This window comes from Cyanistes caeruleus, chromosome 5, assembly GCF_971803275.1.
Source record: "Cyanistes caeruleus chromosome 5, bCyaCae1.hap1.1, whole genome shotgun sequence".
In the NCBI taxonomy this organism is placed as follows: Eukaryota; Metazoa; Chordata; class Aves; order Passeriformes; family Paridae; genus Cyanistes; species Cyanistes caeruleus.
This window is the reverse complement of record NC_141705.1, coordinates 34566460-34854817: the sequence shown is the minus strand read 5'-3', so window position 1 is coordinate 34854817 and position 288358 is coordinate 34566460. Positions and strand designations below refer to the sequence as shown.

General features: G+C 36.0%; 2 protein-coding genes and 4 long non-coding RNA genes across 14 annotated transcripts; 3 read left to right on the top strand and 3 right to left on the bottom strand.

Annotated features, from left to right (window-relative positions):
* Positions 1-6574: 6574 nt before the first annotated feature.
* On the bottom strand, positions 6575-17676 carry LOC111921951 (uncharacterized). 3 transcript variants are annotated; one of them, XR_015287582.1, is made up of 7 exons: positions 16555-17669; positions 15775-15839; positions 13575-13689; positions 12420-12675; positions 7784-7855; positions 7108-7204; positions 6575-6650 (listed from the first exon to the last, which is right to left on the bottom strand). It is a non-coding gene; the product is annotated as an uncharacterized LOC111921951 (long non-coding RNA). The 3 variants fall into 3 exon arrangements; XR_015287580.1 differs by lacking the exons at positions 6575-6650; positions 7108-7204; positions 7784-7855 and having other exon boundaries at positions 11287-12675; positions 16555-17638; XR_015287581.1 differs by lacking the exons at positions 6575-6650; positions 7108-7204; positions 7784-7855; positions 15775-15839 and having other exon boundaries at positions 11287-12675; positions 16555-17676.
* Positions 17612-44467, top strand: NEIL3 (nei like DNA glycosylase 3). Of its 3 annotated transcripts, none has more exons than XM_086891610.1 (12): positions 17612-17732; positions 20826-20941; positions 22189-22323; positions 23630-23843; positions 24931-25005; positions 27482-27648; positions 30706-30875; positions 33205-33604; positions 35457-35631; positions 36460-36616; positions 43819-43938; positions 44254-44467. In XM_086891610.1, exons 1-12 carry the CDS (start codon positions 17637-17639, stop codon positions 44283-44285), a joined length of 1857 nt encoding a protein of 618 aa, XP_086747736.1. In that variant the 5' UTR covers positions 17612-17636; the 3' UTR covers positions 44286-44467. The 3 variants fall into 3 exon arrangements, with proteins under 3 accessions (XP_086747736.1, XP_086747737.1, XP_086747738.1); XM_086891612.1 differs by lacking the exon at positions 17612-17732 and adding an exon at positions 17917-18007; XM_086891611.1 differs by lacking the exons at positions 43819-43938; positions 44254-44467 and having other exon boundaries at positions 36460-36977.
* Positions 44468-51916: 7449 nt separating this feature from the next.
* On the bottom strand, positions 51917-66049 carry AGA (aspartylglucosaminidase). The gene is made up of 9 exons (XM_023925008.2): positions 65843-66049; positions 63798-63951; positions 62557-62669; positions 59829-59941; positions 58940-59054; positions 56930-57005; positions 56099-56206; positions 53908-54041; positions 51917-53079 (listed from the first exon to the last, which is right to left on the bottom strand). Exons 1-9 carry the CDS (start codon positions 65985-65987, stop codon positions 52979-52981), a joined length of 1059 nt encoding a protein of 352 aa, XP_023780776.2. The 5' UTR covers positions 65988-66049; the 3' UTR covers positions 51917-52978.
* LOC111928376 (uncharacterized) lies at positions 66046-185732 on the top strand. 5 transcript variants are annotated; one of them, XR_015287587.1, is made up of 8 exons: positions 66046-66100; positions 101994-102082; positions 111077-111202; positions 167504-167562; positions 169952-170583; positions 172100-172247; positions 174040-174195; positions 181173-181903. It is a non-coding gene; the product is annotated as an uncharacterized LOC111928376 (long non-coding RNA). The 5 variants fall into 5 exon arrangements; XR_015287583.1 differs by lacking the exon at positions 169952-170583 and having other exon boundaries at positions 181173-185732; XR_015287585.1 differs by lacking the exon at positions 111077-111202 and having other exon boundaries at positions 66054-66100; positions 181173-184219.
* On the top strand, positions 111700-121734 carry LOC147653033 (uncharacterized). Its single transcript, XR_015287589.1, has 2 exons — positions 111700-111981; positions 119122-121734. It is a non-coding gene; the product is annotated as an uncharacterized LOC147653033 (long non-coding RNA).
* Positions 185733-235611: 49879 nt separating the features above from the next.
* Positions 235612-236339, bottom strand: LOC111928517 (uncharacterized). Its single transcript, XR_002864145.2, has 3 exons — positions 236237-236339; positions 235965-236054; positions 235612-235879 (listed from the first exon to the last, which is right to left on the bottom strand). It is a non-coding gene; the product is annotated as an uncharacterized LOC111928517 (long non-coding RNA).
* Between the last annotated feature and the right edge of the window lie 52019 nt (positions 236340-288358).

The following is a 288358-nucleotide window of genomic DNA, read 5'->3' as shown; positions in this document are numbered from 1 at the left end:
ACACTTTATAAATAATTCTCCTTTCTCGGAGTAGTTTCAGAAAAGATAATAATTTGTGAATATTCTGTTAGAGCTCAACTGGAGATAGTTGCTGCTTCTCAGCTATTAACTACTACACCTCACTTGAAACATGGTGTATAAATGGAGATGTGGTAACTACCATGGACATACTTCTGGTTTGTTCTAATGTATAGTAAAATGACATTCATTAAAGCCTTTGTTCTTTGTTGTTTTTATAATTTGTCTAACTAGAAAAGCTTTCCTCTTCTAGCACTATCTATCTCAATGCATCTCTGTGTGGACCTGGGAATCCACTAATAAATATATGGCATCATTTAAATTCAGAATTAACAAATAATAATCGTCATAAGAAAGATCTGCTGTGGATTTGATAGATTCTAGAAGACTGCAACCTCATTATTATATCCTTTGTTATCAACCTTTCTTGTAACAACCTCTCAGAAAACTCAGCATCTAACAGAATTTAAAAAATAACTCTTAAAACTAGGGATCTTAGTTCTGTGATGGTTTAACAGGGACTCTAATGTCTTGTGCCAACTGATGTAATTGTACCTGGCAAACAGTGCATGGGAACTGCCAGTTTCAAGCTGGAGACTGACAGATGAGTAGCTTTTCTTTCTGAAGTGAGCCAGGTGCTTGGAGTTAGATGTAAAGGGCTTAGGTATTGCCTTGAAGCTAAGCTGTTTCATCCTCTCTTTGATAGTAATAAATGAGAGAAATTCATGAGTCAGATGACTATAAAAGTAACCTGGATCCAAAGATGACACCTGCCACCATCTGTCTGCCTCTTTTTTTTTCCTTTTTTTGAAGTTTTTGTCATTTTTTATAAAATGGATAATTTCTACATCCTCATCACTCCCTTTCTCTACCAGAGTTTTTTAACTCAGACTTGGAATAAATTCTTCAGATATTTCACAGCAGTTGATATGTCTTTAACAGTACAGTTAGTGTTCCCATGTTAACACAAATCCTTTTCCATTTGTACATCTGGCACTACACAAAAAGTGTGAGTGCTTAGCTAAGTAATCTTCCTACCTGTAAGATATGACTACACAGAGACAACTACTTATATTTGCCAGGTCTATTGCATGCATCAATGATCTTGAAGTTGTAATTTACTTTCATAAGCAACAAAACCTTGTACGTTTCATGTCGAGGTACTTTTCTCTACCTTAGGAAACCTGATTTTAGTACAGTTGTTAACAAAGTAAAACAAGCACTGGCAACAGTTTCTTGTATTAAGAAGCTGGGTATGCTCAATATAGGTTTGTTTTTTGGAGAAGCAAAAATCAGATTAAAATAATTCTAAAGAAACAAACTGTTAGAGATGATACAACATGCAAATAAAGATGATGATACTCCATATAGTATGCATTTGTTTGCTTATTGTTTGCTAATGCATTAAAAAAAACAAAAAAAAAAGAGAAATGGAAGATTGTGACCAGTAGAGATCAGGGATAGAAGAATAGTAACTACCAGAGATCTATGTACAGCCAGGTAAATTGGAGGTCAAATTGTGTTCCTAAAGTATAATAAGCTGTAGGGAAAACAATAATGCACAAACAGGCTTGTATTTTAAATTAATTTTTTTTAAAATCTTTCAGTTCTAGATTAAATTCTTTTCTACTATTCATGACTTCTGAAAAGCAGTGAATCTAAGCTGAATCTGAAGAGGTAAATGGGAACACATTTTTATCTTCTTTTATAATCTAAGTGTAAGGATTCATTCAAGAAAACAGGGTTGAAGTTAAAAGATAATATTTTTATGAAACACATAATTAATGCATCAAACTCCCCACCACAAGATAAAAATTATGTAATAGCAGCAGACAGAAAAATAATGTATTTAATGAATGTTGTTGTACTAGACAGAATATTAAAATATATTTTTATAGATGTAAAGCAATTAGAGAATTGCAAGTCATATCAGATGTTTTGACAAAGCAAAAAAAAGCATGGAAATGAAAGTGAAATAATATCTATACCCCCCTGTTCAAACATCACTGTTATTACTATGCATTACAGATCGTGCACACAACTCTGATTCTGAGGACTTGAACTTTTATTGTGCATTTCTTAGTTAGCATCTCTCCCCCCTTCAACCCTATTCATTTTCTAAGAAAAGTGGGTACATCTTGGGTTTTTTCCAGTCACTCCTACTGTGTATAGTAGTCTGGTGTAGAATGGTAAATAGTGAATGGGTAAGATAAAGTTGTGTCTTTGACAGACAAAATTAATGTTGTGATGCATGGTCTGGAAAACAAAACTGTTCTAAACATCAAAAAAGTATTTTCTTCAAACATTGCTCAAATTGAATTAATTAACAGAGGTAGAACAGCTAAATATTTTTTCCACTAGCTAAATATTTTTTTCCACTATCATATGCACATGAACCTTTTCCTTTATTTTGATGACAATGCATAGTCCCTTTTAAAGAAGGGTGTGTGCTCAGCCCTCATACAATAGCTTGTGCAGCCCAAGCACTGCCGGTTGGAAGGGTATGTTTTACAGCCTGGGCTGTAAAGAATCTCCTTTGTCCATGAGATTTGTGAAGAAAACTGTAGATCATCTTAAAAATGAAAAAAAAAGAAAAGGAAAAGAAATTGTCAATGTGTTAAAGTTCTTAAGTATGAATATTCTAACTGACAAAGAGATATCGGGCAATGTGAAAAGTTAGTTTCAAGCTCAGCTTAACTGAAAAATCTTTTGATTTTTTTAAATGGATGCCATCCCTGTGAAATTTGTTTCAACTTTGCTGGAGTATTTGATGTTTGCCACCATCAGCTCTTCAAAAATAACAGATAGATCGGGTTTGGCATACCAATTCCTGTGACAGACTAGCCTATTTTAATTCTGTAGCTTGCTGTTCTAAGATTAGTGTAGGTGTTATGATAAGCTTCTTAGCAGATGCCCATTAGGAAACTTGTCTTTTCTGTGCACAGAATCAAGAAAATTAAGTACATGTAATGATACATCTACTTTTAGGCTAACACAGTTAAGGACAAAGTTACTTCCTCATTTTAAAAATAACTAGATCTAAACAGAGCTAGATGTGTCACTTGTAGATTACATATAGGTTGCTTCCATATACAGTGAGTTCTATTAGCACGGAAATTGAAATTTTCAGTATAGGACTATGCAGATGCAAAGCACTATATTGTTTTATGCAATGTATTGTTACAACTTTTAACAAGAAGCTGAAATTAAAATGTCTGCTACTAGTTTACACTGAGAACACACCAGTACTACAAAACATATTATGCTATTTTATAGACAGAGCCATAATGAAAACATTGCTAAAGCAATGAGACTTGCCAGCTACTGATGAGACTCAGGAGAAATTTTTTAACAGATGTTTCCCACATCAAACAGATACTTATCCCTCTCTGATTACCATGATCTTGAGAATTCATTACTTGATTCAATGATCAACACCTCTTCATCAGTCCCATTAAAAAAAAAAAAAAAAAGGAGAAACTTTCTTGCAATAGGTTTTTTCTTCCACAGCAACCGATAAAATATATTATGGCCTTAAGTCCCTTATGGTGAAATTGTATTACAGCATTGTTGTGTTCATGACATAATTAGGATCCTGTCAGCACATCAGTCATACACTGATGAATACACATCTCATTCCCTTTGCCATTTTAAAACTTACTATCCTCACAGTGACTAGTGACTACTGTACTACAAGCTGACACATGTGTATTTCTTTAAAATTTCAACTGCTGTCCTTCAGGATTATTTATTATTATTATTTACTGCAAACTGAGTTCAAAAATCTTCCTTTGACAGCTGTTATTTATTATTTTTAAATGTCCCTAACATACAGTGCACTGCATAATATTCCATATGGATAGCCTCTTTCTTCAGCTGGAAGTTTCATTACTAAACATTGTTTAGCCACCTCTCAAGTAGAGATATCAAACCCTTTCTAGAGTAGGTAGTCATCACCTAAAGAAAAAAAAAATTAGCAGCTTATACCCTGACTGCAATTAACAAGAAAATAAGTTTGAGATACTAAACAAGCCTGGAAATATGTAGGGTCAAATTAACCCAAATGAATACCCAGTTCTATTTGTTTCATCTTCTTTAATTTATAGAAATCTCCAAACCTAGGTCAAACTAATAATATTTTTATATCTATAACATATATACTTCATTTCTAAAATAACTTGCTCAGCTCACAAAACATTCATCATACATATAACACCACTGTACAGTAAAGTACACTCATTTTTACATACAAAATACCTTGAAATGAGCTGTAGCATACAGACATTGGAAAGAAATTCTTGTCAAGGAAATGTGAGATGTCACTTGACTTTTCCCATTATTATAAATGTTTAGAATTATGTTGTAACTTTTTGTCAAATTTTATACCTCTTCAGTTTTCACTGATTTTCATAAGGAAAATAACATAGCTCAACTTAAGTGTTCTACTGTTTTTTATTTGCTTTAATATTTATCCTATTAGTATGAATAATAACTCAGGTACCTGAAATGGCATGATTTAGTTTTGCTATACAGCCCATGCTATGGTTTCTTATGAATGGGATGAAAACAACAGGGATCTTGGGCCAAGAAAAATGACTTCTTAAATAGAAAGAAAATCTTTAAAATTCATATTTTAATTCAATTAAAGTTTTTTGTTACTTTTCATAGGTGAGTCAGGAGTAATGATTCCATTGAAATCAAATTTTTCAACATAGATGTGACATAGAAAAACAAAACCCCTTGATTATCAATGAATATTTCTTTATAGTAAGTAATCTTATTTAGTCTGGAACATAAAAGAGAGCACATCACTGAAAAACCAGGTAATTCCAGCAGAAGTGGTTTTTTATAATTGTATACTGGGAAACAATTAAATTGAACATCTGAACTTAGCCTAGCAGCTCAAAACCTACACTTCAAAAAATATCACCTTGCCTACCTCTTGCACATAAATCATAGAGTGCCACCTTGCCTGTGCAGACCTTACTTTCTCAACTGCTAAAAATTGCTGGCATCATTAACTCACTTCATATTATGCTATTTCTCTTTCTGCTGAACCTGTCATCACCTCATTTTCTCCTGCATCCCCCGGTTTGACAGATGCACTTGCAGTAACACTTTTCTAGTTTTTGACTTATTCAGAGTCTGCTATATTGCCAGCTTCCTCCTGAGAGCGCTGCTGGATCAGAAGCTTGCTTCCTATGCTGGCACGTAGAACTAAAGCAGAGCTCCAAGCACCACAAGAACTGCAGTATTGTGTCCTACAGTTAGGCTGCTTATTTCCAACTTAACACATGCTGTGCAGATTTATCCATGATTTACAGAAACAACGAACTTTTCCAAAGGAAATGCATACAGCTCACATTACTGTGGTCTAGACATCTCTGTCTCATTGACAGGGATAGGGAACATGCCTTATCTATATACATTCCACACAGAACATTACATGTGAAGTACATTCATAGCTTCTGAGAAATCAAACAGATTTTTATTCTGTGTTATTTGTATGTGCATGATTTTTAGAGCTGATGATTATAGCTATTTTTTTGTGTACTTTACAAGTATATAATGTGGTATATATATTTTATATTATATAGTATATACCACTATATAATATAAAATTATATAGTGGTGATTGCAGCATGGATAGATTTATATGGAACCCTATCAAAAATAATGAAACTACTGATACAACATTATCTCAGTAAGGAATTTAAGGAGATTAATTAAAAATAAAAAAACACTCCTCTGTTTCTAGAAAATCTTATAATCAAATAAATATATAATTATAATCAAACTGTTAGACCATACGCAATTTTTTCTAAAAGCTACTTATAAAAATATGAAGTAAATTAATCCACCTGAAAAATCTAAAAATGTAGTTAGCAGTACCAAGTTGGGTTACCTGTAGTGGGGTCTGTCAAACTCTAGTCAGCTCCTTTCACTTCAATACTTTAGAAGTGGTCAAAAGTTACTATACTGATAAAAGGAATACTGAAAGACAGGTAAATGTACAGGCTAGACTTTGTCTCTGAAGAGTACTGTAGTTCATTCTTTTGCTCAAGTAAGAACCAAACCATACTGTTTCCACTACCTTACCCTCTTACACCTGCTAAAAATGAACATGTATCTTATGTAGCTGGTACTTTTCTCCAGCTGCTAAGTGCTTAATCGCAACTAAACAGTGTTTCAATGCGTGGCTCATACAATAGTACATGCAATCACAATCTGTAAAATAATCCAAAAGTGGCTATAGACAAAGAGAAACTGTTTTCATAATTTGCTCTTATCTTCTTAATACTTGTCTTGTTTTTAGTCTGCTTTTATTTCTAGTCAAGCTAGGATCCTAGAATTTTTTCTGTGTAATATCTGCCAATTCAATTAACGGCCTGTTTACTCCCTCTTCCAGATCATTAATGAAGATGTTAAATAAAACCAGTTCTAACACTAATCCCAGGGTGCCTTGGCAGACATTTCTGCTCACAACATAATTCATCAGACCCTTTGTTTGGAGATTACTTGGATGATATAGCTGATGTAAAAGAATGCTGCCCACCTGCCTGGCTGTGTTATCCACAGGGAACATATTACACCAATTACAAGAAAACTTCACTGACTTTATTTGCTTCTTGCTGCAAGCCAGAAAATGAAGAGTGTTGACAAGGTTCTAGAGAAGAGCTCTAAAAATTTTTGTTCCTGATATCTGAGAGACAGTTCAGCAACCAGATCACTGGAAATGCTCATCATAGAAGCACATTTCTACTCTTTGAGAAAAAGACTTATTAATTAATGGAGTTAGAGAGATGCAAAGTCCCAGGTTTAAATAAAAATAAATAAATAAATAAATAAATAAATAAATTACTCAAAACCATCAACTTCTAAAAAAAAAAAAAAACAAACTTATTTTGTGGAAGTGCTCCCAAACCAGAGTATATTAAGCTGAAAATCAGCTTCCTTTGAATCTGTGATAGTAAATTCTATGTAGCTGAAGTTGCATTTAAATTACTTTGTACAGAGACTTCTACAGATGAAGAATTCTCTCGGTAATTTTCCACCCCAGATAATGATCCATGTAACATTGTCACTTACATGGTATCACCAACCGTTTTTCAGTGCTTGTATCTCCTGGTGTAGTTTTCCTTGTTGGTAAATCAGAATACAGATGGTTAAAACAAGGTCTTTCCCTCTTTGAAAAAATAAATAAAAAATAAGGCATTTAGTGGTAGTAGGCATTGTGACTTTCAACAGTTTTTATTCTATTTGTATAAATAATCTCTATAGTTAGTGTGATATAATCTCTATAGTGGAAGCCATAGTGGAAGCTTGCCACTATTACAAAAAGAGTCCAGGGGCTCATTTTCAAACAGCAGTCTGCTTAAACCCAGGATAATTGCAGCTGGTATTATTACTGTGTGATTTCATGATTCAGATATTATTTATGTTATTTGTGGATATAAATCCTATAAATGTGTTTCTGAAGTCCAGTGAGAAGCTTTGTTTTATTTTATGAAGTTCTTTCAGTTTCCTTCATCAGATTCTGTTTATTAGTATTAACCAACATTAATCTTTCCCTAATTACTCGTGTCTAAAACCTTTTACAATGATGACACTTTTATTCACTGACATAAACAGCCTCTTTTTTTTTTATTAGATCTGACTTAAAATGGGTAATAGAATAGGTAGAGTCCACAACTACTTATCAATGAACCTCTTTTATCTGTGATGAACCACACTCTAAATAAAATAAATAAAAAAAAAATCTCACCATTATCGCTGTAAATCTGTATGAAGGAAGTAAAGCCAAAGGTTGAAATACAGTAGAGAAAGTTCAAAATACCTGAAGGCAAAAGGAATAAATCATTCATAGTATTGCAATGTTGCCAACCCTTACACTGAAAAAGTGCATCCTAAAGAAAGGTTTTGTCCTTTTTGAACTTTCCGGTACTCCTGTCAAACCTCTTCTTCCTCAAGTTCTGTGGTTATTCTCTACCAAATAACCTTGTTGCCAAAGTAACCTTCTCCCCACTTCACAAAACATCAGAAACTTTTTTTGTACAGAAGTCCACCTCTTACTGCTGTAGCAGTTTAATCAGCAACTGGTTTTGACAGTCCTCTGCCAACAGCTCTTAGATACAGTATTTCATTATCGAGGTGAAAAAACAAAGTCTGAGTTGGCAACATGTGCACAATACGATCTGGAACTTGTTTTAGTAACAAAGAATTTCACACGGAATTCAAAACCACAGCAAGAGCAACCTGGCTGATGAACAATGTAGAACTTAGACTCATAGGAAACAAGCAGATTGGAAGACACCTCTGCTCAGCTAGTCCCACTCAAAGCAAGGCAATTTTCAAAGTGAGATTAGATTCCATAGGGTTTTACCCCAAGAGTACTCTCTTAATACGGAGATTTCACAAGCACCCTGGACAAGATGTGTCACCCAATCACTCCTGTTCTTAACCTCTTTATATTCATTTATTTTTTTTAATGTAGAAAAATATTTCCGTTCCTGAATTAATTCCTGAATGTCTCTTGTCCTTTTGCTGTGAGCCTCTGAGAAGAGCCTCTGCATCCTTAATATTCTTAAGCAGGTGAAGACAGAGATCAGAGAAGCGTAAAAAGCCTTGCTTCTCTCTTCTGCCGAGCAAACACTGCTCTCTCAGGCTCTTGCCACTCAACTCCTAAACATATTGGTGGAGCTCGGCTGGACTCGCTTTAGTTTCCTAAGTCTTCCTGTGCTGGGAAATCCAAAGCTACACACTGGAGTCCAGGTGTGGCTTCCCGTGACATTACTAAGCAGAGCCCATCGCTTTCTGTGGTGTAAGCGAGGCGAGCCGGTGTTTTCCCGTGGCCGGCCAAAGCGAAGGGGCGGCTGGCGGAGCGCTGCGGCCGTGCCGCACGGTGCGGTTCTCCCTCATGGCCAGGCGGGCGCGCTGCCGGGCCGCGCTCCCCGTGCCGCTACCCCGTCCTGCCGCACAGAGCCCCGGGCAGCACCTGCGACGTGCGGTCATTCCGCCCCAGGAGCTGGACTTTGAAAAAGAGCCATCCTCTCGCTACTGTACAAGTCCAGGCTTCTTTGTGTCTGAATTTCCTCACGTCTAGAAAATAGATCTATTCACTCTGAAACCCAGCGAGACATTTAGTAATTCTCCTCCTTCAGGCCCACATTTGTTTCCTTTGTTTTGCCTCCTTCTTACCCCTTGAGAAAAAAAAAAAAATAAATAAAAATAAAAAAAATATCTTGGCTGGCCCTTCTCTGCTTTCCTGGCTCGAAAGGCAGGAATGAAATGAAAACCTCAGCTACAGTAATGATATGCTGCCTCCTTCCAGCCAGGAGGAAAAATCTCTTTCGAATCTCCACACGGACAGGCAGAAATTCATAAAGAGCTAAAGCTTTTTATCCTACATCAAAACTGTCTCTAGCCTTTACTAAACTCAGCAAGATCTGTTCTTTCCTTCCAAATTGTTACCCCTGACTAAGACTCAAGAATAAAGTAAGCTCTTTGGGACAGTCAGGAAGCTGGACATCACTTTTGGGTAAAATGAGTACTTTGGAAGACAAAAATAGAAATAAAGTTCATAAAATGGGACATTTACATTACTTTCATTAGCCAGTTTCGGTTCTGCTTTCCATTCTTTCTTGCTGATAGGGTTTCAAGTAATAAATATATGTATGGAAGGCATCCAGTTTTGTTTAATTCACTGGCATTGTCTGAGGAGCAATGAATCATGTCAGAGATTTAAAGGGATTACTGATAGAGAGGAGTGTAACCTTTCTTCCAATACAACAGCTGTTCTGAAAAATTTCCATAATAACAGTTGCTTTTAATTATATAAAGAATTGCAAAGCCTTTTTAGCTTCATATCAATAATGCAGCTTTGATTCAAAAGTTGCTAAAGAGATAATCCTCAGCCTTTTTTGTCAGAGCCAGTTTGTGAATAGCAATGATTTAAATCCCAATGTCATCTTTTTTATCAAAGGAAGGAAAGAATAGTCTTTATTTCCTTGGAACTTAGACTGAAAAATTACAAACAATGCTTGGAAAACATTCTTCTCATAAGATGCCTTCAAGAAATGCTACTGATGCCTAAACAGACACATGTAAAATAAAAGTATCAGATGTATGGCACAGACATGAGGAGAAAAAAAACCCACTAAAATATCTAGTCAAATATTACCGATAAGAATAAATCATAAATCTCTATATCTAGAATTGGTGTGTTTTACTAAAGAAGGATTATTTTTAGTAATTTTCAGGGCCCTGCCAAGTCAGTAAAAATTGCATTTCTTTATCTTCCACTCTCTCTGCATCTTTCTGTGATTAAGTACTGGCCTCTGACTGCTTAATGCTTATTCATTCCTCATTTTCTGGGCAGATCACTAGTTTGTGAAGATAATTAGAGACCCCTGCTATTCCTCCTAAGCCTTGAATCTTCAGACTAATTAAAATGGAGTGTTGCATATACACATGCAGCTGATAAAGGCTTACAACAAGGTACCAAAATCATACTATTTGTGTCACAAATAAAAGAAAAACTCATTGCAACTGCTAGGATGGAGCAACATTTTTGCTATGGTCTTCTTTCGTGGTTTAAGAATAGTATCCTTCAATTAAGTACTCTCACTTAGACACTCCAAACCACGTGCTACTCCCCTCGCTTCCCTTTTCCCTCTCCTCCCACTCTGCAGAGGGCTGGAGAGGAGAATTGGAGGCACAAAAGGCAAAGACCATGCATGGACTGAGATAAAAAGTCACTGGAAACAGCAATGAGATAAGAAAAAAACCAGCAACAATATTAAAAGCAAAAGCTTACAAAAGAGAAAGTGATCCACATGCAAAAATGTTCACCATGGCACTCAACCCAACCAAGGCCACGTCACCCCGACCATTCCCTCTGGCTTGGGACCAGTGCTGCCCAACTGCTCCCTCCAGAAGGCACTGGCACCCTGCTTATTCCAGCAGCAGGGGCCCTTCTCCCTAGAAGAGTCCTTTTCTCCCACCCCTGCCAATGACCTGAGGTGGTACAGATCAACCTCTGGATCCTAGACAAGCCCCCTCCTAGCTACTGCAAAAATTAACACTGTTCTGGCCAGAATCAGGACACCCTCACTGTATTTTGCCCACCCACTTATCACTTATTTTGTTCTGTTATTACAGCTTCATGAATCTTCTACTACTATCTGCTTTTGAACAATATTAATATAATATTTCCAGTATGGCATTGAAGTATAACATAATGTCGAAGAAAATATGGCAAATTCTTCATCAGGATCATACTCTTCTAACTTCCTTTATTTTTCCTTGAGGTGTCAATATTTAAAGTATAACATGCAGCACAAGTGAAAACACCTGGGAGCAGTGCACATATAAATGCAATATAGGCAAGAAGGCTACAAAGAATTTTTCTGCCTCTCTCCAGGTACAAATTTTCTCCTTTCGTCTGTTTTAGCATGTAGATAGCCTAGAGGCACTGCTGGACACACTGTCTTAAAGATCTTCAAGATTTTATCATTTGAATAAACTACTGCAAGCTTTAAATGCTTTCTTTTATCCTCCAGACAAGAGCAGTAACTTTTATTTAATTTGGGATGAGCCAATATCCATCAACAAAACAAAGAAAACTACTGGCCCTGAACTGTGTCTCAAGACGTAGTAAAGTTATGAGCAGTGTTCATAAATTGCCAAGAAGGTTGTCTGTACTTATCCCATGAATCTCCAGCTTCAGTAAGATCATCTGTCCCCACCCTGAGGCAGTGGCACATTGCTGTCATATTGTTTCTTCAAATGAAGTTGAACTATGACTGAAAATCAGATTATGCCGTTCTGAATGGGTAGAGGCACCTACGCTGACAGATTTTAGTAACTAAAAGCAACAATGTATGTATCTGGGAAGGGAGTAAGAACCTTTAAGGGGTTATAGTTTTCAGTACAAACTTATAAAGTAAATTTTTCTTTTCAATTATTTTCCAAACATTTTATTTCTAATACAAGTAGAGTTTAAGTCAATTCTAATGACTCCAATACTAATCTATAATTTAAGAATTGCAAAAGATCTTTTCTCCTTTGGGTATAATATTTTGAGAAGAAACATTCAGGAAAGAAACTGGAAATGCATCATTTGTGTACCACAATGAGCATCTCTGAACAAATTCCTGTATTCTTGGATCTTTCTTTTTCTCCAGTTTTGCTTTCTAACACAAAAACCCTCACACAGTTAAGCTCCCAGTTTCAAATCATCAGTGAACTTGCTGAAGAGACATTCTAATCCTTCTGCTAAGTCTTTTCTAGGAAGCTAACTTTGTGCTGTAGCCAAATATCTCCACCTAGAATGTGCTCACAAATCAAGAGTTGATACCATTTTGTCTATACTTCATACATAGATGGAATTGTTTAACTACCTCTACATGTTTTTTTTGGAGTGTGCTCCAAAAGATGTAGTTCCTTGTAATGGCCACATGGTCAGCTCGAACGAAAACACGATGAGGAGTGTAGTCTCACGTGGAGCGGTCTCTACAAGTCTTCTGCTGGCTTAAAAAGTCACACAAGAAGGAATACATCTAGGTTCAAAGCACTCTGTATGATTTGAAGCAACATATGGCTTATTGATACGGGGTCACCAAAGGAACTGTCATTTTCACTGGGTTACTAGGTACTCTGATGGAGAAAAGAAGAATCTTTTTAGTAAAACATTTAATTTAAACTAAAAAAAAAGAAAAATAGATGGATACTGAATTCTTAAGAATATAACTTATTAATAACACCATTAAGACATAGATTTGCTTCCAACAAGCCAAAATCAAATTCATAATCTCAAAAGCCCCTGCCCCAATTAATGGCAAGATCACAGCCTTAGATTAGAATATCCTTCCAGAGGTAATTCTATTACAAAACATAAAGTCTGAGGTGGCTATCTTCAGAAGTCATATGTTGAAAATTGTATTTGGTAATTCCAGGCTAATGTAAATGATTAAATTAAATCCAGCAAATTATTATCCACCACTGTCCTGGTGGTAGTTACAACTCTAGCAAAAATCAAAGCATGTTATGCGAAGAAAAAGCATTCTGATAAGAGGAACAGCTCAGAATGGTGTCTTTTCTAGTCTACTGCATACTTTCTCAGGAAAGCTCTTGGATCAATTTTCTCCATTTCCCAAAGGGAGGAGGCACCACTGATTGGACTGCTACGTCAGCTTAAAGAAGCTTCCATTCTCCTTTTTGAAAAAAATAAAAAAATAAAATTGCTATGCTTGAATTTCTAGCTAAAGAAGCTGTTTTACTGCTATGAATCCAGACTCCAGAGGTGCCTAGGAAACTCCACTGGCACTTCCACACAGTATCTGCCTCAGCATACAACTGAGTCAACTCTCCCCTTACACTGCATAAGGGAGCCAGGTGAGTGCTTGAAGGCTTGCAGCAGGGTATCCAATACAAGGAATGATCCGTGTGTGGCTAATGGAGAGAGAGACCTAATGAAGCCCCTGACGTAAATCATTGTCTGGTGAAGTGCCTACCTATTGCCACTGATTGCACAGAGAGTTCACAGCTTCCCTTACCTTAGATATATAGTATAGTTGATGGACCTCGATTATCACCGAATTTTAGGGAGTGTGAATATCTTGCCTGTCTCTTTGTAATCCTAACTTCCTCTTGTGGAATTAATCCTTTGGTCTGAGCAGCAGAAAAATTCAAATTCAAGAGAGATTATTTCTGCTTTTTCCCCCCTCCCCCAGCAAAGCCCAAGAAATTAATACAGTATGAGGGTCTCTTTGGAAAGACATATGATTTTCAGTGTTAGAAAGCAATCCATATATAATTCCTGAGTGAAAATGGCAAAATTACTCTGCTGAAGACTAACATCAAACTGGCCCAGGTTTTCAAAGGTGTTGAATTTTTTATCTCTAGGGAAATCAAGGATTGCTATAGAGATAAAAAGCTATATTTTCTGAAAGAGTGGCATCTTGTTTACAGCTGACTGCCATTGACAGGTGAACCTGTCATACTCTTAATCACTACCCAGGGAAATTCTGATAATATTGTGACAATATTGAAAAAATAGTAATTTTTAAGAATATACTTGCACACATAATTAAACAGTTTAGGTTTTTTTGCAGCCTCTATCTGTCTAATTCTAAAGCATGTTCTCTCTGGAAATTTCAAGTACGATATATACCTCTATAACTATTTTTCTTTCTTCTTATATGAATTGGAACCCTAAGAATATGCTTACCTGTGACCAGTTTTAAGCAGGTAGAAATTAGGACAGAACTACTATGTGTCAACTATCCCTTTTACTTCCAAACCATTAATTAAGTACTCCATTTTGAAAACATATTCCATGTTCAGTGAGAATGGTATATAAGTTGTAGCATTTTACTATGGCTGCAACAATGAAATAAATGCCAGAAACTCTCAAACTAAAGCTATTATTCACAACTTGGTTATAATTTTATATTGATACTTCAGTTCCCAAAGAACCTCCTTGACCTCTATCTGCACAATAACTACAGCTGTAAAAACAAAGCTAAAATAATATGGGCCTTTTTGTAAAGGAAATAAATACCTCTCTATCAATAAAAGAATCCAGACACTCAAGGCATTATTTATTTTCAGATAATTGACAAAAAATAATTTAACTATGTGTCCATATAAACTATGCATGACCCTCAAAAATCACGGGCAGACCAGGAATTTATAACCAGAACACGTTCCCTGGACAGTGCAACTATTTGGATTAATAGCATTAAGAGACTTAATTTTGAAGGATTTGGGAATGTTTTTACAAGGTTTAGGAAGGATTTCATTGGGATTACATGATGAGCAATTTTGAGTGTGCTTAACTGTTCACATTAACTCTCTAGGCAACCATAACACAGATCAGTCATCCACTGGTTATTAATTCTTATCCAAGATTTTGTCACCATAAAGGGAATATCTTTGTAGTTCACTGTAAACTTCAACAAGCCAGTAGAAAAAAAAAACAAACACGCTTTGACAAGGATCTCAGTGCTGATGTTCTGTGTACTGCTGGATTTGAACAGAGTGTGCTTGTACTCTGCATATTTCTGTTCTCTTGTGTTGCCTTGAGAAAAAATGTAATTTTACTATTTGATCTAAAATTATGTTTAAGTTGGCCTATATTTAAATTGATCTATATTTGCCATATGATAATATTCCTTGACAACACCACTTTCAAAGCTCTATTAATTGAAAATCTAACTCAGTTTAAATCAGTATTTAAACTGAGCACCAATGTTCTAAGATTAATTCAAGGGAGAAAATATGCATAAACTAAAAAGTTTTAGCAGTTGGATGTCAGTAGTTCTACTTGCACAAATTAACTACATCAATTTTATGACAAATGTCCTTTTACATAAACTGGGACAAGGCACAGAATTTGGGTTTCTATATAAATTCTAGAAAATTGAATTAAAAAAAGAATTGTATTTTTTTTATAATTCTTGGAACTTGAAATTTTAGAAAGAGATGTACTTTTCTGTGTTTAATTTTTTTCTAATGAGATCACAACTGCAGTAATATACCAAAATGTGAGTGTCCAATGCTGAGCACACTGTTCTGTTGTATGCTACTATCTGAAGGTAAATATGCAAATGCACAAATAAACCAAGAACTGATGCCTGCAAACAACACTGGGAAAAATAACAGAGGCAGCTGTGCACAGAGCTCCAAGAGCACGGGACAAATTTATGAGTATATGTAAATTTACTCAATTATTGTTTTGAAAATATATTTTACCTTTCACTGCAGATAACTTGTCTTACTTGCTCTATCAATTATTCTGCAGTAGAAGTCTGATTTTTCTGATGCAAAGGCAGACAGGAAGTAAAAAAAATATTAAAGAAAGTAAAAAAAATGTTCAACTATACATGAGAGAGATTTATTTGCTTGATTGTTTTTTTGTACTTTGCACATTTAATTACCTGTGGGAGTGATTCTTGTGGACATTGGATTTTTGAAAATCAAAATAAGGTGTGAACAACTATTGATGGAATTACCTGCCTAGAAATGTTAAATTCTAATACAGAACTCTGGAATAAATTTAATGGACTTTTTATTTTTTTACACTTAAAACTTGCCTTGTAGCCTGAAAATTTCAGTATTGAAACTGAATGGCAGCAACTGAGACTTCCTGACTAAAGGAAATACTTTCATAGAAGCAGCTAAGACTATTTTATTCGGAATGCTGTAAAACACAAAGAGCTGTATATTTCTAACTTGGCTACACTATTAGATCACTAAAAAATTGTATCAGCAATAATATTGTCAACAAGTGTTCTTCATTCAGCTATTGTCATTTAGATACTTTTACTTATAAACTATCCTGATTCAGAGTTCAGCACTGGTCATTTGTTTCAGAATATAGAACAGTCAGGCTGGTACATTACAGTGCTATTACCTCTCTTCCCTTTGTTGCAAATATATTATTAAATATTTTTATTATAGCAAAGAAATTCCCAAATGTTTGTCACCACCAAACTCTTAATATGAATCTCACCAACAACAGATTGTGCATACCTGGAATTCAGCTTTTAGTAGAATAAAAGTGCATGCAAAAGTTGAGAATGCAGAATTTCTTTTTAAAATTCATGTACATAAGTGGAAAAATGGCTAGAGGGCCTAATTAATGGTTACTATTGGAACTTCTAATTCATCTGCAGAATTAGATGTGGAATTGAAAAACCAATCTACTGTAACACACTGCACAAACCATCTACCGAAAAATATCCAACTATGAAATTAAATCCCTTATTATGAAAAACATTATATTTGACTGCCAAGTGACACAGCCAAGGAACTATTGTCTATACTTTTAAAGTGCTTTAAATATTAATATAGAAACCAGCATTATCAATTTCAAATTGCTTGAAAGAACAATAAGGCAGAATTCTAGAGCAACAGAAAAATTACTTTCACATGCCATTTTTTAACATTGCCGATTTCTGACTTGTGAGCTTAACTCTCTGACTAGAAATTGCCTTATTGTCTTGATATTAAAAGACCACAGCAAAAACACCAGTAAGAAAAAAGGCATTTGCAACAAGTGTAGCACAGCCCAGCTTCAGCAGAAAATGTGAATTATATTTTATTTTAACAAACATCATTTACCCTGATTTATCCACTTCGTGTAAAAAAAAAAAAAAAAATCTTTTAGGGAAAACATGTTTTAATTGAAGACAGAAAGAAGAGTGGATATGGGCTGGGCATGTAAGAAATAATATTGTGAGTTTTTGACCAGTGTGAGTATTGCCTCACGAGCTGGGCACTGGGAAATGGTGTCCCATGTTCTACCGTGCAACGCAAATTCCTTCAGTTTTCTTAAAGCTCGTAGAGTTTATTATGCTTCTTAGTACTTCAAATGTGGCGGGTAAAGGAACATTTTGTTTCTGTAAACCTGGACTGATTGTAGAAACCTATTAAATAGCGACTGTTTGAAAGCTGAAATTAATTTCTGATTGTGGAGAAAAGGAGCCAGCGAGTGATTTACGAGCAGCAGGAGGCTCCCCTCGGCAGGAAATGCACAGGAAGTACCGGGGCGGTGACTGGCGCGGCCGCACCGCCCTCAGGCGAGCGGGAGATTCGAAGGGCGGGCGGCGGCCATGGTGGAGGGCCCGGGCTGCGCGCTCTGCGCCGAGCGCCTGCGGGCGCGCCTGCGCCGGGGACAGCGCGTGCGGGCCGCGCGGGGCGGCGGCGCGGTGAGGGCTCGGGACAGGGCACGGGACAGGCATGGAGACAGGGACAAGGGCGGGGGGGAGGCGCGGCCCGGCCCGGAGACCGAGACCGAGACCGGGACCGGGACAGGGCAGGACAGCCGCCTCGGGCGGCGGCGGGGAGCCAGCGCTGTCGCTCATGGGTATCCGCGGTGGTTGGTGCCGCCAGGTGTGGGTGAGAACGAGCGTGCCAGGACGCCGGAGCTCCGAGCGGGGGTTCGGTGCCCCCCGTGTCGCGGCTGCAGTCGTCCCTGGGTGTGGTGGGTGTCATCCGCGAATACCGTCTTTATTCTTAAATTGTGAAATATTCTTGTCAGCAACGCAGTAGGTCTCGGCAGGTCATATGTGTAAAGGTGATGCTGAAGCTGTAGAAACGGGAGCTTTGAGGAGTAATGAGGAAAAGCTTTTAGAATCGCTCGTGCTCACTTAGGATAAATTTTAAAATACCGTTTAAAATTTAAAATTTTAAAATGCTTGAGGAAACGTTAAATACCAGGGAAATTATTGCTAATCTTGCTTCTTCATAGTCTCAATCGAGGCATGTCCTAGATGCTCTTTAGGATCCCTTCCAAACCAAACCATCAATGTGAAAATAGAAATATGTGAAACCATAAAGAAATAGAAAAATAGAAAAGTGTGAAACCAATCTATGTGAAACATGAGAAAGGTACACCTTGACCTACAGAAAGGGGGCTTTTACTTTTATAATTATCTTTTTTAAGTAATTTTAGTTAGGCCAAGTATATAAATAAAAGGTGTGACATTTGCTTTCAGTGTACACAGTATGTAATTTCCCTACTAGTTTTTATCCTTTCATTGACAGCATAAAGCTTGTGATTAAGGCACAGTAAGATTGTTTCTTCAATGAAACAGTTTAGGAAAGAATGTGGTTGAAAATACATCATTAAGATATGTCTTAAGATTAGTCTTTATAGGTTAATATCTTTCAGGACAGATTTTTGAAGTAAGGAGTTATACTCCTAAGGTTTCAAAAAGAAATCTCACTCCCTCAAATAGTTTCATTTTCATCACTTTATGCAGTAAAAGTCACCTCAGGGCAGCCTTTATTAATTGGAAAATGGCCAATCGGAAAATGACGTTGGACTTCTTAGATTTCACAGGGACTGCTAATCATGGCTAAAGCCTTGGCCACTGCTGAATATTACACTGTTAGGAGAGTTTGTACTATGATGACTCTAAGGGTTTGCCTGATACCAAAGAGGTATGAACTTAACTTCAAATATTTGAAAAGACAAGCTAGTTTTCCATCTCAGTCATTTCTTATTCTGGTTTATTTTAAACAAACTTGAGTGCCTTAGAGATAAAATAAACTTTGTTGCTCAGCAACAGACTCCAAATACTTTTATTGGAAAGCATGAACTGTTTACATGGAAGAAAAATTTTTCTTTCTTCATATTTTGATAACAGACAAGGTAAATGATGTTATGCAAGAAATATTTTTATTTTCCTACTTGACAAAAATAATAACCATAAAACTCTCTAAATGTGTATAATTTCAAAGTAATAATACAGTGGGAGATTGCATGGAGTAGCTCTGAAATGTCACTAACTAGCAGAAGCCTGGCTGATTTGCCAGAGTTTCTTTCACACGTATTTGCATTGAAATTGAGTGCTGCAGTTGAAGCACTGGTATGTGTATCTGCCATGCAGTCAGCGCTGTGATGACAGTGAATCTGCAGCTCACAGGTTTCAGCAGGGTCTGAAGGGACCTTGGGGTACTTGTCAGGGGGACCCTCACAGGCTGAGTAAAATGGGCTGGTGGAAACTCAAGTTCAGCATTTGCAGGACTAGTAGAGTCCTGTGCTTGGAACAGAAGAGGAACAGCACAGGCCTGGCTGCTACTCAGATGGGAAGTGGCTCTGCACCAAAAAAGGACCTAGGGTCCTGTAAAAGCTGAGTCCATGTGACTAGCATGTCATTCTAAGGGACAGCCCCATGCTGGGGTCTGCAGTTTGAGAAGAATGATTCTTACCTCTGATCAGCACTTGCAAGGTTGCACCTGAGTTTCCAATACCCAATAATAACAAGTTAATAACATACTAGAGTGAGTTAACAATATTCCCCAATAATAACAAGTTAATTACATACTAGAGTGAGTCCTCTGGTGTGGTTAGCAGGGTGAAGCACATGGTGCTCAAGGAGAAGCTGACAGAACTGGAGTTTTCTTGCTCTCCTCAGCTACCTGTAAGGGAGGATATGGGGCAGACAGAGCTAGGCTCCTCTTGGACATGCACAGTGGCTGAGAAGCAGCAGATGCAGGTGACAACAGGAGAAATTCTTATTAGATATTAGGAAAAATGTTCTACCACAACAATAGTCAAGCCATGGAACAAGGGTCCAAAGAGACTGGAGGGAGCATCCATTGCTGGAGCTGCTCTGAATTTGACTGGGCAAGGCCCTGGGCTTCCTGTCCTAAGTGTATTCTGCTTTGACCAGGTAACCGGTAGACATCCCTTAAAATTTTAATGTATTTTCATGTGCTAAGCAAGAAAATACGACTGCTTCAATCTCACATTTATCTTGTTCTCTAGTAGTGTCTCACCTGCTGCTCACCTGCTTCTGAGATTAGACTCTAAACTAGTAGGAAGAGATATCTCTGTGGGCTCAGTGGAAGCTTTTCTGTAATACACAAGGCATTATGCAAAGTACTGAGAGCCTATTAGTAACATTTGAAGAAGGATATGGATCTGCAAATGGCAGAATTGACACTCTGACACATCTTTAATATTCAAACTGTAACTATTTATTTTACAGCAGTCTAAAACTTATATTATAAATTCATGACACAAAGGAAAATGCATACAATTCCCTGATAAAAAAAGATGTATTGTTTCGATTGGGAAAAAGATTGAGCAAGTTATGATAGTGTTAGCAGTAGTGACCGCTTCCTGGGTTAACAGTCCCATTGTTTTTGGTAGAATGCTTAAGAAGAATATAGTTAATGTTGTCCAGGTCAGAAAATAAGTTCATACAGCTGCTTGCTGAATGTGTACTGGTGCTAGAATCAAAGCAGTATAAATTATCTTTAATCTTTGTGTGTGTGTACTCATTTTTCAGACTGCTACAGATAAAGAGAGAAGCTCTGGTCATGATTTCCTTGTTGGACATGTTTACAGGGGTGTGGAGACATTGGGAAAGGAACTTTTTATGTATTTTGATCAGAAAGCTTTGAGGTAAGAAGTGAGAAGGTGGCTTCCTATGCATTTAGACTGAATGTATTTGGGGGGTCATATTGTTCTTACCAATGGCACTTCCAGAGATTTGAAAGTATTACAGAGAAACTTCTCATCAGCCACTCTGCAGTACAGGAGTGCTGGATATAGTCATGTGATCAGATAATTTACTGCTTTACTCCAAGATTCCATGTAAAGGTATCTAGCAATGACAGTTATTTTTTTACATGCTTTTTTTCAAACAGGAAGTTGCATTTTCTAGAGACAAAACAGTTATAGTACATGCAGTGCATTCAGATTCCTGCAATATTGTGTGGCACTAAATAATTGTAAAGTCTCACCTTTTTACTTTAAAACTAGAAATCATCAACTCCTTATTACTAGTTCTCATTGAATAACAGATCCTAGGTTTAATTAGCATGCCTTTTCTATTTGTAATTAAAAAGGATTTCTAATTTGCCCTGTTTCAGGATATCAAAGGTAAAGAAACACTGACACTGATGATAGTCAGACTTATTCTATGCACAATCATAGCTCCTGGTAGAATATTTTATGAAATATATGACCTCTTAAAGCATTACTAATGTGTAAAATAAATGCTTGAAAGAATCTGTTCTTCTACTTTGCCATCTGTGCATTTTTCAGTCTATTTCTTTTATTAATTTTTAATTGACCTGCAGGTTTTGCCTTGGTTGTAGGCAAGGAAAAGCAGAAAACAACATATGGCAAATACTAATTACTTTGTTTATGGTGTTATTTGATGTAGCTGTGATGTGATGACAGTGGTGGCAATATGGGGACTAAATTCTTTCTTTTCATACCAGGTGACTTCTGCCTGTTTTAACTGAAAATTATCTGGTCAAGTGGCCTCATTTCTTTCAGCCTCCCTGAAGGTTTAAGAATCTATATTGGAAGATCAGCATGTTAAGTGGAAAAAAATTTCTAAGTGCACCAGGAAATGGTGCTACTTAATGATCAGGTTTGACTTCTGTATAATGAATTATGAAGACTACTCGAAAACAGCAATGTTTTGGAGGGATTTTTACTTGGGGAGCATTCTTTCTTCTCTGGGAATTGAGCATTCTGTGAGATAACAGTTTGTTATTGTGTTACTGGTAATGAGTAGAATTAATGTACATACATACTGCCTTGGGTATGTAAGGTTCACAACTCTAAAAATAGACTGGTGTAATGTTTGGAAACAATAGTGATGTTAAAATACCTATAAAAGCTCTCTTTCTTTCCAGGATTCACTTTGGTATGAATGGTTCCATGCACATTAATCCTGATGGAAGCAAAGACAGAAATGGAGCACAACCAATTTTGGAGATACAGCTTATGGAGGATACTGTTTGTTTTTGGGATGTGACAGTAGAGTACAGGTAAAGCAGAAACTAAGGAAACAGTTTCTTTTTATAATGTTCTTTTAAGGTAAATAAGAAATCATGTAAAAATTGTTAAGTGCTTGGATTCTATCAAGACAAAAATTTCTAAACAGACCATATTTATTGGTATGGTAATTGAAGTTTGTTAGTTTTGTATCAGAGCTTACATACAGATAAAGTAGTTCTATGCTATAGTGTCAAGACTGGGAGTGAAAACTGGATTTAATTTTGTCCTTAGATCTGTACACTGAAACCCATTGCTCTGTTAATTTCTATCCAAGTCTCATTTCTTAACAAGGGTGACAACCTGTCACGATTACTGGTTTCAAGTTTTCATGCTCCCGAGGTTAGGTTTTTATTTTTTCCTTTTTGGAAGCAAGTTTTTATAATTATTCTAGTTTACATTAAGCAGATGTTTATGCCCATTAGCACTATACTTCACACTGCTAAAAAAAGCCACCAGTGAGCTTGATTTTAAAGTGATTGAGGCTCTTGAGTGGAAATGGGCATGTAAATTCATGTAACATATATAAGCACACTTAAAATTACAAGACACAAAATCTCATGTTAGCCAAGACTTCTTGTACTGTATTATTTTCAAATGATTATGCTTATCCTAATCTAGGATATCTATGTATCTTAAAACACTAATATATATATATATTTTAATTTTGTAACTACTACTAATGATCTACTGCTACATATATCTGTTACATAATTATAATTAGCTCAGTTGGTTAGAGCATGGTGCTAATAATGCCAGGGTTGTAGGTTTGATCCCCATTTGAGCCTTTCACTTACGAGCAGGACTCCATGATTCTTGTGGGATCCTTCCAACTCAGAATTTTCTGTAATTCTTTAAAATCTAATATATAAATTTAGTTTACAGATTATATATATACATACACACACACACATAAATGTCATGTTGTAACTAGTGGACCGCATAACCATACAGTTAGGTATGTTTGAGGGCTCAAACACATGGGCTTTCCATCTTGTAAGCAGTTTTAAAGCAAGGAGCTGGCAAATATTTTTCAAGCTAATAGGAGCAAAATGAGATGATTTCTTGTATGTTGGACTGGATGCATGTTCCATGCATGTATCATTGACCTGTTTTTGGAAGAGATGTTTAATGGAATTTCTGTGCCACTTCCTGTCATTGGTATTTTCATGGTTTCTGTTATCTGCATATAATGTTCTATTGTAATTTTTTGTGTTGTTTTTAAAACTATACTGCTGTATTAGAATATATTTAAAATAAAAATTATTCAGCATATTTTTCTCTTCTGTTCTCTTCCAGAAATGCAGCTGAGTGTGAGCAGAAAGTGAGGATGATGGAAAGTTTGGATGTCTGTTCTCCAAAGTTTAGCTTCTCGAGAGCAGAACATGAGATTAAGCAGCAGAACACCCGTATGTTGTGTGATGTGTTATTGGATCAAGCAGTATTACCTGGAGTGGGAAATATCATAAAAAACGAAGCACTGTTTGATAGTCGTCTTCATCCAGCTGTTAAGGTGGGTGAATGTCTCAAGATGGTTTTTAAAGACACCAAAATGTTAAGAATTTAAATACATATTTATTTAATATTTTGGTACCTTCTTACCTTTTTTTATCATCTGTAATTTCTTAAGTTATTCTTAGACACTAAATTAATATTTTATCATTATAATGGGAGGTTTTTGTCATGGTACTCCTTGGAGCTGATTAACTTTCATATTCTAAGTGTGGCATCCTGTTAGTCTACCATTAAGCTGACAGTCCATAAATAAGGGAAAATGAAAAGTGCTCAGGTTTGGTTTTTTTTTTTTGTTCATTTACTATCCAAAATAGTTTATGTGGTAGAGTTGATAATTTTTGCAGCTGCTTCTTCCACTTCTTATTCTGCTAGCTGGCACCAATTGTTTTTTCTACCATTTTTTATCATACTTTTTCTGTTTTAAGATCCTCAAGCATGTGTCTCCAAACTTTGGCTGAGACTATGATATTTGCAAAACAGACATTACATCAAATGTAAAGGGAAGATTGGTGAAGATTAGTAACTGAAAAGTTTTTTAAACATAGTATTTTGAAAATTGTTCATAGGATCAATCCGGATTTTAATTTTATCTGCGATATGGCAGAAAAAAAGAAAAATGTGATTTAAAATTTTGGGTTCTTAAGAAAAATTTATTTGGTTGATACATCTCTCTAATTGTGCTGCCTTTGACTCACATATTCTTCCTGAATATCTCTCAAAGGAAAGAGCCTCAGATGATGTCATATTATGGTCCATGAGGAGACTGGGAGAGACTTGCTAACTCTTATGTCATTCATGTGATCATGAAGTCTTTGGTCAATATATAGGGAAAGACAACTGAATTTTCTACCACATGTTTTGTGTGGTTGAGGCAAAGCACACTGTTTGATATTCAAGCAGTGAGTTTTTGTGGTACAGAATGTGAGCATGTACTGTTTTACTGAGATGATACATATTGTGTCTGGGAATTATCACAACACGGAGAAAAGCAGCTCCACATCAGTGTTCAAAGTGTACCTACCTCATAGGTGATTTTTGCCATTGTCCCTTAGTGTCCCTAAAAATCATTCTTGTCTTTCTTACAGGTTTGCCAACTGACAGATGAGCATATACGCCACTTGGTGAAAATGACACGTGATTTTACGCTGCTTTTTTATAAGGTATTGGCACGTATTTCTGGCAAACTTCCAAAATGTTACTCTGTCATGTTAGCTGCGTGTGATCATCTGGTGAAAACAGATAAAGTATAACAATATAAAGATGCAACAAAACAAGTTTCCTTGAATAGGAATGTTGGTTTGTGTGCTCATTATTAATTGTGACTTGTCAGATGATGGGAAGGTAAGTGGAGTCAAGATTGTCAAGATATGCACAGCTCAGCCCAAAAAACCTTCAGAGGCCAGTTCAAAAAATTGCCTGAGGGCTAGTTCAGTTTTCCTGTGCATGTGCAATTACGCCACTCTGAACATGTCAGAATTGATGTAGGCTAACCACAAAGTTACATGTAAGATAACGCAGAGATTATTCTTCAAACTGGGAAGTAGAGATTGTCCCAGAGAAGTATGTAGCTAGTTGATATGGCTTCCTTTATAAAGCTTGGAATAGCAATTAAATTTATTTGACTAGATAGCTGGTAATTTCTAATACCCTTTTTTTCCTAACTGAAATAATGGTTTTGGTTGATAAAGTGAAATAAATTATGATTTCTCCCTACTGGTATAACTTCAGTAGGACTTAATTTCTTCCCATATAAACTCCATAATTCCTGGTGCTTCTTAACTTTCCATAATAGATAAAGAGAGAATTTGACCTAATTCTTCTATGTTTTGTTTCTTTAAGCTGCATACAAAGAAATGAACAGCAGTAGTGATATTTTTGTCTGTTTCTCTTGATGTTCATGAAAGGCAAGGAGCTAGCACTGCTGAAAAGAAATTTTTTGGTTGGTGAGGGTGAGGACACCTAACAGTCCTAAAATCATAAAGGCTAAAACTGTAATTTTTTTAATAGTCTGCTTAAATGTCTGCTTTCTTTCAACCCATTTTAAAGAGTACTTTAGTTTGTTGGTGGGGAAATGTTTGCATTTCTTCAAACTTCATAGCAAAGTCTGTCACTAAAGAGATATTGTCTAGTTCTGCAACAACTATAATACTCAGGAATTTAAAGGCGTTTAGACTGATAATAAATAAGCAAGTTAAACTTTCTGCTTAGCTAATTTGAAAACTTTTGTAGTCCACACTTAGCAAGTATTCACCAGTCAAGTATTTTGAAGAGGGCTAGCCTCTCCTTCATCTTAAAGAGACATAATGAAAATATGTTAATGAGGGATAGTGTTTGAAAATTTTTATAGACTGTTAAAGATTGTTTGCAGTCATCATACTGTAATCATTACAGATGCAAAGATGAAGAATATTATTTGTGTAAAAATATGTTGCTTTTGTTTGGTTTTTGCATAACTGAATGGGAAAAAAACTGCTCATAAGAAAATGACTGAAAACCTTGAGGAGGCAGCTGTGTATATTCATGCAAATATATATTAGTAATTCCTTCTCATTGAATTACTAGTTTGCACTGGCGCAAGAATTCTCTATCAGCAAGACTGATGAATAAGAGCACAGCAGAAGCAAATGTACTGTGCTCAAAGACACCTGTGTTTTGGGAGAACTCCAAGGATTTTCATACATTATGGAGCTAGAGCCACTGAACTCTGCCAGAGCTGTGCTGGTATTGCTGGGCCAGCTGTGGTGTCATTTGAACTGTGCTCAAAGGTTTGCAATTGTAGTGCAGAAACTTGTGCGACTCTGCAGAGTTGGCTGCATCTCTACTGGGCTTTTCTAGTTTGGATTTTTTTTTTTCCCCACTTTTAGCTGTAGTGTTTCTATGCTGACTTCATGGATTGTTTGTGAATTGTCTTGTGAAATGTTCTTGCCAGCTGTCTGGAGGCTCTTGAGGTCACTGCCCTTGGGCTTGTACTATACTTAATTTAATATGGCTTTCTGCCAGAATCTAGGGAGATTACCATAGTGCCAACTGGCTTTTCATGAGCCAGGTTGTCTGGCATGGCCAGGGCCAAGATGAATCTGAGCAGCTTGGCAACTGGGCACTACCCAAGATTTACAGAATCTTGGGAATGTTTCTGCATTGCACAGTTCTTTAGGTTTTGGGAAGGCTTATTAACCCAGATTGTAGCATCATGTCTGAGCTGTGCTGTTTTTGGCTCTTTTGGGGGTGAGAGAAGGCTGTTTTTGTTTTGTGCTTTATGTTTGTTTTGTTTTCCTTGCTGCATTGATTGGAGCTGTTTGATTGCAGGTGTCTGGTCAAAGACAGCTGGTGCTGAATCAGAGCTAGCTTGGTCCAGCTAAACTCAGAGAGATCCTAGCATGTATTTGCTTGCACCTTACTAGTATGTTTTTTTTTCCTTCTGTCTTTTATTTCACTATGTGGAGAATTAAAGACGTTGTTACACTAGATTTGTTAATTCTTTACATAAAATAATGTGAAATAGCCTTTAATAGTGTCTGTCTAAAACATCTTCATCTAGTCAATGAGTTGACAGTCTATGTAGGGCTTTTTATTTTTAGACTCACATAAAATTTACCTTGAGTCTCTGACTTGGATTTTAAACACGTTCTGTTTCAGTGCCGCAAAACTGGGTCTCCACTCTACAAACACTACAAAGTGTACAAGCGCCCAGCCTGCAGGGAGTGCAGTGGCAGCATCACCGTGTGTCGTTTGGGAGACCATAACAGGATGACTTACTTCTGCTCTCACTGTCAAAAGGTGGATCCCCAGCTTGTCAATCTTAGGTATGATGATAACATGGTGGCATTTTTAATCACCTCCAAGTGCTGTTACAGTAAGTGAACAGCTCCTTTGAAATAGAATGGATCTGTGTGCATTTTATAACTAAATTTAACTATGCCAGACAAAAACAGAACATCTTGAAAAAAAATAGTTTTGGCTATTGGTATTTTAAAATGGTTAGAAGCTTTGATTCTTTTCTACTGTGCTTTTCAAAGGTATAAACTATTATGAAGTAGCTATTTTTCTAATCAAATGTGGGAATTACAAAACAATTCAGAGTGCTCAGATTTATTCACTGAAACTAAGTCACTGGAAAAGTTGCCCTTTTTTCTTGGTGTTGCCAATATAAAGGGCTTGGATGTTTCCACACAACTGAGTTGAATATCATGAAGTAGGAATTTGTCTTTTTTTTACAGGATAGTCCCATCAGTCCTGGCATATCTAGATAGCTGTGCATCCATGCAATTTTCTTCTGGATATAGAGTTATACTGAGGATATCCAAAACATCAGTAAATTCAGAGTGCAGCAAACATTTTAGTGGCTAGGTACTTTTTCTTCCTCCTTACTGGATTTTAAAAACTTTTACTATAGGAGTGCTACAGAGATGCTTTCACTTTTGCATAAATTGTGTTAGCAGCAGCTTTCCTCCTTTTATTTCAGGAAAGCAGAAGATGCATTTGGTATCACAAAGGGTCAAAAGGTAAAAGTTCCAAAAGCACCTTATTCAAACTTAGGCATCTGTTATTCTTGAAAATTTTCATCTTAGGCTTCAGAATTTTGCCTTTTTACTCTCTGTCAATCTAATATAAGATGCTGTTTCACTTTGTGACTTTGCCTTGTTAGTATGTGTGTGTGTATATATGTGTGTGTGTGTATATATATATATAAATGTTATCTAAAATATGTATATATATATATATATATATATATTTTAGATAACATTTACAGAACGCACAAGTTCCTCTCCTACCTCCAAGCTTCTTTCAAGACTCAGATGGCTGAAGGGATTTTGCTTAAAGCTTAAAAAATTGCCTTTGAGTACAGATCAAATATCGAAAATTCAAGCATGGAAGATGGAAGATAAATATTTCACAAGCTGATAACCCAAATCTGCTGTATTTTCAGAAATTAATAATGAGAAATATTTTGCCAAAATGTAGGAAGACAGCAATGAGTCAGATAACTAGAATACAATGTAAGGAAAAAATCTTTCTGTTTTCTAGAACAAGTGATACAGCGTTTTGTTGTTGTACTTTTAAATAAACAAGTGAAGAGTGCTGTATTAAAGTGAAAAACATGGTAGTGGTAGTTATAAAACAAAAAGGTGGTTTCTTGTCTTGTCCTTATCCTAATGGTCAGTTCTTTGTGTTCTACTGCTCTCTTTTCAACTATACAGTAACTGTTACCATGTAAAATTATTAATACCTCAAGTAATTTATTTGCCATTCCAGGCTTCTCACATTTGAAGACTGGAAGGGGCCCATGTGATTATACTGACTTGCTATAGATCATAAACTGTAGAATTCAACCCAGTGGCTCTTGGCTCAAGTAACTTATTATTTTGCTCAATTGAAAAACAATAAAAAAATACCCATTACAAACTTAGCCCATCAAATTCAAATGTACCTTGAATTTTAAATATAGACCTTTTTCCACATATTTAATAAATAGGGATAGGGTGCGGGGGGGTAATGACAGGATAGATGAACCAGGGGAACAACATGGAATTAAACTTTCAAATACGACACACTGAATATATTTAGTCTAGTAATGCATTTTTGATAACTGAGTAGAAGAACAAGTGATCTAATAATGTGAAAATACCCACTTTAACACTTACAGTTCAGCTGTGTTGTTTGCTAGCCACACTATTTGGTGAATGCTGCCATAATGTCTGTTCTACCTCTTAACAGCACAAACTCTTCGGTATGTCAGCAGTTCTCATTATCCTCCTTAGTTTTCCTGTTGTGGAAGATGTGGTAGGTAGTGGAGATCACTACCATTATCTTAGAACTCTAGCCTGTTACAGAAAGCGATCATTATGGAGAAAGTGATAGGTCAAAACTGTCACAACAGTGCCCAACTACCGCATTTGCATTATTGATTGAAGTGCTTAAATTCTTAGTATTAATAAAAGTCTCCAAAAAGTGCACAATTCCACTAAAACTGAAAAAATCCACATGACAGCTTATCAACCATAAATTGGATGATATCATAGTACTTCAAAATAAACATACATAACTTACTGAAGAGATAAGTTCAAGTTACATACAGCATGCTGTCAATGTTTGGATACTATGACAAGAGTAGTCCCTGGTAACAGGAAGCTGTAAAAGGAGTAACTATGATTCTAAATCAGTCTATCAACACAGAAGGTATGATCATTTACAGGAAAATATATAAAACTAAATCTTTAGTGGTATTTGGAGTAGCTTTGCCTCACAAGTCACAGCTAGGTTCCTTAATTCTGAACAGGTTCCTACATTTTAAAAGGCTTTCCAGCAAATGGTGACACACAGGAGACTTTCTAACTTTTAAGGCTGTCAGTGCTTTTGGCTGTTAAGATAACAAAATGGATTTATGGGTAGCATTTAAATGAGAAAAAAAAATAATTATTTGCTAGACTGTGTGATTTTATGCAGTACATCTTCTAAACATTTCCTCATCCAGTAATGCATTTGTTAGCAAGCATTGTGTACAAGGGATGGGGGGGAAAGCCCTGAAACTTTCTCACTAAGCTGCAGTACTTGGAAATGGTGGGGAATCTGAGAGACTGGGGCTTTGTCCTGGAGAGTACATCAGATAATAATTAACTTTCTGTCAATTTTTTGTTTAAATATTTTTATTTGTATTACTTCTGCAGCATCTGGAAAGATTTGCTTTTGAGGTTAAGAAAAGAAAAGTCAAACTTGAACAGTGACATGCTGTCCAAGCTTTGATAGGAGGCATAACACTGTGTACTGCTTGTTGTGTAGCCCATGCCTCCCTGCAGAGAGTGGTGTAAGGCAATTTGTAGAGGGAACGTCACAAAACACTAACATCATTCTTTGTTTCACAGCAAACTGCCAGCAAGAACTAGCCTAATTGGCTGGGCATGTGGCAGGGGGTCATGTTCTAATGAACATGTAGCTCGGAAATCTGAAGAGGAGTGGACGTGTATGCGCTGCACCCTAATAAACAAGCCTTCTGCTGAAATTTGTGATGCCTGTTTGACTTCAAGACCTGAAGGTACTGAAGAGTTGTCTGGCATCTGTATTGGGAAAGAGCAGAGGGGGGAGGTCTGTGTCTGATTTTGATGTAGTTTTTATGTAGAAGTGTCTCACTGTGAATCATATATATATAATATATATATTTCATATATAATATATATAATTAATATATATACATATACAATATGGAAACTAAGTAAGTTTAGTTACTTAGTTAAGTTAAGTTAGTTAAGTATTGTCTTAAACCCTGAAAGTGTTGTCTTCCAACCTGGTGTGTAGGTGGGATTCTATAGGTGTCTTCAGTGACCCTTTGTTTTTACTGGGGCAAGGAGTGAGAAAAATCTCCATTCTTTCAACTCTCCTTAAAGTCATTCAAAGTTTGTAGTGTAAGTCTGAATTAGCAATCATCAAGGGTCAGAAAATTAACTGTTGTTCTTTCATGTGAACAAAAGCAGTGTATTTTAGTACCCTTTTCTAAAAGGATACCGGATTTCTCTGGGGCTTTTTTTTCCCTCTGAATTCAGAGTAAAAATGATCCTGAACTTCTTACCTCAATTTCTTGTTTGTCTCTTGCTGAAGCTTTTAATGCTGCTATCTACATTAAATATTGCTTCATTGCTTAATCATTTTATGACTGGAGTGATATGTGGAAAACCCTTATCTTGCACTAGCTATAGTTCATTTTCTCAGGCCAAGAATCAATAAAATTATGTCTTCGTGCCTTACACGACAGTTGTAGCCAACACAGGTTAATCTTGCATAATTCTTCTGCCAAATCAGCACCAGAAACCTGAGAATTTTAATCTGTTCGCAGAACAAGATTTACCAACTAACATTTATCCTGGAATTAATGATGTCAGCTGGCCTTTATAATATATTATGCCATGTGCACAAATGCTTTATTTTAAGCTTTGAAACAAAATCTTGTTCCTTCTCCTGTACTTCTGAGTTTTACTTGTTCAGTTATATGCAATTACTGAAATCGGGTCTGGAATTTGAACATGTCTTCAACTTGATGGATTACTGTTAGGAAATATTTTTTTTAAAAAAAATAAGGCTTTGCTTTTGTATAGGAGTTGTATTTGAGATTAATTTTTTTTTTTCCAAATATGGATTTGCTTACCTCTCTTTTTTTTTTAATCCTTAAGAATCTTTCCCTTCTCACTTGGTTCAGTGTTTGTTTTTTATGTTGTTTCTAAAATTAACTACTCTCAGCAGAAATGTTTGAATTTTTGAGGACAGAATACTTGGCCTGTAAAATTTGCTGCTGGCCTTACAGTTGAAATAATTCAGTCTGTAGATAGATAATTATTCACCATTACATTGCAATTTCTGTGCTCCTTTGCTAAGTACAAGGCTGAGCTACTACTATTCTTTCTTTAAGTCTGAATAAAACCAGTGTGTTTCACTGTGCACCAGTTGCAAAATGGAAGTAGCCTAGAAACAAGTAATGTTCCAAGTCAAATGCAGAGATTCTTATTTTGTTTCTGAGTGAGAATGCCTTTGGAGAGAGTGTGCCCTTGTGTATGTCTCATCTACCTATGCTCTGCTTAACTCCCTGTTCTTTGTGTGGAACACACTAGATATAGTAGAAAGGCAGGACTCTGTCCTTGAACACTATGGTTTCACAGCTACCTAAAAAGACTGCACATAGGATGCCATCACCTGTTTCTTAGGAAAGGAATTACCTATGGACTCCTTATGTATTAAATTTGCATTAATAAATTATTTCCATTCTTTTGAAATTATTATTGCCCACTAGGAGAGTCTGTAATTATGTGAAAAAACTTGTTGTTTATACCACAAAGCAAAGTCTGAACTGCTTTCTTCTGAAAATCCTCTTACAGTAAGTTTGGATGAACACAAAGTTTGGAAAGGATGGGAACTCTGAAAACACTAGAAACCCCAAAATCCTTTTTGTGTCAATAGTAAAGTAGTAATTTAAAAATGGATAATGCATCGCTGTTTGGAGGTACTATACTGTGTGATCTCCCATTGCTGGGATTAGATTTTTTATTTTAAAAAAATTAAATACTTTAATCCTTATGTTTGGGCCAAATTATTTTTTTTATGGTTAATTGTCCTATAGCTTTCATTACATAGTACTATTAAATAATCCTATTCAAGCAATGGTAATGTTATCTTGAAACATGTCTTACATGATTCCAAGAGTGCATGAGGTTTTTTATATTGTAAGAAATTTTGTACTCTATCTAATTTTGACAGGTTTTGAGATGGTACTGTAAATTCACTCTTTCATTCTCTGCATGACAATTTAGGAATACAGATCAGAAATATAATGTATCATTCTATGCAGATGGATTATAACTAATAACTTTCTTCCTTAGTTCCAAAGATGGAGAGTTTTGAAGATTCTACAGCCGTTAACACAAGCTTAATGAAGTACCCTTGTAATGATTTCAGAAAACCAAGCACAGAAATAAAGATCAATAGGAAAACTGCATTTGGAACTACAACTCTTGTCTTAACAGATCTTGGTAACAACCCTGTTTTGGGAAATGATACCCAGGTATCTGGTGGCCACTCTCAGTGTGTTCCAAAAAGGAATTGTAAACTGATCCAAAGCAATGCCTGCCAATCAGGGGGAAGCACAGACAAGGACTGCTCAACACATGTAACTGCTCTGGCTTTGTCCTCCTGTCAGCAGCCTGACTCTTTCAAACACATACAGAAGAAACAGAAAACTGATCATGTACCTTTGGTTCACCCATTTAATGTAGCAATCAGGTATGTATGCTAAAATGAACGCAAGTCTTTATAATCCCATAAACCAACTTTATCCTTAAAGATTAATTGAATACCATGCTGTTGGGCTCAGACAGTGTTGTCTTTGGAGTTCTGCCAGAGGTAACTTGTTCTAGGCTAAGTATAATTTAATTCAGATTTCAAAAGCACTGAATTACCTAGGCTGCCATTAGAAAAGTCCTGATTTTGGCATCTAACCAGTACTGCTGTCAGCTAAATAGTTGTTCATAGTTCAGCTATTCCCATTGAATAGGCCAGTCTAGTTTTAACAGGTCAGGCACATTTCTTCCTAAGGAGTTGTCTAATCTTAGCACTGTAGTTGCTATCTGCTTAGAGAGATCTTGAAATCAGTGTGAAAGATTACAAAAGGAAGGTATCTGGATGAATATATTCTAATTAAAGTTATTTGTCAACTACCAGGTTTCAGCATTCTTCCTTGAGAGGAAGCTCCATACAGTTGCCTTGATGACCTTCACATCACTGCTTTCACGCTTAACTTCCCTCCCCATTCTGTATACAATCACTTCAGTGCCCTACCCATACTTTTATTTACAGGGCCCTGTTCAGACACATCCATTGCCTAGTTAAGATGAATGTGAGAATCTATGAGGGTTGTCACTGCAGAGTTGGGCAGATAGTCACAACAGTAATGGGAGTGCAAGGTAGATGTCACATTGGTAAATTATGCAGGCTGAATGTGAAATATTGATGATTTGCTACAAAGTTCTTGGTCATGTGTCCGTTCTGAAATACAGAAATTACTTCTTGCATTGCTGAAACACCAGTTTTGAAATGATCTTGCTGACTAGCTAGGCTAGACTGAATGAATACAATTTCTCCTCATGCTCTCAGTACTGGGGAACTGAGGCTGTAGGCAGGATAATTGAGAATACAGAAGATTGCAAACAAGAAATGAGATAGTATCAATCATGACAACAGGTTGTAGCAAATCATCAACAGAAATGCTTTTTTATTGTATTTTTTTAAACAACCAAAACCAACAAAAATCTGTCGGTTATTTTTATCTTACTATGTTTTAATGAGGTGTTAGAATAAAACTGCTGGTGTCTGCAGGGCAGCAGTCTTCCAGACAGAGGAGACAACATAAAATTCCTAAAATCATAACTTGACCAGAATGAATTAATATTTTCTTTTTTCAGAATTAATTAATATTTTCTTTTTTCACTAAGATTCCATTATTGCTTTTCTGCTCTATAAATATATTGGTAAGATACATTTCAGAGCATTAATCTTTCTCATGTCACTACTTTTAAATGAAACTTTGTGTATTGCTGTTAGTCAGAAATTATCTCATTCAATATATATATATATGAGGAAGAAAGAAACTTTATCCCATTCAGAGAATTCTATCTCATCATCTGGATTACTTCTTGTCCAAATATGATTTGGAGCATTACTGTAATTTTTTACTAAAAAGGGCGGGAGTCTTTTCTGTGAAGCATACAAATGCCTTCAGACTGGAGTAATTAGTGGTACTGGTCTTTTTCCCACTGAGAGCAGAATACTCTTTTAGAACATGTCAGAATTTGAGGTGGGCAGTATAACATAAGTGGTAATATTTATTTTGTTTCATAGATGAATTTGAGTACTTCAAAAGAATTTAAGACATGGTGGGGAAAACTGGTGTAATACCTCAAGAAAAGCTCACAGTCATGTCTATTCAGCTTTAAAAGCGCAACAGGGTGCATTAGAGAAGCAAGTCCTTTGTCACTGTGTGCAAAAGTACACTGGGTGAGCTATTGCAATGGTAGCAAAGAGTTCTTGGGCTGGTAATCCCTTTTACGCAGAAGTTGTTTTTAACCTGTCATTACAGCACACCTGGAACAAATCTGACAGACGATACTCCTGTGTTGAGCATTGGGCATCCTCGCTGCAGTAAACACAGCCGTCTCTGCAGCCTCAGAGCTGTGAGAAAGGATGGAGAAAACAAGGGAAGGCAGTTTTATTGCTGCCCTCTCCCCAGGGAAACTCGGTGTGATTACTTTCAAGTATGTATAAGACTTCAGGATCTGTTTTTATAATCAGGGCTTGTTCCTGCAGCCTCCTTGGCCCAATGACCTGTCAGTCGTGGACAGATATATTCCATTTAAAGTTTGACATAAGTACTCTTGTACACTGAATTGAAACTAAGACCATAATAATAGCTATGGTCTTAACGGTTTTAGTTACTTCTCTTACTGTTGAAAAGGCACCTGCTTTGTGCAAATGCTCTTAATCTGAGTGATGTAAAACAGATGCATAAGAGAAATACTGGTTTGAGGGGATGTATGAACATCCAACTTTGTACAGGTTGTTTGGATCACCTTCTTCCTGAAAGAAGGACTACAGCAAACTAGATCTAATTGTCATCCATGTTCTGGCTAGCCAAAATCCTGATAGCCACTAAGGATGATGATTCTGTAATCTGCCTGGGCAAACCCTCCCCCTGCTGCACTAATACCTAACATAACCTTCCTAGATGCAATTGGTGGCCTCTTCTCCTTGCTACGAATGTACATATCTGAAAAGAGTTTCCCCTGAAAAGTCAATGACTATCAGGTAGTTAATAGATGAACTCAAGACAGTAATGACCATAATGCCTAAATTTGAAAAAAACTTTTTGTTAACATAATTTCAAGTTACACCAGTCGAAGTGTATGCAGTTGCTGTTGATGTTAAAGATAAAATCTATAAAGTATTCACAAAAGAGATAAAACTATCCTAAGTACTAGGAAGAATTTCTTCCATGGCATCACCTGTAGATATTTTTCCACTGTCAATTTTAAAATAAGAAATTCACAGCCATCACATGTGCCTGAAACCTGTTTCTTTGGCAGTGGGCCGACTTGGATTTTCCATTTTGTAACCACGGCAAGCGATGTGTTATGAAGACTGTGTTGAAGATTGGTCCAAATAATGGAAGGAACTTCTTTGTGTGCCGTCTTGGGAAGGAAAAACAGTGTGGCTTCTTCCAATGGGCAGATAATGGGCCAGGTATGCGGATTCTTCCATGATGCCCCTGGTACAGTTACCTGTTCTTCAGGATGTCTTAAGTGCACACATTTGTAGTAATTTCTGTTTTGTTCTTTTTCCCTGTTCACCCATTAACTAGTAAAAGACTTCCAATCTAAAGAACAGATCTAGAAATACTAATTTTACATAGCCCTATAAAAATTAAACACTGCTTGTCTGCTGCCTACAATTTTGAAATAAACATTTAGCTTGTAACATATTGTGAAATGCTATTGTATTTCTAATAAAAAATTGCAGTTTCCTTTTCGATGTATTGTTTTAATTTTTTTAAGTGTAAACATGTATTTAACAAAAGTGAATAAAAAGAACATACTTTACTAAATATTGTTTTGTGCTTTCTCAGAGCTTAAGATGAAACAGCAATAAACTGTACAATTCAAATGTTAGAACAGTTGATTGACCTTGCTTAGATTTGGAAAATGAAGACAACTTCCCTAAAACAAATTACATGACTCTTTGGTTTTCTAAATTATATATTCTAAATCCATATCCTAATCTTTTCTTCTAGTTGCTACTGAACATTTTTCTCCCCAATCCATATGTAATGGATTAATAAAATCATACCTCAAAGGTGGTTAAAACTCAATTTATGGTTGTTGGTTTTACCACTATTTGCTGAAGCAAGGGGTAGAGTAAATAGAATACACTAAGCTATCAAATCAGAATTCTTCAAATCTTTAGAAAGTGTACTATTAGATACCAAAGAAAATGAGAATAATGAAGAAATGGTTCATACATCATTCACTTGCAATCGTTTTTTAACTGAAAATAATGGGAAATAGTGTTGCATGTGTGGGATGAAGCACGTTTAAAAGCACATGGCAAATTGTTCTTTGGTCTGTGCAAAAACTCAGGCTGTTTTATGGGGAAGGACTACTTGATTTTCTTGAGAGCATTGTATAACTTCAGACCAATTTAGATCTATTCCATGATGCAAGAGAAACTCTTCCATTCTTTTTCTAAGCAGCACAAATTCAGAGGCTTTTTTTCTTCCTCTTTTTAGTAGCTTTTGATACCTTTGAAATCTTTCAAGACTTTCCTTACATGAAGGAAATTTTTTTATCAGACTGTAGAAACTATAATCTTTATGCTGCTCAATGGACTCTTCCAAATAATGTATCCCTTTCATGAGGTACAGAACTCCACCTGAGAACAAAACAAGCTGCTTCACATGGTGAAGACTGATTTTTCCAGTGCCATCTCTTTCTATGATGCTTCATGTTACAATGATATGTTGCTGCTAGCTTGTGTTTATACATCTAAATCTTTAAAATTGCTATCTAACTGGTTCTTCATTTTTATTTGTACAATTCATTATGATGATAAAATGCTTGATTATTTTTCAATTGTACATGCTTTTGGATGTCTGGCACAGGGATAAATCTTCGGTATTTCAGTTAAAGTTGAAAAATAAAGAAGAAATACAGCCATTTTTGATTACTTGCCTTCTATGAATGTTAAGATTCTCTGAAGCTGGAAGTTGAATGACTTTTTCATTCTTTAACACATGAAAAATAACGGTTGGGCTCTTACATATTTTTCTTTTTTTTTTAGCTTAATAGCCAGACAAGAAGTAAGTATATGTTTAAATAAAATGTATACAAGTTTTAAATTAAGTGCTCTTATTAGCTACTGCAACCATTTTACTTTTTCTGTTCTTGAATTTCTTGAGTATGTTGTATGTTTTCTTAAAAAATCTGTTTTGAATATTTGTATCAGCCTAATTTTGCTATATACACTAGTTGTGTAATGTCACAAGGTGAGAAATAATGGCAGACAGGGAAATCAAAAGGCAAGGACACCCTGTGTCCTTATCACAGTGAGCTAGGATGTGAAGGAATCTCACATGTTTACAGTTAAAGACAGTAGGAAACTAAACAAGAGACAGTGAATTCTAATTCACTAGACGTCTCTGCAAACCTTACTGCTTTTGCCAACACTTTTTTTTTTCTCCCCCTTGGAAGATGGCACTTTGTAGTCTGTTTAACAAGGTCTGGCTGATAGCTGGTTATAACAAGTTTTGACCAAAAAAAGAACAAAACTTATCTTGGAACAGATCCCCACTCAGCCTTTCAAAAAGAAACTGCATCCAAGGGTGCAAAACCAGATGAAAGTCCTGATTTTCAGTTTTTAGTCTAATAGTTTACAAATGTGTTTTTATTTTTTCACATTGATTCATCTGTCACAGTGCAAGTGATGGAACACACTTCTTTCAGATTTGTATCTGGCTTACACATTTTAATGGCTTGTGTAGCACACAATCAACTGTGAATGCTAAAAAGAATAACAAGACCTAAGTTAAAAGAGGGAACTGTTTTTCACAAAGATTTTCTGTAATTTATATTCCTAATGAAAGCAAATGTAAATCTTTTCTAAAAGAAATGTAAAGCTTTTAGGAAAATACAGCCCTTTTTAAAGGCCTTAGGGTTCTGACACGGTTTTGTTATTTTGGCCTTTACCCAAACACAACTAAGAGAAATGGGATTATTACCAGTGCCTACAGGAGGCTGTTAGGAATGAGAGGCTTACATAAGCTTCTTTGACTGGATGACTTCTAAAAAGAGGTGCTGATGACAGTTCTGTAATAAAAAGTAGACTTCCAGTAAAGCTGACTTCTAAGTACTCTTGTGTACAACATTTAGAGAACTTTTTTAGACATTAACACTACACGGTGATAGCATGACTCATAATAAAAACCTGTCTTTCACCTTAAGCTGAAAACATGTTTTATATACCACAAAAGCAACCTCAAAAGGTCCCTGAGCTCAGCTGAACAGGTTTTAGAGGATCAAATCAAGGTCACACAAGTTGTGGAGTAAAAAGTTTAAACTCAGAAAATATGAATGTCATATGCCATGACCAGTTTCTGCTTTACTGGTAGCACTTTCATTACTATTACAGTTTAAGTGAGCTTAGGCAGAGTATACCCTTCAGAATGAAAGGTATTAATGTTTATTTTCCAATTTCTGCCATTTGGTTTAGAATCAACAGATTTTATGCCTGGTTTCATGCCTTTAAACCCTTATTTAAAACACTGTTTAAACCAGCTATTCGTTAAAGACAGCCATTTGATGTCAATGCAAATTCAGCAAATAAATGAATACAATACTACTTACTAATTCACTGAGGGAAACTAAATTTACACTGAAAATATGCACTCAAGTTTTGGAACATGACTCTATCACAACTGTGACTACAGACCTTTAAAATTTTACAGCTATTCTGTATCCACCTTTCTATGTAAAAAGGTATTAGTTCTCACTTGTTTTTCTGGAATGTAAACTTAAGTAAGAGTCATTTAGCTTGATGGAAAGGGACTTTCAAAGAAGTAGAGGATGATTTGCTTAGTATCTGTATGAATACTGATTATTAATGGCTAAGCATCTTTCACATGAAATCCAAGGGTATTGTAAAGTCTCTAACAGACTTCACAGCAACTGTGAACATCTCTAGAAGATTTAAAATTCTTTTCAATGTCTGTTCTTGTACTGTTTTGCACTTTCTGCAATTCAGCTTGCTGATGACAGGCAAAGTTCAGCCTCCAGTGTAACTTAATATTCTGCAGGTTTGTTTTTTATTTTTCTGATGCCTGAAAGATTGTTTATTATATCAAACTTTTGCTTGAATATTCAAAACATACATTCAAAATTAATTCAGAAGTGTGTGGGAATGGGCTATAATTTATCTTAGTGGAACAACAAAATAAAACCCAATCTAAGGAGAGAACCCAACAAATTATTTTCCATATGAAAGCTTATTAAATATGCATAAAGCACACTTATGGATGAGCAGATTCAGTGTGTACACAGTATTGTCTAAACACAGTGCTTTAGTTATTTAACTTATTGAATTGCCACTGCTGTAGGAAGTACAGGTCCCTGCAGTTTGTATGCTTTATAATTTTTATTGTAAAATCAACTTCAAACAACATGACTGTCTTTCAGCCATTAGCCATGTGATATGATCATACTATGAAAAGATGCTAACACTACTCATCTTTTAATACTAAGGTTTTAGGTGAATCTAATTAAGAGACATGGCAGAGTAAAGAGAGACCTCTAGGCACTGAGCAGCAGAGCTTGACTTAGAGGTGGGATGAAATGTCTAGTTAGGAACACTGAGGGGAAAGTGAAGCAAGAGTTCCTCTGTTTTGGCAGGAGAAGGCCCATTCGATTGGTTCAACTACATATGGAGCTGGAATCTTAGTCAGACACCAAAAGTCTGTGTGGTCTTTCATTCCAACTTGTATTACCTCCACCTTGCATTTTAGATCATCCAACAATTTAGCTGCAATCCAACTGCTCTGAGCTCAGATTTAACAGGCTTTAATCTCAGGTTATGAGTAAATCCAACTACAGATTTCACTGAACTATAAAATGACTTGTGTGTAAGTGCTGCTGACTGGTCTGTGCTTCAGGTGGATCCCAGACAGCTCCAAAGATACAGTACTCAAGTGGGCCTTGCCATAGAAGCTTGTATATATATCACATATTCCTCAGAAGTATTTATTCACTTTATCTTAAATCTAGAACGGATTAAATAATCACCTACACTACACTTTTGTGGAAAACATGTGGATTTAGATTTTTTTTCTGGCTGTTTTCTTTAAACATAACATTTTTATTCTATCACAGTACTCATGACAACAGTGAGAGTAATCATTTGATGTGCAAAAAATCCCTCATAATTTATTAGAGACTAGGACACTGTAGTATGGAAAAGACTACCTGAAATGGAGAAAACTGGGAACACATTTTAAGCTTTATTCAAAAAACAATGCAGCACAACACAGAGATCACCAGCTTTGTTACCCACCCCCAGTGAAGTAGCATTTGCATGGTGCTTTCGTTCCAGCCAGTTGAATTGAAAAGCACAGTATTGGCTTAGCCTAACATTATTTTAAACCTATGGCAATATCCATTAAGAACAAGCAGAGAAAAAAATAATGCATAACCTCTCATAAAAAATAATTCAGACTACATTTCTCTAACTATAATTTTATACCAGCAAAATCCCAAAGGTTTTAATAAAAAAGAAACAAAATCCAAACACTCATTAATTTATTAAATATGTTCTAGAACTTCAGGATGATCTTAAACATAAAAATGAAAATTTTGAAATGTCTTTAGAAAAACACTCAAGTTACAAGATATATATAAAAAAGCTAAAATTGAAATTTAAATTTTATATGTAGATTACGTTTTTAATATTGCTGAGCCTATGAAAGTGAAAAATACATTTAATCGAAGTTCCACTCAAGGCAAAGATGGCAGGCTGTTGGGAAATTTCTTAAGGATGGTATTTTTGCATGAAGTGGTCTTAAATATAACAGTGTAACTTGCTTTGATTACAGATGAGAAATAACACTTAACTCAATACTTGGCCTTGTAGAGGATAAAAGTAAAAAACGCACTTGACACTAGAATGCAAAAGCAAGCTTAAAATCATTTGTATGGAGAAGAAATTAGAAAAACAATGCACTTGCTTTTCTCTTTACCTTACTGTACATGCAGAATATATATCCTTTGCTTCTCTGGCAGCTCATTTTAGTTGCACTGTTTTTGTCACTTCTCAGCTTCTTTCCAAGGTTCAATCATCACCAAGTATTTCAATGCCATACAGTTTCACCTAGAAATTCATGCAATGTCTCATGCTATACTTCACTAGAAAAACAGAATATACTTATTTTTCATCAGTCTAAAGTCATCTAATGGGACAAGGCTTTACAATACAAAATGAAAACCCTTCTATAGATGCACGCTTTCAGCAAATGCATTTCTTAAAAACATGAACTGACTTCAAGTAGACCAAAACAAATATATCTCATATTATCATACCCAGTCTTTTCCCATAAATTACTCAGGATAACTGCAAGTAATGTAAACCAGTGTCAGATGCTACAAGTAGCAATGATATTATACAATACACAATAAGGACTGAAGGTTTCAGAAAGTTACCTTTGAAACTTTTGTATCTTTGTAAGCCATAGAACCACTGAAAAGGAATTAAAAGTCAAAAAAAACACCATCACATAAAAACACCAGAAAATATGTTTTCCTTTTGCAGGGGAAATGCACTAAACATGCAGTCTCGACGTTAGCTACTAAAGGTTCTCGGATTCCCACAGAGCCCAACCCTGACAAAGATCAGGTCACCCAAGCAAGGTGTAACCATACAAAGTATCCCTCTACAGCCTGACTTGGCCTGTTCGGACACAGCAATACAGAATGAGACATAAGAACAGAAAAAAACTTTTGCCATAAAGCTATTCAGATATGCAGATATTACAGTACCTATAGGAGTTTCAACTGTTTATGTTTTGCTAATCATAATTTGTTTTGATAAACTAGAACAGGAACTATTTAGTTATCGATTGAAACAGGAGAAAAGCAGTTATGGGGCAAAATAGAAGGTGGAATTCAGGTGAGGGAAATAAAACCCTGAAACTATAGTTCATATAAGGAGGTTCCCCTCACTCCCCAGTTAAAAAAAAATTGTCATTATTACTAATCTAAAACTTTATTTTGCAGATCTCAGGTGATGATAGTTTGAATGTAATACATTAGGTGTTACTGAACTCAGTCCCTGATAATGATTATCACTTGCAATTCAAAAAACTTTTGTTTCCTCCTCATTGTTCTACACAAGCTACATTTGGGTGCTACCTAGAACACATTACTTTCAAATTCAGTTTAAAGCCTTATTCTTCGCACATGGTGGATTAACTTCATTTAATTTGTTATACCAACACATGAAGCACATGAAAAAATTCAAGCACTTGAACTTTGTTCCTAAAATTTCTAGAAGCCAGATAAGCCTTGTTTTCATACATCCATTTAGCTGTATTTGTTGTGAAGTCTTAAAAAGTGATACGGTATGCAGGACTGACAGTTTTAATGGTAATAAATGTTGGAAAAAAACGTTCCTGAGATAGCACTATTAATCAAGTTACAGTCTTCTATTTTGTCAAAAATACTAGTCATTGTGTTAATTGCAAGGTTTCAGGTGACAATCAGTCAGCAGGCTCTGCTGATTGAGACGAGTCTTTTAATGACAGTATAGGTGATTATATTCACGCTATATTTAGAGCTTGTTTGGGCTGCTTGATTGAAAAAATAACAGAAAAAAAACCCCTTGTAACTGATGTTGTGATTGTTTCCTAGGAACGAGAATGACTCGGGACACACAAAATCTGCAGCTCCTGGATTCCACTCCTTCAGTGGCAGAACTGCAGGCTCAGTCCTGGCCACCAACTGGCAGCAGGCTGCATCTATTCACGATGAGTGAGTCAAGAACCAGCCATACTCAGTGCTAAGAAAGCACATCAACTTTGAAAATGAAGTATACACAACTGAAACTATGTATTTAGTATCAAGGGTATCTGAAATTACCTTGCTTTCTGAAAGCTGCTAAATTAGAGAGTACTGTGCATAACCACTGAAAATATTGTTTCCTAGATATTGCAAATAATAACAGCATTGCAAACAAACAGTAAGGTCAAAAGAAATGACCTTCAATTGTTCTTAATGTCCATTCACATATAATTTTGCCACCATGATACATAAATTATAGTAATTTATTCTATAATTTCTTTGCAGGCCTGCCAGATGACCCTAACTCTCTTCTCTGATACAAAAGCAAGTCCAGAAATTTGTTTGGGTTGGCTAGAACTATAATTTTTCCAGAAGTTTTGGAAGACTTCATAAAGGTATGAGTTTGAGGCAGTCAAGACACAGGAAAATATGTACTCAGATTGCAGAAGAAAATAAAACAACTCCCACTTATTCTCTGCAATAAAAATGAATGAATGAATGAATGAATGAATGAATGAATGAATGAATGTAGTTTCTTCAGATATAAAATATCCTGAAACATAAATTTCATTTGCTTGGCCATATGATCAAGACAGATGGCAGTCACAATTTCTCACCTCAATCAGTGTGCACTTTTCTGTTCAGGCTGTAACACTGCTTTACCAGATAGCTCACCCTGAAGCATCATTTCCAAACACATGTTTCCGTAACCCTGTTAAGTAAGGCTAAAGTAAACATTCTTGGATGTAAGAAAGATTTACTGATCATTAATTAATTACTAAGATTACAATGATATCTGCTGAATTGTTCTCCTGTGGACAGGCTGCTAACATTGCCAGAACATCATTACAAATATTGAAATTTGTTAACTGTAAATTCCACACATGGGATGGCAGACCTGACACTGTGACTGCACAAAGAAAAGGGTTTTGCCTAGGCTGACAGTCTCACATATTTGGTTTGAGAATAAAATTTACTCATTCTATGAGAAAAGAACGCCTATCTTGTAATTCTGAAGCATGACATATGTATGCTGTTAGCCATTCACTATTAAGTCATAACACTATTGGGAACAGACACTTGTTAAAATGAAAATGTCATAAATGGGAGGTTAAAGAACCACACTGACAGCAAATTCTCGCTATCAGAATTCTACCAGAAAGTTGCCTTAATGTCTTATTAGTGAACCACTCAGGAACCACTTGGTCTGTTTTCTGAGCTCTGCTGGTATTCAAGGAATACATACGATCTGTTGGGTGGAAAGAGTTAAAACCAGAAGATATGGTGAGGAGGAGGGAATAGTTGTGCTCACAGTGACCTTGCAGCTGGGATTGCTAAAAATGTTAGTGTGGGGAACAAATATGTCCATTTTTTATGTCTAGTGTGGTTTATCCTCTGCCTGTTTTTTAAGTGGAATTCTTGTAAACATAACACTCTCACAGAGATGCACAAAGCCTTTTGTGGTAGTGAGGCAGGCAGAGACCCTCCTGGTGGCCACTAGGATGAGCTAAACCCAAGGAGCCTGTGTCCCTGTGTGTCTCTGCTGCCATGTGTTGTGAACAAGGTAATTAAATAAATCTACTCTGCATTTTAGCTGTGGCTTGGTGGTTGCTTTGATTACCTGTGTTTCACAGGTAATTACCTAACCAGCACTGACAGGAAGAGACATGGTTCAGGATGTGTATCCTTGTGGAATCTTCCATTTTCCTAAAGAAGCAGGTCTTCACGTGCTACCTTGCTCGTCATCTCATTGTTTCTTACTGAAACTGTTCCACCTAGTATAAATTAATTTCTACTTATTAAAGGCAAATGAGGAGAAAAACATTCTTTGGCCTCAGCATTACAGGATAATTAGGCAGGTTATTATTTGAACATGGATTTTCATGTTTCACACGTAATAGCACAGTCATTAGAAGAAATGCAACAAGCCACAAATGCACAAACTCCCTGCCTGCTGAGCAGCATTCAGTGTGCCAGCAGGTCCATCCAACAAGGCCCTGGGGTTGAGCTTGAGGGCCTGTTACCTTACCAGCAGTGGGAGCTACTGGTTTTATGCAACCCCACTAACAAAATCACATACAGATGTTGGATACTTACAAAGATAGAAAGCAGCAGCTGCTACAACGTACTGAGGTCTTCATAAAGCTGAAAATGTTGGACTCCAGTGTCTAGGTCTATTTTGGAACTTCCCAAGAAGAGGTAACTTTTCCCTTTTTGAAGCACTCTAAACAAACAGTGAAAGTAAAGGCTTCAGCCTTTATAACTGTATTGTTCAGGGATTTTTGTTATTTGCTGTGAGAAATACTTGAGGTACTTACATGAGATAGTCTATTGGACGACCACGTTGCCTCAACTTCCAGTATGCATTTGAAGCTCTTCCCACATGCCAGATCTGGGAAAAACATAGGTACAAAGCAAAGCATAATGGCTAAATTCAACACTGATTGGGATGTTATGAATAGCTGCCTGACCAAAGTGCAAAAATTATAATTACAAATGACAGTTGGAATATTTATCTGACATTACCACTTATATTTCTCATAGTGAGTCACTACATTATTGTTACAAAAGTACAACTTTATGCAAGATCAAGCTTCTATTCCCAAATCTGAAAGAGTCTTGATTTTTCAAATTAAGTTACAGGGTTATGGCTCTATTCTTGAGTGTGGCTGCAGATGTTATCTTAGCTCCACTGAGCATATTGGTGATTGTCTCTTCCCTAAAACTCTTTGTGATTCAGTAACCAGATATCCCTTTGACAGAACTCCCCAAGAATCCAATCTCATAGTCTGTCCAAACACAGCGGTGTTAACACAAAGCACATCTCACAGTGACTTTCAATTAAATAGCCAGTCAAGGAGACTCAATTCATAGTGCTCACATTTTCATAAAGCACTGTAGTAGCAGCAGCTGTTCTGAAGTTGTAAAGCCTCCTCAGTCAGCAGAAATTCGAATTCACATTTTAACAAAGGGAAGGTGATCCAAAAGTTATATGGGGATTCTGTACTTTCCCATCCTGAAAATGGGAAACCTAAATTAAGTATTTACATGACAGAAGAGAGAATAAGGAAAACATTACTATAGCCTGTTGATAAAAAAAATGAAAGAATAACTGGATGCCAATCCCAGTTTTTCATATCTTTTACTGAATTATACTGGGGGAAAAACAGTAGATGGGCCTCTAGCCTGAGGGTTGAATCACGAAACCTGCAGAGAGACAGGCACCTTACCTCAATCTGCAAGAAAATTTAGAAGTCTTCTTTTGCCAAACTAAGAATGTGCTGTCACAGCTGGATAATTTTCCATGCTTCTCAGTTCCCTACTGTGTATCCCTGCATTCTGCCTTTTGTTTGCATTAGCAACTGTGTGGCCTTAAAGTAAAACAGAACAGCTTGCTTACTTTTTAAAAAGAAAAAAATTACTTGTTTTTAGCTAGACAGCAAGCTGATCCATTTTGTGAAGCTCCACAATTACCAGAACCTTAATTGAAGAGAGAACACATACTTCAGGATGTGGGTAGTAACACCCCTTTTGAGCAAAAGATTCTATCTTCAGCTGAAATCATCCTTTAGATAGACAAAATACAACCTTGTCTTCAGCCTTTCATTATTAATTGTTATTTGTTATTTGTTATTAACACTTAATTGTTCCTGGTCCAGTACAGTTGCTTTTGGTGGATATTGTTAGCACTGCTGTAACTATGATTCCTGGAGCTGACATGCTTACAGCAATGATGATGGTATGATATACATACCTGATGCATGCTCCCTCAGCAAGCCCTGCAGCCTTTTCTTGCAGCTCTTAGATGGGAAGTTATGAACCCCCCAGCAGAGCACATGGAATGGGGTGCAGGCAACTGCTCTTCCCAGTTCCAAGTGCAGAGGGAGGTCAGAGAGGCTAAACTGTTGGATCTGGAATGAAGCATGCACCAGTCTGCCAGTCCTGGTACAGGAACAGTAACCTCCAGCAAAGAGACACAGCAGGCAGGGAGAAGTAGCACTGCAGGAATCAGTTAAAGGCTGGTAACACCCTTAAGCTCAAGCAGCAAAGTGATGTTACCCCTAAAGATCCGTTTTTGGGGCTAGCACTTTCACTAAGCACTAACAGAAGCTGTCATAACTTTAGCTGAGAAGTGAGATCACAGGACTTTTCATGTTGGCAGATTTTTAAGAATGGGTACAGATGGAATGTCAATAGCTACAGTTCATTAACACTGAAGATACTCCAATGTAATTTATTTTCTACTCTATAACATACAAATTAGTCTTTAGTAACAGCCAGATTAGCAAAGCACACTTGACTGCATCTGAATTAAACTTGTTTATAATATCTTTTACATCCACCCTTTTAAACCATAATATTTTGCTACATCTATTACTGTGAATACTTCAGAAAAAAAACCCCACATAGCTACAGAAATGATTACACAAGGAAAGTAGGAAACTGTCAGTTCTGCATTGCAACCCAATGCTCAGGAAAAATGCTGCTGATAAAAACATTAATTTATGTGAAGTTTCAGTTTCTTTGTACTTCTGTATGTATTAGCCTGCCAACCCAAACACAAATCTCACAGATGATCCATGATAATTTGTCTTGGATTTTTTTCTTGTAACAATGTCTATCCAGGAGCAGCATTAAGCTAGCAGCATAACCGTTTTTATTTTCAAAAAGCCTGTCTCCCTGTATTTAATAAATAACCACATATGCCATCAAGCATCTACTTATGAACAATACACATTCATGATCTCGCTAAGTACAATCTAAACCTGTACTGCTGCAATATTGTAATCCACTGCTTCAGCAATTATGGCACCTTTAAAAGGTCATATCATATAGAACTGAATCCTCCCTGACAAATACTACATGATAAAATTATACTACAACACAGTCTGTGTCATGCATGAAGTACACGTCAAGAAGAAAATTAAGCAACAGCTGAACCTAGATGGGTGTAGCCAGATTGTGTCAAAAAAGCTGACAGCAAAGAAAGCAAAATTGATAAAAAGAAAACATTTATAAACTGACAGATTACAGATTTGAAGAAAATAAAAAGTACCATTACTGACAGAACATACACAGAAAATACTACTGTGATTCTTCTGATTATAGAAGAAAAAGCCTTTCTCCTGTTTGGGAGGGTTAGGTCTATAACAATATTTCTATACTTGTATTGGAAAAATAACAAATTTGGGTATTCCCATCTGTCCATAAGAATACTCAAAAAACCACAAGGCCACAGGATTTCTCTGAAACCCAGTGAATTGAACTGAATAATTCAATTGAATTTCTAATCTGCCTTGAATTTCTAAATTGAATTTCTTATTTTTTCAGACATTTAAATGACAAATTTTTAGAAACTAGAAATATAAACTGCAACCCAACATTCCAACTACATTCAAGTGGCGAAGTCCGCTGCTTTCTATACAATTACCCAGCACCAGCAATCACAATCATAACCTAGCAACAAACAGAATTAGAATCAAAATGTACTTCAGAGTCTGCCTGGCAAGTATGCAAAGGTCACTGTAAAGGTAGGAGCTAATCACACCAAGACAGCAATGTACCAGCAGCTGTATTTACTTACATTGATTTCAACTGTTAGGGGAAAAAAGAAAATGAAAACACAGCTAAGGTTGTTAAATGCACAAACATAAATGTTTGCTTCTGACTCAATAGCTTAAACAATAACAATATTAGCCACAAAATCCTGAGATTCAGTCATTTCTGCTTCATGAACATTTCAGTTTTTGCTGTAAATTTAATGGCATTTATGCAGAGGAATGAACAGACCCTCCAATGAAAACACACTTCAGTGCTTGATATATAAAATACCTGCTGTATATTAGAGCTGGAGTAAATTTAAATGTATAACTGATGTTTCTTCATGCACACAGACTATAGGTAATAGCACAGAAATCCTGCATATGTTTCAAAACAAGAATGAACAGCACTGTTAATGGGTTACAATAGTCACATGATAAACTAAACTCAAAAAACAAATGCTGATAGATTCATGTTGGTGTATATAGTACTGTACATTCCTTCTAAAAATCAATCTTGAATTCTCTAAATTATTCCTGACTGAGGCAGTTACTACTGAAAGAACATGTTTCAGTGGTAACCTACAAATGGTGAAAACACAGGAAAGCTTTCTTCAGCAAGTGCATAGGAAACATTGCCAGGGTACACACAGATTGCTTTATTAAGGAACAATTTGATGACATGCAAAAATAGAGCACAGTTCACTTTTAGTCAGACTGTTGGGCAAAGATTCTTTTTCTGTCTTTGGAAACAGAAAAAAAATGGCTAAAAAGAAGCTAATGAACTTTAAAAAGCCTCACAGCTTTATAGGCAGATGCATTCAACTGAACCATTAAATCACAAATCCTCATATTCTGTTGTAAAAGTTGGATAGTCAAAGCTGAAATGGAAAACAGTAAAATACTTTTTTGCAATCCCAGAAGAAATTGTCATAGTTTTTGCTAACATTTGACAAGAGTCTGTACTTGATATTTATCTTTCCTAAAAGAATTTGTGTGTCTGCTAAGCGTAACAGAACACCATTAACAACCATTAAAGAAATATTTAAGATATTTACCAAACACATTATTTTTCTAACTCTGAATTTCATCCATAACATCAGAATGGTACAATCTTAATATTATTTAATATATTGTCAAATTAATGATATATCAAAATAATTTACACAAACTAACCCTTTTATTTATAACTAATGCAACATCACAAAGCAACCCACATTATAAAACCACATGTATTAGTGCCTATGTCTCATGGAGACAAGTAATTTTGATAGAATAATAGAATCTGTAAGGTTGGAAAAGATCTCCAGGACCACCATGCCAACAAAACCATATCCAGTCTTTTATGGAACGCTTCCAGAGATAGTGACTCCGCCATCTCCCTGGGCAGCCCATTCCTATGCTTGACTACCCTTCCAGTGAAGAAATTCCTCCTGATATCCAACCTGAACTTCCCTTGGCACAGCTTGAGGCCACTTCCCCTTGTCCTGTCACCGGCAGTCTGGGTAAATAGGCTGCCTCCCACCTGGCTACACCCTCCTCTCAGGCAGCTGTAGAGAGCGATAAGGTCTCTCCCGAGCCTCATTTTCTCCAGGCTAAACAACCCCACTCCCTCAGCAGCTCCTAGGATTTACTCTCTAAACCCTTCAACACCTCCATTGTCCTTTCTCTGGACTCACTCCAGCCCCTCAATGTCCCTTGTGTTGTGAGGGGCCCAGAACTGGACACAGCACTCAGTGTGGCCTCACCAGTGCTGAGTACAGAGGGACAGTCCCTGCCAGCTCCTGCTGGCCACACTATTGCTGACACAGCCCAGGATGCCGCTGGCCTTCTTGGCCACCTGGGCACAGCTGGCTCATGTTCAGCTGCTGTCGACCAGCACAGATAACCTGACTATATAGGAAGTTAGCACTGTAACAGTGACTTCAAAGTACACTGTTACAGGGCACTCATAACCTTTACTGGCGTAGACTAGCTAGTACAGAGTGACATAAACCCTCTAGAAAGCAAGCTTTGGGTGTTCCCAAACCTCTTTCAGAAATGAATCCTGGAGGATTCAGCTGCAGCAATTTGAGACATTACCACTCAGCTCCCAGTACTGAACCTTCTACATTCATAAGACACAATGCAATCTTCAAAGTAGAAATCACTAGGATTTTATTAATCTATTTGCACTTGACTGCCCAAATTATCTGAAGATAGAGCAGCCATGGCAGAAGGATTGTAGGTAGCACAGGTAGGAAACTAATCTTAAGCTATTACAGATATATTCAGTAGGAGTTTCTCTGAAAAAAGCTTTCTGTGGCCTGCAGTGAATACTGCTACAACATGCTCTGAGGATCCAGTGACAGGAGTCAGTAAATCACTTTGTGAATGAAGCTCAATAGCAGACCATTAAAGATAGCCAGTCTAGTTTGAATGCTTTATTTCCGGCTTTTAAAGATACCAATTTGAAACATAAAGCGGCAATCAATTTAAGGCACAGTACACAAGAATCTAAACAACTTTACTAATACATTAAGGTGTGCTTTTATTACCCAATGATTTTATTTAAATAGACAGAGAATAATTAAAGTGATAAGACACATTCTTTTTATTCACTCCCCCCTCCTGCAATTTCCTAGCTAAAGTTTAGCAAAGATTCCATCAAATGATCAGTAAGCCACCAATTTAAGAGAATGATCAAACAGATCTTCAAATACCTGGGGAATAATCCTCATGATGCTAAAGTTCTATTACAAATGAATCCTGGTGTTTCTAGACACAGAAAAGTGACAAAAGCCAGAGCTGTAGGTAACTGTCACACTCTAGGCATTCAACTGCTCCTTTGCAGAGGTTAATGCGCTGTCGGATGGGGTGAGCGCACAGCATATTACTGACAAGGAAATCACTGGGATTATGGTTCATAACTTTACTTCCACTACAATAAACAGGTGACAGGATGATTTCCAATTGTCTCCATATCCAGTCAGTCAACCAAAATTCCTTGGAGGTTTGTACTACCAGGGATGCTAGAATGTACTCTCTATTCAAATGTATTCTCAGCTGTTGTGGAACAAGGTAAAATAGTCCATAAGGACTTCTTACCTCTTCATTAAAGCTTTGAAATAGTCTCCACTACTCCTCAAGCCTCTTTGTATGTCAGCATTTTCATGCAATTTTCTTTTCAAAAGAAAAAACCTGGACTAAATCTTAGAAAGATAATTAAATATTCTCAACATAAATTTTATGTGTAGAGTCATAGTTCCACTTCCAGCCCATTACTCCAGATGTCTGACAAATATATTTTTAATTGTCAAAGCAAAGGGCCTGTTGAATGATTATTCATCACTTCTGGCTACTCAGTTCTTAGGAAAACAAGCAGACCATAACAGCCATTAAATGCTAGAAACAACCATTTTGAGATGTAATAACTGGTGGAACTTGGCAGTATCCTCTTCTAAGCTGAGATGCTAATAGGAGAAAAGAAATTAAATGCAGTCTACTACTTGCTCAGTTGGTTGACTTAGCAAAGGGTTCGAAACCATGAAGTGAAACTGAGTGAATCCTGGAATTTTATTACATGCAGCACCTAGGAAAAAAAAGAAAAGAAGTTTCTAATTTGCTACATTTGGGATTAGTGTCTCTGTCACTGTATTTTATCATCTAAAGATCCAGTTACTAATTCTACTACAGTGGTATGATTATTCTTTTACAATCTGTTTAACCCAAGACATCTTGAAAGTATTTAATTTTTAAGTTAAAATATAGTATTACTGACTGCTGTAGTGCAATTAATGCCCTTATACTACAATTAAAAAGAGTAACACAAGTCAGGAAAATCTCTCTCTCTTTCAATCCCGATTAATTTAATGAGTTCCTTCAACACTAATCTCTTAAACACAGAACTATAGGAAGTAAGAGAACAAAGAATAAGCAAGGCAGTCTAACAAAATAATCCACACTGATTAGCAAATTGTACTTCCTACTGATCTAAGAGTTCATTAATGAGATGCCTGGCACAATGACTACTCTTAGATCACTTTGAAGCTGTGCTTAACATTTATATTCTCCCTCCCTTATGCCATATCTAGGGAAGGCAAAGCAATCTGTTTTAAAAACCTTCAAATTAATCATATACAGTCCAGGAAAACAAATGAAGGTTGTAAATATTTTTGGGTTTTGCTAAGACTTCAAAAAATTTTGTGAAAGCCTACAACATCAAAACGCAAAATTAAATTATCTCCAGTCTGCACTAGGACACAGCTGCCCTGCTAACCAGCATTCCATACTGTGAATGGACAGTACCACTGCAGTCTTCAAAGACTAATTCATGACTTCTTTAAAATCTACATTCAGTTTTGTAAATCTGTGACCTAGTTAGGGTCAAGCAACTTTGTCTGCAAAAGAGAATACATACCGTAACTTCCAGTTGTATTGGCACAAACGATAGCACCAAAGAACTTTGGAGCGTACTTCTGGATTCTGGAAATAACTTTCTGACAGGCTACTGTTGGGTCTGTTCCCATCCTCATGTATTCCACAGCTTGGTAACTAAAAAAAACCCAACCCCATACCCAGAAAATTAGCTATACTCAGGTTATATAATTTAAACAACTACAGAAGAGACCTTGGTTTCTCTGAATAATGGAAACACATGATATATAACTTTTAGACCAACTTAATATTGGCAATTGTAACTCAACTTTTACATAAAAAAGCAATTAAAAGCAAGACTAAAAGGGACTACAAGATGACATCTATACCAGTCTATGGCAGGCCAAGCCAAGAGAGAACTCTGATCTTTTGCAGTAGTAGAGGCAAAGCAAAAGATCAGTTAAAAAACTGCAAGGAGCAGTGGCTTAGAAGACTTAGAGGCTTCTATTTTTTATTACACAATTGAATTTGACACTAGAAGTAATTGCTAGTTTTGATAAAGGTTAATGTCAAGATAACTTTTTGAGGAAAACTCAATATTACATTACTGATAAATTACTGAGTTCAGTAAGCACTAAAAAAATCTTTCAGAAAAAATTTAAGTTTCTGAAAACATCAAAATTGACACATTTTTTTTATTTTAAGAATATGAAGGTATCATGTTTTCATCAAGAGTTTGAGCCACTTTCCAAATTTTTGCAAAGTGATTAAAAAAACCACATATTCTGTGAGTAATCAAAATGAATTTCCTTTATATGGAAAGGAATTGCTTGAGATGAACCAGTTGCATTTCCAAAATATCCTGTGGAAAAAAAATTACTTATGTTTCCATTTTCTTTTAGAACCTGAAGATTAAATGATAACTCATGACAGACAAGCAAACATTTTATCACTTTGATGAAAGATGCATATACCAAGACCAACTCGTTACACTAAGGCATCTACAGACTGCATTAATTACAGATGTTATCAAAGTATCACAGAGAAGAGTGACTCTTGCATTTTGAGACTCCCTATTATATTCGATTTATTCTAACAGTCAAATAGGTTCAAGTTATCTAAAGATAACTATCTGAATATAAAGCTGTATTTCACAGAGGTCTCTTCACTAATCAAAAACTCAACAAGAAGTTGCTATATCAAGGAAGGCATACAGAAAATATTAGCAATTTTGCCCTTTATTTGACACTTCCTTCACTTCTGGGAGGTTAATTCTTGTCTTTGTTTTCATGTGGGAATATCTAATTATTATGGAATTAGTGAAAATCTTTATCTATAAGAGCCAGCAATGAATCACCTAGTCTGGTGGTTAACCCACTGATGCCAACATGAAACATTTTAAGCATTACAGACAAACACTTCAGGCTGCTTAACTGCAATCTAAGCTTTTACTGACTAACCTTATAATGGAGATCAACTTACTACTCATCTTGGTATTTTGTATGGCAAGATAGATCATTTATGAAGTTGTCAACTGCCTTGGATTTGAAAAACTCACTCAGAACAGTTTGAAATTCACTGACAACATCTGTAAATATGCATCAGCTAGCAGACTTTCTTGGCTACCAGTTTCAGAAAAGTTGTCTGAGCAATATAAAAGCCACTTCTATATTATCCTTTAAGCATCACTGCCCATTATGTTCAGCATGGACTTCCGTAATTGATTCCTGCTGAGACTGACTCACAAGGATGCTCATGAAGAGAGCCATATCTTACACAGTTTATGCAAACATGGTGACAACACTAAAACACCTCTTTCAGTTTCCAATTACATGCAATTACAAAGGATTGCTGCAGTGATACCTCCTATGTGAGCTGAGACCCACACCTCATCCTTTCTACAATTTATGATACTTTCCCATACAACAAATTGCTTTGGAGAAGAAAGGTAATCAGTTCTGCTAAAAAGCATACGGGTTGGAAATATTACCCACTGACTGTTTCCTCACAGCTTGGTAGTATTAAGGAATCTGTCATCAAGATATTTAAGTTTATTCTTTTAAGATAGATCATAATGGGAACTTGGCTCTGCTACTGTTCTTTCCCCTTTCACTCCTTCCTTTACTCCCAACTTCAGCAGCCACTAAGTCAGACCATATTTTTAATCAGTATCTTCATTTGCTGAGTCCAAATTTTGCTGCAGAAATCTAGCAAAGTCTACCCTAAGGACAAACCTGGGTAAGAAGCGCATCATGATGTCACCATCCCCGGTGGCTGCAGCTCCTCCAGCTGTACTATCTGCGTAGGATCCCGCTCCAGCTATCGGAGAATCTCCAACACGTCTGCAGTGAACAGTGGAAAACAAAACGCAAACTTTGCTAGCCTTATTGCTTCCAGCTGACTTAGCATTAAACCCACAGGAAAACAGAAGAGGGAAAGAGGTCAATCCACTGCAGTCAAAAGTCTTGTCTTAAACTACCTGTGAAAGTGATCTGTGATAACCTGACAGACCTGAGGCTTAATCCACCTCCAATGCATAACTGTCTGTTATTATACTGACTATAGTTAAGCCAGTGAGCTTTAGCCTGTGGGCAACAGTAAGCAGCTGGGGACATTAATATGTTCAATAACTTGTTGCTAAATCCAGAAGTTGTCTGACTTGGTTGACAGACAATAATCCTAACTGTGTGGAAAAAGTATCTCTAAGACAAAACACAAGCCTGAGGCTCTGATTTTATGTACATTTCTTAGGGGACTGTGCGCCTCTCCAAAATGCTTATTTGTCTCTGGTGCCTTGCCTTACAAGTTGTCTCACAACTGTGCCAGTGGTTTGTGTCTCTATATGGCAAATTAAGCAATCTGAGAAACAAGCATTCTCTCAAATAAACACATGTAGTCTTTCAACTGAATCACTCAATATTAGGATTTATGGCAAGTGCACAAAAAAAAAAAAAAATCAAAGCCGTTTTGTGATCTAAAGGTTAACGTTTTAATCCCAAATGACAGGTTTAACATGGGAAACAAGATGGAGAAAAAAGCTTTTTTGTAAAATCAGACATACTAACCCTGGAAGTTTGTGGATTGCACCATTAGTAGATGTCCCAGAAGCAACGGTTCCATTCACACCAATTACAACCATACCTAAGATTTTCAACAGGGAAAAAACATATTCAGAAACACTACTAACATATTTATTTAGTTAGTACTACACTTATCAAACAGAATCACAATGCCCAGACTATCCAAATTACTGATCTCCTGAAATACAGGAGTTGTACTCTTTAGGAAAACAATTTACTTTTCAAAGAGATTTGAAGATTTTTACAATCTATTACAAGTGCTCAAAAAGGAATGTGAAATAGTGAATGCCACACTGTTCAGAGCTATATATTGCTGCTGCTGCATATGCAGCCACTGCCTCCTGATACACACCTTGTTAACCAGTAGAGAACAAGTACCTGGTGTCACCACATTGAGCACCAATACCATCAGAACAATGAAGTTCAGAAATTACAAATAGTACTTGAAGGAAATCAAACAAGTCAGAAGCATGAGCTTAAACTTGGCAGAAGATGACATACTGCCTACCAAAGTAACTAGAATTACACAATGGACAACCAAATGTATGGATGAGTCTACCCCTTGCTAATTTTGTGCTGGAAGGAAAGCCACTGCCTCATACTTAAGAAGTTTAGATTGTCACTTGGAAAGATTTGGGATCAGTTGTTTCTCCAAAGAGCAAGACTTTACCTCCATAGAGCGGAAGAGGGCATGAATTACTGCTAGCATAAAACTCGAGTACAAAGAGCCAGGAAGCAGAATTTCATGAGCTGAATTCTGTTTCTGTGAAGTCTCTAAACAGCATCTTCTTCTCTTTCCTGACCAGTAGGAGCTAAAAACATAGAGGCACAGACCCAATGGCCTCTGCAAAAAAAACTGGAAGGGCATCAGCTCTTACCAATGTCCAAGATGTATGCTGAATTAAGACTCCTCTCAAAATGTGCTACTCACAGAGATATTTCATATGTAAAACAATGGGGTGGGAAAACTTGAAGTAGTAATACAAAATTCCATCATTTACTACAAAACAGCTTAGGATTACTTAATGATCGATCAATTCCTGAACTGTATTTAGCAGATTCCTCTCTCCTCAAACTCCACAATTTCTAAGTTTTCCACCACTTACCGAATTACCCCAGCAAGTAAGCTAGCTATCAACTTGAGAATTTGATAGGTTGCCTGACTTCCATAGACTATTAATTGATTATTAGTAAGATGAACTAGAAACGAAGAAAGATTCACACTTGAAACAGCTTAATTCTTGGTATTGTAAAGACCATCAGACAAAAAGTTCCAGATTGCTAAACTGAGAAAAATCCAAACTAAACCAAAAAGTGCAGGTTTCAAGACTACAAAGATATGAAAGACATAAATCTGTAACTGCCCTAGTCCTTTGTCTGATCTGCTCATTAATCAACTTATAGGCTTAGCAATTAACAGTCCTCCATCAGAAAACTCTTAGAAGTTTCTGGGACTACTACTAATTTGTTTTAATGTTAGTTTCTGGAGAAATTCACTGATTTAGAAAAAAGAAGAAAAAATGAAAGCAAACTTTATTTTACAAGATTAAGGAGTGTGACACACACTGCTTTTAGTTGGCAACAGGATTACTGGTATACTCATTTCTTCTACCACTGCAAGGCCTTTTAAGTTGGTCTGACAGCACACCATAATCAAGATAAGCATAATTATTTTTAACTTAGTCAGTTTTCTAAGCATCCACAGCTGGCCAAGCAATTATGCCAAAGTATCCATGGGAAAAGCAGCAGGGCAATGATAAAGAGCTAATGGCAAAAAATGAAGCAAATGTCTGTGCAACCAGTGAACTGGAAAAAAAGCCAAAACAAATCCTACTTTTAGGCACTCCATCCTAACACAGTAAGTAACAGAATCTTGAAAACACTATAAACAGGAAACAATTCCTTTATGAAATATTTTCCTTAATACTTTTCTTAAATAAATATGAGGAATGAGAAAAAAAAAAGATCACCATCAGAGTTACCAAAAGTTCTTACCAATAGTATCGTGGTTCTGAATACTTCTTTGTGAGCTGGTCTGTTCTTCTTTATAAGTTATTTTTGCACGCCGTTTATAGGGGCCACAGGATTTTGAAGAGTCTGGCACCACATTCTGTAATTAGTTTGTTATTTGCATGAATAATATGACATATTCAATACAGATATAGTAAAAAATACTCCAATCAATACCTATAATCTACTATAAAGGAAATAGATATCCTTAATAGATGTACTTAATAGATGTACTTAAACCACAGAGTTATACTAAGATCCCAGAGATTGTTTTGTTTAATGAATAAAGACTGGTTTCTGGTATTATAAAGTAAAAAAAAGTTACATTGTTCAAATTAAAGACTCTCCTTTGCTCAACTGACTGGTCAAAAAAACCCCAAACCAGTGTACCAACATAAAAATCTGTAACACCCAAAGTAAAAAAATCCCCATTTAAACAAGCCAAGCTCACCACAACAGGTAAATTTCATGGATATCTGCACTAACCTGATGTATTCATAGGTCTGCATAAAGCTTCTCAACTAACTATTTAAAGATTTTAATTATTACTGTAAGATTTTCTTTCAGAAATTTATACATGCACTGCTTTGTTTATTTTGCTAAGTCCTGTTCCAGTTAAAAACCAAAATATAGCTCTCACACCAAAACACAGCTGCAGCAAGGTCAGAAGCAGCAGGACCTAAGAAATAATAACTAGACACATACACTTCCAAGTCTAACAAGTGCTCAGTAACATCAAGTTTTTTCTGTCTAACAAGCAAAATTTCTTTTTCTTCACATGTAAAGTGTAACTTCAATATAAGCTAAAAGGAAGAGGCAATGCTGCACTACTGACTTCCTAAATCCCCCCTTCACTGCCATCACTGCACTGTACCTTCCAGTAGTTTGGCTGACAGCTTTGATTAAGCCACTCTGAAAACAGTGAAAGGGATTTCTGGGTAGTTAAATCTTCATATGGGAACCCCATTCTTACAGCAAACAGGGAGGCTTGAAAAGCAAGAACAAAATAAAAAAGAAACATTGATTTATTCACAGTTTTATGATAATCCATTCATGTTATGGTTTTTTTTTTAGAAATCAACAAATTCTAAATCCTTTTTGGAGATGAGAATCCATCTTCAGGGAGCAGTATCAGCCATTAAAGTGATGTACAACTGTAGGAGACAACTCTCAATTCACAGGTAGTAACATAAAAGTTTTCCCATTGAAAGAGAAACAAATGCAACTCTGTTAATCAACTGGACACAACTAAGAGTGTGGAGCAAAAATAGACTAGGCTGTGAGGGTCACAGAAATAAGTAAGTCATACAAATATATTTTCCTTAAAAAGCAAGTTTTTATCATAAATAACAGCATAACATTTGCAATTAAAACTCTGATACTTAAAGAAAGCAATCCACCAGCTCACATCATGTTACACTTCCTCCTTGAAGCTTTAAAAGTGATGGCTTCCTTGTTTTAAAAATAAATATAGTATTTATATAGCAAAAGAAATACCAATACAAGCAATGAAATAATGCTACACTTCTAAGAATGACTTATCATTAGGCAAAGGGAAAAGAAAAAAGATCAACTGTTCTTTCATCTTTCAGCTGTAGATACCTTTGATATTTCCCAGTAGCAGATACTGTTGCTAGGTTCAGAGGCTTGAATTTATGTTATCAATCCTTGATAATAATGTCACTGTAATACACAGCACACAGCTGAACAAACTTATCCAGTCCAAAAATTAAGAGAAGCCTTCAATTATTTCTGGACTGCTTTTCTATGTTTTTGTTAAAAACTGAAACAAGTAAGGTATCATAGGAAAAGAAAACTGACAGCTTAAATGAAATATATATTTTCCCACTTACAGAACAAACAGGAAGAATTTGGGTTTTTTTGTTTGTTTTTTTGGTTTTTTTTTGTTTTTTTGTAAGATAAAATTGTGCTTCTGCATGTTTGTCAGCAATTCTTTCACAATTTTTTAAACATTGTTTCTATTCCAGGAAGCATAGTTCCTAATTTTGCATCTTGAATAAAAAATACCTGCAGAAATTACATACGTTTATACAGAAAGATTTTACAGTTCTATTTTTTTCTGTAATGTAAGTATTTCTACTTAGAAAATAAACTGTTTGTTCTCTCACATGCCAGTTTGAATGTTCAAATGGATTTTCTTTTTATTCATCTTCACCCGGTGAAGACAGTTTCTCTTATCCAAGTTCCAATTTCCACAAAAAATACATTTCTTCAAAAGAAATAGTCTTCCTCAATTTCTCCAGTGCTTTCATTAATTCATTAACATTAAACATCACCTCCAATTTTTACTCAGCTAAAAATTTAGCTTTCATATCTTTCTTTTGCCACTACTGGTAGACATTTTCTTCTGAGCAAGCTATCACTGACAGTAAGAACTCAGCATAACAAACTTGTCCATATACCCCCATTATGCAAAGAGCTATCTTCACAGAAGATACCACTTAATGATACTTAAATCAGCACTTTATTCCTTCTGTTTCTTCATCTTCCTTATCCTTTCTGCTCATTCTCCTGATTAGAATTTAAAAATACTATGATAACTAGCAATGAGGGGCAAATGAGTATTAGAAGTATTTCTCCCTCCACTACTAAACTCCTGACCAATTTATTTTTCTGCACTACATGTGAAATCTCTCTTAAAAAAGCCACTCATAACCATGGTCAATTGCCTTACATTAAATAGAACCTACAGGTTTCTCTGTTCAGACCTTCAGTCAAATTGTATCCTCACCTCTCAAAATTGTTCCATTTTACTCCATCAAAAAATTGCTCCTGCACTTACTTCGGTACATGCTAATTCCTTCAAGAATATTTCATCGTCTCATATCAATTTCAAAGCACTTGGATCACCATTAATGCTCAGATGTCATTTTCCACACTTATCTCCGTATTTCTTTCTGAGCAGGTACAGGCTTGGAGCAGGGCTCTTAAAAGCCAAGAAACTTGCTCACCACTCACACACCTCTGGGGAATGAACATCTCTTTTTGAAACTGGTACTATTCTACCAACAGCAGCCTGTATTTAAAAGGCTAAACTAAGCCTCCAATTTGCTATTGCTCTTTTGTTGTGTCTGGGAGTACAGCCTCTAATGAGCTTTTTTACATTTAAGTTCTCACTAATACTTTTAAACTATGAAATACATTAATCACACTCAATATATACCAAAATATTAGAATTTAACTCTAATGCCTATCATGCCATTCCTTGGAAAAAGTTACTTCATCATTTTAAATGCAACATTTATATCTAACAGTTTCTATAGTGTCTTTTAATAAATCATCTTTGGTAACTTAGATATCAGCGATATCAGCAAAGCCTTGGGATTACAAGTCAGCATTTGCAGTTAAGCTGATGGAAAAAAATATAAAATTATTTTTTTTCTTCTAAAAATAAACCTATTTCGTAGACACAGAATGAAACAATGAACACTTTTGAACTATTTTGAGTAGATTGATTTGATTGTCAAGGAATTCTTCCACTAATATTACCAAGATGAAAACTATATTACCAAGATGGCAATTTTATTAGGAGGTGTTTTAAAACGAGGATTTGACTTGGAAACAGTTAAAGGAATAATTACCTGACTCTCCCACTAGTAATGTATGCTTAGTGTATTCAATGACCTTTCGTGCTACACCAATTGCATTTTTCACACGCCTGAGATCCGCAACAGCCCCAACTTCCATAGTGTTGCTGGAAACAAGGAATATTTAAAACTTATTAAAACTAAAACAATAATTGCACATTTTTTACTAGACAAAATCTGTTCTCATCTAAATCAAAAAGCTTGCTCCTTTAACATAATGCTTTAATTGTTCTATGGCACAGATAGACATCAGCACACTAGTAGGGAAAGACTTCCTACATATAGCTTCCTTTCACAGGCATGGATATGTTGCCCATGAAACAATACTTCCATTCACAGTAATATTTTCAGTAGAGTAACTATTTTGTTACATAAGCTCATAACATGAATTTGCAATTACTTTTTAATCAGGACAGGTTTAAATAGCAAATAAATTATTGAAGACAATTTCTCTGAAAGTGAAATTTTTATGGACTGAATGCAAAGGGAAAGCTAACAATGCTACAAACCATCTGTTTCAACTGTTATACCTAGAATTGGATTAATGCATTAAAAGTGAAGAGTCATTTCCTACTCTTCCAACAATCAGGTATGTTATTTTTCCTTGTTCCAAGTTAGCTTGTCCCATAGTCAGCCCCAAAGCAACAAGATCCTTTAACAACCCTCAAGTGTGTCAAAAATGGTGTGAGAAACAAGTTAATGGAAGTTGGCTTTCGCTGGTACTATATGAATTGATATTATATTATTAATTATACTGTTGATTAAATATTATGTCGTCAATATTGAGAGAGTGATACACATTGTGGAGTGGCTGATGCAGTAGCAGTGGCCTAGTTTTGAGGTTAGTTTTCGTGAGGATGGTTTTGTGTGTTGCGGTGTGAACTTGTGAGTTTACACTGAATGGCTGCTGCTGGCCAAACCTTTGAGACAGGACCTTAAAAGGAGCATAACTTCATCCAATGATAGCCCTGAGGACTACAGTGAAACTGCATCAGCGCCGAGGACAGTGACATGGACAGAGACTATGTAAAATCAAAATAAATATGCATCAAACTGATGCAACACCAGGGGTATAAAAGGCAGAGCTGCCATTTTGCGGACAAGCCTCAGGCATTTGGCCACACTCCCAGCACTGTCCCTTTTGCTTTTATAAAACTTTTATAACTCATTCCCACTTGGGGTCTGAGTCATTTATAACAGCAGGGATCATTCTTTTCTCCATACAGTTTCCTTACCCATCCATAATCATTGCATCCAGAGTTGTTTCTCCACTTTCATCTGGGCTTCCTCCATATCCCACGCTCCCATCGCACTGATCGATCTCACACTGACCACAGCCTCTCTCAACTGCGTCAAGCTCTGAGCCTCCCGACTCTAAAACTCTCCAAGCTGTAATCAACACAAATTATTAAATGTCACTAGGGAAAACACTTTTCACTGCTACTTAAAGATGGACATGACTCAGGTGTGGTGCACTACATAAGTGGATAAAAAACAGTGAACTGTAAATTATAAAGTGAAAATATAAATAGAACCAAAAGAACATAAAGCATCACTTTTCTAAATATTCTTTTTCTTGCATATCTGATTAATGTTTCTTAAAGAGAAACAGAGCTTTTCTTCTGACTAAGGTATTATTTATTAACAATTACCACAAGCTCTCCATATCAAATACCTTCTCTGCCCAGAACCAATCATTACTTTATCACTAGTTGTTTAAAGCCCTCTGGGAGAATAAAGGAAAAAAAAAAAATTTTTGACTCAAAAAAAGAAAAAAAGGCCAAAAAAAAGAGCCACCCTCAAAAACTTAATATTCATGAGAATATTAAGAATATAATATATATAATTTATATTTTTCTATATAATCATATCTATAATATTAAGAATATTAAGAATATATTCCAACTGCAGAACAAAAAGGTATAGACCTACATTACTAACTACATAAGTACTAAAGCAAAATGAAAATTACATTTAAGAAATTAAGTCTCCATGTTCTCCTGTTCAACCCTTGGTCTTTTGTTCTTCAGGATCTAGATCATGGTGCAGCTTTTTAAGACATTACAGATGTGTCAAATGACATGACTTGAGTACACTGAGCCTGAAGGCATTGCACATACAAGATTTCACAAGGATGGACCTCAGGCAAGATATTTAAGGTGCTTGAGCTTGCTGTCACTGATAATCACAGTCCTGCTTACTCCTATTTGTGCCAGCTCTGGTGCTCCATCACCTGACAGACCCAGCACAGGGGAAGCAGCACATGCACACAGGCCAGCTCTTTTAGCTGAAGTAAACCACCTCAAGAAGGCTCATGATCACAGATGCTGCACGCCAACTACATGAAGTTGCCTGCACCAGGAAAAAGACTTAATACCATGCATCCACCTCCACATATGCTTGCCTCTACTACAAACTTCAGTGTGAGGAGTATTTTCTGACTCAGAGAAAAGCCTTTACTGCCGTGAGTAGGCTTGGCACAGGCTTTCAGAAGTTGCAAAGCAAAGGCCTTGCAATTTTCATGAGTATTTCACTTCTGACTTTATTTGTAACTTATTTCACAAGCAAGCATTCCGTATGGGGTTATTTTCAACTCTTCTGTAATAAAAGAATCTGCAAGTCTTTTAAAATTACTGTTCACAGCTAATGTATGTTGCTATAGGAAAGCCCGCTTTGACTGTCAATAACACATCACAAAACAACAGAGCTTCAAAGAAATAACGAAACTACCTAATTCTTTAGGGGACAATATGGAATCCCAAAGAACCCCATAAATCACCATTAAAAAACACTGCACAAGAATGAAAACCACATTATTAGCAAAAGTATGTCTTTGATCTAGCTTTTCCGCAGTTCCTAACTCCGCTCCTTAGTTTTGGTGGGTTTTTGTAGCGTTATTTCCCAAAGTGAATAGTGAAACCATTTGCTTGCAGGCTCCCGGCAGCAGAGTGAAGGAAGGGCAAGCTCCGGGGCTTGGTCCTTCCCAGAAGAAGAGTAAATCTTTCCAAGGCACCTCCCGCCACATCCCCGCCGGCAGCGGTGCTGCCTCTGAGCCCGGGCCCTCCGCACCCAGCGCCGCTTGGCAGCCGGGTCACAGCCCGCTCCTTCTGGCCGCACACCAGCCAGTCACGCCCCAGAGACTCATTTTTCCTTAAGCAGCACCAATAGCCAGGTCTGCCTGGCGGCCCCTCAGCAGGAGGGCGCTCCCGAAAGGAACCGAGCAGCACGGCACAGCACCGGCCCACCCGCCCCGCTCCAGCCCGGGCCCCCGCCAGGACACCTGTCTCTGCGGCCGTCCTGAACGCCCAGGTGTTGATGACTACAGGCAGAGCGGCAGCTGAGGCGGCGCCTGCCGGCGTCAGCACAGCGAGCAACAAGAGCGCGACCGCCATCCCCCGCCAGCCCCCGCCGCGTCCCGCCGCCATCGCCGCCCGGTCCCCTCAGCCGCCTCCAGCCAGGCGGCGCAGGCGCACGGCCCGGCCCAGCCCGGCGTGAGCGCGCTGCCCGCGGGCGGAAACGGCGCCGTGGCGAAGAAAAGGTAAAGCTTCAGCTGAGGCCGTGGCCCACGCCCACAAATACAATTTGCATTTCACAAAATCGTAGAATGGTTTGGGTGAGAAGGGACCTTAAGAATCACCTGGTTCCAACCCACGTGCTGTAGGCAAGGACATTTTCCAGTAGAACAAATTGTTCAGACTCGCCCAACCTGATCTTGACCTTCCAGGAATGAGGCATGCACAGCTTTCTGAGCAGCCTATTCCAGCCCCTCACCACCCTCGCAGTAATGAATTCTTTCTAATATGTAATCTAAATCTACTCGGTTTCAGTTTGAACCCATTCCCTTTGTCTTGTCACTACGTGCACTTCTAAATAGTCTAGCCTCATCTTTTCAGTAAATTCCCTTCAGGTACTGGAAAGCTGCAGTTAGGTCACCCTGAAGGCCTGCCTTTTCCACACAGAAATACTCCAATTATCTCAGCTTTTCCTCATAGGAGAGGTTTTCCAGCCTTCTGAGCAACCTGATGTGGCCTTGCTCTAACAGGGCAATCTCCTTCCTATGTTGGGGTCCCAGAGAGCTGGATGCAGCACTTGAGCTGGATCTCACCAGAGCAAATTAGAGGGGCAGAATCAACTCTCTCGATCTGCTGGCCATGCTGCTTTTGATGCAGCTTTTTTATTGAGTTTGGGTATGTGTTACAGCCAGCCTGCTTGTGCAGGGCCCCCACCTGCCAATGAGATTTCCAGTGTTGCTGGAGTGCAGGAGCTGGGCTGCAGGTGGGAGCAATGTCCCCCTAAACTCAGGAGATCCACTTGCAGCATCTTCATGTGCTACCTGCTAACATGGATGTCTTTGACAAAAGTGCCTTTTGGCACAGAGATGTTTCTGTGAACACCATGTTTTGGGACCATTACAGCCAAATAGCTTATGAGAAAATTTGTGAAAAGCCTTGTTTTACAGAAATCATAAAATGTATAATAAGTAACCTCTTAATTCTGCCCTGGCCATTCAAGCTTTTCATGATAAACAGTTAGCAATAGTTTAAAGCCATTTGACCCATTGCCATAGCACTCTGACAGTTTCCAGGTCTGAAGGCTTACCTGCTGTAAGCACAATTCACTTGCTTGTGTTCAGGGTTGATTAGGTTCAAGGAAGCTGCTGATCGTCAACCAGCTATTGTATCTGAGCAACATGAAAAAAGGTGACTTTTGCTTCTATGTGCATATAAAATTTGCTCTTTTTTTCTTTTTTTTTTTTCCCCAAATACTCTTTTGGCTTATCCTCATTACTTCTTTTTAATGTATAATGGGGCAAACTCAATTGTTAGCAGCAATATTGTTGGTCTTGTGTTTGTACTGAGGGACCTCATGTGTGAAAACATGAGGTTTGTAGGCATATATAAATTGTGAGTGCATCCAAGCTGGTTTAAGAAGCCTGAAGCAATATTATTTTTATTGTAACAAAATGTTGCACAGACTTTGGAATTAAATGATTGACACAAAATAAATGTGTTATCCTTTATAACAGAAGTCACAAAATTATAAAGTACAGTATTGAGTTTTACTTCAGTTATAGTATGGCCTTTGTTTCAGCCATTTCCCCAAAGCAAAACTACAAGTAATCTAGAGAAACCTTTACTCAGGTAAATACTGTTAGCTGATTTACTTCTGTTATTGTTGTTCTTATTTCTGTCACGTATTTCTGTGTAAAGCTCTTAGGAAAGGGAGATGGGCCAAAACACAGACCCTAATTAATATTAGCTGAAGGGAAAGAGAGCAAAGTATTTTCAGGAAATAAATTTATTAATAAGTAAAAAGAAAAATATAATCCATCACATTCATAAAGTGGATACATTAATGATATTTTTCTAATGTAGTTTTCTTTTAGTGAGATAAAATGGACTGTTATGAAAGAAAGCCACTTTAATATGGGTGTCATTCAAGTAAAAGTATTGACTCTGATGGTTTCATCTGCAGGCTGAGCCTGCACAGCTGTGGAGAGAATGTTTTGTATGACTTGAAACAGCATAACATTATGCTTTGAGGCTCATGCAGAAATTCGGTTGGTTTGATTTCTGTGGCATGCTTTCTGATTAGCACTCAAATGTGAATGACTTTCTGTTAGAAATAAATACAATCTTGAATCCATGCCTTACTGTATACAATGCTATTTATGTATTTTTATAGAGTGTGTGAACAAACAAAGCAAACACTACTTTCAGATACACTGTATAAAACCAAGAGCAAGGTCAATAAAACTCTCTTTCTACATGCTGAAAGCTAAGGAGAATTTGAGCAATGTCTATCCAAAACAACTCTGCAAGTTCATTCTGCTACATCCATGGGCTCATTTTATGTTCCATCTCTCACAAAAAGTATTTTAAAATCAGTCTTGGGATTTAAAAATTCTTTGTTTTTTCATAAAAATTATCTGTTGTTTTATATCAAGCCTTCCTACATCAGCAGTGGAAATACTCCTTTGTCTGTTTGTCCCCAATACTCACTGTTATCTTAAGAGAACATAGCTAAGATAAATGGTGATGCTAATAAGCCTTTGTCTCTGCTACTTAAAAGCAAATCAATGTTCCTACAAGGAAAATTTTTGTTCAAATATGTAATATTGAAAGAATGTTCTGGACAAAGGCTTGTATAGACAAGGAGGACTGAGAGAATCTACAGCAGACAACGCTGTGACTGGATGCCACTGAGTAATTAATGAAAAACACAGGAGGAAATTCACCTCTTTCACTGAGAGGGTCTGTTCCTACAGTGGCCAAATTCTGACCTCAATTATATCTGTGTGACCTAATCTAGCACCATCTGTTAAAAAATGCAGCTCCTTTTAGCTGTCTCAAATTTTCTGTAAGTGTGCTTTGAAATCTAATTAAGTTTTGTAGTTATGTAGTTATATAATTTATTTACATTATAATCTTCATTTTAGTTACATTTTCTAACATTAACATAAACACATGAAAAGCAAATAAGAGAATAATTTCCTTAATAAAAATAATCAAGTTTGATTAGCACTTGCTAATTAAAATATATTTTTAAATAACTGTGTGTTGTGGTTTTCTCTTTTGAGTAGATCTGTAGAAGCACTGTGCTGCTGGGTTTTAAAATTCTTTTTTTTTTTGTCTTTCAATCTTTGTTTTGGTTTCTTATAATACATATGTTTACTCATTCACTGAAAAACACTGGAAAGAATGAACAAATTTATTTATAGTCAATTTCTCCATCAACTCATCTCAAATCTACTAGGAAAGACCCTTATGCCTTCTCTCCAGATTGAAAAGAGCTATGTGTAAACATACTCAAAGCTACTGTGTTATACTCACCTGAATCCTCATCATCAATGTGATGTCAAAGTGTATAAGATTTGAAAAAAATCACATGATTATCCAGACCTCTGCATCCCATATTGTTTTCATGTCTTCCATGTTTTTACATGTTCTATTTCACTTCTACTGTCAGGTCTTTTGAGTATGAGTTGTCATTCCATTATAAGATTGTACAGCATATAGCACTAATGTGTGCTAGCTTAGCATTCTCTCATCCTTGGCAATATGTTAATGAGCATTAATATTGATAATGAGAAAAAAAATACCGCTGCTAATTATTAAAACCAAACAGCCATCATTAATAACTAAAAAATATTAGCAATGCTTCCATTGCTGAATTTCTTTTTGTTACCACTTCTTTTTTAAAAATCAGATTCTAAGTTATAGTAGTTTCTTTTCTTCCTTTGTAACATCAAAATAATTATTGTCACATCATATCACAGAATAATATGTTCCTATAATATCATTTTGGTCTATTGTTGCTTTCTGTCTCAAAACAAGTTATGAGTAATATGTTTCCTTTTTGTAATTGCTATGCTGGTCCACTGCTGTAATAAAATTGTCATATGGAACATGTAATGGACCACAATACATTTTAGGAATTGTTTGTTTCTTTTTTATTACATTATTTGTAACTTTCTGATATATTCATAAATGTAATAAATGGCAATTATAAATTCCTTGGTCAAATACAACCAATTACTGTTTACTTCACCCAAGTCTGAAAGTTGTCTTGACATTTTTAAATGAGTATATTTAAAGTTTTCAGTTTTGGAAGAAAGCTAACCACATCCCCATAATGTTCAGTATAAACTGAAGCTTCAATTCGACTACTGTAAAACTTTGAAGACAGGTTTTAAGAATGTGTCTGAGAAGTAGTAAAGAGCAAGTTCCTACTCCGTGATGTCTGAACTGGATATACCCACAGCACTTCAGTGTTTCTTAACCACTGAAGAAATATACAAATCAGGTCAAGGTGCTTCTGAGAATCTGTTTCAGCAATGTAGCAGCCATTCAGTTACTCTTTTTTGGAAATTCCACTGATTCTCATACCAGTCACAGGTATGTGACTATTTACCTTCTTCTGACTGAATCATAAGATATAATATCTAGAGACAACAGGGCAAGCCAATGATTAAGCAGCAGTTGTGAGTCTGAATTTACTTACTTTTTGAGGCTTTAGTCTGGTTATATGAGTATAATAATCTCAGTCTTTTCTGGTCACACTAGTACATTACCACAAATGTAAAGGAGACTATGTTGCTTGGAACAAGAGCAGAATTTTGCTTCAGATTTTTTGTTTTCACTCTATATAAATGTTTCTCAAATTCTAGAAGCTTTTACTTGAGAGAAAGGAGTTGTTTCGTGCATTTTCTGTCATCTTTGATTTTTACTTTTGGAATAATGTTATGACATAAACTCAAAATATATCCTACATAAATATCAATAAAATATAACCCTGCCTAGTTTTCTTCTCTGCAGGGTTCTGATTTTACAATTACCTTTTAGACTTGAAAGGAGAGGCTACATTGTTTTTTTAGCATAAGTAAGAATTCAGATTTGAATAAGTAACAGTTAAATTGACCTTTCAGACCCTTACTGCTATTGGTGACCCCATCAGCTTCATTGGAAGAGTATCTGGTAAATGACTGCTCCCTCATCAGCAGCTTGTTAAGCTACAAGCCACGTAGGGCACTTGCCTGGAGCTCTGTGCTGTGCAGGGACATGGCCATACGAGTAAAAAAGGGATGCATATCTAACCTACTGACCTGCAACTCCCTTGGTCTCTAATAACATGTGTAAAGGTGTGTGAGACACCATTTCTGAATTCATGAATTACAATAGTCAGTGGTCATCATTACATCATCTTGACTTTCATGAAAACATTAACATACACCTTTACAGAAAAAAAAATCTTAAAATATTAAACTGAAATAGCTAAATTTAGTCAAGACCAGCATCTTTATTTCTGTTAATTTTCCCAATATTCTGTTTGCTTTATTTAGAAGAAATCTAGATTTGTGCCAAAATTTAACAACCTTGTCAATCACTATAGCAATAACATCACTTAGGCTTTACTTAAAGGGGCTGTAAGACTTGATTGAAAGGCAGATATATCGTACTGAAACTATGGTGTTACCATAGACTTCTGTTCAAACAGGACTTGGTTTTAAGCTGTTCTGGTATCAAATACCTCTTTTTTGACTTGGTGAAAATGATCACACTTTTAAATAGAATTAATGCTGTTTGGATTTGGGGTGTGAAGGGAATTTACCAGAATTTTCACTTAAAATATATATCTGCATAAATAGTATACATTTCTTATTAAGGTGAATTATGTTACCAGCTTTCTCTCTGTTTATCTAAACATATTTGTTGTATTGTATGTTCTACCATGTGCTCTTTTGTTCATGTGTATGAGGGACAGCTGTGTAGCTTGGGGGAATATCTGTTGAGCTGGCTCTAGCTGACTGTATTTCACCTGGAGATTCAAATTCATAATCACAATCAATGCAAATATAGGGATGTCTAATATTCTTCTGGAATTACTCTATGAGCTTGTTTACATGAAATCTATGCTAAGACTAGTAGATGTATTTTTGCATGAATTAACCTTTGTACTGATAATTAATTCACAAAAAAATACTCAGGATTTTCATGCTTATGGTGCTTTCTGTAATAGCACTAATTTATCATGTCTGATTTTCCTGTAAGAAGAATTACCAGAGATGTAGTATGAAAAGACATAGTTTATATTTGCAATTATGTATTTGTACCATATGACATTTCAAATATATAACACTTTGCAGTACAATCATGGACTAAGCCTAGATCCACAAAATTGTTTTAAGCTCCTGACTCATGCTTTGGTTCCTGAACTATGAGCTATGTGCAAAGTTCAGACCCAATAGGAAGAAGAACCCAAATCCCTTCCACACTAGCCAAGTGTGGCCTGGCCTATGGCTGGTCTCTGAATAACTGGCTTAAATCAAGGATGTGCCTTTGAAATGTTATCCCCTGAACAGACAGCAGTGAACTAATTGACATGGTTCTTAGGGACATGGTTTAGTGGAGGACTTGGCAGTGCTGGGTTAATGGCTGGTCTTGGTGATCTTAAGGGTCTTTTCCATCCTAAATAATTCTATTTCTGTTAGTCTAAACAGACACCCTGAACTTTAAATAGAGGACATGCTGACACACTGTCTCTAGAGCCGCATCTTCTACAGCTGAGAAATGTGCAGAACAATCTGAGCCCACGTATCTTTCATGTCAGTAATATCCATGGATAAGTACATTCAGAGGACTCTGTCTCCTGGCATGCGCCAGTGCTTGCACCATTGCCTGCACAGCTACAGAGCATCTCTAGGGAAGACAAATGAAAACCTAAGATTTAGTGTGGCTATGAAATTCACTAAGGAAGAGCAGCACACATTAGAGAAGAGACGATGAAAGACCTATCTAGAATGAGGTATGGAAGACTGAAGTACCTCTCCCTGCTTCTTAAGAACCTAGTATTCTTCATTTCTACCTATCAAAGTCACCTTAAATGAACTTCCTTGAAATATTTTTCTCTTCTATTCTGCCTTTCTTTTCTATGTCTACTTTAAAAATTATGATCCCAGTGCAAAAAACGTGTCCAACAATTTTTGTGTACCATAAAAGAATTACATGCATATAATACTAATACTAGTACTAGTACATATGACAGCTAAAATGTTTTTGAAAATGTACCTATTTAATGTATTTTCATCATCAAACCACAAGTTACTGCATGTATGACAGCAGGGAGGACAAGTGTGGAATCCTTTGGTATTGCCCTTGCCTTGTGTTATAACAAATTGAATAAAATGTGGCTGATTTTTCCATATAATTAATTTTGTTAATTTAAGTTTTGATTTAATCCATAAGTGGTGCTTTATTTAATTAAATTTTGTCCAGAAGGCTTATCCCAGCAAATTACTTCAGATGAAACTACTTACAGATTTTGAGAGAAAATTTATTTAACAATCTCTTCTAACATTTGTTAATTTCAGTAATCCTTGTATTGGAATCATGGTCATGGATAAATGTTGTACTACCTGGTTGCTACTTAAATCAGTAAAACCATTCTGGGGACAAAGATGGTTATTGTCATATGAGTGCCATCACTTTTCTAACTCAGTTTCTGAAATTGTGTATTATGTTTTATTCATTGTTATTACCAGAGTTTGCTCTGATCAAATATGCATTCTAATAGTGTATCATTCCTTATCAGTATGAATTTTGTTTACACACAAAAAAAAGCAGAGGATCAGGGACTGCATTATTTTTTAATACCAGAAATACCGACCAGTGCTTTGTTAAAAATGTGTCCATCAAGGCATGATAGGAATAGGCCATTGTTTCAGATGTTTATTGAAAACAAAGGTTTCACCTCCTTTAAAAAACAACTACTGTAATTTCAGTTTAGGATGCTTATCATCTCAGCAGTTTCAGTTTTCTTTATTGCACATTTTCAAAGTTAAACTGTTACTATTTTTATTGCTGCATTTTTTCTAAAGATGTGTGGACTGCTGTACTGTTGTATATTCTGTGTCTTCTGATATGTTCTGTGACATATCCATTAAGTATGTGTGGTAAGGAAGTATGTAAAATACATAGAAACTAGGTCTGTACAGTTATTTGATAAAAAATATGTAATATTAATCAGGCATGAAATGGGTAAAATAATGTGTAGTAAGTCTATAGTTTTAGAAGTCTGACCTTTTTTTTCCCTGCAATTAATTTGTGTTTGTTAAGAGATCTACCAACAAAAGTGTCATCTTTGACTAGTGTTTTCTCCCAGAACTATACAAGCTTTAGTTATAAGCAATCCTCTGCTTGTGTTTAAAGAACTTAAATTCATTATCTTTGCACATATTTGGCTTTGAAGTAGCAAATATAGACTTCTGCTAGTCTAGAGATAGTATGAAATTATGATTCTGTCTACAGTCTGTAAGAGCTAGCAGATGAAAGGGCATTTTATTTCAGTGTCTCACTCATAAAACCAGGTTTCAGTCAAGGAGAAAAACAGATTACAGATCAATCCATGTAATAAATGTAATACCCAGAAGATGAAAAATGTATCTAAAATTTATAATAAAATAGTCTTGGAAACCAGATGGGACATGGAACTTCCTCTTCATGTAGCATTTTAAGATTTGTATGAACTTTCAAGCAGCATTTTCGTTGTTTAACTTGAGAAACAGAAAGAACCATCTTGTTCCGTACACTGTATGTATTTGACTATGTTCTGATCATTTTGTAAAAAGAAGAATTAATCCAAATTAGAAGGCATGCCTCTGAAAATGACTCTTGATCAGCAAATTACTTAGTAATTAGTTGCATGGCTGGATCAGCTGCCTTTGGCTCTATTGTCCTCTACTTCTTGAGAGGACAATTAAGATTGTAAATATATACATGCATGCAGACAAACAGGCTTTGAGGACAAAACATTATAAATTGTATCTTAACATTTAATTGCTCCCTGATGCCTGTATATATCCACTTAAAATGGAGGACATAATTGCAAGGAACTTCTTCCATTTCCAGCTGCTAGTGAAGCATACTTTGCTTTTTTACTACTCCACTAATGTGAAATCCTAATTTCCTAGTCCTCAGCAGTACTAAGAAAAACATCTGGGCTCACATATATGCCACCAGTAATTTACACTTGTTTCATGTTTATTAGGCACTGTATTTTTGTATGAATGTATCCTTCTGTATAGACACAATTAGAAAATATGCCAACAGCTATTTCTCTGTAACAATGCAGAGTTTCCCAAACAGGCAATCTCTGTCATGTAAGTAATTTTGTCATCTTTTGCTTAGGAACTGAATATTTCCTGCTAGAAAAAATAATGACAAACTGGTCCTTGAACTTCTCAAGTCATGACCTTGCCTGCTTGGTGGAGAGTGCTGGTGAGGAAGATGGTTTCTGAAACAACTCTGTTGGCAGTCAGGGTGATAGAGTACATTCAAAAATTTTCAGTACAACACTGCCTTATGCCTTCATAATTTCTGATTAGCACATTTTCATGTAGTCTTCTCTTGTCTGGCATTGCTGTGTCCCAGTGTAAGTCCTGAAACTGCCTTAATTATGACATGAAAGCTCATATGGTCACTGTCAAGATATCACTTGCAATTTGTCAGTCCAGGAACTTTACCACAGATTTTTTTATCCCTGCAGTCTACCTTAAAAATCATGGAAAATCTTCTGGTAGGCCAGCTTGTTGGCAGCAGAGTCTGAGTAAATGGCACAGTCTGATGAGTACTATGTGTTCAAGCAGAATTTGAACTGCCTCATCACTCTTAACAAATCAGATTTAATGTTACCTAGGCATAGGTGGTTTGATGGCAATCAGGACAGACTGCACCACATAAGGTTTCTCTAATTTCTTGACACTGGTGGCAGTGCACAAATATTTTCCAGGGTAAAACTGATGTCCATCAATTATGCATATGTGCATAGCGATTAGGCAGGGCAATGCACACCTGCACAAACACACACAGGCACAAGGATTAACATGGTCAGTGAACACCTGTTTAAATGTCACATGACTATCACAAGGGAGCTATAGATGGCTATTTTTAAGGCTATCTGTATTATAAAACTGCTGTTGTATACTCTTTTATTTTTTTAAGCTGAATTTCTGAATTTATTCACTAGGTGGCAATGTAGTATGTCATTTGTCCAAAATTTACAGCAGAGTGGAACTGATCAGAAATAACTGCACTACATATATGTTTTACACTGGACTGCAATAAAGAAGTGTACCTTAATTACTAGTTTATTTAAAAAAAATATATATGCTCACAAAAATGTGTACTTTATTTACAACCTAAGTGGAAAATGCATGATGTTGTTGTAGATTGCAAAACCCTAAGAGTCACATGGACCCAGTGGACTCCATAATCTCTAGTATTTAGTTTGGAAGTGCCAGGGCAGGGGTGGAATGCGATGTAAAAAAGAGCAAATGTAGCTCAGTTACTTCAGGGGGAAGAGTTAATTTAAGTAAGTGAGAGAAACCTGATTATGGACAGCAATTAGAATTATTTTATAAGAATGAGTTGCTGAAGTATATCTGCTCTTATCATATTGGAGCTCTAAGCATCGATGTGAAAACAAATTCACAGCAGAAGAAAAATGTGTATAGTTTTGTTTATGAGTTCCTTGGATTTCTGTCTTGTAACACTGATGCTTTAGAAAATGCCCAGCGGAGACTCAAAGATGTGGGATAGATGTTGTAGCTGTACCAACCCAGTGACACTAGTCAGAGCTGTCTCCTGGAGACCTGGGGGGCCAGAAAGAGGACACTACAGAGCTGGAAAATGCCGTTAGGATCAATTGCAATCCCTCTTTTAAGACTCCCTGTGCGTGGGTTGGATAGGCTGCCTGGGGATAGGATACCCTATGGCACTGCCTGTGCAATGGATAGGCTTCACTTGAATATTAAATCTCCTTTTGTAGACATAAATGTAAAGAGTTAAAATAAAAGCATTCTATTTTATAGAACCAAGCTGTTATTTTTCTCATTTGTCTTGTGAATTAATGAATAGTTTATGTCAGTCAGATTCAATCTTTGCTGGTTTTCACAATGTCTTCATGCAGGGCTAACTGTTCACCTTGTTTGCTGTAGGCAGCCTTTTGCTTTCTCCAGTTTCATTATGTGACTTGACCAGTAAAGTTTTTATCTTTTAAGCTGTCTGTACTTTTGACTCTAATAAAATTGGCAAAGTTTATATTTAGAAGGTTTTGCTGTGATGATGCTTTATAACCCTGATAGTTTGGTCTGTCTGACCCAGAAATCTTTTGTCCAGAGCACTTGCTCCTTAGTCAGATTGTCTCAGTTATACACCCATTCATTTGATAGATTGTATTCCTGCTGTAATTCTCAAATAGACAATAATCATTTAGGACATTTAATTATTTTTGGATTAGGCCTGTCATATATCTCAGAATTTCCAGTGCTTTTGATTCATCTATTTTATGGGACTAACTAAGAAATTATTAATTGTTAAAATGCATATTGCAAATTTAGTAGAATTTGGAATATATACTATATTTTAGATTTCTTTTTGCTGTCCATATTAAAATTAAGCAAATTCCCAAAGTGTCAGAAGTCTTTTGCAACCAAAAGTGGCTCACATTTTGGGGATAGTGAGGCTCAAACCCACCAAAACATTATAAACCCTGCTAAAATCTTTCTTTGTCATTCTATCTTAATAGAATGACACTGGTGATGTAATGCAGCAGAAATTTAAGAGTTACATATATTTTGAATTATTAAGGTATAACTGATGATTTGGCTTAAATGATTTTTTTCCCTGTTGTCCCCTGTTTTTGATTATGTTACTGTGCCTGCTGTTTAATTTACTGTCTGTTATCATCTTCCTTTGCATTTCTTCTGTACATGAGCAAAGTGGAGACACCAAACTACACTGTGACGTGATCCATCGTTACTGCATTGTGAAGCTTGCAATAACTGTTGTTTCTCTTGAAGGCTCACTTTGTAAATCAAGCCATCAAGAAAGAATCTTAGATTTCAGGTAAACAAAAATATAAAGCTTTATCTTCCTAGTAGAAGACAAATTGTGATCATATGGCTTGAAAGACTTTTAAAGACAGTAGGCTAAAGAGAAACATAAAATTATTTAAAAAACACTATGGTGTGTAAGAAAAACCTTCTGTTTTGGGCTCAGAGTGATTGCTGTATCTTGGACATTCAGGAAGACAAACAAAATAGATTTTAAGCAAAGGAAAAACATTCAAAAATACTAGCAGGCAAAATTATCCTGTGCATTGTTGATTTCAATGAAGCTGACTTTCCAAGTTGCAGATAAGAAAACGTCTGCTTTTTGGTAATAATAGAATTAGTAGCCTGCTTGAACATAAAGTATACCCTTAGGAAAGGCTACCACTCCTAGGATATAGAAGCCAATGGTGTTTATATTCTGTGTGCTGGGGAATGAAACTGATCAGAGGTTTCTTGCAGGATTCACAGGGCCTTTGAGCATTAATAACAGAAATTCTTGATGAAGTGTGTAAATGGTAATAGCAAACAATAGCAACTGCTTGTTTTTTTTTTATCTATTCAAATCCATATTTATTGAGCTGAGCAGAACTGCTGTTACTTTTAACCAGCTCTATAACTTTACAGAATGGATCAATTAGGACGGAAAAAACCCTCAACCCTGACTTAAGTCAAAGATAATAGAAGATAAAGGAAAGCTACAAAATGAACAGTTTTGACTTTATTTTTATTAGTTCTGTTACAGGAAAATATGTTCTACTAGATCTGACAGTCCGAGGAAGGTGAAGCTCCTCTAGTGTCCCCAGGTCCAACAAGTAACAAGTCTGAAAATGTTTTCCCAATATGCACAAGCACCTGGAGCGCCTGGATACACCACCCACCTCTGTATATACAGGGCCTGCCACTCAGAAGTTTTTGTTTATTTTAGTAGCAAACTTGAAGTGGTATTATGCATATTGTATTTCCTGGTACATACTCCAGTAATGTAGGTACAGAACTCTTGAGCTTTTTGAAATAGCAGAGAGAACTTTCACTCTTCTGAATGCTTATGAAAACAGGGCCCAATATGCTTGCAAGAAATTCTAAGGAGAGTTCCAAAGGGGGAAAATCTTGAGGATCCTAATCTGTTTTCATTTGGGCTTGACTCTGATAAAAGTCTTACTTGCTCCTGTGCGGGTTTTGCCTGAGCAAGCATTGTGCAAGACTTACAATGCCAAGACTTAGCCTGCAAAAATTATTAGCTTAGGTCACAGTCTAGGCTTTTGTATATAATTTATCTGTCACTTACTTATGTTATAAAAGTGCAGAGGTGATAAAGAAGTCATCTCTCAGGTCATATAGCAGTTTAAACTGCTGTGTCTCTGATGAAGCATTGTAGACAAAAGGGGATAATAAGATCCAGGGGAAGATAGCAGAGTAGAAGTAAAAAGCTTGCACAGCTATTGAAAAGAAGACTTACATTATTTTGCTACAGACTCCATAGGAGCATCTGATCCCCATTTCTTATGAAGTGTAGTTCTGACTGCCCCAAAATTGCTTTAAACATGAAAAAGATGAGACCACTGTGCTTAATAATGCTGTTAACACAATGTCTGAAGATTTGTCCCTTCTCTGTACTGCACATAAATACTGCTTGGTCTTCATCTGTGCAAAATGTAGAGGTAAACTTTAATTAAGGGCTTTTCTTTGGGGATCATGTGCATTCAGGGGGAACAAAACTCCTATTATCAACTGAGAAATATAACACATTTGAGAGCGTTGTCGCATAGAGATACTGAAACGTTAATTCATGCTTCTGTGACATCGTCTGGATTACTGTAATTCCCTGCCTGCAGGTCTCACTCAGCCCTCCTTTCACAAAATAAGAACTTGTACAATTATGTGACCACTGAGATTTCAGGCATATACAATACCTGGTTATCATATGTCTCTGTACTGAGAGCTCAGTGCTGCCTGCCGTTAGGTACCGGATCGATTTGAAGATCCTGGTGATGTGTTTTAAAACACCACATGTATCCAAATGAGTTTTTGGTTCCCTATTGTCCAGGTCCAATTTTGCTGAAGTGTAAAAATGTTGTGCTTTCATTTGTTCAGAGAATTACAAACCACTGTGTCCCATACCTTCTTCATGCAGTTGTGGAATGCACTTTGTCAGAACAAATTTAGAGTGTCAGTCTTGTCACTGACTTGAGGTCAAGACTGTGGTGGGCTGCTTAACTGTTCTTTCTTTCACCAGCATTTCTTCACCAGCATCTATTCATAGTTAATAGAACATTCTGGGGTTTCCTTCTCTTAAAACTTTTTTAGAATGGGAACATATTTACTTGAGGACTTTTCAAGTGCCAGTAAGTGTTGGCATTTCTGATCTTTTGAGAGGCACAAGAAAATTTTTAATGCAAAGAAACTTAAAAAAGTAGCTAAAGTGTTTGTAATACAGATGTTCTCTGTCAAAAGGATGCACCTACCTTACTTACTTCTTGTATAAACCAGGTAGGACATGAAAGACTTAAAACCTTTAGAAAGATCTTTAGTTAGGCAGTTGTGCTCTTTCTTCCTTTCTTCCTTCCATCTTTTGGAATAGGATAAGAACCAATTTGCTTATATTGATTGTGTACTTCACACAAATGCTTACAAAACCTGCTGGGCAAACAAGACCTTTTTATCTAAAACAGCTTATAAAATCAGTTTTCCTTTGAAAATTATTACAGAGATTTACTGGCTGCTATAGTTTCATCTTTGTTCTATGCCTGTATTTTACTCTTTTGGCCATTACATGTTGCTCCTAGTAGACACTGACTACAATTTGAAACATAATATTCCTAAGCATGATTGCTAAGCAAAAATAGTGGAAAATATCATCCCAGGGGAAGAGAAGGAAAGAGGAGGGAAGAGATTTCCATTTAAATGAGTTAATATTGGCAGATTGACGCCTAAATAACCTTATGAATTGACCTCTAAGTACTTTACTATTCCGTCATCCTTGCTCACATCAGGATATATTTTTGTGTAAATGACTTTTTTTGTTATTTTATAGCACTTAGCTTTCAATACAGGAGTTCTATTACATGCATATGTAACATTCCTTTCAAAGCCCAGACAGCCTTTTTATTTAGCCCAACCTCTAGTTTCTTCTTGTCAGTTGCACTTTTGATGTTTGGGACAGGATAAAAAGTGTTATCCTCCAACATAGCATATATCATCTACAGTAGATGAAGAAAGGCCAGAGTATTAAACTTCTGCACAAGTTCAATATACTGGTAGCAGACCTGCTAAAGTTTCCAAGTATTGCAGCTTCCAAGTGTAAAGCACTTAGTTTCTTGTTTAAGATGCCAGGGCGTTGTAAAGTGCTAGGCCATGTGTTATGTCCCAAAAGACTAACAAGCTCATATTTCTGTGGAAGATTTTATGACAAAAAAATACCCTTATCATCATAATAGACTTAAAGGTTTTCTGTGTTGTGGATTTTTGTGCTTACATCTCTAGTGGTACTAAGCAGGGTTGGATTTCACAAGGTATTAGGTCCTGATGTCATTTGGTGACATTTTACCTGTTCAATCTTAAGTGGTTTGTGAAATGTTCTATTCCACATAAAGTGTACTGGTATTCTTGTTTGACCCTGAGTGTAAGGGAGCATGTATCATCTCCCTTGCTGTGCTTGTTCATTTCTGCACTTTTACATTTTAAGTATCTCCAGCAGTTAAACCTTTCCGTGTTTGCCCCTGTGTCTGTAATCAAGGCCAAGTTCAGACGTGGTGCGTGTTACTCAGAGCAATTCAAAAGGTCCCTTTAGATTCTGCCAGATCTATTTATACCATCTCTATCAAGGTATAACATAATCTGCAATTTACATACCAAGGAATTGCAAGAGCATTTCAATTTAAATAACAGAGACTCTTCTTTCATTTACACCTACTCATGAGCCCTTATTATGAAAGCTGTAGCGAATGGGATTGACATCTGATGAACAAAGGGCAATTGTTTTCAATGGAAAAGAAAAATAGTGCTCCAGTAGTTTTTTGAAGCATCTTTTTCACTCTTATCATCGTGATTTTCATCTTCCTGGGTTTGGTGAACACTTCCAGTGTTTCATCCAGTGAATTTATATTGATCCCTGCCAGTCAGTATTTTGTAGCTCTGTGGAAGAAAAGAAAATTATCCTTTCTTTTCTTTTTCCTCTTATAGTGTTGCCTGGATATATTTATGTCCAGTTGTTTTATGAATTTTGAATAGGTTTTTGACTATCTCTAGTTTAATTGGTTCCAGTTTTTTCTCCTGCTAGTTTGCGTTGCTTGGTGTAATGCTATGGTGAATGCAGAAATATCCCTGGTTAGGGTAACTCTAGGAGTCTGGGAGTTAAGGTATGTGGACATCCAGCAAGCTTAGTCAGCTTGTTAGAATCATGACCTGGATTTTACTTTGTATTTTAGAGGTAGGATAAAACCTATCAAAGTGTATTTTAAGTCGTTGTGTGCTAAACATCTTTCATACTTCTTTTCAGATAAGATATAGCTGCAATGAGAGAGAGTAGTTAAAAGAGCCTTGTGCTGGGCTGCATTACCTATTTTTTTTTGCCAGTCAGTCTAAGCATATCCCTCCTGAGAGGCGAAGTATGAGGCAGTAGGTTTACAGGTTGAGGAAGATAGAGGGCTTGGAGAAAGGAAGAGGAAACTCAGATGATCTTATTTCCCCTAGTCAACAGCTGGAGATCAGTACTAATAGTACATTCTGTCTGTTCCTCACCTCCCAGACTATATATGTGTGTTTGAACAGTTGTTTAAAGGGCAAGACCATCTGGCATTAGATCCTGTCAATTAGGGAGGAAAGGATTTTCACTCATTTCCCTCAGCTTTGTGGACTTCTGTCCTTCTTGCAGTATGTTATACCACTTCTCATCTGAAGATTAGGTGTGTTAGAAAAATATTAGCGATCACAAATGTTGTCTTACTCAAACTGTATGTTAACTGGAGCTGTTCTTCTGATATTTGACTTAGCAATTTTCAGCTCTGTTCTGCTGACTCTGTTCTCTGACCTGAGAACAGATCTGTATTACAGCTGCTGAGAGTATTAAGGCTTCTCAGTAATGCAGGTAGGCTCTGACTAACCAAAACAATTTTGTTCACATTTGTGGATTTGAGAGTGTCTAAAAGGAAAGAATTATCATTTCTTCTAGAATTCTTTATGCAGTTTCAAATTGTCATTTGTCTCAAAAATGTTTTGGTAATTTGTCATTTTTAAAATAAGTATCTTGCTTTTTTTTTTTCTTTCCCCTGAAAGAACACTGTCTTTGTATCATATTGATGTTTCATGTCAGAAACTTGCATCTTGGATTTGAGTGACATACTTTGGTTTCTCTGCTAGGCCTCTGAATTTTTAGATAGCTGTTAGCATTCTACATGCCATCTATTATGTAAAGCTGAAAATTAAATGTTCCTGTGAAATACTCTATGAAAAGCCCTAATCATAAAAAAGATCCTCTGGTAAAGCTGCATATTCTTTTCAAACTTTACCCTGGATGCTGAGGCAAAGGCAAAATCTCAAACGTCTGTATTTCAGATGTTAAAAACAATTGCAGTTTTTTTTGCAAGTTCAGGCAAGCTTGTGATACTGATGAGTTTTTCTCCCCACATGTCCTTGTCTTACTAGGTTGATTGAGTAGGCTTGCACTGCAGTGGCCATCCTGCTGCCTTAAACTGTGTGTCTTCCTTCTGAGTTTATTAAATATATAGTTTCATATGCCACAAGAAAGGAAGAAAGAAGGTGAATGCCTGATTAGTTCTTTGGTCATGTAGAAATAGATTTCTTGTGCAGAAATAGGGTTTGAATGTGACTCAAAACACATACTGTCTTTTTAAATCACTCTGAGCCCAGATTTGCATCCTGCAGGGTATCTTTTGCAGTATGCCAAACAAACTCACTGCCTGTTAGTTCTGAAGGGAGCTAAAAGCACTTATTACCATGCAGGATCAGGTCCTTTATGTTTAGAAATAATAATAAAAAAATGTGTCTTACCTTCAGGGAATGCCTTAAAAAATGAAAGGGGAAAACTCACCACGAAGCTACTTTTATGCTCCTAATGACTGTGTAAAAAAATTCCACAGGGATAAAAGGAAAATGAAGTAAATACAGCAGTGCCCCACCACATTTCAAAGCCAATATCAAATCATCCATAAAATTCTGTGAAAACAATATCCACCTAATCCACAAATGAAAGAGCTGAGATTGTCTGTTAAAAAAAAATAAAATAAAAAAAAAAATAAAAAAATAGACCTGTGCTTATTTGGATGATAAGCATTAAAGATTTTCTCCAATCATTAAGGGTTGAGGGTTTGCTATACTCTTGGAACTAAACCTTTTAAATAACTTCCCAGTTTCCAGACTACTGAATCTTTGAAAAGTTAATTTTTTGTTATCTCCAAATACAGGAAGCTTAGCACAACAATGGCAGTTCAAAGTCTCCCAGGTAAAGAGCCTTCAAAGAGTAATTCGCAATACAAATTCATAAAAGTCAACAGTTTAGACTACTCAATTGCTTTTAAGATTTTCATCAAATGCAGCTCAGCAGTTGAAACTTGCCACTGATGCCTCCCAGCTGAGTTAAAGTCAGAAAACACTGACAATGTTACCTTTCTTTTTCTGTGGATTTTAGGCAGTGAAAGATAGCAATTGAACTTTGCCTCAATTTACTTCTTATCTGATCTTTACAGGTCTGACAGAAAATAAATGCGCATTACATTTCCTGCTATTATTGAAGTTTTAAAATAATAATTAATAGCACGTGAATTGCTGAAATCAGAGTATACAAATGTCTGCTCTGTGTAATTAAAATTCTTTTAAATATAGATAGATGCTTCCAAGGTTCTTTCTGATTTAATAGAGATACCTATTCTAAGATCAAGTTTATTTTAGAAGACATTTAACACTTTGGGGAACATTCTAGCTTTCAGAAAAAGGTGAGCAATCTCCTCATCAGTGTGACAATAGCATGATTTTTCCATAAAGTATAGAAGACATTGTCCTTTAAACAGTACAGAATTGCAGCCTAGTTTTACTGCTTCAGTGTGCATTATTCTGGCAGAATCAGAAATTAACTGTATTACCAGAGTAGTGAAATTTACTACTCTGTCTGGGCTTCTTTCTCTGTCTGTTGGACAAGACATTCAAAACAGAGGTTAGTGAGACAACTTTAAGAGATTTTTTTTTCTTAATTTGAAAACTTAAAAGCATTATTATTTAATACTGATGCATATTTCTCATCCTCATGGCAGTGATGTGGTTACTGTGTTAAGAATTTTGTGCTGTGTTAAAAACTATACAAATACATTTATATGTATGTCTGTATCTGGTTGAATGCATGTATACGTATGACTGGAGAAACTTGTAGCTTTGTCTGAAATAAAAAGTGCTGCATTAATTTAAGCCCTTCTTTATTATTGTTTCAACATTTTCTGGTACTGTGCTCTCAAACATATCCAAATAGCTCAATAATTTGTACAACAGTGTAATCTGCTGCTGCTGTGAGATGCTTAGACTTACTGAGTAACTTGTACATCTGTGCCGTAGAATATCAATATAATAATATGTATTAATTAAAATAGCTGCAGGGTGGTCATGAAATGAAAATAAGATAGCTTTCTTTTAATTTCTTTTTACTAAAGAGGAAAATATGAGTTTTTATCCAAGCCTTTGAATACCTTGGTTATAGAAGACTACAGTATGAGAAGAAATTTTCTCATGAGCTCTTGTTTTCTCTCTCTCTTTCCATCAGAAAAATAAGCCACCACAAAATTTTAAAATATTACCTTAAAAAAAGAGCAACTTCTTCTGGGTGAGTCAGATGTATAATGTTATCATTAACAGTCATGAGGTTCAACATGGGTTCAGGTCATCTTCTGTTTAGTCTTGTAGAGAGAACAAATTTTCTGTGTGCCTTCATAATCCACAGCAAAAGTGATGCAATGATGCAGAGGGGATCATTTACATAGGGCTTTCTTCCGCTTGTAGAAATGGCAGTGAAGGTTTCTTTTCAGGTGTGATTCTTCCTAACACATTTCTAGAAGATTAATGTTCCAGGGGTACCTTGGAGAATTGACTGGAAAAAGATGATTTCCCCACTGGGTAAAATATAGATTATAATTACTATTTTGTTGTTGTTGTTGGTTTCTTTGGTTGGTTGTGGGGTTTTTTTGCAGGAGGTGAGTAGTGTATTGATGGAAAGAGTTCTCATCGTTATGCTTTGCTGGCCATTCTGGCATCCACTTTCTGGCTGAACTGAACCTTTCTCTTGCTGGCTCATTGCAATTCCTTTGTCAAGTGAAATCTGTAGCTGGTGCTTCATCTCTAACAATAGTCCAGCCAGATCCTGATGACTTTCATTGCTCAACCATTTAATCACAGGATTTTTAGGAAAAAACATAGCTCCTTGCAGTTATATAATTCAACCAGTCTGCCAGTTAAATAAAAATATCTTTAATATTAGAACCTGAATAATTTACCAACTAAAAGTCCAACCCTGCAAACACAATGAAATGAGTCTTTGCTGCTTGTATAGTTGGACCTGTAAAACTCATCAGAGTATTTGCATTAGTGTGGACAAAGCAAGATCCAGAGCTGGTCAAGTAGTCATTAAAAGATAGAAATCATAATGAAATCACTTGAGGTTTGAGTGAAAGAAAGATTCAGAAAATAAATAAGCATAAGATCTCAATTAGGGTTTCAGTAGTCAGGAGTGAAAAGAACAATGTGCTAGGATATACAAGGGATTTGCTCTCGGGGATTCATGCTGAACTTATATAACACTATAGTAATGAAAAGCTGTATGTCAGAACATGAACTGACTTCTTGCCAGTCAAAATATTTCCTTTAGCTATCACTGCAAATAAAAGAGGAATTTGGTCTTCATATATGTTGTATTAAAATTCTTATCAGAAGGTATCTATGCAAAGTCAAAACCAATATTGTTTTAGGATTTTTCTTCTGTTTTTTTTAGTTTTTTTGTTTTTGTTTTTTTTTTTTTTTGGTTGGTTGGTTGGGGTTTTTTATTTTGGCTGGATTTTTACCCTCTCTCAACCCCATCCCTTCAGTCATAGTAAACACCCCACATATCACAGAATCACAGTCACAGGATGGGTCAGGTTGGAAGGGACCAGAGGGGGTCATTGGGTCCAACCTCCCTGCTCAAGCAGGGCCATCCTAGAATACATTGCACAGGGTTGTGTCCAGATGGTTCTTGAATATCACCAGTGAGGGAGACTCCACACCGTCTCTGGACAACCTGTTCCAGTCACAATCTGTTCTGGTGACTTACACAATAGAGAAATTCTTCCTCAAGTTCAGGTGGAACATCCTGTGAATCACTTTCTGCCCATTGCCTCTTGCCTATTGCTCAGCACCACTGAGCAGAGTCTGGCTCCATCTTGGCACCCTCCCTTCAGATACTGACAGACATTGATGAAATTTCCTTTCAGTCATTTCTTCTCAAGGCTGAAGAGACACAGCCTTTTCCTGTAAGAGAGATGCTCCAGACCCCAATCATCTTTGTTGCCCTTGGCAGGATGTGCTCTAGGAGCTCCATGTCTCTCTTCTACTTGAGGAGTCCAGAACTGGATGCAGCATTCCAGATGTGGCCTCAGCAGGGCTGAATAAGGGGTGGGATCACCTCCTCCAGATCATTTTGACTTGACCTGTGTCTTTATCAGTGTGGTAAAGAGCCAGAGTTTTAATGCTCTGAAACAAAAAGGTTATTTACCAGAATTTTTTCAGAATTTCCTTATTATTTTAGTGCTTGATGGGATTTTCTTGAAAAACAGAAGTTCCACTGGGCCCTCCTCTGAACCATTGGGTATGCAGATAATTCATAGATGTGCCACTTTCTGAAGCCAATGTCCAAAACTGATTCAGGAATAAATATACCACTGGAAAGTGTTGGCAAAATAAACCAATTGTACTGTAAGTGTGGAAGGCAGCGAGGCATAATGAGATGCTCTGAATTCAGATAGAAACTGAGAAAAGTTTGGATTAAGCACATGAGAGGAAAAGAAAAATCCAACCCCAAACCCCTTCTTTATGCAATTTCACTGCAGCCCTCCTTGCTTTTGCTATCAATGGTAAAAACCTTCTCTTTCCTAAGGTTATTACTTAGGACAAATCGATCTCTATTATTCCACACAATTACCTCTGAACATACCTGGTCTTTTTGACTCCATTTCTGAGATTCATGTCTCTGAAACAATTGCTCCATTTGTCCTGAGTACTTCCCTCCTCATTTCCTCAAAGACTTGTCCCATGCTAGCTCAGCCTCCACTTCAGCTATCTGCCTCTCTTATTTCTCTGGAGCACTGGCTAGCCAAGAAAGGGAGAAAAGAAGTCAATTATATCCTTTTTAGCCACAACTACAAAATAAGCTCTACCTACATAAAAAGATGCTCTCTGGTGTTTCAAATATGATGGCATGTAAGTTCTCTGTGCTGCTTCAAAACAGAAAATGTCTAACATTCAGGATTCAGAATGCTGTTTTGATGTCCCATGGATTTGAAACAATGTGTGTAGTTGGACATTAATTATAAATTGAGATATCATTACAATAAAAGATGTGTACAGGGCTTAGATTTCCAGACTTGTCTTAGAAAACCCCAGGTAAAACTTGTGTGCTTAACACACACTCTCATACTTTTAAATGCAAGTGTATACCCTATCTATGTAGATGCTGTTTTTCTTGGAAATCTGTTTTCCAGCTACCACAACTCTGTTGCTATTCTAGACAAATAAACAATGCATTTGAAGATACTCAGTGTTCTTGTCCTTGAGAGCCAAACATTTTGCAGGTTCTACTCAAATGCATCTTTCTAAGCCTGACAAGGTCATGCACATTGTACAGAGACCCAAAACAATGAATGCAAGATTAACAGTAGACAGTTTTAAATGATAGGAATTTCTTTACCCTGAATACCATTGTCACTTGCAATTAATTTTAACTCTGAGCTCAGAAGAGTATGTACAGACACTTTGAAAATTAAAAGCTGAATCCAGCAGCAAGTAGGAGCTGCTTTTTCTACTTTTATATTCTATACTAAATGATATTATGTTATATTGGATTCTGAGTTTTCCAAGTACTATATGTCACAGAAGCTAGATAGATTAGAATGCTAGAGGGATCCCTCTAGTAGATTCACTTTAACATTACTGTTCCTTATTACTTTGCTTTCACCATCACAAAAACTTTGTGTTTGTACCTGTTAAAAACTGTAGAAAATTTAGTTTGTGTGATTCTTCAGCATTCATTTTTTTAAATAGCTTCTTTCTCTGAGTCCTTTGGTTGGAAATAATTTTCCTTACTACTAAAGGACTACACTTTTTTCCTAAAGTCTTCCTTTTAAACATCTCTACCTTCCTCAACAATTTTTCTCATTGAAGAGTCCTCTCAATTGTCAATTTCCTGAAGGCTAAAAACTAATAAACCAGCCATTTGTATATTTTCAGAAGAACTGAAATCCTTAGGTGCATCTGGCTCTTCTGTATTCGCTTACATCCCTCAGAATAATCTCCATCTATTGCATTAAGGGCAGATGGACACATTTTTCTCTTTTGCCACCTGGTAAGCAAAGGTTAGAGTTCAACTTGTCCCAAATCAGCTTATCCTTCTACAGGGTAGTCAAAGCCCACTTACAAACACTCTAACGCAGTTTTACATTTTTGCCTCCCACTAGCATTCAAACCTGGGTAAATGTCTTTCTCTGTCAAAGCAGCAGTGGGAGGTGAAAATGAAAGTCCTTTTTTTCTTTCCCTGAGAAATTGGACTGTAAAAAGCTGTCAGTTTAAAAATGACATAGTGGCACAGCATTTCTATAAGGTGGCTTCTTTCATTTTTGACTCCTGCTGTCTCTCTGACAGTTGAAGTTGCAGCAGGAGGTAAAAACTAAAATGAGCACTGCTGGCATTTGCCCTCGAGCACAAAATTAATAATGGAAGAAACAGGGCAACATCCAAAACCACCTCATATCAGATGTCAGCCAATGAGGTTTCAACACTTCCATAATACAGTGACCAGAATGATGCCCATTATTCCAAATATGATCTTATTCTCTATTACTTTCATAGTGCTGGATCTATTTTCTCCATTTTAGATTTAATTCCCTGCTTTGGGGTTTATAGAATAATTTAAATTCTATTAAGCTGTATGCTATGACTTTATAAGTTTTCCCCTCTTCAATGTAACTCTGGTCAAAATTTTATGGGTGTTGTCTTTTCTTGAGCTCTGTATCTCTTCAACCTTTCTACATGAATGTTTCACTTCTAAATCACTCTTTAAATTACCCTATTATGTCCTATCCTTAAATATGAACAAAACTCACAACGTATTAAATGGATAGCTTTTAGTCTAAACAGCCACAGGATAAAAAAGCCGAGATGATTTTTGTTTTTGTAAACTCAAGAGCAGAATGTTTTTCTGCCAAAACAAAGAAAAAAATGAGTCACTATTAAGTGGCTGAGAGATGGAGGGCCCAACATTCTTCAAGCAAGGCAGGGGTCTTTTTTATTTCTTGAAAGACTCAGTGGTATGTCCAAGTCTTACCAATAGTAACACTGGTAGGCACAAAAAGTCTGTAAGAAATGGACTAAATGTGTGGTTCTTTCTTTCTGATATATTTCAACCATTTTCTGATTTTAGCACCATTTTGGTGGTATTTAATATCTTGCTTTTGACTGTTCAGGACAGGTAATATTTCAGTGTTCACGTACTGAAGACATTATGAATTATGACTATTGCAGTCTTACACCACAGCATCTCATTCAATTCCTCTGCCGAGCTTCCCTTTGGGGGTAACCAGTGTATGCAGCATGCCAAACTTTTCTTAACATAAATTTTTACATTCTTCTGTTTTATATGCGTTTGCTGCTACCTTCTCACTTCCACCTTTGCTATTGCTTTTATTGGCATACACTTTTGTTTTGCAGAGATGAATGAGGAAAACTCTCAGCAAACCAGTGATGTGGATAATTCTCAAGTGCTGACAAATACACAAAATAAGCTCATTGTAAAAGAAAACATTTTTTCTTCATGTGCTGTTTCTTTCAGGCTTTACACCAGTCATCTAGCCCGCAGCTTAAGACATCTTTTATCTTTTATAGGAGAATGACTCAAATGCTTCAGTTGAACCCATTGATCTCATTGATTTCAACATGTGTTAGTGACAAAGAGAATTTGGATTGGATAAACACTTGTAGTTTGTTACAATTACACTTAGTTGTGTCTGCCTCAATTTCTAGAAAATCTTTCATCGTATGTTTTAACCCCTTGTACAATTTAACTTTCATTCTTGTCTTCTGATTTTTTCCTTGAGTCTCATTTGCAGACTTTATTCTATAATCCTCCTTCAGCAAACTTAATTCTATAATCCTTCTTTAGGATTTTTTTTGATTCTCAGTACTTTTTTTGCTTGCTTGCTCATCAGTTTAGTTTTCTCTAGAAGTTCATTCATTGTCGGAAGAGCCACACAGTGTTTGAGGATATATTTATTTTGCATTCTCAGTTCTCGCCACTGTAGCTCCTTACTCTATGGCTCTATCTTATCCACATGTCCTCATGTTTTCCAGGTACCTCCAAGATATATTCTGATTAGTTATAGTCTATGTCCACCTATATATGTCCAGAGTCCTACTTTCAATTATAATTTGTTTATGATTACAATTGCTTACCTCCTCCTTCACCTTTGATCTACATCCATAAGCATGTCTCTGCTTTTCAAAATACAAGAACGCATTTCTCCCTTCCGAATTTCTTTCCTTGTTTGTGTGTGTTGTATTACTATTTTTATATTTTATCCCAGTTAGTTTTCCCAGATTTTGCCTTCTGTTTAATGTTGTCCACTCCAGGAATTGGGTAGCTACTTGACATCTTAATTGCCAGTAGGGATTTTCCTTTTTAACAACCCATGTTTTTCAAATGTTGTACATGTTTTAAAAACATGTATTTTATATTGCCCTCTCTTTTTACTTCTCTATTGTCTTCCTTTTTCAAAACTGAATTTCAGGCCATAATTTTGCATACAGATATAATCTTTTTCTCTCTTGCAGCATTGTTCACTTGAATTACTCATTTCAGATCTCAATTTGCATCCATCAGAGGAAAAAAATAGGACTGCCATCTTAGATCAAATTACTGCAGCTTTGTTCATATAGTTTCCTTCATCTTGATGTTGAACTGGGGTAAAAAAAAAATCTGATTTGGTTCTCTATCATTATGTACAATTGCTCCTTGCTTTATTTGCTTTTGTTTAAACTGGTAATTAGCCACACAATTCTGTCTTTTGTCAAATTTTGAATTAATCCACTACCTAAATATTCCCTTTCCATAAGTACACCCATAGTTCAAAATTTTGAGAACTATGCAATTCTTTTGCACACATCTTAAAATGTTTGTCTTCTGGACTTATTCCAATGTAGCATTTTGCTTCTGTAGAAGTAGGAAGTGTTTCCAAAGTTTCTGCTGTCAGCTTTTATAATTTATAGAAATGTGTTATCAGTATGTAAAGAAAATAATTTCCCTGAATTCAGTGTAAAAGAAACAAGCAAATTAAAAATACCTTTTTTTTTCCTTTTTTCCTCACCTCACTTCTTTTTTCTTTATTAATACACCATTTTTTGTGTACAGCGCTCTATTGTCTTCTGAACTATTTTTAATCATTTTAGTATTATTTTATATCACATCATAGGCATGTGGAATGCAGTGAGGGGGATTATTCCATGTAAGCTCTGAGGGATGATAACACATCTGAGTCTTTTTAGACCATGTATTGTCAGGGGTCTGCTGATAACAAATCCACTTTTTTTTCCTTGTTCTGCAGGGTTGGCTTCTAGCACAATTTTATTTTTGTTTTCTTTTTTTACTATATGACATAGGGAAGGAAAATAATGTGATGGAAAGGGATCTGGGAGTTGATCTCTTCTCTGTGGTTCAAAGTCTGTGGTTTTTTGAACAGCATCTGTGCCTTTTCCCAACTGGTATGTTGCTGGTAGACACAACAGTTCCTGTGGATAAGAGACTGGTGGGGATGGTGTTCCTCTCTTCTCACTGTGGTACTTTAAAGGGCAGAGAGTGCTGCTGTCCATCGGGAACCTGCCCATCTCCTCAAACTGCAGAGCTCCTTGACCTGTATAATCCTGTTTGGATGGATGAGCTGCTGGTGCCTTGTTCTCAAGGGGAAGTAGAGAGAACCTCAGTGAAAGATGAGACAAACTCCTCCAACAATAAAGAGAGATGTTTAGTTCATAGGTCTGGTAAGTGCAGAACATCTGTGGAGGAAACTGACTCTCTTCCTCGTGGAAATATCTGTTTCCCTGACAACTCTGCAGAGGTACAGACACAATGAAACCAGCTGGTTGATTATTTCTCTGGAAAAGCAGCTCAAATTCAATGAGTTATGCTTCAGAGTCTGACAACCCAATAGCCAGTTTACAGGATGGGAAACAGAACTGGTGCTCATCAGCAGTGAAATATACTGATTTAATGTAATTGGATTTTAATGCTCGCCCCACATTACTTTTCCCTGTTGTACCTTCTTTGCTTGCCAGTAACTCATGTACACACTTGAAAAATCCCTGATGTACAGTTATGCCAGATCCCTCAACAGGCTTGAAACACAAACAGCAGGGCACCAACTCCATTTATAGCGCATGATCGATTAGCTGAGGTTTTCCCCAAGTGATTAATAACCCTGGAGTCTGAAATGCCTGGCCAATGAGACTTTAAAAAGAATTTCTCCTCTGAATGTCTGGAAAACTGAAGTACCTAGAATAATTTCTGCAGGTATTTCTGAAAAATCCTGCCCGATTCTCATGTTAGGTATACAAAATACACTGTGAATCCCCACTCTGCTTTTAATGAGGAACTGTAACATAGAATAAACATCTGTTAGCTGAGAAGACGACTGAGCAGTAGTTTCTCTGAAACACTTACATTTATTATAAAGGTTAAATGACTTTTAAATTCTAAGTTTTTGTATAAATGTATCTATGAATACATTTTAATTTATTATTGTATTCTGAAAAAAAAAAAAATAACATATAAGACTTCTTTGGGGAGAATAATGGACTATGGTACATCATGGAAACTGATGCCCTCGAAGTTCTCCCTTACATGAGTTGGCTGCCATGTTTCTTGAACTGTCCTGTTGAATAAGGAACCTGAGCATTTTAAAAGTTAAGTGTTACTCATAATACTTAATATACCCAAATGCTGGTAGTAAATATTTCTATTGCCAGACTCTTGCAAAGTTACTATCACAAAACCCCAAATACATCGGTAATGTTCCATTACCAATCCCCTGGTTTCAGATAATTATTATTCCTGGTTGATAACATGTTTTTCGGAGGTATACTAAAATTATCACCAGTTGAGCATGATCACTCTTTGATAAATTTTCATGGGTATGTGTGCTTTAATGGGGTACTGTATAGAACTAATTGTATTTTCAAGTACAGACCTTACATATGTCATAGGAGATTGCAAAAATTTTCTTTAGTGGAAAATTATAGGATGATAACATCTAAAATAAGTGTGGGGTTTTTTACATAGTAGGTTGTTTTTCACTTAGGAAAGGATGAAAGGGTACTTATCAGTTTTAAAAAAGGACAAAGATATTTCTGAATTTTACAAAAGTTGTATTATATTTTCAGTTACTGAATCAGCCTCTTTGCTGATCCAGATTCAGGGCATTAATGTATTCACACTGAAAGATGTGGACCTTAAGAAGTGGCTGTTACACTTCACCTTAAGAGAGATGCACTTTCTTGTTGGCAAATATAATACATGTATTTGGAAGGCAACTCTTGTACTTCCTAGTGCTGCTAAAAGAATATTTCCAAATAAACCTCATATTGAACTGAACAGCTGTAGTAATCCCATTCTTGAGGACTTTGTAAGAACACTTCTTTTTTCCTTTCTTGAATGGTGCTTTTTTTCACCTTTGTTGCAAGTGGAAGACAAAGTCTCATTTCTTTGTAGGCTACATAATTTCATCCCATAGACATTTTCTTCTTTATTTCCACTCTTTTACTTTGAAGTTTGGAAGGGTTTTTTGTTAGTTTTGGTTTTGTTTTGTTTGTTCATTTTTCATTCAGACTCTACATTGCTGAAGTCATTGGCGATAATTTAAGCACTCTGTCACTAGTTCCAATTTTGACACCTTGTCACAAAACCCCACAGATTTCTTAGGCAAGATGGAGCTCATGAGAAGTACTTACCTGGTGAAGCCACAAGTGTTAGGTGTGACAAAGCTCAGTCAGGCCATCTTTTGTCTTGGTGCCTGAAGGCAGCATGCAGCATGGCCTGGTGCTCTGGCTCTCCCTGTGCTTGACAGACTGCTCTCCTCCATCTCTGAGACCGAAATACGTCTCAGGAAAGGGATGGCCACAGACAGGAAGAAAAGTCTGTATTAAAAAGTCTGTATGAAAGGAGCTGTATTTGACAGATTCTCTAATATGTGTTAAAGCAATATAATTTCAGCCACTGGTTATTGTTACTGAGAAGAGAGAAGGACAAAGTAAAAAAGCAAAAGTATGCTACAAGAGGAGCGTGATGAGGTGCTCCACAGTGAGGGCTGTCTGTGTCTCCATCCCCTTTTCTCCTGAAATTGCTGAATCTAGATAAAGGTCCAGGACTTGGGAGGGATTCATATCCTGTGATTTCTCGTCCCCTGCCAGCAGCTGGAGAGAGCTGTAGCTCTCTGAAAGCTTCACGTATCAGGACTCAGCTTCTGAGGTGCATACTTTGAGATCCTGATATCTAGGATTTAAGCTCTGAATAAGCCTTTGAAGACACTCTGCTGTCAAAACCCCACAGTGAAGAACAAAACCTGCAGCAGAGAGGCTGTATTAAACAGCCAAGCCGTGGCAATAGAAGCTATGAGGGAGCAAGCCAGTATGCACATGGCAGCTGTGTTTGAGGTGGTGAGAGCTAGGATGAAATGAGACACAAAAGTGACCAGACTTTATTTCTAGCTGATGCCTGAAGAAATCGGAAACTTCAGATCTGGTACTGAGCAAGCTGGACAATCAATGACTGCCCAGAGCTGTTCTTCATCCATTCTGCTTAGGTTTTGTTACTTCATTTTGTGATTTCAATAGGTCTTTTTCCCTTCTCACGTAAAAGAATTTGGTATAGGCACTTACAATGCTGCCTTGGTGTCTGGATAGACTGAGACTGCTGTGCCAGTCTGTCATGGGCTGCATAATACAAAAATTAAATCACCATTTGCAATTCAGCTGGTGGTAGGTGGATTCTCTGCAGATTCTCTGAGGCAATATTGGAAAAGAGTCTACCTGTTAATATTCCTACTAGTGGAACTGAAAAAAGTTATTTCAAGAACAATGCCATAGTAATTACTTTTTTGTTGATGTTGCTAAATGTAGCAAATACCTTAGATCAATGAGTTCTGTCAAGATGTAGGAGTTGGTGTAATTCTATGGCTTGTACAAATAAAGGAGGCTGAGGTGGATAGATGATGATAATAGTCCATTCTGACCTTATAATTTATGCACTTAGGAAGCCTCTTTTCCAGTTTGAGAGATACAAGTCTGTATTTTTAAAAAGAAGCTGCAAGGCTGTGTATGCTGTTCTGAAAGCATCTTGTAATTTTTAATTTTCTCCCTGTTAGACAGGCTGATTGTAATTCCATTACAATTTCTACTTTGTTACTATTAATGTTAAGAGTCTGATTTGGTATGTTAGATACATCGGTCTATTATGTTTTATATATAGCTGCATGCCTGTCAAAGCCCAAGACTAACAGACGAAGCTACACTCAGAGAAAAGAATAAAAGTAAAGAAAGTGAATAAAAAAATCATGTCCTTTCTTTTGTTATTCCTGGTAACACTGATGAATGTTTTGGAGACTCAGAAACCTAGAATAGACCTTCTTAAAGATTGTGCTGCCCAATTTTTTGCATGATTCTCCAGAACCTTGGTTCAGTAGGCTTTCTTCCACTTCTATGACTGCCAGATAGTTAAATTTGAGGTACACTCTGGACCAAGAGAACAGTGAAGTGAATAGGTCTTACAAATGGGCCCAAACAAAGGAAGAAAAGCAAAAACTTGCTTCAGAGAATAAGAGTAGTAAGACTGCCTCCCTCTTAGGGGCTAGTTTTTAGGGTTATTAAACCCAGCAGTTTATAAATTCACTTGCATCAGCCAAGTACATCACAAAATATACTGCACAGAAGAGCAGCTATTATGTACAGTAGCCACTTCACTGATTGCAATCAATGTCACAAATTAGAGTGATTTCCTGGCTTCAGATATGTCAGAGATAAACTTCGTGTGGTGAGTCATGCTGTCTGGACATTCAGCTTTGAGGCACTGTGTCACCTCAGGAATTTTCAATTTTTGTTTTTTGTGTTATTGCCACTGGATCTGTGCTCACTTTTAGTAAGTAAATATGAACTGCTCATAGATTTATTCAAATGGCATTCAATATTAAAAAAAAAAAAGCTCCCATCATGGCTTCTATACCTTTTATTGAAATATCTCTCTTTTTTTTTCAGCATCAAAATTTATGTTCAGAAATGGCAGATTTTGGTCAGTATTATCTAGGATTTTGATCTGAAAATTTAATACTTCCTTGTGCTTTTCTATTGTTGCCTTATTCCTTTTACAAATGCCTTTTTTAAACAAGCATTCTGCTGCATCCATGTGGTAAATCCAGTTTCAAAAACAACGTTTTGCATACTGTTTCACATAAAGTTTTTCTGTTTTACCAGCTGGGACTCCAGCATATTCAGGGAAAAAGACATTTCTCTCTGCTACAAAGAGGTATGGTGTAATTAGAAACAGTCTATACAGGGAGATTAGTGGGGAGCTGTTTTCTTGTGCCTTGCAGCAATGCACAGTTTTAGTGGATTAAGAGCATCCACAGCCATAGCATTAATTAAGAGTACCTGGTACACAGTGATTTCATGCTTTAGCCAACCTGATATTCAGTATTTTGTGGAGGAGACACATAACGTTGCTTACTGGGGAACAATTAAACAAATGGCAGCTAAACCTTGGCATCCACAGGCAACAAAGGGAAAATAAGCACTGTAACTGCTATTAATGAAAGGGTCAGCACTTCAGTGCTGGATTAACTGTTACTGGAGATTGGAGAGATAGGTAAATTATGTAATTAATTTCCTAATAATTTATTAGTTGTTAGATGTGGGTTTGTCTAAGCTGCAGTTAAGTTGAATGCTTGATGACCTTAGCTATACTCCCAGAGTCACTTCATCCAGTTTTAAGGATGTTTAGAGTAGTGCATAAGGAAGTTGCCCTGGCATCTTTTACCATCCTTTTTTGTTAGATTAGTTCACCAAGAACTGTAGTCAAACATACTGAGAAGATACAATGTGGCTTCTATGAGGTGGAGTTACCCAGTCATCATCAATATTTCTATCTTGAATGCTGTGTTAGGAAATCAGAGACCTCACAGGGAAAAATGATTCACAATTGGAGCAGTAGCCAAGAAGAAGCAAGTATTTAAACTAGGAAAAGGTGTGCCCCAATTCAAAGGGGAATCACAGTTTTATACAAAAAGATGGGAAAATGTGGTGAAAAGGAAAAACATTGTTAATTTACTTTCTGATGACAGATGAAAGCAATGTTATATGATATAAGACCATAAAGATAGCATGACTTGATACCCCCAATGGAGTTCACAGACAGTTCTGTGCTTTAAAATATGCAGCCTGGGTCTGCCCATCTTATTTCTGACTGCAGTGGAGTAGCTTTGATTTCTTTTGTATTACCGTAAGTTTGCTTTCCCTTTTTGTTTCAGTCACTTGTATTAAAATTATTGCTGAAAGATTCTGGCACAAAATCTCCATTTATTTAGTTTGGACAGGCATAATCATTTCTATAAAATGTCTCAGGAATACAAGTCCCACTTTTATTTTGATCTTTGCCTCATTCTTTCTGCTTAATATTTGTACGTACATATATATATATAGATAGATGATTTTTCTCTGATCCATTTAATAAATAAAGTGAGCATTCTCTTGTACCAGAGGAACATTTTTGACTTTTAGAAATGTGAAATTAGAAGAATCTAGGTAAATATAGCATGTAAATATAATGAATAATACTGCAATGAGCTAGTGAATATCTATGTCTTTCACATCTCTATCAAGAAAATTCCACACTGAGGTCATGACTGAGATGTTCACAAACACAGAATCTGTAGTGCTCATAGATTTTTAAATATCTGCTTCAGATCTCTGCCATGTGTTTGGTTTAGACACACAATGGGATTTATTTAAAGGGACAAAATCAACTTGAAAATTACAGTCTAAAAAATTCTTTCTGAATGTAATTATAAGTAACAAGTAAGGCTATCATAAATTCAAAAGGTAATGAAATAAATCTCTACTTTTTTGATTGGTTTACTTTCTGTGCTTGACAATTCTGTGTAATAATTCTAATACCTACCTTTTATGCAGTACTTTTCATCAGTAGGCCACAGCAGTTTTACTAAAATATGGTCCAATTTGCTCTATGTATAGGTAGTTTCACTGCTTCTTCCAACCTCAGTCAATTTTTTCCTGTCTGAAAGCTGTTTATAAACATCAGCTCAGAATCAATAAAAGATCCAAAGTATGTGAAATGACAGATCTACTATTTTAAAAAAGATCACTATCAGCTGGGTTTAATTAGCCACATTATAAAGAAAAGGTTGAAAATATCTTTCAGTTTGTAAAATTGGAACAAGAAGTTGATCATTAATATCTTAATAATTTAAAATCTGTCTCAGATTTTAGATGTTCTGAAGTTATTTTCTGAATTCCATTAAACTCATTTAGCCTTGTATTAGGTATTCAAGAAGAGTACGCCACAAAATATTACCAAAATTATCATATGCTTATTAGAAATGAATAGTCTGGGCATCCTTTATGCTCATAAAGATGAAACCTAGAAGCAAAGTCTTTTCTTTCTTTATTTCATGGAAACCAATGTTTTCTCTCTTCTTTATCATCGTATTTCCTAATTTAGAATCCCGAGTTCTGGATTGTTGGCTGTTATTGAGTTCATAACCTTGTATTTCTAACTGCAGTGAGAAAGTGTCTTGACTCTTGAATGTGAAGTTTGTGAAGAATGTTGCCTTTGTGGAAGAATGTACATTAGGTGCCTCTGAGCTGCTCAAGTGGTGAAATAAATATGTGGAACAATGTTTGGTACCTTTTGCTTTTCAAAAGACCTTAGATCTCATAACTATATTCTCTTAAAAGCTTTTGCCATACACTCAGCAGCATGTTCTGCTTTTTTGTTAGATTCATCTTTTGGCCTACTTTTCAAACTATGTTTTAACTGGAACTCAAACTCTTTTCCCTTTCCTACTATTTGCTGAGGCTAGCAATACCATGCTGAGTAAATAATCTATAGTCCATGGTCTACTATCCTATCAGCCTTGTTATCCTGGCTCCAAACCCCAAAATGTTGGATATCTAGCTGGTAAGTATTCCCAGGAAGGCTTCCTAATGACCTTCCCCACTGGTTACTATCATCATTGCTTATACACGGATAGAACTACCTTGTAATACACTGACTATATTTGGAAAAATTAATTGGGAGTTCTTATGGTGTTTTTGTTAGGAAAAGTGACATTTTTGAAGTTAAGAAAAATATCCCAATTCATGTCTTTCAGTAGGTATAACAAAACATTGCTAGAGAAAATATATTCCTAGATCTAATGGTACTTCATTCTCTTGCAAAAAAGCAGCTTGGGATCCAAATCAATCAGCAGATGAGATTATTGCAGTAATTTGGCTGCCCTGCTATTTAAAAAAATGTTTTTGACTGCATTTATAAAACATTTAATACATACATGAATGTCGTGCAAACGTACAATTACTTATTAAATGATAGAATGTAATAAAAAGCGGTTTATACATACATTAAAAATCAAGATGATGGAAATGACTCTACAATTGATAAAACATTATTTCATCTCAGCTGGGAAACCTACATATAAACTTTACACCTTAGCAATCTGATTGCAAGATTTTGTAAGTGTATCTTTTCTTGAAAGAAACAGTCTTTATCTGCACTACCTAGAAGAGTTTATGACTTGGCCACTAAGGGTTTAACAAAATGTCTTTCTTCAAGTACAAGCATGGACAGTGCAATTCTTTTAGTATGTTGTCCTGTCTCTAAATAAATGCAAAATCAACAAGACCCTTAATGTGAAGGAGAACATGTAGAAAACCAAATTGTTTTGCATTGCTGACTGTCCACACATGCAAGTGCAGACAATGTCTTTCCATCTGTATATCTTTGAAACTGAGCCTTCCAAAATGAGTGCACACTTATGTCTAGGTCAGCCATAAGGCAGGAGCTGAGGTGTGGCTTTAATAATGCACAGGATTCAAATGTGATTTTTGGCTTTTATGAAAAGTTCATATTTTTTCACTCCTCTGAAAATAAGTATTTCAGCAGCTTCTGTTGTCATTTATCAAGTTGCCCTTTCATGGAGCCAGGAGGATAAAAAACACTAGAAAAGGTCTTTTATACTCAAATTGTCTAACTAATTACACTGCCAACTCTGCAAATATGGCAGGTTGATTTTACCTGAGGGTTATGAATTCCATGTTTAAAACTAGAAACAATGATAGATGAAAAACAAAGGAAAGGTAAATGTCTCAGTATAATTTGCTGAAATGAATCTCACAAAGGTCTACCCTGGTGCACTGGTAGGAGTTTCCTGAGTACCAGAACTGAGGTTGAAGTGGCACACTGAGGTGTCATCTAGCATGCTCCTCTTGCAATGTGGATGCGGCGTCCTACAGCAATGAGCTTTTCACCTGTGTGTGATGGATGCATCGGACCACGAAATGCTGCAAATCTAGTAGTGATGAAAATACAATGTGCATGTGTGGTTGTAGAATGACCACATCTCTGCAAAAATCTGGCTCTTCTTCTCTCTTTGCACTGCCTTGTTCCATGATTTGAGAATTCCTCGTCTCATGGGGGAGAATGACAAAAAATCCTGACCACACCAACATCTGTCTTTTGCTCTTTCAGACATGTATTCTTTATGGAAGTACAAGAAAGGAAAAAGAACTGAGTGACTAGTAAAGCTGGAGGGACTTACTTTGTTCAAGACTCTTATGGTAAGAACTCATTAATCCTCATATACAGGAAAGCTGATCAGGATACGACCATAACCTTGACCTTACCTGGGAGAAGTGCAGTGCAGAGGACAATACACGACACTCAGCAATTAGCTCAGTCAGAGCAGACCTATAAAATAAATGTTATAATCAATAGGGAAACATGTCCTCGTGAAATACTTTTTTTGTAATGCTGGACTGAAATGAGCTGCAATTATTTTGGCAGGATGTTCAGAGAAATCCTTTCAAAGAAATCATTTGTTGAATACGATGAGATTTTTTAAGAGAGCTCTTCAGATTTTTTATTTTTTTTTTTTTACTTTCCTGAAAAGACATACTGAAGCAAATGAATAATTGGCAGAACATGGAATATGTAACATGCTGTGTGAAGACTGTATTCTTTCAAATCATCACTTGTCAGAAATTAATTCCTGTGCTAGGGGCCTTATCATTGAGAATGTAATGACTTAAATCTAACTGGGTTAACTTGGGTTCTCTGTGCTGCACAGCTGAGGAGAAATGACACATTTTAAGTTATTCAATTGCTCGGATGAGCTTTCATTTGTTCTGATTTAAGTGTTCTTAAGTAGCTGTCGTGTACTGACATTGTAAATATGATTTGAGGTATTGTGTGTTTTCAGGGCTAGTCTCCAAGGTTATCACCTTTTAGACTCTTGTCTTTAAGAATTCAAGGAACTCAGAATGATAGCTTGAAAATTGCTAATCTCTTCTGGAAAACCAACATATGAGATAAGTAAAAGTAGTTACATACCATTAAAATAATTGCTGAATTGTTATCATGCTTAGTGGAACGTTTTCAGACAGTTTGTTCTTAATAGAAATTATGCTTAAGCACAGCCTTCTAAGAGCTACTGCAAAACCTCTTCTTTTAAACCAACAAAATTTTGGTTTTGATTTTCATACTAAGTTATCTTATAAAAGAGTTGATGTTGCAGATAAGAAGAAAACTCAGAGTATGGTGGCTGTATTGCCTTGCTGCTGCCAAACAAAAAAGGCAGATGAAAAGCCCAGATAAGGACTTTTTTTTTTTGTTTTTTTTTCCCCTTGGGATTGTTTTCATCTGACAGAATATTGATTCAGTTTATGATTTCTGATTCCCAGAAGATGGGGTTACTTCTACCTTTATATGTCTGAAGTGGACAACATCAGCAGATAACAAACTTGGACAAACATATATTTGGAAAAAAGAATTTTGGGCATTTTTTTTTGCCCCAAATACATTGCAAATAGAAGAAAAGCATTTTTTTTTTTTTATGTCTGAGCAATAAGTAAATTGTCTGTTTGATCTCACTGCTTTGTGAATCGCTTTGTGAAATTGCTTTGTGAAAATTTGATATTTTAATAATTTAAAGTTTGGTGTTAAAATGCACTTTTTTGTTCTTCCCTGTACTTACTCTTGCAAATCCTTTTATGATATTTAATCATTATTTCATGTATGAGATGCACTTCTACCACAGATGCTGTCATGACTGCCATTAATACTGACAAGAATTTTCAAAGTAGTTGGAAATAATTGTTCTGTACAAGATTTTCATTGTATTTAGGTAAAAATAAAAATAAATTTATATCTGAAAAAATTGAAACTATATATTTGATGCAATTCTTTTTATAACCACAAAAGCCTAATGTAAGAAAAAAATATTAATGTTTAATATGATTCACTAACAATTCCAAATGTGAGACTGCGATTAAATTATATCTTTCATTCAGTAAGATAATTTTGATCCACAAAAAAGGAAAGAAGAATTTAATCTTTTACCTCAAAGTTGCCATTCTTTCAAATTCATCATTTTGTATTCTTGCGTCTAGCTTCAGGGTCATCCATTTAAAAGGGTTTTCCTAGCATATCTTCTGATAGGCAAACCTCTAAATTTTCAAGAGATGGCTAGGGGAAGTATTATAGCAATGATCACAATACATTTTCCTACTTTATTTTGTTTTCTAGGGTGTAAATTCTTCCAAGATTTCCTTTATCTTGCTGTTCAGAAAATAATGTACCTATATGGAGTATGAGTGTTTCTATGCAAGGAGAAAGTATGACAACAGGACTGCAGGAAGTGGGGATTGCAAATTTTACTGATGTTAGAATTAGAAATTATTTCAATAGGTTATGAACTTTCCTGTGTTTGACCTGAATGTAATGCATTGTGAAAGAAAGTTCTGTGGGAGTTCTGTTGGCATCAGTGTGTACAAGCTGACAATGTTCTCATAGTTAAAAAAAACAAATCAGTATAATAAATCAAAAAGCAGTGGCTGGTGAATGGTGACAGTGAGTAATGTGTGGATATTTTGATTAATAGAATCTCAGTCTATGTACACATGCTCTTACACACATTCATGCACTTTTCAGGCATGAGAAATGTTTTCCCGTCTTTGCTCTCAGCCTGAACCATTGTGCATTTGTTATACAGTCATCTATTTTTATGCTCTCAGCTATGGAGTTCATGAATGTTATGAATATGGGTATAAAGTGAGTACTCCTTGTTTTAAGGTAACACTTGATGAAGGGTTTTAGCTGTTACTGATTGCATCCATCATGCAGATGAAGATGTCCATTATAAATGCAGATAATCAGATCTTAGATATCTAAACTGCTTGAATGTGTAGAAGATACACAACTTTTTTTATAAAACTTTTTTTGTAACAGCTGTGATTTATAATAAATATGATAGCTATTTAATAATGGCCATAATAATATTCAATTTAATAATAATAATTTAATATTTTGTTGTGACAACCTCTGGTATCAAAACAGGCTGGAGGGATTTAGGGCAGCCCTGCTGAGAAGGACTTTTGGGGTGCTGTGGATGAGAGGGTGGACATGAGAGGGTAGTTGTATCCTGCTTGAAATGAACCAATTGCATTAGTAGAATTCAATTCAGAAGACCTGAATTTCTGTGTTGTGATAAGGTTTTTCATCTTATAAACTTTAAAGCACTATCAGTACTATTTGGTAGTAAAAGGATGACTAAACATGACTTAGCTGGCTGACTGTTCCCAATGCAATCTTTGCAAGGCAATCAGCAGCCTAAAGAGACAGATGTGAGTTCAGACAATCACTCAGTCTTTGCAGACAAACCACTTATTGAGGAAATCCACAATGGAATCTGTAATTCTGGGTTTGGGTTTTTTTCTTCTATTTCTTCTATTTATTTCCTTATGCTGCATAAGGTGAAATTCATGTCATGCCATAATTTTGTTGTCACGTGATAACTCCACTATCAATTTAGTTGCTCCTTCTAAATTTCTTGCTTTGTTAGTCTTTGTTAAGGAATTACAATTTTTTCTCCCAGTAAGCAGGGATGAGGCTTACAGAGTCTGTGTCCTCCTCAGGAGGACTAGAGCTTGTCTGGCAAGAAAGGACGTGTTTCACATGGGCACACGGTAGAGCCAAGCAAGTGCAATGTCAGTGAAGTTAAATGCAGATAGTTTGTGTTAGATCATTCACAATGTCAATTTGTCAGAGTAAAATTAATTTGGATTCTGTGCATTTCCTCTCTGTTCAGATAAGGCTCACCCTAATCTATAGTTACACCAGATCCTGCTGTATTCATAGCTCCCATTCATAGGAGCCTGTTAACTTAATTCGCACCAAATTGCACGAGAACAACAGGCTTCATCAATGTCTTCAGAGTCACCAGAGCTGTGCTGAATTTTGAGGGAGAGGTTATTCATAGTCCTTGCTCCTACGTGAGAAGGGAAAACTCCCTGCTCTAGTCAAGGTGCCTTTAAAAATACATTTTGCAAAAATCACATTTGCTTCTGTCGAGACTTGTTGATGCAGGCATTAAAGGAAGAACACAAGTCAAAACCAACAGAAAGAAAGCTTCAGGTCTGTTCAAAACAGTATTCCACTGAAGAATCAGAGGGTCAGGATAAAATTTAAGTCATTCATCAAAAGAGTGTAGTGTGATGTCATTTTCTATAGTGCTCAGTGCTGTAAAAACAAAGAATAAAAAACAGAAAGCAAAAGTTGCAGCATAAGCCCCATGAAGTAACTAATTTACTTTGTATATGAACAACAGTAGTGTGAATTTCCACAAATAAATTCTACTGAGAGAGAGAAATACAGCAGTAGGATCTCCTCATCTTGTTAAGAAAGAGAATGAAAGTTCAGCTAAGAGTAGTGATCTAAGACCATTTTTCTCATGATGAAGAAAAAGAAGCTGATTTATTTTGTGGTAAAACCATTTTTTTTTGCTGTTTCTAGTCTTCCCTAATTGAAGTCATTAGTATTGATTTCAGTCATAAAGGAAAAATATAAAAAAATGTCTCCTTAATTTTAGAAACACAGCAAAATCCAGGATAACTTTATTCCAAAAATAACCTGAAGATGGCACAATAGGCACATGGTGTTTTCTGGTTTGCTTAAGGTCAGACTGTGAAATGAGAGAATTTGTTGCTAAAATATGACTCCTTTGGAGGAGATCTTTAAAAAATAGAAGCAAAAGAGAAATTTAAACCTTTTAAAGCATAACCTATCAATAAAATTATTTTACAAGTGGAAAACAGGCTGTTAATTTCATGCTGCCTAAAAGATTAATATAAACAGGTGGGAAGACAGGGACTCATCATGGCTGGGTGTTATTGGCAAAAATAAGTGTAATTTGTGTTGTTTAGTTTTTATTGATAAATTTCTTTTGTAATTATAAAACAACTGATAACCTCATCTGTTATCTCCAGCATAATGTATAATCTACACCTAAATGCTAACTTTTATGAGGCCCATTTTGACTTTGGGAGAGACAAGATTACTTGCATAATCTCTATTTTATTAAAATATAAGAAATATTACGGGACATTTTTATTAAAAAATAAAATAGTGTCAAGTCGTATTAGTGAATGAGTATATCTGCATTATGCATGAATTAACCATAAATACACTTTCCACAACACACACAGGCACCCTGAAAATCTGGAGTTTATAAAACATAGAAGCAATTTCACAGATGTGCTGTAGCTAAGGGTGATTCAGCTTTCTATATCCGAGTATATATACTATGCCTGGATTTTCAAAATGTGTTTAACAAAGGCCTTGTGCAGAATGCTTGTATGGAATCAAAGCTGTCTCTATGGCAAGAAGGAGCAGTCCCTTTGTGAATTGCCACCTGAAAGACAGAGAAACAAGAAGGTGGGACTAAATGAGCTTCTACAGTGATAGAACATTGTCAGTGGAGACCCACAGAAGCCGTCACCAACACCTTTGCTATTTCACATGTCCAACCACAATGAAGAAAGGAGAAGGGAGTTGATAAAATTTACTGTCAAGACTACAATATGTAAGGCAGTGACAGTGAGCTGCAGAGGACTCCCCGTTTTAAGTGACTGAACAGTACAAGAATAGTTGAAGTTGTATATAGGTAATTATATTCAATGTGATTTACATGGGGAAAGCCAAGTGTTACTGTATGTTCACAGTAATGTGGTTTACAATAGCTGTTACCACTCAGAAAGGAGGTAGAGTCAGTACTCCAGTGGTGTACCAAAAATGCAAAACACTGATTTTTACCAAAATTTTCATTAGAAGCTGATAACAAGCAAGATTTTGGCTGCATATACAAAGGATAAAGACATCTGAAGGAACAGGGACTATCTTGAAAACAAGCTTGGCACATGTGAAATGTTTTCTCAGCTATCTCCTGCAGCCATTACTGAATTCCTAGGAGGTGAAGTCATATAACTTCAGTAATACAAATGTCGAATATCTAGTTTAAATAATTTTATTTTGTCTCCTTTCATAGCCAGTGTAGACACCCATGCTCTTCCAGAGGGGGATTCATTCCATCCTGGTCAGATACCTAAGGCAGATGAATTGAAATGCTCATCTCTCCATAAACTGTGTTGGCATACCGTAACTTACCGCCACAATAGGCATCTAGCAATTATTTATGCAGCTACAAGTGTTGTTGTTGTTGTTGTTGTTGTTGTTGTTGTTGTGCTGTAATAATTTAATTGACTGTTTTATAGCTATGTGGTCTCAAGGTAACATTGCCCCATACCTGAATGTGTTAGAGGAAGAGGGAGGGAAGAGCATAGGAACTTTTCTGGTTGGGTTCCTCTCTGAAGTCAGTGTACTGCAGAGTCTTGACAGCAATGAGCAGCGCCTAAGTGCCTTTCTGCTGCTTGCTCCCAAACTGGGCAATCTCACTGGAGTCACTTTTAATCTTGCCTCTAGGAGCTTTTTCTCTTCATGTAAATATTCATGGAAGCACTGACTGAAATCCAGGTTTCCCAGGAGAACGTAGTACCCACAAGAGTCTCAAATCCTTCTCACTCTGCGGGCTCACATATTCTTTCCTGTATTTTAAATGTAGTGAAATGGCTTCAGAAAGGGAAGTTGAGGGATTTCTTAACAGGATAGCTTGTCTCAGAGAAAAAGAAAATGTGGATCCACATTCTCACCCATGTTAGTTATCTCCATGATGATGATGATGATGATGATGATGATGAAATGAACTTCTAAAATTCCTTTGAACCCAAACCATTCTATGATTCTATTTCAATATATGCTTTTATAGACTATATGAATGCTATAACCTCCAGTCATTGGATGGTATATGCCTGTATTGCACTTGCATCTAAATCTTTGTGAGAACAATTTCTCAGAACATTTGATTCAAGAATGATTCCTGGAAGTGGAAAGGAAATGGGTGAAAAGTTTTTATTCCACTGGATTTTTTTAGAACTTGTCCTCCTTCCCTAGCTGTTGCACATATCATGTGAGCTGGTAGGAGCAGCTCTCTTTCCAGTGTAAAAGTTCTAATAAGCCCTCTCCACAGGGCTAATTCTCTCTTTGCTTTATACTTCTCTGTGCCTGGCTGAGGGCTGTAAACTCTCCCAGACATTTTTTTTGAAAAAAAATTCACAAGATTCTGTGTGGGCAGGGGGCCCAGGCTGTAGATGTGCCCCTCTGTGTTCCCTTACAACCGTTCTGCAGGCCAGATTTATCCTTGACAAAGATTTTTAGGGCTTTAGGATGGTTATTGGGATGTTTTTTTGGGTATAAACATGGACATGAGTTGCCATCCCTGAGTGTGGTTAAGGGACATGTAGTTGTAGCACTGGGGGACATGGTTTAGTGGAGGATTTGGAAGTACTAGATTAGTGTTTAGACTCAGTGGTCTTAGAGATCTTTTCCAGCCTAAATGATTCTATGGTTCTATACCAAGAGCAAGGCTCAGGCTCAGGCAAGGTTTTGGCTAAAGTACAACTCCTGAAGAAAGGAGGGAGAACCAAGCTTTTTTTGTTTCCAACAAAAATTTGACAGTTTTTCCTTTTTCTGTTGTATTATTTTACCATCTCCACATTTATCTATATCACTGCCAGGATTTCTTCTGTTGCTCTGAAGGTGACTGAGGTATGGCTGCCTGATTTTCATGGAAACTGACTACAACTGCCCATATGGAAAATTAGGGTGCTCCAGCTGTGTGTGGGGTGTAATTTCCAGCTGCGAGGTGGCAGTAAACAGCTGGGGGTGATAATTTCTCAAACTGCTCCAGCTACATTCACAACATATGCCTATGCCCGAAGGATTTTCAGTAAACTAACCATATTTTTTAGCAGTATTTAAAACATTTCTTATTTCAAATGTACAAAGTAAAATCTAATACTGCAAATTTTGAGGTAACTTAATCTTACTGTAAGGAAAAATGCCAAGTATTTAAGGACAACAGCTGTGGCTACTCTGCTTGAAAGAATTTCTATTACCATCTGGGAAAAGACAAAACAAAATATTATGAAAATTTATACAGACCTATAGTGTGCTTCCTGAATCCACTTAACCTCTGCCACCCAATTTTCCTAATCAATCAAGTCTGTTAATAATGATGTTAAGATTTACAATATAGACTGTGTGCAGTGCAAGTCTGGCAGAAGTGAAGCTCCTCTGAAAATTTTCCTGAGAATTACTGTGTGCACTTATAAAACTTTCACCATCCAGAATTAATGCATTTACTACACATATTCAGTTTTAAATCTCTATAGTCCAATTCTGTGGCCTGTTCATTTATGGATATATTTCCTCTGGAAAAAAAGGTAATATACAGAATATAATTGTAATATAATGCATACTCTTACAGTAATTGTATGTAGGATGCTATGAAGCTGATATCCTGCCACTAAGATATAAATAGCAAGTCCTAGTCAGCTGTGGAAACTGATTGCAGTGCTGTTCTGCACACCTGTGGCTACATAGGATTCAGGGTGCCAGAGGATGAGAATGGCAGCATGCAAATATGTAAGGCATTTAGTGGTGGCACTTCTGCCATGATGAGATTGCTTATGGCATGTAGGGCAACTAGCAATGCTAAGTATCTGTGAAATAAGGGCCCTGAATTACAGTCCTAAATATAGCTTTTGTGATTTGCTTCAGGCTTTTAAATTTTACTATTTTGACTTAGCTGCTTGCAGAACCATAGTTTATAAATTCTGGTGCAGTGTTCAGCCAGCTTATAAGAGTTCATGCAAAAAAGAGTTGTTTCAGAAATTCTAATAGACCCCAAACTGTCATACACGTGCACTTTATAATAGATAGTAGTATTATTATCAAGAATTCTCAAGAGAAATCATGGTTATGTTGCCTGCTTTCACCGCCTAAAGTTTTTTATATAGTTAAGAAAAAGACTTACTCATGACTTCAGAAAACTCTGGTTCTTTTGAACCAAGCATCAGTTATAATGATTTTACCCATTGTGTAAATGATAACATGCATGCATACTGTATGAGAAAACAGATTTGATTGATAACTTCAACAGGGTGATATTCAAAAGGATATAATAACCAATGCTTTCAAAATAACATCTTTTGCTGGTTCTTTTATTGTTTCAAAATATTTTTGAAATTGAACAGTAATAACAATAATAATAATTTGTGTGTATGTTTCCTTTCAATTCTCAATCTAAGAGTACATGCATTAATAAATTAAGCCTCACAGCAACTCTGTAATTTAAGAATATTTTTATCCATGTTTGACAGATGGAGAAACAGAGGTACTGCGAATTACAAATGCATTTGCAAAAGTGTGATTAGGCTGTACAGACAAGAATATGAATACAGAATCTAGGGTACTCCAGAACAGTGGAGAATTTTCAAGAATAAGAGGTATGTTCTTTTGAAAATATGGTCTTACAGAGGATCTGCAGGCTGATGGCCTGAACTGGCATTATCAGCATGGCACAACACTGCTCTTTGAAATATATTGATTTGACTCTGTGCTAGTTAAAGGATCTCACTGCTGCTGCTCTTTCCCTGTTATAGATCAGCATTCTGAAACCCTTGTCAACAGCAGATCGATATTTCAATGCTTCACTATAAAATAGTCCCCATACTTGAATTCATGTAAGGTGGTGTTTTTCAAGGTTATGAATTGTCCACATGGTGCCAATAACACTGCAAACATGCACTGAGCAAGTGACAACTGCTCATCTGCAGCTAGAGACTTTAATACAGAGGGAACCGTTCCTGACTCAGTTTTTTGGGATACCAGTGCTGGAAATGGAAGCAGCTTCTGTTTTGTGCCAGGCAACATACGCACACCTGCTGACACTTTGGGCAACACTCAGGTGCCACTGAAAAGCATCTTGTGTACAGCTGAAGATGTGGCTGTGGGAGCACCTGCTCTGTTTAAGGTCACTTGAATATTGACAACCATGATGGCCTGTGAGTTTCCTGGGTCTGTGCAGACTTGCTGTCTGTTCCAGTAGACAGAGATTCTATTCAGCTTTGTGTTCCAGATCTGAGCCAACTTACTGACTCTTGGAAATTATTTGGAAGAAATACATCAACACCAGGGCAGAATTAAGTACTATGACAGCTTCCTTCTAAAAATCCTGTTATCAGTCTTCAAGGCAGATCAGAAGACAACCTTTTTGGCACCAGAGGTACTCTCCTTGACTGTTTGCAGTTATAAGGAAAGCATTCCATTCTTTCTGTTCTTCCTTAATACAGAACCAGGAAGTTATATAAAAACTTGAATAGTAGAACATTCATCATCAACAAATTACTAAAATGGATCTTTAGTCTTTGATAAAATATTAATTACCACCCAGATGAGATAGATATATAGATAGATAGAAATGTTCAAATTCAACATCACTTATCACTTAACCCTTTTCTTATTCTCAGAGTTTGAACTTCTCATTTTAATGCATATGTAGAAATAAATAAGCTTTGGTTTATCAGAAATCCAGAATTATTTCCTGCAATTATTCTGCAAATGACTAGATTAAAGGCATCATTAAAAAAAATGACTACAAATGATTTAGGTTTATTTGAATATTCATTTTGTTCTTAAGTTAAGGGATCATTGCAATAAGCAGAAGAAAAAGTGCTGTAAATAAATCCCCTTTCATACTTTACATAAAAATTTCAATCATAACAAGAAGAGTTCTACATTTGTTTTTATATAGGGGTTACATATGTTTTATATAGGGGTATGTATATGATATATGTTAATCAATAATGAATGTCTGTGGTACAAATATATTTATGGATAGAGCTTCTTTATGTTCTTATTAAACACATTTTTGCTCAGGTTTACTATTTTGTTTCTTTTATTTTCTAAGATTGGGAATTAACCATTTCTTGGGAAAAAAGTGATTAAATCTCATTTGTCCGACTGACCTTAATTAACTAATCTGAAACTAAGAGAAACAACTGTTTTGACGTGTCTTAAAGATAAAAATAATAGCTCAGAAATTTGAGCATAGTATGTTTATTATGTTTTAAAAAAATACAATTTAATAATTATTCTTGTATAAAATTATGTGATTTAATTTTTAATCTTACAGTGTGCTTTTTTTTCCCACTCATGTAATAGAAGAAATTTTCATTCCTATATTTAGACTGTCTTTGGAATGTCTGTGAAAGGTATACATCTGAATCATCTCTGATTGATGGGAAAAGATGTAGAAAGAAAAACATTGTTTTCTATTCACTACCTCCTTACTCAGTTGTGAGGTGTCAGGGCTGTGATTTACAGTGATCTCAGTTCAGCTGGCTGGGCTTTGCCAGGTAAGGTACTGCAGCAAGAATAGCACTACAGTCGACCTCCTCCTCCACATTCCTGGAGTTCTTCCCTCTTCATTTTCCACATGCAAGGGTTTAAAGTAGAAAATATAAACTGGTTTTCCTACCTTTATGCTGTTCAAGTACTCCCTGCTCTGAGAAACTTTCAGCTGCTTGTTTAAAGCATTGTTGAGTGCTCATTGTGCTCTGGGAGTTAAAACACATTTAAGTAGTTCTGAGGCTCTTGCCCATTGTTTTAATTTAAAAAATATTTAGGCTATTGATTAGCTGGATTGGCTCTTGTCTAGTTCCTTATTTAGAAGACCTCTTTGAGTTTCCCTGATGTGAGGGATTCTTTTCCCTATATAAGTGCTGTAGATAAAAACAATGGCACATCAATTATGTGGGAAGTAGGATTATGAAGAATGCAAATAATATGAAGTCAAACCATGGGAAACACAGTATTTAAAGTGATATTACAGTTAAAATGCATGATGTTTTCAAGGTAATATACTGGACTAAATTTCTTTGCAGTTAAGTGAGAAATATAGTTTCAGGCTACCTTGCTATGTCCAGTGTGTGGAGTTACAGAAATGTAATTTCTTTTTCCCTTTGCTTTTCTGCACCATCTGGTTGATCAATATATTAAATCAATGAGCTACTAACCACCTTTTTCCATTGCTTTTCCCAATGCACTCCTTTGTCATTAAGATCCCACACTTGAGAGAAAGCTTTTTCCATTGTTTGACTTTTGAGTCAAAGTTTATTTCTTTGAAATAGAATTACAAATTCTATTTCAATTGAGTTTATGGAAACTGCTTTTGTGTCAGAAAACAGATGAATTTTTAATTTCTGCTTTTGACATGGCACATTCTCATACTTCAGTTTCTTGGAAGGTTTGTCCACCATCAGAACTTCATTCTCCCTGAGTGTTCTTAATTTTTTCAGGTTTCCCAGTACCCTTCACCTTACAACTTTAGTAATTTCCAACTAATTTGTCTTTGCTATTCATTCTTCATGTCTGGCTTATCTACGAATTATTTCTATCCAAAGCAGTGCCAAAGATTCAATAATTTTTTTATTTGCTGATTGAACTAAAAAATTTCCAAACTTCTTAAATTGTCTTCCTTGCTGTGAACTCTTTGGAAAATTGCATTTTATATCATCTCATCCTTTAACAAGCCCCTACCTAGTGCTCCATTCAGATCACTGCTGTTGAAACTTAGCCCACTGCTGTCGGTGTCACTTTTTTAATTCCTATGAATTTCTATTTTCCTATTTTTGTTGTTCTAATGCCTTTTTTTTGTGTCTTTTGTTTCAGTTGTTAAGAATTTAAGAAATTTGACCCCTGCTCACTTGGCTTTGCATTTCATTGTCATCTTGTTTCCATTCTGTTCCTTTCTCCCAGTGGTCCTTGCATTTTTTCTATTTAAACTTTTAAATTATTTCCTAGTATCCCTTTGGTTTGGAACATTCTTCTTTATCTCAAGTGTAAGGTGTCTAGCTTTCTACTTCGAGTTTCTTTTACTGATTGTGCTGGTATTTGACTTATATTGCTTTTACTGTGGCTTTTTCACAGATCACAGTCATGAAGTATCTGGTTTAGTACAGGCAGAAATAAATTTCATTCTGTAATGAGCAGACTAATTTCTAGAACACAGACCCTTCTCAAATTCATTTTGTATTCCCTGTATTCTGAATATAGCAGATAGGAATCGTTATACTCATCTCTAATGGGTTTAACACTATGACAGGTTTGGACATGCACATGACAATAACTTTCATTTCACAAACAATGGATATTGAAAGAACAGGATAAGAGAGGAAAATAATGATCACATGTATCCTTGAGTCTAACTATGGCTGATTACTGCATGTATTTGTATATTTGTATACGGATTTTATCCTAGAAGAAAATGTAGCGTGAAAATAAGCTCAGACCCTTAGCACTAGAGGTCACTAAACCCAACAATTTCAAAGGGACTCTAAACAGTGTTTTTTATTTTTGTTTGTTTGTTTGGTTCGGTTTTTTGGTTTTTTTTGGTTTTTATTTTATTTTTTAACTGAACACATAATTTATACTACTACAGTTAAAACCCTCAAGAGACAGCAGTAGGTGAGAAGCCATCTGCTCCTGTGTATAAGTGGGTAAGGTATCTACAGTGAAACTACTCAGCTGAGACCATTCCTCATGATGGAGGAACCTGTGCCTCACCTCACTGATTAGTGATAAACATAACAAAGAAAGGATATATTGTCTTATTTCACTCTTACTCCAACTTGCCTTTATAATCCAGGCATGATAAAAGGAAATAAGTCAGTTTTCAGACAAGTAGGTGGTTATATCATTGTGAGACTGGATGAGCTGGGAAACTTAAATTACCTTAGAAAAATAAGCTTTAATTCAGAGACCAAGCAACAGGTTAAACTGCAGAGGAAAGATCAGATATTAATGTAGAATGATAACTTGAATCTTAACAGATGTATCTTCTGTCTTTGAGGAAAATGTTTCACAAGACTTAGTAGTACAAAAAATTCTCAGCTTAACAAAAGGATGAATGTAATAAAGTTCTCAGTCAAGAGACAAAAAGAAATGAAGAACTTTTGGTTTTCTGGTTTTGGATCCATTGGAAAAACTAAGGTATTGTTAGTTATGATTGATTTAAATAGCTTGCCCTAAACATATTGAGGACTTTTTGGTGTTATCTTTGATATCTATAATACGACATTCCCTCAAGACAAAATGGATTCAGCACAAGAAAAAAGAGAAGAAAAAATGGAGAAGAGATTGAATAGGGAGAGGTTTGGATCACTCTTTTGGGAGAAGAAGGATACAGATAAAATAGTAATCTTCCACAATGAGCATATTGCCCTGTGCAGTCTGTAGTGGAGCTTAAGACTCCCACTTTATGCCATTACCCTGATACTAGAGAGAACCTGTGAATTTCACCCAGTGTCCTGGTCGTTCCTGCTGCTAGCCCAAACAGGAGCTGATGAGTTATTAGTGCTGTCAGCCACTCTTTCAGCTCGAGTAGCATAATTCTATATCATTTATATAATTTATATCATCCTGATATAAATCCTTGTTGCTCTCAGTTTCCTACCACGTGATAGAGCTGGATTTTTTTTAACAGAAATTTTACATAATTTCAATAAAGCTACCTTATATTATATACCTCTGATTTTATTAGATCAAGAAGGAAAACAATTTTATAGTCAGGGAATTTCAGGATTTGCTTTACTTTTCTAATCATACTCTTGCCTTCTGCAAATGCACTATGCTGTGGGCTTTAATTGTATAGTATATGTATGTTTTTAATAAAGGGTCTGTGTCATTGTACAAGAGGAAAGAAATATGCACTAAAGGAGACTATTGTCTACAGTTGCTAAATAAGTAGACCTTCTTGACCTTAATTTCTTTGCTCTTCAGTTCTCTATAATCTTGTAGGAGTGTTGTGAACAGTGGTTAATTAATATTTTTAATTGTTTACGTACTGTGGTGATGAGCACGAGAGAAACTTATGAAGAAATTAACAACTCTGTCTTGAGAGAAGTGTTTGACTAGTGTGCAGTAAATAAGGCCTTGGGTCACACATTGAAAAATGAGGAGATAACAAAATATTGAATAGTTACTCATTATGTGAACATTCTGTGCACTGAGCAAAGCAGAGGCCCTGTGAAAGAGAAAAGTGGTCACATAATTAGATTTTGTCAAAGAGCTTATGTGCAAAGAGGATGCACAAAAAATAAAGGATGGATAGGAAAATTAAAGATAGGCCTTTCTTAATATTCAAAGCTTTCTTCAATAGTTGTATGCTATGCTTTCAACATAATTTGGATTTTTATGTGTGTATTTGCCTTCTGTGTGTAGGCAAAAGAAATTTTTCATGGCTTTGAAATACATAAACTATTAAAAGCTGACATGATAAATCTTGATTGAACATTCAATCTTAATATTTATTTAAGTCTATTTAAATCTTAATTTATTTATTTAATCTTATTTAAATCTGTTGTACTTGGCCTTTCCAAGGAAAATTTAAACAATAAATAATAAGATGAAAAAACACATTGCATCTTTCAAAGTAGTTTACTCCCTTTTCCTTCAGCTTGTTTCCTTCAGCACTTTGTGGCTCTTGGATTAACGTGATTATTCTAAAAATGCGACTTTAAGAAGAGCAGTTTCCCATCAAAAATTGCTCCTCAAGTAAACTGTTAGGTGTGTACACACACACAAAAAAATTCTGAACAAGCAGATAGGCTTCATTTCTATCAGATGGCAAAAGATCTATAATGTGTAATCTCACCTCTATTTGTGATACTAGTTTTAAAAATTTCTCTAGATTGCTTTATTTGGACAAAGGTTTTTAAATTCTTCAAAATACTGGCTTCTCTGTCAATAGGTCTAGAGGAGAGGTTATCAGATAACATCTTTGCAAATGTGGTGGAGGAATGCAAGGTTTTGAGCTTTTATTTGACAATGGGCATTTTAAAGGGACTTGGAAGATGGGGAGTTGTGAAGTATTTGCTTGGATTTTAAATTGAAACTCAAATTGTGGAATATATATATCTTTGTTAAAGAGACATGTGCTCAGTTTTTAGATGAAAAGGAAAAGATGCCACTAAGATTATGTGATGACACTAATACACAGGTAAAGAATTGAAGCTAAAGAACAGATTTTTTGTATATATTTTTGAAATGCTAAGTAAACAATAGAAGATGCTTTATATGTTAGATAAGATGGGATACTTATCATAAGAATTTGTTGGATTTGTGGTAGCTTTAGTGTACATTTTGTCCTTCATTGTCAGTTTCCATTTATAAATTTTAAAAACACAGATCACACACACACACACACACACACACACACGCACTTAGTTGGTTACTGCAAAGAAGAACTTTGAACTTGTTGTTGTTGAAGAGTCATGTCCACAGAAAGCAAAAGCTGTAGTAAAGCAATTATCTTGTAGTAGTTCCAGACATCAAAATCTATTTTGGAAAATAATGCATTTGTATATGATATTTCATTTAGCAATTTAAATATCTTCACAATAGTTTTTACCCATGAATATACTCAGAAAAATTACTTAGCAGTCTTTCAATTTCAATAAAATTGTCTTCCTAATGTTACCCATGATTTGGCAATTGGCTTCACCGTGTAGTGTTTCATGGATATATAGGGGTTCTGCTTTACCCACAATGTTTTCTTTGAAAAACAGAAAATACATTTTTATGCTTTTCGATTTGAAAATATGATCTAAAAAAATGGAGCTATTTTCTTCCCAGGAAATTTAATGGATTATATGGAGCAGAGGACTATATCTTTAGTAATACTTTCCACTGTGTTTCAAGACCAGATCTGAATGTGTGGGGACTTCTGTCACATATTATTACTGGGGAACAATTGGATTTTCTAGATTATTTTGGCAGTAACTCTAACAATGGCTATATTTCTTTTGATGTTTTTCCCAGCTAGTTTATTTTTATCTTGACATTTTGCCCATCCTGTGAATCTCATCATGGGAAAGAAACAGCAGTTTGTCTCAGAGCAGTTCAATTTCAATCTCTAGGTGACAAGTTGATATTTCTTTCCTCTTGAAGAAGCTTTTAATATGATGTGTTAAATGTCAAGGAAACTCTTCAATATATATTGAACTTTACTAACCTTATTTCTCTTAATATTAATGACATATTGACAGCATCTTTTGAAAAATGAACACTTCTCACAGATGTCAGGATTCTGCACTCACATTATTCCTACAGGAATCCCACATTCCAGTTATTATTGCTCAGAATTATAGTAACTTTTACTTTACAAAGACTTTTACAGACTTTAAAAAAATTCATTTCATGAGTTTTGCTTCATTATTGGGTGCTGAAGTGCTGATCTAATTCATTAGAGATAACAGGTTGGTTAGTAATTTTGTGAGTTAGCTTTGAATGATAATTTTAATTTGGGATCTGAAGTTCCTGAAGCTAGTTCTCCTAAGATCATTTATTGATCTTATAAATCTAGGTGGCTAAGTGAAGGTGTCCTATAAGGGCTGTTACCTGTGAGAACAAAATGGAATTTTTGTCCAGGAAAACAGCAAGTATCCATATTGGAGCCAAGATCTCAATTCATGATGAGCACTGCTGAAGGTCCACAGAAGTAAATAGTTCTATGGATACGTTCAAAAAGGAGAATCAGTAATTTCTCGAACAAATCTCACAAAGTGCTCCCTAAAATGGAGGATCATGGAACTGCCTAAACATTGGTACCTGGAGCCATCTGCAGTGCTGCAGGCTGAAACACCTCTATCAGGTGCAAGATCTGATAGAGGGAGACCTTCTGCAGCTCCATCTGACACGTGGAAAAGGTGCTCATGGATATCTGCTAGAGTACCAGCTGCCTGTGTCTGAGCACAGACATTCACTGAGGTGAATGCCTAAGGACAGCTGCGTGTTTCTCTGGGCCCCAGATGCTGTGTCCTCGGCCGACTGCAATGAGATTTCAATCCCTTCGCTCACATGTTGCTGTCTGTACATAGACACTTTGTCTTGTATACTCCTGAAACTTAGTCCTGATGCTTCCTTCTAAAGAAGATCATATACAGCTGCTTCTAGCTTCTTAAACTCTTTCTTTTTGTTGTACACTAATACATATTAATGTATTCTTCTAGACATTAAAAAAAACCCCACCCAATATCACCCTATTTGGACAAAATTCACCCGAGTATGTATTTGGAAGAAATTCTATATTGAGCACATTAAATACAGTTTAAGGATTTTGTTGCAGTGAGAGATTTTGCATTGACTGTCTCTCATTGAAGGAAATGTGTAATTATTGAACTTGAATTCTGCTGAATAGTTTTGTGCACATCTTACTTTCTCTTTAATACCAGATAATATGATGTTAAATGCAGTTGATGTCCAATACAGTGAAACATATCTTATGTATTACTAGGAAATATAATTTAATACAGTTGTGGTGATTTAAATATATTTGTGAGGCTCTTAAATTACACTGAAGTACGAACAACTACAACTTATTTGTTATGTTTTTTTCCTTGTAATTAAGAAAATTCTGAGCTACAGACCCACAGATATATTAATTTAGTTTTGGTCATTACCATGTTTTTAATAATTTGTTTAATATACAAGAAGAAAAATCATTAGAAGGGAAAAGCTTTTTTCATTCCCATGGGAAGTCTGATACATGATATAAACATATTACACCTGTCTATGGAAAAGCAGTGCCTGGTCCCATTTATAGTGTATTGTGCTTGCTTAGAGCATTAAAAGCATTTGTTTAGAAGGAAAGGGATTAGAGTTAGCAGCAAACAATATGCAAAACCCATTTGTTTGTTTACTTATTTATTGTGAACTATTCAGAAAGATCTATCCTGTCTCTGAGTCTTTATTAATATTTAAAGTTTAACATAAGGATAAATATTCTTAGAAGAAAAAGTCATGATTGCCCAAGGCCACAGCATTCTATCAGAATGGATAGTTGCTTAGATTTTAAACCCCATAGCATGAAAAGTAATGTTGAGTAATCAGATGTCTCAGGTTGCCCTCTGAGAAAGCCCCAATAAACTATTTGTCGTTATTATTCACAGTTGCTATTGCAAGAAAGTCAAGGGCAATATAGGTTTATGGAAAGTGTACATTCATGCATAAGGAAGAATGTGTCAGAGATGATGACAAGAGCCTTACACCCCAAGGGCTGCACTTTCAGCCTGAAGAATGTTCAGAAAAAGCTGCGAGGTGCCTGTGCTGTATCTGAACTGGAAGAACTGGAAGCACATCTTGCTCCTTGTGGCTTCTCATCACTGTCCTGCCTCTGCTGATCTTGGGACACGTGGCAGAGCGCGTATGATGAATAAATTGCACATAGCCTCAGAGACCTGCCTGCGCTGTGCATGACAGGAAGGAATCATGGTCATTCACTGCTGGCTCCTGGGAACTGTCAATGTTGCCACCGGTCCTGGAGTTGGAGATGTCACCTCTCATAGACACTGCTGCTACCACTATCACTGCTACTACCACTGCCACACCTCTTTGCACATATAAGTGACAGTTTTAGCTCTCTGAGAATATTTCAGATTTCTGGAGGATGTTGTATACCTCCAAGGTGAAACAAGATAAAGAAAGATGGGAGAGCCCTGATATCCCACCAGCACAGTACAAAGGCAAGGCTGGGGTTCTTCGCCCCATGCTCGAGATCAACAGGAACTGAAGTGTCAGTCTGTTATCAATTCTCAAATTCTCATCTCAGTTACACTAGCTGTAAGGTGGAGAAACTCTAAAATAATTCAGAAAAGATAGTCTGGATTTATGTGGGTGCATCTGGGGACAGTGTTTTGCTCTGTTTTTGCATACAAGCAAATTATTTGCTTCAACTTTCCAGAAAAAAGGCTTCACTTAATGGCAAAGCAACATAATTGTTTGTGGTTTTTGCTGAGGTTTTTGTTTGTTTGCTTTGTTTCCATTGCACAGTGTCTTTTAAGCATTCAGAAAACAATATGTGACTATTTATAATCTTGCAAACTGGATCAACTGTTCTCTTTCTCAGTACTTGATTTAATGTGAGAATGATGGGGAAGACAACGTTGTTAGTTTTAATAAAATTAACTTTGTAGCATTATTTCAATGCTTTACAGTAAGTTTCTATGATGCCCCAGGGGCACCTCTGTTTGTACTCAAATGTCTTGATCACAGTTTTGTTAGAGTAGAATCACTTGGCCTTATTCTCTCTCTCTCTTTTAGCCGCCCCGTGATACAAATAGATGCGCTATTGGGGCACTGATTAAAATTTGTATGTTTTAGAAATATGTTCCTAGAATCATGTTGCCACAGGAGTAGCTCTGAACTATCAGGATCTGTGCTATTTTCACATCAAAGTACAAGCTGGAAATATTCTGAAGCATAAATAACTTATAGTCTTCTTAAAATACTATTTATGCATACTAATTAGTTGTAACCATGGGAAGTGGTATTAGCAGTATACTTTTCATTTTAAACCATGCTCTCTTGTGCTCCACTTGATTAATTGTCACAGACTGTAATTTTATCATAGTTAAAACTGATTCAAGCCCATTTCCCTGTAGTAATATATATATTTTTTTTGGTTTGGAGAAATTAATATTCCTCGAGATCTAATTAATGATCTCCAAAGAATTATTTGCATGGAGGATGTTAGAGTTTTACAGCAATTATGCATTATATGTAACTCATTAAAAGGTCCATTTTCATTACTGGATTTAGTGATGAGGTGACAGGCGTAACCACTCCAACTGGCCAGGCAAAATAGAAAGTGAGACTGGGAAATCCTTCATTCTAAAGCCATCAGTGTAGCCAAGTTATTTCTCCATCATGAAATTTTTAGAAAGAAAGTAGCTCTGAAATTAACGGTAAGGTCTTTTGAAGGTTACCTGTTTGGCAATAATTGTGGCATATTCCTTCCATTCAAAGAAGGATGCATCTGATGGTGTTCTGAGGGGCTGGATCCCGCTACATTTCCTTCTCACTGAGTATCACCATCAGTCATCACTTGATTTGAATCATCCTGAGCCACAAGATACGATGCAGTGTGGGAGAGAGTGGACAGCTTTCACTGGTGGGATGTAGAGCAATGAAATATCAAACACCAGTTCTTTTCCAAACCTGTGTCAGTCATGCCTCTGATAATGGGAGGAATCAGAAGCACCTTTCTTTTATCTTTTTTTCAAGCGATATTTTGCATAAAAGTTTGGCTCAGAAATTGATCTTTAGTTCTGTTACACTGGAAGTGGCTGTGTATAACAAACTTTAATATGTTTAATTTGTCTGAGGCATCATTAAAGCCCACCAGGCTAGCTGTGCGCAAGGTAGCGTAATTCATGGCAGACAGGAGATCCATTCATTATTTCTGCCATAATTACAGCAAGAGCATTATTGATAAATCAAACAGAAGTAATAATTCTTTTTAAAAAATGAAGCTTCTGTGGCTTTATAATGAAACAGGAAGATACTGTATGTAAAATCAATCTTCCCAATTGCACATTTATTGGGACTTCTGAGATGCAGAACAAAAACATTCACACCTTTTCCCTGTGTTTCATGTATATATTTCATCTCAGGCAATATTAATATATAAAAAGTCACACACTACAGCTCAAAATATGCAAACTGTGTGTTTTGTCTCTTTCATTCCCACCTGCACATTCCCCAATAAATCAGTGATAATAATATCTGAGGTCCTAATACAGCAAAACACTTAAGAACATACTTAACCTTAAACACACAAGTAGTCTCATTATAATCAGCAAGATCCCTCATGCTTTAAATTTAAGCTCATATCTAAGTGCTTTGTTAAATCACAGCCAAAATGAAATAATACAAACTGAGGTGTTTTCTGCATTGAAATACAAGTGCAAATACAGGGCATTAATATTGCGGCTTACCCTGATGAAAAAAACCCCACTCCTGGAAGTGTGAATTACAAGAACACTATTAATTCAACCTCATGGGGCTTTAGTATAGCAATGCATGCTCTATAGATGGGATTTTCAAGGCTGAACGTATTAAGAAGTGCTAAGCACAGGCAAATAGAAGCATAGTTATCCTGGCAATCACTCATGATTACTGCGTTCACTATGATTGCTAATGTATCCAATTATACCCGTCTATTTTTAGCATGACCTCAGTATTTTCTGTATTTTAAAACCCAAAGAGTGTGATTCCACCAGGCAAGTAATATCACAGCACTATTTGTACAGTGAGTCTGCAGCAGTGTTTTGGTTTATCGTGACAACAGAAATACTAAATAACAACAATCTTTTATCTCATGCTGGAAGGAGATTGTCTGGGTGACCTAATCAGGTCTTTGATTTTTTTTGTTTAATACACCTTTACCTTCAAATTCAGAGAGGTATGCAAATTTGCTCCAAATGCTAAGAAATAAACACAAACATATTTTTTTAAATCCTCAAATAAAATAAGCAATTTTTGCTTTTTATATTTGAAAAGAAGCATCCAACATACAACCTATTTCTGAATGCAAGTTAGACCAACAGCAATCTCACTGGAGTTTTAATATTTTACAAGTGTGATCTAAGGCTAATTTGTATCTGCATATAAAATGAAGGCAATTAAAAAAGGAAAGAGGAAGGAGAATCTGATATATTCTCTCTCTTATTATTCTTGATTAATTTGGATAACTTTAAAGGACTAATTATTTTCCTACTAGGATATTTGAGGTAGCATTTCATCCTTCTGGGTATACTCAGTTGTACTTTAATTCTACTTTAAACTGAGTAGTAATTTCAGAGTTTGTATACTTCTTACTCATCACCATGCCAAATGTTTTCTCTCAGAATGGCAATGTTTGAGCTATGTTATGGTTATTTTTGAAAAAAATAACCTGGTTATTTGTTTCAAAATTTAAAAAAATTACTTAGCTGGTATTGAAACAGAAGTATCAGTATTAAACTGAATAGTTGTCAGCAGTCAAAAGCCTACAGTATGCACATCCTATTGCTGAAATTTTAATCTTATTCATTGCTATGTAGAAAATTAACTAAGGTGCTACTAATGTCTGAGTTAATGCAAATTTCATGAACGCCCCATGAGACAGCTCTAGTGCTAGTATTTTGGTGTCACAAAGCTGACAAGCTTTGGGGGTTTTTTTGGTTTTCTTTTTTTCTCATAGCAGAAATGACCACAGCTGCTCTGTGCCCAACACATGCCAGTGTAGGACGTGACTTTTGTATCTGAAATTTTTACTTGGAGTTGCCATTTCATTATCTAAGGTGAGAAAATGCCAAAACTTATACGCGTACACACGCCCGTACCCCCATCACTAAGCTTCTGCTTAGTTGGTGTGAAGCCAACACAAGCTCATGTGGACCTAAGGGAACAAAAAAAAAATAATTATCAGGACTGTAAATAATAAGTCTCATAATACAGCTGTGAAGAAAATACAGAAGGTACTGCAGCACTCATGTGTATACACCTTTTTCCTCTTCACTGGGAGACATAATAACTAGCCACCCTCTTTTTCCATGCATTTAATGCTAAACTAAAGTTAGAATGCATGGACAACTTGATGCTGATGATCTAGAAAAGACAACTAGGCAAAAGTCTGGTTGCAGAGTTAGCTTTGCAATAGTTTAAGATGATACTGAAGATTGTTAAGCAAAAACCTTCTTCATCCATGTTCCCAGAACGTGTCTGAAAACAGCTATAAAGGAACCATTATATTCCACTTCATATCTGTGAGCTACAAGGAACAGCTGTTTCAGAGAAAAGTAATATAATCTGCTTGCTGGCAACATTTTTTAAAAGATTCCAATAGGGAGAAATCTTTGTTTGGTTGAAATATAAGGGTTTACTTCTCTCTTGCTTATTTTTAGTAGTTTCTGTCTTATGATTTTTCTTTTCCTGTTCCTATATATTTCTCAATTCATGGTTTCAAGCATATTTTGTAGCTCATAGGATATATTTTCTTTTTCCTCAGAATTTTTTTCTCTTATTGTTTACCACATTTTGTACTTATGAAAAATATCCCCTTCCAGATTTTTTCCAGAGTTTTCTTCGTATTTCCCATATTTTCCTGGTTTTTTTCCTTCTGTGAATTTTGTGAATTAGCAGATCCTGGTTTCCTGTTCCCCCTTTAGATAAGAATTTTACCAAGACTATAATTATTTTTGTTGGGTTCACTAAGGCCTCTGCTGTGCTTCCAGCAGAATTAGTGTATATTACTGGATTTAAGCATCACTTATGTAGTTGCAGAAATTGATTGAGAGCCTGTTTAAAATCACTGAAGACATTCCAGTTGACAGCAGTTTGTATGAGACCCTTATAAGATAATGAATATGTGAACAAGTCAAAGAGCATTTACTCAAAATAATAATAAAAAATTACTTGAGGGAGTTTTTTGTTCAGTGTAGCATTTATTGTCCAGTCATGTATTCTGAAATTTGATTAAGCATTTATTAATTCTTGCCAAGTAGAACATGCTATTAATTTCCATTCTTCAATTGTTTAAAAAATATTTGGTGTTCATTTTATCTATTGCTCAGTCGCACTTCATTGCTGGATGCATATCACACTTTCTTCTCATGGAATGAACACCTAAAAATTAATAATTGGAATATAAAAGATGAACAAAGGACAAGGAATGGAAATCCAGTACAAATAAGATTATCTTGAGACATGCAAATAAGTGTTTGCCTATGAGTGGTAACACCAGCATTTCTGAGTGACCAATATTATAATGTCATGGAGATAAGACAATTGAAGACTGAATCATGAGGGAAAAATATTTTTTAATACTTGACTCTGGGATCTAGATAAATATACATATATATTTCTTTGTATTGTTTCTAGTATATCATAGAATTGTAGAACAGGTTGCATTCAAAGTGATCTTAAAGCTCACCAACCACCCTGCCATGGGCAGGGACACCTTCCAATGGTCCAGATGGCTCAGAGCACTATCCAACCAGGCCTTGAGCACTTCTGCATCCACAGGTTCCCTGGGTAACCTGTTCCAGTGCCTCACCACCCTCACAGTGATGAAACATTGCACATGTATGTATGTCCTCTGTAGGGGAGAGGTTTAAACAGATATGAATTAGGAATTTTAAGAGTATATTGCTTATTGATAACATATCTGACTACGTGTATGTACAGATTTAACTGAAACGAAGGGAACTTCTTACATCCATTCTAGGGCAGTGCTTCAGCTTTTATAATGAAAACCCTCTGTTGTGGTGTTTCCTCTCTTGAATGGTCTTCTTCTTTGTCTAATTTCCTCTAGGACTCTGGATTGTATGGAATAGGCTATCAGGGTGCTTTCAGTGGAAATGATCAACCACTTCAATCCGTTAACTTGCCCAGACAGAAAGACCATATTGAAACTTACAAATATGTTTAGACCTGAATCAAAATGAACACACTGATGTACAAAAGAATCTAAGTTTGAAAAGGTCACAGGCAGTGTCCCAAGTCCAAATAACATTATATTTTCTCAGAAATGTTAAGCTGAGCTCTTATAAAAGGATGAAAGTTAGGTTTTAGATCAAGCAGAAGGAAAACTAGAAAACAAATCTTCTAAGATCCTTGAATGATTACAAATATAGAAATTCAAGGAAATAATTTATGTAACGTTCTGAGTCTAGAATATGAATCTGTCATCTTGTAGACAGGGCTGAAGAACATGGTATTTCAATTGGATGTCAAAATAGCAGCCAAGTTTTTAAACCTGTATCAGCAGGAATGTGAAGGATTGAAGGATTGAAATTAATTATTTGAATAATACTAGTCTCTTTTCCCTAAGGAGTAAAGTTTTCTTGCATATCGCTTATGAAACAGTACAGTACATCTAACTGCATTTAGACATTAATTGCTAATGGTTTCCTTTTACAGATTCAAAGTGGTGGATTTGTTGAATCATCCTAAATTTGGTCCTTTGGGAGACGATGTAAGAATAAGCTTGTCTATCCTAAGGAGTAAATTGCAAATCAGCAATTTTAGTGCTGCCTGAGATTGTCTGTTGTGGTGGTTTTTTTTGGTTTCATCAGGTTTTTAATTATTTTTTTTTTTTTTTAATTACTAACATATATCAGCTTTATGTTAATTATATGAAAACATAACAGAGATACTCAGTAGCATTTAAGGAACTTAAAGTAATTAACCTAGTTCTAAGCTGCAAAATGCTAGAGGACTCAGCACATTAAAGTAGGTGTAAAAATATAATGGAACACTTGGTTTTACTGGTATTCAGCTTTTCTATGAAACTAAGTTAATCTTGTTTTCCCAAATATGTTAATGAACTTTCTTCAAATATCGTCTTCTTTTTTCACTTTCTTATGTCTATAGATTTCTTTCCCATCCTTATGCAATCATCTAAAAAGTCACCTTTACTTAATTGGAAATGTCACTTGAAGTTTATGTTTTGTTAAATATACAATATGAAGCATTTATTTTTTCAAGCTGACTGATGATGACTTTGTAAATTTTTATTCAGAAAAAAAAAACAATGAATAGCAAATATATTTTCTGCAAGAGTCAAAATGATCAGGTGGCCAGTTATCCTGAAACAATCAGTGGAAAATAACTTAGCATACCATTCACCAACACGATCCAAGGAGCATTGACTGAGTATTAGTGATGATCAAGATAATCTCTTATTTTGAAATATCTTTACCGTTATATAATGTTCTACAACATATTAACTTACAGACACCTTTAAATGAATGAAATTAATTTATTATTTAATCAAATGCACCCTAGTTATAGAAGGAGGTGGGTTTCTTTATTTCAGAAGATATCTCAAATTTATAACCAGAAATTTACAGTGTGTATGGACTCAATAGATCTAATGAAAGGCTACACAGTTCCACAATTTGACAATGCTGAGATATTCTCATGTTGAGTTATGGAAGAAAAGGCAAATGAATCCACAAAATTATTCTAGGTGTTGCAGAGGTACATGAATCAAATTGTATTTTTCTTTTTCTGAAAATGTATGTGAGCAGTGATTTTTAATGAAAGCATTCTAAAAAAAGATGTATAACTGCCAGCTTAGAAGTCTAGTTAAAGGAAAAAAAAAAAGCATAGAAAGTTACCATGCAAGCATTTTCTTTTGCTTTTTAAGAAGAGATAGGGAATAAAAAAAGTTTAACACAAACTACCGACCTACCAGTGAATACTTTAAATAAGAAGCGTGTCTAGCTTCTGCATTGCAAAACTGCTTGAATAAGAATGTAAAAGTCATGACATATCACTTTTTCCAGTAAATGTAAAAGCATTATTTTCTCCTTAACTGGTTCCTTTGAAAAATCTGTGGTTTTGCTCAAAAATATGTTTTTGTTTAGCTTTAATGAGTGGGTGTGTCTCTGGATGGTCCTATACTGACAACTCTGAAGACTTTTTATCTACAGAACCATACACCTGGGCAGTGACATTGCTTGTATCACTGAGGTGCCATGCTTATACCTTCATCTCAAATAATGACAAGTTTGTTCTTTCTCCTTGACTCATCACTTCCTTCGCTCCCTGTCATGAGAGAGACGCAGCATATTCCAATTAGTATCAGACGTGGCAGCGATGTTTCCGAGCCAGCGATGTTTGGCCTTTGGGAAGTGAACTGAGTGCTCCATACTCCATGCTGGAGACACAGTGGCACCTATCCGATAGCAACATGAGTTGCTCACTCTTTCCTGTTTGACCTGGGTGAGATTCAAGCCAGAAATGCGGTATTGAAAGTACTTGTGTCCCACTACATGTCTATCAAGTCTATCGATCCTTTAGGAAAGCGATTGCAAGGCAAATTAAGGAAAATGAAAAGGTGGCATATTTTTTGTTATCTTCAAGTAACAACATGAGGTTGAATTTTAACAAAAAATGAAAAAGGTTAAAAAAATTTATTTTTGACAGGAAACATTCCTGTCAACAGAAATACAAAATTTATTACTAAAGTATGCAGCACCTCCTTCCCGGCTTAGGAAACATTTTGAAACAAATTATTTCCATCTGCTTATTGCATAACTAAATCAAGCATGGTTGCTCTAGGAATTCCAGAAACGACACTGTAGTAAGCTCTATTCAGTCATTTGGTCAAAATACAAACTTTGCAGTTTTAGCTCTCAGCAGATTTTAAAATGTAATCTTAAAAATTCAAGGCACAGTGTTTGCATCATCCTGGTTACTGTTAGATAGCATGAAAAATGGTAATTCTGCAAAAATCTTGTGATTTTATTTGCATATAAAGACCTCCAAATACATTTTAACTAACATTATATTCCTACTTACTGACAAAGTGGTTTTAGTCTGTAAGTTTTTTAGGAATTCTGTTGAAATCTAGAGTATACAGTAGAGTTTTGTACCACAGCTCATAAAATTCTTTCTTTTTTCAATAGCAGAAGAGTCAGTGGGGATACCTATGTCATGTCTTAGAACTGATTACAATTAAGGCATGGAGAATAAAGTCTGGGTTCCCTCTGGCTGCCTTGTGAACACAGAGAAGAAAGAATGCAAAAAGGTCACATCTGAAGAGCTTGGGAGGAGTAGCCACTGCTTTTACCCCATCTCTGATAGCTACTAAATGGGTGTAACAGGGCAGATGGAGAGCGTCAGGAATCTTCTTCTTCTGAGGAAGAAACATAACTCTCAGAAGGCACAACTAATTTTCCACAGTTACCAGTGCCTCCAAATCTTGTCTGTCCTTAAACAAAAATGATCATAACCTGCAGCTTTCCTAAATGTTGATAGTACTGAATATTAGCATAGCAAATTTTATGCTATGATCTTGAGGTCCTTGCTCTCTCATTCTCTGAGATTTTTGAGCTGTTAAAAGGGCCTTTCCTGCTTGTCTCAGAAGAGAAAAGAAAAAAATCATCAGAACAGATGAGTGGGAAAAATGTTTTAGGACTAAATGGTTGTTCCAGGTATAATTTTTTAATTATTTTTCCCAGAGTAACAATGCCAGCTTAAATAGAACTTTACCTACTTTACCTCTAGTCTTTTTATCCTTTTCCTACTCTTTTCTCTCAGCTGTGCAAAATTTTTTCATTGGATTGCATTGAGAACAGGATGTAGTAAGTGGTCTAGAGTAAAGATACTCTTGCAGGAGAAACAAAAGCAGGTTTCTAAAATCCGGTTCACAAAAGGGTGTACAGATTGTACAGTTAATGTCCTAGTGGGAATCAGTTTCCAAGAATAAGCTGGGGAATAAAACTCATGTAAGTGGCTCAGCTACAAAGAAAAGGATTCACAGAATCCGTGTGTGTGTACTACTGAAGATGCAAATACTAGCATGTGTTTTCAGTTTTATGAAGCCTAAGCATCTCGTCCATCTCCTAAATTTCAGTTTTAGATTTTCCTTCATGTATTTTCTTTCTTTCCTCCATACTTGACCATGGATTATTCATTCAGGAAGATGAATATGCAAAAAGTAAATGAAAAAAGATTGAAATTTATTCAGTTGTTCAGATCTCTATTACAAGCTTAAATTTCATGCCTGTGGTGCTTAACTGAAGGCTAGATATCTATCTAGAGGACATGGGCATGCAAGAACAGGTTTATAGCTTTGTTTCTAGTTTAGCAAAGTGCCTTTGAAGTAGATTGACTACAGACTATGTAGACAAAAAAAAATTTAGATCTTGTTTAACTTGTGCTGAATGTGGGAAAAATCTCTCTGTAAACAGTAGCTGCTAATAGTAATGGAAAATGCTTCTAATCCCAATACTGACAAGGTAAGAAATAAGAATGAGTTCTTGTTTACATTATTTATAACACTTGTGAGCAAGGTTCTTCTCATTAACTATTGTTGAAATGGCCACCAAAAGGTAACCACTGACCTAAAAGTCAAGCTCTATTGTCAGGGTTTCTATCTACTTTCTGTGAAACACCAAATATGCAACAATGATACATATATAGAAACTCTCAATCATGACCCTGTACTAAATGTATTCTAGAGCAGATGATGTTAAATGATAGGGGGAGTACTACTCTTTTTTTTTTTTTCTCCTTTCTTCTTTGTTTGCTTACAGCTTTTGATAGAGTCTGGATAATAAGAGGGAATAGGTGCAGAGACTGCAGCTCCCATAAGATATATGTACATACTATTTTGTATATTTTGTACATGTACATATTATTTTGCATTTATTTAATAAAAATAAAATATTTCAAGTCACACCACAAAATGTTTAATTTCCAGTTTTCAGAGGGAAAAAATTTATTTTGAATCATTTAAAACATATCTGGAAATTGTCAGTATTCTTAGGAAAGGAGAAAGAAGAGCTGAGGAGGAAAAAGAGCAGAGGTTTCATTACTTCATAAGAAAGGAGTGGGTTGCAAATGCTGTAGTCCTGACTCTATATTCCACGATTCAGTTCTTCTATTCTAAATATCATAAATTTCATAGGTATCCTCAAATGATTAATATTTTCTATTATGCTAAGAGGTGACATAAATTAAGAAGCAGAGAACTCTGATGGGTTAGAGACATCTGTGCAGATTCCAATACCAGGATGTGTGAGGGCAACTTCTGTATCATTGTTGGTTACCTATTGCCATTACTGCACACACCAGCATTTTTCAGCAGCAGAGACCATGGTGATACACTGGCTGCACATTAAGATGTTGAGCCTCATTGTGGGAGTCCAGTAGATAACTATTTCAATAAGAATAATCCCCTTCCAGGAATGTTTCATAGACATGTGCCCTTAATGATGGGGGTTATCTGCCCTACATCTATTCTGAGTGCTAATTCTGGCACAAATTATTTCTGTAGATCACTAAAGTCACTTCTTTTTCCTAAAGAAAAGTTTCTGCATTGTTCATCCTATTCCATGCTGTCTATGCTATCCTGTCATAAATAATCTTAAGCTCCTCATGGTAGGTCTAATATGTTTAAAGGCTTCCAAAACCCACTGTGATTATCTAATCTAACCTCTTTCATAATGAAACTGTAGGACCCGGCAGCATTCATTCCTGTTGAAGCCTAGATGGCTGCATTTGAACTAGAGGACACCTTTTGAAAAAACAGCAACCCATGTTGAATAAAAGCCTTTCCGCAATTCTTAGAAACGTAATCATTAATTACTTTCAGATGTTATCCGCTTTTTAGGTTGAAATTGTCTGGTTTCAGTTTCTAGCCATTGAAGTGTGTTAACCCACATCTGCTCGAGTGAGGTGCTCTGTTCTCTATGTATCCACATACAGGTTGTGATCAACTCGCCTCTTTGCTTCTCTTTGAGATAAATACACTTAGCGCTTGGAGACTTTTGGTCTGTACATATTTTTCATCCTCCAGTGATTCTCTGCTCCTTTGGTAACTCCTTTTCAACATTCTTCTTGATCTGAGGATATAAGACTAGACATGACAGCAATCATACTTGTGTTAGGTAGGTGTGCTCTTATTTGGTATTCACCTACTTTTACATCTAAAGGGTTGTGCTATTCTATTGGACGGAGCATCATATTAAAAGCTCACATGCAGCCTATTAGTCGCTGTAGCTCTTTAATCTTTTAGAGTCACTATCTGACAGAACAGACTATAGTAGCATGGAGGATTTTTGCTGTTACCATGTCTGACTTTACATTTGGCGTTGTTGAAATGAACTAAAAGTTGAAATAAAATTTTCATGCCTCCAGAATATCATCATATCCAGGTCCCTGCCTTCCAGGAGACTGATAATGATGTTAAGTAGCAGAGAACAAAGAATATATACCAAGAAAAGGTCTCTAGAAACACAACTGAAAATAAAGCTGCTTAGCAAAAATTTCCTGCTCTTAGTGGCATTCTCAGACAATGAATTCCATGATTGTTTCATAACATTTTCATTATCTAATTGAGACCTCCAATAGCATCCAGTCCATCACCTTGCTGACCCCTATACTTTGCAATAACATTGCTGTCTTTCACACGGTTGCTACATTGGCATTTTGCAGACTGTGTGCCTAGGTGTTTGATGCTGTATCCAAAAGTATATAATTCACTTTCACTTTAGACTTCATTTCTGCTAGCTCTAAAAAAGGTTTATTTTGCATGGAAAGGGGTACCAAAACAAGTTACAAGAGTGTTAAAACACAAAAATGGAAAATAGCAGAGCTGAGAGGCAGAAGAGGTACCAGTGTGCTGTTCCAGAAGGTTCAGTTGCAGAACTAGACTTACTCCAAGATAAAAAAGAAATTTTCTCTTGAACAGCCCAGTCTTTCTCTGATTTATCTTAATGGTGATCTACAATCACCTGTGTACTTGAAAGCAGAGTACAGATTATGTAGCTAGCATCTGCTAGCTCTGTCTGCTGCATTCATTTTTCAGATCAAGTGTTCAAAGTAATACCTTCATAATAGATTAGATCCAAGAAACAGCAATAATTTCCCCCAGTAAACAGAGACTGATGTCAAAGAAGGATCCTACTTTTGGAGTTTTCAGTGTATTTTGTCCCCATGTTGTGTTCTTAGTTGTTATACACTGAGAGAGGAAAAATGCAGTGTGAACTATTATCAGAAAGATGCTCCAAGGATAATGTTCAGGTTGAGTGGGGATCATCTGACAAAGGAGATGACACTGACCATTTCTTTCCTCCTGTGACAATGCTTTCAGGAGCATGGTGTGATTGTCAGGGATGGTGCTGAGCAGGGCCAGGAGTTGGACTCGATAACACTTGTGGGTCCCTTCTAACTCAAAATATTCTGTGATTCTCTGTTTGATGAGAAAGAAGACTAAGGAGTGATTCAGAGCAGAAAAGGCAAATGGAGGGAACTCAAAAGTAAAGGACAGTTGCCTGCTGCAGCCTTTAGTCTGCACAAAACAATGATAGCTTAGCTGATGTTTCTCTGAATATAGACACTTTTTTATCCAGTCATGCTGGTAATCATGGCTAGATGACTCTTTCTGCTGATGATAACTATTCATGAAGGACTCTATCTGCTGATACAGTCCATTCCTAACATCACCACAGACTTTTATAAAGCTATGTCACACATGGAAAATCAAAATGAAAGCAGAAGGAACGGAGACAAAGAAATACAGACGGCATTGGACATTACTGGAAAATATGTCTTTTCTGATGCTTTCTAAGCACTGGTTTGTAGAAACAGCAGCTGAAATAGCTTTTTATCATTGCACTGTATCCAGAGAGAAATGGGAGGTTTTTTGTGCTTTAGAAAACAGCAGTTCTGTCAGGTAAATGAAAAGCCTGTAACTGAGTATATTATCATGTATACAAAATTGTTTAAGACCTGTGTTTTTCTCCACTCTGTCATTCTTAATACTGTTTTCATGGTGTTTCTGTACCACAGAATCCATCAAGGTGTATGGTACCTTAGTGTTTGCAAGGAGCCTTCATGGGGTGCTCGGTCCCTTTTGTAGTTAGCTTCTAAGTTTTGTTTCTTTGGGTACTGGTATATTGAGAAACCTGAAACAAAACTTTCATGTACTGTGTGCCTCACTACCTACTAAATTCCAAGATATTTCATGGTTTCTGGACAAATGGTGCTTCTGGTCATTCTCACCAATATTGACCAGTTGGTATCTGGATCAGAACAAGTGATATATAGGATGCTCAGAATAACCAGGGGAAATACTGGGGAGGAGAGTAAATTAATAATTTTGAAATAGGATATTAGGAAATTGACTGGATATGGTAGATTGAGAGTGAAAATAAAGACAAGTGTTTTGTGGTGCTACTTACTGTGTGCATGGTATATATAATGTGACATGTGTAGTATGACCAGGATGTCTTCTGTTGGAAACAGATCTGTGATGTGTACTCATATCCTTTAGTTGCACAACACTCAAATGAAGGAGAAGATCTAAGTCCAGCTGTCGACTGATACAGCTGTCAGTATGCTGGCTTTGAATTTTCTGGTGCAAGACACTGGAGTTCTGCAGAGTGGTCATAGCCTGGGGCCTTAGTCTGCAAGGTGTCACTGCCTGTGTGACTACAGGAGTGTAGGTACAGTAATGCTGTTAGACCATGACTCCACAGAATCTGTGAGAATGAGATTTCTTTTCTCCAATTACGGCATTAAAGCACAGAGGATTTTCTGTCCTTGAACAAGTCATTATGAGCTGTCCTTATCTCCATGGCTAGTTCTAAGTGTACAAAGGAAATGAGAGGTGTTTTGTGTGGATGTTTTCTTGCTTTCCAGAAATGCCTGAGAGAATTCAGTGTTCTGACCTGTTTTGTTGCATACATCCATTAGTTTACTATTGTTTCTTTAAAGACTAATTGTGATTATTGGTCTTTAGTTTTCTTTACCAGCTGTATATTTTTTTTCCAGGAGGCCAAAAGGCCTCTTTCTGGCAAAAGACAAAACAGAGTATTTGTTGCCCCTTTTAAAAAATCATAGTATGGTTTGCTGGACAGAACAAATGTTTCCTCTAATTATGTTATCATTATTTAATTTTTAAGCATTGACTTTTTCTGAATTGCTGCTAGTTAGACTGCTGGCCGGCATGTACTTCAGAATGAATTTCAGATTTCATGAGGTAGAAATCAGTAGTGCAACATCACTGGAGGAATGGAGAGAATATGCTAAAACCAGACAAGTGTTATTACCATTAGTTTAGAGGGTAACATCAGGATCAAATCCTCTGGAGCTAACCTGCAGTAGAAAAAGGGTGAGATTTTGTAACCTTGTGAGGAATGTTGCCTATCCATGGACAGAGCCTCAGTCTGATGTCTGAGCACAGCTTGCTGATGAATGGAGAGAAGTAAAGCTGTAGATTGGGCTGAATAGAGCTTGTTCTTACTGATTGCCTTGAGTTTCTCATTTCTCCAGCATATAATGTTTCTCCCCACGGTTTACCTTATGGAAATGATTTAGTGGGATTGGCTGCTTACCAAGCTGCATTTTCACTTTTTGTTACAGTTTTGTTACTGTTTTCTCTGTGAGCCTGTTGTTTCCTCTTTGGACTGTCAGAATATGGTTTTAAGGGTACTTTCCCAGGTGCCAGATTTTTTCATGACAGTAGACTCTTTCCAGGGTTATGTGTCTTTCCTCTACACAATGCCTTTTTTATTATTATTTTTATTTTTTAAGGAAATTTAAAAATGCTGTCTGTATCTTCTGCCTGTTGTGGGAAACATCAAGCTAACCCTTTGGGAGGGTCTCCCATGCACAGCGATTAGCTGTGAGTTGGAGTCTGGGGCTCGCACGTCTGAACTCCTTACCAAAGAGGGACAAAGATGAAACATGTCAGGGATTACCATTTCACAGGTACTCTGAAGGTTTTAAACCACCATGAGGATGTACATTTGGACTTTGCCAGGCTTTCCAATATACTTTTATGCTGCTGCTGCTGAGGAGTGTGTGTTTCCCACAGCTGCATTTGCTGAACTCACATGACAACGGGGCTGTGTTCCTTCGCAAGGTAACGGCACACTGAGGCAGATCTTTATGCATTGTGAGGCAAGGACCATCCAAATTGTGCTGGCTGAATGGAATGATTATCCAGCTGTCTATGAACCCACAGATGGCCTCCAGTGCGTTGGAGCTCAGAGAATAAGCACTACAAACAGAAAATAGAAACTTGAGCAATTGTAAAATGACACTGGGGAGGAAAATAAATTTAATGTTGTGGTCTCAGCTATACTTCCACTGTAAAAGAAATAGATTAAAAACTGCCTTGAAGAAAAACTTTGCATGGTCCATGCAATCTCTTGAGACATCCTGAGCTCAAAAGCTGTGTAACATGTTTGTAAAAGTTTTGTATGAGCGTGGTAGAGGGATTTTAGGATAGAAGCTGGGTAAGAGGCTACCTATTAGTGTTACCTGTAAGGATATAGACAGCAAGTATGCAATGCATCCTGCATCTGAAAAGTCAAAGTTCTTTTGTCAGATTAATTCATGTTTTTAGGAAAGATATTTTCACATTAAAGTTGAACCCTTCTTTTTAAAATGCTCTTTGAAAAGAACCAAAAAAAATAGCATAATGATATAAATTATATCCTTCTAAAGTTCAAATTCAGTAGGAGTATGTTTGGTCCTTTGTTTCAGAGAAAGAGATCAGGGAGACCCTGTGGATCAATATAATCAATGTGAATAATTAATCCATTTAGCATACCAACCATAGGGTCTCTGAACACAAGCTGCTTGTAATTCAGCAGCTACGATGACTTGGCTTGTCTTGGAATGTGTTTAGACACAGCAGTGTAGACTCTGTAGATTCATTTTGCACAGGAGGGTCTGGAACTGTACATATGTATGAAACAGGGAAACAAGGCTGAACCCTTTTATTCCCTAAAAAGAATTTGAAACTTAATGTATTTATTCTTCAAACAAGTATTTCTCTGATCCAATAGACCATCCTCCCATTTTATTCAGTGTTTTCCTGGAAATAAATGCTTGATAGCACAAACTGCACAAGATATGTGGGGGTGGGGGTCCTGGAGGGGGATCATACGGTACTGATTTAGAATTCAGTAATGCTGGTGTGGCCATGGCATCCCCCTGCTCCCCTTTCCCTGCTTAATCATTAACCACCAGTGATGGTCGTGGTGGGTGCATCTGGCTTACAGATAACAACACCATAGTTAAGGGCCTTGAATCTTGCTCAGCAGCTAAGGGCCATCAGTCTTCTTCAACACCTAAGGGCTGGCTGAGCATTCACCATTCCAAAACACAGCTGGTATGCAAATATATCTTTCTTAGTTAATTATCTCACTCCATATATATAGCATAAAGCCAAGGGCCCACTGAGCACTCCAGCATGGAAGCAGGTGCACACCAGGATCTCCCCATGAGCAGGGACGACTCTCAAGGTTGCTTCTAAAGTCTGAGAGGTTCTTTGCTACAATAGATTCTCAGTAAGTGATAGCGTGCTTAACTTTAAAATCTTATCTAAGTGAGATAAAGGATTGATTGTACACACACAATCCATATTACACATAAACCATTGACCAAGCCTGGGGCTAAGTCTGAATCCAGCAGCGCAAGACTCTCTTCTGATAATTTTTAGACCACAAAGAGGTTCTTTCTGAACCTCATGATTCAGCAGGAGGGTCTCCCTGGCAGTTTTGCCTGAACCTGTTCCCTGTGCAGTATTCAAGTGTACCTTATCATTGAATTTTGTTAAGCCACTGTTACATTTACTATCAAACTTTGTTAAATCACTGGTTTATATCAATAAACATAGTGCTACTACTCTAGTACAAGTGAAGTGCATCACCCCATCCATGACAACTTTTGTGGGCAACTAGTGCACAATGATATATAATTTTAGTGTGATTTACTGTACTTTTCATGGAATGATGTGAATAGAAGCATAGAAGTATTTTAAAGTAAAGAATTACTAAGTAGTTTTGGAGAAGAACATGCTACAGTCCTTTAAATAGTAGTAAAACATGTCTGAACAAGATTTAATAATACATGCTACTGCATTTGTGTCTGAATAGTCTCTGACACTGAGGACTCATGTCCTTCCTAGTACAGGACTAATGCTTTATAGCTAAACCACTTGAAGCCAAGTGTAATAATACTATGTATAAATCACCTGGTATTTGGATTAAAGCAAGTCTTGCCCTAACTCTATGTCTCACATTTCTACTTGTGGACTGATTTATGTCCTCTTGAATGCCCTCTTTAATGAGTTATTTGTTTTCCTTTCCTCATCTTTTCTTTCCTCTCCAAAATGTCCCTCCCTGCTTTGAAGTATTATGTCATTCTTGTAAGAGCTCTGAGATGACAGAACACATAATCCAACAAAAATAGGGATTTCTATTGATACAGGTGACTGATTAATAAATCTTTTTGTAATTTTCTTACTTGCTTTACCATGTACCTGTCTAAATGATCTGCTGTTCTGAGGACGTATTTGTATAGTTCAAATTAATACTCATAAATAAAATCTGTTGTTTATGTTCAAAACTATTGCTCCTTGGAATGTCAAATGGTTGTATACACTTTAAGTTTCACTTTTAGAACTCTCGTTATTGCACAAAAAAGTTGAGAACTTCAACCTTTTACAGCCATGTTTATGTCTTTTATGCTGCAAAGTAAAGCCTAAGGATGGCTCAGGGGCATCTCAAAAATATTTCACCATTCTTACAACTTTTTAAAAATTAAAACAATATTCTCTTGATGGTTTTGTGATGTAGGAAGGGAAGAAAGAATTCTTAAGCCATGGGTCTGAACCTTTGGGGCCAGGCAAAGAGGCTTTTTCAGGAACTCTTCTTCCTCTGTTCTGTGTATCTGTAATAAGCTATTTAACATTCCTCTATGTGTTTAAAGGAGAAAGCTTTGTTCTCTCCCCTATCTATTTTAAAGTAAGTCACATAGAGCTTTCAGGAATAGCATCTTTCTGCCTTGTGTCAAAGTCTCTGTGGGATGAAAGTGAAGGCTTTCTAAAGAACGGTTATTACTGAAGCATCTTATAAGGATGTCAGAACAAAAGGCATATTCTTAATTTCCTATTATTAGTTAGGCCTACATTAAAATCTTTTCTGCTTTCTTAGTGTCAGGAGTTTAGACTCACAATCATGCTCATATGTGTCTACAGTGAATGTCTCTCTGTCCCACCACACTCAAAAAACATACCATTATCTTTTCCTCCTCAATTAAGAAATGTAACCAAAGAAACCTAAAATTTGAAGTATAAAATGAACATGGGACCTCTTTTCTCTATATCTGGCTCATAAGTGTAAAAAATAAATAATCAAAAGATTTCTGCCCTATGACAAAATTTCTTTAAAGTAGGGCAGGCAGATCTGATGTTTCTGTTGTTTTCATTTGCTTCTGTCACCTGTCTTCCTGGGGCTCCATCAGTCTCTTAAAAAGCAAACTGTTCTACCTGTCAGCTTTCATCAGAAAACACAAACACATCAGAAAATAAGCTTTAAAAAAAATGCTTGCCTGTAATTTGTTCATTTTCACACTAGACTTGAGCTACACCTTATTACTTTCTATACATGCTGTTTTCCCATTCAGCTTGGGATTAAAAAAATACATATTTGTTTTGGGTTTGAGTGTCACTATATACCCCATGGTGCTGTAAATATGAAACTTAAGTAAGAGAAACTCAGGTTTCTGCACAAAAATAATGATAGCTGAGCCTCCAAAGTCCCAATTTTTGTGTTTAATAAGAACCTCTGCCTCCCTGGTCTCCTGGAGGGAGGGAAGTAGTTTTAAAAGCATCAGTTTACATACTTCTAAGTATAGAATTGTTTGCTTACTTTGCTAAAATTATATCAGCACTTCCACTGCCAACTTTTTATTTTCATAGGTATAACATTTGACTCTAAAAGTTATTCTGACTGAACCTTTTAATTTAATGCTGATCCATACACTGCTGTGCCACACTTTGAAGTTATTATACAGGAGCCAAGAAAGAAGGAAAGGAAGCAGTACTTAATACCGTATGCTACCAATTGCTGTTCCTATGATTAAAAGAAAGAGAACCCCAAAATCCATTTGCAGAAAGGCAGCTCCTTCTCTGTGGCTGTAGGAGTGCCAGGGGGTGGCACACAGGCCTAACGTTTGGAAAGCAGACCCTAAGCGTGTCCCAATGCAGGTAATTCTGTCTCCACAATTACAGCATATAATCTGTGCATCACAGATCATTTTAATCATTCTTCATGCAAGGAAGGTGTTTATCATTCACCTGCATTTACTGCAGCCTTTCCTGAAATTTTTAACCCCAGTAAATTGTATGTCATTTCCTCTGGACCCTCTCTCTGCACTCTCTGACCTTCACTGCTCTGGGCAGCCTTTTGCCATCCTGCCTTTCCCCAGATGAAATCAGATGGGGGGAAAGTTCAGAAAGTAGTGACAAAATTTTCTCTGTGTGAGGAGCCTGAATCTGGATCTGCACTTGTCCCTGAGACCTGAGAAGGAACACGTTAGTCCAGGATACTGAGTATCTCTTTAGCAGTTCATGGATGTGGGAGCAGAAGCCCTACTGAGATGGAAACACCATGTGTGTCTGGTGCAGTGTAATAACCTGTGGTAGTTATAGTCCATTTCCATGCAGGGGAAAAAGGAAAGGAAGGGAAGGGAAGGGAAGGGAAGGGAAAGGAAAGGAAAGGAAAGGAAAGGAAAGGAAAGGAAAGGAAAGGAAAGGAAAGGAAAGGAAAGGAAAGGAAAGGAAAGGAAAGGAAAGGAAAGGAAAGGAAAGGAAAGGAAAGGAAAGGAAAGGAAAGGAAAGGAAAGGAAAGGAAAGGAAAGGAAAGGAAAGGAAAGGAAAGGAAAGGAAAGGAAAGGAAAGGAAAGGAAAGGAAAGGAAAGGAAAGGAAAGGAAAGGAAAGGAAAGGAAAGGAAAGGAAAGGAAAGGAAAGGAGAAAGGAGAAAGGAGAAAGGAAAAAGGGAAGAAAAGAAAAGGGAAGAAAAGGGAAGAAAGAGAAGAGAAGAGAAGAGAAGAGAAGAGAAGAGAAGAGAAGAGAAGAGAAGAGAAGAGAAGAGAAGAGAAGAGAAGAGAAGAGAAGAGAAGAGAAGAGAAGAGAAGAGAAGAGAAGAGAAGAGAAGAGAAGAGAAGAGAAGAGAAGAAAGAGAAAAGGTTAAAAAAAGCAAATAGCTCAGACCTTTAACTGTGTTATCATTGGGGTATGAACTTTCTACAGTTTTCACTCTGAATTCTAGACAAGCCTGAACTGCCAAAGAAATACAGTATTAAATAGCAAATACAAATGGACCAATTAGTTCATGGAAGTGTGATCAAGAGAGGTAATGAATGGGTGTCAGAGTTTATGTGTCTCCTGTGTGGCTAAATGGACAGGGTTCCAGCTACAGAGAATGTAACCTTAGGGTAGGGAGGTAAGTGATCACAGCTCACAGCTTCTGTCCATGCCAAACAATATCTTGGGTGTTTCATGGCAAAGGTACATTGTGGGAAAGGTGAACAGAATGGTTTGCTGGGATGTGTTTTTCCAAGCTTACAGGTGAGAAGGGGAAAAACCAAGGATGTTTTGTGGAAGGTAAAAAACAATAAATAAATAAATAAAAAGGCAACACTAATAGAGAGAAATTATATTGATCCTTTAGATAATTAACAAAACAGCTATTTGAATTGAAAGAAAAAGCAGAGAAAAAACAAGTGCTTTAGATTCAAATTGATCCTTCTGTTGATCAGACTGATAGCCCAGTAAGCCAAGGAGTCAGGAAAACAGACTTTAAAACCTGGGGATTTGTCTTTAGATAAAAGATAAAGAAGACAAAGAGAATTTCTTGAAATGCTGAAAATTTCAGTAAAAATAAAATATTTGCTTGTTCATCCAGACAAAGTGCCAGGTGTATTTCTAAATTTAAATGTTAGAAAAAAACCAACAAAAACCCTTTTATCTGGCTTAGTAATAACTCTTGCCAACTTTTTTACTAAAAATGCCCTTTTTATAGGACTGTAATTATACTGACTTCTGACACTTTGGTTACCAGCTGTGCCAAAGGAGGTTTTTTTTGTTATTCATCTTTCTTTAAAAAGGATATATAAGTAATTATTTCCCTTCCCCTGAAAATAAGGCAGGTAACTTTCTTACATAACATAAATCTCTAATATAGCATATATTTCTAATATAATACAAAATAAGGCCATTCATTAAAACTTAATCTAGGTTTTTACTGTATATCACTATGAATTTGATGAAATTCATACTATACAGGAATTTACAAAGGAATTATTAATGCATTTATAAAGAATCATCATAATTTAATGATATGAGCCTGGAAATAGGAATCAGTTCATAGTATCAACAATGTCACTCATGTTATAGTTTAAATAAAAAAAAAATCTGTACTCTTGGCATTTGTTTATAATTCTGAATGGATCCAATGTTTGTGTTCTTGTAGTTGGCAAAAAAAAATCAGAAATAAAATCGAGCTGATATAGACTTTCATACATAAATTAGAGTTTTTAACTGTCTTGCTCTTATAACCTCAATATTAAATTTCTATAAATATGTGCAATATCAATTGAGCAGCTGCATACAGTTAAACAACAAATTTAGGAACAATATTTACAATAAAACTGAACAGAAAAGAGTTCAGGAGCTCAGTGAATGTGAATTGTTCTATGTTCCTTTTCAATATCTAAACACAGCAATCCTCACTAAAATATTATTCAAGACCCACATATCCACTAGTGTAGCATGCAGTATATAATGATTAGCAAAGGAATTTTGACAAGGGAAGCATTTCTTGTAGTCTCTGTGAAAATATGAGATAATTTCATTCCACTACAGTTTTGACAGAAAAGATACAAAACCTTTGCAAATCCTTTGTATTAAATACTGTAGGAGTCATATTTGCAAGAAATTGTCAAATATTTATTAAAGAATAGGTGGTTTTCTGTTCATGAGGGATACCTTAATATGACAGCCTGTCAGAGAGCTATTGTGAACAATGATTTCAGTAAGATTGTGTAGGTTTTGGTTAACAATGGTATTGTCTCAGAAAAGGAGATAAGAGGTATCTGGTCACATAATTTAACACAGCAAGCTATTATCTGTACTAATTGAACTAAATAAAATAAATAAATAAGAGGGTGAGAAGTGCTGATGGGCTGAATATGTGTAGTTTAGATATATTTTCATTTCAGACCCAATTAAGTTTATGAACTTCAACTGTGTGTTGGTGTTCCATTGATTGAAATCATGGACCAATACTTTTTCACTATATAGTAATTCAGGGATCTGAAAGTCTGCAATTTTTATATGATCTTATAAATATGCTAAAATTTCTTACAGATTTCTACTTTTCTGAACGTGTAGGAGAAAAAAAAGATTAATCGTAGCTGTTTTGTTATTTTAAATTTCCATTCACCCTATGCAGAAGATGATGTTTCTTGGGTGTTTTTTTAAGTCTTACTGCATTTCCCTTTATCTGCTTTGTTTAAGCAGAAAACTTACAACTATTTTTTTTTTTCACTACTGCTTTAGGCAACTAAAGGGCATTATTTTCTTATTAAAAATCCCCAAAGCATTTTAGCTTTTTTTAGTTCCTTCTGAGGAAATTTTGGCATATCCCTTGGTTTTAGTGAATTGACTGATTGGTCCCAAGCATCAGTTACTACTTCTGAGTTTAACAATGCACTTGTATTGGAATGCAAAATGTTTTCTATGACATTTCATTTTCCTGTGCTGATACCAATTATTTTTATTGCACCTATTGGCTGCTAAAAGAATACTCAATGTGATTCTGGCTGTGATACATTGACATAGATCAGACAGGCATTTAGGGAAAATAACAGAAAGCTTTAGTTACTACCAGCTATTCCTTGGGGATGCCATTAAAATGATTGATGACAAAGCACAGCCAGACCTCAGCAAAGGTTTTTGGGGGATTCTACAAGAGGTCTGTGGTGTATTCAACACACATGCACCAGAGCTTCTTCATGGCCATACTCATTGCTCTACTAACAGCTTCCACCTTCCACACTGTGCAGTGGAATCTACTCCCAGCACAGTGCAGCTTGCTGGGATTTCTTTTGCAAAAGTGTGGTGGGGGCACAGGCAAGAAAATAGAAGGAGAGTATCATGAAGAGGCTCCTGAGGTTTGGTTTTGAGGTAGGTAGGCTGGCTAGCTGTAGAGAGTCTGAGCAGCCTTGTGCAGGGTGCTGGAATATACCATTCATCAGGAAAGAATAATTAGAATTAACTGCATTATAAAATAAAGAAGTATAAGGGAACCAGTATGACAGAAGTGACATTCATATACCTATGTGCACAAAGAGCTAATTTTGTATTTTTCTTATACTAGTAGCTGTTATATAAACAGCACTTAATCATCATACAGCTAATTCAAAGATATAAGCAGAAACAAAATCTCCTGGTCAATTCATGGAAGTGAAAAATCCCAACAACCACAAAAAATCCAGAGGTTGGATAATGAATTATGAAACTGACAATCAATAAAATTATGTCCAGTGTCAAAAAAATCCAGAACTTGCAATTGCTCTTGTTTATGTGTTTAATTCCTCATTTTCTGGTCAGGCAATTAACTATTGTTAACATTGAGTGTTTGAGGATATAATGGGATCTTTCTGCACACAGAATTTATTTCATTCTTTTTTATTTTGAAGTTGAGATAAAAGCAATTAATTAATAAAGGTGAAAGTAACTGGACTCATAAAATTCTTGAGTTTTTACAGCAGTGAGATTGATTGCATAGAGTTTTAAAAAAAGATGTACTTTGAAGGTGATTGTGTCTTTCAAAATATCAGTTTGTAACTGAAATCTATGGGGAATCTAGCTGAGAAATCTGTGTCATTTATTATTAATTATATGAATTGAAGATTATAATAAAAATCTGAACTAAAATGGGAAGTAGGGCTCTTTTCTATGGATTTCAAATAAATTGTTGATTTTGCATTGTGAGTGCAATGAATATAATGCCTTTATTACTTAATAGAGTATGAGGAAGTAGACAGGATTCCAGATAGATCTCAGTAAGGAAAATCATTCCTATTATGTATTTCATATAATGCCAGTGAACCTTACACGTGGTTTATGACATTAAGGCATTGATGCAGATTCATTTAAAGATTTGTAGTATAGTACTTATTTTCTGAATTTACTCTCTGCAGTCTTAGTATCTTCATGTTTCATAAATAGTTATAAAGGAGACAAAGTATTGTTCCACCATTTAGTGTGCCTTTATTGTAATTCCCTTTGATTGAAATGTTTTAGAAGACCAGCAAGTATAGCATAGGACAGAAGAACTTGTCAAAAGCAAATGAAAGATTATGATGTTGGCTCATGATTTCTAGGGGAGACTTTATTTAGAGTTTGAAAGATACATCATCTCTGAGTATTGGTGGTAGCAGGACCCTAAGAAGTCATATAAATTTAGTTAGTTTAACATGAAGGTCCATTTCAGAAGATAGCCTTTGTAAAAAACACCATCTTTGCTTCCCTGTGTATTATTCTATGAATCTACATTCAGTATTAAGACCCTTGACACCAAGAATTTCCTGATGTTTTGATTTCTGTCAAGATTCCTCCAGGGCATGTAAATGTATGCTTCTGGGCACACCTGCAAGCATATACATTTTGTCAGCTTTGAGCTGAAGCCTAAACCCTGTTGGGAATCAGTGTAGAAATTTCTGTGTCCATTTGGTGTTTACGTTCCAGTTGTGTAGGCACACACGGAGCATGTTTACTGCAGTGGAAAATGAAAAAGTGCAAGTAAAGGAAGTGATTTTTTTTCTTCCTCTATTTTGATAAAGAGAAGTGTCCTTCTTCCCCATACTGTACTATACCAATTAATATTCTGGTCAAAGATGGGAGAGTCCTGATTTTGCTTCCATCATGAGTCTAAAGAAATAACACAGTGAATTCACCAGAAAACAATATTTTAATATGGGGAAATATTTCAATTTTTCTTTTCAGGACTCATTATGTGTAAAAATGGTAGAACATTCATTGGGCCAAAACAGGAGACAGATATAGCAAAGAAGCAAATGAAGTTATGGCTTAGCATTTCTAGCTTTGGCTCAAATCAATACATGATATAAGCTGCACAAGCAAGAGGATGCAACCACTGTCTTGTTCTTCCTTTGTCCCTTACCTATACAGAGCAGTAAGCCTGACTGCTAGGCTGTTGAATAAAATAATTTCTGGTTGAATTCTTTAAGAAAGAGGTTGGATGCATAGCTCCAGGAGGAGAGCTTATGTGTGCCTTCTACAGCCTGGGACAGGAAGAAGTTTGTCTTTGGCAATCAATCTTGGTTGCTATGGGGTCCTCCCTGGCTCTTGAGCTTTCTCTTTTTTGACAAAGATTCAACATACACGGGAAGATTTCAAAATCCTAGCAGATCCTGTCTTCACCTTAACATTGCCACGAAGCGCTTTTTCAGATAGGAGTATTTATTGCTGCTTGTTTTCCCATGCTTTTTCTTTCTTGCACTGTATCATACTCCTAATACCTTGCAAATATACTCACTAGGTAATAGAGAAGCAATGTCAGTCATATGATCTAAGAGTTCAGCACTGTATGTCCCAGTCCAGTCTTGTTGGACACTTTCTTACCCTGGATATTAAAGAGAATATTTAGATGTGGCAAAACTGGAATTAGTGTTTCTCTGTTGATCCGTTTGCCATGGAGTTTTCCATGATGTGATAGATTTATGTCTGAGCTACTTGGAGAACAAGGACATGTTGTCTCATGTTTAGGCAAGTACTTTGTGGGAGCATACACAAGCTTTGGAAGGATATTAATTTCCAATTTTCTTCAAATGCAGCTCTAAGAAGTGGTTGCCCACATCTCTGCTATTAAAAATAGCTTGCCAGAGTCTCATCTGGTGAAAACAAATAATACAAATTTAATACAGACAGAAACTTGGCAAACTGGATGAATAAGTGGTTGATAAAAGACAGATTTACACTGACTGCAAACAGATTATATTTTTTTTTATATTGATAACTTTTGAAAAAGATCAAGATGACAAGGCGGATGTGCAGTGTTTTTTGAGTAATCATTTGTCAGAATTGACCTTTCCTTGAAATACCTATAATTATTAGTTGGTTCAGGAAAGAATCACATCAGAAAAGAAAAATTGTGCCTGTCAATGACTGTGGTTTTGCTGTAGCAAAGACTTCAGACCTGTGAAGATCCTTCTGACTGTCACATTGTAGTTGGAAATGCACACAGGACTAAGAATGCCAAGAAACTTAGTGCTGTATGGCGTAAGTGGAGGATTTTTTCCTGCATGCTCCAAGTAAGACACTCAAGTGTGAAATGTCTTGGACACAGTACTGGAAGGGATATGAAGCATTCACAGATGATACAAAACAGGGAGGAGCTGTTGACTCCCTCAAAGGCAGGGAGGCCCTGCAGAGAAGACCTCAACAAATTAGAGGGCTGGATAATCTCCAACTGTATGAATTTTAACAAGGAAAAGTGGTGAATTCTGCACCTGGGATGGGGCAGCCCTGAAGGTACATACAGACTGAGGAATGAGATGCTGGAAGGAAGTGCTAAGGAAAGGAACCTGAGGGTCCTGGTCCATGACGAGCTGAGCATGAGTGAGACCTGCAGCCCTGGCAGCCAGGAGGGCCAAGAGTGTTCTGGAGGGCATCAGGCACAGCATTGCCAGCCAGGCAAGGGAGGGGATCGCTCCACCCTGCTCCTCACTGGGGTGACCTCACCTCGAGTGCTGGGGCAGTTCTGAGTGCCTCAATATGTGAAAGACATTATACTTTTAGAGAGCGTACAAAGGAGGGAAGGCCATATGAGGAATGGCTGAGACTACTTGGTTTCTCTTCTCTGCAGTGCCCAGTGACAGGACCCAAGGGAACGGCCTGAAGTTGTGTCAGGGAAGGGTTACTTGTGTCTGGTTCATTACCCAGAGGGTGGCTGGGAACTGGAACAGGCTCCCAGGGAAGTGCTCACAGCACCAAGCATGACAGAGTTCAAAAAGCGTTTGGACAATATATGGAGTGTCTCTTGGGAATGGTCTTGTGTTGGGTTATGAATTTGACTTGATCCTTGTGGATCCCTTACAACTCAGCATATTTTGTTATTCTGAGACAAAGTGGAAGAAACCAGCAAAAAAACCCCATTATTTCCTTTCCCCGGGAAGGAAGCCTTTGTGGGGAAATCCTTACAGAAGACATCCAAGTCCATTTGGCCATGAACTAAAGCTCCATGGCAGTATGTGCACAGCACCATGTATTAGGTTATTGCAATCGATCCAGGGAACTGAACTACTCGTGCTGGAGTAAACCTCACTCTTCAATTTCAAAATTCTTCAATTCAACAAGGAAGCCTTCTTCCTTAATCCCTTGTTTGCACAGGAGAGGAAGGCTCTAGCTCCCTTTTTTTCTGCAACAATATTTTTATGAGTATAGCTTTACCAGATTTGTGTGTGTGTGTGTGTGTGTGTGTGCGTGGTAAAGGTTTTGCACTACAGCACAGTATCCGGATTTTGAAAATCTGTTGTCTGTGACTTTGACCATATGATTTTGGTTCACAGCCATCTCTGCCAGGAATAATTGGTTAGAAGGAGATGAACTTGAAATGGTGGTAATAATATTTCAACAACACAGAGCAAGAGCAAATTTATTAATATGTGTAAATAACTGAGTTTACATTAAATAAGATTCTCTCCAAATGCAAAGTTATCTAAATTCAATCAACAAGGATTGATGCAAATTAATAATTAATAATTAAAATAATTGAAAAAGGATCAAGAATGCAAATTATAAAGCTAAGTGAGCACTGGCAAAACAGACAAAAATACGAGCAATGTTTTAACTAATGAAAAAAATCTATAAAGCTAAAAAAGGAAAAAAATACAATTTAAATGAAACCATCTAAGGAACAAGTGTCTATGTGCATATTTAAACCTTTATGCTTTATATACAATGGTTCTGCTTTGATTCACTATTATGAAAGCTTTGATATGCAGAAAGTATTGCACTCAGCTTGAGATAATTCTGGGGGTAAATAAATCACCTGAATTTTAGCGATTGCCTAGACACTACTTTTTATGACCTGATTTCTTACCTTGCAAATGAGCAAGGGAAAGTGTTAATCAGTGTACATATGTATATACATAAATATGTATGTTTAAATAGCAAATTGATTCAAAATCAGAAGAGTGTGACTGGCTATGACTAGCAAAAAAAAAAAATAAGAGATAGGGAGAATAGGGAAAAAAAAGGGGAAATTCTTTTAAAAACTTTATATATATGAACATCTAATTAACTACAGTGAAAAGAGGACAGCTTTTGTTATATGCCTATGCTTGTTTCAGGGACCAATAATGACAATTAGAAATAAAGGAAACTCTAGAGAGTTTTAATCTAAAATTAAATAAGGGAATAACCTTTATAAATAGAAGGATTCATAAGGAAAATAAAAACATACAAAAGATGTCAGAATAGAATCCATAGCTGGTATTTCTGATATTAATATGAATCATATTTTATAGTGTATTAGACACAAAATTAATCTGAAGTTTGATGCCAGCAGTTTAATAGGTGAAGATGGTAAAATTGTTAGCAGTGATGTAAAAAATGCAGAAGTGAGCAATAAATATTCCTTTCTTTACTTGGAAGAATAGAGATAATGCATTCATATAAAATGCTTTCTGGTCCATTATTAACTGGAAAGAATAAAATGAACCACAGGCCAACCTTTTACAATCTCCAGAGCCCAGAAGGACACAGTCCAGGTACATCTGTGACCTACTGGTGGAAATTAATAATACAAATTGAAAACTGGCTATAGCGTAGGACACAAAAGTTTGAGAATTGTTCTACTATTCAAAGGCAAGTGGAAAAATGGACTGCCTAGTCTAACTGGCAACATGTAAGAGGCGATATAAATTTTGATTTTTAAATGTAAGAATGAAAGAATGTTTATACAGTAATCAAGAAGGGAAGTGATTTTGTGGAAATTGGGACCTGTAAAACACATCTAAGTTTTACAGATATGTGTGTTTTATTGATAAAATTACCTATAAAAACACTGATGTTTCTGTTGCACAGAAAAAGCTGCAAGAGAAAGCAATGAAACATGTAGCAGAAACAAGGCTGAAAGATATAGATAAAATTAGAAAAAATATTTTTAGTGGTGGTAACAGTTCACCCCTTGAACAAGATCAATGGATTATTTATTTTGGTGTGCAGCAAAAGCTGTTCTAGAAAGATACCTCACCTAAGCAAGACTCAGACTGAATGGCAATTTAAGTAGATGGATTGAATGGCCTCCAGCTCTAAGAAGTCAGAGCACCAGTCTATTCTAGTTGCCAACTGTTAAATGTGCCAATACATTACTTACTTTTTCATTTTCCAGCATACTCTTGTTGCAAAAATGAACCTTTAATTTCAACATATTGAATCTCAACCCCAAAAGTTTGTAAAATTTTTAAACAGCAGGAACAGGACTGAAAAAGATATTAGGAAGAGGATTCAAAATAGCAATGGTATAAAAATAAGAGAAAGTCAGTACAAGATCAGTTATTTGAAGTACAAAAAAATAGAAAGGGATGTGCTAGAAGAATAAAATCATGCAGTGTGATAGGTCTGAAGCCCACTTTATTGCCAAGAACATCCTTGCAAAAAACTAATGTGCTGTGTAACAGCCATAACTTTATTAACAGCTACAAGGAGAGCTAAAAATATCTCTTATCTTTGAATTGCTTTGCAACATGGGAGATGTCACCTTGGGAGTAGAAAGAAAACAGCTATTTATTCCAGAAAAGCAGGAAGTAAGTCTTGGCTGCAGCTATGCCAAGTGGGCATTTCCCGATTAAGCACAGTGCAATTAAGGTAGAAAGGCTTTGAATAGTTTTGCTGCCAAGAACTCCTAATGGCCTTGTTCACTTATATTTTTAATGGTTTGCCAAATGGAATATCTGCTCTCAAGTGGGTGGTGTGTGTAACTAATGATGATTATAGGGTCAAGTTCAAGAGCGGCAGTGGAAAGCCAGTACAGTACTATACAAAGCAATCCCTTGCCCTACATTAAGTGCCAGCAGCCCTCAGAAAGGTTTTTCTCACTTCAGACATATGTATTCATGTCTCCTAAAGAATCACTGCTGGCTACCAGTTGCACACCACTTGATTCAAATGGTGATAACTGAGAGGGAACTGCCATTGTTACTGAAAATGGCAATGGAAATGGTTAGAAAGAAATACCAGAGAATCCCCATGCAAGCTTCTTCATCACTGGAGGATAGAACTGTCTAAGTATTACAGAAAGTGGAAAAAAGTATCCCTAATATATTGGTCAATTCACTTTGATCTTTATTAGACAGTTTCATTTTTTTTTACAGTCACTGTATTTCGTGTTTGTCTATTTTCTGGTATTTTAGAGTAACAGGACTGTCTCCTCATTGAAGTGACAGGTAATGAGTTGGACAATGGCACTGAAGCTAAAATACTTTTGCAGTACATATACACTTGGCTAGCTGTGGTTGAATTAAGTTTTAATAAAAAGTAAATTTAGAAATAGTTTCCCTTTGGATATTATCACCAGTTGGAATGAGATAATTAAATTAAATTACCATGGACTCCCTTAAGGAAACTACACTTTTCTTTCAATCAGTCTCTGAGATACCATGACTTTACTTTATAACAAAGCAATTATTACAGCATCTAAAAATTGATTTATTTCTATATAGCATTTTAAATAAAATATTTCAAGTCACATTTAAATTAATAGCAAGAAAATATATCTGAAGATTTTGAATTTGAGAAAACATATTTCTGCTGTGGCTGTATCTGCTTTGGCAATCTGAGGTTTTACTTAGAGAAATCTTTATGTAAGAAGCAATTTGCTTAAGGTGATGTTTTCATGCTCAGATACAAAAGGACTTTACTCATTTTCTGAAGGCTTATATTACTCACTACAATGGTCTAATAAGCTAACGACCTTACCATAATCTTCCTCATTGAAAATTGACATTTATATTTGTATGGTTAAATAAAACATGTAATGAGGGAAAACTCAAAATAGGACTGATTATAATTCAAAGAAACATGTCATAGATTTTTATCATCTTTACTGACAATGGGAACCCATGTGTAATGATGATGTCAACTACAATCTCAGTTAATTTGATCTCCTTTTATATTAGGCTTGATCATTCAGAACTATTGTAACAAAATGAAATATCAGTGCTGCATACTTCTGAGTGTTAGATCAGAAATGTTGCTGCACTTGGTTATATTATCAAACCATCATTTTGACTGTTATAATGATTAGGGAATTTCTCAGTAGTATATAACTGCCTGAAATAGAATTTAGTCAATAATAACATAATACTGTAGTGATATGGTACCCTTGGGCACCAATGTAAACATCTGGTCCTTTCAGTTAACTTGACTTTTTAACATCCTATGTTTTGTAATGTTAAAATGTGTTTTTTTTTTAAAAAAAAGTATTGATAAGTTTCCAAGTAAGGCTTATTAAAAACACTGGAGAAGGTCTTTGAAGCATATTCCATTCAGCTGTTTGTTTTGAAATTAGTGTGTGCTGTGCAAACAGCTGGTGAGAGGGTACATGGCACAAAGAGAGGGATTTAGGTAAGTGGAGGGTACTGAACCTGAGAAACTGATCCATCTCTACAAAGTGACGGTGGATAACAAGATAACATGTTCTGGCTTTGTCCCACACTGTGGATCAAGCTCAACACATTTTGAAAGGTTCTGACAAATATTCAGGAAATTTTTGCTTTCTCTTGGGATTTTAGTGTGCAGGGCACTGTACCATGTAAGTATAATTTTGCTATTACTAGTAACAGGTATCAGTCTTTGTAATGACTTTGCAAGCCTTTACAGATGGGTTTGTCAGACTTTGTCAAAATTTTCTTTGCCTTGCTTGGAGATTTGAGGCTTGGGTGGTTGAACTGGAGCAGCAGTTTTTCTAATGGCCTAGTGTATAGGCTTGGTTTGTTTTACTTCAGGTTATTTTTTAAAAATTATTTTGGTAACAGTCATTGCTTCTTATGTTCTGGAGACTGAATTATTTAGGGAGCAGCCTAATGATAGAGTGTAGGGTAGCAGAAGAACAGGATAGCAGCAGAGGTTGTGAAAGTGAGGTGCACTGCAGGATGCAGTTTGCAGGAAGGAGGGTAAGGTAGACCCTAGCACAGAATATTCTGAGTTGGAAGAGACCCACAAGTACCATCAAGTCCAACTCTTAAGTGAATGGCCCATCAAACCTACAACCTTGACATTATTAGCACCGTGTTCTAAATAACTGAGATAGTCTCAGAGTTTATAATGCCAGGATTCTGTAAACATATCACCAGGAGGTTGTTAAAGACTTGTTGGTCTGGAATTTGAGGGAAATTAGTTTTAGGGTAACAAACCAAAAGTATCTAAGTGTGTGGAGTCTCCCTCACTGGGAATATTCAAGAACCACCTTGACCCAGTCCTGTGCCACATGCTCTGGGATGACCTTGATCAAGCAGGGAGGTTGGACCAGATAACCCACGGTGGTCCCTTCTCATCTGACCCATTCTGTGACTGTGATTCAGTGACTGATATTCAGTGGAAGCACTCAGAGAAGACTCTGCTTCCATACTTACTATGGATAGAGTAGCTATCTAGTGATTATTAAGACAACTTCTGTAACAGTGATTTTTTTCTGTGCTTCGATTTGACCTGATTATTGTTATTGGTTAAGATGTCTATAATTTTTGCCATTACTCTTAAGGTGTGTGTTCTTTTTTGCTTATTGCAAGATTTTGAGAATAACTGTATGTGTGCATGGCATGATGTAGAGAATTTTGAGTAGCATTAGAAATTTGTTATATATTTACATAAATGTTCTGAAGTGTAATACCACATTAAAGTCTAATGCTCTTAGGTACAAAATTGATGCTAGAATTACGTTTGTGCATAGACACATATGTGCTGTACTCTTGCACATGGGTTAGCTAAGTCTATTATTTTTTACTCCAAATGAAAGCATAAAGTTGTTTTAAAGTGAGACTCTTTTTCTTTTTAAATCTCCTTGCACTCATACACTCTTCCTAACATTTAATGTCAAGAACCATGGGAGTATAAATGAGTGATAAGTGGTGTAGAAAAGCTGAGCCCTACCTGTCTGGAGATGTTTTTGTGAGAAGAATCTATTGATAAACAAGATACTCAGTAAGGGATACCACACATTCTCTACAAAAGGCACTTATTTAAAAAAAAAACAACAAACAAACAGATTTTGTTATATGTAACTTAATGATCATATATTTCTCTCCTCTTCTTATGCTTGGCTGAAGTCAGTCAGTGGTCTAAAAAATTACTGCAGTGTAACACAAAGATACACACACATACACACACACATATATATATATGTATGTGTGCAATTCATATCGTCAAAAAAGCTTTGTTTCTCTAAGAAAGTCATTCTTCCTAAGGAGTAAAACTAGTCAACGTTCCATAAGAGACACTAGCATAAAAGTTTTAATAAGTCTCTGCTATTTGGTTTATCAGTAAGAAGGCTTTTTTTGTGCTACCAAATACAGTGTACATTTAGGGAAGAATGGAGCTCAAATAATAGCCACACTCCAAGTGCATCAAGTGTTGACAAGAATTTATATTTTCAAGCAGTGATATTCAGTCTCTCCTTTTAGTAGAGCTTGTGAAGCCAGTAAATGATGTAGGACTCTCCTATTATTAGTCACGCAGGAGCACTGTGTGAGTTCATGCACGTAACCACATCAAAAAGGTAACATAGAGAAAACTCCATTATTTTCTCTGTTTGGCCACCCTTTTCTAAATTTCTCTTTTTATTGATAAATAGTTTACAACTTCCATATCTTTACTAAGATTTTTTCTCAAGGTTTCCTATCTTGGCCATTGCCCTTCCTATTTTATTTTTATTGGTATATATCATTCTGTCTAGTATCTGTGCCCACATTTGTTACTTACAAGTGACAAGTATTTTATTTGTATTGCTTCCCTCAGGGGAGGAATAACTTGATTCTCTTATTGCTGTTTCTGTAAACATAATATTTTTCTTTTTCCACAAATTTGCTCAAGCTCAGAAGCCTCCTACTAAGTTCAAGCATGTTCTGGTACATGTCCAGAGCTTAAATATTCTTGGGTGTATTGTAGCAATATGCAATTTTGAAATGTCATTTCTGTTTCAAAATTAAAATTTTCATTCACAAGAAGATCTCATGGCTGTGTTGACAACCTTTGTGGGTGGACTGAACTGTGGCTGTGCCTAAACCTGAAAACAGACTGTGGAAGAGACATATTCGTTTGTACAGGTTTATTTCTAGTGCCCTGACTTTACATGTATTGAGGAACAGTTTAAAATGAGAGCACCAGGAATCTCCTAACTTCTCGTGGCTCAACTGTCTTAAATCCTGATAGATTTATAAATTCCCAAAAGGAGACTGATATTGCTCTATTCAGGTTTTTTAAAGTGTAAAGTGAAAAAAACCCAAAAACCTCTCTCATTATCCCAAAGAGAGAATTGAACCTCTGCATAGCAGAGTATATAGCAAGGTATGTGCAGCAAGGTGTGTTGCAAGGCATGCAAACAAACGCTTGTTAAGCTCAGTGGAGGAGGTGCAGACAGCCACAGCTGCTTGCACAGAACACATCACACAGAGAAAAAGGGTGAGGTGCCACCTCAGGGGTTGTTAAAAGCTAGAAACTCCCAATGAAACCTTCTGTTCACTTAATCAAATAGAGACCTCTATTTCACCCTCCCAAGGCAATGTAAAGGATAAGCTCTTCTGAAGAGGTAGAAGAGGAAGGATATTCTTAAAGAACCCTTACAATTTTCTTTCTCCTGAAACTCAGTAGATATCTTTTCTCTGGTGAAGCTGTGGAAGGAAAGCATGACTTCTTTTTCTAAGTATGATTCTATATTCCTGATTATTGCACAGGCTTGTAAAGACTCCTGTGATAAATATAGTATGACAGTAGATGACTGTCACTGACAGTTCTAAAATAAGTTATTTTTAACTGTACTATAAGCAGTAAACTATTGAAAAAATGCTATCACCTGTTTTTATCAGCAGTTTTAAAAGCTGCTTATATGCAAGGGTATATTTATTGCATAAACTGCTCCGTCCACCAGTGACTTGTCATTTATGCATAGCTCTATGCTGTAGTATGCATCTATATAAATTAAACAAAAGTGGTGTGTAATTCTAAATAGGCACTTTCAGTCTTTTAAAGACTGCTCATAATTACCTTAAAACTTTTTTGTTGGTATGTGTTCTGCTTTGTGACTGCTAGTTGAGTCTCTATGATAATATTCTGTTTCCAGTCTCATCATTACCATATACTTTGTGTAATAAACTGAAACAATTTATCAGCCCATAAACTAAAACTATTAAAAATTAATTAATTTGTTCTGCTTCTTAGTATTTTCTCAGCAGTATTTGTATTAATTTTACACAGCTTTTAAATCACACAAGAACCCATGCTTAAATTTGCAATGCATACAAAAGCAATGAGTGAGTGTCACATTTCTTCAATCTCTACTACATAGTTTAATCAGACTAGGAAGCAGTTTTGTATCAAGGTCCTGAACCTTCTCCTTCCAAAAAAATTATACTTTTTGGAAGCATCTTTTGGTTTCAGTGCCCTGAATCCAGTATTCCCTGGTATTTAAGCTGATGATCTCCATTCAGTCTGTGGCTGTGCAATCTTTTATGCCTAAACTGTAAAGTTTAAGAACTCCTGCCTACATTGTGGTGGAACCAACAGGCCCTGAGTTGGGGTGTGGCACACCATCCAGGTACACCCATCAATTGCTCTTTCTAGAAAACGACAATCAAAAACCAAATCAAAAACCAGGCTCAGCCCATGGCCTCACCCCCTGCACTTGTGCTTTAGACAAAAGCAGTAAGGAAAAAAATGAATTATTATTTTGGTTTAGGTGGCAGAAATTAAACAAAGAAAATTTCACTCTGTTTCAATAAAGTGCTAAGTTAGGCAGACATTTAAATAGTCACTTGGTCTAATTCCTATTCAGTAAACTTATATAAGTATGTTCTTGACATCTAAATGAATGAAGTAATTCACAAGCTCTAATGTTTTCAGAATTCTGTTCTTTTAAGTAGTAAACCCTTCTATACATAAAAAATAAATATGTGAGTTTAGTGTATAATTACAACTGCACAGCTAAGCTTGGCCTCAAGTGGTTTGTTTATGATCCATACTTGAGATATGAAATGAATTAAATTTCTGTGATTGCTAATCTAGCTTTACCATAAAAAAAAAAATGATGAATTTACATATGTGAAAACTCATAATATAGTGAAATTCATGTGTGAAAATTCTCTTTTTTGTACTTAAAGGTAATATTGCAAAAAGAAAGGGTCCTGTAGAAACTGAAATCATAGCCTAAAGTGTGTCTGTAATTTAATCTCTTCTGAGGCACAGAGACATTTTTTATTTAACATGGAGGCATCATATTTACTATTTTACCTTTGTTTATGAATCCAGCTATGATTTTTAGTATATGAAACCATTTTGGTTGCCATTGAATGACTTACATATTATTAGTTTAACAAGTGCAGCTCTTTTGGGTTTTCAGGTGCCCTCACATCCATGGTATTTCTTCAATTATGATTTTCGCATGTCCTCTTCATTCCATTCCTCAGCACTAGGGTGGCATTATGCACCCTCCATTACTTCTTGCTCTTAGTGTGCTATTGAATTTGACCAATACTTTACCCCTTTTTCTGCCTACCTTCTGCAAAATTCTAAAAAACCATAATTCCCCTGAGCCTGGAGCTCTCAACTGGTTTGTATAGCTCTAATTGTCTAATTACCTGTTCAGTGCACAATGGGGAAGGATTTTAATATTTTCTTTTCTCCACTTGGTTTCTATCCCCTTTTCACCTTTTTTTTTTTTTTCTTTTTCTTTTATTTTTCCCCAGTCACATTAACCATCTCAGTTTCAAACCCTAGAATGTCCCATTAATTCCCTTTTTTGTTTGCTTTCCATAACTGAGTAAGTAGAAGAACCTTTTATGATATATGTTTTATTTAAATTATTTTCTTTATATTACTAACTGATTTGCCACAACCATCCTTATTAGTTTAGACTTTAGAGTCTTTAATGCTTCCTTATACACTAATCATTATTTTCTTTTCCTGGGATTTTAAGTGTTCAATAAAACTATCTTTTTTTCTAAACACTCTTTGCCTCATGTTATTTATGCCCATACTCTGCCTTATACCTGATAGATTTTTACCAAGTAGCACTATTATGCATGCATCATTTTTCTTTACCAAATGTATCTTGCAGCTATCAGGTTGTCTTAAGGAAGTTTTATTTTTAATTTATTTTTATTTTGATTACAAGCACAGCAATATTGCCTTCTTTGGCAGATTATCTTTTACCTTTATGTCTTCAAGCATACCCTCTGTGCCATATCAAAAGAACTGCTGTGTAATTTGTATGCAGAGTTGAATGTGAACACTGGTGTTACACATGTGCATCTTCCTGTTCTTCCAATCTCATTACTACACTTAGTGTACTCCAGGCCTTCCCTAGGAAATAAAACTCACCCTTTTCTTACTAGCATTTTGTCTTTTATATACTTTTATTTGCTCAGTAGGTTTATAGTGTGCTTGCCCTTTCTTTTTAGAGGAATTATATTAGGCTTCTGTAGTTACCATAGTTTGCAATTTGAAGCATCTACAATCTTAGTCCACCAAAAATTAAATTAATGTAGGTTTAATCTGATCCCAATAACCAATAGTGGTAAGTAGAACTAATAAAAACACATACAGTTAGCAAAATATATGACTTCTACTGTTTGCATTACACATTTATGCCAGATGATATTTAGTGATATAAATGATGTGGTAACCTTAGATAAAGTTGCTTCACAATTAAATGAAACTTGGCAATTTCCATATTGCAAAACATCTTGATGCCAAGGAGAGAGGTACTGACCTGCTGTCCTCTGTTCTTTTGGGAAATGCAATTCTAACGTCTGCAACCTGCTCAAGGTGAACCTTAGCAGGGAGGCTGGACAAGGTGATCTGTAGAGGTCTCTTCCAACCCCAAACATTCTGTGACTTTCTATGCATCTGTGAAGATAATTTATATTGTGTTTGATATGAAGTCTCATCTAACTAGAAAAGATAAAAGCTATCTAAAGAAGCAGTAGTTCTGTGTTTGAAAGGTGGTGGTATTTCAAAGAGCATTAAAAACATATGTAGATATTAAGTATCACTCTTTGGTATTATGTAGCTGAAGATATGAGTCTCTCATGTGAGCACTGTTATTAATTCCAATACACGTTCAGTATTTCTGTTTCATATTTCTGCTGAATTTATACTGTCTCTAGGAGAAGTATTAGATTGTGTTTTTGTGTTAACTTGCCTGGAGAAAATGTGCTGCTATGAGATATACTGATTTCTAGATTTTAAGGTTTTCTGCAGTATTACCTAAAAATAACTGAAAATTTTGCTGAAAATTCAAAACACTGAGTTTCAATAGTATTTTCTCTTTTTCTTTTCTTTTTGCAGTTGTAATTTCACAAACTGTGAAATAAATGCTATAAAAATATTTAATAAAAGCACACACAATTTTGCATCTTCTGAAAAGCAATTTAAGAAAAATATTAATGTAAGAAATCACCAGGCCCATTTTTCTCAAAATGAAGGAGATACAGAGGGTTTTCTTTTCTTCTCTGTGTAAGAATGTACCTTAGGCAATAGTTAATTGTCTATTCTCTCTCTTCAGCATTACTTCCTAGGCTAACCCGTAGTGGCAATCATTACTTGCTGCTTTTCAAATGAAGCATAAATCTCTGTCACTTTAGAGACACAGATTCAGTGTTTTGACTCTGAAACTGTATTGTTTCCATTTCACCCCTTATAAAGCTTATAAACCTGCACTGCTGATGCTCTCTTTGCTGTTCATCGCTGCTCACGCATCACTATTTTATGTCTCTAATATATTCCTAGCAGAAATATTTTCCTCCCTTTCCCCTACCCCTGCCTTTCTCTCCCCTTTTTTAAGAAGGGATATTCTTAATATGCTGACAATCCTGGTTCTAACACCCTGTGTAAAATAAAATTTCTCTTAAGGATGTCAGTTTTGTGCCATGTTTTGACATCTCACTGTCTGATTTAAAGCTAGTTGATGATTTTAATTCCTTTTCTATGAAGTTTTCCATGTTATTTAATCTATTTTATATTCTTTTTTTCTTTTTTTACTTTTGGACATATTTGCTAGTCTTTAAACAATAGGATAATTCATTCTATTACTTAGATTTTATATGCCCCTACTTTCTGTAAACTAAGAAAAACTAAAGAACTTTTAAGATGTTAATTGCTATTTCAAAGGTGTTCCTTTTGGTATTAGTTGAGCTCATAATGGTGGGACTCACCTTGCTTGCTGAAATATTCCCTAATGTAGCAGACCATGCACAGCGCAGATGGTGGAATGAGGGGAACAGAGAGTAATCTCAAGAGACACTAGAGATGTCCATAAAGTGCAATGCACTGCTGTGAAGAAATCCCAGAGCTCTGAATTAGATGGTTTTGGATCTGGAAACATAATGTCATGTATAAGGTAATTGAGAGCCCAGGCTTGGCAATATTGGGTATCCTGTGGATTTATTAGTTCTCTTGGCACTAATTCAGTCATCATTAGCACAGCACTGCTATGAAACATCTGTTCTTAATTTCCTATCCCTTTCTAATCTGTGGGATTAATGCTGTATGCTTGAAGAACTGCTGTGCAGGCTATATTCCATATTAATTGGGAGGGTAATCTAGATTTGTGCAAGTGGATGTGTTTTTTAAAAGAGTTCAAATGAAACTTATGGGAAACGCATTTTCCTCCATGAAAAGCTGCCAGTTGTAGCTGACGTGCCACTGTCCCACTGCAGCACCTTCTTGAAGCTGCTGGACAAGCCAAAAGCCAAACCCTCACCTGCAGGAGGTGAATTTTTGAATTGTTGGAACTTGGCACAGCATCCAAGGCTGCAGTCCAAAATTTCCTTCTAGATGCCAGTCACGCCGACTCAACCACACTTGTTCAAACAAACTTTTTTTGTGTTTGCTTTTACACAATCACCATTACTAAATTCCTGGAGCTGGAGAGCAGCTGGAAACACTGCTGTATAGCAGGGGGCAATGGAGTAATTAGAAATGCATTGCCCAAGTAATTCTCTACTTCTTCTTTCCACAAACTGAGGAATCAATCGCAGTGTCTCTGAGTGTAAATGATTATTAGTTAAGCAGTTGCCAGATGATTTGTGTAAGTAAATATGTTTTAGCCTGTGGCACTGCAGAAAACATACTAAGCCTTTTTCTCGTACTCTGTGTAATCAATTAAATAAGCCAATAATGTGGATTTGTGTTCAAATATTTTAAAAACAATGGGCTAATCATTTGTACAAGCATGTAATGACATTTTGATTATACTTGGTAATATTTTGACTAGAATTTATTTTCAGTGAATATGGTTCACATGAGTTAGATAACAGAAATAAAGTGAAGTAAGCATTCTTTTCACTATACTTACAGCTAATGATTCCTGTATCTATATTTTCTGAAATCATAATTTTCTGTATCAGAAAGTGAAGTATCTTCATTGTGTGCTAGAGGAGGGCCTATCCTATAAACTCTTTATTCAGTTGCTTTCTTTGAGATAATCCATCTGCTTCAGACAGAAGGTGTCAGAAACAGTTACTATGCTGCAGCAAAATGTTTTCTTTACTACTCCAGATTTATATTTGTTACAGCTGATCATAAAAAGAAATGTGCAGGAGGTAAATCAAATAAAGAGGGATTCAGAGGAAATAAGTATTTTAAATTGCGGGATAATATTGTGAAGATGGCATTTAGGTTGTGTGTGTTTGTGGGTGCCCAAGTATTGTAAGCCATTACAATTTATACACACACTAACTGGACAGGTTATAAAAGCATAACAATATTTTTCTTTCATAGTTGGACTGACATGAGAAAACCACTTCATATTTACTGTCAAAGCCTGTAGTGTCATCCACCATTGCTTTTATAAAACATGTTTCTGTGCAGAGCAAAGGAAGGTAATTTAGTTTATGCTCTGTTTTACACAGGGTTTGTTTTTCATTATATGAAGAAGTAGAGGTTCTTAAGTCATAGGTAAGCAAAAGAAATTACATATCTTAACACATCCTTGGCTTCAGATTCAGTGGCACAAATGCTGCCATTTGTAGAGTATTGTCTTAGGCTCAGTTGGTGACTGAAGGGGCAAAAGCCAGCATTTTCTGGATGCTGTTATGTTATAGGAACATAAAATCTTCCTATGTTATGTTATATAGAACAAATCAAAGGGAGATTTTTACTTTACATACTTTTATCCCCCTCAAGTATTCACCTTTTAAAACACAAACCAGATGAAAATGTACTATGAATATTAGTCTCTGAAATTTTGGCTGTTTGTACCACTCAAAGTAGCAGGTTAAATATGAGTGTAGCTAACTGTCTGTTTTGATTAAATAGGATAAATTGCTGACCAATAGCTTAGTAACAAAAGCTGTGCTCTCGGTAACAGCAAGCTCCCATTTTGCATTAATTATATGTATATACAATTTTCATTCTAGCACATTGGCATTGCTCAAAATTATATTTAATACAGGAAACTGTAAAGCTGAGTTGTTTTATATGATTCATAGGAAAATGATGCAGTTTTCTAACAATGTTCAGTTCTTCAGACTGGTTGGGTACAGTTCTCTATGTCATCGAAGTCTCATTTCTCAGAATATTACTTTTCCTGAGTGATTTGTTTACTTGCCCTTTCTGTCTCCCTCCTTCTCTTTCCATCTTTTATTGAGTTTATATCTAAAACCAATTGTAGTTCCTGATAGCATAAATCATCACAGAATTTTTAAAGGTAGTCTCCCTTTCAGGATGATTCCTTTAGAAACAGTCATATTTTAATTTTTTTTTTTTTTCCTTCATGTAACCTCAAGTAAATCACCAAGGTCTAATAGAAATAGATGACTAGCTGACAGGTGAAAAGTTCAATCTGATCAGCAGTCACTGGTTCTCAAATATTTTAAGCATGGCTTCTGCACCTGTTTGGTCAAGTTCCAGATTTGCTTCAGTAAATTCGTGAGAAGTCAGTTGTATCCTTACTTTTCTATCTCAGAAGTATTTTGGAGCTCTCTGCCAAAGCAGTACATACTGAACTTTAAGGTTGTTTTTTTTCTGAGTGTATTTGTTCTCCTCTTCAATCATTTGGTCTTCTTAGATGTCTAGAGATCTATTCTGAGACTCCATTTTCAAGATGGATGTTGTTATCTGGGAAATACATCATTTGTTCATTTAGGAGACAGCTAAATAGCATCCATAGTTCAGTCTATATGCACAAAAGTCCAGGGATTCTTAGCATGGTTGAAATTCAGGTGTGGTATCCTTCTCTTTCCCCTGATGCCTATATTAATTCCTGAACAACTTCTATCATGACAATGTAAGCATTTCAAGATGCTGTTAGGTTTCCATTATTGCTGTCTCTAAGGAAAGTAAGGCATGCTTTGAGTCTATGTGGGTTTCATGAAAATGAGTAATTATAAAAGACTGCATCAAAATTACCTTGGCAGATGTCAACACCAGCATTGTTGATACATTAAAAAGCCTTTTCTAAGTGGGATGCAATTATCCAGTAGTCAAGGAAGACATTTTTTTTCATGTTAAGTAAATGATTTAGGACTTGAAGAGCTTGTCTGTGTGGTTACAAGGATATCTTGCCATTACTTCTCAGACAGATCTCTAAAACAAAATTCTGCATGAGGTGTTTTTTTTTGCAAAAGTTCATTTTGGAATTTTTATTAATATTAAAGAAAAGATGTAAGAGGCATTCTGTCACCCTGTCACTAATATTTAGAAATAGAGTGGAAAGAATATATAGAAGGAATAAACCTTTATAACATGAGCATTTATTTTGATGGAACATGCAGTAAAGAAAATTTTGAAGATGGATTCAGTATTCTTCTGTCTTGTTTGGTGCCTCCCATTTATCTTGAGAAAGAAAATTCTTTTTTTTATTCCCAGTTAGAGATGCAATAACTTAAAATACGTTGAAGTTGAGCTTCATAGGACAAAGTGTGAAAAATTGTGCATTCATCCTAATACATCCAGGCTGATTTAGTCCATAAATCATGATTAGAATTCTTGCAGGATGTGAGGTTTGCTTAGACTTACAGTACATCTTGATTCCTCTATGATGTGGTTATTTTATGACTTTTATGACATTTTACCGTTGACTGGTACCCCACATATGTAAAGTATCAAAGCCAGAAATCTGATTTTTTTTTTTTTTTTCAGATTTAAGAACCAGAGCTTAAACAGTTATTACTTAATATTACTTAATTACTTAATTTTTAATATGTATATGATTTAATTAAATCATGCATGTTGTCCATTATTAACATTACCACAGGATTATAATGTCAAACAGGTCTGATATTGTTCATTCTTATAAACAGTGCAGCCAGTGAGTATAATCTGCTTTTAAGCTTTTTTTGGTCACAGTGCTGTAAAATGAGCATTGTAGCTGTAGCATAATTTCAGCTACCAGAGATATCTCTTGCACAGATCAGCACACAGTTTGTCACAAACCTTTCGGTGCCAAGACGGGAACAGACATGGGTCATGAGTCAGGTGAATTGGCAAGCCTGTGTGGAATCCCACTCAGCATGCGTCTGCAGTAAAAAGTATCTTCCTCTCATGAACAGGAACATCAATTAATTAGATATACTATCAGAAAATCACCCCCCACCCCAAATGGCATTTCTGGATGTCTTAATATCCCAGTGTCATCATGGCAGAAGCCATGGCAACAACATCACTAGACATATGGGAGGCTTATCAGTGGTGTTCAGTGAAATTTAGGAGCTTTTAAGGAGCTGACTAAAAATAATTGCTTGTAGTCTAAACACTTACTTAAAATGCTGTGCTTGATGTCTGCCACGATAAAGGGACAGACTGCATATGTTGTTTCTGGCCAGTATATGCATGAACTAGATGTGGATTAAAGGTGAACCACAAGCAAGTATAAAATACTGCTATTCTTTCATTTCAGAGGGGAAGATTCTTCTTGAAAAGAGAATGCTGATAATGTTTTTGTGCTTGTCATTCAAAGCATTTGTATCTTATGGACCAAAACATTTTTTTTACACTCAAATTTGGCTGTTATGGTTATGTGGTTATTATAATATTGGTTAGATAATTATTATAGTTATGGTTAAAAAATACAGTGTGAATTACTTAGTGCTACTTTAGTCAGTAGTTTTCAAAAGACAGTTTTAAGGATATAAAATGAAAGAAGTCAGACAGATCATATTAGACTGATCTTCTAATTTTAGATTCAATCAACTGCAGTCAGAGATAGAGGTGAACAAATGTCTTTGATGTCTAAAGTAAGATTAAATTGACTTGCACACATTATATTCAGCATTGAAAAGTCCCTGAATAACTCAAAGAAAATTATCAGAATCAATTAAAAGAAGTACAAATTTAGTAGAACAAATTTAGTAGACACGTATGTACAATTACATAAATCAATATAACCTACCTGAAGTGAGTCAATGTGAAAGGGAAACTTGCTTATTGCAGGTTTTGAAGGTGTTGAAAAATGTCCATAAAAGTGATCTTGCATGCCAGACTTCTCCTATGCTTCTAGAAACATCTCTCACCAAAAACTTTCTAGTAACTTAGGCAGTGATTTCAGGAGTTTCCCCACATAGGTTAGCCATAATTTAAACTGACTAGTCAAATAGTTTTAAAAATGGTCCAGGATAGGATGGTCCAATGATAGGAATATATTCTGTCAAGGAAGGAGGTCACAGTAAAGTTTTGCAAGGGGTCAGTATTGGAACCTGTATTGTTCAAAACAGTAACCTGGGAAAGCAAGATGAGCAGTGAGATGGGAATATTTGTTGATGATATGAGCTTATTCACAGCAGTGACAGTGAGAGAACACAATGATTAAGGAGAATGCCATGAAAATGAGTGACTGGTTAACAAAATGGCATATAAAAATCTATTGCAGGTAAATAGAAAGTGATGATCTTGGAAAAAAGTACCTTAATTTCACATAAAAAATTATTGACTTTGAGATGACTATTATCACTCAATATTGAGATCTTGTGGTAATACTAGAAAGTCTCATGGTAATACCAGTTCTATACTCAATAGGAGTAAAAAATGCATACCATATTAATTATTGAAAAAGAAATAGAAAAAGAAATGAAAGATCCTTATTGTCCTCCTGCCCATATGATGAATATTGAAGTTTATAATGGTCTCTACTTTTCAGGTTATCATTATCAAGCATCATGAAACACAGATTATGAAAAATCATATGTATGGAGCAAAAATTCTGAGATGCACTCCACCAGTGTCACAAGCAATGTCTTCTGCCTTATGCCATTGATCAAATTCCTCTCAACTCTTCTAATACTATAAAATATAATACAATATAAACAGTGACTTATTTCTACATGATAGTATGCTAACTGTTGATATATTAATTCAATTTCTTCTTTTCAGTTATCAAGAGCTTTGCCATAGCTCCTGAGTAAAAGAATTTGATTCCGCATTTAAATCAGGTATTGAACATATTTACTTTTTTTGACCAAGGCTCTATGTTCTTCACAAAATTGCAACATTTATTTTTTTGGTCAAAGAGCAGATATCAGTAATTAACTTATATTAATTACACACTGTCTCCTGTAGGAAGTTTAACATCTGTGTTCATCCTTTTTTGTGTCACTATAGATAAGAGTAAAGCAATAAATTCTTTCTCTGTGTCTATAGAGTTTAAATGGATTGAAATCTCATCCAAATCCTGCCTACATGGTAATCAAATTAGCTTACTGAATGTTATTGTGTTTGCAATAATTGGACAGGCCACAGATATTCTGAACAACGTCTCAGCAAATAGTTGAAGAGAGCTATCAGGAGCAGAAGCAGGGTGAGCAATCACCTGAGAGCTCCACAGAAAGCAGACTGGCCCCCGAGGTGAGGGATGGATTAAGCACCCCAGCCCTGTGTGTGCTCCGTGCGGCTCTGGTGCCCTGCATCACTGGCTGGTTACAGCAGCGCAGGGACACAGAGCCCAGCACGCCCAGGCTCGGGCTCTTCGTGCTTTCTGCTTTAAATGGCAAACACAGCCTGAGGATATAACTCCCAGACAAAATATATATTGAGATGCTACATGCAATAACCTTATCTCAGCTTTATAGTGACATGAGGCAATACTGGCTTTCCTGCTCTGGTTCAGCAGCACAGTTTGTGGGTCACAGCATCCTAGTCGCCTTTCACTGGCCAGATGCATCTGAAAATCTGCTCTTCAAGCAAACAGTAATAAAAAAAACCCCAAAAACTACTGATTTCTAATAACTGCCATTTTCACCCAGCTAGGGATAGCATACACTAGCATGCATTCTCAACTACTTTTTAATTCTGTAAGGAGACAATAAGAGTCCTAAAGCAGGAAATGTATCAATGATATAAAGAAGTAAAACTTTACAAGAAGTTTGCAATTACTTCCATTGTAAGTATTCGAAGCTTCCATATTAACTTAAGTTACCCTTAAAAGAATTTAATAATTTTAAAATCAGAAGTGTGAGATTAAAGTCGCCACACAGTCTTAATTTGGTCTAAAAGTAATACCTAGTGGGAAAAAATTTATCTATATAATAAAAAAATATGCCATTAAAAACCAGCTAAACCTAATCTGGAGTTTCAAACTTTAAAATGTATTTTTCATAATCATATGGTTATTGCCTCATGTCACTATAAAGCTGAGATAAGGTTATTGCATGTAGCATCTTAATATATATTTTATCTGGGAGTTATATGCATAATTCATATTTATTAAAATAGTTTATTAATATGACCAAGGTGAGTCAGTTGACCCTGAAAATCACCATTTTAGGCTTTCTAACTGAAGCTAATAGGACAGTTCATCCAGTGCCCTTAATGCAGGCAGTGTTGCATAGATCAGAGTTAGTACATCAAGTATGCACTGGGATTTTCTCTCTCCCTCTTCCTTTTCCAATCTGTCTTTCTCTAGAATTTCAGACCTGGTGCAGATAGTAAGGCTGAGACAGAAAAGTGAAGCCTTCCATGGCAAGACATAACTTACTGTTGAGAAATATAATCAGCTTTTGTAATTTTCTATATTTATATTTTTTACCTGTAAATAAATTTGGAAAACTGCCTGATTGTTCATTGAAGTACAGAGTTTTCTACTGGAAATCTATTGATATAGATAAATCACATTTTATATTACATTAAAAGAACAATATTACATATTCTTGAATATAGTTCTGTAGATCTGTGACCAGATTCTTTGTCTACTGGTAAAAGAAAACTTATGGAGCAAAAAAAATTAGGCCAGGAAGTCACAAAATAGAAACTCATTTAATAAATATTCAGTGTTTCTCCCATATGAACCAGTGCAGCTTATTCAGTGTGAGAGCACATTTTGAGACAGATGAAGCTCTGAAAAACCTGTCATCATCCACCTTAGGCCAACTCAGAGAGAAAACTCTCCTTTCCATTAAAACTTCTTGTTTCTTACTTGCTCTTTTGTTTCTGAACTTTGGAGGGCATCCTAGAGTTCAGAGTTGATATTAATCTAATCTTGGCATTATTATGAGGATAGAAATTTGACTGGTCTCATTCATAATTAATGACAAAGGTGTCCAAGAGGGCACTATGCTTAATTAATGATTCCTGTACTTTGAAGGCAAAGAAACTGCCTTCGAAAGGAAATGAGGCATCAAAACTTCTAAAACCTGCTGTTGATAAGCCAGTAAGAACAGCTGGAAAATTGTTAAGTTCTGGGTGCACAGCTAAGTGGGGGATGCTGTGGATAGGCTCTGGCTTGTGGCATCCACTGACCAGACCTGATAATGGCAATACCCCGGACTCCATGCTGTAGATGGCTTTGTGAGACTGCTCAGCTACCCTTTTCCCTTTTCCCACAAGAACCCAGACTTGCAGTCTCTGGAATCCCAATAAGAAATACTGTTGGAAGAGTGGAAAACTTTACTGACTTTATGAAAATTAAGAAGGATGTTGGAGTCCAGAGGAGGGGCATGAAGATGAGGACTGGAGCGCATCTCCAATGCAAAGAGGATGAGAGAGATGGGCCTGCTCACCTTGGAGAAGAGAAAGTACCAGAGAGACCTTATTAGCCCTCCAGTAGCTGAAGGGGTCCAACAAGAGAGCTGGAGTGGAACTTAAGACGAGGGTGGGCAGGGATAGGATAAGGGGAAATACCTTTAAAATGGAAGAGAGTAGGTTTAGAATAGATATTAGACAGAAATTCTTTACTGTAGGGCTTGAAGCACTGGAACAGATTGCCTGGAGAAATTGTGCATGCCCTAGTCTTGGAAGTGTTCAGGGCTGGGTTGGACGGGGCTTTGAGCAACCCGTTCTAGCGGATGGCATTCCTAGGAATGTCTGATCTAGCTGGAAATAACTGATATTTAAGGTCCCTTCTAACCCATAACCCATTCTATGGTTCTGTGATTCCATGAAAATGTGCAACATGATCTCATTGTTTTCCCAACTGGTGAAGGATGCACCTGCTCATAAAGGATGAAAATCCAGAAAAGGTAATGGAGATGATGATTAGGATTAGTTACCAGTAACTATATAAAGTAAAAAAGAAGACATATTAGATGTTCCCTAATGGCTTTTGCTTTCTCAGCTACTTTGGTTATTTTCCAGCTACTTTACGATGCAGTGAGGCCAATAAAGCCCTAGCAGAGTTGTACATATACCAAGTCTTGACACTTTAGCATATATTGCTCTTTGAAATAGGACATACTGGCAAAAGCACATTTTTGCAAATATAGTAAAAATCAGTAGGAGAGTTTTAGTGGCAGAGCTCTGGCAGTAAAATTAAATCAACTAAATACTTTAATGCCAACAAGTTTAGGTGCAGAGAATTCACCAGAAAAAATATATTGACAAGAAGTTAGGGTTTGGGGAAGATGCAAGAGAATCAGGAAAGTAGTATAGATCGTTGAAAATAGTATTTTTGCAAATTTTGCAAATTTTGCCATTTTTTGCAAATGGTCTTACAAATGTTGGTTTATTCTTTTGCTTTCGTTTGGTTTTTTTTATTCACAGTAGCTCTTTCTTCTTCAAATGGTATGTAGCACTGGAACTGATAGAAGAACTATATATTTAAAGACTAGAACATAAAAAAAGTGTCTACCATATGTGAAGTGATAAAGTAAACTTCACTTTAGAAGCTAAATGACCTGGGGAATTAGCTTTTGAGCAGAACAGGAAACTTTGCTTTTGTGCTGTGAATACAATAAAGGTCGGGAGCAAGAGGTTGGGAGGTTATAGGTATAGTCTTTTCTGCATGTCTATTCCATATAAATCTACCTTCTGAGATGACATTGTTCATCGTATTTAAAATTCTTACCTGAAAAAAGTGCTATTATTTAATGCTAAGCAGTCAATGACTTTTCATCAAAATCAGCATTTTCACTTAAAAAAATCTTGAAATCAAAACAAATGTAAACAGCGTGCCCCGTAGTAATAAAATAAGGTCCTCTGTAATTTCTCCCATGAATTAAATATGTCCTAATTTTTTAATGTGAAGTAATTTTGTCTGGGACCAGCTCAACATTAATCTCATGAATTTGCATGGGCAGCCACCATGCTTAAAACCAGAAACAGGGAAAGGAGGCTGAGGGGCTGTCAGAAAGGCAGACATATGGCCCTGGAAAAAAACTGAGTGATGAAAGAAAGTTGTGAAACAAGTCTGAGATGGTATGTGAAGAGTATATGCATTCTGTATGTATTTTAGATCTTCCAGGTCTAAAGAGTGCTGAAAGGCATGTTACAGGTCAGAGTTACACCATTGTGTAAGGTGGATATTAGCTGATGCAACTTGGCAACTCTTGACCTTTCAGATTCCTTTTCAGTCCTTCTGTCCATGTGAGATAGGGCTGTTGCTCACTGATCTCAGTAATAAGGATAGGGCAGGCAATCAGGATCTGCAGGTTGAAAACTCATTTGTTTTCCTTTCAAAAAGCTGCTTTTATCTCTCCCAGTCCAGAAAACCTGTACACAGCATTCGTTATAGTGGTCTTGTCTTTCATATCTCTTCAGGAACAGCAAACAAGATAACATGAGAACATCAGACCACTTGCCGCCTGGAAAAAAATGAATCTTTGTAGAAGAAATTTACAGAAAATTCTCTTTATAGAGCCACTCCATACAAAACATGTCATATGAATTGAACAAGAGTTCCCTGCAGGTAAGATAGCTCTGGATAATTGAGATCTGACACATACTGCATATCTCTAAAAATAATTTAATCACAGTCTGATCAAAGTTTCATAAATCAGATAGTGCTTTACAATTGCTTAAGGCTTATGACAGTTAATTATAATTTTGATTATACCTCCATGCTTTAGGCTTCTTTATATGTCAGAAGGATTGCTCCTCTTATTAGAAAGAAGTATAGTGTAGTTCACTTTTATTTTGCTTTGATGAATTGCCCCTAGAGGACAGGTACCTGGTGCCTACTCGTTTGGGGGCATATGTTCAGTAATGACATTCTGTGAGTAATTATTTTTTTTTTTTTTTAATTTTAACTGTGCCACATCATTTATAGACTGATTATGTGTGCTTAGTCAAAATATACACAAATAAGACAGCTGTGCTCTACTTTTGTTTTACCAAACCTAGCAAGTATTTTATTTGCAATAAAGAAACTGAAGGGCCATCAAAGTTGTATACGACCATCTGCTTCTGGAATTATTTTCATATAAGGGATTTAAGTCTTGGTGAGGTTCTTCTGTGCTGGAAATGGAAAATATTTTTCTGCCTTGTTTTTTTTTTCTTTCCTTTTTAAAATATGTTGCTGAGTATTAAATGTATTGTTAACAAGACATGGCTCAGTCCCTTCTATCCTCTTCTCAATTTGTGAGCACTGCTCTTGCCTATGACAGAGGCATACTAACAAGTTGAAAGTTTTGCATGAGAAATAAGTTGTTCCACTAGTGCTTAGAAAAGTGCTGACTTCCCAGTTTCATAAAAAGCTCACTGCTGAATATGATACCTAACATGTGATAACAATAACAAAGCATAATGTTGTTAGAGGCTGGTAAATGAGAGATCAGCTGTTCATAAAAGCCAATGGACCCAACTGTGATATCTGCTATACAGAAATATTAGTGCTGTGATACTAGCTCCAGCTTGTTAGACTAGCAGGAAAATTCATTAAAGTTCCATATATTACAACATTTAAAACAGTCTTACGGGGGATAGTAAAATGGGAGTTACCTCAGGGCTGTTGATTTTATTGTGAACAACAAGGTATTAGGTGAAGGTTCACTACAGAGACTTAGATTCTTAAAGAGGCAATTAGGTTACTAACTCCAAATTAAGAATCACTGGCATGCAAAAAATCCCCTTTCAGCTGCTGCATTTCCTTTGTGGTGTCCAAAGTCCCTCAAGAATGAATTTTCTGCCAGGACATGTATAAAGCTGCCTAAATCTTTAATTACCTGGCTTTTGCTGTATCCTTAGTCTGCAGGGGATGTAAAAATAAGGCATTTTCTCATTTTATCTCTTTTGGACTGCCTGAGTCAGGAGTGTGATAAGAGTACACTGTATATGCACTTGTGATTTCATGTCTTAGAAGTCAATGACTAAGAAATAGAAAAAGAGCTGGGAAATCCTGTGAGGGAAAAGGAAGAATTGGATGAGGACAGATATGCTTCTCTTCAAAGGCCATAATTAGATGAGTTGTCTGCACCACAAGAGAGCCAAACCCCTGTTTTGAAGAAAAGGATTGAGCTTTATTGTACCACCTTCTAGAATACCCTAAAATCAGTCAAATGGGTATCCTACCAAAAATGTCTTTCAACATTTTTATCAGTGTTGCTTTATATTGTATAAAGTGCATAAAAAATTTTTTGCTGGGCTTTGAAAAACTATTATAATTCATTAGCCAGAGGAGTGAGACAATGCTGCAAAACAAGCTAATTAGGTGTTAGCTGAGGTATTGAATGAGTTATTATAAATTCAAGTCCTTTTTTCAGTGACTGCAGAAAATAAACAGTAACAGCTTCAACAGAAAGGACTCAGTATGACACTGCTATTACGGTATGACATACCCAAGGATGATCAGGCCTTTGGAAGGGGAAAGAAAAGACTTTGTCCTGCCTCTGTGAATGATCCTCTGTTCCAAAATAAACGTGAGTATTTCACATAATTTTACAAATATTCTTGTTGGTCAAGACATTTTTCATTTTGTGTTATTGTTGCAACCCTTTTTGACATCTCAGGTTTGGGATTGTTCTGGGCGTTCTAACCCAACCAGATATAAGGGTCTGCTTGTCTCTCCAGCTGCTCTATTTTAGCTCATAGCAACCCACTTGTGAATCTCACTGTTGCAGTGTTTCTAAAACTCCTAATTATTGGCTTACATTACTTTTATTTTAATAAAATGACAGCTTATGCTGTATAGGAGGTTTCTTTGTCGGTAAATCCAATTACAGTAAGACTAATTGTCCCCAGGGCTTGGCCTATATGTATCCTGCACTCTGGACTGACAACTTTCCTACCATCTGTAGCAATATGTTCTAGCAGAGTATCTTTTTTTTCTGCACAGCCATAAAACTCAGTTTCTCTTCTCAGTCCTGTGATGACAGTCCTTTTATAATTAGGTATAATGTCTGTGTAATTTTTCCCACAGGAAATGATGCAGGTCTTTTGTCCATGAGTTTATGTCTGTGTACGTCTTCTTGCTATGTGTCTAATGAGTGCTCGCAGTAGGACTAAATTCATCCTTTAGTTTTGGAAACAGGTCCAAGTTCAATCTGATATGCTTTTCTACAATTAAATACTTTTGTTCTAGAGTACCCTTATTAATTATCAGGCCTCTTCCTTAGATGATGCTTTTTCCTGGCCTGCTTTCTCTATAACTTACTGTGAACAATGGAATTGGATGGGATAGTAGGAAACTGCATTCAAACATACATTGCATGACTGAAATGTATTTTCCTAGCTTGTCTTTGTTTCCAACAGACTCTATAACTCCTCAAGCAACCTTTCTGAAGTTTTTACATTTTATTTTCTGTAGTCTGGAAGCCTTTTCTTTCTCAAGAACTCCTAAAAGCTTTCAGTTCCCAAATTGATGCTCTACTACACCTTTTTGTACTTTTACTACATTAAATTTTCTACAGTTTCTCTGACCATGACAAGATAAGCACGTGGCTCAACCTGAAGGTTGCTCTTTTCTCTTTCAAAAGTAGATAAAAATTTGATTATTGAATCAACATACATTTCACTGTGGCATCATAATTTCTGTCCATCTATGCAGAAAATAGTGGCATAAGCTTCCCACTTAGCAGCCATTAGGGTAGCTTTCCTTTGGATGCCTCAAAACACCTGAAAGAGAGAGGGGAAAGAAAGAACTAGAATAACAGGGAACATCTTGGGAAATTCATATCTTTATCTTCCTTCATCTGGCATTTTACTGTTATCCTTAAAGCAAAGCTATATCTTAGCTATTGCATATAAATACCACAAACACTCCATAAATCTTCATCATTTCAGGCACTCTTAAAATTCAGTCATGACACACTAATATATAGCTTCATATAATCTACCCAACATACATGAAAGCTTTTTCACATTCTTCAATACATCTTTGTCACCATAAAATAATTCTTCACTGTTTCCCACTCTCTGACAACCTTCAACCATTCTTCTCATAATTTCAGTACTGAATAAACACCATTATATCAAAAAAAACCTGACTGATGAATATCAGAAATTTCTTACGGATCATACACAAATAATTTATGGGTTTTAAGCCTCTAGCTTTCATCATGTGCCTTTTTGTGTTCCTTCTAAGGTGCATTCCTTCTTTCTTGGTCTCTTCCTGAAGCAGATAGAAGCTCTACTTTTACTTTAGTACTATATATTTAGAAAAAAAAAAAAAAAAAAGAAAAGATTAGTCATCATATTTCCAGTCTTTATAAAATGAGCAGAAAAATATCCAAAGATAAATTCCAAATATTGCTGACTCTCTGTCGTTATCTTTGCTGATTATCTCAATAGCTCAGTTTCTAACTATCACAGTAGGTAGTTTCAACTCTTTATTTGTTCAGGTATATTATTACTGACTTGCCACTTTCTCCTTTATTCTCTGTTTTTTTTTGTTGTTTGTTTTTTTTTTTACTTCAGCCACTGGATCTTCCTGCTGATGTCTTTTTGATGGCTGATTTATTTATTTCTCACAACATTCTTCAATACTGCTTTATAATGTAATGACTGCACCCTCGGGTGAATCTTGCTAAATTATTACTTCTTAGCAGTCATCCTTTCAGGTAATATATTAACAGTTTAACAGTCTAAGTACTTCACAACACAGAAAATATCCTTCTGTTATTTTGCTTAGTACAGAAATATTTTAAAAAATAAACCTGAAATATTTGTGTAACAGCTTTCCTGCTATAAGAGCTTTTCATGTTGTGCATCTTCAAAACAGAACCAGATAATTATTAAACTTTAATGTGCTTGCTTTTGCACCATCACTTTTTCTTTTCATAATTTATAAAAAATTTCTTCTTGCCTTTTTTTGTTCTGTGAGTTATCATAGTCTGTGTCTGACACTTTTAATGATAGGACTCACTGTAAAATGACCAAGTTATAACAACATGGAGCAGCTGTGAGTGCATCTGTTGAAAAAGGTGACTCACAGCCAGATATTTACAGAAGAGAGTGTGTTGGTCAATAAATGTGTTTTTTATCTCAAAACTATGTGGGATGCCATTAAAATTTCTTCTCAGTTGACACAGTCAAGAATGAGATAGCAAGATCAGATATTTTCAGAGCTAGATTTTAAAACATTTATTCTTTGGCCACCGTAGATTAAATTTGAAAGTTTACAAACATTAGAAAAGGCAATGGAAAAAAGGAAATTTTTCCTTTTTCCTAGGGTTTTTTCCCCTATTTTTTTTTTTCCTAGAGTTGTGATAATAATGTTCATTGCAAAACTACAAATATTATCTGGACGCTTGTGTTCTGTGAAAAGTTGTTGGAGAGTTAGTATTTAAAATCCATGTCACAATCCTCTTTTTAACATGTACATTTTAAGAAGAAATGCTGTTATTTCTGGGACACAGTGTGTTTCAGAATGATCTGTGATTGTTTTAAGGGAAAAAAAAATAGATTTTGTAAATACAGGAATCTACTGTTAGAACCCTCTTATAAGATACTGCCTTCCATATGCAGTCTTTCAGCTATCGAAATATTGAAGCAATTATTCCTCCTCCACTTGTTGAAAACTAGCTATAATCCACATCCAGAAGAATATCCAAATCATAACCTAAAGATTCCACCTTAGTTGAACCGTAATGAATTTTCATTTCAATTATTATAGTGTTGGTGGGTGAATCTCTAAATGAGCCTTAGCACCAGGTTAATAGTTAATTAGGTGAATTGATTGTTCCACAAAAGAAACAGCATTTCTTGAAGGAAAATTATGATAAATGAATAGGTAAATGTAGACAATTTGAACAAATTGTAATTATCTGCTGCTATGTACCTCTGTGTATAAGGGAATGATTATTTTTAATGACTTTTCTACTTTTCAGTGATTATTTAGATCTTATTTAGTCATGTTTCCTCATAGCATACTGCAAATTATATCTTTCCACAATGATGGCATTATATTTAAGAAAAGAAGTCACATTCATATTATCCTTTGTATATTTTGACAAAGCACAATTAAAAAATTTTCTGTGGGGAACAATAAAATAAATGAAAGAAAATGCCCTAGCAAATATTTCCCTTTTGGTATCCCCTGTTAATATTTTTATGAGTCTCTTAAGCTTATCTAAGAGATTTTTAATGCAGCAGGGTATGTTATTAGGTTTGTATTTTTTCCACACTATCATACATTTCAGTCTTTATCACAGTGGGAACAATAAAATAACAGACCGCAATGCATTAGCATCATAAAGAAAATGTAATAAATGGCTTTATAACTGTAGTAAAAGTTGCATGAGCACCAGCAGCTGTAACAGAGATGTTGCTACAGCAGCATTTTATGACCTAATAGCACTCAGTGGGCTGATAATATTATGTGTGTGTGTGTAATGCCAGCAGTTTCCCAGGCCTAGATTTCAATTCAGATAAATAATTGAAAGCACTTTTAGACTTTTCCATAAAATGTTTAATAAGAGATCAAATCCTCCCTCCCTGTAGTGGAAAATTAAATAGTTTTTACAGGGATGTTTTATGATGAAACTCTATTATTAGGAATAGAGGGTATTTGTTTTGTTCTTTTTTTTTTTTTTTTTTAAATGTGATTAGAACTAAAATATATTTGAAGGAACTCTTGTGTTTTGTTGTTTGTTTTTTTTTTTTCTTTCATATTACTAGTAGTAGAGAATGATACTTGTTTTTACAGTTGTTTACCATTTCCTGATATTTGGAGACAAGGACCATGATAATATTTACTGAATTACTTTGAATATGATAATAATCATGAAAATGTGTCTGTATTTCTAGAATGAGAAAAAAAAATCCCAGAAGGGCTGCAGAAGAGTCAGTTTTAGAAAAGGGTGGGACTGATAATCATATGGTACAAACATTGAATTCACCTAGGGTTGTGTGAATTATAACTTTTATTGTTATAAAGGTGATGACTATTTCTCTATTTCCTAAATAGAGATTAAATGCAAAATGTGTGCTGGATGAGTGAATGAAAAGATCATTCAACAGACAGTCTGCAAGATCATGTTACCATTTAAAACACACAAAATACATAATATTCTGTGAGGTTTTATTTTTGTTGTTTGTCTGTTTTAAGAGGTTTTTGGAATTTCTTATTTTTTTTCTGTTTCTTATGGGCATTGATTGTTTTATAAAAGGTGAAAGAAGGAGTGTGAGGTATGTATATTAAATTAACTAGTGTATTGAATACTTCTGTTTGGCAGAATAACCTGCTCTTTCTTTCTCACTGTTCTGAATTCTTACATAACAGATAATACAAGATTACTTGTTTGTCAAAGTGCTTCTTCTTGGACTTTCTTGCTTCATTTCCATGATCTTAAATAATCTTTCAAAATGACAAAACTGAAGCAATTTTTTGGATATTCTGAGGTCTCCTCATTTCTCACTTGGAAACTTTTTCTTTTGTATTTTGCTAAAGTTAAAAGCGAGTGGTAAAACATAAACTCTCCAAATATTATTAATTTTCCTTGTGTTCTATCTTCGTCAAAAAAAAAAAAAATCTTATATTTATAACAACGTATAACAATGAATTTTATCAGAATAAAATTAAGTAACTTTAAAACAACTTTGTATTTGAACTCTGGGAAGCTGAAAATACTCAGATGAGGATAATGTCTCGTGAAGCAGGGAGCAGAGAGAAAGAAGGACAAGAGAACATTCAGAGGTAAAAGAGAAGGGAGTTGAAACATATTCATGGATTTATTTTTGAAAGTATTGCTTTAATGTATTTCTGAATTTTCATATTATGAATGTTATAATAGATCATCTAGATCCTCTGAAAGGGCTTCTTTATTATTTTAAATCTAAATGAATTAATACAGTAATAAAAAAGGATGGAAATATAAGTTTTAAAAAATTATCTCTGTGTAATGAAAAATCCACAGAATTATTTTTGGAGGGGTCTAATACAGTGTTTGGTAGGGCAAAGTAATTCCCTTGTCTTAATCAAATATAAGTAGGTAGGAGCGGATATCATCACAGGCAAGTCAGCTGAAAACTTCTTTAGTGAGGTATTCAACCTTCAAACTGAGACAAAATTTAAGCTACATATTTACCTTTTACTGTTTTCTCTTTTCAAAACTGTGAATCTAATTTGGTGAGAAAAAAATGGATGCTCTGGCAACTTGGTATTGTGTTTAATAGCCACATTAAATGAGGAGTCAAGCTGTGATTTAGTTGAGTTCCTTTTAATAGAAAAGCATCTTCAGTTGCTGACAGGCTCTATGAACCACACTTGATGAGAAGAAAGAGCCTTATTTATTTAGAGTTAAATTTTGCTTCTCCTGCAAGTTTATTTCAGCTACATCTCTGCAACAGTACAAACTACAACTTGTTTAGGACTACCTAAGGAGTCAGAGATATCTCTACACTTCAAAGACCTTCCAACATTTAACTATGTCCAAGATCACCTGTTACTTACATTATAAGGAAACTAAGACAAATGACCAGCTTGCTCTGACCCTGTCACACACTCCTGAGACAAAAAAAAACTGTTGCTTTTTAAAATAATCTATATGCTACTTTATAGGTAAATACAATAAAATATATTCACCTTTTATATCAAAAAGTGTGAGGTCTTGCTACATAACAGAGGTAATGTAATGGGAAAACTTGAAACACGCAAAAGATTTCTAATGATAAGGTAACACAGACCTGTAATTTCTGTTGATTGAACTGTAAAACCGATATATGAAATATATAAATATTCATATTTCTCCAGCTAATTAAATTGGATGAACATAGGTTTCACAATTGAAACCAGGTATTTGAATTTAATTTTAGAACATTTTAATTATAATGGTTGAAAGGATTTACAAAGGACGTGGTAAGAGGTCTGTTTTCCAGATTAGAGCTCTCAAGTTTTGTAATAAAGACTATATCTTCAAAAGAAGTTTATCTTATTTTAATGGTTACATAGGTAAATATTACCAATTCAGTTTACTTACATGTCATTAAATATTCTTGTGTCTTCTTGGACAGCTAAAAGATCAAACCTAGCTAAAGGCATAAACTGGAAAATACATAATGACCTTCAGAAAACCCCATAATTAGTGTCTTACTCACACCCATTTTTTTCCCCCCACTTCCTGGATTATTTTCAGCCTGATCTTGAGCACGAAGACAATATATGAAGACAATGCTGACAGGCTCTTTCCTTTTTTTATGAAGTTGCTGTTAAGGTTAGATTTTCTTGAACTGTACACAGCATTTCATATTGTTAACCATTGCTAGCTTTATATAGGTAATTTCCTTGTAAGCATAATCTTAATGAAGTAGAAATGAATGGTCTTCTTTGAACTTCCTTTGCAAGCTATCACATGAGTTATCTTTTTGTCCTTTGAGAACTTCTGTGCCATGAGCATGAATTTGATACTTGGCTTCACCTATTTTCCTTATGAAACTTAGTTTCTTTCTTCTCTTTCAGAGCTTGACTGTAAACCAAGGTGTTCCTGCAGCAGCTCACATCTTGTGGGTTTGGAGACAGAGAAAGTGTTTGGGAAGTCTCAGGAGAGAAGCTTTTAAAGATAGTTGACTGTACAAGAAAGAATAAGCAGATCCTAAGAAGAGAATGCAGTGTCCATAGAAAATACTTTACATCCCCGGAAAAATACTTAATATACACGTCTCTCTCTCAGCCTTAGTCTCTAGTAACAGAGACAAATGAAACTACAACTATCAACAAGATATGAAGGAATATATACACTCATTATTTCACTCAGTTATGCTTCAAACCCTAGTTTTCCTACCAGCTGCAGATTTTGATTTACAGAGACCTTTATGGCTACTATCTTCGTTTCCTTAGAAACCACCTTAGACTTACTCTCCATGTTTTACAAGAAAAAAGCCAAATCATCTGAGTTTTTTTTGGAGCCTGGATGTGGTCTCTGAAGGTACTGGTGGAAGAGCTGTTTTGATGGACAGCCCTTACATCAGGTAATTTTTAATATTTTTTTTCTAAATGGATTCATTTTAATGATGGTTCAAGCATGCTTTGCCATGAATCCATCTTTGTAATTGGGAGATTAACCTATTCAGGCTGTTCATAGAGCTGATGAAGTTCAATTTGTTTGACAATGGCTGGTACATTATATATATTTATATTGGTCCATTTGCCCCAGAATAACCAATGTATTTAACAAAGAATCTATTTTTGTTTATATCTTGGTGTGTCCTTATATTTTATTTTGATGCTGTTGGTTCTTTTCATTTAAAAAAAGGATATTTGATATGGCAAGGTTCAAGTGTCAAGGCCTACAATGTTTGGCATATTTGTAAAGAATCTGGAAAAAAAGAAAAGTGACTGTGCCAATGCTGATAAACTGCAACATAAGACTGTAGAACTGCTGGTGTATTCATGATACTGAGACAATAAAATGACAGATGACATTCAGTGTCCAGAGACAAAACTGAAATCTGTGGAAACGCAAAAATCTGTGGAAATCCCTGTTTTAGGGAAGGGCTGTGCACTCAGGAAAGATATTTGTCAGTTTCATTTTTCTGTTCTATAACAAGATCAATTTGTTTCTGTGTGATATTTAACAAAGAAAAAGGTAGCATTTACAAGGAGTGAGATAGAAAATGTTATTATAGCTGAAATACTGTTCATTTCTTTGTCATTACTGCCCATCTCAGACCTAGAAGCATACTGTTTGTGGAATGATAGAGCTAGAAAAGATATGGAGGGAGATGATGGAGAGGAATGAAAGAGAAATTACACACTGGTGTGAAATGTGTGGTGAAATATTCAGGCATCTTCAGTCTGGTAAATAAATTACTAAATGAGGTATGGTAGAAATCTATACATCATGAACAATATAGAGAGAATGATTAGAAACAATTGTTTTGGTTTTTTTTTTTTTTTTTAATTTGAGAAAGAAGGCTACAAATTGAAATTATCAGACAGCAGAATCAAAGCAACATAAGGAAGTACTCCACACTGAGCACGGGTAAGATGCAGTGATAGCCAGCTGCAAAGTGCTGCAACTCTGACATGAGACACTGCAGATGCTAAATAAATATGTGTTCAAAACACCAGTAAGGCCAAGTCGTCTAAGACTCTAAAAACACAAGAAGGCCACATCCACGCCAGGAAATATGGACTGCTCAAAGCTGGGAGGACATAGTGGGAAGTATCTCTGGATGTGTTCCTGGTTTATGTATTTTCCTTAGGTGTCTCTATTAGATAGCATCAAAGAAAGGATTCAGAATGTCCTGAACCTTTCATCTAAACACAATGTCCAAACTGATCATCGCATGCTCATATTAATGTTACGCTCTTTTGTGTGTGACCTTAAGGCTGTGTATTGTTCCTTCCTTTCCTCTTTAAAAAGTAAACAATATGTGTGAAATTCCATAACACATTTTTAAAGAGAATGGGGGAGCTTCAATTTGTTTTGTTTTGTGTGTTTTTCTTTCTTACAACAAAGATTTTGGTTTTACTCTAAAATTACATTTTCTCTATGATTACTATTCAGACAGATGCTAGTTTACTCTGTCAGGAAAAATAAAAGGACACATTAATGTGTCATCTATTTTGTCTAAAACCTGCTAAATTAATTGAGAACTACCATCACTGAAGCAGAAAATAAGGTTAGATTTGAGTAATGAATGATGCCTGGCTAATGATACTAAACACCATTAGAGTAAAAGACACACTTTTTTCTCAACATAGGCTGATTGGGGAGGGGGTTGGAGTTGGCAGGAGGATGCAAGTCTAAGTGAGAAGAATGTGTTATTCACTGCAGAGAGCAAACACTGAAATTTGAGAAAGAAGTTAGAAAGCAAGAGAATCAAAGGAGGTCAGAGATAGAAAATAAAGAACAAAACTAGGTGAAAATTGAGAATTTGACATAAAGCTATGGTGATGTTAAAAAAAAAGCGTTATGCCAGCTATGTTTTCTGTCTCTCAATTTCCATGTGTTTAGGATGTATATTGACCACAGGATCCTGGTCAAAATCCCAGTCTACAGAGTGGGACAATGTTGGAAAGTCACTGCTAAGAATCCTTGTTTTTCCTTTTCATTCACCGGATGGTGGGAAAATTTTGCATATAGTTCTCACTGAAAGTTTTGGAATAAATGTAAAATAACAGGACTGACTTTTTCAATTGTCTTGTTTAGATACAGTATGTGTTTCAGCTGGACAAAATTTTTCATTGCTGTGATGAGATACAACCTTTTTCAGCTGTTCTATATGGTGTGACTGAGATGACAAAAATGAAATATTCCAGTCTGCTTAACTTCTGTACACCATCCTTTCAATTTTTAAACTTTAAAGTCACTCATTTCAATGCTTTTATGAATCTGAAAGGCTGATGAAAAGATCAACTGCATGTTTGACAAATTAAGTCCCTTTATGACATTATTTTTCTTTTTTTTCCCCTGATGAGTCTTATATCTTTAAAAGCAGACTTGAATATCCAGAATGAAGCGAGCTAGAATCTGGTGTGAAATAAAAGAGTTTCATTCCTAATTAGTGTCAGAAAAATGACCCAAACTTTAAAAGGTACTGTCTGCTACTCTATTCCTCCTGACCTCCTCCCCTCAAGGAGACACTGAAAACTCTGTGGGCTTGTATCACGTAGGACCAATATTGTTTCCAGTACCTCGTGTACATAATGAGTCCACAGACGTCTTTCATTTCAAACCTGATGCAGTCACAGCATAGAAATATTTGAGTACTTGCTGCCTCTTTGGCTTAAAATTAGGTGGTTATTTTTCAGACTCATTAGCTTAGCACTGCAGAGACAGACAAGACTGCAAAATGCTGCTTGGGTGATTGTAACTGAGCTGACCCTGCTCTCACTCGTGTGTAGCACTGCATGTTCTGCAGACAGAACAGTCTTTCACCCTGCAGCACAGACAGCCTCACAGGAATCTTTCCCTGTGATCTCTTGATTAACTTGTCTGTACATTTGGATGCAAGATGGAGATTGTGGAATGGGGTAGGTAGAAGGCAGATTTGCTAAGACAGCCATCCATGACTTGTGTTGATTTGATTTATATCCTGTTCACACTAATGGGCTGGGTAGCTGCAGCACTATTACACTAAGTTTATAATTGATATATTTGTGCATAGGACCTGATTAAATACACTAATTCTTCTTAGCTTCTGAGTATTCTTGCTTTCAGTTAGCTAACTATTTTAAACATTGAAAACATCCAAAGAATGTAAACAATTGCTTTAATATTAGAGATATTTCTTCTCCCTTCCATGTATTTTACTCTAGAATTATTAATGAAACCATTATAGAAATTACTTCTATTTTATATCTGTAGGAATAGTGAAATTAAGACAACTACTACAACTTTGATTGACATAAGGTCTAAGTGCTTGACCCTCACTTCACATAATTTTCCTCCCTTATCTATAGAACAAAAAAAGATTATCTAAGTCCATCATAATTAATATAATGCTTTATAAACCTCCTAGAGAACAAATAAAAGATATGCACATTTCGTATTTTGCTGAAGCAAACAGCACCAACCCGAAAATGATGTAAAGTTCGGGAATTATTAGGCTCATACATAAGGATTAACAGGAATTTAACTATCCAAAAGAAGCGAAACATGACTTAAAATGTATAACCTACCTTGACTTTCCAGGGTAATGAATCTAATTATTTTTTCCTGTGGATGTTTTCACTTTAGGACAAACTTCCAGCTTTCTTTCTTTTCCCTTGCTAGACAGTATCACAAAAAATTTAGGTATGCTTTTATCTCATAACACCTTACTAATGTCCTTCAGCACTAGAAAATGGGAAAGCATCCTTGTGTATTTTTCACTTTAATTCTTCATATTTTATTGTGAACAGGGCAGGAGGTGTTGAAAAACACTGTTACGACACTGAGTTATCATTCAAAACAGGAGTGTATTATTGGCTTGGGAAAGCAGTCTTGGATGACAGGATGTCTGTTCTCTTTAGGTCCAAAATTAAACTGTTGTCCAAAAGTTAATAAAGCCCACAACAAGAATTTTTGAAGCAGAATTGTTTATGCTTTGTAAAGTCCTTTATATACCAAATGTTCATTAAGATAAAATTATAGCACCTGCAACTCAGTGAACATAATTTACATTTTTACTTCATAGATTTCTTGTTTTGCTTCAGGTTTATCCTAATTAAAATGTGGGCCAATATCCATGAGTATGGGCTGGAAGGGCAGTGATGCAGAGCAATGAGCTGGAGGCCACTGATGCATGGCATGAAGCTGGGGGCACCGATGTGAGACATAAGTAAGACAGTTTTATGGAGTAGCCTAGAGAGGCTCCAGGGAGAAATGATATGCTAGAAAATGTTACTGAAGTCCTGTAGTCTGAAAATTACTAGAGGAAGACAGATGGATGGGATGACCGATAAAGGACAGAAATCTGTAAAATGGCTGATTTGAGAGAAGTGGTAGGCTGAGTGTATCAGAAAAAAAAAATTTTAAAAAAATCAATCAAAACATGGAAGCCCAGTGGAACAAAAGGCAGGTGCTAGGAATCACTGAAGTATGGAACAGGCAAGCTTTCCAAAAGCTTCATTAACAGAGTACTCCTTTGACTTTGGGTCAGCCAAAGCAAGCTTTGAAACTTAAATATCATTCACGGTAGCTAAGAAGTCGAAATACGAGTCCTGTGTCAGGTCAGAAAAGATAGACCACGGAGAAAGAATTGCACCCTTGTTTCCATAAGCAGCTGTAGTGTCTCAGCCATGGCTCTCCTGGTGGTGCAAGTGGCAGACCTCACTCTGTTGCACACAGGTGAGACCGGGTGGCCTCAGAGAGCACTTGGTGGCTCCAGAGGGAGGCTCACAGCGTGAGCAGATCCGTGAGCTGTGCGGCGGTGCCCCACCCTTTTGGAGGTCGTGGTGCTGCAGAGCACACTGTGCCAAGTACCCGTCTGCATTCAGCTCAGCATCCGTGCCAAGAAACTGGATAAATTAGCTTGTAAGGAGCTGCATGCTGCTGCAGCTACTCTGCAGTGAGTGCCTGAACTATTTCATTTGCATATAGCTTCACTTACATGTAGCTCAGGTACGGTAACTTGCACTGAAAGCTATTGCATATATTTACTTAAAAAAGAATAATAGTGGCATTTTAGTTACATCCTGTATTTTTTTTTTATTTTTATTTTTTTGTTTCAGCCAAAACTGTATTTGGAACTCAGAAAACCGATAAGAAGTTAATATTCATTCCAGCATATTGGTACAGGCAGACTCTTAACTGAGTAACCGCATGAGCTTTTTCTATTATCCTACCAATTTTCCTGTGCTTGTCTCATTATTAGAGTTTATGCTTGAAATTAGATTGTTATGCCTTGGGAAAACAATTCTCTGTATTTTTAAAATATTTATCAGTTCTGAGGATGTTTCCCTGATGTTAATTTTTAAATCCTGTAATGTCAGAAAATAATCGTGGGAAAAATCCCCACAAAACCCAGACTTAATAATGGTGAAAATAATCTTGAACATATACTCTCAATTAGTATTTGTCTCTCATTTCCTGATTTTGTTCTCATAGCCATATCCATTAATATATTTTATAGAATTTACTCCGTGTCAAATTTTAAGTTTTGGCTTTGGATTACGGTATATATTAAAAATTTCTATTTAGGCACATAGAATTCCTAAAAGCCAAAGGTTCCCTGTCTGTAAAAGAATGAATGAAATCTAGTGAGGAACTTACTATTTTATACTATACGTGACTTCTCTTTCCCTCTAATGTGCATATGCATATGCATGTTTTCTTTAATACCTGTATTTATGGTATGTTGGGAAATAAACCAGAGACCAGAGCTTTTCCTTGATTAACAGTGTTCTGGAAAGGGCTTTGAGAGAGGCTGAAATTGAATTAGGATCCAAACTTATAATTCAATGCTATGATAATCTATAAAATAAGAAACACTATTAAATCAACAGGAAATGAAAAAGGCTGCAGTTAGCCAAGCTACCATCACTCAGCACAGAAGCTAAGTGATCCTTGAACCGGATGAATCAATCCAGACTGCCAAGGTCAATGGTTGCCATACTCGAGGAAATATGAACACATGTAGTAGGAGCCTTGCAATAAAATGAGCCTTGCTGCCATCTTTTGTTAATAGCAGCTTTATCTGATTAAAGGGCTGAAGGCAGCCCTTGTATCAGCAAATTTGCACTAGCATTTGGAGCAAATTGACTGACAAGAGATGATCCAGGGAAGAGTTATGAAGTAGCAACGCTGCAGTACAGTCATACACTATTAAGCTGAGCAGAGGTACTGCAGACACTAGATTTTAGTATCTTCCTACAGCTGAAAGGGGTTTAAATGGCTGTGTTTAGTATAAAAGGGTTTTATATGCTACTTTATTTTCTGATGAGTAAGGCACAAAGCTGAGAAACAAAAACATGAACTTGGACTTTTAAATACTTTTCCAGCAGCACCTGAATAGAAATATTCTTCTTTTCACTCTAGTGCATTATCTCTCATAACTTATAGCCTCTTTTGCCTTTCAGCCTCAATCAATTCTGTCACTCTCACATCTATTTCACAAAATAGGATTTGCATAATGAACAATTTTGCAGAGATTCAAAACATAAATTAGGTTTTCCTGACACTGCATTGAAAGAAATTTGAAAAGATTTGATCTTTGTGACTGTCAGAGTCAGCAGGGGTAAAAGTTAAGTTGTGTAGAAAGCATAGCAATCATACTTTTCATTAAGACCTGCATATTTTCTCATTGATCATTCTCAGTGCATCATGCAGATGGAGGACCAATCTCAAACATGACCCTTTATAATAATTCCCTTACATGAGCATAATAATTCACTGCCTTTTCAGTTAAAGATCTTAACACTGTCTTCACTCATTTCTTTAGTCAAAGAAAGTTACTGAAACACCTAGTAGTGATAATAAGCACTGACATGAGTTACATTAGTGCCTTTAGCCATTAAGAGCTCTCCTTCTTGACTGAAATTTTGGATTCTGGCACAGTTATATGAAAGAGGATGGAAGAGACACTGCTTTAAGGATAGTGATAAGAAATTGCAAGGTCTGCTGTAATGCAGAGAAGCAAATGAAATGAAAATTTTTCCATCCTGAATATTGGCACCTGCTGTTGGCAAAAAACGAAAGCACTTCTAGCACACTTCAGAGCGCTTTTTCAGGAGCCCTCTCATATGTGAATGTGTGCATCTCCGAAGGTGAGGATGAGGAGACAAGACTTGCAAGATACCAGTGAGTTAGTGAAGATTGTAGGGTGGTTCTGAGAGAGAACTTCTGATCTTAATGCTGGATAAAAGGGGGTTGAAGTTTCTGAAGGAAAACTCCTCTCCTAATGGATTCCTTTTACAATTAGGAAACGGTTTCAGGCTCTCTACAAGTAAATAGGAACATGAAACAAATATATTGAATATTATTTTCCCCTGTGCAAAGTTACAGCTTGCAAGGCTCAGTACTTTGGATAATAGGTGAAAAAGGGATATGTTAATTGTGGAACTTTACATTGATGTGCACTGATGAGGAAGTTCTCCTAACAAAACCAAGAGAATGTGAAACAGTAATATCTTTTTTGAAGGATACATAGTGATCCTAAATATCATGAGACCTGTGGTCCAGAGAAGCTTGTACAACTTCTGAAATACTGCTTTATAAAGTAGGGTAATACAGCTTTATAGGCAGAAGGGTAAACATCCCCATGGGACTCAGTCACCGATGCCAGGTAAGTAATAGGTTAGCCTTGCTGTAGTAAGTTTGGTTATTTGCTGGTCCAAAATTTGCTGGAATACTGGGCAGCCTCACTAATGGAAACACATGGCTGCATGTGCCAAAAAATGGGCAACTTGATGGGGTTTTTTCAAGTTTCTTCTGAGATTATTAGAAACATGTAAGCTTTAGACACCATGAGAGATTAAACACTACCTGTTTAGCAATGACTGAGAGAATCTGGGAAATCACTTATCCCAAGAGAAAAATTACCCACAACCAGACTTTTTACCAGCCCTAAATAAAATGAGGAGCAAATCTGTACTTCAACCAAAGATGAAACTACATTATAAGTAGAGCCAAACATTAATCTACTTTGCATGAGCTGAAGTATAATATATATAAATGAAGATAAGATACATGTACCCTGGATGGGGCTGCCACAGGATAGAAGTTTGTCAGCCTGTCAGGTTGGTGGTGACTGTCAGTGCTAGTGCACAGATGCTATATGTCACCTGGGTAAGCCAAGTGACTGCAGTGAAGGCATGCAGAGAATGCTTTTTCCAAGTGCTTTAGCTTGGTATGCTGAGATTAGGAGGCCTTGGTGGAAAAAGCTATGCCTCCTTACCTCTTATGGAAACAGAAAAGTGGTTCTTAAGGTATCATTTTAACTGCATTTTGACTGCATTAGCTTTGAGAGAGGGTGTTTCTTATGTTTGTTGGGTTGAAATCTTTCTAGCTGTTGACTGATTTCTGGGCAAAATAAATGACTGTGTATGCATTTAACTACCCTGTGTCTTTATGTTTTAAGATCTTTCTCCAGCCTGTGGTCCTCAAGAGGCACTTTTAAATATTCCTTCAGACTAATACTGGTGTAGCTGCTTTGGATCTACAGGACTTCTTGACAACATGCAGATGGTTCTTAGAATAATTAACGTATCTATGTTGACTCTGTAGCTCAAGTAGCAGGCAGCAACTTTTGCTGAGAATATTGGCTCCAAAGATTGGTGGTGGCCTTTTTCTGGGACAGTTTTCTTTGTAATGAGAATGCAGAATGAACAAAATTGGCCCCTCTCCTCACATTTATCATTGAATACATATTTGATAGTGGTGGCTTTCTTTTTTATTGTCTGAGAATTGTCTTTACCTTTTATCTGAAAATGTGTAGCTAAGCAGCCATGTTTCTGCTTCAGTGAAAACCTTCACATTTAATCTATTTCACCAGCAACATAAAGAGATTACCTTTTGAAGATTTTGTGGAACCAGAAGCTGACTAACTCAGTCAGCTACCTTCATGTCTCTGAAAGTCCTGGAGTGTCTGTCACCCCAGCTGTCAAGCCCCTGGTAGCCAGCACACAGCACAAGTTTTAGACATAGCTTTTCTACAATGATTTATTTGAGGAAACATAATCTTTACCAACATGTTGCACAAAAGAACTAACAAAACTCAGCAAAAGACAGAAAGGTGCTGAACTAACCACAAAAAAATCCCCGAAACAGGCTATGTACATCACATGGGGAATTTTGTTTAGGGCTGTAGATACCGAACAAGATGTGGATAGGTAAATTGAAATAGATTTGTCAAGAAATTATTTCTGTTGTGCACCGTTAATTTTTTCTCTTGCTAACAATTTCAGAACTGAAGTCTTCATTGTATATGCAAAAAAGTGGTATATTTGTGATGCTAGTCAAGATCTTCTCCCATCTTTCTGCCAGTATCTTGAGTTTTTTGCACATTCTTAGTTATTAAAAATAATGTGAAAGTATAAGAAAAACATTTACATATTAAATTTATGGATTTGGTTTAAAATTGTAGTTTGTTCAAAATAGCCTTATCATAAAGTCCTTTGAAAGTGATCAGAATTGAGATTTTAGGAAAGATGATTGACAATTTAATCAAAGAAGGAAATACAAGGCTGGAAAAACAATTGTGGAGAGGATGGAAATCACGGTGACCTTGACTGAAAAGTGAAATTTGTAAGTAGTAGATGTTTCATGTGAAAGAAGACCCAGTTACCACTTTAAAATGTACTTACCCCTTTAAAATGTACAAATCTTCCCTATTCCTGGAAAGAATTGAGCCAGACTACTGACTATTTTCTGTTATTTAAATAAATGTCAGATAAATTATATCTAAGTAAAAATATTTGTATTCAGGCATAAAAAATTGTCTTTTCACCATGAAAAGAAGAATATGTTTGATTATGGATGGGTATAGCTAATTAATGTAGTTATACTGTCCAAAGCAGTAGTATTTTAAGTACTTTATTAAAGTCCAAAATTTGAAATACTACACAAAGTTGTTTGGAATGCAAATACCTTTGCATCATTTTTTAACAGCTGATGTTTAAGAAAAAGTTATTAAAATGACATGTAAGTGATAATTAATCAGACAGACACAACACATTGGAATTTTTTATGCTCTCCTGGAAGATATATATGTTCATCATTGCTCTTTTTATTAATAGAAACAGGAACAAAAATAGAAAGTTACACTGACAATTTTTTTTGAACACAGGCCAAGAAAACTTAAAATTACCCTAGAGAAAACAAAGCTGAACACAAATAAAATAGTTAAGCATGCTCATTACTGATGTAGAGCCCATAATTAAGCTTATTTATATCTGACTTAAGACTTGTAGTTAAGCATACCCATAGCTGGCTTTTATCTCTTAGCGAAAATTGGGTCAGGCTCTTAGAGAACATTAATGGTTCTGTTCCGCCGAGGTGCTTAAGGGCTGGCTACTAATTTAAAATTACCTTTTTTTTTAAGAGGGGTGGAGCTGTCTTCAGCCCTATTCACCTGCAGGGATGGGGTTCTGAGAAAGCTCTCTGTGCATGGCTGGGGACTGCTGGGCTAGGATGGATCCCACTGCAGGACAGCCCAGGGGCAGGAGCTGCCATCCTGACTTCCCTCTGCATCCTCCCTCCCTCCAGCCTCAGGTTTCTCACGCCACTTCAGACAGAACCTGGAAAATTGGAGCAAGTCACAGATTCAGGCATAAATCTGCCCCCAAAAATAAACCACTAAGATCAAAACTTTCCAAAGAAACTGGCCAAGAGAGCTACATAGACGACTTAATTCCTCAAAAGACTGAAACATTTAACCTTCAAGTATTTGGCTGAATACCCAAACTGCTTGAAAATGGGCTATATGCTCATTATGTTTGAGTATCAGCACTACCAACTGTCATCTCAGTTTCACAAAGATTGCATTTCAAATATCTGGTACTCAGATGGCTGTAACTATCACAGCAGTGAGTGTCCTGCAAGCATAATTACAAAAAAATATATCAATTCTATATCTGCCTATACCTCCTGTATTCTCAGTTCTTCTACTTTTTTGTCATGAATATAGAAGAGAAACTCCTATAACGGTTACTACTTTTGTCCTATACATAGAATAATAGTTATTTGTCTAGCAAAAAAAAAAACCACTGCCATATTTTAAAGATGCCCTCCTGAGCATATTTGTGCCAAATATTTATTTATTAAAAATGTAAATATGTCATCCATTCTGTGATGGTTTTTCCGAGACTACAGTGAAAGAAATATGAAAAGATTTGATCTTTGTGACTGTCAGAGTCAGCAGGGGTAAAAGTTAAGTTGTGTAAAAAGCATAGCAATCATACTTTTCATCAGGAACTGCATTAGCACCTGTATAGTCTTGTAACTTTACAACCTGTTTCAGTTTATATCCCCACTGATCATTCCTACTACATCTGCTTTAGTGAACTGTATTTGTTTTGGTTTAGGGTAAATTTAAGGAGAAATTTTTGAATAGGATTTTTTTAGAAAAGAAAATTTAAATGTTTTTGGATTTTTTGATTGGTTTGGGAAAAACAATTTTTGGAGAAAAGTGGAAAAATTTGTTTATTTAATAAGTAAAATTTACTTTAATAAGTATAATTAACAATAAGTAAAATAAGTATAATAAGTATAAAAATTGAATAATATTAAATAATAAAACCTCTCTCTGTTCTGAATAGATGGCAAAATTTAGAAAGTCTTTTTTGTGAGGTGTAATTTGACTCAGTGTCTTATCAGTCCCTCTAGAGCTGGAATGCAGTGTCCCAGGCCCTGGCAGGCCACAGGCATGAGCTCCCGGTGTTTTTCTGGGTTTCTAGTCTAGTTCTAAGAAAAAGAAAAAAAACCCACAGTCTGGGAATTTTCTCTACTTCTCGGCTTCAGCTAGCTAAACACTAACTAAAAGCAAAGGAGAGCTCTGTCCTGCTGTCTGTCCGTGCTGCAGACAGCACAGTCCAGGAGCAGGAATGAGGAGGAGTGAGTGCCATTTCTGAAAACAAACTGCGGCTTCTTCTTCCCTCCCTTCACTCTCAGAGCCAGTCTCAAAGGTGCAGAACTTAACATCCAGCATAAACAGAACAGACAACTGGGGATACAAGCATCATAAAGTCACCCCAGGATGAATTAATATAATAATATATATCATCCAAACTATTAATCTGGCCTTCTTTTCTTTGTTCCTTCCTTCTTCAGTAGGATTGGTAGCTCTAACCAGTAAATTCAAATGTACATTTTGTGGCTTATTGCTGTGAGAACAGTGATTCTATTGAAAATACTCCAAAGTGTTTAACATGTATTTTGGAATTAAGTTTGCAATCACTGAAGGAGTGTACAAGGAGAACAGATTTATAAAATGCTAGAGGACTAATTAGATAGAAGTGTATCATGAAACTTCTTTTCATATGGATTAGAGCATTAGATGATTTTCCCTGATATTTGACAGTGTGACTTTTATATTGCATCTTTCATGAAATGGCAAATCCCATTCTCCTTGGCTATGCACAGAATCTTCAAATATTCCTGGGGGTAAGACGTTCCTTGGTGTGAGAAATAAGTGTAAATTCTGAAGTGCAAGTGTTAAGAGGTAGGATCACCCAGGATTGCACTGGGGAAGGCCTTTTCATCACCACACACCAAACTTGCCTTTCCGCTTTATATCCTCAGAGTAAATGTGAAATTCTGCTCTTTTCCCCCCTCCACCCCTTTTCAGGAGGATACTTTGAAATCTCTGTATGAACAGCAGAGCAAAAATAGGCCTTATCTTAGAGGGGAGAAAAATTTTATTGACTTTGAAAATGGAAAGGAGCACAGAGTCCAGAGGAGCAAACAGCAGACTTGAGAAAATTGCAAATGCTTTCTCCCCTAATGCATATACAGATACAAAGCAATCAGACAAAAATGAGATTGTGCAGCTAATAAAATCAATCAGGCCAGGCTGGCTAGAGCCATTTCCAGATGGCCGTGGAGAGTTCCTTATCACTTCTGAATGGTTATTGACGAATATGTACCAACACTTGATCTCCCTTGGGAAGCTATTTAATTTATCTCCAAATTGTCTGTCTAACTCCCGGGTGGCTGTTTATCTTGTATCAGTATGTTTTTCCAGTCGTTAAAGGATTCCTTCCTTGTTTGCCTAGATTTTCCTATGTTTCCACCTTCTTTGCAGATTGTTTATCTCCGGTTTTCTCAGTCTAGGGGAGCATGTGCATAATTTGTTTGTCAATAATAAATAATGAACACATTTTATTGCATGTTTCTAATGTTTTGGTGTAGAATAGAAGTAAAAACCTTATAAAACTGCAAATTTACAGAATGGGTACCTGGCATATATATATATTTGTATTTGCCTTTTATTTTCTTATTTTGTACATCAATATACACTTATATTTTTCTCTTCCTTTAATTATAAGTAAATAGTATACATGTGTATATATATAGAGAGAGAGAGAGAGAGAGAGAGAGTGTATATATATATAGTGTATATGTATAGTGTGTATATATAGTGTATATGCATATATATATACATATATATACATATATACACATATATACACACATATACACATATACACATATACACATATACACATATACACATATACATATATACACATATACATACATACATGCATATATATATAGTTCAGTACATAAATTTCATGATGGGTATGTTTGAACTTTTTCTAGGTAGAGACAAGACACATCTGGTTATTTCACAAAATCAAGGAATGGCTAAAACTTTTGCCTTTAACATCAGATGCCAGTCATTTGATATACTCTAACTTTTACTGTGTCCCTGACTCTCAGACTGAAAAAACATAATCTTAGTCCTCTATTCATAGGTGCACTGAATACTTTCTGATTTCTTCCATTTAAAGTCTGTCTTCAGTGACGGCTTGAACTTACCTATCTGTCTCTATTGAGTGTCTTTCGGGATCAATCCCTTTTGTTCACTTACTTTTGTTCACTTATGATAGTGCCTTGCTTTCACCTATGATTTCCTTGAGGTAGTTGTACAGATTATACTGTAACCCGGTGAGTAAGCTGCAGGTCTCTTTCTGCCCAGGTCCTGTGACACAAACAGATTGAACAGGAGTATACGGGGGCTTCTTCAGGTCAGTCAGGGAACAGTGCAGCAAAATTTGTAACAGAAGCGAGACTGATAAATTGTCAGACATAGGCAAAGATACCAGAAACTGTCCCATGGGGTTTAGCATGAAGGCTGGAACGGTGCAAAATACCAGCGTCATCAATTATGTGATTCTGTATTAGGGACAGGAGAATCCTTCTGAAAACATGCCAAGCACTTTCTCTTGATATCTTACTCTTTGACCCTCCAGTTGCTTTGTAGGTTAAATTTTTTTTTTTTTCTGATTTATGATATATGTATGCACAGGATTTTTATCTCCATTTGTCCTTGTTTCAGCACTGTCCTTGTCTTTAATGTTAGTGCTTGACATTCTCTTCTTGATGCACAAAGAGAAATCAGTCTTCTCCCTTTTGTTGTACATTTTGGGCTGCTGGACAAACCCAGTCTCCTAGTGTGCCTTAGTAAGACAGACCATACAGTCCCTTAATCATTCTTATGTGTCTGTACCAATTCCAATCTAAATCCCTCTTTTGTGGTAATGGCTCTGCACAGTGTTCACTGAACTCTTACTGGCTTTCTGCACAATAGGCTGAAGATTTCCTAGGCTTACTTGAAAACAGCTTGATGGCTGCATTTTAAACTTTCACTTTTCACAGGCACTGCATTGATGAATTATACACATAATGAGATCAAAACAAGGACCAATTTATTTTATTCAGTCATCACAGTCCATTATCTCCAGGCTCATTTCAGAAATCAACATTATTTTATTCTCCCAGTGTGAGGCTTTGCATTCTGACTCTTTCTGTACTATTCTATTCTCATATTCTATACCTTTCACCCCATTTTTATTTCAGCTTTAAGGTGATGCTTATGTTCTTTCTGTAGAATCTATCCTCTGTTCATAATACCTCTCTGCTTCATTCTGTCAACAGATTTTGTTAGGACACATCTATATTTTTCAGGAAAAATGTCTCCCAAACCTGTGATTTCAGTAGGGTCTTTCAGATTACTTCCTTACATATTTTGCCTCACCTCTGAATAGAAATTTGTTGCTTGTCAATAACCTGTCTGGCAGAAAACTGTTCTGCTGAAAGGGAACATTGCCTTGAAGGGCTCCCTTAATGACACCCCACAGGCAATTATAACCCAAGTCTTCCATATCAGGTTTGGTTGGGAGTTTCCTTAGGGCCAAGTTAGACAGCAGGTGTTTGCTTCATCCAGCACCTACTTTCCAAGTCATTCCTTACATGAGACAATGCCAATAGAGCAGTTTGCTTGGTCTGGCTGGTTTTTAAGCACCTCTCCAAGGGACAGCTCTCTGTGATACACCAACAGCCATTCCCTCATGTGACCTTAGCATTTAAACCAGCAGCTAGGGTTCATTTGTGGGGGTGGAGAAGTAAGATCTGATTCACTCATTTCCTTCTGTCACATGGAAACTTCTGGCCAGGATATTGCCTCTCCAGGTCTCACAGTTATCTGCTTGTGTTTCTCCATATCAGTACTAGAGTGGAAAAAAGTTATTTTGGATCAACTGTTTATTTTTATCATTGATGATCTCAGGCAGGCTTTCAACTGAAATAAAATAATTTTATTTTGTGCATCAGAGATAGTGTAATAACTGCACTCCTGTGCACGTGCAGAAGTAGGAAAAAATAAACTGTCACATATTCTATCACTTTTAATCTTCAGTCTTTGTGCAGTCATAGACTGTAGAAGTATATTTTGATTGGTTGTTCCAAGCTGGAATTCTATAGGGCACCGAGAATTCTGGGCTGGGCAGAAGCCCGGATTAGCTGTGTATGGATGTTGTCATGACTGATAACCAAAGAATGACATAAAGAGACTGCAGTAAAGCATTTTTAAAGTAGAACAGTATGTCCAAATTATTTTCTTCTGTTTTCTTGAGAGAAGGATTATATTCAGTGAAACATCCCTTGGGCAAGTGCTGGCACCTGCCTCCTCATGACATGTGATACTAAAAAGCTGAGCTCATTAATTAATTTTCATTCCTTTGGAATCTTTCTAAACCAGGGCTGCTTGTGTCTATAAGAATGTGTAATGTGGTTAGCTGCCTTTAACAACATTGGTATTTGGAAACCAAACTCTTATTTCTGAGATGCTTGGTTTCTGTTTGCATCTTTATCGTACTTTTTAGCAACAAAAAATAAATAAGAAATTAATCTTAGAAATCAATCTATATATTGGCCCAAAAGCAGTATCAAAAGTCAAACTAAGAGCTTAAATATGAACACCAGAGAGCCTTAACAAGTTGTTTAACAATGTGTGACAGCTAATCAGATTTGTAACAAGCAACAGATATGCAATGGAATTAACAGGAATCTGACAGTCTTTCACCAATTAAAGTATGGCTCCTCCTCAGGTGTTTTTGAGGGTTTACTTTAGATATTCCTGTTTTCTGGTACACAAAGTTAACCCTGAGCTAATTCACAGGTATTAGTACCTTCCAACTTCCCTTTATCAGGTTGTTTTCACTGGTTAGAGACAAGAGGAGAATTACAGTATCACTGGACGTCATGCACAATAGCAGCCACATCACGGCCACAAACTCTACATTTGTTAAACATTGCATATCCAGCTGCTGGACTGAAAATGCATCTTCAGGCATGAATTGTTCTTTGCTCAAAATCCAACACATTTCAGTTTCTCAGTAGTGGTTTGTTTTCCTGTTCTGACAGCACAAGCTCTATTAATAACCTGTGTTCATACAGCTACTGGCAAAGCAGGAAAGTAAGTGATGTTGTGGCTCAGTAGAAATAAGAGCTTTTAATCACACCAGCAGTGTTGTCTGGAGGGAAAAAGAGAAAGCCAGTACTAGATGTGCAAAGGAAGTAGAGAGAGACTGGAGCTAGCTCATGGAGAGTTTTATAATCAAGACTTTTCTTTTGCACTGGGTTCTAAAATTAATGAGCAGCCACTGGAGTTGCCTGACAATGGGGGTGATATGACTTAGTGTCCAGGGATCACAGAAGTTATTCTGAGCCAGACATATTGAATTGTTCATTGTTTTCTCCCACTGAACAGTCTTATAATTCAAGTACTTAATCATAAAGAATAATCAAGTTCTTTCTTACTGACTTCAACTTTTCTATGTTTCTCAGCTGGCTGATCACATCTCAGATAATCAGACCCATCTCATCTCAGACGTATATACCTGGTTCCCCTCTTCCTCTGTGCCTGCCTTCTCCTTTGTACTATAGCTTTATCTTCTCCTTCATATTCCATAGCTGTTATTTGCTGAGTTCTTTCAGAGTTTTCTTGCAGTGATGGAATTGCTTACAAAAATAAAAGCAGGAAAACCCTTTTTCTGCCCACTCCCATGCTCTTTCCCTGCCTTACACTGTTCTGTCCTTGTTCCTCCTTTGCACCTTGACATGCTTTTTCATTTGTGACTTGTTAGCTAGAGATGACCATTTGAAGCTCAAATATCAGGACATTCCAGATTTCACTGATCACATTTCTGTTCATGGTTGTGGGTGTTTTTCAGATTGCATTTCCCAGCCACATCCCTTGTTGTGACAGCACTATCGATCTGACTGAAATTCTGCCTTATGCAGTCAAATGAGATTTCCTCGCAGGGTAATAATGAGTTTTGGTCTCAGATTAGTCTGAGTTGCAACATGATCAATTGAATATGTAACAATTAAAGTATTGTACTTATCAGCAGGTAGTGCAGCCTGATTGCTAGACTCAGATATGTAAAAGCATTTAAAACAGAGTGATGCAAAGTGAGGTGATAGTCATGATGGAGAACTAAAAATATCTTGGAAAAAGAAACTTCAAGTTTTACTATTTCAAGGTTAATTATTTTTACAATAACCAATCAGATTCAAGATATTGAGATATTAAAATATTTTTTTTGTTTTCTTAAAGATTAAAGAAAAATTAGAGAAAAAATATTCTGAAGGCTTAGTAACATACAGGCCACCTGGACTTACCAACAAAACAAAAGTACAGCTCTTTAGGTTTAAGGACAAAAAACTATCCTGGCCCCACTGGGAATTAAAATTGATACATCTTTAGCATAAGGAAGGGATTTTAAATTAAATTTTCTTTTCAACCTAAGGCTTTTTTGATTTATACTATCTAGCCCCAAGCAAGGGTGTTAATCATTTTTGATTTATTTCCTTCATTCCTGAGAAAGGTCTTTCATATTTTCTTTATTATTATTATTATTATTTCAGTTCTTCTTCTGTAGGCATATCTATGTTTTCTAGCTCTTATTTTTGCTGCTAGTTTTCATGTTTTCTTTCCCCCTTAGGTGAAATATTCTGGTAAAAGCCTTCAGGTCTTAAGCTAAACTCATCTTGCTTCCACAAATATAATGTAAGGTTGGACTCTTCTGATTTTAATTTCAATTTGTTAATTTGTTTCCCCATAACTTCTGCTATGTTACTATAAATCAGATATCCTCTCCCACCCTATAAAGAAATTGATGCTCAGGAAACTTAACTTATAAGTTTCCTGAGCATCAATATGGCTTTTTTCCCCTCTCAGACAATATTTTTAGGTAAAATATTCTATACAAGCTTATGGACTTTTTACCCTAGTGATAAAATGGGGCTTAGTCATATGCTTTCTCTTTATGAGAAAGAGTTTTGTTTTCCACTTATTATGTGTATAAATGGAAAAAAATGTCCTGGCACACTTTCAGGATAATGATAGGAAAATGTCCATGCCCAACACAGCTCAATAATTAAAGCATTCTCCGGGACTGAAAAATTCTCAGTCACAGAAACAAGTTGAACCTTTCTCTGTTCAGATTCATTAGGCTGTGGCTGTTGCTATACAACAGGGAAAGGCTGATTTTTGCAAGGTCTGTAGGTGCTTTCTGAGCCCTGCCAGGGTGGAGGATCCTCTTGGGCTGCTGTGTGAGCAGTAACTGGGGCTGCTCTACCCAAGCCTGACCAGGCAGTTCTGCCAAAATGGAGAATTGTGATGCTGAGCACCTTACTGGGAAAAAAGAAAACACTGAGAGAATTTAGGGATTTCTCAGAGTTTACTGAGTGTGAGTTTGCTGTTTGATATAATATCAGGCATTTCACTTGCCATGTTACCCTCCATGCTAACTGTAGCTCATGTTCAAATACTCACCAGTTACTTTCCATCCAGTCCTCAGAAACAGGAATTTGCCTGCAACAGAGTTTGAGAAAGTCAGATTTGATATGACAGGGGTTTAGAGTCTATAAAAGTCCACAGGCCAAAAGCAACCACAGAATTCAATGCAGCAGTAACAGTACACACTTAATGAATTTTTTTGTTTGTTTCAACAAAAACCCATTCATTGTATATACAGAAACCTGTGGCCATAGCCAGTTGAGTATTTTGTGTGTATCAAACACTATAAGTGATTTTCTTTCCATGCAGAATTCAATGGTGACAATTTTTTGATTGAAACAAATGCAAAATGGGAACTAATGGTATTGCTATATGCCCTTGCAGGATCAAGAGAAGCTTTTTCTTTTATTCAACTGAATATTTGGTTTCTATTATAATGCATTAAATGCTGTAAGATGTGTTTTAACATAAAATATCAATTTAATATGGAAAAACTGCCCAGAAAGGAAAATACAATTCCTTTCATGTATTTCAGTATTATAAAATAAATGCTAACGGTAAAATCTACGTTTTTCCTACAGAAATTAGTCCAAATTTGCTTGTTTTAAAGTCAAAATATAAATCTAAGATCTAAAATTATTCAAATCTATGTGATCATTGTATAGTTTATGATTAGGAGAATAATTTTTGGAAGCAGAAGCCTGGTAAAACATTGCTACACATTTTGATTCCCATTGCATATCCAAGACCTCAGTTAAGGGAAAGCATCTATTGCCTTTGCTGAAAACAGCTGTAATCTAGAAGAAGGGTTATGCAGAAAATTAATCCACTTGCAGACCTAATATGGGAAAGTATCCAGCTGCTGGTTTTCACAGGAAATCAGACAGCATTTTGCAGCACTGCAAATGCCTAAAAACACAAAGCAGTAAAAGAAGAAAAATTAAATGCAGGAGAACTGCCTTTTGCATGTTTTCAAAATTCCTGAAAATAGATTTGAAAGTTTCATACCCATGGCCTGAAGTTAACTTCAAGTCTTACAAAATTGTGTTTAAGAACATTTTGATGAATGTTGTTTAAGACACGTATTGCTCAAGATATGTGTGTTGTTATACTTCTGCAACACTAGTGAGGAGTAAAGACACCAAAATTACATCAAGGTGGGATTTGGAGTTTCAGTTTTTTACATGTTTTTTTTTTGTTTGTGTTTTTTTGTTTGCTTGTTTTATTCTTTCTCAGAAAAAACAAAAAGTTTTAAAAAATGGTCTTTGTACTATGGGAATTACAGGGGACCTATGTATTCTGACATGAAGCAAAGAATAGCCAGGGGCAGCTATGTAATCTTCTTTGTAGGACATGTAGACCACTAATTCCAGCAGTCAATGTCCATTCTCACCTCCATAACCAAGGTTAAAAATTCGCCAGTTGTCAATTCACTCCTTTCCAGCACAGCTGAATTGTCAAAGTTCATTTGCACTGTGGAATAGTTGCAGTTCTGTGATAAATTGAGAAAAAAGCCAAAAGCTGAGAAAGTATACATGTTCTACAAGCCAAAGCAAAGCCAGTGTGATGGTTCTTTTGTGTGAAGACAGGGTTAATTAAGGAAATACTTTTGACAGTTGTATAGACATTTTTTTCACTCTGATAAATTAATTTTTAGTGTTCCAGGGAGGAAGCAGGGAAATGCATTGCCAGGATGTAATTTCTTCCCTTCTGTTCACCCTTCTGCATTTTTCAGTGTAGTCCTGTGAATTTCCACATAGAGGAAGGACTAAATTCAGAATTCAGGGCTGCCAGGGAAAGAACCCTCATGCTTCTGCTTGGAAACAAAGAGTGTAGATAGGCAAGGGTTGCAATGTCTGTGCATGAAAATAAACGAGCACGAGGCACTGAAGTTTAGTAAGGAAAGACTGTTTTTACATAAGTAAAAGCCTTTATGTTAATGTGACAGGTATCTACAGCCATTCTAAATTCCCTACCCATTCAACCACCAATCCAGAGTTGGTTCAGTTTGATCTTAGGATCCACTTACAAAAAGAATATAAGAATTGCTGCTATTTGTCAAAACCAGATGTAAAAATGGAAGATAATAAATCAGTGAAGAGCCCTTTGAGTGGTTTAAATGCTGTTGTCCCCATTGCATCTCAGAACACGCTGGTGTAAACAGCACTCAGAAGTGTTTTGTATCAGGCAACAAATAACATAGTAAATTTGCTTTAAAAATTAGATTTTTAGAGGAAGGGATTTATACACAGGAACTAAACCTTACATCCTTGCAGGTGCTGGAACAAGACCTTTGTGCAGCACTGGGTGGAATCCAGGGGGACAGCTACAGCGTGGCTGTGGGAAGCTTCGCCATCCCTCCTTTACCTCTGCTTTTTAACGTAGCAAACACTATACATCTTGTCTGGGGACACAGATGGGGATTTTATCTCCTAATGCCCACCAGAGCATATCTGTCTACATGCATATAGCAACTGTACTCAGGAATGGCACATATCTAATGTATTTCAGCAAATTCCACCACATTTTTTATACTTATATACATATGGGATTTCACTGTGGTCACTCATACTAACATATGGGCTTGTCAAGTGCTAAGTACAGGATCTAGTAAAGCAGACATGGTTTGCTCAAGACCACAGACTCCTTGAATACAATGTCTTCTGCCAGACTTCCATTAGAGAGGTTCAGATTTATGAAATAGAAAAATTCATAGGCAAATCAAATACAGCTGACAGCTGGGTAAGCTCTTGTTATGACAGCTGGATATTGATCAATATGGCAGGGGAAAAGCTTCTCAGAAGTTAGAAAAATACCAGGGTAATCAAAAGGTAGATATTTAGAGGACTCTGAGCTCACCCTTAGGTTATGCAGTCAAGAATTTATAATTTATCCCATGTTCCTAAAGTAAGAGTCTATCAGAGTGACAAATTAAGGCTAGTGGCTAAAGAAGGCTAGTGTTACAGGTAAGCAAATTCGTGTTTTATAAGAAAATGCATAAACAAAACCCCTTACACATTTCAGCATTTTTACTACAACCACATGCTCATTTCTATTGAACATGATGAGCTATCAGTGTTGAATTACCTTTGGCCTCATCTATTACCACTCAAAATGCCAAACCTTGCCTTAATATACCTGGCAGTTGGAATATGAAAATAATTTTTACTCAAACCAAAACGGTAGTATTGGTTCCTGAGAATGTTTTGTAAGTCTTGAACTTGTCAAGGTTGGCAAGATGCTACTTTCCTAATTCAGGAGAACTAAATGGACCCAGAAAGGTCAAACATATTAACACAACTTTTTCACTATGTAATATTAAGAAGTTGAACATGGTTCAAGATTTTAGTTTGGGGCTTCTTTACTTACATAAGCAAAAGAAGCCCAAGCCAAAAATTGAGAAAAGTAATGTGCAGCATGAAAAGAAGAGAAAAAAAGGAAATGTAGGAATTATGAAGAGCAAAGATAATTCAAGCCTGTTTGCCCCAAAGAGGCAGTAACAAGAGACTACTTGATAAAGTTCTATTTTTCCTAAGCAATCAATATGAGCAAGAAAGAAGAGGTTCATTTTAACCCTGAAACAACTGTGAGCACAGCAGTTGCTTTTCTAATTTTGAAAAAATTCACAGCCAGAAAGAGAAGCGTAGGTAGTATAATAAGGAAAACTTATCTCTAAATATCAGATTTTAAGATGCTTTATCAGTCACAGGTAGATAATTAGAACTGACAAGTTGCCTCTCACTGCTATTCCCCTAGGAACTGATGTATTTCTTCTGTCTAAGGCATTTTTTGGCTGGTCTGGTTGACCGCTTTTCAACTCATCATTCTCAGGCATTAAACAGGTAGACAGTTTTTCTGCTCATATGCAGGAATAATTTTGAAAACAAGAGTGAAAAATGGCACGAGAAGGGAAATATGTACAGAGGAAAGTCACAGAAAAGGGGATCAGGGGGGAGGGAATCCTTGCTGATTTGGTAACAAAGGTCAAAAGCATTCTGTTGCTCTGTACATCCTAATAACCAAACACCACCAATACAGGGCAACCTTTGCAAACAAACAGTAAACTAAATTCCTCCGTGAGATTGTCTAGGAGTGATTTCACTTGGTTTGGCCTCAAAAGGCTAGATGGGTAGAATGGACAATTTTCTCACTCTCTGCTCACTAAGTTTACACTTTAAAATGGGGTTCCAATCTATCCCTTTCTACTGTATCTGAGCTGATCTCAGTCTACGTGGTAGCAATAAGTCACTCAGTTTTCATCCAATTGTCTTCTACTTTTTATATTTTTGGTGGTATTCATTTCTTTGCAAACTACTGTAACACTTATAAAAGTTTCACCTGCTTCCTACAGGCAGGATCAGCACCAGTAAGTTTTTAAGAAAAGCAGTAGGATTTTACATATAATTTGCATATAATTTACATAAGTTTACGTATAATTACTTGAATAGGTACGTTTGACTGGGCAGTTTGTGATCTGACTGTACCAAAGCTTCCTGAATGAAATGAGGTCACACTTGCCCTGATGACTTGCATTCAGAACTCTGAATTACATACCTTCAGGTAGACAAGAAGTAAAAAGTTAGAAAACAATTCTGACAACTGATTTTTTTTTTTTTATATAGTCATCTTTCCTTATAGCCACATTGGGAATCAAGCTAAAAGTCTCTAGAGAGCCAGGAAAAGCGTTATTCACCCTCTTGCTCAAGCTCAGAAATTTCTTGGCCTAGTGAGTGATATATTATCCAAATAATATCCAAATAATCCAAATAATAATAAAATTAGCATAATGTGTAAATGTAGACATTTTTCTCCCCTAATTACGGCATTTTCTGAAAGAAAAAAAATGTTGATATCTGCTTCAGGTGTTAGTGTCTCTGTCCTTTCAGAAGCCATTTTGGTGGCCTAGAAGACTTTTTTTCCCCTGAAAACATAGATTTTTCCTAAATTAGAGTTTTGTGTGTTTTTCAGTGAAACGTAATTTGAAACCTATTGAATACTTTATGTATTGAAGCAAACAATTATATTTTGTCTTATCAAAAGGATAAAAAATATAGTTCCAGGGTAATTACTTAATTTTAACTTTGGAGATATTCATTCTGCTTCTATGAAATGAAGGAATGCAAAAGTTTTATATTTTGTTCTTTTAACATTTAGATATTGCATGATTATTGTCAATATTTATCTCTTTTTGCTTTAAACAGATTGAAAATCTAATTTCTTTGTCTGCCTTTTTGGTCTTTTTTTTTTCAACCTATGGCTGTGAGAATTACTCAGTTATCAGGTTGTGGTAGCACATTTTCTTCTATTAATGTTATAATTAGCTCTGTAACTATTAGCCTGATTTTTGACCTATTTATTCTGTTTAAAATCTGCAAGGCAAAACGTTTCTGGCCATAGCTTTTACCCAGGGAAATCCTTCAGGAGACAAAAGTTAGATGGGCTAAACTTTTTGGATGAAGAAAAGAAAGGGGAAAGAAGAATAAAAAAGCAACAAGCATATTCTGAAAAGTTTTATTTTTTATTTTATTGTATTCTTTGAGATTTGTATGAAAGTTTGAGGGCAGACTTCTAACTGCTGAAAAATCCCAGCACCTGGAATTCGAAGCAGGCATAGCTTTGGAGACCATCTCCCCAACTACCAGACAGGGAGCTATGAGAATATTGGGAATATGGTAGATTATAAAATAACATAAATATTTAATCAAGAATAAATATCTATATGTAAAAGTAGCATAACATTTTCTCTGTAATAACAATAAATTTTAACAATGTTAAAGGCAGAATAACATCTGAGGTTGCAAACATTGGTAATCTCATGTATTACTCCAAAAGTCTTACAAGAATTCATCCTTGTTTCACACAAAGCAATAAAAAAAATTTGAGGAAAAATAATAATGATGGTTACAACACTGAGAATTCTTCACGCTTCAAATAACTTAACGCTAACCTCAACTCAATACGTTTCTTTTAATTACTGATCAACTAGCCTTTTACACTTAGCTGGCATAATGCCTCTCACTGTCTATCTCTACAAAATCCCAGTTCTCCAAAAATCCATATTTATTATCTGCTAGGCACTAATTTGATGTGGAATAGCAACAGAAGATATCTCTTAACAACTCCAAATCAATCTGCCAAATATGAATCACTGGAAAATTACTGACACCTCTTATGTTTTTCTTTCTTTCACCTTCCAGATCCAGCCCTGACTCTGTTCCACCATTTAGCCCATTTTCTCATTCATTCTTCAGTGCAAAAAGTGTTTACACTGCCCAGCAATACTAACCTGATTCCCCTGAACCATTTGACATGGCTCAGACAGCTTACCAAAGAATTCAGCCTATGGCTGCCTGAACTCTTGAAGGAATCAGAAACGATACTATAGAGATAAGCATTATATACAAGTACTTGTTGTCATGGTTACACAGATAGGCTCACTTCTGACTTTTCCCTGCTCCTTCTGAATAGGAAATAGAGATCCAGGGAGACTTTCAAGCCCCACTCAACAGACATTCGTGCAATTTTAAATGTGTGCATGTCTGAGAAAAAAAAAAAAAAAAAAAAAGGAGTGGGTGGGCTGTAATCCACCTACTTCCTCTTCTAAAATATTTATAGATAGCACAGTGTAAGTCAACATAAATAAAAGGAGCCTGTAGAGGTTGCACTGCATTTTTCAGAGCCAAAATAGTGTTTTGCTGTCAGGGAAATCAAAATAAGGTAGTTAAACAAAGTATTGTAAAGAGAAAATAGACCTGAGAACCTGTCAATGCATTATTTCAGTAGACATTTTAAGTAACCAGATATTTTTGAAAAATCCATGAGAAAAAAATGTATATATGGCTCTAAGCAGAAAAAAATAAAGGATGAACAAAATATATATGTTGTTCTTGACAAACATGTGCCCTTCACAAGTCCCTAACTCAACAGAATTATTAAGTACTTTAAGCCTTAAGGTGTGTGATAGCAGTTTAAAAACAGATAATACAACTTCTGCGTGACAAATTACACTCTATTGATTGAGATGGGAAGCAGGCATTTAATGCATGGTTATCTCCTTGCCAGACCACCAAGCTGTGGTTAAATTGTTTGCTTGGCTTCCTAGCTGCTGACATAAATATTTAATGATTTCACTCTTTTCATGTTTGCAGTTTATTGACCTTTAGCCTCTAAACACACCTGAGTGTCTGGGCCAAGAATATTTATAAAGGCTGGTATGTAGTCAGCAGGCAACTATGACTCACTATTTATGGGGTGGATTCAGGCATTTCTCTTAAAATAGACTAGTTATTGTATCCCCTCTGTTGACCAGATGTTCTGATCAGGGACTCACTGGTTCACATAGATACTACTTTTATCTTAAGGATGAGTAGCTGAAGGTGAAGATAACAACTGAGAAACCTAGACCTGCTCCAGCAAAACACCAAAGCATGCAATGAAGTGACAGTAAATGAGGAGTCCTCTTTAATCACAAAGGTCTCTATTTTGCAGAAATACCCAATCAAAATTAAAATTATCTGGTGACCTGTTGCATTATTTGACATATATAATACCTTCACATTTTATCAAGCATTATGGTAATATGTTTTCCTACTGTCTAGTGAAATTATACTTTTTTAAAATGCTTTTCAATGAAACAAATATGCAAATTACTTTTTCTTATTCATATTAATATAATCTGAATTTGCTGATTTAATTTTGTTCCCAAGGAAACTGCCTGGGAATTTATCCCATGGTTTTACATTTATTTTAATTAATTTTCTTGTCCCTTATTTGGGGCAAAGGTTTATACATATTTTTCAACAGAAAAGTTTTTTTTCCCCAAATAAAGTTGGTATAAAGTTTCAGCTTCCTGGTTATTCCTCCATAACATTATTTCTTTGGGTTTTTTCATTTGTTTTTTACCATTCATACTAGTTTGATATTTATATTTTTTACTCCTTTTTAGCTTTATTGGTTTGTGATAATTTAGCCAGTTCTTTCTGGTCTCATTCTTTTTAGCTGTGAATAAAATAGTTCTTGTTCTGAGGTAACTTCTGTTGTTATAGAAAAGTCTGTTAAAAATACAAAACAGAGGGGAAACACCTAGAGTGTAAACTCTGAAAAGCCAGCCAAACAGATTTTTTTGAGAGTGAGGCAATGAGAAATCAGCTATCCATGCCAGCACAGATCAAGTAATCACATTAAGTAATTTGAACACTACACAGGTTCACTATGAGGATGCTCTGGGTAAAAACATTAGTAGGAATGTGATGATGTCTGGTGAACTGAAGTGGGAGTGTTTTGCTTTTACTCACATCCTCCAGGCTTTGGGCAGCAGATTATTATGGGTATGACAGCCGAGAAAAAGTTGAACATTGGATAATAGAAAGTCACAGTGGCACAGGGAACTCCAGAGCCTGTGCTTTCAAACTCAACTTCTTTTTGTGAAATATGCCTTTTAGTTTGTTTTGAATGCTTATAGCGCCTTTTATGCGCTGTCTGCAGGCTATTTTAAAATACGTTATTGTGACCTTGGTGACCCTCTAGATGATTATTCTGCTTTGGTTTGCACACTTTTTCCTCTGTCTTTTTGAACTTTTCCCTTGCCTGTTCTTTTCTATTTTTTATCTACTTCCTGAAATACTTTTCTCATTTTATAAACAAAAGGTTTCCATCTGATGCCTCCTGCTTCACCATGCACTCAACAATTGTAATCTCTTGCCCATAGTCTGAGAGATGTGAGTTATTTTAAAATTTGTTAGATATATGTAATTGATTTTTTTTTTCTTTTGCTGAAGAATATGCTTTCTTCATAATGAAAAATAAAATACAGACTAATTCCTCAGCTAAACACATTCCAAAATTATATAATTTATGAAATTTATCTTATTTTCCTGACTGGAGCTAGAATAACCAAAAGGGCTTGTAGAGTTAGAAATCAGAGCTGGGTTGTTTTTTTTTTTTTCATTCAAAAGAAAAAACTCAGAAGGAAAATGTGTGAAAGTTCTCTTTGTTGCTCTTCAAGAATGATTCCTGCTGGTAGAGCAATGTGGTAGGTTGACCTTGGCTGGATGCCAGGTGCCCACCAAGCTGTCCTATCTCTCCCCACCCCTGCTGGACAGGGGAGAGAAAATAAGATGGAAAAGTGACTCATTGGTTGAGATAATGGAGTTTACTACAGTTTGCAGAAGCAAAATTTGGGTACAGGCACAAAAACAAATAGGTTTATTCTCAACTTCCCATCAGCAAGCAATGCTCAGCTTCTTCTTGGGAAGCAGGGCTATAGCACATGTAGACATTGCTCTGGAGTGCCTTAGATTCTCAGTCAATCTGAGTCAAAGGAATTGTCAAAGGAATTGCCTTTCTGTCTCATGAAACTCCAGCCTACCTGCTTATTCCTATATCTCTAGGACGTGTCAGTTCAGTGCTCCACTAAGAGACCACTCCAAAGCACGGCAGTTTTTTAGCACCATTCTTCTCATACACTAATACAGGCCACTCTTGAGCAAGGTCAGGAAAAAGAAAAGGGGAATTTAAGAGAGCTCTCAGTACCCACACACCCACTCTCAGCTCCCACACCCCTCTATTGAAATGCAGCTGGTGTAGGCATATCACTGTGTTATGCCCACAACATTGAGTTCATTTGTAGATATCATTTTACCAGAAAGCTGTTGACAAATTAGAGGAAAGGACAGCTGCATTAATTGAGGTTGCACAAATTGAGAGAAAGTAATTATTTATAGTAGTAAATTATGTAAAAATTATGAAAAATTGAATGAAATTAAGATTAAAATATTTAAACAGAGAATTAGAAAGTGTTCTCTGACAGTGAGATATATGAAGCTGCAGTTTCTGAGAAGAGGTGGTGAGACTCTCATTGCCTGAAGTACTTGAAATTATACAGGAAGAGAAATGTTGAAAATCCTGGAAAGTATCTGTGCCTGAACTGGCATGACAACTGAGTGACCTTTTCATTCTTTTATTCTGTGAATATTAAAAATGGCACTTTTAAGAGACTTAAATATCCATGTCAAAAATTATACCTACCTTTTCTGGTATTTTCAGGTATTTTCTTTCCTTTTTTTTTTCCTTAAGCAGTATGGAAATGTCACTGAATACATTAACTGACACACTCTTTATCTCACTAAATTCCTTCTTGTCCTTGTTAATATTACATCTAGCTTATAGTGACTGTTAATTGATTTTTCTTTATCTTTCATTATTTTCCTTTCACATGCATTGCCAATGGCTCTTCCATCTCAGAATATTTTCAGTTTTGATGGTTATTTAATTTTCCATCTAATGAAGATTACTCTGAGAACTTCATTACTGTGCATAACACTGTTGAGGTAACTGGTCTGGTAAATAAGTTATATCACAAGGATTTAATTGTTTAGTTCTAGAACTGTACCTGATTCTCTCTAAAATTTGTCAAAGTTTTGGTTTATTCTCTGGTTGTGGCTTGTTTCCCTCACACCAAAATGTAGCCTATGTAGACCTTTGTATTCTGCAATATATAATATGAAAATAATTTTTCTCAACTATATCTTTCATGCTGCTCAAAATTAAAATTGCCTGTAGAAACAGCATTTCCAAAGCAGACTTGGAAACAATACCTGTGGATGCGTTACTGCTTATCAGAGCCTTAATGATAAATCCAGCATTATTGGCATTAAACCCTTTTCTAGAAAGACATCCCTGTTATAAATACCCAGTTCAATCTTTTGGATCTGCAGGTACAATTTTCTTGTTCTACATTACTCCATCTCACTTCTGGGCTTTTAAATGAGCAGTGAGCATCCCTCCTCTTTCCTCTGATGATTCTGCCAAAGCACATGCTCTTTCAGCTCCTCCTCAGCCTTTGCAGGCTGTATTTTTTTCCTAGGAGCTGTCTGAAGCAGTTGGTCTTATGCTTGTAAATTCAATGTCAGGTTTTCTGTAATTTTTCATGGTTACTGTCCTTTAACAAGTTCAGTGACTTTTTAACTAAAAAAAATGAATTTCATTTTTTTTTTCCATCCACTGCTACAAATGGTATCCTTTCCAAAACTAAAATTTTCTACACACTTGTATTTAACTGACACTCCGTGAGATGGGCTAAACTCATCTTTGCAAAACATCAGTTTCACCTTAGACACCCGCCTGTTGCTGACTTACCCAGCAGAGACAGCATCCTCAGGACTGTCCTGTCTTTGAAAGGTGTGTGAGATGTTAAGAGGAAAAGCTGCCCCATTTGCAGCCTGACAGTCTTGTATTGCCAAGCACTGCTTTTTGAATATTTTCCCTGAGCAAGCAGCACTGAACACTCTGTTCTTTCTAAACACTTTGTCTCTTACCACAGATACAGGTCAGGGTAATCCTTTCTATCTCAGACATACTCCCAAATTCTGGGTTTTACCACAAAATATGCCGATTTTTTGGGAAATAAATACCGAGGTCATTGTGTTTTTCACAAGAAGGTCCTTTTTAGGATGAGTTTGGTTTCTTTTGTGTTGGCCATAGTGAGTCTTTCTTCATATTGCACAGTCATTGTGATAGCTCATGCTGGAGTTCTAAGGACTTGTCCTGAGTCTCTCACGGCATCACTCCTCCAGATTTTTCTTTATTAAAAAAACCCCTCTGATTTTCTAATGAAGCATCCATAACTCCTTCATTCCTCCATTGTGCCACTTCATCATTATCACTGATGTTCTTCTGTGGTCATCTTTTTCCAAAGTACCACTGAAAAAGAAATCAAATCACCTTTACACTTCATTTTCACAGGAAGCACAGCACTTTCCAGACCATTAACCCAGAAGTCCATTGTTAATTTCCTCTGCCTGGTTTAACTGAAAACTACTAAAACATTAAGTTGCTTCAGAAGCAGCTTCTTTCAGAAATATATTGCTTGTTTTTGGCACTCCATTCATGGAAATTGCAGAATAAAGCAGAATTTAACTCTTTCTTCCATTGTACTCAACATTCCCCTGCAGCTCATAGTAAAACACAACTGATCAGACCTTCTTCCTGTATCCTCTCCTTAAATCCTCTGTGTGGTAGTATTCCTTTTCCCTAATCTACCTTCCCTCTCCTTGGGCCGTGTCCTATTTAACACAGTTTGGATTGACGTGCTGTTGATGAGAGGAGACAGTTTTTCTGACATTACTGCCACACCGATGATGATGATGTAATGAATGATTTTCACCTCCTCTGATGAGCAGATCATAAAAATACTTATGTTGCTACTTCAGACGGGTATCTAGTGAGACAGAAGACCAAAGAATCTGTTTGCAGGAATAAATACAATCATGAAATTGCCTGGAGGTGCTAAAGTCAATGAGAGGGGGAAGGTTCTGAAATTAAGATATTTATTTGGAATATCCAAGAGTCCTAGGAAAGGAACAAGGTGGCACTGTTTAAATAATGTAACTGACCCCAGTGGATGGGAAGACTAAGTGAAGCCCATCCCATCCTATCACTTAAAATGCACTTAAAATGAATCACAGAATCATAGAATGACTTGGGATAGAAGGGACCTTTAAAGGCCATTGAATCCAATCCCCAAAGGACCAGTCTGATCTTGAACATTTGCAGGAATGTAGCATCTACAACCTCTGGGCTCCTTGTTCCAGTGTTTCACCAACGTTTACAGAGTATCGGTTTTCCAATTTAATCTGATTATTTCTATTTCTTTTCATCATTTTTTAAACAAAATTTATGCTAATGCTTATGCAAAAATAATTTGAGTCATAACATAATATTCAGGTGTGATTTCTGCAAAATATTGAGTATTACCCAGCAGAAATTATATAATCTCATTGATCTTGTAAGAAAATCCTTTCAGACTTTCTTGGGAGAGGGAGTTTTTTATCTTGTGGAATTATATAAATATTCAATTGACTGCACTGTGTAGACAAATATATCTTTACAGTAAAGGGAAATACTTCTTAAGTTCAGCTCATTATTAACTTATTTTTCCAGAGCAAATGTTTAATTCCACCCCTGTTTAGCCAACTATATATAAATGTGTCTTGGCTGGGGACTGTTTAAGTGCCTCATACAACATCCTTTATTATATAAGGAGAACATATATGATACCTTTGGTGATAGTACTCATTATACCTTTTATCAGATACACAAGATTAAGCAAAGAAAGGAGGTCAGATTTTTCCTGGCTGTTTTTCACATCTTACATTAGCTGCAGTCATTTCCTAACAAATTAAGTGGATGTAGATTCTAAAATCCTTCTAGACAGCTATAGTAGGTATTGTCAAGCTGCAATCCAGAAAAAAATTATTGTGCTACTTAAAGCCATGACCCAACTGACCAGTTTAACCTAAAATTCATGCTGTTGCACAAAGCAAAGTAAAATATCTGCACTGAATCTGGAGTAAAAAGGAATCTGACTCCATCAGTTTGGGTTCACACATGATACATCCCCTACCCTAACCAAATACTTCTTCAGGATTCTTTGAAATATAATGAAATCTAATTTGATAAAAAGAGTTTTATCCTTCTGAGAAGCTAAACATGAACTATTTTTTTTTCTTTGCTCTGACTTCAATAAGAGACTTGCTATGTATGCTACAGGGCATTTACCTTGTATGTAATCCAAAACCCATAGGAATCAGTATAGGCAAAACTTTCCTCTTTTTCAGAAGTTAATGATTTTGTTTTCAGGCTTTTGGATTCCGGAGGAAGCCTTGTTTCAGAGACATAATACAGTAAGGCCTAAGAAAATAATCTGAGAATTCTCAGGGTATAGCAGGGATAAGGGGAGAGCTATTTTTCATTGAAAAGTTGAGAAAAGCACAGGTTGGATAAAGCAACAAGATCTGAAGCAGGCACCACTTGCCCAATTCTGTAGTTCAGTAAATAGTACGCTGTCCCTTTTGTCTTTGCTGCTATTTGTTATGACATTATACTTCCTAGAATAATGTTAGGTCCTTTTTTTTAAGATGTTATAACATTTTCATCAGGCAGCTACATGATTCTTAGGTGACCTAAGATATAGTACTACATTCAACCTGGAGAAGTAGTTCTATTTTCCTCTGTTGAGGGGAAAACTGGTACAAAGTGCATTTGAGATGGTGGCTGAGAAGTATGAGTAGCAATGGTCACTTATAAAAGGTACAGTAAGAAATCTGTATTACAAATGGTGCAAAAAATGAACTAGTACTGAAAAGAAGTACAGAATGAACACTGTTTCCCATAAATTTGCTGATTGTATATATTGACATCTCAGTATTGCTTTTTTATATTAAGCAGCAATTTGTTTTTGCTATTGTTTGACATTTGTTGAGAAAAAAAGTCCACCATCTCTCTCTTTGGCACAGCACTTTGGCACATCAGTCAGTCAGGTATACAAGAAACTAGGCTCAAATATATTGTTACTTAAGCTGCCTACGGAAAAAATGACAAAAAAGGACATTTATACACAACCACATTATAAATCTTTTGACTTACAAGCATCTGCTGTTCTTGTTTGTGAGTGCTTTACCATGCATCTGGACCTTGACATCTAGGAGCTTATTGAATAACTTGAATTTTCATCTCTTATAACCTTTATTGTGGAGAACTACACAGGGTAACCCTTCTAATTCTTAAAATGAAACCCTTCCAACAGAAGAAATGCCTGGTGTTTTGGAAGCCAGAAATCATCATCCTAGAAAAGAGTCCTTTAAAATGTTCAGCATAGGAGAATGTTCTACTTAAAGTGTGCTGCTGATAAAAGAACTCTCTATCTCTAGAGATACAAAGCAGAAAAAAATGATGTTGTACATCAGAGAGATAAAAGATCACTGTGCTGAAAGTAATCATCAAACTATGACTTTTTAAAGCTTGAAACTGCATTTTTCTAAAGTTTCCACTGTTTCTTCATTCTTTCTACATGTTTCCACAAAATAGTACCATTTCTTTAGAAACTATCAAAAATATCTGGAGAATATAAAAATATAAGTTTTTAAGAGACACTTAAGAAACTCCATCTGAAAGGTTTGTTCATTTAAAGTAAAATTCTCTAAACAATCAGTCCATTAAACCAACAATATTTTCCACTTACCAGAGATAAAAAGGTATTGGTTTTAATATAATAACTGTACAAAAAGACAAGCTTAAAGACTGCAGAACAGTCTCCCAGGCATACAGTTAATCTGAGTGAAAATTCTAGTTGGTATCTTGATATAAATAAAAGATACTGTTAATTTGTTGTTCAAATTACTGAAAACGTCCCTGCCAGGAGCAGTCTGAATAAATTCAGGTTTGACTGATAGGACATTAATAGCAAGTATTCAGACATTTAAATCAAAGGAAAATTTTTCTTTGTAATACTCTTCCTGAACCCGGCCGGCTTACTTTCACATTCAGATCCTGACCAAGATTCTCCTTTTATTGGCCAGCTTTATATTGATAGAAAGTATTTAGCATGATCATGTCTTTTTGGCTTAAATGATTTATATAATAGGCTTTTTCAAGGAAAAACAGCAGACAAAGTTACTACTCCTAAGAGATAATACTGGTAATTGTGTCAGTATTAATTAAAACACTAACACTCATTCTGTAAAGCAAATTAGTGGTCAGTGTGGCTTTGTTTTCACTGAGGAATCCAGTAACAAACATTTCAAGATACTGGATATCTCTGGTGGGTTCTGCTGTTCCCGCAGGATGTGCTCAAGAAGACTGTGCTGTGAAATATCCTCCTCCTCTCCCTGTGGTATGCCTTGATTGCAAGGAAACACACCTTACTCCTGTTTTCTGCTGAGTGGAACTTCTCAGGGCCACACAGCCCCCTGCAAGATTTCACATGGTAGGAGACTGAGCTAGCAATCACCTAAATAAAACCTGCTGATATTGGCTCTGCTAAATCCACATGGATAGAGGCTGGGCTGTCACATGTTCTATGCAAAAGTGTCTGGGTCTATAATGAATTCATCAGCAGCAAATCTTAGTCTTGGAATCTGAAACCCTTTAAAAAAGAGCCTTGAGTCATTTCCCCAAGTTTCACAACAAATCCTATTTTGTTTTCAATGGGGATGAATAATACAAACGGTGAAATCAGACTGTAAAGTACTCAATCTGAATTTACTGTATAGAAGTAATATAGACCACTATTGCCTTGAGTAATACAGTGACTGCCTTCTGCAAATTATGTTGCAGAAATAGAAATTTCTGTGCTGAGGACTAAAGTATGAAAGCAGCAATAGAATTCAGAAGGTATATGATTTATTTTTCAAGAGTTTATGATAGCATTATATCACACTTGTTATTTTTTGGCACAGACTGCATTGTGCTGCTGTACTGCTGGTCTGAGTTGCACCCCTTTCTGTCTGTTCAGCTCAGAATCTTAGTAATATGAGTAATAAGTGCAAAAGATTTTCTGAAGAAACTGCATCTCTGATTCCTATCTGTACTTGTAGAGCACTTTTATTCCTTGTTTCTCACAAACTCATTCCAAGCACATCAGTGAAGCATAGCGGCAGCACTTGAGTTTACAAGAAACCGTTTACCTGGAAGGAGAGAACAAAAATTCACATCCAAGATTTACCTCTCATCCCAGAACATTGAACTGGTTCTCAATACAAAGTCAAACTAGGCATGTCCTTAGCATTGATGGTACATTAACAAAAATCTCTTCATCCTTGCAACCAAGCCTGGAAAAAAACATATAAAAATACTATGCAGGCATTGAATTTTCAGTACAATTAACTGCTTTGAAAAATGCTGAGACTGCTAAGGAGATAAAGAGGACTCTCAGTGCTAGATAGAGCTATTTAAATAACATGTTGGGAAAATCTTAAATTTCATCTTTCTTCTTGTTTACAAATAGTAAATAGATGCAAATTTTAGAGAGTTTGTCTTGCTGAGTGTTTTAAGAGAGCATTTTTTACCCTACAGATTCTTTCGATCAAGAGCTAAGATACTACAAAGAAAGATGTATTATGGAATCATGGAGAAAGTAAGTAGCTGGCTGCCTGACTATTTTTTATCGCCAGTAGAGTCAAGAATTCATTACATGTTTTGTGCAATTAGTCACACAATATTGGTTCTGTACCTAAACATTATGTAAATACATGTGAGGGCTGCAGGAAAGAATCTTTGATATCTGTACACCCTAATGGCTAGGAGCAGTTCAGTGTTTCAGAGAGAGAGCAGAAGTGAATTACACTGAACACTTTTTAACCTTTCCTTATTTGCTTTATTTTTGTTTTGTTTGCTTGTTTATTTTTCTCCCTAAGGAAATATATAGGATATACATGATAACTTGGGATGTAAAAAACCTAATTCCTTTTCCATACTAGGAATAAAAATATATAAACTATCTTGTCTGAGCTGGCTGTTTACAAAATATATACCCCTTTTTCTCTTGTCACAGTCACAATAGAGTAATTGCATTTACATGAACACAGCACTAATTTCCAAGGACTTGCTCACTGGTCTTTGTCTCTGTTATAAGATAAATTGCCTGAATGCCAGGGTTCCTGCTGGAGTGTTTAGAGAGCTGCTGTGTCTATAAGCTGAGCATTGCTTCATCTACTTCACTAACATAAAAACTGGAGCTGTTACTGTCTTTAATATCATTCTGATTAGGTTACTTTTATCATTCATTCCCTTGAAAGGCATGGTGGAGTGAATGATCTGATATATTACAATACAGTATTCAGAATTATTTTTGCTCATGGTGCCATTTGCCTTATTGTATTTTTCTGTGTAAGTGGTAAGAGAAGTATTTCCCCAAACACAATGCAACTTTTGGACCTTCCTACAATTTATTGCAGATAATCAACAGGTGATAAATTTGGGGAGACCTAAGTTCTTGATGAAGGATTTTGACATCTGGTAAAAAAAAAAAACTTTAAAATTGAAATTGTCTCTGAAGGAGATAGAATTCTAGAAAACAGGAGTCTGTATACTCAAAAGGAGCTTTAAATACAACTGCAGATCAATGAAGGTAGACAGGTATTCCTAGGTGTGCTCAGGAACTCCTCCTACTAGAACAAAACACCAACTTCACATGGCTTCACCTCTTTACGTTCAATGAGTAAGAGTATTAGAGTGTTTTTTCAGCCTGTATCAGCAATGGTTATTTCAAGTGTAGCTGAAACAGGAAATGCTGGACACGATTTTCCTTTTTAAAGGGACCAAGATAGATCAGCACCAAGTTGTTCACATAATAGAAATTCAGTCATGGGTTCTTTGGCTTTGAAATTGTATTTTAGATCAGAGTATTCTCCAAAATTAAACTATCTGGGTCAATTGTCAGCATGTTTTCTGTGCTTCTCACATTGCAGATTACCTGGAATTGAAGTTTATAGGTAGTTTCTGATAGAAGAAAACCTGATTGTGACAGTATGCCCAATACAAACCCTGGCCCAACCAGGATGGTTGCTGCCCAACAGGATGTCCTGTTATCTATAACACAGGAGGCATTCAGCAGCAAGGAATAGTTAACCTGCAGACAGCTCCAGACCTCCCCTTCCTCGGTGCTCCATCCAAAATAAACACTTGCCATAAGTCTTTCTCTTAATACTGCTATTCTGTAAATTGAAACCTATGCCATTCTAAACTCAGGCATTTTTATGTATATTAGTATGATTTTAAAAAAGCACTGGGTATCTACCTTCTCTTGACTTAATGACAGTCTGTGTCTAAACACTTTGTAAAACTGGGCTTTTAAACTTCACAAGGATGTAGACTTCGGAAAGTCATTATCATGCCTTTCCAAGTCATTTCTTAGAAGCATTATAAATCATTTCTGTGAATGCTATTATGGACATTTATGACAAATATTTTGTCCCACAGACTGGGACTGAGTCACACACTCACCAAATATACTACACTTCTGACACCTGTCTCTGTATAATATGGTCTCCACTATTATTAATTGTATGACTTTGAACATTTTCCATTAGTCAACATTCTCTCATTGTCTCTCAACAAACTTCCAAAGAAATGACCATGGTGTTCCAGTGATCACAAGCTGCTGAAGGAAGAGGAGCTCTACTGAGGATTAATCCTACTGAGGACGCTCCTCTTTCAATTTAAAATTTGTGTAAATCTGGCAATTCAGTAGTATCCTTGAGTCTTTGTCATAATCAGCAGTCGAAACATGGAAACCCCTTCTATTTTCATTCTTTGCTCATTCGTGAACAACTGTATTGTTGGTCATATCAAAATGCAAATTATTTTTTTGACTTTTGAGTAATATGTATTTAATAATAAATCAATATTATACATATGTATTATACATACTATCTTTCCCAAATTCATAACAAGTATTTAATTAATATTATCTCCATTATCATTGAAATAAATGACATTTTTATCTATCTGCTGGGCAATTTCATGGCTAGGATTCTTTTTGATCCATATTTTCCTTGAAAAAAAGCCTTTATTTTCAGTCTGATAATGATAGATTTTTCCACATGTAGTATTTTCCTTTCCATATTCCTTGTGAATTTTCCATGATTTATAACATCATGTGTGCATTTATTGTTATTAGCTTAGCTATTGACTAAAAGCTTACCTTTTATTTATCCTCTAGTTAATATATACTTTTTAAAATCAGACATCATAATATTTAATATTTTTTTTCTTAAAATTTGTCTTAGAGAAATTTCAGTGTTGTATTTTTACTAATTTCCTATTTTTTTGGCTTAAAATTTTCTCTTCCTTGATGTATGTAAGTATTTGGAAGGGTTGTATAATATGCATGTAGTAGTTTATAATAATGCAATCTTTAACCCTACTTATCGAACAGACATTACCAAATCATCATCATGTGTCACTGTAGAGGTCATAACCAGGTAGTATTTAGTTTGGTAAGTGAAATATATTTGTCTTTTTGTCATAAGGTTCCTGATGTGTGTTAAATCTCGTTTCTGTGTTTCAGTGTTTTCCTCCCCTTCTGCTCATACTTTATCTATAAACACTAATATATACAGGCAGAAGCCAATCTTTTGGGCTTACAAGACCTAAATCTGTGAGTCAGTGAATGATGGTAGTTATTGATCTAACCAGAAGCACAAGACAGAGAAATAATCTATACTATTCAAAATCAATGGCACCAGTCTATCAATGATTTAAAAATTCAAAAAAGGACCATTTTGGACAAGAAATGTCTCTTATGTCTTCCCTATATTATACTTGTAATGGCATATAACCACTGATTTTAATATTTTCATCATTAATCCTCCAGGTTTCTCTAATTCTGATTGAGACAAATGTATACTGACAAATGAGCAATTCCAAGTCTTCTTATTTACTATTTATTCTCAGCAGTGGCATATAAATAGTTAATAAGTATCATTCCCTTGTCTTCCCTTAGTGCCTTGGCTAATTTTGTAATCAATATCTTGCTTTGGAGCTAATTGCTTGATTTGTATTCCTCTGTGCCCATCCAGCCTGTTAGTGCTCTGCAGACTGCTGTCCTACTGCAATGCTTCCTTTTTTCATCACGTAAAGGCAACTCAAAAAATTGGTCTCACTCCTCAACAAAGACTCCACTAGTTTCCAGATTCCTACACCACTTATTAATCAGTGGTTCATTTCCATATTTTTTACCATGTTTCCCTCTTTTTTGGACAATCCTTAATGGATTTAATGGAAAAATTGCACATCAACCTCAGAGTAATGGCATGTGTGTAAAATACGATAAAAATGTTCTTAATATAAGCCACCCACTGTAGAAACATGTCTTGTGCTCTGGTTCAGGAAAATGAATTGCAGCGTCAGAGGAAAGAATAGATATTCAGTGTTTGTGTTAGTTAAGCTGGTGAAAAATGTAATTTTTAATTGTTTTCTCTTAAAGTTGTTTTGTGGTCTAACATTTATTTTTGTTCTGCTCATAAATATAGTGAAATTTGGGGCCAGATTTCATGTTTCTGTCTTTCAGGGCTACATTTCAGAAAAGTCACATTTCAGAACTAGAAAAATCAAAAAAGAAAGGGTGAGGTGAAAAAGAAAATCCAAGCACTTAGATGAATGCTTTTTTCTTTTCTCTATAAGTGATGTCCCAGTCCAACTTTCAGTACCTTGTGGTTGTATCATTTTCATGCATACATTTTCAAAGTTTTATATTCCATGATTGTCATATTTTCTCTCATACAGGACCATGAACATGGCATTTAGGATAAAGCAATTCTATTTACAAATAAATGTGAGTTTGTTTGCCAAGATTTACTTTAGACTTAGTCAAAACCACATAAAGAATTGGAGCTGCTAGTTAATTTCTTATGAACCATCACAATTTATCATTTCTGCTAAGCCCTGGAGTGAATGGAGAGATCTATAAAATTAATTGCATTTCATCAGATACCAATGTCTTTATTTCAGTGTAGTCTACATGAAAACAGAAATACTGTCATTTCACAGGTGGTTTGATGTTTTACCTCATTCAGGAGGTAAACCAGACTATCTTCATGGTTCATTAATTTACAGCCTAACATGTAACACCATCCAGCAGCTCTCCAGTCCAACTGCAGAGCCAGGCACTGCTGTACTCTGACGATGTGCTAATCCTGCAGAGCCTCATATTTGACTGGTACTTTGAATGGCTGCTGTGGCCTCCCGTCAAATTACCGTAGGTTATAGACCCAAAAATTGCCTTCCCATCAAGGGTTAAGCTATATAATGTAATTGAGGCTTATTCTAAAAAATCTGCTTGCCCTGAGGTCAGGCAGAGCACTGAGCTGCAATCATTAATAAGCCATTTTGTGTTTGCCTCTGTGATCAAAGAATTCTTGTCCAGAGCGCAGTAGCTTGTTTCCTTTGCATTTCAGCTTCAAATTTAGTTTCCAGAGAGAAGAGAGAATAAATTCTGACAATAACAATGGTGAATCTTTAATGGCACTTATTAAAGTCAATGTTTGATTTTTCAACTGTGCTACCTGAAATTCAATTTTTAGACCAAAAATGCATTTAAAAGCTTTGGGGCCTTTTGTAACAAACACCCTTTTTCACAAGTTATACTGATCTGCTATGTTCGATGGAAGACTATTTTATGTTATTTGTTCCATTAGTTCCTTTAATTTCCTTTATAATAGCTGAACCTTTACAGCAGTTAAAAAAAATCTAATAGCAGCTTTGATCTTCAGATATCAGCTAGAGGGTACTCCACACTTAGATTTTAAATAATGTACTGTAGAAAGCTACCATCCAATGAAAAATCCTCAATTACTTTAAAAGCTACCCTTCACCATGCTTTTACATTTACAGGCTTTTCTCCTTTTTTTTTTTTGAAATTTCAACCTCCATATTACCGAGGTGCTTTAAGCAATTATTTATGATAGCATTACCTCATACTAATTTTCTGCTCAGTGCATAAACCAGAGTTGCATCTGCTTTTTTAGAAGAGGGAACCTGATCTAGCTGATACATGTTTTTCCTCTTCTCTGGCATAATCAATGGAAAGCTCTCCCCAGAGACAGCAGCACCTTTCTCTCCTTGCACAGAATGTGGTGTTGATTTAACTATTGTTTGGTAAACACATTAAAACAAACGAGAAAAAAAGTCCCAAAGCAGAACCCTGCACTACAAAATATTACAATACATTTACTTTTGCACCACTAGGACCAAAAAATCTGTCAGGTAAAGCTCTGAGCTTCATATGCTCTATGAGTTAATGTGCCCTGCTGTCTGTAACTAACACTGGTGCTATTCGATATGCGTATGTTTGACTATGGATATGCATGGCTGGCTTCATCTACATTTACTGTGGGCATGACTGAACACAGACTGCTCCACACAATACACTGCACATAAGCAAAGATGCTTTGGCCCTCTAGAGAGTAACTGGTTGGGAAACATACATGTTTCTAGAGGAAATTTCGGTTTTGCAGGGAAAAAAGTGATTTGCTTGCAAACAAATCAGAAGGAAGTCTTTCAGGCTGCAAAGCCTGCCATTTTCACTTGATTACACGTTATTAAAGACTGGAGGTGCTAAAACAGGCACCTACACATGATGCAAGTGCAGCCACCTGCTGTGCATAAAGCGCTTGGGGAATTGGATTAGATTCAGAATGGGAGCCTCAATAATCTGCTCAGCACCAGTGAAATGCAAAAGAGAGGTCTCAGTGATGACTAAATGAATGCTATTCCTTTGTGTTATGAAATGCCTTCTGCCATTCATCTATACCTACTTACAAACAGAGAAACAGCTTTTGCATTAAATATGGATTTTTATTATAGTCCTGGTATAGGGGATACAGATTTAAATTTGTGTCCTGTGTGATGAAAAATGAGGCTTGATTATTGAAACCACCAAACTGCTGGGTGGTTTCTCACTCACTTGCTGAAACCTTTCTTTCTTGTATTAATAATTGAATAGGCTTGAAACTATCTTGCCACAGCCTTGCTATTAACAGTGTCAACTAATCCAGTTCTTAATTTCTCCATCCCTCAAAATATTTAATTCCTGTCATACGGTGCTGCACTCAGTCTCCCCCATCTATGATGACCGCTCGAACCCCCTTGACCCTTGGATACATGCACACATAACTTCTGCCCTCCTCAAAATACCACCTCCCTTCACATTTCAACTCTGCTACCAATGTGCTAGGGTGCTTCTTATCTTGATTCCTGAGATCACAGTACTTCTGAACCTGCCAGTCCCTGCTGATCTCTGTTAGGCAATTAGGTTAGAGGCATGTCATGGCTGAGAGATGTATAAAAGGCATTTGCTGACATTACTTATCACATTCTGAAGTCTGCTTCCAAGAAATGGGAGAGACATGATCTCAGCCAGATCTGAAGCTGCCCTTCTCCATTCAATTGTTTAGGTGGGATTCAAGTCCAGCTAAAAGGTGAGCCAGGTGAATGGTGACAGGACCATCACTCTTTTGTTTTAATTCTGAATTACACTGATTTTAGCTTTCATGAAAGAGTAGGATTTTTTGAATACCTGATATTAAAAAGCATAAGAGCAGCTAGGTAGTTGAATAACAGTTATAAGAAGAAAAATATTTCCCCTAATTTTTCTGCACGTTGTAACTATGAGGGCAAAGCTTTTTAAATCTGCACTGCAAATCTTAAAAATATTTTAAGAAATTATTTCTAAGAACCAGATAAATGTAACTAAAGCAAGAGACAGAGGTAACTTTCATATTATAATTGTAATTTACTAAACATAGGTTTATCCTTTAAGATTATCTGGAAGACAGAACTGTGCAGACACAGTTGTCCATCTGTTTTCTGTCTTAAACTGAAATATCTGTAAAGAAATATCTTCATATATTTAAATGTGAAATGGGTGGTAAAGCTTATATATCCTGAACTGAGGAGGAGCAGAAATCAGAGAACTCACTCTCTCTTTATGGAAATATGACAAAACTCTTAAGGATTTCCAAAACTCAAACTCACAGTAAATCTAAAGAAACATATAACAAATATAAAATATCCTTCCCTCAGGACATTACTTTCTGCACATTGTTCCTCAAATCCTTGGATTGAAGAAAAAAGAGATTTGTACAGTGAGATTTAAAATGTGGTCATGTGAGATTTGCAATTCCTTCATCAAGCTTTGTGGAACTGATAGTGCTCAACAGATATGTGCTTTTTTCCACCCCTCCCTTCAATTTCAACTAAAGAGTAAGCAAAATTACCAAAAGTAGATCGATACAAAAAGTTTCAATTTCTTCACAAGAGAATAATGTTGTTTTATGTTTGGTATTCCCATCTGAGACCTAGATTTTCCTCTTCTCTGCTTCCTCTGAAACATGGTGAGTAATGGATGCCCAATACTGAAAAAAAACTTGTGTTTACTCTTGGTATTGTAATTGTTTACAGTGATATTTTGGGGCCATCTTTGGGATCAAGGTCCCTTTTACCAGTTTAGATTACATAGTAGAAAATAATCCTCACTTCAAAGCAGTTATAATCTTACTGGAAATGAATGACAAATGGAAGGTAGAGGGCAGACACATGACTTCTCCTTCAAGTATTAGTATTACCAATTTGGGTGTCTTGGTGTAGTACCACGATATTAATTAATGTTAATTCATGGGTTTTGCATCACACCCCTTGACTGACATGGTATTTTAGCAGTGCTCACCAGTGCTGCTATGAAGAATTCCATTGGACTGATGCTGTTCCATTTTTATGCAATATGTGAATCTCTTGGTTTTAGCTGCACAATTCATTATAGTTCTTTCTCCATTTCCTCAAATTAGGCACAGTCTGAATTACCTAGTTTGTCACAGGGCTCTAATTCACATCAACCAAGAAAGCAGCTGTGGTATTCAACGTCTTGCAAAATTTTCAATTTTCATAGAAGTTTTAAGATAAATTGCTGTGTTGCTGGACATTACGTGCTCCCGTTTTTAATCTGATTTTTTAATACAGGGATGTTGGAGGATTTGGTTCTTTTTCTGACAGTAGCACCTACTTTATTTTATACTTCATGGTTTGAGACTTCTGGCAAAATATGAGATCAGCTTCCACTCAATATTTCATATGCTGGCTGTGAGACCTTTCACTGCCTGCAGCTTTTCTGCCCACCAATTTTGGGGGAACTCTGCCTGCAGAAGGCTCGGTACTCCTTTCTGTAGAGAACTCAAACACTCATCTCTCTGCTGGGGATATTTTGAGTTCTTTAATACATCTCCATGTATGAAACTAACCGCTCTGTTCAGCTTCATCTAGTGACTTCTGTGCTCAGCTAATAGTAATTATCACTGTATGGAAAATCAGGCTGTGAAAAGCCAGTGCCCAAAAAGGAGACAGAAGAGTCCTACATCTTTATTCAAGCCCAGGGAGAGAGCCCACCGGGACACACACCACGGGGTTTTCTCGGCCATTCAGAGGGTGCAGCTCCTTTCATCCCAAACTCCCGGCCCCACGGTGCCCTCTTCTCTTCCCCACCGGCTGAGCTACTGGGAAGGTCCCACCTATCACACATCTCCCCTTGACCCTGCCATTTTACACCAAAGCTCAGAAACTCAGGTTTGTAGAGACCCACTGTTCTGTTTCAGGAGTCAGGCTGTCGGGGCTCGGTAACAAACCTGCTGCTTGAAGCCAGTAGAGACATTAAAACCCATTTCAACGACGTAAACACCCAGACCTTCACCCATGGAATTGTTTGTAAAGACTTTAGCACACATCTTCCCTATCAGCACAATAATTACGGCAACAGTTTCATGCTCTTTTAAATTTTTTGGGGTTTTTTTTAAACAAAAAAGCTTATGTAGACATTCAAACTCGCCAAATTCTTGTATGCTCTTCAAAGCCTCTGATTGAAAAAAAAAAAAATAGAAGAAAAAAAGAGGGAAGGGAAGGGAAGGGAAGGGAAGGGAAGGGAAGGGAAGGGAAGGGAAGGGAAGGGAAGGGAAGGGAAGGGAAGGGAAGGGAAGGGAAGGGAAGGGAAGGGAAGGGAAGGGAAGGGAAGGGAAGGGAAGGGAAGGGAAGGGAAGGGAAGGGAAGGGAAGGGAAGGGAAGGGAAGGGAAGGGAAGGGAAGGGAAGGGAAGGGAAGGGAAGGGAAGGGAAGGGAAGGGAAGGGAAGGGAAGGGAAGGGAAGGGAAGGGAAGGGAAGGGAAGGGAAGGGAAGGGAAGGGAAGGGAAGGGAAGGGAAGGGAAGGGAAGGGAAGGGAAGGGAAGGGAAGGGAAGGGAAGGGAAGGCTAAAATTTAATTTTCATTTGGAGCAGGACTCTTCAAATTTCAGTGATAGAATTTCACAGTTAACTTCCTCAGCCCTGAATTAACTGAAAAGTGTGGAAACATCAAAGCTTCAAAGCCAGCCACCTATTGTTCGGAATAGCTCCCTGTCTTCCTTTTCTCTAGCACCTATTGCTAAATTGCCTTCCTTTTATTACCTTTTCAGCTGTTGTGAGGCTTTTAATGGCTTCATTCTTCAAGGTCTTTGCCTAATTTGCTGCAGTTCTGACTCAATTATCACTCAGAGCCAAGAGGTCTTCATCTCAGAGTACACAAATTTTGGCTGGTGGATCAGCAGTCTGGGTCTCTGCCCAACCACCAAATCCCACTGCCTCTGGAGCCAGATATGGATCAGAGGAATACCTCCAGATAAAGTCATTGTACTGTAGGCAGCACGTTTGCAAGGGGCGGATTAGCAAGACCAAATGTTACCTTTGCTTCTGGAAGGACATTTAAGTAAATGTTAATCCTCAGTGTCTCCAGAGATCTTTTTGTTTTTTGAAATGAAGATCAAGCAACTAATCACACAACAGAAAACCACTATGCATTTTCATTACTCAGAAAATATTGCCGAAGGCAAACTCTCTCCAATCACTATATGTAATATACGTGAAAGAAATTGGTGACTAATCATGGTATGGGACCTGAGTGGAGGCGAGAGACCTATCAAGGAAGTAAAGAGGAAAATCAGAAACAGGAATTTCAGGGTATTTGTGCCAGTCTGTTTTCTGGGAGATTTTGCTGGTTTAAATTACAGACTTAGCCTTTTCTCAAGATTGATTTGGATGACAGTTTCAATGTAAAATATATTCTCACCAGTTCCTATTGAAAGCCCAATTTCAGACTAATTTACACTGAAATCTATTCAACTTAAGCTGGTGCTTTTGGAGTTCTTTGATTTACTCTTGTTGCCTGCAATCAAGTCCACTATTCTAGTTCTGTTAGAGGAAACAAATTGTAGCAGCCACAGTATAGGCAAACACAGGAAAAAAACACCCACAAACAAACTAAACATAAAAAAATAAAAATTGCTTTGAATTCCAAAAAGGGGAAATAAAAATGATTTGTATTAAAGGTTAAATATGCTCTAAACTACAGTGTTACAAGTTTTATATAGTAATGATGTCTCTATATCTTTGTGCAATACATCATCAATCCACAGCCAAATACCACTGACACTGTAAATATTTTATTTTTATAGGAAAATATTTAGATACCACTTACCTCTGAGGCAGTTCTGGAAATTTTAAATATACTTCTTTCTTGGGAAAAAAGGAAAGAACATCAAAATGAACGATTAAACCTACAAAATGGAATTTTCAGCTATTTTATGTAAACAGGTAGAAAGCGTAAAATTTCTTGTTCTATTTCACTCTACCCAGAGTTCTGATGATAGCAATCTGGAAAAGTTACATTTGCAGTATTACCTAACTGTAAGAATTTTCTAGTTGTTACTTGGGACTGTAAAATATCACAGTCTTTCTTCCTGGTGTGAGGAGGAACTATGACACAAGCTTAAAGTAACTCTGTGCAAATCTGTGGAACTAATTCCAGCTGGACTGGTGAAACACAGCAGTTTGAAAAAAACATTACTGAAACAACAGTTCATATTTAGTTGCAAACTTGCAGTACTTCCTTTTTGTCCTGAACTAAAGGTATTTTATTCTTCCTTCTGGTGAACCAGAACAACACTGTCTAGAAAGCAGATAAAAGGTTATCACAAGCTTGCATACTACCCCTCTTTATGAACCTCATGGCTTTAGTAAGGAAGATAATCATGATCAGAAGAACTCCCTACTGGATGCTGGAGAAGTCTATGTACAGAAATCAGTGGTACAAAATTACTGTAAATGTTTTTAAAGCCGAGTATAAACAGGTAAGCAATGTTTACTGCAATCAACTACAAACTGAATCCAGCAAGAGAGCAATGCTCTCTGCTCTATTGTATACTACTGTAGCATCCCTTCAATCTTCTTGTGACTTAATTTTGTCAATTCTAGTATGTGCTTTATGCTTTCATGATACTAACAGAGTATTATGAGGGAAATGCTGTCCTTGTGGGTATGGTCTGGTTGAAAGGTTAGGCCTAGACAATGGTCTTCTACAGCTAATTTGTAATACTGCCATCACTGTACTATTGTGTGTATATGATGACTGTCAGTTCATTAGACCTTAAATCCGCTTATAAATATTTGATGTTAAGTTCTTTGTTAAAGAAACTTTAAGCCTTGTCTAGTCTACTGATGTGTTTATTGTTTAAATTGAACCTTAATATTTTACTTGCTGTAATGTTTTATATACCAATAGAATTTTACAAGGGCTTAATAGGAGTAGGCTAAGCTTGCTCTATTGTCATGAGAAAGTTTTCCTTCTTGCACACTTTCTGCTCTTGTTCCAGTTCCTCTCACCAATTCTGGGACTTAGTGGCTCGTGTGTTCTCTTAGTCACAGTCATCTATATACCATGCCGCTGTGACTATTCCATTATTCTCTTTCTTGACTTCATGCCCATGTCATCAATTCAGCAATTGGTTATTCAGTTTGTTAATGAGGGAAAAGTGCAATGACCATTCAGACAAATTACAGAATATAGAAAAGGTCAAGGTACTAGAGTACATTATTCTAATTCATGGAATATTGTACATAAGACGATATATTTTCCATTCCCCGATACTTCATTTCACGGGAAAATTATTACAAGAACATAATATGGCATAAAATTAATCCACACTAAGAACAAAGCCTGCAATTAAAATGCTAAATGGCATAACTCGAATCTTTTATTTTGACAATTACTGGAGTAAGAGTAAGGATTTCATCTTGTACCACACGAAATCATAATTTTATAGTTATCATTTGCCACAGGGTACTAAGTACATTTTAAATCTACAGCAAGACACAGGTGCCAAAGTGCTCCCTAACCTCTCCTCCCCATAGGTAACTCAGTACAAATCAAAATTCTGCTGAGTTTCATCTAATCCTAGGGACGTGTGAAAAAATAGCAAAGCTTTTCATCAAGGAAAAGACAGAGATAAAGAATACAGTCAGGATTTTGTAGGCTCACAGTTTCTAAAATCATCCATGATAGTCAAGATCACATTGACAGTCCTTGCTGGGCAACCATGCAAATATTCACTGTAAAAACTGCTTTAAACCCACAAGCTTCTTCTTGGAGATGAATTTAAAATTTCATCCCCATTCTTATAGACAGCAGTCAAGGACAGGGGAATTCTGGTCATTTGCTCTGGTTTGGTCTGATAAATCTTCTGCTTTAAGTTGTGCAAAATGGAAAAGCCTTGAAAAAACTTTTAGAAATACCTTTCCTCTTAGTTCAACCTTGGATGAGAGGGCACTTCCAGGAGGTGCCAGATATAATCTTTCATTTAGAAGATAAATTAATTCCACCTCTTATCTTTCAGCAACTATTTTAACTGTTACATTTTCAGATAAAAATAAAAAGGAAGGGTAGATTTTAAATTAAATAACGTTCTCTTTTCTTTTAGTCTTCATTCTCCCTTTTCTGGGTATTTTCTTTTTGTCAGAAAATACATAGTTAGGTAATTCAAGAGACCACACATCAATGAAGGCAAGAACATCAGTCCAGAAGAGACAGAGTTTAAAATACATTTTCCAATTTCCTATTGGATAGCATGTTATTTTACTTATAATTGCAAAGCTTGTGAGACATTTTGCAACACCCTAAGGTTAATTTCACTTGGTATAGTTTTAAAGTCATGTCTAAGTGTAGAATTTCTAATTGGCACTTTTTTCTGAAATTTTGCTTTATATGTTAACCCTGCATGTCTACCTTCCTTTTCCTTCCCTTATCCAGAACAGTTATTATTTTGATTCACACAAATATTAGACTCTCATGATGTTCATATGAATTCACATATTTCTGAAGCCTGTAATTTCCCTCTATTCTGCTTTACTAAATGGACTTACTGATATTGTGATGAATTGAGTTATTGTACTGTGTCTCAGTTCTTTCTTGCTATTAATTATACTCCATTCATTAATATGACAAATTGCAAAGTTTCCAATTTTGTTATTCTTTTCTTCAGTATTCTGGAAAATCATTTTAATCAATGAAAATTAGAGCCTCATAGCGGATAAAATGTGAGAAGTTATAGTCAAATGACATGTTGGATCAGGCTGAAATCCACATCTGACCTGTGCTCACAGTGCTTCAAATTATGAATCAAGATGCTTTTAGTCAGCTAAGGGCTTGTTTTACATTCAGTTTTGTTTTACTTTCTCTGTTGTAAGTAGACTAGGATTGCTTATATGACCCATTAATCTCTCTAAAATTCCATTTTACAGGCAGACAACAATTGCTTTGAGACTTTTAGCAGTTTTTCACCTGTTTCAGTAGTTCTTTTTTGTCAATAATTTGGGAAAATAAGTATATTTGGGTAAAAATAATATATAATTGCCATTTATTTCATATGGCTTTGAGAAAAATTTCAGAACACAGTGTTTAATCTATATTTAAAGTTATGTGTTGAGAAGGAAAGAAGAACATGTACTTCAACATATAGTAAAAGATTATTTTGTCTGGCACATATGCTACTAGAGCAATAGTTGCATCTGAAAACCATCTCATTTGATTGCCAAATCCACTATTACAGACTCGAAAATCTGAAGGACTTAATTCAGATGTACTTTGGAATTTGTCAAAGGAAACATATATTCATTGACACTTCTAGCTGTAGTTTTTTTTTCAGTAGGAGATTTAATAATGTTGAACTACAAAGGAGAAAAGGTTATGAAGACCTTTACAAAGAAAACAGATACAAATATAAGAAAAGACCATTATTTCACAACTGGGAGACATTTGAATGAGGACTTTCAACATTTCTAAAAACCTTCCACTTCTGTCTTTTTTGCCTTACTGGTATTCTTTCATTCTGTCTTTATGGTATTTTGTAGATTTTTTACATAATCCATTTTTTGTCCTTTTTTTAAAGGAAAATAATTATGGATCATGACATAGTCACCTAAACAATTTTCAACAGAAGCTTGCTATATAAGCATAAAATATAATTATTATCCAAATATATTAATCATAAGAATTGAAGGAGTGTAGAGGACATGATCTCCAATAAACCAGAAACATTTTAGAGCTTTAGAAAATGTGACTTCTCTTACCTTTTCTGCTGTGAAGAAAAGGTTGATGATTCTCTGGAGATTCTGTGATAGCTCAAGACATGTCAATGACTCATCTGTAAATATCTATTCCCCTGAAGCTACCAAGGAAAACTCCACAGAATGTGCTTGATAATATAAATCTCATCATGAAGCGATATACATCTTGTAATTGCCACTTCAGGGGTGAAGGCCAGATTTCCTGGCAGGTGTGAATTGGCATATCTCTGCTGAAATCACAGAACTGCTGTGTTACATCAGAGCCTGGACCTATTTCCTGAGCTATTTTTGTCATGCTGCTAAAATCAATTCCTTGAAGGCTAAGATGTTGAAGAAAGGAAATAACTCTCTGTTCTTGGGACATTGCCTACTTCATAGATTCTTGCCCTAAGACATTTGGGTTTTATTCTGTTATAAATGATAAAATGTAAAAATCTATGTAATTTGAAAAAGGTAGGGCAAAGAAAAGAGAAAAATACAAAAATAATACAAGACTTGAAATCACAGTTTAGTGAATTTTCCTCTTTGGTTTGGATTATTTCAAATAATCTGCCAGTATGTTAATATAAAATAAAATCTATGAAGGAAATGTTTGCTTCTCCCTTTTTCTATATTTCACAGTAGAGTCAGAATTAGAGTAATAGGATTCCACATAAAGGAACACTTAAAGATTGTTGAATAACCAGACTTTTTTTAATAATCAGTTATTTTTGGTTTGATATTCTGTAGATATGTGTTTATAGATTGCCTTTTTTATTTAATAGCACAAATGACATCATATTTTCTCTAATGTCTGAAAAAATCACAACAACCCATTTAATTTTCCGTGTTTCCTGCCAAACTACTGAGTCCATGTCTCATCTAGATATCCTTTCTCTTCATTGTCAGTGATATGAACCAGAATGCCTATTTATAACAGCTTATATCCTATTTTATATTGCAATTTCATTACTTCAGGATAAGACTTTAGTGTCACAGTCCTTTACACAAGACATATTCACATTGGAAATGGTCTGTTTCTAACCAGTGAAAAATTAAATTTACTGGTAAGAAATGTGTATGCTGAGAACAGATTACTTTGTGAGTCAGTCGGAGCAAAGGTCTGGAAACCTGTGGGCATAAAATATGCATGGGATTTTCAGCCTCTTGGAGAGTGTATTTGCCCAGATACTTACCAAATTTTTGAAGCTGAAAACTTCAGCCTTAGCCAGAAGTGGGTGCAGCTTGAAGTAGGTCCAGATGCTTTAAGGAATACATCTACCTGGCACAACACAGAAATCCTGATCTACGTGCTTTGCTTCTGTATTGGCTTTAAATGTCCAAGGTGTTGGCAGCAGAAGGGCTGCAGAAGTGTCCTCTGTGGGAAGAGGCCAGGGGCAGTGCAAACAGACCCATTGCAGCAGGAGGAGCAGGAGCAGGAGCAGGAGCAGGAGGCAAAGCCAAAGGCAAAAGTCACCCTGAGAATTCAACTTTCTGATCTTGTTTTCATAATTTCTAGCCACTTTCCCAGGAGAGTAACTATCAACATAGATGTTTATACATTCCATTAAAGAAATGTCTTTTGATGGACGTTTCTCATGACCAGTGTGATTAGGAAGGTGGTAACCTGACTATCCAATCCCTGCCGTTGTCGAGAATCTATAAATACTGAAGCCACAGAATAAATCACTCTTTTTTTCCTATCACACACTGAGCTGTGTCTGTGTGAATCATTTTGTGTCCAACAGTGACAGGCAGAGGCAAAGGCAAAGGAGGCACTTAGGCACCCCTGCAGGATCTCTGCTGCAGCCTGTGGAGGATCTCATGCTGGAGCAGGAGGGAATTTCATTAAAGATCTGCAGCCCATGGAAAACCCGCACTGGAGCAGGGGAAAAACGTGTGTACAAAGGATCTGCAGAGAGAAACCATAGCCCCCTCCACCCTCTATCCCCTCTGTGCCACTTAGGGCAATGGGGAAAAGTCAGGAATAAAAGTGTGAAGTTGGGATTGAGGAAGGAAAGGAAAGGTGTTGTTTTAATGGGTGTCTTAATTTTTAACCAGCCAAATCTATTTTAATTACCAATAAATTAAATTAATTTTTACCCAAATTAGTCTGTTTTGTCCGTTGCAGTAATTTATAAGCAATTTCTGTCTTTATCTGAATCAATTAGTTTTCTGTTCCTATTCATCTCCACCCCTTATACCACCCCATGAAGGAGCAATGTGAGAAGCTGGATGGGCATTTGGAACTTAGCCAGGGCATAGGGTTTTAGAAAGAAGCTAGTTTTGTGTATAACATACTTGATCTGTGATGAGTTGTGCTATATTCACCTGTGTTGACTTCTATGCTCTTTTGCTTTCCGTATCTGTTGCAGGGATTTTTGGGGTATGCCTGCCAGGCACTGATTTCCACAGGCATAACTGAAGTTCCAGTTTCCTCACAGGTATCTTTGAGTTGCATGGACTTATTCTTCATAAAATCCTTTGAGATCTACCTATGAAACCCAGTATATATGAGCAGAGTTATTAAATTTTTTTTTTCTGTATGAGCATAGATCTTATTAGAAGACGTCAGAAACTGACATGATGGTTGGGAATTTAATGGAGTATATTTTCTTCTTGATAGGCACATATATTTCCCATTAATGCTAATGGGAGCTATATGTGTGCAGCAGGAGAACACACCACTTTGCATGTAAATTTCACATTTTATTTTACAGAGGGTATGTAACCCTATTATCACCAGTTCTGGCACAAAAATTTTTATCCCAGTTCAGTGGGTGATAATCAAACATTAAAATGATCTAGCTGAACCTAATTTTATTTTACCTTTCCAACTCTTTTGTAATGAAAGTACTTTAATCCAAAGCATTTTCTGTGTCATGTGTGTGAATAAATAACCCTTTTCTTGCAGTTAAGTTGTTTTTAAACTCAAGCTAATAAAACTACTTATTTCCATTTCCATCAGAATTACAAGTAGAGTTAAAAGGCTTACACAATTTATAGTTGAAACATTCTTCAGGAAGAGACTGGTAAAAGATCACATCCTTGACTTTTGAAGGTGTCTTCTAAAGCTGATAGAGAATACCAGCTTTTATGAATCCTGTATTTGATCTAGAAAGTATGTCAGGTTTTTGCCACACAGTGATTTTTCAAGTAAAGAATATGCAGGCTGTACATAGCACAAACTCTCGTGTAAAGTCTTTTGACTCAGAGTAGCATTGACCATGATTCACAAATTGTATTAAGATTAGAAATCTCTCCTAGAGAAAAAAAGAAGAAATGTTTCTTTTCACCTTATGATTTTCATCTTATATGTATGAATTTCTTCTTTTTTCCCATACTAACCTGTCCAGTCATACCACAGGCAGCTGCCTTTTTCCTGGCACATTCAAAAGGTGTCCCTCATTCAGGAACATTCAAGTTCAGGACTCTTGTCTGAAATTAATAATAATTAAAAAAACAAAACGTCCTTTTGTTAAATTTTCGGAAGAGAAATATTCCCAGAAAGGAAAAATATTTTTTTCCAAATGACCCATAGATTTAGCTGGAAAATATAAATTCAGCTGAAGTGTTTTGCCTTTGCTGAAAGCAGAATAATTTAATAAAATGAGCTTTACATCTAACATCATGAGTTCCAGGATATCATATTCATGGCAAAGATCTAGCTGGAGACTTCTGGCATGAGCCAAGATTTTCGCTGTTATCAGGCTTCATTTTCACAGCAGAAAGCCTCTGGGAGATGCTTAAATCAAAACAAGCTGAGTTTCTGCAATAAGACTTTGGTTCTTAAGTAAATTCCATCCAGCTGAAACCCAAATAGAAATCATGCTGGGGTAAAAAGCAATTAAAAATCATAATTTATTTCAACTGCTGGCAAGACTCAAGTTCTTTTATTTGCTAATCAAATAAGAGGCATTGTAGAGGTATGATGGGAGACAATAGCAATTTGGACAATATCTAGAGAAGATCTGAGATCTTTGCTACTTTACAAAAGTAAGAACTGATACTTTAGATTTCATGTACTGGAAAAAAAAAATAGATAAAAGATAATTTAAAATCACTGGGACGAACATTTCATCCCCAAATCAGAAACCTGGTGCCAAAGAGAGATTTACCATTGTCTTAGGAACATAGCGTAGGAACAAAGTAGGTTTCCTTTGACACAAGATAGTTACTTTGTAATTTTGATTTTTGATTATTTCTTCTGCTGTTTGAGCTCCTTTTTTCTGTGCAACTCCCTAATTCTGTTTTTCTTCCTTCTGCCTTATACTGATTCTTCTTCTGAGTGCTGGATCAGATCCTTGCAAATCAATGTAGCTGGAGTTATTCCAGGAGAGAAGCTGCTTTCATTAGCATAGTATCAGTGCAAAATTACCATTCTTAAGGAAGAAGCTCTAAACTTCTCCTCTCCTTTAAATGTTTGTGTACTGAAGACTCTCGATGTAAGAGTACAGGAACACAGGTTTCTACTAACATTGATAAGATTTAAAAATGAATAGTAATAATAATCATCATCCTCATCATCCTCATAATCATCAGTATAACTTAATTTTAGCCAGATTTTCTTAAAATTTATCTTAGATACCTTTTTATATTCATATTTCTTCGTTCTGAATTTTGAAAAAACATGTATAAAATTCACTAGACAATTTTTCATCCTTAGAAGCTACAATAGTACTTTAGTTCAAGAATTACCATCACTGCTCCCCCAAAGCAAACTGCACACCTCTTATATAAGTAAAGTATATGAAGTACAAGGGTTACAACATTAACTGGTAGAAAAAGTCAAAATTAGTCAGATTCTAAGCCATCTTTTCTTAAAAATATATAAATACATAGGGAGGAATGACAGCCTTTCTGCAAATATGTTAAAACTTAAAATTTTGTGATGGGTATCCAACAGTAATAAAAAATTCATCTTGCTTTTAAAATAAAAAAAAGTAGACAATGTAAAATTCTGTGATAAATTCTATCAGTTTTTGCAGATAATCCTGTAGGCCTTTGTGCAAAGGTCAGTCACATGAAAAAAAGTCATTACAAGCATAGACAAAACTCGTGTTTCATGCAGCTAAACTTATGCATATATTTTGGAATAGTTTCTGTATAGTACCATGACTTTACATCCTAGAAAATCTTTTAGAAACTTGACTCAAATTGCTGAACCCCATATAGAAAAAAAAGGCATTGAACTGATTACCAAAGGATTCCTGTAAGCTGTGTCTTCTGTCTTCTCTCAGAATCCTACTGTACATAAATTTAATGAAATTTGTCAGGTGGCATTTTTGACAGAGACTAGGATGTCTAATATAGATCAGTGAGGCCTGGCAGAGGCAGCCAGCACTAGTGCTAGGAAGTTGCATTCAGGTAATTGAGGTTTAAAGCTGCAGTCAGTAAGGCTGGACATCTGAAAAATGTTGTCAAAGAGATCCTTATGGGAAGACACACAGAATGTCCTCACAGGGTTCAGCAAACCTTAGGACTGCAGAGGAAAATGTTAAATACCTTTTAGTGGAAGAGTAAAAAATGCATTTATTTTCTATTTTTTCTGTCAGAAACATTAAACATTTTCTATGTAAATCCATTCTTTTAAGTTTTCACTGAAGACAAAATTAATCCAAATTGTTATCAACTTCATAGAAATTCTTACTTCATAAGTATATTTTAAAATTGGTCTGGAAAATTTTGGTCATGCCACTCACTAACTCTCATTTAGGTCATGGCTGTTCACATGGCAGGGACAGGGATAGAATATAAAATAGATACCCTAATCAGAGCAAAAATTAACCCAGATTAATTTAATTCATTAGAGCACAGTGCTGATAACATCAAGGCTCTGAGTTCCACCCCTGTATGAGCCATTCACTTAAGAGCTGGACTAAATCATCCCTCTGGGTTACCTACAACTCAGATTATTCTGTGATTCTGTGGATTCATAGCAAATTTTAAAAAAAGGAAAACTAACTTTCAAGATGGTATCTGTTGTTTCACTCTTAAATGTGGGTTATATTATTTGGGTATATAAGAAAACATATAAATTGAAAACCCTGAGAATCATGCCAGTTCTTGAGCCTGGACTCACCTGGTGACCATCTTTGACTGTCCTGATTTCTGCTGAAATGAAATTAAGATACTTGGGCCAGACTTACCATCCTGGCAGCTGGGATAGTTAAACTCAGGAATACTGTAGGAGCATAATTTTTGACACAGTCTGGACAACCAGACTTAGACATGTTCAGAATTATTAGAATTCCAAATTGTACTCAACAAACTCTTAATCTCAAGAAATTTTTGTACCAACATCAGGGGTGGCAGCAGGGGATTATGAAAGTGGCTGAGGATCTGCCAAGCTCTATTTCATCCTTGCAAAATGCAAGTTTCCACCAGTCAACAGTGTCAGTGTTGCTGAACTAGAACAATTAAAGCCAGAATGGGGAAAAGGATTTATCCACATACTCAAGAGATATTAAGTAATATTTAGGGGAACATGTAACTATTCAGCATGGCTAGAATTGCTGCAAGCCAAATCCTCTGTCTGATTAGGCAACAGAACCAAATCTGAACTTTCATGACATTAGGAAAGTAATTTCACAAACCTACTTATTCCCATGGCTTTTCCATCTTCTTGTTCTGGCTAACACATTTTTTCAGCTGTGGTCTAGACCCAGAGCTGGGATAAGAACTTCTAGATAGTATTTGATAAATGCAAAAACTCTGTGAACATAATTTTCTAGCACTGATTCAATTTGATAGAATCTGTCCATCTCTATACTTATTAAAAATAACCCTTTTCAGAACCTGGAAATTTAACAGATTGATCCTAAAGGACTAAATGTAAACAAAATCTTGAGTGTCTTTTCAAATTGAAGCCTTGAGTATTTTCTGTGTCTCTCCTTGGATTTGTTGTGTAAGCATTTTAATCTGATTCCTCAACATCATTCTCTTTTACTTTTACTGAAGAGTTTTAGCCTAAAGACCCATGGATTTTGTGTGGGAATTTAAATGGTTTATTTGGAGCTGTTGCCCCAGGAAACGGCATTTCTATCCATATTAATGGCAGTAAATATTAGCTGAGGTCAAGCCTTTTGTTTTGAAATATTTGTGTCTCCTATGTTGAAGACTGTTTCTTTTAGCTACTGGAGGAAACTTCATGTTAAATTCTTGGGACTCATAAGAGTATGTGGTCTTTTTAATGTTATTTTTATTGAAATTACAGAGAGTCCTTAGGCCTAGTTCTTCTGTCAGATGAGCATTAGTAGAGAAAATATTTTAAAATGACAAGTAATATGACAAAAATGGCTAAATCTCTCATGGTCAGTCTGCAGGTGTTTCAGAATGTTCCAGTCCTTCTCCACAATGAACTTTTAAGCCGTTTGATATTTATCCAAAATACCATTTTTTTGTTCTTAATAATAACATCTAAAATAGCCCTAGCACATTTACTGTGACACTAATATACCTTGGGGCTACCTTCTTACTGCACAATTTACCTACAGCACTCATTAATGGCTGAGAAAAACACACCCTGTCATGGCTTACTGCAACCTAAAAGACTTAAATTGCATCCAGAAAGCTGACAGGCCACTGCATTATTAACTGAGCCACTGAGACCCTTTAAACTGTATTGTATATAAGTTTATAGCACAGGGAGTACAGAATTTTAAGCTTGCACATTTTAATGTATTTAATTTGCCGCACTCGGCAGTTTGCTTTGTGAACTGTTAATCTTTTCAACCGATACAGCAAAATGTCACTGTATTCATTTGCAGAGTATAATAGGCTTATATCCTGAAACAATAAAGTCATAATAGCCTGCCTGCTGCCTGGAGAAGTTATACAAATTCAGCATGTACAAGGTGTTGTGTGTCCTACTTACCCTCTAGTTTTTAAAACTCATCTTCTCATATCAGTGCCTTGAAAACCAGTCGTGCACATTACTTTGGTGAGATAAAGGAAAGTAAGTGTCATAGATCAAGCTCTGCTGAACTCTCTCTCTCTCTCTTCCTCGTCTTCACTCTCTCTGGAGTTGCTTGCAGTACTTTGATACTTAATTCGTTCTTGTCATCTCCAGCCATTGCAACTGCAAGCTGAAGTTGAATATCTCTATATTCAAGTTTGTTCTGCACCCTCTGTACACACTCCAGTCTGGAACTGATGGGTGATTCCTTCACTTGTTGTAGTGGTAGGAAACAGCAGCCAGGTAATCACAGATCTTAGGAAAAAAAACCCCTGCTACTAATCTATCCAACCTCCAGGAAAGAGGTTCTACATACTTGCTCAAACTTTACTGATATTCTTTGTATTTGCCCTCCACTCTTTCTTCAGACCATTTCTGCCCAAATTGTCATCTCTCTTTTTATATGAGTGTTATGAAAAGGATTATGTGATCATGGTGGTATCGTGGCTGTGAGGATAAAGATGATAACAGTAAAGGGAATTATGATGCTATCAGTGCCAGAATAGTGAGACCTGACTTATTTTTTTAATGTTTTCTATATTTTTTGAATTAAACTTATTGGAGAAGGAATGGATTGATTATTTCTATAATAGGATATCCATTCTAGGATGGAAGAGTGGAGGAGGAGGAGGAAGTGGAAATATGGAAATCTGGAGGAAGTGGAGGAGTGGAAATGTGAAATCTTCTCACAGTGAATTTCTGTCAGGTGACTAAATGACACTGCATTTATTCTTAGGCAACTTTAGGTTCACCTAGTGAAGTGCTTAGACTTGCAGGATATATTACAAAGCTTGTCTTTTTAAAAAATATTGTCTTTCTGTCTGAGGGGAAGCTTTGTGGAGATTTTGTCCATAACAGGAATTTCATGGAGGTTAATTGAGCTTGCACACTTAGATATTGTTAAATATTGTTTAAAAAAAAAGATCAGAAAACAAATAAATGGAAATGTAATGGATAAAAGCTACTTGTCTAATGAAGTCTTTGTTTTCTGGATTATTTCTAGTCATATTGATTAATTAAAGGTATTCTGAAGCAGAAGAAGGTCATGTATCATGGTCCACAAAAATCTTTAAATCTTTAATTTAAAAGAGTTTAAAAATCCCAAATCTTTAGGGAAAAATCAATAAAGCAATCCCTAGCTGATTGTAGTAAAAAATATAATGTGAAGAAAAATAAGATTCTCTAAACCAAATTCAGTACATTAAAAAAAAAAAAAACAAAGAAAAAGAAAAAGAAAATAAAAGAAAGAAAACAAAAAAAAAGAAAGAAAACAACAATGAAAAAAAAAGTGCCTGTGATAGAACATAATTTTCTGGATATCCTGGACTTTAGCAGTTCTAAAGGGGAGAGTGGATCTTAAAAGGCAAGATGAAAGGAAGGCAGTAAGAAAGTTACAAATCTATTTTTTGTATTGAAGAAAACCCTTAAAATGAAACTGCACTTCAGTGGAATTCTATTTCTTGTGTTTGTATTGTCTGAAAGCATTAACAAAAGTAGGCAACATCTTGATGAAAACTATTTCTTTCAGCAAAAGAAAACTTAACTTTTAAAACTGTGCCCTGGCTGCAAGGTTGCTTTGACACAGAGAATTAAAAGAAAGAATAAAACCAGAGTTGCTGAATAAGGTTGTGATGAAATTTTCTGTCTCTTTTTAATGATGAAATTATAGAAATGGTTTAAAAATTTTCCATTAGTAATATCATTTATATTGGAGTGTTTTAGACCATTACTCCAGGTTGCATTCTGGTTTTGTTTTTGTTGTTGTTGGGTTATTTTTTGATTTATTTGTTTTGTTGTTTTTGGGGTTTTTTTTTAGATTTTTGTTTGGTTTTTTTTAGTAGGTAAAAACCTCATAGATTCTCTCTGTGGCTGGAAATGTAAAATAATGAATGAAAGCATGGATCTAGTTCTTTTAACTGTGCTGCTTGTATAGTCTTTTAAGTCTCTTTGTTTGCCTGTAAAGTTTGGAGATTTCTGTGGCAAAGTGTGATGGACATGAAGTCAACTAATCCTCTATCCACTGCCAGTGAATTAAATACTATCGGGCACAGGTCTGTACATGCTCCATTTTGACCTAGCACACCATGGCACACTGAGTAACAAAACTTCTCAAGCTACCAGTTTTGATTCATGGGAACATGATCATACATCTTTAAGGTCTCAGACAGTGTAATCTTGGAAACACTCATTATTAAAAACTCATTGCTACATCTTGTATTTTTATGTCTGCTGTAACTTCTTGATTTATTCCTTTGATATTATTTCAGATTCATCAATCAATGCTGGTTTTGAGGTCCTGATCATCTGAATGAATTTAGCAAACTACAAGACATGAAATTACTGTAAGTAAAATCTTTTCAAATTTTTACTGTGGCTGGGGTCAGGGAGAGTTCTTAAATAAAATATTTAAGAAATATCTGAATATAACCCAATGAGCATGTGGGAAAATTATGTTATTTTTGAGACTGTTTTAACATCAAAGGTAGCACTGGTGAGACAGATAATCATTAAAAGCTGAATTGCTGAAAGTGTCTCAATAGTGCACTTAAACACATTTCAGTCGAGTGAAATAATTCAAAATCTAAAGTGTGATCCAGAATCACATATGTCAATTATCATGTTGTCTCTGATATTAAAAATGTATGCAGCTGGAAGCTAAATTATCTGAGATCCCTAAGACTTAGAAACACTTCATCCTTTATTTTTTTTTTTTTTTTTTGAGTGAGTCCATTTTAGATACTGAATACAAATAATCCAGAGAATGAAGGGGATGGTTTTTCTATATTTTGGTGCTCTTGAAAGCCAGGACAACATGAGAGATTTGCAAAAACTAACTTTAAAATATTGTTGTGCTGAATGAATTTGATTACCTGCGGCTAACGTTGCTTGACTGAATATAATGGATTTTTCAAATGGAACAAAGCCTTTTCCATGAAGAACTATTTAAAACTGTGACACATTTGCATTTGTATTTCTGCTTGACTATCAAATTTTCCTATCGCACTGACCAGCACAAAATTTTGTGTCATCTTCATTTTTCCATAAAAGTGATGCATTTTTTTTCTTTTACTATCCTAAGTCACAGAAACCTCCCCCTTGAACATAATGCTTCTAAAGTTAATTTGCTCTTCATTGCTCGATTGTCTCAGTTTCTTGTTCTACATATCAACATTAGTAAGGGTAGGACTGATCACTACAAAGTGTAACAATTTCATAATAACAAAACACTTATTTTCTCCCTGAGTCATGACAAAAGCTGAGGTCAGAAGAGGTACTTTTCCTACTTGTCAATAAGTTGGGATCATTGGAAAACTCTTGATGTTTTGAAGACCAAGGTGCAGTTCATAGAATCATAAAGTGTCACGAGTTTGAAGGGATCCACAAGGAATACCAAAATCCAGCTCCTGGCCCTGCACAAGACACTTCCAAGAGTGACACCATGAGAGCATTGTCCAAATGCCTATTGAACTCTGCCAGGTTTGGTGCTGTGACCACTGTCCTGGGGAGCCTGTTCCAGTGCCCAAATACCCTCTGGGTGAACAGGTTTTTTTCTAATATCCATCCTAAACTTCTGCTGAGGCAACTTCAAGGCATTCTCTTGGGTCTTGTCGCTGGTCTCCACAGAGAAGAGATCAGTGCCTTCCCCTCTTCTTCTCACAAGGTAGTTGCAGACCACAATGAGGCCTCCCCTCAGTCTCGTCTTCTCCAGGCTGAACAGACCAAGTGACCTCAGATGCTCTTCACACAGCTTGTCCTCAAGGCCCTTCACTGTCTCTGTTGCCCTCCTTTGGATGCTCTCCAACAGTTTAATATCTTTCTTAAGTTGTGGTCCCCAAAACTACACACAGTTGAGGGGTTACTTGCAGAATGCACCTCAATCACAAAATTTAGCTGTTTGGGAGGTAAATACACAAGTATGAAGAGGGAAATCTTGTCTTCTAATAGTCTCAAGAATTAATCCTCAGAAATATCCATCTAAGACATTTTTTAAAAAAAAAAATCTTTTTTTATTTTTTTTTAATGGGCAGTTACATTTGAGTCTTGGCCTTTGGTTATTTGCTGTAAGATTTTCCAAATGAGACATCAGAGAGTCAGACAAAAGTCTAGGATATGTGGTTTGTCCAGTAAATTAGAAGAAATTTCTAATCAGAGAATCAACATTTCTGCTGGCAAGCAGCCTGTTCAAAATATCTGCCATATTCCATTGTGAGGAAAGTTAAAGTTTCATGGAGATATTTATAGATATTGGTTAATGATATTTCAGTATTCAACACCTGAAATTCCCTTTTCAGGAGTCCATTATGGTCAACCAAAAGCACTTTAACACCCATCCTGTTAATAGATTTGACCAGGAACACTGCTTTCAATTTGCTTTTGAAAGTAGGTTATTTTAAATGTATCAACACAAGTCAAAGAGGGAAAGAGTGAGACCTTCCAACCCAAAATTGTGATTCTGTGGCTTCTTGGTTTTTTGTTGGGGTTTTTTTTGTGGTTTTTTTTAATTTATTATTATTTATTTATTTTTTAATTTGAAATAAGCATTTGGACTGGCCAGTAATTGTGGACTCATATTCCTGATTCCTGTTTTGTGACTTCCAGGATGACATTGCTTCAGAAGCTATTGGAAATCCATTGATGGTCAGGGGATTGAATGTCATCTAAAAATGACAGCTGCCTTGTGTGACTTTGTTTTATTTAAACAACCAAGCTTGTTTTATTTTAATTTGCAGGAAAAGTCCCTTGATTGGCTGAAACTATAACAATTGAGAAAATCTAGAAGTTTTCAAACTGAAACAGTTTGCTCATTTGCTTTAGTTCCTATATTTTAAAGCAAAGTTTGGAAGGCCTGTCTTTTTTGAAATTACATGGTACAGTAATTAAAATGGAAACTGTAATTGATACATCAACATCAGTTGAGAATTTGCTTGTAAAAACACTTTGTGATGGGTTACATGTACCATGCTACTACTGTTGTGATTGCTTTTTCTTTTATTATTCTTCTGGGAAAGGATATGCTATTTATGCTGAACAGTCAGACATGTTTCTGGCTCAGTTTACAACACTGTGTGGGAAATCTGTACATATGGTATTCCTTGCAAGTGTTGTGGAAACAGTTTATCCAGGGTTAAGAAAAGTTTTCATTCAAGACCTTAAGTGCTTCTCCATCCTTTTCAAAGTTTGAGCTTCACCAACATCTCTCCTGGGTCATAAATCTGTGTAAGGAGATTTCATATGGAGGATATGTGCTGATTTTTTACCTTATTACTGCAACTGTGTGTATGTTGTATTATTTATGTTTATCCCAGGTAAAGGTTAGCTGAAATAGGTGATGGTTATTTTATTTGAAATTGATATTCTAGGTGGACCAAAAGGCAAACTACTGTGTTAGGCACTTTACAAATAGAAAGCCAATGACAGCTCCTGTCCTAAATAATTTAAAATTTGCCTATGATTCGTGACAATTTAGAGAACTGCCTGTAAAATAGCAAAATGAAAGACCAATTAATAATGACAGCCCTTTTCCAACAGAATGCAAAAGCAATTCAACAAAATCCTCCAAGAACTCTAACCATAAATAAAGATTTTTGAGCTCCAGAGTGTCAGAATATGCATGACTACAAAACGTGCGTCTCTGACCATGTTATTTCACTGTCCACTGAATTGCACTGAACTGCACTGAACTGCATGGCCCACAGCACTTGGTAAAATACCTCTGTGCTACTAATCTGAACTTATTTTGGAAGAGACAAGGACTCTGACACTCTGCAGCTGAAGACAATTTCTGAATTCACAGAGAGATCTCTTAAAATACGTTCATCCTCCTCCTAGAACCAGCAGTCACTCTTATGATGACAGGTGACCCAAGAAACCTGAACTTCTCCCAGCACATTCTTGAGTCCCATTATAGCACCATATAGGTATTTTTCACCTGATATAGGATCTTTGGTATGACCTTCTCTGAAATTTACTGACTTTATTGTAAGTGGTATCTTTCTAATACTGGCAACACCTTCATACATTTTAATGAGCTGCCCTGAAAATAATAGACTTTTGTCATCATGTTCAAAATAACTCTGAAAGGAGTATTTTGCATCAGCATCAGTTCTTAGACTCATATTCCCAGCACCTATTCCTTTACATCCTGTAGGGAAAAGACAGCTTGTTCTCTTTATAATGTGGCAAGGGACATTGTTTTGTTGAAGGTCTGTTAATCCACATCTTGTAATTTCTTTGTCTATTAAAATAACTCATTTGCTTTTTGGTTTTTGTTTTTTTTTTTAATTTATTGTATGCTGCAGCTAGAGTCTACATTATTATGCTTCTATCTCTGGCTCTGTTTCAAGTAAGCCTGTAAAACTAATTCAGCCCCATGATGGTCTGGTGAAGTGCTAGTACTTGCTTCCCAGATTTTAGTGGGTTATAAGACAAGCTTTAAAAAAACAAAAAAAAACCACAAAAACATTGTCCTCAGCAGCTATTCCTGTACATTGATTGTTACCTCAACATTTGTATAAATGAAAATGTGACATCTGGTCCTCTAAAGAGTGTCAAGGAGCTGTATAAAAATGCTTGATTAGGGGAACACCATGTTTAATATCGTCTTTTATTTTCTTTTTTGAAACATATAGTTTGTAACTAATAGCAGGACATATTAAAGTATGGTAGGTACTAAACAATACATTGTGTGACATTTTTAGTTTGGTTTACCAAGTTCTACTCAGTCAAGCAGAAAAACTCATCTTACCCTTCTACTGATCCACAGTAATATAATTAGTTAAAAAAACCTGAACTTATCACGAACTGCAACAACTACCCAAAGAAATCTTTAAAGACAGGAATTACTGTTCATTTCAAGACAAGATCATTGAATACATGAACTGATTTCCTTAAACAATGTTAATGCAGCAACAGAATTATATCTTCATTACACAATATAACATTATTATATTTGTTTCTATTTTATTTCTTTATATTTATATTATTTATAATATGTTATAAATATTATATGTTATACTAAATTAAGAGAATATATATGGAAAAAATCTTATTTATATGTACAATGGCTCTAATTTAGCAAAACTCTTATCATTAACATAAGGTTAACGATATAGTAAAGCACTCTCAAAATCTTCAAGTAAACTACTTGTTCACTTAAAATATCTCAGTATCTTCAAGTAAACTAAATAGTCATGAAGCTAGGCATTTATTTAGATAGCCTCCTAAACTGAGAAATTAATCATTTGTAGTTTTTGAGATCCCACTGAAAAACTGACTTTAGTGGAAAGCAAGCTGTTACCGAAAGAAACACTGAAACATCCTCTAGAACACTGCAGTAGGAATATGTTTTCTAATAAACTGCCTGGGACCTTTCCAGAGATGAAAAGTTGAGTTTATATAATTCCATCTGGGGAAAAAAATAATCCAATAAAGGAGCAAGCCCTCAGCTAGGGGATGCTAAAGTCAATAGCAGTGGCATTTTTAGAAACTTTGCACATGCTGAAGACACACTTCTTTATAGGATTTTAATGCAACACTCAATATTACCAGCATTAGACAAAGTGTCTGAGACAGCATTATCAGCACCAGAAAATGTCTCATATGCACATATATTGACATAACTGAATTTTTGTGGGTTTTTTTTTTTTCTGTCTCCTGTTTTGAAAATATTTCTCCATTCTTTCAAGGACTTTGTAATATATAAGAAATATTATGCTTCGGAAAAAAACCCCACAAAAGAACACCTGACAAAAGCATTTGAAACTTTTATTCCAAGTATTTTCATGTGCATAAGTTTTATTCTGTCAAGAAATGCAGTGTCTGGTTTTAGTTAATATAACTATTTTTCAATAAGACACACACAGGCTGTCTCACAGTACATAACACTCAGATGTGCTAAAGAGGATCACAACAGCTGCTTTAGTCTCTAGGGCAGACAGCTGAACCGAAAATTCAGGGAAGGAGATAGAAATGAGAAGGTCTCCTAAGGTGAAATTAAATGGCTGCTGCTTTTCCTGTTCCTCCTGCTGTGTTTTCGTGCTGCACAGTTGCGGTGCAGAAGAAAGGCTTCCTGACCCAGCCAGAAGCCCCTGTCCACTGTAGCCCTGTACTCAGGGTGCTCACAGCACAGTGACACCAACTTTCAGCTCCTGGAGCCCAAAACAAATTAAAGATTTTATTTGAAATTCTCTGCTGATATAAACTAATGCAGCTCTACCAGAGTCAGTAAAGCTTTGCCTGTTTACACCAGTGGAGAAATTATTCCTCTCTATAGAGAGATCTTGGAGTTCAGCTATCATGGAAGACTGATTTCCTGTCAATAATAAATGTCCTCAGTATCCTACACAAGTCTTCAGTTTATTGCCTCTGGACATTTTTTAATAGCTGCAAGTCTCAAGATGGAAGCAGATTTTTGTGCTTTATTTTGAAGGGTAAGGATTGTTCAGAAAAGATACTTCCTGAGCTGCCCAGGGAACAGACTATTATAACACTAGCATGGTTCAACCTATCAGCCTAACTTGCGTAAGAAAAGAAACTTATTTCTTTATAACTTGTCTTTCATTTTCACATCCATTTGTTCAAAGACATCTGAAAGTCCCTGAGCACTGACCTGAATAAAATGAAGAAGGAGGCTAATAGAGTGTTCACCTACAGTATTGTTTCCTCTCTTGTTATTAGATGGATATGACCCTGTCTTTGATCTTCCTACAGATGGTACAGCCAAGGGTGCCTAGAATAAAGAGTGTCACACTCTTCCTAGGAGGAAAGAAAGAAAGAGGAGTAGAGCAGGAATATGCACAAGCAAGGAAATGGCCACTCTGGTAATTACAAGTGACAAAGATAAATGAGTAAGAATGTGTGAACATGGTCCTCAGTGGGTCCTTAAATAGGTAGAAAATATAAAAATGCAGTATGGGAGTTGATGAAAGCAAGGTGAAATGATACTGAAATAAAACCAGGACTCTCTCTTTGATTCAGTAACCCTGTAAGGGAAATGATTAAAGAAATGAAATATTTTAAGGGCTTTTCTCTCTCGGTGATTCCTCATGTACTAGCACACTGTTTATTTTTCAAGGGTATAGCTCCTTATTTCTGACTGCTTGTCAAACCCTGAGCGTATGTCTATTGTCAAATTACAGTGAAATGGTTGTTGTTTATAGAGACACATAACAAGGAATAAGGTAGCTGGCTGTGATGTCTAAGTAAGAGCTTCACAGGGAAGGACAAGCTACTTGTTTGATTGAAGAAATATGTTGTTTTATGTATTTATCCCAGTGCCTTGTTTGTTCATTGCCCGGGTATTTAGCTTTTGGACATGCAATCAAGAATTTGAAGGAAAAAATATTGTCACCTCTCCTTGATATTAGAGAGGAGAAATATTACTATGGATACTTTCTCCCTGCCACCTGCCTAAAGATTTTTTAACTAAAATTGCTGGTCAAATCTGTATTCCAAAATGTGCGTTGCTGCTCTGAGTCACGGATAGCTTCAAATCATGTTGGTACTGCAGACTCATCATATCCATATCTAAGCATAGGTTTCTCTGAATCTGATTGGAAAAAATTCCAAAGAACAAGACAGAACAAAACCAAACCAAACCAACCAAAACAAACCAAAACAAAATAAAACCAATCAAACAAAAAAATCCCCTCCCAAAAAAGAAAATAATGTTTACCATTTTTTTTTTTAATGTGATTCAAGAGAATATAGAAAGCAAGCACTAATCGGTAGCTTCCACTGTTGCTGTGTGTAAGCACTGAAGAGGTACACTGGCACCTTAGGCTGACAGCCACAGGTCATTCTGTCCCATGGCTCAGACAACCCTAGGTGCAGGACTGTTTCTCTTCCCAAATACTTGTGATGCCAGGCTGTAACTGACACTGGAAGAAGAGAGTGCAAAAGGTTTCATATTTTGTTTAAAATACATTATAAAGAACCAAAATGAAATACTGGATCCAGGTACTGTCCTTAGCTCTGCTACTGGCTTAGTTTCTGACATCAGTTGCATCACTTAAGCTCTATCTCTATGGTTCAAGTAGCCTTTTACTGTCTCTGTTTCAAGAACAAAAGATTAATATTTCTACACACCACAGAGCATACAGAAGCTCTGCGATGTTCAACATTTTTTAAGGTCTTCAGGTAAAAATCAGTTCCCACAAAATTCAGTGAAGTATTTCTACACATCGTCAACCAAAGATATTTAGGATGGCATTTTCTTTGGCATCATTTATAATTTACAGTATTTCTTCATTGTTTTTAAGGTAAATATATCAAAATCATATGGACACAAATAAGACCTCTGGTAGTGAGTGTGATTAAAAACTGAAATATGAGCCTATTCACTCATACCATCTGTTTTGTTAACCCTCCAGAAGGGAGAAACAGTTCCACATAGTGATTAAAGTGTATGACAGATAATTTTATCTGCACATATCCTGATTGATTGAAAAGTAGGGAAATATATAATCAACTAGTTAGGAAGTATATTTGCCTCTAAAAATAAATTGTCAGGAATATCAGAATGATTTTGAAATAGTTTTTGAAAACTGAAATGTCTTGATTATCCCCCAGCATGTTGATTCTTCCACTTGGAGAGCATAAAGGTATACATTATAAACGTGCACCTCTCATAAGAGACTCTTAAAAGCCTATCTTCCATATGGCAGGGACTAAGGGGGAAAATGTCAATGCTTTTTCTTTAAGCAACAAATAATTATGGCACTAAATGAAACAAAGGTAACTTAGCAACAAGGTATTCCTTTTCTCATCTAGCGCTTTCTAAAGAATTCCTACAGAGGCCAACCCATGAGCCTTATGCTATTTATCTGCTTACTTGCATTTGAAGCATTCCACTTTTCAGTGATGCCGTCTGTGAAAAGCCAACAAAATATGAACAGTGATTATAAACTTGAAGTGCAAAGGGAAGACCTTGAAATAGTGTTAACTCCAGTATTTCAGTCCTCTATAGATACAGCTTCTCTAAAGCTGGATGAATCACTTGTAGCAAGTAAGCTTTTTCACTAAATATAGTTTTTGAAGTGTCACTGAACAGACTCCCTTTGAAATTAATGTGCAAATTTTAAAGTGTTTGAGAATGGCCTTATCCAAACACTAAAGAATAGATGGAAACCCTCCTACTGACTTCTCGACAGAGGCCAAATACAGTGTGCAAACATGTTTTATTTGATGGATCGTCCACTGGCTGTTTATTGCAAGTATTGTTTAGGAATATAATTAATGCCATTCAATGTGGGTTTATAGCAAGTAAGTCTTGTCAAATCAACCTTTTACAAATTTCTCTTGAAACAGTAACTATATCTTTGAGTTATTAGTGAGGCATTTAGCATGTATGAATGAGGCATTAATATATGAATGTATAATTTTAATATATTTAACAACGAGAAATGTGACAAAAAGATTAATACTGTAAGATATCAAAGAGAAATATGTAGCTAAATCAAAACTTAATTAACATGCTGATGAAAAAATAACCCATAAGTGGGAAATTGTTTTTAAAGGGGTTTGCTTGGGGAGTTGCTGCAAGCTTTTGGTATTGAATCTAAAGTTATTCAATATCTTTCTCAATAGTTTAATGTTAAATGACAGATAGATGGAGAGATGGAGAGATGGATGGATGGATGGATGGATGGATAGATAGATAGATAGATAGATAGATAGATAGATAGATAGAATTTATGTAGGACATAAAGTGTGACAGTGAGTTTAAAAGATGAATATTTTAAATCTTGGTCTCTCCTAAAATGGCAAAGCAGTTCAAATAGACATTTTAAATAACATAGATGAAATTTTGCATAAACAATAAACCCAACAGAACACAGAGTGAAAACAAGATCTTTACTGAAAACAACTGTGGGAGTCAGTGGCCAGTGGACATGTAAGTGAAGACAAGTAGGGAAGGCAGGGAGTTTGCCTGTATGTTCAGTGCTGCTGGAGTCAAGCTATATTTCTCCACACAGGTCTGGGGTTCACTTGTAAAAATGAAGAAAGTACAAAGCAGAGCCACAAATATTGTCTAGTGAACAAAAATGGCTTGCTATGCAATACTTCAGAAGTGGTGCCTGTTTAGAATGGCAGAAGTAAGATTGACAGGTGAACTGAATGAAGTGTGGTGGCAGTGCCATTGGATATTGGCTTATTTTCTTTAGAGATAAGTCATAAGAAGAACCAGAGACAGGAAACTGAAGGATGATAAATTCAAACAAGAACTTGATCACCTTTTACAATATTTTACTTCTATTTTCATCTACAAATTTCAGCAAATTATGAGCCACTGGAACAAAGCCACCAGTGGAAACAATGAGTACACCAGGGTGGGTACTGGCCAAACCCATCTGTTGTCTGTGGCAGGAAAGAAAAAAAGCAAAAGGTTTAATTAGGCAGTGGCTTCATTAACTTAACTCAGCTGGGATCTATATCAGCAACAAATCACACAGTGAAGCTCTTGAGCCTATTTTGAGTTGTTTCTGCTTGTCAAAGCTTCTGTTTGCGTTTGATCATCAAGGCAGTGCTGATGCCAGACTGAACTTCTGCCAGAATGAGGAGGAAGCTGAAAGAAGGAGTGCTGTTTTCTCTCTGCTCTGAATAGTAAATCTCTCTGAAGCTTGTTTCATAGGACACAGAAATAATTCCATGAAGTATAGGATAACCTTCATGGGAGGTACTAGCAATTAGTTTGGTCAACTTGCCCCTGCCTCCAGTCAGTAGCCAAAGAGATAACATTACCATTTTTAGTGAAAAGCTGAGGCATTTTCACTCTGGTCTATATAAGTGAGATATAATGACTTGTCATATACTGGAGCTCAGATTAGATGATCTGATGATTCCTTCTGGCCCCAGGTTTTATGAGTCCTTCACAATCCACTTTGTGTGCTGCCTCATTGGTCCTGTGAATCACATGCCACTGCTCTCATTCCCTGGTTTTTATGACTGTGACCTTTATGAAGAGGAGTTCTTGAATAATTTAATGGAAAGAGGGGAAAGTGTGAAAGCAATCTAAAGAAAGGTAAATGAACAAGAGATAAGAAAGCCTCAGAAATGTTAGGACATTTTAAACCTATTTACAGAGCATAATAGTCTGCCTGCATAAAGAGACACCAGATTTTAAACATGTTTTCTTTACTGAGGGAAAGGTATCACTGGAATGGAGTCGTATCACTCATAATGCAGCATCTTTTAGGACATTTTTAGTCTTGCTTTAATATTCTCGTTTCCTTAAATTCCTGGCCCATAGATATGATTTCACACAGCTCTAGGAATTTTTAAATTATGTTCAGTACTTAATGCCTTTGACTAAACAGTATCTTTCAGGCTTTTTCTGTTATATGAAATGATATTGTACTCTCAGAATACTTCCTAGATATTCCTTGTTGTTCTGAAAACTATTTGCTTTAAAGGGTGCAACACTTTTCCCCAGGTACAATGAATTAACTCTGATGATATGAGTGGTTGTAAGAGTTTTTGTTCGATTTGCTGTTTCCAGGGAGTTTAGCCTGGATGGGAATGTCACTGGAGAAATCCCTGTCCACGTCTATACTGCAACTAAGTTGTTATGTATTGCTTGTTACTGTGGAAAAGGAGAGGCCTCCTCTTGTGCTTCAAGTAGCTCTGGAAGTGCCATCCGTGAGATAGCCTTCAACTTGACTGGTTTTATACTTTTTAAAGTTTCTTTAATTTTCTTTTTTCTTCACCAAGGAATGTTAGCATTGGAAAAGTTCAGATTCGTGATAGGTACCTTTATTTTATTTCCTAGAGTTACCAGAGAACTCACATTCTTTTTTTGCTCTGACCAGAATATTTTGAATTAGTGCTGTCTCTGAGTAGCTACACTATCTGATCGTTTTTAATTTTTTCTGAAAGTGGAAATGATTTATTTCTATGGAGAAACCTTGTGCATCCTAATGAATCTCAAAATCAGTTTTTTTCCCAGATGAATATACTAATTACATTGTTCTACTTTCTACATTTTGGTCAATTACAGCCATACAATTTTATTTTGTGAACACAGCAAATTAAGGACTGTGAACAAAAGTGAAATGGCAGCTTTTCCAAAGAATTGTGTCACAGTGCAAATGCCTCTATGGTAATAAGTCAAAAGAGATGTAAACACGAATCTTTAGAAAAATCTAAGTGCTTAAGTCTGATTTCAGTGACACACAGATGCCTTAACAATTTTGAAAGTCTGTGATATTACTACTTTGATTTTTGCCATTAAAGAAAATAACAGATCAAGAATAATTTCTCTTTGTCTGAATAAAAGAATACATAAAAAATAATCCATGATAGATAGTCATTGGTTTTCTGACCTATAGACACCAAGGATGATTAAATCTTTACAATATGTTTTGTTCATTTTGGTTATTATGTAATAATATACATAAATAAATGTAATAATAATATAACATGACATTTATTTAGACAAAAAAGTGAATTTATGAGGAAGCTATAATTGTTTGCTTTTTACATATCTGCACTGTAAATCTAAGAAATATGTAAATACAGTTAAACACCTTAAATGCAAACATGTATACCCTTGTAACTACACTGTGGAAGGGAATAGACACACTTTTAATGTAGTTTGGCTTCACAGTATTGAAAATATCTTTATAAAAATATTTATAAGAAGCTTGGATACATTTTCATATCACATGGGCTTTACACTGACTCAAGATTTAAGTTTAGCAAGATGCACTACAGCCATTGTGTCATGCCGTGTTAGCCGTGTTAGCAAATACTCAACTTTCAATGAAGGTAAAGTGGGTTAGATGATGAATCAATATTTGTGCTTCCTCTGTTCTTGCAAGCCTCTGCTAATTATTTAATTTCTAAATACATGCAATTTCTGTCATTCCAAGATTAGATATCAAGTGAAATATAGGGCTGCTGAATCAATTGTATTTAAAAAAACCCGAAAACTTTTAATGAGATTTTAAAAAAGTAATGTGATTAAAATTCAATAAGTAAAACTCGACCAAAATGACAGATTTTCTTAATCAATGTGAGACCAATAATTGGCTCTGTTCAGGTTTTTCTATCATATAACAATGAATGTCTTCATCAAAAAAATAATAATCAAAAGAAATGGAGTTGAACATTCAGCTTCTCCCCTACTACATGGGGGAAGAGAATAAGAGGCTAGATAAGGAGCTTTTAAAATGAAGAATGAAAACAACTAAGGGGTAACAAAAAGTTAAAAAACAAATCAGTTCCACACCACCAATTAACAACTTCTAATTTTTTTTTTTTATGATTTGGTAACAAATTAATTTAGAACAAAATTCTATTAACTTTTTGAACCACAGAGATGGAAGGTTTATTTTCAAAGTAAGCTGTTTTTCTCTCTTTTAGAAAAGATGGTAGAATCAAGTCTCAGGGCTACCTTTGAAGAGTAGAGAATACCTATAGGAAAATCATTGGATTAAGGAGTAGATCTGCCATTTTGACAATGTTCTCCTACACACTTTTTAAACATCCTGTCAAATCCCATTCTGCTCATCTTTCCATCTGGTGACAAAATGATATCTCTCCCTCTTTCGCTTCCACTTTAGCATTACAGTAGGCTGCAGAGTGTCTTCAGACACTAAGATGTCAAACTGCAGTATATCAGGCTGGGCTGTGAATGAAGATGAATGCATGTCTCAGCAGAAGGGTCACGCATAAGAGACAAATTAGAGATTGTTTTCCCTTTTCCTGGCAGTAGAATCTGCCCTCTGTTTTCATGAGGGACCTTAGAGATGGAATTTAGTCACAAAAAAATAGAGAAATATGGTAAATCAAGCCCATGGAGTACCATCTCCCTTTTCCTCACGTAGAGGGTTGCTTGTACAGAGTAACTTTAATGAACTTGGTAAGGAGGGAACATTCTGGTCTTTAATATATATGAATACTTGCTGTAGACATAGGAATCCATATGTGACATGGACTGGACATGTTAGGAAGGAGATCAGAATAACAGACAAATGGAACTCCTGTGAATTTATAACTCAATATGCTGGAACAAATTGCTATAGTGAAATAATCTGTACCCTCAGGGGGTGGGGGAGGGGGGGTGGGAAGTAAATTGAATATAGATTTTCCTAATTAGTGAAGCATGACATTTTTCACAAAACGATTTAGAAACTTCAGAGTCGATTTTGACACCTATCCTTTTATTTTGCAGTAAGGTGGTGAATGGAGAAGACAGTAATTGTGCATGTAGATTTCTTTCTGCTTAAAAAACTTGGGGTTTGTCACTAATGCACCATTGTTACAGAGAACTCTGTTCATGTTTTGAACTGCTTCTGCTATGGAAGAAAATTTACTTAATGTTTGAAAAAAGGAAATAAAAAGGATACAAGAGGAGAATTTTGCCTTGCTTTTGTTAAGATGAGAGGTAATTTACATTTAGTTTAAGTCACAAAATTTTACTTTACTCAACTTAAAGAGTGATTGAAGAACAGACATCTTTGTAAATGATCCCTGAGGTTCTCTCATCCGATGCTGTTTCATCCCTTGGAAGCCTTTGAGAGTACTTCCAATTGTGAGTTGAAGTTGTGCCATCTATTTTACATAACAATTTTTTTTTCTCATTACTAGTGATGATGTCTAGGTTTTAGAATCAATTCAGAGCAAATATTTAGGAGAACTTGAGAGACAGGATATAAATTCATGACCACAAATATTTAACTACTTTTAGTGATCTATCTGTATTTTTCTCTCTTCTCATAATCTATTCTCTTTTCTCTTTTAATCTATGTGTATTTCTTTCCCTTAGACAGTTTTGCCTTACAGATGCATTTGTATGACCTAATCAATTTCTAGACCTATGTTTACTATTTCAAAAGATGTGTGAATGTTTTTACTGTCTCACTTAAAAGTAGGTCTTCAGATAACCCTTCCTAATAAAAGTAAAATTCTATCTTTCAATATAGTAAGCAAAATAATCACACAACACGACTGAAATGCAGAATTATTTTCTCTCTTGTTACATTTTGTCCATTTTAGTACACATTCTAACCTTGTGATTTAGACTTGTAATTTAATAATTTTCCTTTATCTAGTTACATATATGAAATATGCCCTGCACTGATGATGATGATGAATTGACCAGATTTCCATATTTTCTTAATTGCTTATAAATTTAATCTGTATATGTGAAGTGGGAAGATGTATTGTTGTAACCAAGGGAACAAACTCTTTTTTTGGTGTACTGTGACAGCACCAGGAAGGTAAAAGAGGACAGTATATCTGTGTCAGAAAAGTATTATTTAGTTTTTTTAATAAAAAGTACTTTTTTATTTATTTAATAAAAAATATTAAAAGTTATACTGATCAGTATAACTTCCCTGTGATGTCCTGTATTTCTACATTTGCCCATTGTTTTTTTGGGTTAAGTTTTAATGAATGGTTTTTAGAGTATTTTGTACATGGAAAGAAAACAAGTTATTTTACGGATGAGTTAGAAGTACATTATTGCATGATATCCTAGTTTTGAATAAATAACTATTTATATATTAAAATGGTATAACACTTGGTATTTCATTGGCTGTTGGCCAGATATTAAGCCACTAAATTTTGACATCTGGCCTTTATTATAAAAGATTCTTGTTGGATAAAATTTCTGTGTTTTGAGGTACATGTACTATGTATATGTAGCTAAATGAGGATGAGGTAGAAATAATTAGTAGGGTTTGAAGATTATTTTATGTGTCATAACCCAAACTCCTATATTTTTTATGCTACTGAAGTCTTGCTTGTTTTATAAAAATGTTAATGATGATTATTTAGAGAAAAAAATTAGTGAATTATTTATAGTACCAAGATATGCATAGGGTTTTTTTGTTGTTTCAGGTCAGGGCTTTATTTTGTTTGTGGGGTATTTTTTGGTTTTTTTTAATGTTGAACAATTGAGAAGACAATGACATGTGGTTTTAATTCACAGGTTAGGTGAGCTGGGAAGTTTTCTAGTTTGCTTGGAGTATACATTACAGTGCACCTATTTGGTGGTGACCAGGCCAATAATATTGAGTATACAGGACAGCTCCTTAGCCAGAGCCTGTAACAGGCTTATAAATCTCTGTAAACAGACAGACCACCGAGGATAGGCAGAGACTTGCTCCTTATTCATATAGCTCATCAATATATACAGTAGAGATGGAAAGCATGAGCTAGCATAAATAGCTTGAATAAAGACTTTTAGTGGAGATTGAGAAGTTATCAAGGTCAACACACACATGGTTATAACTTCGAACCTCAAGGGATTATGTGGGAATAATATGCAGATATAAGAAGATAATTGAGCCTATGTAGAGTGAAATTGAAACAAACCGGGAAAGACAAAATGGATTTCAAAATAACCAGTTTTCATTTAAAACAGAACAAATCAAGAAAGGGGTGATATTGTGCCAGAAAATTGGTTTGATCATTTAAGGTCTAAACCTGGAATATGTCTCATTGGTTATGAGCAGAAGAAGAGATTTAAGGCAAGGAGTGAATTAAATGTCAATGAAGTAACAAAATAAAAACCATCCATGATTTGTCTCAGCACTGGTGCTCCAGTTCACCATCTAGTTTATACAATGAAATTTAGAGTGGTGGGGTCATAGAAGGTGGTCTAAGTATTTTTTCCTTCTTCTTTCCTTTTCCCCTCTTGTGATTGTCCTTTTTGTTTATATATGTTCTCGATGTATGACATATCTCCTGGGCAATTCCATCTCTTACTTGTGGTGACAGAATGGACAAGATATGCCTGAAGAACTGGGTTCCACAGAAGAACAATATGCAGATAAGGATAATAATATTGAAAAATAAATCAATAATTATAATTTTCACAACATGTGAGATCAGCCAGGACAAGGAACATAGTCAGCTAGTTAACGTCCTCTTCAGTTCATATCACTCCACTACAGTGGGACTCTGGATTGGCACAACACACCTGCGATCACCTTGAATAGCCACTGGATGTCACTGATGATCCATGCAAAATCAGCTTAACCCTTCAAGCATTATCTTGTAATGCATGGAAGAGTCAGGAAAAAGGTCACTTTCTCCCTTGACCTTGGGGGCGTGAATTGTCTATCACCAACATCTGCAATGACAGATAAATAAGAAAAACTCTAAAGAAATAGGGATATTATCAACTGCAAGGCACACCATGAGTTAAGATACTTCTAAATACTGTGAGATGTGGGATAATGTCTACTTATGACTCTTGATAACATGGTATCAAGCCTTCCTGTATGTTCCAATACATAACAACCTAGGTGGGAGAACATCCTTAGTACTGGACTGTGTTCTTGTCATATATAGTCATACAACACATATAGGCTGACTGGAAAATTGGTTTTCTTATTTAAATGTTTCAACAACTCTGGGATCTTTCTGGAAGGACTGCAGGAATTCCTTCCCTTATCTGGGGATTCTAAATTGCCTTAGCTGTTTGATGAGAAATAAATCATTTTCCAGCATGTTCTTGCTCTCACAAAGATAAAATTCCCAATGGCAATCCATAAGAGAGAAGTAGATAGTTACCTGCCCATACCAAGAAAATAGAGGAATAAAAACATCAAACACAAAGCATTTATATTCACCAACATGTTTTTCTTATAATTGGCAAATTCATGATAGTGACGAACCAGTTCTTTCTGTACTTTACTACTGAGTATATTAAGTGAAGAGCAGGGAGAAGTGTGCTTGTCTATTATAGAAATGATGTTCAAAAAAAGAGTTTTCAATGTTCTGGGACCATTGCATTCTATCTGGATTTAAATGGCTTTTTTTTATCCTCATGAAGATTTCTTTTCCTTCAAGCAGAAGCTATCATCTTGAGAAATCCATGTATCAATTAGCTAGCTTTTTTCCTCTAACATTTCAACTTAATACTTTGCTTGCTGCTTGATGCCAACGTATCCTTTTGTTCAAAGATGGTATGGAGATAGTGATCAGAGCTTTTAAAGACTCATTTTCAGATAGGACAAGACACAGCACAATGAGTTCTTTTCGCTGATACACTTTTAGATAGCTCATTAACTATATACTGTGAAGCCAATTGAATCTTTAAAGAAAACGATAGTATATTCTCCAGTTAAAACTCTATTTAGTTGTCCCCCGTTGAAACTGAAAAATTGTGTAAAATGTTGCAAGATTATAGTAATTTTCTATATAGAATCAACTCAGAAGCAGACAGATAATGCTCTATGAACCAGAATCTTGGCTGGGAGGTGAATAATGATTATTTTGTTTTAAATCTTCTTTCTTTTCACATTGTGTTTCTCAGTCAACTTCATCACCCTATCTCTGACTTTAGACAACATCTATGGAAAAAGAAAAGCCAACTTCCAACCTTGCTCCAATACAGATTGTAACAAGGAGCCCAAGAGGCATGTTTCAGTCTACATTGATGTATTCTGGCCTTCATGGAGAAAACTTACTGTCCAAAATATATGATTCCACAATATTAACATTGTTTAACTAATAAAATAAATGACAACTATTGATTATAAAATTAGCTTGCCTTAAAAAAAAAGTCATCAGGAGTCTTTCCAGAAGGTGCTTTCCCTTCAGTGCATTCTGCCAGATAACTACATACAGTATAACAAGAAGTGAAACTTCCATTTATCTTGAGATGAATTTAATTATTTGTTCATGAGTGTAATAGTGTAGATTCATCTGTTTTTAGAGGATTTATTTTGTCAGGTCTTGTATCTAAGCACCACTTTGCCATCTATTGCTGTAAAACCTGTTTAGTATGAGTGGGACTTGAAAATGATTGGACATACTCTTGCTCCAACAAGTCTCCTGTATTTGAGTTGTCTCAGCTGGCTCATTCATTTCCCTTCAGAGGAGAAAGGAGGGCTCTCCTGGAGGAGATTCAGAGATTCATAATGGCATGTCCCTCTATAAAGCACTGCAGCACAGTAAGGGTGTTAAAACAGTAAGTGGGGTAGACCCGGTGTTCACAATGTAAGTTTAGCAGCAGATTTTGCTTAGGTGAGGTTTTGATTCACACCTGCTCTAGCCTTTGGTCCTGCTGAGTGGGTGTCCATTAATAACTGAAACACACAGTTTATTTTCTTTGGTACATCCCATCACTTGACTTCCTTTAACAGCAATTGAGTTCAGGTGCTCAGAGGCAGCTCCATGAAGGCTACACATTTGATTATGTGCTCATGAACCAAACTAAAAGTTAATGGGGATCCACCGTAAGGGTACAGCAAACCTTTAAAGAGATTGTCCACTTAGTGGAATAGCTTATGTATATGCCTTATTATCCCTATTTCAATTTATCAAAGATAAATATTGCTACATATAATTAGAATGCACTAAAAAGGTATATTCTGTTATATATGCTTTATTTTTTTTTTCTTGTTTGTTTGTTTGATTGTTTGTTTTTCAGATTCAGTAGCTAGATCCACAAGATCTCATTTACATCCTGACACTGACTCATTTAATGATGGCAGGTAGGAAATTTAGAGCAGCAGACAGTGGATATGAGAATTTTGTTTTGTCTTCTGGGAAGCACTCCAAGAAGGCAAATCCTTTTCCCCTGTAACCTGCTTTGTAGGCTTTGATGTTCCAAGATACAATCAAACTGATGACATTATATTGGAAAGCAAATAGGATTTTGAAAAACTGTGAAAGAGATCCCTGTACATACCTAAAGAAAAGAAAAGCAAGAAAAAACCCTTCTGAAGGGAAACAGAAATTCTTCATAAATTTTTTCCTGGAGAAAATATTTGTAGATTAACAGCCAGTGTGTGTGTGTCAAGACATTACTATACATATGTGAAAAAGAGCATGAATAGAGGGAATGAAACTACAGAAATAGAATGAGCACTTAAAAACTGTGCTGACAGATTTATTATGTGGAGACCAGAAAAAGAAAAATGAGTACATTTAAAAACATCTGTGTGATTGGTGATTCTTTTCAGACACTATTTAGTGCAGAATGGACAATATACAAACCCAGAAAATGTAAATGCAGCCAGAAGTATAACTTGGAACTTTGCTTCTCAGAGAGGTCTTTGTGCAGACAGTGGCACCTGCTTTGTGCTTATACACCAGCCTGTTTCAAACTAGCAGAAAATATTCATGTATTCCTCCAGACTGAACCAAAATTATCTGAAGGTGTCTCCTTCACACCAGGATAGCCTGTACAGTGGTGAAATGAGGTCTTAGTCTTCTCAATCAGTGTAAGAGTCTGAATTCAGTAGTCCCTGACTTCACATGCTAGCCACTGAACTACCACATGTCGGGGAAGGACGCTGCACTGTCACCACCTTGTTAGAAGAAAGAATCACTTTCTCTAGATGAAAGATGAAAGACTGTCTAGAAAGGGCTTTTAATAAAGGGAGGAAGTCCAGAAATGAGTAGGATTTAAGATGTGTCCTTCTAAGTTCCCTTCTTTTTAACTTGGATATCTACACACCTGTGCCAGTGGTTTTAGACATATTTTAAGGAATTTAGCTGCCTCAATACAGTGTTTGGGGAAGAGAGTTCTCTAAACCAGTGCAGTGAGCTCTATTATTGGTGGTCAGCTATCTTACCTGCTATATAGGTTCACTCTATTACATTAAATGTAGAAATAAGGACTAAATTGTAGTTTATTTGGAAAAGTTAATGCATGTGTCTGTCAGTTCAGCTTTTTGATTATATTCATGTTTGTTGTTTGTTGTTAAAAATGCAGCATTTTATAGAATACTTAATTTTGTATGGGGTTTGAATCTATTATATTAAGAGGCAAGAGGTCAGAATTTGTAAAAACTATCTGCTGTGATTTTAGTGGTAAAATTTCTAGTGACTTCATCTGTTGAAGAATTAGCAGGACACTGAGGCCCTTTTTTAAAATCTCACCCTGATGGTGAAGCAAGGCTCAGCTTTAATACTGAACAATGGATTCTGTTGGATTGTGTTGGATTGTCCAGCACCAGAAGTTTGAACCAACTCAGAAGTGAACTTAGAATTGTTTCAACAGATAACTCAAAGGACTTGAAACTCAATGTTTGCCATTTTTATGCTTTTATATCAGTTTTATTGTTGCTGTGGGAAGGCAGAAGTCTTGTGATCCAGCAAAAAACCTGCCAAGTGTTTTGAACTACAAGATCACAAAGTGAGTTTATACTCACACAGCTGACAGAGTGAGGGAGAAGTATTTTCTGTCATGTTACTGCAGCATTTTTTATCTAGTATTAGCTACCTGAGAGATAAACTGGCTACATCATTCCATTGCTGTCTGAGTATCTCGGGCTCTGCCAACATGGTGTTTGTGAGGCAGATACAGGCTTTGACTGTGTGAGCTCTGTGTGGATCAAATGGGTGCCAGCTGTAACCTTGCAATAGTGCAGATCCTGCTGGCCTGGTGCTGGTTGTGAACTATCAGATCCTGTTAGGAATTTATGTTTGTTTAGGCTCAGGCCCATGTGAACAGGCTGCATGTTGTCTGGCCAGATTGTAATATTGCAGAATGAGCTTATATTTGCTTGGAGGGGGAAAAAAAAGGGTAAGCTTGCATGTCACTGTAAAATACTGCCCAGACACATATTTAGACAAAATCCAAAATGTACTCAAAAATATCTTTTTGTGAGTCATCTGTCTGAGAGAAGGGCAAAACCCTGAGCCCCAGATAGATATATATATATATATGTGCCAAAACCCACTTGGGTGATCAAAAACTACTTTATCTATCTATTTGCATGTGACATTTTGCACTTGCACACAAAGGAAAACAGGACTGAGTTCTTTTTGAAAGAGTAACTCTTTGTGGTTGCAAACCAGGGCTAAAATGAGTGCTAAAGTGAGTGTAAATCAATAGCCATAGTATGTTAACTTATGAATGCAACAAAGGCGGCTTTCCTTGGTTTACAATCAGAACCCCAGGTATCTCTGTTGTAGGCTACTGTGTTCCCTGCTTGTTCTGACTCTGTTCACAGCTCCACTGTATGTACCCCTGACAGAGATCAGCCTCCTCCTAGTGACAGTGACTCCCTTCTGCACAGTCCAAAAGCAAGTGCTTTATAGATGAGAAGCTAAGAGTGGAATATTGGAAAGAATGGTAGAATCTGAATTTCTCCTTCAAATGACACTTTTTTGTTTGATCTTGAGTTTTTAAAGGTGTTTGAGGATGTTGGACTATCTTGGGCTTACTGAAAGTCATGTGCCTTGGGCAGTTTTTGGAAGTCCTAGCTGTAGCAAATATGTCACACTATATTTGCATTTCAGTACAAACAAACTACGCATATGTGCATGACAGTGAGATACTTTAAGTCTCTCCTTCTCCTGTGTTATTATTGTCTCTCTTTCTCAAATTAAGAACAATATTTTCCAATAAGTCATTCTAGTAAAGACATAACTTCCCTGCTCAAAAATAATCTCACCAGGGAAAGATAAATCTTCTGAGCAAGGCATATCTCTACTGATAGATTCCTTTCATCAGGTTTTGCAAATTATAAAGAGAAGTGAAACCTCCTACTAGCTACATGTGATACTAAGCCTTACAATTTTCTTAAATGGTAGCTGATAGATGCCTTTGAACCCATGTGCAGTTTCACTGACTTTAGTGTGAAGCTCTTCAGTTTGGAGAACTGGCATGTAGAACCCACTGTCTGTATAAGTGGGGTCTTCTGAGTGATCTGTTGTCCCCTGAAAAAGCAAATAAATGTAGACTCTCTAGGCTGTGATTCCTAATTTATCCATAAAATTAAACTCATTAGGCTGAACTCTGTGAATTTCTTCCATATATCATGTGTTTTTAACCCTGCCTAGTGAAACCATCCTGATCATAATTAAGATTTCTGAAATTCTAAAAGTAATAATGAGGAATCAGTAATATCTCTGTTTATCAGTCATAACACCTTCTTTTTCAAAACAAGTTTGTTGCTATCATGGAAAGCAGCACCTTAGAGGTGAAATCATTCCCTGCCACCCAGTAGACCTCTCTCCATATTCTTTTACCTCACTTCAAGCTACTGTTTTATAAATAAAAGTTTAGAAAGCAAGTGTATCTCAGCACAGGGGTTTTTGGTATTACTCTTTGGAAGTTTTGTGCATCCATCCATGTGTGGTGCACAGATGCAAGGAACCTTTAATGAGGACACGCAGGTGAAAGACCAACAGCGTTACACAATACATTTTAATTTGACAACAGCATGGGGGGAAGCATTCAAAAGCCTAGGCATTTTAAGATGTAGTTACAGATGCCATATGATCAAATTTGATGAAATACTACAGAGAGATCTTCTAAAATCTCCCATGGTTAGGGAATACAACTATAGGAACTGGTAAGCTTGGGATGCTTATCCTTCAAGATTTAAGGTCCTTGAATGAAAGTTTCTAACAGTTTTGACAAGATTTAGAAAAATTTTCAAGAATAATTAAATTCTAGTATTTTTAAAATAAAATATTAATGAAGAAAAAGAGGTGAAATATTGAGGATGACACAAAACTATTTTGTTCTACATTTATTTTTCTTGTTAGGCAAATAAAAATGTCTTCATTTTTTTTCCTGAAAAATTTTAATTTTTCTTTACAGAAATAATGTGCTTACATGACTGGAAAAATGGAAATTACTTATTCTCAGAATTATAATCTTAGTACTTCCATTTAATTTGAGTCAATTGCCATTTCCATGATCATTTTCACAGCATGAGTAATTTACTTACTATGCCTTTATCATTAATAAGCACAGATGGACAATAAACTGGTCCATAATGTGTCCCCATCCATCACAGCTTTGAACCAAAATGGCTTCAGACAAAGCAGGCTAATCTGGCTTACCTGAGCAGCCCATTGCATAAGCAAGAACTGGAAGAATTCCACCTGATTTTACTTTTTGTGCTTTCTGTAATCATAAGTGATTAGTGGTGAATCCATATTGTATGTCAGTGGTAAAACTGATTATGGAAGTTTTAAAGTTTTGCAGTCCTGAGCGATGTTGAATCTTACATGATATGCAGTTGCCAGGAAAAATTCAAGCATCACCATTATTTCTAATAAGAGAATAGTACCTTGGAAATACAATGGGAAACTTCATGAATTTTTTTTTCTGCCTTTTTATAACAAAATTTTTACTTCTTGTCAGTAACAATTTCAGGCAATCTTGTCTGTAGACAGATAGTGCTGGCATGCCTCTCTGACTATATAAATAATTCCAATAATTATAAAAGATTGAGAAACTAGATAGCTCTTAAACATTCTGCTGGATTAACATGGATATGCTATTCTAAATCTTCTGCTAACTTTTATATGTTTCTTTTTTACCTGATAACTTTTACACCTAATATTTGTAATAACTTTTGCACATTTTTTTACACGTTTTATGCTACTTTTTAGTATACTTCTAACAATTACAATTGTAGAAATTACCCACTTTTGATGATTTTTGTTTCTTGAAAACTCTTGCTCCCTTCTTATTTCACAATTTCTTCACTTCTACTCTTCACTGATATCATGAAAAAGTAACTTGGCTTTTCTTATTTCTCTTATGTTTGTAAAATACTATGAGTAAAATGTTCTGAAGGGAAATCTTAATTATATATATATATGATTTTAAAATAAATAAGCACAATTCAGAACTCAGGGAAGGTGCAGGAAAAGTGCTAAGCTGAGTGCCCTTCAGACTCCAGGCCTGCCTACATTTACAGGACAGCAACAGTAGGGGAGAATTTCCCCCTCTAATTTCTTGAAAAGAGTGTTTTATCCTACTCTCAGGGTAACTTTCCCCACATTTATTAAATCTTTTTCATCTCATGTAGGGCTTGTAACAGAGTTGCTGGTGATGGTGGTGTTATTTAAGTGGAAACTCATCTATCAGCAACCTGACTGAGACCACCGACTTCTTGGCATAGTACCCCTATACTTTTATTAATTTGTTACATTATGCTTTCTTCAAGAGTTAATAGTTTAATGTGCAGGTCTTGTATTGGCTTTAATTCCATGAATACTGTGCTGCAAATAACAGGCTGGAATTATTATGGCAAAATGTCATTGGCTGGGTAAAACACTAGGGTAGGAAATGCTATCATGGAGCAGCATTTCACTGCTGAAACAAAAGCTCTCTGCTTTGTCACACTCAGTAAGGGAGCTGATATCCACACTTACCTTAAATTCTCAGGAATATACCCACATCTTTTATAATCACAACAGAATAATAATGTAATAAATCAGTTTTATGCGTCCTGTCTCTATTAAATCATGTGAATAGTAATTAAATTGTGCAATGAAGGAGACACTGAATTCAATTTCAGCAAAAATCATCTTCCTGTCCTATTTTGGGAAAAAGATTAAGTTTAGAGGTGGGAAGTAAATGGAGTGAGATAAAAAAGGAAGGGTGTTCCTCACACTGTTTTCAATTGTGTTTTTCACCCTTTGGCATAGAAGAATACTCACAGTGCTGAAAGGAGAATATGCATGGGTAAATAAAAAGCAGTGTTTGTAATCTAGAACCTGAAAAGTAGAAATCTAAGCTTTGGTAATTAGCTGTAGGATGGTAACAACCATGACAGGTGCTTATCATAGACACCCATGTGGGTCAATGCTAGCTGAGCTGCTGACATTTAAAATAAGGCACTTGCATTCCCTTGAGCTTCTGCCTCTATCCCATTAAACCCATTTATTCCATCTTAGCCCCAAGACACAACTTCTCCTAGAGAAGTGTGCAAGCCACATGAAAGCACTGCCAAAAAGGCAGTGCCCCAATTGTACTCCCAGAAGTCAGGCCAAGGAAGGAGACTAAAATACTCTCCAGGTCGGCTCAAAAGCATTTTGGGGTAAATGTGGAAAATTCACAAAACTCCTGCCTGTGTTTTCCTCTTTTCCAGTGCAGCCAGACAAATGCTTTTAATGAGTGCCAATTATTCCCTTCTAAATAATGGTTTCAACAAAGAACACCAAGTTTCTTTACCATGTGAGCTGTAGTTCTCACTGGAACTAGATTCTTTTGCACATATTTAGATGTATATGTCTATCTGCTGCTCTATCTTGTGTGCAGGTCAAGTAGACCTTTATAGCAATAGAAAGTAAATTTAAATCTAAAAGTGTTTGTCAGCAAACCTGGCCTAGTAGTAGGCACCAATCCTGCTACTTGTGGAAGTTTGAAAATATGAAATCTTTATTCTTCAGAGCTGACATTTCAGTTCCAAGAACAATTATTTTTCTAGAAATAGATATTTTGAATAAATATTTCCCCAGTGCTTTTGTTTCATTTGATGGGTATATGCTCTTTATTATTGTATTGCCACTTCTTCACCTATAGCTATATGATTTAGTTCATTTCAGCACAAGGACATTAAGCAGAAGTCTGACCACTTATCAGTTGGAATTAGGAATTTTCTTTAGGCTGGAGGCAATAAACAACAGCTTTCTTGACCTCATACCACTGGTTTATGTCAGTTGCATTTGCTTCCGAAATAAATTTTACTCATTTGTCAGACTGACTTCTTACATTCATTGTGGTCTGTATAAGCAATAGGGAATAACTGTTTACACAGAAAATTTTTAATACTTCATCCTTCTGATACAGTTTCATTAAAATGACTTTAAAAAAGCCAAAAGTCTCAAGTGTTATTTTATTGTAGCTCTATCAGAAAAACTATTTATTCCAGGTTGTTTTTCCATGCACGTGTGTGTGTGTGTGTGTGTGTGGTTCTTCAACCCTGGTTTTGGGGATTTTTCAGTATTAGAATTTTTTGCCACACAATGATCCTACTGAATCAGTGTATTGATTCTGGCTGAAACTTTTTAGTATTCAGTATTTCTAGCTGAAACTTTTAGAATTTATTTTCCCCGTAGCAACCTCACAGTGCTATTCTTTGCTAGGAAAGTACTGATAACACACCATTGTTTTGGGCACAGCATGGGCCCTGTCTCAGCAACACTCCTCCTCCATCAGCAGCTGAGGCTTGGCAAGATCTTGAGAAGGGACATAGCCTGGAGAGCTGACCTAACCTGACCAAAAGGATAGTCCATACCATACGACATCTGGTCAGCAATAAAAGCTAAGAAAGAGGAAGGAGAGTGTTATGGTTCTGGGTCAGATCAGCAGGAGGGGAATGGCCAAGACAGGCCAATGTGATGCCACATTACATCACTGCCAGGGAAAAGGGAATTTGTCTTCCAGGAAGGAGAGACATCTCCTTTTGGTGGAGCAAAGCGTGGCGAGGTGAGGAACCTGTCAATTGTTCATTGTCTTGGAGACACCTGTGAGCATTTTTGCATGTGAATCATTCTCATTTTTTTGCATATACTTTTACCAGTGCTTGAGATCCCAAATTTCTTAGATATTTTCACCAGCATACTGATTTGAATTGAACAGCTGTATAGAGGCTTGTCCAAAAATTTGTTGTAACAGACCAAGCTCTGAAGCTCTCTTTCATTGCAGGCAGGCACTTGGTGGGAATGCATTCACAGGCCTCAATTCAGTCTTTCTGAAGTGTGTGATTGTGAAGCTGCCTAAATTGAGCTACAAACGTTAAAGTAGCTGAGTGCTCATACGCTAAAACACCAGCGTAAAGCATTCACTGGGTGAACTTCTGCAGACCTTACAACACTGGCATTTATGAAGGGGAGATGCAGAACTACATTTGAGACCATCAGAATACTCTTTCTTCTAATATGGAGGTTCCAAATCAAAGGGTTGTTACCTCAGCTAGCTCATCTTAGAAGATGAAACTAATGCAAGCACAGCTGCAGAGATGAAGCTCCCAACTGGTAGTGAGTGAGTCATGAGCCCAGGATGTGAAATAAAGAGAACATTGCATTAGTAAGGACACAAAAAACTCATGCTGTAATTGAAAAGAAAGCTAGATTTTACTTTGATTGCTACTAAAATATTTGGACAATACTGTAGAATAGGGTCTGAAGTGACAACTTTATCTCCGTATCTTCCTCTGTTTTTTTTTTTTTACAGGACTGGTGTGGGGAGAGTGAGCTGATAACATTGCAGCATTTTAAATGGAAGTCGTGCAGCAAATGGGGGATCAGAGAGCTAAAGTTCTTAGGCATTTTTAGAAAGGTATCAGTAGATGTTTGTGCTAAAAGAGTGTTGAGCTTACTATGATTTTAGCACAAAATAGAATAGTACAATTGCGTCATTGTGGAGATTTTGTTATAGTTTAGACAAAATCAGTTCAGGCTAGAACTGGATAATTCCACTTTCTTCCTGTTTAAATCCACTGAAGAAAACCCTCTTTATTAGGTATTTTGCTGAGGCAGACAATCTATTTGTTGTCACTTGAAACCTATGTATGGGTGTTCTTAGGGAAACTGTGTTTATCAGAAATAATACTCTGCATCATGAGTTCCAAAAGTATTTTGATCACCTTTGAGATAACAGCCAAAAAAGAATGAGACAAAAAGTTAACAATAACGAGTCCTCTAAAGTGAGGAGTAGTGATAATCATTGTTATCTTCCAAGAACTCTGTAGTAATATGATTTTTGAAGGCCTTATGCCAGTGTCTATTATGAAACTACAGCTGTTATGAAGTAGACTATGTTATTATCTCATAAAAAGTTCTATAAATATATCTATTATATAGAGGTACACAATGGATGAAATTTTATCTCTTCAGTATAGCTTACTCTTGATAAAATTGCAAGCCTTTTGGGTACAACTTAAACCTGAAATTACTTTCCTGGAAAAGTAAAAAAAGAAAAAGGAATTTTTAATGTTTGAAGTCATTGTTAATTTATTTTTGTTGGAAATCTTTTTTGATGTATTTTTGTTTTACAATTGTCAAACACTTGTAAGATGTTTTAGCAGAAGGAGGCAATTTGAAGTTTAAGCTTTTGTTTTTTTTTGTTTTGAGTTCTACTTAAGGATTTTTTTCTAACAGAAGAGAAAAAAGTCTTATTCTTGGTATAATGAAAGCAGTAGGGCTATTCAAATTTTCTCCCTTCAGTACGCTTGTCATCAGTGCAGTGTTAAGGATCCATTTTCATTCCAACAGGGGCAAGGAATGAGAATGAATCTTCTTTTCTCCTAGTACAGGGTAAACCTCTGTGTCCTCTGGTTCCAGATTTCCAGCTTTTCACTTAAAATGTATGACCGAGGGAGAAAGAGAACAGAATGGATTGTTAACCATGGTAATTATGGGACTCATTCATTCCTGATTACTTCAGTTCTGTCTCTCATTTATCCCAAGTGTTGGGCACAGTTTTCCTCATCACTTGTCTTTCAGGAGTTGATGTAAAGTATGTCTCAATTTCTGCTTTGTTGTATGGGCTACCCTGCTGCTCTTTTCTGGTTGAGCACTTACTTTGAACATGCCAATTTCCACCTCCTGTTTAGGGTGAGTGACAAAAGAGAAGTGCTTTATTTACTCAACACCTTTGTTATTCTCCTGCTTCAAACCTTCTAATTCCTCATTCATTGAAAAGAAACAATGCATTTGACAAGTCACACAATACAAATAAGAAATAGTGAATGATGAACGGCAAATAGAGGTAGCACTTTGTTGTCACTTACCTTAAGGCCTCTATTCACCACTCTGGCATAACAAAAGGATCTCAGTCACAAAAAGCACTTATTTTGAGGTTCCTTTCAGGTGACAGATGGGTGGAAGGGAATTCATTATAAATAAGTGTAAACAAACAAATAACCTCAGAAGAAAAATAATTCAATCCATTTACAAATATGTATGAATAATATCTGAGCAACTTGAGCTCACTTTTGAAAAACAGATTAAACAATTATATTGCATGTCACATTTGTCACTAGTAATTTCTCCCACACAAAATGATCTAATTTATGACAAAGTTTGAAGGTAAAAATGACAAGACTTATTGTGAATAAGCTGCATATCATTTGGAGACAGCACTTTTATAATTACTATAGACACTGATATCTGTGAAGTGATTTGATGGGAACTGTATACATAGAAAAATAATCCATCTAGTACATTCTTCATACTGGTTCTGAGGTTAAAGACTGTGATGTGTCAAGTTTCTGTTTAGTCAGAGACTTGGCACAGGTGCAGGCTTAAGGAAATTATTGGAAATGTCATATAGACATATGGTTCAGTAACAGAGTTGGTTGTTTCCTTAATGCAGGATCAGTAAAAATGAACCCCAAGAACAACCTTTTGGCTGAAGTCTGCCATAGCATGGCGGACTGTACTCTCAGCTTATAGCTCCCATATCTGAAAAGGCAAAATCACCTTCAACTCTGCTGCTTTTAAAGTTGTGGGAGAACAATGCCTGCTTCCAGTCTTCAAAATGGAATCACTTTCATTATCTAGAATTTTCTTATAAAACACATCTGATAGTTTGGTTGTTTGATTGTTTCATGTGCTCTGGGTAAAACACCCCACAGTCCTTCTCTCTGCTCCCCTTTGTGACTGCTTTGTGATTCCAGCCTGTTGGATGGACAACATGGCAAGCATGTAAAAAAGAGCCTGTTCTCCTGAGTCAAGGGCCACTTACACACCGGCTTGTTCAAAATGCAGATTTCCTTCATTCATTAACTCTTTGCATAAGTCAGTAACCACTAAATATCATAAAGGACTTTGTCAATCTTAGTATATTTCCATTAGGCAGTAATAAAACCAGAGGAAAAGGAGTAAAAACCCTAGTTTGTCCTGTCAGGACAGGGCTACCCAGCTGTTAGCTCTGCTCAGCAGAGGTGGGAAGAGGAGGGAAGAATGGAAGTGGGTGCGGGAACAGCACGACTCATCACCCAGAACAACTGTCTGGGTACCCAGCTGACACAAGCAAAAATGCCCATGGCAAATGAAATCTCTTTGTGCCTTTCATCAGGATGCAATGAGGAGCATCTGAGTGAAATATTTCTTGAGTGAGAATTGGAAACAAAAAATAAGAGATTCCCTTTTTGAATGGCTTTAATATAACAGAAATGACAGCTCTAATATTCCCTAACATGGAGTAACAAGTTTGAATTTGTTTACAGTTTGAATTATAAAGACTCAAAACATTTCATCTCATCCGTCATATTCCATCCCGATGACCATGTTAGCAGCTAGCTCAGAGATTGTAAGAAGTGATATATATTGCCACATGAAACAGTTGCAACTGTACAATTTTAATTCTTTTTTCAAAGTGGGCTCAATCAGTTAGTGGGCTCAATCAGACCAAGTTTTTCTCCTCATAATAAACCAATGAATTCTATTAAAAGGTTATTTGTATTTGTGAGTGTGCATGTGTGTGTGAAAGAGTGTGTGTGTGTGTGGTTCCTACTTTATGAAGTTTCAAAAAGGATATTTGAAATTTCTGTTATAATGTACCTGCCATTAACAGTCCTGGAAAAGACAAGGAGCACCTGGCAAGCCACAGCTATTTGTGTGAATGGAAACACTGTCTTCACTGGGCAGAGCTCAGTCTAGCCCTTAAGCACCAGAGCACTGTCTCACTGTCACTGGTGTCACTTAAAGAAACTATTGTAAGACTGTGCCAGCAGCACAGTATGTTTGAAGAGAAAATTATTGCAATGATCTGGTGGTTTTAATGACTCTTGCAGTAAGAGAGTTGATCCTCAAATAGCAGTTTTTCCTCAGACATACTTCAGATATAAACGGAATAATATCTAGCATATGAATGTAACAGCATTATGAGATATTTCTGATGTTTTAGCTTTGAGTTCACTCTTTGTGTTTTCTGGATCAAGTTGTGAAGGAAAATGGTAATAAGAGTTCTGGTTGAGCAGTTTAATTACTTTTTAGACGAGTCCCCTGTAGTGATAACACTCCAGTTTCCTCTGTCATGAGACTTTCTTCTTGACACGAGACGCATCTGGGCACTGAAGGAGGCTGGAGGAGGAGGGGGAAGAGATGAAAATGAATCCTCCCAAGTAATCCTAAACCGAATAAGAACTACAGTGTGCTTGCTTTCTCTCCTAGTTTGTGTCTCAGAAAACTTGCCTTTGTTTCGGTAGTGAAACATGCCAATTCAAATTGGTACTTATCATCTCTCTTGGCAAGTTGAGCATCATCAGTAGTAATGTTTTTAATTGAAACTGATTCATACCATCCCAGCAGAGTTCCTGTGGAAGTCAGTCTTGCTCAAGGGAGTGAGAAGGATGAGCTCAATGAAACAAGGAACAAACCAACTACAGAGGTCAAACTGAACAATAAATCTACTGTAAACTAAATTCTTCTAAGTTAAAATATTTATTGCTCAGACTCTGTCAGTGCAATATATTCTGCTTTTTATATTATAGATTCACCTCCTGCTGGCCAGTGCCAGGGATAGCACCATGGTCTTTTGTTCTGACCTGGTATCACAGCTCTTGTCTTTTTAAAGACTGACCACTAGCAGAGCTTCATTGTTCTAATATCCTAAGTCAGACAAGACTAAATTAGTTCTTTACTACTTTAAAAAAGTTGCCTTTGTTTTGTTTTGTAGTACTGTGAAGCAAAAGCATCAAACTATTGCTTAAAAAAAAAAAAAATCAAACGAGACCTGCAGCTGAGGCAAGGACAAATTATTTCAATAGGCAAGGGATTGTTTGAGTCTATATTTCTGTTTTGAAATCTCAGTCCTTTTGCTTTAGATCTTGACAAGCAGCCACACTATTTTCCAAAGGATTTGAACAGTCATACAATTACATACACAGCCTGCATGTGTGCACATATCAGCCCCCCAGTGGTGATTTTCAGTTGGACATTTTATTCTTTGTACTTGTATTTTTTGAGTATGAATTAAAACAAATTCTTATTTTGTGCTTTGTTTTCAAAAGCTTGCCTACAGTTTTTCTTGGCTTTTGTCTTCTCCTTTTATCATTTGAGCAATGGGACATAAAATGAAGAAAAGAGAGATCAAGAAAATGATAGAAGGTTTAGAAAGAAAGATCCGTGAGGGGAGAAAAAGGTTAATAAGATAAGTTGGCTGTTCAGTCCAAAGAAAAGCCGACTTAAGAAAAGTGTGATAGCTCTCTACAGATATGTGAAGGGACAAGGGAAATTATTCTCATTAGTCACCCAAGACAGAGTAATAAATTTGAGCTGTTGCAAGGAAAATGTAGGTTAAAAAGTATAAAAATCTTTGAAACTATCAAAACAGATAGACAATGAAACAAAGTGCCAAAGGATTTTAGGGAGTCACTGCCTCCAGAGGCATTCAAGGTGAAATAGCAACTCATCTACTGGAGATGATTTTGGACCAAGCAAATTAAAAGAAGTAGCATGACACAGGAAAGATGAAATGGATAGAGGACAGCAAAAGTCCTTTCAGACTCAACTTATTCTGGGGACAAAAAACAATGTTTGAAAGAATGTTAAGCACAATAAGGTATGAAGAAGAGTGCGTATAAAGTGGCAAAAAGAAAAATGGAGAGAAGACTTTTAAAAGGTTATAGTGTCTCATAGCACAAGAATGTAAAAGCTTAAGTTTTAGATACTAAAAAAGGCAAAAGAAATAGCTCATTGCTGCCATTAAGCCTAGCTCTTACCAACAGCTTCAAATACTTGAAAATTACATACCTGGGTGATCTTTCTATAGTCATCTATGGAGGAACGTGCAAACACTCTGAATGTAATCCAGACCTTGTATAACCTTGCATTTCCATCTTTTGATATGTGCATCCAGGTTGTTGATGGAGAGGAGAGAGTGTTACCAGATTATAATAGGAGATATCATGATTATTGTCCAAAACACAAATGAAATATTTTTTATTCTTCTTCATTTTGAACCATAATTTGTTCTCCATATAGCAATAATAATTTCCATACAGCCACTTGAAAATGAAGATACCATGCATTATGAGGAAAAATGGTGCAATCTGGACTCCTATAATGTGTAATAACTATAACTATTTATTAAGCATGAGGATCATTTATGACTTCATATTTCACATTCCACTGAGAGAAAAGATTAACATACATTTCCTATACACTTTGGCTCGATAATGAAATTCCAGTCTGAATTCATTATGAATAGTGACATTCATCCAATGAGAAATAACAAATAAGCATTCATTGCTTACACCTGGTGTCTTCTTTACTTTCATTTAGACAAAAAACTTCAGTATGGTTGTCTTTGGGGACACATGCATCGTCACTGCATCCTACTTCCACGCTGGTCAGGATGAAGAGTGAGAGAGGTGCCAGACTGCTATTTTGTGGGCTTGTGTGTGTGTCAACTCTGCAGCCTTCACTGCACCTTATTCATTGAGAAAAGCAAATGAGGGTTTTATTGTTGTAGGATCACAGGTCAGAAGATGATTTTCTTCAGGATAGGTATTTGCACATTTAAAAGAAGCCCAGAATCCATATAGCAGCTGCATGGGAAAGCTATGCTCAAGTAGCTGGTAATTTTCTGCACATTTAAGACCTGATAAATTGTCGGGTTTACTTCCTTTTTCAATAATATTAATTTATTTATTTTCATGATTTCTTTGGGTTAATGGTAATTTGCTCTATGGTTTTCAGTTAATCACAGCATCTTTCTATTCTACAGCTTTTCTAGTGGACTGTTCATAGGCCAGTAGTTATGGTTGCATGACACAAAATTCATCTGCCTCCAGCCTGGGCTTTACCTAATAATGTGGTAAACCAATTTAAGTCTTTGTCCAATATAATTCTTAGCTAAATAGGTTTATATTTATGAATACGACTGAGGAACAAGCAATCCAAACTATAGACTCTAGTTAGCTTCTTAACATCAATACTTGCATAATATCTCAGACTATTGTATATTATTTCAGCTATTTTATATATTGTATCAGCCATATTTCTTAACTAACTCTTTCTTTCTTCGACTCACTGCATAACCTGTTGTGTCTCTTGATTCTTTCAGTCAAGGATCATGTTAATGTACTTGTACCATAAAAATCTTCAAATGCTGATAACTGTGATGCAATTAACATTTGCGTATTGGATATATGGATATTATTGAAACATTAATGAAGAAAAATCCAACCAAACTTTTATCTGTCATTTCTGTTTAGCCACATATATCCACCTAAACATAAATTTGGAAATTAGACAGTTCCTCTGGGTAATCCTTTATGATTAGTTTCTGTTTGGTTAATCATTTATTTTCCATATGTGTGAGGACAGAAGAAGCTGTCAGTAAACCAGTTATTCAAAGTACCATCACAAGCTTAGACTGTCTTCTGTCTAAAATATTCTCTGCTAGTACTGGTGTGGAATCAAGTAACACAAAAATTATTTTTGGTTGCTGTGACTATGTGTAAAGTATTTGTTTCTTTCTTGTTGCTTGATTGACCCAAGACTTAAAATTTCAGGGAGTGAAATAAAACTAAGGCTTTTTAAGGAGTCTAAAGATTGTGAAGTAGAAAGGTAACATGCATTTTTAAGAATGTTGTTTGTTATCAATTCAGCATCCGAATTTTTTTCTTTTTTGTTCTTTCTCTTTGGTCTGTCTTTTGTTCAGTCAGAGATTTCGCATAATAAATTTTCAGTGCTTTAAAATGGAAATTCTGTTGCAACAAGGTTACTGCAATTTTATTGCTTGATACTCAAAGGAGATAATACATTAATTTTTGACTGTTAGATCATTCATATTAATAATAAATGTAACTTATAATTTTTTTTACCTAAAAAATCATCATTGAAATATTTAAACCACTTTATGCCTTTAGAATTCAATCTTGCAAAAAAATTGCAACCAATTCCCACTTCCCACTGAAATAATGAAAATAAGACTTGAGGAGAGCCCTATTAGAAGGTCACTATGGCATCCTTTCCAGCCAAGTGTATTTATGACCAAATATGTTTTATTGGTTCTTATTATATGCATGTTCTTTTGTATGTCTATCTAATTCTTAATACTTTTGCTCTGGGGCTTCTGAGTACATCCATTACCACAAAAGATTGTGAAAATTCAATTATTTGTGCTGAGTTAACTGAGTCCATAGTAATTATTTTCCTTTCTTTTTCTGTTTATGTAAACTGTTACTCTAGACTCTAAATAACAGGCAAGTTTATTTTTTAGATTTCATTTCAAAGCTAATTTAATAACTCTTTAATATCTCTAGTTATCTTTTATCTAATCCTATGTATCTGAAAATATAGATAGTCTTCTCAAAGAGTGAAGGTGATACAAAACCCCAAAGACAGGTATAATGAACCAAGGACCTTCTAGACCTCAATTTACATAGCCAAATCCTTTCCTCTCAACCTTAAATCCTTAAAACACAATTTATTTAATCCCTGCTGTAGTCAAACACACTGAGCGTGTGTAACAATACATCAAAATCATTAGCACAAAACCTTAAAATAGTGTATTGAATTTGTATAAAACAGCCAAATCCTTCGAGAACTTAGGTGTCACATCTAGATTTTCTAAGGAAACACTGTTTTGAAAGTTGGTACGAAAATGGGATTGCTGGTTTTGTCGTCCAAGAACTATAACATAATGTGCTTTCAGCAATAATTTTTCAATAATAAGAAGGGGACACTAGAAAACCTCCAGAGGTGATACTAGAGAATATATTGCTTTTCATCTCTAAGATGCCGGCCATGCTGTAGTTGTGTGAATATTACACTTCTATATTCAAGATAATGAATACTTTATAGTGTATTCAAACTACCCCTGCATATCTAGCACTACACAGAGTCTGGGGTGGTTTACTGCACTTCTCCAGACCTATTAAAATACTAGCTTCACCTTGGTGAGACAACAGGCACACTTCTGTTTTTAACTGGTGGAAGTCAGCTTGTGTATGAATGCTTAGTCTGCAATGTAAAAATAGCAAAGGTCATGAGATCAAATTTAGCTGAAAGGTCTGCTGATGGTTTAATTGCCTGAATGAAAGGAGGGAAATGAAATGGAATTAAATTCTTCAAATCCAAATCTAGAGGAAGATTGTCCATTTACAACCCCATATTCACAGGAATCACTTGGTTGTGGAGTGGGATAATACAATATGCTTTGTATGCTGATCCCTGAAGCTAATTTATTCGTGTTACGAATTGGAGGTTCCTGCTCTCCTACTGGGCCTATGCTGTGAGTTTCTGTCTCTAGGACAGTAACTTTTTTTACTACAGTAAAATTTTCCAAAAAACTCTATTATCTCTATCAGATAACACTAGCACAGAAGACCCTAACCCCCAAAACTTTAGGCTCTTGAATAGTTTTTCCATCATCTTTAAAAATGGATTTAGAAGTCTAATTTTTACTGAGATTCTTTGGTAAGTGTTTCTCCTGAATGCCATCCAGTTTGTTCACTTGGAATAGTGAGTTTTTAAAGTTATCTCTGAATTTAACATTTTGGCCAAAAAGGGATCTGAGAGTAGTTTTATTGTAGTATTTACTGTAATTCAGCCTCAGTGAAAGGGGTACCATGCAGTAAATGTCTACACTCCATAATGATTCAGTAACAATGGATCTGCATTTAAACTGAATTAGTAACCCAGACAATCTAAAGAAATTTTCAGAGGAATTTTGTGTGCTGGGAAAGTTTACAGCTTGTTCCTTTACCTATTACTTCTTTGTTACCTTTACCTATTTTTTTTTCTGAAAGTTGAGGCTGTTTCATCACTGTGTTATTCTAATTTTATGCTGGCATAAGCTCATTTTCTGTAATAGAATTTCTCTGCTATAAAGCAGGAGTGATACAGTAGTGAAACGAAGGCTACATTTTTAAACTGGCACAGTCAAAACCACCAAGCCTGAAATATTTTTTCAGTGATAAATTGTAGCTACTAAATCCAGTCAAAAGGAGGTATGTGCTGGTGCACTAAGCATTATGTTGGCCATACTATTAGGGAGAGATATTTTTCTCCCCTGGTTGAGTCTGAGCTGTTATGTGACAGTAATGCAAGATTCAGTGCAGCAGAAGGGGTGATAGCTACTGCAACTGTAACTACAGCTACTCCTTGTGATTCTGCATTGCGTGAGAAGGAACCCGTTTTGTTTTCAATCAAATGACAGCTGCATGTGAATTGAATAAAGAGCCTTGGGGAAAAAGAAAAAGCTGATAGCTCATAAGTTCTATTTCCTTTTTTAGGATGGATTTCCTTTTGGCACAATGGATTGTTCCACCTCCCACTGCACCAATCTTCTCTTTCAAGAGTAATTTAAGGTATAGCTTGGACAGTGAAGAGATTGAAATGACTGCTTCCCAGGAGCATATTGCAACCAGCAGGTTAGCACTTAGTGCATACCTACTTAGTAAGTGCGCAACTGTATGATTTGCAAGAGATTTGTGCAAAACCAAGGCACTTCACGTTTGAAACTGCAAATGCTAAGAAATCTTTCATAAGAACTAGGAATACACCCCATGAATTTAAGTTGTTGCTGAAGTTGTTGGATCACAACTTTTGATTTGACGACTTTAAGACAGCTCAAAGCTCTTATTTCAGGATGTGCTTCTACCTTTACCCCTTCTGTATGGTAGCTGGAGTTGGCTAACAGCTTAATCCTGTGAGAGAGTATTCCTTGCTTATAGATGTGTCTTTTTTCTGCTTGCAGATTTCTGGAGAAAAAGGAAAAGTTTAACAGAGAGGAAATGCAGTCTGATTGCTTTTAACAAGTGCAGTGACCAAGACATTTTTCATTTTCCTATCTCTAAAAATAATTAAGTGAACACAGAGATATCGCTTCACAGGACCCAGCGCTAAGGTTGCTGATGCTGAGATTGGAAAAAAAAAATTCCTGTTTTTTGAAAAGTTTATAAACATTTTCATCTTGCATCACATGGAATAATTAGAAAATTATATATGCAGGTTCTATTCAGATAGACTGGCATTCCCTCTTTTACGGAAAGGTAAGTGAATTCTGCTTTTAAGAAAACACAGTATTTTCCTAGTTTCATGTGGCAGCCACTCAACTCACTTCATTTCTTTGCAAAATACAAACTTCAGCATTTCATTTTTTATCTTTTATCATTAAACTCCTACAGCTTGAAAATGATTTTCCCCCTAGAAAATGCAAATCTATTCCTTTGTAGTGAAAACCATATTATACATGCAGCATGTAACTTTCAAAACTTTAGTTAGAAGCAGCAAAGCAAGCTGTCAGACATTTCAGTAATTGAATTTCCTTGAGAACTGCCTTGGTTTGTCAGCTCTGACTTTGCTGTCAAAAGAAAAGAAAATAGCTAGGGAATTAATCTAAGATAACACAGGGGGTATTTTGATAATACCAAGACGCAAACATTAAGTGTTTTCTCTGGCAGTGTTTTGAGGTAAGGCTCCCCACCCTAATCCAGACAGGTTCAATCTAGCCTTGAGCCATTATTATCTTGTGCAGAGTTCTGAGAATTAACTAATGACCTATCAAACTGCAGTACCAGGGATCTTTTCTTCCTGTATTAAGATGCACAATATCATTGCTTAAAAGGTCCAATATACTCTTTGTCAATTACTTCATAAGTGCAATTCATCTTTTACTGCTTCCGCACTTGGATTGCTTGTAAAATGTTTAGTGGTTAATTAGCCTGGAAGGAAGTCCAACTTATGAAAAACCAAGCAGTGGGAAAAAATAGCCATAAAATTAATGGCTTACTCTCTGGTCCTTATTTTATGGGAGAATGTTAATCAGACTCTGTTGGAACTGTACCTTTGACTAGCACTCAGCCTCCTTTATAATCAGCTTCAGAAGTATTCCTTTCTGGGTTTTCCCCTTTGGCCTGTGCTTCCCTCCAAAGGACTTGAATGTATTAGGAAGAGATTGACAGCTCTCCTAACAATTGCAGCCATTGCTCTAGCTGAAGGGAAGCATGGGGCTAGTCTCTTTTACTCTATGGGAACCCACCTGGAGTCATATTTAAGGTATAAATCTGTTATCCAAAAAATGAAACTAATAAAATACATACTGCTGTAGATAAAAGAAAATAGCCAATATTAGGGCTGTGAGACCTTCATTAGATAATGGATAAAACTGGAAAATGAGAGAATTGTATAGGGAGCAAATGACTGTATTTACAGCTAGCTCTTTATACCTGTAGAGAAGATTCCAAAATAATCAGCTCCCAGGGACAACTTAACCATTGAACATTTTGGGTCAGTCATAAGGATGTTTAGTAGTAGAAAAACAAAGTTATTTTAGTAGTGAAAGGGATAAAATATTTATGCAATTTTTCCAAATAATAGAGCAATTGGTCTGCAATTCTTGCATTGAAAAAAATAGGGCTTTGGTATGTTTTGTTTTGTTTTGTTTTCTTTTTGCAAACAATTTGCCTTTCATTTTAGAGCAGGTTACAAACAGAGCATCACTTTTTAATATGTTGTAAATACTGTATACCATGGCACTGTTAGTTAACCCTGCCTGTTGGGTTTTATACAGCCTTACTGCTAGTAAGTAGACCTATCAGTGAACTGTTGTAACTTAATTTAATCAAAAGCTTAAACATTCTAGATAAAATATTAAGCCTATCTAAGCTTAGTGTTTTTTTTGTTCAGAGACCCGTAGTGGCAATGGCTTTCCTTTCAGAAAATAAGTGTGATTTTATGACTTTTCACATGGAGTTGATTCATAATCATAATTCTGGGTGGTATTCTTTGAATATGTAACAGAAAAATATTTCATTCTGAACACTGATGCATGTGTCTTTGATAAAATATACAGGTTCTCATGAGACTCATGCAACAATATCTGTAACAGCTTACCAGCTTCTCAGTTTCTCTTAGAAAAGTAACTGCATGTAGTTGAGGATACCATCAATTTTACATTCAGAAAACATGCAGTGCTCTGGGTTCTTGTAAACATCCTTGAAAGAGAAGTTTCTCTTCAAGAATTTGCTCCTCATTAGGTTGTCTATGTAAGGACATCCAAGTTCCTCAGTGGTACCCCAGAGCATTCCATGTGGGCTCCAGCTGTCCTTCCCTGATGACATGAGTCTTATGTCGGTCCTCTGTCATATCAGTCACACACACAGCAAATCAGGGTGTCCTAAGTGATGCCAGACCAAATGTGAGGTTCGGGCAACTCACCCTATGTGTCAGAGAAGTCAGCCCAATGTCTTCAATAACACACTTCCCCTGCCAATATGTGACATAATTCTTAAGGCAACATTGGTACACCACACAAGGTACCGTGTTCAGAAGTCGTCCAACAGCTCAGCTGGTGGTCAGATAGCCCTTGGAAGATTTTTCCTCAGATACACAGAGGTCTCCTGATGTGCTGGCACTATCACCATAATATCACTGCAAGAATGCATTTGTTCTGCATGTCCCTGCCTGTGGGCTTCTCTGTCTCAGTGTTAGGATCTTGTTAAACTGGATCATCTTTCTCACTCCTTTCTCTGTGATGTCTGTATCAGGTGAAAAATTCATATGAGAACTGGCAACATGACTGCTGTTTATGGCCATCATTTTTCATCTAATGGCTTCAACATTAATTTTTTTATAGTACTGGTAGCTCCCCAAAAAATTATGGTTTTGCTTTTCTTGTATAAAAATTGATACATTAGAAAGACCAAGTGATTCTGATGTCGGTCATATGTTGGCAGAATCTTTTTCCATTTTTCCATTTAATAAAATGCTTGCAGGTGCAAAATCATGTCCAGGTGATACTCTCTGTGTATGTAACAACAATAGAGAGGTATCAGACAAAGGCTGTCCAGCTCTTTTTTTCAGAGACAATGCTATTTTTACACTATTTTTTTCCAAGCTGTTGAACAGAGATGATGGGAACTAGCTGTTCCATGCCTAAACTATACTTAACTGTAAATGACTTAAGCTCATTCCCTTAAGGACTTACTGTCATATATTACTCTGTAAATTATAATGTCTAGTAAAAATAGGATATATGCATCATCAATTTAGTTCTTATCTGTTCCTGTAAAAACTGTCTGCAGAAACTGAGACAAAAGGGCTGGAACAGGATGCGACTTTGAAAAGTATAAACTAAACTACACTTTCAAATAGTGCTTTTTACTGTGATATCAGCAGGAGATTTTTCTTGATGTGGCCTATATTTTTGCATATGTGACAACTTCTAAAATCTTTCCTCATGCAGCTTTTCATTCAGGGTAACATAACACATAAATGAAACTTACCTTAATTTATTTATTTATTTACACTCCCTAAAACCTGTTCACATATCTTTTTTTTCTTAATTCCTCATGCCAGAATACATAAAGAGTCATCATCCTTGTTTTTTTTTATATCTGATTTCATACTTAATTTTTCTCATGTAATCATAAGCAGTGGTAGGGAGTATAGTGTCAGAGACACCTGTGCTTAATTACAGTCTGCAGGGTCTCAGTTTCAGAAACAGTTCTGTCAGCCAAAGTTTATTCCTGTTTCTTCCAACTCCAAACAGAATTATTAGATTTATTAGGGGTTTTGGGTGGGTTGTTTTTTTTTCTGTTTTGGTCTGAGTGGGGTATTTTTTTATGTCAATACATATATTTCAGGATAGAGTTGATTTTTCTATGTTTTTTTCTTTAACATCTTAGATATCAGTGTTTGGGAATCCAGTGCCGATTTGGAAATAATATTTTTTTAGCTAAAAGAATCCCACTTTACTGCTTACAGAGTGTTTGTCAGGCCACTTTTGAAAATGACAATAAATGGCTTACATTCAGATTTTTCTATTGCTGACTTGTAAAGATATGAGTTTTTTGCTTCTTTTTTATGCCTAAAATGTTTGCATTAAATTTACACTATTAGCATCCTACAATCAAATTTGAGGAGAAACCAGAGCTGTGCATTGCCAAAAATTTCTCTCTTTCCTAGAGCCCTTTTCTTTCAGCCATGCAGTGAAGTGCCGCTGGAACTTGCATGAGTTGTCTTCCACAATTTGGTGGAGCTTTCAACACCCCATTTTCTCTGAGGCATGATCTTAGAGGGTGTTTAAATGACAGCCAAAGGTTTGACAACAGCTCAGGTAGACGTCCCTAATCAGCTGGTGCTGCTAACAGGGCAGCTGCCGCAGCATGGAGCTCCGCGTGGCCGGCTGCCAGGCTACCTGCTCAGCTTCTCGGAATAATCTCAGCTCTATTTAGGTTTCACAGAGCACTGTATCACCCAGAGTGAAAATGTCAGCTGACAGACCTTGCTATAATTAATGGAAATTCAAATTCCATCACTGAAATAATGTTGTCCGACCAGAAGAAAGAAAAATCCACCTTGCAGTTAGTGATGTGCATAAATGAATCTTCAATGAATAAAGAACATTTAATCACCATGTCCATGCACAAATTTTTTTAAGATGTCCTACTGAGTTCTTCTGTAGTTGGCTGCAATATTTGCTTCGAAAGATGAAAACTTGGAGATAGCTCAGTATATTCTAATATTCCAATATGTCAGTAGAAATAACCAGAGTACATTTCAATATTTCTGTGTCCCTTTTATTACATATTTTTATGTCTGAGACTAATCAGTTTATTAGGTTGTCTCATAAAATTTCAACATGCAAGGTAAATTTTAGCATGTGTATGTACGTAATATTGTAAAATATTTTTAAAATAAATTAACTTTCATTTTATGTCCTTAGGAAGGATGTATCTACAAGGAAATATCCACAACAGTCATGTGACAAACTGGCATGGTCAATGAGAGTTTTAAAAATCTGTACAACAGAACATCTAGACAGGTAGATCTTGGATGCAGTTGCATAAATAAGTTTTAAAAAAGCCCAAACAAAAACACAAACTTTAAAACATTTACTTCTTTGCCTTTCTGTCATAGTTCCTTTGTACATATTTTGCTTGCATCACAACACAATGGGCTACCAGAAATGTGTCTTGCTGGTTTTTTCACACTTAGTCATTTAAGTTCTCTGTGAAGTTTCTATTATCACCTCAAGAAAATTTTGCTGGGGAAAAGATTTCACGTTATTTCTCAAAATGTTCTTTAATACTAAAGCTTTGCAGGTTAGTCCCTTTTAGATAACAGCCCCTAATATTTCATAATATTGTTTAGGTACAGTTTACCTCTATATTTAGGATTGGTTTTGTTTTACATAAAATATAGCCATCCTGTGAATTTATATTTTTAAACCCTTCCAGGATAATTGTGATGTGATACGCTTTTTCATTATGTTATGTTTTTATTTCATATTTTCCTGATTGAAAGAAACAGACAGGAAAGAATTAAAATTTAATTTACTGTAATGGAAGAGAAACATTGCCTTTCATATTTTTTCTTTCAGTTCTATTAGTAACTTGTAAAATGTTGCAATCTTCAGTGTGATTCCCAATGAATAGTATAAATTACAAAGCTTTTTGTGTTCAGGCATGCAAAGAAGTATGGTTTTTTTTCTGAAATTTCTAGATTCATCCTGAGGATCTTTCTTGACCAAACTCAGGGTATTAAGCTGGTTTTTATTTTAGTTCTTACTCAGGATGAGTTTAAGCCATGTATATATTACTAGGTTGTCTACTCCATCCTCTGGTTTTCACTGAACTCTTAGATGAACACAATCTGGTCCTTTTGACTTATTCCAGTTGTGTTTCTGAAGCTGTCCCATCAACTCTTTTTGATCCCTTTATCTCTGTAGTGGTTTTACTCTCATTACCTGTAAAGGCTAATCTGAGGATAATAACGTCCTCTTTGGTACAGACCAATGCCAATAAATCATTTACTTTTCCTACAGACTTTTGATCCTCTTTGATTGCACTCTGGTGGTCTAAAAGATTCAGAGTCTGGCTTGTGGGATTTGTTTGATATATTTGAAGAGTTTTTGATATGTTTGGTCTGTTTGTTCTTAAATCTTCTCAATTTTTTTTTTAAAACTCATGTGTCAAATGCTGTGTTTCAGAGACAGTATAAAAGAAGGGATAAAATATACAGGTGACATATTACCTAGTAATCGGGCAGCTCACCTCCCCTCTTTTTCTTTTCAGTATTTACCTAAAGTTCTCTGTGTTTCCATTTTCTTTTATCTTTGTACCCCTAGGAACAGAGGTAGATGCAGAACTATTTCAGATGACAGGATAAATTGTTGTTTTCCTCAGTACTAGAGAAATTGTTGAGAAATAAGGAAAGTCTTACCAGAGGAAAACACTGAAATAGTGACTTACGTAAAATATGGAGTGACAGAACAATACCTCTTGTACTGAAACTGCAGTAAGAATTCCTACAGATGAATATGGACTAATTCTTTCTTAGGAAGTGAATATGGACTTGTTCTTTCCTGGGAAAGACACAATATTCTATCCCAAATGCTCTCTTTTCAGTTAAACAGAGAAAATAAATAAATAATAATAATAATAAAAAAGTCCTTTGGAAGCAAAAGTTCTCCAAGTTTCATCTGTAGATCTGTAAGGGTAGAGGTGGAGTGAAAGGGAGATGTTACTCTTCAATCACAGACTACAGTGAGGGGTTGTAGAGGCAGCATCTTTGCTCTACGTCCTCACTTCCAAGACAAAGGGGAAGGAAACAGTCTGGGTGAGGACAGAATAAAATAGTCACTCCATGCTACAGAAACAACCTGATGAGGAAAAGTGGTTCTGAATCACATCCCCTTCAGCAGGAAACCTTCACAGAAGGTTTGAAGCAAAAAAAATTGTCTAACATATGTGCTAAAATATTAATTGGCTTCTATGTAATATTGAGTAAGGGAAGTAGCTTTTAATCACCACGACAGTAATTTTATTGCCTTGTAAAAAAGTAGCAAAATAATATTTTACCTATTTGGTTTTAAGAAAAGCAGAGACCTGAATGTCTGTATTTTAATAAAAACAGTCCAGGTCTGCATCATGCAGACAATACCCTTGTATTATGGCTTTAAACCAGAGATTTTAGTTTGGAATTGACATAAAGGTGTCATTCACATATATATGAAGAACAAAATGTATTTTAAATGTAGAATAGATGTGAATAGAAGTGGAAAAATGAGTCTCTGCAAAAAGGGAAATATTTATTTATAACACCTTCAAATTAATTGCAAGTGGGTGAAGAATTTTGGGCAAAATTACAAAAAAATACCTTG

Coding starts and splice junctions, on each gene's coding strand:
- NEIL3 (XM_086891610.1), top strand. CDS start 17,637: ATGGTGGAGGGCCCGGGCTGCGCGCTCTGCGCCGAGCGCCTGCGGGCG. Junction 22,324..23,629: donor GATGTGACAGTAGAGTACAG/GTAAAGCAGAAA, acceptor GTTCTCTTCCAG/AAATGCAGCTGAGTGTGAGC. Junction 23,844..24,930: donor GTCTTCATCCAGCTGTTAAG/GTGGGTGAATGT, acceptor TCTTTCTTACAG/GTTTGCCAACTGACAGATGA.
- AGA (XM_023925008.2), bottom strand. CDS start 65,987: ATGGCGGCGGGACGCGGCGGGGGCTGGCGGGGGATGGCGGTCGCGCTC. Junction 59,942..62,556: donor ATTACTAGTGGGAGAGTCAG/GTAATTATTCCT, acceptor TTGCTTTTCAAG/CCTCCCTGTTTGCTGTAAGA. Junction 56,207..56,929: donor GCAATCCACAAACTTCCAGG/GTTAGTATGTCT, acceptor TGTTCACTGCAG/ACGTGTTGGAGATTCTCCGA.